Here is a 288,358-nt window from a genome sequence, read left to right on the forward strand (position 1 = left end):
AACAGGTGGTAGTTCCGGTGCTGGTGGGGGTGCTTCAAGAGGTGGTGTCAGGCTCCAGGCAGGCTCCTGCAGCCTCGGACGGCTGCCCACTGGGGATGCTGAAGCAGACAGTTGTTGTGGCAGAGGCGGTGCAGGTGGCGGTGCAGATGGTGGTACATGTGGCTGTGCTTGAGGCGGTGTCTGTGGAGGGAATGCTGCCGGTGCTGGCCGCGGTGCAGGTGCTGGTAGTGGTGGAGGGAAACACCAGGTCATCTCCTGCAGCCTCAGATGGCTACCCACTGGGGATGATGCTGCTGACAGTTGTTGTGGCAGCGGCGGTGCTTGTGGCGGTGCCTGCAGCGGTGCTTGCCGCGGTACAGGTTGCAGGGCTGTCAGTACTGATGGTGGGCACCAGTCCCTCACCTGGATCCTCTGAGGCCTGAAGATCCTTGCCTTGGGTTTTCTTCCCCTTCCCCACAGATGCTGCTGGAACCTTGGCACTGGCAGCCTGAGTTTTGGAGGAGGCCTTGGTGGGTGGGTCATGCTTCTTGGCCGTGCTGCATGCTGGCCCCATCTTCACCTTGGCAGGTGGCGGAATGGGTTGGTCGTTTGCAGGTGTCGGTGGCACACTGCCTGCCCTGACGGGTGCCCCCTTTGATCCTCTGGGACTTGCAGGTACCACAACATCCGCCGACTTGATGGCTGAGGTGCTGTCCTGGGATCTGGACACCCTGGCCCAAGGGGAAGGACGGAGGGGGAAGGGTAGGGAACAGGTCAATGCTTGCCAGGAAACATTTTTTAGACACACTGGAACTGGAAGATGGAGAAGGTTTGGGAGTGGAGGAAGAGGGAGTGGTTGTAGAAGGTGTACGTCTGCTGAGTTTGGGTAAAGGTGCATGGGTTGGATGCTGTTGTGAGGTGGATGGCTGTTGGGTGGGTGGGTGCTTGCGTTTGTGTACTTTGGGAGGAGGGGTCACAGACAAACTGGGAGAGGACACAGGGGACGTGTGCATGGTTGTGGGGGTATTGACTGCTCCTGAGGGCTGTGTTGTGATGGGCATGCTGGTGATGGAGGTAGTGGTTGAAGATGTAGTGCATGCAGGTGTGAGTGTAGATGCTACTGGGAGGGAGGTGGATGAAAGGAGGAGGGGGACACGGTGGAGGCAGTGGATGTTGGTGTCTTTGCATGGGCATGGTGCTTGTGTGAGTGCCTGTGAGATGAAGTGTGGTGCTTATGTTTGACTGAGCCACTTTTGTGTGGTGATTTGGGTACATGCTGCTCAGAAGGTCTGCTTGGGATAGGCTGAGGTAGAGGGGATTGGGTCTGGGTATTGGAAGTTGGAGGGGGGAGGCTAGACACAGGGACAATGGCTGCCATCAGTGCTGAGGCCAAAGCCTGAAATGCTCTCTGTTGGGCCACCACGCCAGAGTGAATGCCCTCCAGGTGTGCATTTGTTTGTGGCAAATGCCTCTCGACACCCTGTCTGGCATTCAGTATGGTTGACTGCCCAACGGAGAAGAATCTCAGGCGGTCAATGGCCTCCTCACTGAGGGCAGCAGGGCTGACTGGGGCAGATCCTGAGGTGCCTCGGGCGAAGGAGATGCCCACCCTCCTTGGTGAGCGGGCACGGGAAACACACTGAGAGGCTGCTGGGAGGGCGGTGCTGGTAGGGGGTGGCGGCTGTACCTGTTGTTGGGGTGGGCACAGGGAGCTTCCATCAGAGGAGGAGTCATTGTCAGTGGTCTCCCCTCCTGTCCCCGTCGTGGAGCTCCCCTCGCCCTCCATCCCACTGGTGCCTTCACCCTTGGTGGATTCGGCCTCCAGGCCCATGTGGGATGCAGCTCCCTCCGTCGCCGGTGCCTCTGCTCCTCCGCCTGATGATGCTAATGCACACAAGGACAGGGTGACAAAACAAAAAGGGGGGAAGAGACAGAGGAAGAGACAGAGGATACACTTGGTCAATGCCAGCAACACCACTCTTGTTGGCGTACACAACACACAGGGAGTCGCCCTATGCCCTAGGCCATTCCCATCCATTTACTGAGACAGTCACCAGCCCATGGGGTACAATGACTAATGCCAGCATCTACACACCTGAAACCCACAAGACCCTGCACAGTAGTATGTGGCCACTTACACCATTGGGGTAGGAGTGAGCCTCAGCCTGCCCAACAAGGGACCTACCCTGCCATGACCGCCCTGGCCTAGGGGCACCCACAGCCCACATCAACCACCCAGCTACCACCTAAAGCACGCAAACTCAGCTTTCAGAATCTGTACTCACCCCGTGTGGCTGCTGTGATGCCCTCAAGCGCCCATCCAACTCCGGATAGGCCACCGCCAGGATGTGGAATATCGGGGGGGTCATGGTGCGATGGGCACCCCTTCCACGTTGGGAGGCCAGCCCCAGCTGGGCCTCTGCCATTTTCTTTGTCCAGCGGCACAGGTCCTCCCATCTCTTGCAGCAGTGGGTGCTCCGCCTGTGTTAGACCCCCAGGGTACACACCTCCTTGGTGATGGCACGCCAAATACCCCTTTTCTAGTGGCCGCTGACCTGGAGGGAATAGACAGTATAAAAGGAAATTACTCACCCTTCCGGACTGGCATACCCATTGCCCACCAGTTCTCACCCATGCCCTGACGCACATACACTGACCACCTCTCATGCAGCACTCAGGCCAGGACGCCTCAACACCCCACAACATGTGGATTACATCCACACAACTCCAAACAAGCATTGCCCACACATCATGCTCACAGTGTACCCACCTGTTTGTCTAGAGGACCGTAGAGTAATGTGTACTGGGGTAGGACCCCATCCACCAGTTTCTCCAACTCCTCCGCAGTGAAGGCAGGGGCCCTTTCCCCAGACACATGAGCCATTGTCGCTTCCAGACACAGGTCACAGCAGCACTTGCAGTGTAGGTCCTCTCCTGTTGAAGGTCAGGTAGCAAGTGAGTGAATAGGTGGAAAATGGTGGTGACGTCCGCGGCAGTGCGTACCGTCACTGTCGGCGTACATCGCCATTGGCTCCTGGAACCCAAAGGGCCCAATGATAACCAATGCAAAGTTCTGCGGCGCACAACGCCAGTGCAAATACCTAATTTCCACTTGTCCCTTCTCACAGGTCAGGCAGCCTCCATTTCAGGGGGGCACAGGGCATGGCACCTAACTGCATGACAGCAGACATTTGCACGGCAACTGATTGTCGGATTCACATTTTGTTTCTGTAAAGTAATCAAATCAACATTAGTGCAATATCTGTGGAAATATGACCCTCTGCTCACCGTTCTCTTCCATAGGCTTCAACCGCTGAGGCAGCATATGAGATGGTGGCATCCTCTGGTGTACAGACCCCAGGTGGACCGGTCGACAATGGAGGACAGACACATTATCATGACATACAGACTTGATCGTACCACAATCCAAGAACTGTGTGCCCAATTGGAGCCAGACCTGATGTCAGCTATCCGCCAGCCCACAGGTATACCCCCTCTAGTGCAGGTCCTGTCAGTGCTCCATTTCCTGGCAAGTGGTTTCTTTCAGACAACAGTGGCCATGGCATCAGGGATGTCTCAGCCAATGTTCTCCAACGTGCTGACCATAGTGTAGCCCTACTGAAATGAACAGGTTTACAGGAATAGAAAAAGGTATTACTCGATGAATGTGCAGATGGTGTGTTTGGCGGACCAGTACATCTCCCATGTGAATGCCAAATATCCCGGCTCTGTGCATGATGCTTTATCTTGAGGAATAGCAGCATCCCATATGTGATGGGCCAACTCCAGAGGCACCGGGTGTGGCTAATAGGTGAGCAAAAGGTCCCCACCGAGTATCAGTTGGTATCTGGGTATGGGGTTGTCCCTAAGGGTTAGTGTGTATCTAACAGTTGTCACCCTATATTTGTAGGTGACTTTGGTTACCCCAACCTCTCATGGCTACTGAACCCAGTGAGGAAGGCCAGGACAAGGGCAGAGGAACGTTAGAATGTGGCACATGGGCCTACAAGGAGGATAATTGAGAGAACCTTTGGCCTCCTGAAGGCCAGGTTCCGGTGCCTCCATCTGACAGGTGGCTCCCTGTACTACTCACTCAAGAAGGTGTGCCAGATCATTGTTGCATGTTGCACAACCTGGCCTTGAGACGCCAGGTGCCTTTTCTGCAGGAGGATATGTCTTGTGGCAGTGGTGGAGCCTGTGGACAGTGATGAAGAGGAGGCAGAGGAAGAAGATGTTGACAACACAACAAATATAATAGAGCAGTACATCCAGTGACACACAGGTTAGACTGGAACTTCACTTAACATGTCAGTGATCTGTTGGACATTGTACATGGCAGCCTCTTATCCTATGTCTATGGTCACTGACTGTTACCTTTGGATTCTCTATTTTCAGATCTGTGTGCCCTATTCTGGCTCCTGCTATATATACTGGTGCCCACCAAAGGTTATCCTGTAGTATATTTCACTGTACATATACTTTGCAATGCTTTGGAAATGTTTTGCAAAAACATTTGAGATTCATTACACTGACTCCAGTATGATATTTGATTCAAGGGTGTTTATTTATGTGCCAATAAGTATAGGGGTATGTGCAAGGGGCTGGGGTGGTGGTGGAGGGATATTCAGGGTAGAGTCCAGTCTCTGGGCATCACAGGTGCATTGTCCAAGAGGGCATTGGAAGTGGAGCAATGTCAGTTCAAGGTGGACAGGGTAACAGGGTGGGAAAGAAGGGTGACTATCAGGAGAGTCCTATTTCCTGGTGGGGGTCTTGGCAATGTTCTCTGCCTTCTGCCTGGATCACAGGGACCGTTTGCCTGGTGGTTCTCCTTCTGCAGGGTGTAGGGTGGTAGTGGCCTGTAGTTCCTGTGGCGGTGCCTCCTGTCCACTAGCGTTGGCGGAGGTGGAAGGCTGTTCCTCGGTTTGGCTAGTGTCAGGGGCCCTTTGTTGTGCCACTGCCTCCCTCATGGTCTTGCCCATGTCAGCCAGCACCCCTGAAATGGCGACCAGGATGGTGTAGATTTTTTGGTAGGTCCTACCTGATCCCCTGGTACTGTCCCTCCTGCAGACGCTGGGTCTCCTGCAACTTGCCCATTACCTGGCCCATGGTCTCCTGGGAATGGTGGTATGCTCCCAGGATGTTGGAGAGTGCCTCGTGGACAGTGGGTTCCCTGTGCCTGTCCTGCTCCTGTCACACAGCTTCCCTGTTGTCCTGTGCCTCTGTCCCCTGAACCGTGTACCCACTGCCACTGACCCCAGGTCCCTGATCGTTCTGGGTTTGTGGGGTTACCTGGGTCCCTGTAGTGGTGGACACACTGCTGATTGACATGTCCTGGGGACAGTGGCATGGGCCCGCTGGGTGGGTGCTGTACTGGTGTTTCCTGACGGGGGTGGCTCTGTGGTGGGTTGGGACTGTTGCAGGGTAACCGACTGTCCATAGGCCCCTGATGGGCCAGGTTGGTCATTGTGATCCAGACGTGCAGAGCTGCTGTCGTCACTGTGGGCCTCTTTGGGGGGGACTGGATGTAGCTGGCACCTCCTCTCCGGGGACGTTGAGTAGGGATCCTGTTGGGATGCAAATGCATTGTTAATGTATCTGCATGTGCCATCTTGTACATGGGTGTGTTTCCCTGTATGATTGTGCTTTCCCTGTTAGCTTGCTTTTGTGTGGGCAGTGAATTTGTGGGCTGTCTGATTCTCCCTACTGGGCATGCTTTGGTGATGGGTGTCCATGCAGGTCTGTGGGTGGTGTCCATGCATTGTTGTTCCATGTAGGGCTTGGTATTGGGATGGGTGGGTTGTGATTGTGGGGTATATGTGAGGTGATGGAGTGATGGGAGTGAGGGTAAGGGTGGGGGTATGTAATGACATGCAGGTAGGGTGGGGGATGTAGTATTAAAAGTTTTACTCAACAGAGTCCAGTCCTCCTGCTACTCCTGCGAGGCCCTCAGGATGCATTATTGCCAAAACTTGCTCCTCCAATGTTGTTAGTTGTGGGGGAAGAGGTGGGGGTCCACTGCTAGTCCTCTGTACAGCAATCTGGTGTCTTGCAACGACGGAACGCACCTTCCCCCGTAGGTCGTTCCACCTCTTTCTGATGTCATCCCTAGTTCTGGGGTGCTGTCCCACTGCGTTGACCCTGTCCACGATTCTCCCCCATAGCTCCATCTTCCTTGCAATGGACGTATGCTGCACCTGTGATCCGAATAGCTGTGGCTCTACCCGGATGATTTCCTCCACCATGACTCTTAGCTCCTCCTCTGAAAACCTGGGGTGTCTTTGGGGTGACATGGATGTGGTGTGAGTGATATGTGCGATGATGTGTGAGGATGTGTGGGGTGATGTGTAGGGTGATGTGTTGTGGTGTATGCTGTGATGTACGTGAATGGTGTACGGGTGAGGGTGTTCTGTGCCTTTGATTGAGTGGGTGCTCTTGCTTGTCTCTCTGTGCTTGGTCTCTTTTTTTTTGCTGTAAGGGGTTGTGGATAATGTGGGTGTGTGTTTTATAGTGGTGTGGGTGTGTGGGTGTGGTGTGTGTATGTGTGTCAGGAGTGTGTAGTTTGAATTGTGATGTGGTTTTGTAGTTGTGTGTGTATTTTGAGCGCAGCAATGTGTACCGCCAATGGTTTACCGCAGTTGAAAGACCACCGCAGTGATTTGTGGGTCGTGATACTGTGGGCGTATTCCTGTTGGCATAACAGTGTGGGTTTTGGTACCGCCAGTTTATCACTGACCTTTAGTGTGGCGGACTTGTGTGGGTGTCTGTATAGTGGCGGATTTCTCAGTATGGGTCATAATACCCGTAGCGGAATACCGGCGTGGTCACGGTATGATGGCGGCCGTCAGCACGGCGGTAGGCGGCATTTACCACCAGGGTTGTAATGAAGGCCTTTATATCACTTTTACAGTGATATCTCAACATGTACCTATTGCATTTTAATTGTTTTGACCTGCATCTTATTAGATAAGTATTATGTATTTAATTATATATTTTTCTAAACACTGTGTGGTGTATTTTTGTGGTGCTATATGGTGGTATTGTGTGATTTGTTGCACAAATACTTTACACATTGCCTTCTAAGTTAAGCCTGACTTCTCAGTGCCAAGCTACCCGAGGGTGGACACAAGATAATTTAGACTGAGTGTGACTTACCGTGACTAGAGTGAGGGTCCTTGCTTGGACAGGGGGTAACCTGACTGCCAACCACAGACCCTATTTCTAACATCCCTCATATGTGATTTTTGAGTGTGAGCGATCCTCACAAGCTGGGACTCTGCAGGAATAGATATTGACCTGGGATAGGCCTCATAATGTTAGTGTACACTCATAGGAAATATCTGTGTGGTTTACTGTCTTGTTTGCAGTGACACTCCATTTTACACTTATAGTGAAGGCTGCCTTAAAATGCAGCTTCGTTTCTCTTTAGCCTACAGAGGCCAGTGACATATCGACTTGGGGCATGACCTGTATACAAAAATCAATTTTGCAAGTTTCAAAAAGTTATCTGTACAGCTTATGGATTGTCCAGTGATGTCATAGTTCTCTGGCTCAGTTCAAGATATGAGTCCAGTGCTTTTGTCACCCTGCTGTGGTTAGTTACATTTCTCTCCAGCAGCAGGAACAAAGGCTTCCCCACACAAAGAGAGCAAATAACAGTGCTTCACTCAGCTCCTGAGGAGGAAAGGGTGGGGTAGAATGCTTTGCATAAATTAACCAGCTGCCACACTGTAACAGGGATGGGCCTGCCCAAGTCCAATAAGCAAAGGATGGAGCCCAGACCACTGGAGGCAACACAGGAGGAAACTTCCTTTGAAGATATGATGGGAACAGCTATGGCAGTGATGTCAGTGAGGGACGGAGCTGAGGACCCAAGGCAGATGTGACAAATGATTCCTGGCTGATGCAATTTGGAGATGTACCAGCAGGCTGTGCAGGAAGGTAGGGACAGGAGCAGGGAGGTGATGTGGCACCACAGGATAGGCCTAAGGTGCCCCACTTCTGGAACCATCTTTCCCCAATTAAAAGGTCTTTCACTAGGGGGAGAACTCTCTCTTGGTTGTGATTTTCTACTGAACACTGGGACTGGAGACAGCAGTCACAGACATTTGGAAGGAAGAGCCCCCTGATGGCCATCTGCACTAAAGACTCCCCAGAAGCAGGAACAAAGGCTTCCCCACACAAAGAGAGCAATTAACAGTGCTTCACTCAGCTCCTGAGGAGGAAAGGGTGGGGCAGAATGCTTTGCATAAATTAACCAGCTGCCACACTGTACCAGGGATGGGCCTGCCCAAGCCCACTAAGCAAAGGATGGAGCCCAGACCACTGGAGGCAACACAGGAGGAAACTTCCTTTGAAGATTTGATGGGAACAGCTATGGCAGTGATGTCAGTGAGGGACGGAGCTGAGGACCCAAGGCAGATGTTACAAATGATTCCTGGCTGATGCAATTTGGAGATGTACCAGCAGGCTGTGCAGGAAGGTAGGGACAGGAGCAGGGAGGTGATGTGGCACCACAGGATAGGCCTAAGGTGCCCCACTTCTGGAACCATCTTCCCCCAATTAAAAGGTCTTTCACTAGGGGGAGAACTCTCTCTTGGTTGTGATTTTCTACTGAACACTGGGACTGGAGACAGCAGTCACGGGCATTTGGAAGGAAGAGCCCCCTGATGGCCATCTGCACTAAAGACTCTGACTTCAGTTGACCCCGGGGCCATTGGGGCTCTCCTCAGGACAAGGGAAGATGATCCCCTTACTCCCCTGAGGGCTAGTAGGGGGAAAGACTGGGATTCTGCACCAAGGAGGAGAGAGGCCCAGAGGAAACCAAGGGCAAAGGCTGGTGGAGGGCGCTTGTGGAACCAGCTCTCTGCAAAGCTCACCACCTTAGGGGCAGGAAGCCTAAGGAGAGTGCTCTAGGTGGCTAGGGCTCACCACTAGGAGCAAAACTAGATCACGTAAAATGGCCCAAATGGACCTGAGATATCAGCAGGCAAAGAATTTGACCTTTTATCCCCCCACCCCAGCGAGGCCTGGATCATGTGGAGCTCTGCTGCCTGAGCCTTTCCACCCCCCTGGGATGGGCCAGGACCTGGGGTCGCTGCAAGGAGACTCCCTGATTGTTATGTCTGGAGGGATCATGCTTGGAGCCCCCTCCCCAGTGCACAGTGGGCCTGGGGACCCCATCACTCAGGCAGGCTTATTCATTGATGGGCTCAGGATGCCCACCTCTGGGCCCCCCGTCGGGAGGTGAATGTTAGGGAAGCACTGTCCTACGTCTACAATTCTAGGCCCCAGGAGAAGGAAGTGTAGGGGGAGCGCTGCTGTGCTCCTTCCAGTAGTTGATGGCCTGTCCTGCTCCTTGTACATATGTCCAGGGGGAAGCTGCCATGACCACTAGCACCTTGCCACAGGAGCGGACAGGGCAGAGGAAACCTGCCCATTCTTGCAGCAGCATGATGGAGTCCTGCAAGCATGGGAAGCCAGCCGGGGTAGCCATGGGTGGGCTCCCTGGGCTGCCACCCACCATTGGCAGTGCAGGGGTCGTCTGGGTGGGACCAGCCACCTCCAAAGAAAAAAAGATAGAAACAAAAGGCCATGCAGCGTAATGTTCCACGGCAGAAATAAACAAAAAAAGAGGAAGTGGCTGTCGCTGGCTCACCGTTAGTGACACTCATTGATTATTCACTGCTCCCAGAGGAGTGTCCAATAATGCCCTGCAGGGCTGTAACTGACTAACACCTTTCTACTGCTTGTGGTGGTCCCTGGACAGTGGGGTCCTCACAGAATATCTAAAAAAGAGCATGGGGAAGCTACAGAGGCAACACAGCTCCCCCCTTGGGCCCAAGGAACTGTTTGTAAAGGTTTTGAACCTAAGACTGACAAATCTAAGAACACATGACCACCCCAAATGGTAAATCAAGCACCTCTTAGGCTGAAACGTGTGCTCTTCAGCCAGGAGTGTAGCACTCTCTAGGGGCAAAATCTATGGCTGAAACTACTGTGGCCTAAAGTTATCTTAAAAGAGTAGGGGCCCGACTCACAAAGGTATACTTAGATGTTTGATCTAAGATTAGACCAAACGTATAACTTTACGACTTTGGGAATTCACAAAGGGCATTAACAAGTGGTATCTTTAGATCCGCACTCGGGTTATTGGAAGAATAATGTTCACAGTGATTACTGATCAAAATGTATAGCTTTATTGTCATTTTTTTATAATTTATTGGAAGAATAATGTTGAAACTGATTACTGGTCAAAAGATCTATGTTTTATCAAAATTAATAAGTGCATTTACACATGATTATTTTTCTTTATTTTTTTTCCCCTATAATTATGATACTTTGACATGTGGTTTGTTGGTCTGGACCCTGTTATGTGGTCAAGGTGGTTACGCAATGCCTTCACATAGTATTTCAAGGTGGTTACGCAATGTCGTCACATAGGTGGTCATTCTGACCCTGGCGGTCTTTGACCGCCAGGGCGGAGGACCGCGGGAGCACCGCCGACAGGCCGGCGGTGCTCCAATGGGGATTCCGACCGCGGCGGTAAAGCCGCGGTCGGACCGGCACCACTGGCGGGGTCCCGCCAGTGTACCGCGGCCCCATTGAATCCTCCGCGGCGGCGCAGCTTGCTGCACCGCTGCGGGGATTCCGACCCCCCCTACCGCCATCCAGATCCCGGCGGTCGGACCGCCGAGATCCGGATGGCGGTAGGGGGGGGCGCGGGGCCCCTGGGGGCCCCTGCAGTGCCCATGCCACTGGCATGGGCATTGCAGGGGCCCCCGTAAGAGGGCCCCTACATGTATTTCACTGTCTGCTGCGCAGACAGTGAAATACGCGACGGGTGCAACTGCACCCGTCGCACAGCTTCCACTCCGCCGGCTCGATTCCGAGCCGGCTTCATCGTGGAAGCCTCTTTCCCGCTGGGCTGGCTGGCGGTCTGAAGGCGACCGCCCGCCAGCCCAGCGGGAAAGTCAGAATTACCGCCGCGGTCTTTCGACCGCGGAACGGTAACCTGACGGCGGGACTTTGGCGGGCGGCCTCCGCCGCCCGCCAAGGTCAGAATGAGGGCCATAGTATTTTCATCAGCCTTCTGTACCTTTGTGAATTACTGTGTAGTACTGAGTAATGTGTCTGTAGTAAATGTACTTTTCATTTTTCAAAAGAAAAAGTACAGACTGGACACTCATTTGTGTTATTACTGTGTGCCAGCAAATGATGATCACTAGCCCACACCACCTCCCTTGAGTATGCCGTGGACTTCTTTGCTCCCTACCCTGAGAGTCAAGTGCTACAATGGGGTATTTCATCCCCAGTGGAGGTCAAAGGCAGACCCATTACTTGTGAAAGCCATACAACTAATGCCTGTTTCCTTAAACATCTAATTCTGATATTATAAACCACCCACCCCTTAACCCTAAAACTCCTTTACTATCCTTACAAAGAAACCACTCATGAGTCCTTAAACTCCTTTCAACCCCTTTTCACAACATGTTCCGCAGCCCTACAAACTGTTTGCTACCCCTTTGCACTACACATTCATGAAACCGAAAAACTCAGTTTGGCCCAAATCAACTACTCATCCCAGAATCCCACAAACTCCTTACTACTCTTGTACACTATCTACCCTTGAATCCAAAAAACTCTTACAACCCCTATGCACTACCCATTGCTTAATCCTAGAAAACTGTTCCCATTTGTAAAAACCACTTACTCCTTGATGGAAATTGGGTCTCTAATTGTCAGAGGTATACACCCTTGTCCACGTAAGGAGCTCAATCCTAGTCACAACACAACTCAAATTATCCTGTGCTCACCCTCTCGTAGCTTGGCACAGAGGAGGCAGGCTTAACTTAGAAGGCAACGTGTAAAGTATTTGTGCAATAACTCATAGAGTAACACAGTGAAAACATCACAAAAATAAACCACACAGGTTTAGAAAAATAGATAATATTTATCTGAAGAAAATAAGGTAAAAACGATGAAGATCTAATGTACACAAGCTAAGTTATGAGTTTTTAAAGATTAAGGCGGTCATTACAACATTGGCGGTAAAAGCCACTTACCGCCATGCAGAAGACCGCCAACACACCGCCGCGGCCGCGGAAATCCGCCACAGCTACTATCACCCACAGCACGGAATCCGCCAAAATTCAGACACCCACACAAGTCCGCCACTCCAAAAGTCAGTGATAAACTGGTGAAAACAAAACCTCCACCATCACGCCAACAGAAATACGCCCACACTATCACGACAAACAAATCCACGCAGCGGTCTTTCAACTGCGGTATTCCACTAGCAGTACACACCGCCACGCTCAATATACAAACACATATATAAAACACAGCTACATTGGACAATTCGAAACACACACACCTGATACACATACACACACCACTCCCACACACCCAATACAATATAAAACACACACCCACATCACCCACAAACCCTTACGACAACATAACCGAGAGACGGCCAGAGAGAGACACTACAGTCCACAACCAAGCATCCACAGGCACAAAATACCATCACCAACAGAACTTCCACGCACCTCACACAACACACCACTACATATCAGCACACCTATCACCACACACACCACCCCATGGCACGGCAAAGACACCCCAGGTTCTCTGAGGAGGAGATCAGGGTCATGGTGGAGGAAATCGTCCGGGTAGAGCCACAGCTATTCGGAGCACAGGTGCAGAACACCTCCATAGCTAGGAAGATGGAGCTATGGCGAAGAATAGTGGACAGGGTCAACGCAGTGGGACAGCACCCAAGAAATAGGGATGATATCAGGAAGAGGTGGAACGACCTATGGGGGAAGGTGCGTTCCGTGGTCTCAAGACACCATCTTGCGGTTCAGCGGACTGGCGGTGGACCCCCACATCCTTCCCCACAACTAACAACATGGGAGGAGCAGGTCTTGGCGATTCTGCATCTTGAGGGCCTCGCAGGAGTAGATGGAGGAATGGACTCTGGTAAGTCAAAGCTTTACTATTACATCCCCCACCCTACCTGCATGCCATCACATACCCCCACCCTCACCCTCAACCCCATCACTCCAACTCCTTACAAATGTCCCAATATCACAAACCACACATCCCAACACCAAGCCCTGCATGCAACAACAAAGCATGGACACCCATCACCAAAGCATGGCCACTGCACATACCCATACACCCCCTAAACCAGCATCACACAAGGTCCCACACAGGAATGCAATCACTGGGGTACACAGTCACCCACCCATTGCAAACCATGCCTCACACAGATGTAATAAACATCCTTTTATACCCCTGCAGGACCCCTACCCAACGTCACCGGACAGGAGGGTCCACACATGTCCACACCACCAACAGAAGAGGCCCACAGTCATGACAGCACCTCTGTCCAACTGGATCTAGATGACCAGCCTGGCCCATCGGGGACCTCGGGACATTCGGTTCCCCTCACACATTCACAGGCCACTACAGAGCTTCCCCCCTCTGGAAACACCAGCACAGCACCCACCCAGCGGGCCCATACCTCTGTCTCCAGGACAAGTCAAGCAGCAGTGTGTCCACCACTACAGGGAACCCAGGCTAACCCACCACCCCAACAACAACAGGGACCTGGGGGCAGTGGTAGTGGGCACACAGTCCAGGGGACGGAGGCCCAGGAACACAGGGGAACTGGGAGGGCTGCTGTGCGACAGGGGGAGGACAGGCCAAGGGAACCCCCTCTCCACGAGGCCCTCTCCTCCATCATGGGAGCCTACCACCACTCCCAGGAGATGATGGCAACGGTACTGGCCAAGGTTCAGGAGACCCAGCGCCTGCAGGAGGAACAGTATTTGGGCTTCAGGGAGGAACTCTGAACTATCAATTCCACCCTGGGCACCATCGTAGGGGTGCTGAAGGAATTACTCAACACCAGGAGGGACACTGTGGCACAACAAGGGGCCCCTGACACTAGCATGGACGATGAACTGCCCACCACCTCTGCCGGCGCTAGTGGACAGGACGCCCGCCACAGGACCACCACACCAGCACCCCACCCCCTGCAGAGGGAGAACCACCACGCAAACGGTCCCTGAAATCCAGGACAAAGACAGAGAATGATGCCAAGACCCCGCCAAAAAACGAGACCAACCTGAATGTCATCTTTCTGTCCCACTTTGTCACCCTGTCCATCCTCAAACTGCCCCAGCTCCACTTCCTATGTCCATTTGGGCAATGCACCTGTGAGACTAATAGACTGGACTCTGCCATGGACATTCCTCCACCATCACCCCTCACCATTTTACAACCCCCTCCAATATTGATCACTTAAATAAACACCCTTGAAGCATAAAACAATCTGGAGTCAGTCTGTGATTTAGAAATTGTGTATTAGCAATTACAGTGACAAAATGCTCTTTCAATTGTAATGGCAACATACCTATGTCACACAGCTCTAGTCCATGAGGAAACAAAGCAGATGTCACACAGTGGGGCCCACATCTGTGAAAACGTAAGGGAAAGTGAAAACTCAGTGACCATACACTGGGTGAAAACGACAGACAGTAGAGAGGTAGTAGTGTTAAAGTACATGTAATAGGCAGGTCTGTACTCTTACCTGTGTCTCACTGGAAATATTGCCCAATAACCGAGTTCCTGTTGTCCATGTCCTCTTCTTCTGCTTCCTCGTCTTCACTGTCCACAGGCTCCACAGCTGCAACAACACCGCCATCTGGACCATCCACCTGCAGAAAAGGCACCTGTCATCGCAAAGCCAAGTTGTGAAGCATACAGCAGGCCACGGTGATCTGGCACACCTTCTTTGGTGAGTAGAATAGGGATCCACCTGTCATATGGAGGCACCGGAACCTGGCCTTCAGGAGGCCGAAGGTCCATTCTATAATCTGCTGAGTTCGCCCATGGGCCTCATTGTAGCGTTCCTCTGCCCTTGTCCTGGGATTCCTCATTGGGGTCAGGAGCCATGACAGGTTGGGGTAACCAGAGTCACCTGCAAATGGCGAGGGACAACTGTTAGACACACACTAACCTGTAGGGATATACCCAGACCCAGACAACCATTCCCACTGTCTTGCTTCCAGGTGCTCACCTAATAGCCACACCCGGTGCCTGTGGAGTTGCCCCATCACATAAGGGATGCTGCTATTCCGCAGAATGTAAGTGTCATCCACTGAGCGAAGGAACTTGGCATTCACATGGGAGATGTACTGGTCTGCCAAACACACCATCTGCACATTCATGGAATGATAACTCTTCCGGTTTCTGTACACCTGTTCACTCCTGCGTGGGGGGACCAAGGCCACATGTGTCCCATCAATGGCACCTATGATGTTGGGGATATGTCCCAGGGCATAGAAATCACCTTTCACTGTAGGCAAATCCTCCACCTGAGGGAAAACGATGTAGCTCTGCATGTGTTTCAGCAGGGCAGATATACTCTGGACAACACGTTGGAAAACATAGGCTGGGACATCCCTGATGCTATGGCCACTGTTGTTTGAAATGACCCACTTGCAAGGAAATGGAGTACTGACAGCACCTGCACTTGAGGGGGGATTCCTGTGGGATGGTGGATAGCTGACATCAGGTCTGGCTCCAGCTGGGTACACAGTTCATGGATTGTGGCACAGTCAAGCCTGTAGGTGATGATCACATGTCTTTCCTCTATTGTCGACAGGTCCACCAGCGGTCTGTACACCGGAGGATGCCGCCATCTCCTCACATGTCCCAGCGGACGGTGCCTATGAAGGACAACAGCGAGCACAGAGTCAACCAACTTAGAGGTACGTACCCACAGCTTACACAGAACATGATTCATAATCCGAAAAGTGGCCTGTATGTGTGTTGAGGCTAGGCCTGGGTATGTGTGACTCAGTTAAAAATTAAGCCATGTGGGCCCCTGAAATGGCGGCTGCCTGACCTCTAAATTGGGAGAATGGGATGTGAGGTAACTGCGCTGGCGTTGTACACCGTTGCGGTAGGCGCAGACCGCGGCGCAATGCTGCATTGGTTAACATTGGACCCTATGGGTCCCAGGTGCCAATGACGATGTACGCAGGCGGTGACGGTACGCACCGCCGCGGACGTGACCGCCATTTTCTATCTGTTCAATCACTCGATACCTGATCTTCGACAGGAGAGGACCTACACTGCAAGTGCTGCTGTGACCTCGTTCTGGAAGCGACAATGGCTCGAGTGTCTGGGGAAAGGGCCCCTGCCTTCCAGTACACACTACTCTACGGTCCTCCAGACAAGCAGGTAAGTACATTGGGAGCATGCTGTATGGGCTATGCCTGTGTGGAGTGGGGTGGATGAAAGATGGGGGGGGGCGATTGAGGCGTGCATGAAACGACGATGAATGCATGTGCCACATGGCAAGGGTAGGAATGGGGGCCAATGACTGTGACGGTGCAGTTCATAATAAAATTTCTCTTCCCCCTGTACAATTCATGTAGGTCAGCGCCCACCAGAAAAAAGATATTTGGCGTGCCATCGGCAAGGATGTCCGGACCCTGGGGGTCTACCACAGACGGAGCACCCACTGCCGGAAAAGATGGGAGGACATTCGCCGCTGGAGCAAGAAGACGGCGGAGGCTCAGCTGGGGATGGCCTCCCAATGTGGGAGGGGTGCCCATCGCACCATGACCCCCCTGATGTTCAGGATCCTGGCGGTGGCGTACCCGGAGTTGGATGGGTGCTTGAGGGCATCACAGCAGCCACAAGGGGGTGAGTTCACTCTCATCCTGCTGATTGTGTGCGCAGTGGAGGTGTCTGGGTGGGGGAGGTGGGCTGTGGGTTTCCCTAGGCCAGGGCGAGTTTAGTAGGCAAGGTCCCTCCGTAAGGCAGGCCATGTGGCACCCCACCCCACCTCTGTAGCGTGCCAAGTACACCTAGTCATGCCCCTGTGTCATCCATGTGGGCAGATGTCGTCCATAGCCTTGTAGGCCATGTCCCAGGGATTGAACAGTGGAGCCCAAGAGCACGGCGTAGTGCAGGGGGCTTCTGTGTCTGTTGTGTCCGCCAACGGTAGCGGTAATGCATACACTCAACATGTCTTTCTTCTGCCCCCCCCTTTTTGTGGTCTCCCTGTTCTCGTGTGCATTAGCATCATCAGGTGGAGGAGCTGCGGCACCAGAGCAGGAGGGAGCTGCATCCCAAATGGCCCTGGAGGGCGACACTACGGACTCGGAGTTCACCAGTGGGACGGAGGGCGAGGGGAGCTCCACTGCAGGGACAGGAGCTGACACCAGTGACACAGACTCGTCCTCTGATGGGAGCTCCCTTGTGGTGGCGGCAACATCTGTGCCCCCCGCATCTACAGGTACAGCCGCCACCCCCCCTACCAGCACCGCCCTCCCAGCAGCCCCTCAGCCTTTGCCCCTTGCCCGCTCGCCCAGGAGGGTGGGCATCACCTTCGCCCCAGGCACCTCAGGCCCTGCCCCAGTCACCCCTGCTGCCCTCAGTGAGGAGGCCATTGACCTCCTCAGGTCCCTCACTGTTGGGCAGTCTACCATTTTGAATGCCATCCAGGGTGTAGAAAGGCAGTTGCAACAAACAAATGCATTCCTGGAGGGCATTCATTCTGGTCAGGATGCCCTTCAGCGAGCTTTTCAGACTCTGGCCTCAGCACTGATGGCATCCATTGTCCCCGTCTCTAGCCTCCCCCTCCAACTTCCTCCACCCAGACCCAATCCCCTGTACCCGAGCCTATCCCAAGCACACCTTCAGACCAGCATGCACACACGTCAACACACAAGGGAAGCTCAGGCAAACATAAGCACCACACATCCCACAGGCACTCATGCAAGCATCACACACATGCAGACACACCAACATCCACTGCCTCCACTGTGCCCCCCTCCTCCTCGTCTCCCTTCTCCCTCCCAGTCTCATCTACACTCACACCTGCATGCACCACATCTACAGCCACTACTGCCATCACCAGCACACACACCACCACACCCCGCTCACATGCAGTCACGACCCCCACTACCATTCACACGTCCCCTGTGTCCTTTCCCAGTGTGTCTGTGACGCCACCTCCCAAGATACACAAACGCAGGCACACACCCACCCAACAGCCATCCACCTCACGACAGCCTCCAGCACGTTCACCTTCACCCAAAGTCACCAAACGAACACCTCCTACAACCACAACCTCTTCCTCCACTCCCAAACCCCCTCCAGCTACCCGTCCCAGTGTCTCCCAAAAACCTTTCCTGCCGAACCTTGACTACTTTCCCACACCTCCCCCACCCCATCCGTCTCCCAGGTCCCGACTCTCCAGGTCCCAACCTAGCACCTCAGCCATAACATCTCCGGGACCAGTGGTGCCTGTAGTCACCGGAATCTGGAGTGCACCGGCCACCAGGGCAGCCAGTCTGGCACGGAGCCACAGCACAGACAGTCCCCCACCTGTCAAGCATCAAAAGTTGGCCAGTGCCCGGCGGGAGATGGGGAAGACTCCAGCCACCAAAGCCGCTCCCAGGGGTCCCGGTGGGAGTGTGGAGTCAGCTGCGACACCTTCCAAAGTGGGGAAGGGCCACAAGAAACCCGGCAAGTCTGGGAAGAGCAGCACAGCGGAGAAGACCGCCATCATCCCCGCTGCCCAGGAGGCCACTGCCATCATCCCCGCTGCCCAGGAGGCCACTGCCATCATCCCCGCTGCCCAAGAGGCCACCGCCAGCACCTGCCCCGCTGCCCAAGAGGTCACCGCCAGCACCTGCCCTGCTGCCCAAGAGGCCACCGCCAGCACCTGCCCTGCTGCCCAAGAGGCCACCGCCAGCACAAGCCCCGCTGGGCTAGAGAGGACCGCCAGCACAAGCCCCGCTGGGCTAGAGAGGACCGCCAGCACAAGCCCCGCTGGGCTAGAGAGGACCGCCAGCACAAGCCCCGCTGAGCTAAAGAGGACTGCCAGCAGCTGAGTCTTTGCAGAGGAACCCACCTCCACAAGCACCGCTGAACAGGGCACCGCCGCCTCAAGCACCGCTTAACAGGGCACCACCACCTCAAGCACCTCTGAACAGGGCACCGCTGCCTCAAGCACCGCTGAACAGGGCACCGCCGCCTCAAGCACCGCTGGCCCATGAGCGCCAAGGGTACTGACGCTACTGAGTCCGTCACAAGCAGGATGAAGCACTCTGGGCACCATGCCCCCTCCAGAACCAGTGGAGACTATCATCCACTACCTCTGTCCTTAACAGGATGAAGCACTCTGGGCACCATGCCCCCTCCAGAACCAGTGGAGACTATCATCCACTGCCTCTGTCCTTAGCAGGACGAAGCACTCTGGGCACAATGCCCCCTCCAGAACCAGTGGAGACTGTTATCCACTTGAGAGACTGTGGCTTTGCACTCCCCAGGATGGAACAGTGGGCTACCCACCCACTGTGGAGACTTGAGAGACTGTGGCTTTACACTCCCCAGGATGGAACAGTGGGCAACCCACCCACTGTAGAGACTTGAGAGACTGTGGCTTTGCACTCCCCAGGATGGAACAGTGGGCAACCCACCCACTGTAGAGACTTGAGAAACTGTGGCTTTGCACTCCCCAGGATGGTACAGTGGGCATGTGGCCCTCTCGTGGATTTGGCGTCATGCACTCAACCGGCTGAGGGCCCCCCCCCCTTTCCCTCCCCCTGAGGTGCCTGTTTTCTTGCTCTCTGATGCCCCTGCAGTGTTCTCTCCGTCATGGTCAGGGATCTTGTGTGGGCCTCGCCCATACCGTGTGGGCCCAGTGTTCCACGGACTTCATTGGAGCACTACCTGGACTACTAAGCTTGGTGTATATTTTGTTGAAATGGTATATAAATATTTTTGCGTACTTGCTTTTAATATATTACAATGGTCACACTCATTTTCTTTTGTCTTTGCATTCTTCCGGGGGGGTGCAACTGTAATGTATCATGCTGTATTGGTGTGTGTGTTGTCGTGAGTGAGGGTGGGGGTGGGGGTGTTGCGTGTTGCGTGTGTGTGTCCCTGTTTTTTCCCTCCCCCCTCCCCTGTGTCGTAGGTGCAGTACTCACCGTTGTCTTCGCCGCCGGCGTTCGTGCTCCTGGTAGAGGAGCAAGAAGATAAGGGCTGGCAGGATCTGCAGCTCTGGTTCCATCGCGTCTGGATTCCTCGTGGGGTGTGTAGAGGTAAGCGTTTTCCTTTCGAAGTCCTGTTTCCGCCGTGTTTTTGTCCACGGTGAATCCACCCCGGAAAAGGTGGCAGATTGGTAGGTTGTGATACTGTGGGCGGTACTTTGTCTTCCGCCTGTCTGTTTGTTTGTACCGCTGTGGCGGTCGGAGTGTTAAAGTGGCTGTCTTTGTTGGCGGTTTCCGCCACGGTCGTAATTCCATATTTTTTACCGCCGGCCTGTTGCCGGTCTACTGCCGCTTTAACACTGTCCGCCAGGGTTGTAATGACCACCTAAATCCCAATAAAGAAACACAATAGCTCCAACTGGGGCTATCACGCAGTCGTTGACGGAGTCGTTCCCAATAGTCCGACGCCACAGACACCATTCACGGAGTCGCACAGACACCCAGACACAGTAGCTTTGAAAATAAAGAAACAAAGACGTTGCACGGAGTAGTGGAGGTGTTGCGGCACACAGTAACGGGTGTGGCGTCAGTCACTTATGGCGTCCGGGGAGGTGAGGAGTTAGTTCCACACTGCAAGGCAGGGGGATGCAAGGAGTTGGTTCTGTATGGTTGCAGGGGGAGTTGGTGTGGCGTCACTTCCTTGTGACCCAGTGGAGAGAAATGGCCACTTTCTAGATCAGAATCTACCACTTAAAAGTATATGAGGGCAGTTTGAATGCTAGTCTATGAGAGGAGCAGGCTTCACAGTAGTGGAAAACAAATATTGTGAGTTTTTCACTACTAGAAGATGTAAAACACATGAGTACGTCCTGCATTTTACTTACATAGCACCTGCCCCATGGGTTATCTAGGGCCTACCTTAGGGGTGACTTATCTGTAGAAAAAGGGAAGTTTAAGGCTCAGCAAGTAGTTTCAAATGCCAAGTCGAAGTGGTTTGCAATGGCGGACCTGAGACATGGTTAAGGGGCTACTTATGTAGGTGGTACAATCAGTGCTGCAAGCCCACTAGTAGTGTTTAATTTACAGGCCATGGGCGCATGTAATACACTTTACTAGGGACTTACAGGTAAATTAAGTATGCCAGTTGGGAAGGAACCGATTTTACCATGTTTAGCGGAGAGAACACAGGCACTTTAACACTGGTCAGCAGTGGTAAAGTGCACAGAATCGTAAAACCAGCAAAAACAGGGTCAGAAAAATGGAGGAAGGCAGGAAAAAAGTTGGGGGATGGCCACCCTAAGGCTGTCAGGTCTAACATCCCTGAACTCTAAAAACTCCAAACCACCCCTAAAAATTATTCATCCCAGAACTCCAAAATTGCCTTATCACCATGAAAAGGAACCTTTACATTAAAAAATATGTTTAACGTGTTCATACCATGTACCTGCATTTCAAATCAATAGGAAAAATAATATTAATTATAAATATAATTGTGTTAATTAATATTAAGAGAGTTGATGGATAACTCTGTCCCTGTGTCTTGCGCGAATGTGTCCTATGAACTGTCGGCCACTGCTGTGGCTTATGTGTTTTGTGGTCTTTCATTCGAGATGAAACAGTCAATAATAAGGTCATCAAATAGTTGCAATTATATTTTTCATTAAGAGAAGTGTGTTAGTGTGGAGAAGAATTATGATAGCATTTCCTTTTGCGGCTGGATAATGTAGCGACTGGGTGCATCTACTGTGTTTTTTGCAATGTAAACAGCTGCTTTGTAGAGTTTATTATCTTCGGATTCTCCAGTCTGTGTTGTCATTTTTATGTTAGAGCTCTGTTCATAGTTCTCTGTTTTTTCGTGATAGAAACTAACCTACTGAGTTGTAGATGTGCCTGTTCTTTTAGTGGTAGGTTTTAATGGTGGGAATAGGTCGATTTCTCTAGTTTACAAGTGTGAGGCAAGTGCAGAATGTGGCCAGGTCAAATGTTATTGAATGCGTTGCCATTCAACAATCAGGTGAGGATGGGGCTAATGCTAAATTTCAAAGAATGGTTTGTCATTGTGTGATGGTAGCTTGCATGTTAATGAGAAGATTTAGAAGTGGCAATAGACAGCAAAATTGGCACTCCATGCCAAGGCTACGAAAGGAGCCTTGGATTCTGAAGACTTTATGCAGCAATGGCATAAAGGGTGTGAGTGCTTTTCTGCCAAGTTGGCCAGCGTTCCTGTCAAATGTGTGTGAGTTGCCATTTCGATAGGCTGGTTGGGTCATGTGCTGAAACGGACAACACTGGGGAGGTTGTAGTGCTGATGTTTTTAATGGCATTGCTTCACATTCAGTCCTGTGGGCGTAGTGATAGGGAACACGGGTAGTTTGGTGATAGGTAAAAGTATTTAGTGGGTAGTGTGGCATAATAGGTTCTCAGCCTGGAGCAGGGAATATAGGGTGAATGTTGGTGCATATATGATGTTTACTGTGCCTTCCCCTTTAGTTTGGTCTGTTCTTTACCAATAGTTTATAGTCCAAAAGTATTTTTTGCAGCATTGGGTGTTGTCAGTGAGTCGGGGTTCGGTCACACAAAGCATTATTAGTGCGCTTGTACTTTATGGAACTACGAATATGAAGCTAGACGATCTGATTTTGGACATTAATAATTATCACTTATTTTGTATGAGCAACAAAAAAACATTAATAGGTGTGATTTTGGTTTCCAATACAGTTAAGTCTCACCTTTCATGAGTTAGAGCACACAATAGGTCGTAATAGAAGTCCTGTGTAATTTACAGAAACTAAAGATAACAAAATATCAATGCTGTCTCCAATTTACACATGCCAAATTTCCCCTATTCCCTGATGTTTGATGCAAAACTTCCCCAAAACAGGTGTAGGAAGGTACCCTCTTTCCTGGTATGGTTACCCCCTTTTTCTGCCTGATGTCAGTGTGTTTGACTGTGTTCACTGCTATCCTGCTAACCAGGACCCCAGTGATTAAGCTCTCTCTCCCAAAACTCTGTATTTCATCCCACAATTGGCACACTGGTGCCCCTTCATAAGTCCCTAGCTACCCAGGGCATTGGGGTTCCAGGGGATCCCTATGGGCTGCAGCATATTTTTTTGTCAGCCATAGGGAGCCCAAGCAAAGGGTTCTGCAGCACTGTAATTGCAGCCTGTGTGAAAAGGTGCAAGCACCCTTTCACTTCCACTTTTCACTGCACCAGGTCACTTATAAGTCAGCCCTATGGCAGGCCTTCAATCCCAGAGGGCAGGGTGCAAAGTACCTGTGTGTGAGGGCACCAATGCACTAGCAGAGATGCCCCTACGAACTCCAGGCCCATTTTCCAAGTCTTTGTGAGTGCGGGGACACCATTTTACACGTGTCCGGGGCGTAGGTCAATACCTATGTCCAGCTACATAATGGTAACTCTGAACATAGGCATGTTTGGTATCAAGCATGTTGGAATCATATCCCAATGCTATTGAAAGCATTAGTTTTATGATCCCATGCACTCTGGGGGCTCCTTTGAGGACCACCAGTATTGCCATTACAGCCTTCTGAGGGTTTCCAGGCAGCCCAAGTTGCTGCCACCTCCCAGACAGGTTTCTACCCTCCTGTTGCATGAAAACCTCAAGCCTAGGAAGGCAGAACAAAGGATTTCCTTTGGGAGAGGGGTGTTACACCCTCTCCCTTTGGAAATAGTGTAGGAGGCTGGCCTGGTTTATAGTGGGTACCTGATGGTACTTACACCTTGTGCCAGATCAAGTTATCCCTTATTAGCAGATTAGAAGTGTTATAGCAGCGTCGGCTGATAGAGGTAGCTATAGCAGAGCAGCTTAGCTTGAACTAGGAGACATGCAAAGCTCCTACTACATTACTTATATTATATAGCACCATATCATAAGAATCACAATACTCAGAGTTACTAAAAATAAAGATACTTTATTTTAGTGACAATGTGCCAAAAATATCTCAGAGGATATACTCCCTTAGGAGGTAAGTAAAATACACAAAATATACACACAAACCAAAATCAGGTAAGTAAACAGTTAGAAAAGTAGTGCAAACACTGTAGAATACAGTAGGATGCAATAGGCCCAGGGGCAACACAAACCATATACTAAGAAAGTGGAATGCGAACCACTTAGGGACCCCAGGCCTAGTGTAATGTGTAGAGGGTCACTGGGAGTGTAAGAAAACATTAAGGGTGTCCAAGATACCCCACCCCAAGACCCTGAAAAGTAGGAGCAAATTTACCCTACTTCCCCGGAAACACACTAAAGTTGTGATAGGAGATTCTGCACAGACCACAACAGACTGCAAAGCACTGAAGATGGATTCCTGGACCTGAGGACCTGCAAAGGAAAGGGACCATGTCCAAGAGTCACGAAAGTGTTCGGGGGGGAGGAGCCCACTAAACCCCGGATGAGAGTGCAAAACGGCTGCCTCTGGGTGGAAGAAGCTGAAGATTCTGCAACAACGGAAAATGCCAGGAACTTCTCCTTTGCACAGAAGATGTCCCACGGTGTGCTGGAGGATGCAGAGTTGGTACCACACAGAAAGACCGCAAAGAAGCCTTGCTAACTGCAAAGGATGCAGTTGAAGAAAATGGGTGCTGCCCGGGCCCAGGAAGGACCAGGAGGTTGCCCCTTGGAGGAGGAGGAGACAGAGGGGGTGCTCAGTAACACAGAAAGCCCACACAGAAGCAGGCAGCACCCGCAGAAGCACTTGAACAGGGGTTCAAGAAAACTGAGCATGGCGGTCATCTCAACACTACAAAGGAGAGTCCCACGAAGCCGGTGGTCAACTCAGCGAGTTGAGCAATGCAGGACGGGGTGCTGGGGACCTGGGCTATGCTGTGCAGGAAGGATTCCTTGCAAAAGTCCACAGAAGCCCTAGCAGCTGCAGTTCACGCAGTGCACAGGATTACTGTCTGGCGTGGGGAGGCAAGGAATTACCTCCACCAAATTTGGACAGCTGTACCACTGGACTGTCGGGGTCACTTGGATCCAGCTCCTGTGTTACACTTGGATCCAGCAACTGTGTTCCAGGGACCACTCTCGTCAAGATGAGAGGGGACCCAGAGGACCGGTGATGCAGAAGTTTGGTGCCTGCGTTAGCAGGGGGAAGATTCCGTTGACCCACGGGAGATTTCTTCTTGGCTTCCAGTGCAGGGTGAAGGCAGACAGCCCTCAGAGCATGCACCACCAGGAATCAGTTGAGAAAGCCAGCAGGATTAGGCGCTACAATGTTGCTGGTAGTCGTCTTGCTACTTTGTTGTGATTTTGCAGGCATCCTGGAGCAGTCAGCGGTCGATCCTTGGCAGAAGTCGAAGAGGGAGCTGCAGAGGAACTCTGGTGAGCTCTTGCATTCGTTATCTGGTGAGAAAACCACAGGAGAGACAGAGGAGGATGTCAGTGGTCTGGGACACACTGGAGGAGCTCTGGGCACCACCCCTGGGTTGGTGATGGATAGGGGAGTGGTCACTCCCCTTTCCTTTGTCCATTTTTGCACCAGAGCAGGGGCTGTGGGATCCCTGAACTGGTGTAGACTGGTTTATGCAAGGAGGACACCATCTGTGCCCTTCAAAGCTTTCCCAGAGGCCAGGAGAGGCTACTCCTCTCAGGCCCTTAACATCTATTTCCAAAGGGAGAGGGTGTAACATCCTCTCTCAGAGGAAATCCTTTGTTCTGCCTTCCTGGGACTGGGCTGCCCAGACCCCAGGAGGGCAGAAGCACGTCTGTGGGTGGGCAGCAGCAGTAGCTGCAGTGAAAACCCCAGAGAGCTAGTTTGGCAGTACCTGGGGTCCATGCTGGAGCCCTGGGGATACATGTAATTGGCACCCCAACACCAAATTTGGCATGAGGGGACAATTCCATCATCTTAGACTTGTTACAGGTCCATATTCGGAGTTACCATTGTGAAGCTACATATAGGTATTGACCTATACGTAGTGCACATGTGTAATGGTGTTCCAGCACTCACAACGTCTGGGGAAATTGCCCTGAGCTATGTTGGGGTACATTGGCTAGTGCCCTCACAGTTAGTAACTTTGCATCTAACCTTCACTAAGTGAGGGTTAGACATACAGGTGACTTATAAGTTACTTAAGTGCAGTGTAAAATGGCTGTGAAATAACGGGGACGTTATTTCACTCAGGCTGCAGTGGCAGTCCTGTGTAAGAGTTGTCTGAGCTCACTATGGGTGGCAAAAGAAATGCTGCAGCCCATAGGGATCTCCTGGAACCCCAATACCCTGGGTACCTAGGAACCATATACTAGGGAATTATAAGGGTGTTCCAGTGTGCCGATTAGAATTGGTAAAAATGGTCACTAGCCTGCAGTTACAATTTTAAAGACAGAGAGAGCATGAGCACTGAGGTTCTGGTCAGCAGAGCCTCAGTGACACAGTTAGGCACCACACAGGGAACACATTTAGGCCACAAACTATGAGCACTGGGGTCCTGGCTAGCAGGATCCCAGTGAGACAGGCAAAAACAAACTGACACACAAGTACAAATGGGGTAACATGCCAGGCAAGATGGTACTTTCCTACAAATAGGTGTTACAGGCTTGGGAGGGTTAGCCTCCCCAAGCCACTGTAATGCTTTGAAGGGCACATTTGGTGCCCTCCTTGCATAAACCAGTCTACATTGGTTCTGGTCCCTGCTCTGGTGTGAAACTGGACAAAGGAAAGGGGAGTGACCACTCCCCTGTCCATCGCCACCCCAGGGGTGATGCTCAGAGCTCCTCTAGAGGGTCCCTTGGTTTTGCCATCTCAGATTCAAGGTTGGCAGGGAACTCTGGGAGCATCTGAGTGGCCAGTGCCAGCAGGTGCGGCCAGAGGCCCCTCCTGATAGGTGGTCAACCAGCTAGGTGATGAATCCCCCTTTCAGGGCTATTTAGTGTCTCTCTCTTGGGTGGTTCCTCAGATCGGTTTGCAAGACTCCCGCAGGATTGCTCTACAACCTCCACTTTGACTTCTGACCGAAGAAACTGCATCTGGACGCTCAGGACCTGACAAGCTGCAACAAAGAAACAAGATGACTCCTCCAACATTGTATTAATGGCTCCTTCCAGCAACTACAACATTTCCCTGGTCGTGCATCTTCTGAGGACTGCCCATCTTCAGCCCACACCAGAAGGAAGAAGGAATCTCTCTTGGAGTGAATGAGTCACTCCCTGCTTCTGCAGGCTCCAACTTTAATGACGACTAGCTGCGTCAATCCCCTCTCCTGCTGAGCTGCGTGGATCCTGTGTCACGGTTGGTCGACTAATGTGGTCCTGACAGTCCTCTCTTCCAGCTGTCCAGCTTGGGTGGAGGTAAGCCCTTGCCTGCCCACGCAGGACAGTACCCCAGTGCACTACGTCCTTTGCAGCTCTCAAGGCCTGTTGGCATCTTTTCCAAGGGATCTTCAGGCATCTTGAGGCTCCTGCCCCCAGCACTGTATACTGTGATGTACAGCTCCCTGAGTGGTTCTCCGGATGCGTGGGAGCCCTCTTTGTAGTGCTGCATGGGCCCCTTCGTCAACTTGAATGTCCCCATCCTGTGGGACTCCTGTGGGTGCTGCCTGTGTATTTGAGGACTATCTGTGTTGCTGAGGGCCCCCTCTGGCTCCCCCTCCTGGGTAGAGTCCACCTGGTCCTTCTTGGTTCCAGGTAGATCCAATTTCCGATAACCGTGAGTTTTGCGTGTGCCAAGGCTTGTTGCCAGAATCCAAATCGCAAACCTGACTGCAATCCTCCTTCCAGAGTGGCACCTCGCCTGCATCCTCCAGGAACTCGACTTCGTCTTCTTGGTTGCATTACTGGCTCACCTTCCTCAACTTCGACTCATTTCTTGCACCTTCAGTCTGGTGGGTAGGGGCTCCTGCCCTTCATGGACTCTGCTGTGCTTGTTGGACTTAGTCCCCTTCTTCCACAGGTCCTCTTATCCAGGAATGCACTGTTGTTGTCTTGCAGTCTCTTCTGGGCGTTGCATTCTTCTTCTTTTTTTCCAAGTGGGTGTTCTGGGGAATTTACAGTGATTTACTCCTGCTTTCCTGGTCACTAGGGTTGGTTGTGGTACTTACCTTTGAGCTTTCCTAGTACTCCCAGCTCCCCTCTACACACTCTACTTACCTAGGTGGGGGACCGACTCTCGCATACCACTTTTTTAGTATATGGTTTGTGCTCCCCCTAGGGCTATTTCTCTCTATTGCGATTTTCACTAATTCCACTGTTTTTACCTGTTTTTATGCCTATTTCTGCATACTAGTGTGTATAGTTTGTGTGTTACTTACCTCCCAAGGGAGTATAGCCGCTATGGTACTTTTGGTATTTGTGTCACCAAAACGTTGGTGTTGTGTTACCATAATAAAGCAACTTTATTTTTGTAACACTGAGTGTTATTTTCATGTGTATAAGTAATGTGTGACTACAGTGGTATTGCATGAGCTTTGCATGTCTCCTAGATAAGCTGTGGCTGCTCATCCACAGCTACCTCTGGAGGGCCTGGCTTCTAGACACTGACTACACTACACTAATAAGGGATGCCTGGACCTGGTATAAGGTGTAAGTACCATAGGTACCCAACAAACACCAGGCCAGCATCCTACAACAGGACTCTAAATGAAACCTTATCTTTTTCTCAGTCAAGCACTTCCAAGACATACCAACCCCACCATTGCGGAGAAGGTGACTCTCATTCCGTTTAGACCAATTTCTACACACAACCAGTTTCTACAGAAATATTTTCTTTACCTTTGACATTTGTTAAGACTTTTGCTAGCCGTATAACAGATTTAGCATGTCCTAAAATCAGCTAAAAAAAAAATACAAAGCAAACCATGATGCATCTCTGTAAAATGATCACTGTCATGCATTCTTTTTGATACAGGCTGTAATCCATGTTGCACTCTTTAACCGAGGCCTTGAATGTCTGATAGGGATGGTTGAGCCTCTGAGAATGTCACAGTCAACCTATAGTTCTCTTATTTGCACATCTGGATTGGTGTTTGCTTTCTTTTTCAAGTGGCATGTTTTATGATCTGACTGCTTATTGGTATGATACACAAACACACAAGATGAGTGTTGAACACAGGGCAATCTTAACACAAGCACATGCGATGCCTGTAACATGTACACATACTTCATTATTCCAATCCTGCTTTCATGCATGTGCATTAATAGCTTTAAATCTCATTACTCACTACTTTACTCATTACTATAAATCTCATTACTTTGTAAAACATTCTCTTCATTAGAAAAAGCTGATTACACAAAAATAATTAAATTTTGTAACAATTCATATCAGAGTGGATACACATAAAAACAGTCAAATAAATAGTTCTCCCTAGTAAAATCATTAATTAAATCTACTGTCTCCCTCACGCTAGGCCTATAGAGAATCTGCTCCCACCCCTTCTAGCACCTTCCCCCTAGCCTTCTCCCTAACCCTCGGCTGACCCTTCCCAGAGCTCCACTAGAGGTGCTAAAACCTGTCCTTTTCCCTTCTGCTCTCTTCCTTACTCTCTACATTCTGCTTAACCTTGCTTTACTGGCCTAGCCTCTCCGATTTCTTTGGTATAAGGTGTACTACTTAATTCTGGCATGAAACCATGCATCCCAGTAACTAACTCTCTACATGTATGCCTCCAATTGCACAAAGCTGGGCCCTAAAGGGGACTGCCAGTGGGTAGTGATTAGTGGCCACGCTTTCAAGATTGTATGAATGTGCCGCTCCACCAGGCCAAAGAGAGGCACTCTCGGTGAGGAAGAAACAGTCTCTTGAATGGTCCAGCTTAATTCATGAAATACACTTTCCTAGGAAAGTTGTAGAGTGTTACAGGATCAAAACATGTGCAACCAATCTTCCACAGAGTCTGATTTTTGGCACTTCCCCTATACTGAAGGAAACATTTTATTTGGAATGCGTGGAGTTAGATAGAGCATCCATAAACTAAAGAAGGCCATGCACTAGAAATTGGCACCACATTTTTGGAACTAACCCTGAACACTACATGGGGGCCAATTGTAAACAATGGTGTTCCCCCTTATAATACCTGCTCTGAGCAAACATTAAAAGTGCCAAAAAGAATCATGCAAAGAAATCTATTAGATTTCCGTGTGCCCTTTTTCATCCCGCCCCCCCCACCACCTGAACGGGAGAACACTCCCCTTGCATACATGATGCATGGCACATGCATAATGTAGCACAAAGTGTTACAAATGCATGCAGTGCACTACTTTGTAAATTTGGTGCTGGGAAAAGGACACCTTAGTGCCACTTAGCATAAAAAAAGGACGCTAAGACAGCGAGCTTGGGCAAGTGGCTCAATGGAAAGGCAAATGATAAATGTGAAAGAGGGTACCTCTGTCTAGTCCCCTGCTCCAACACTATTTCCCCTGCTTGCATGCTGTTGATAAATCTCATAAATTGGATGGGTACCCTAAATCTATTCATGATATGAAATAAACATTTCCGACTCACAAGATAAAATGCCTTCTCTGCGATAATGTCCGCCAGAATGGAGTCTGTAAAAACCATGTTGATAAAATCTGCCCTAAACTGAGTGTGTTTTTGAACAGGATATGACCTTTAATAAATCCTGTTTAATCTGGAGAGATCAGAGCAGGGGCAACCATGCCAATTCAATTGGCAGGAGTCTTTGTATAGAGCTCATGGTCAATGTTTAAAACAGTAATTGGTCAATATGAACTTGGGTCAGTTACGGGTTTCACTTTTTGGGAAAATTGATCAAGATCAATCTAAAAAAGAGTCAGGTACCCTTCCACCTCTCAGGAAACAATTAAACAGAGTAGTCAAAGGTCCTAAAAACACAGTAAAAAAAGCTTCATAGAACTCCCAGCCCAAGTCATCTTTTCTGGGGGTCATGTTCTACTGCTTCCTCAACGTCTCTCTCTGTAGTCAGGTTGATTTAATATTTGGAGGCTTCCTCTTTCACATAGGGTAGATGAAAGCTGACCAAAAAATCCTCTATTTCCTTCTCTGTGCCCCCCCTCGACTTGTCCGACCTTGTCCCGCCAGTACAGGGTAGAAAAATATTGATAAAAAATATGTGAGATACCCTCCAGCCTCTGTGACTGAGAGCTCTGTGAGTTACCCCGAGCCTGAGTCTCCAACCTGCAGGATGAAAATGACAGTTTTTCTGATCTATATAATACCATCCTAAAAACTGGCCTACACATTCTCCTTTTTGATACAGCCGACACTGAAAAGTTTGCTTGTTTGTTTGTTAGCTCTGTTTGGATATATTGATCCTGTGTATTCCAACCTCTATAGGAAGAATAACCCAGTGCCTCACATGATCCTTGATTACCTTGTTATATTTTATTTATAGATCTCGACATACCAAAAGAGCAACTCTCCTCTCTGTCGTACTAGCTGAGAAAAAGAATACATCCTATGCACTTGGATGTCTGATTTTCTCTTCTTCCCTTCCTGACACCCAGTGGGTCTCCTTGATCAAACCAATACAGGGCTTACATTGTTTCAGCCATGCTGATGTGGAAGACCTCTTAACCCTGTTATTCAGGCCATTAGCATTGAAGCTAGCCAGTGCTAAGTTCGATATTCACTAAGACTAAAATCGCTCTGCAGGGCCTATTGCCAAGTTGTGCCAATATCTACCATTTCAAGCGACAAAACAGCCAGCTCCAACCACCATCCTGGAACCACCGCCACCATAGCAATAAGAAACGCCATTCCCACACCTCATCCTCAAAACCCTCATGTGTCCTTCTCTCTCTCTGATACTATATGTAGGAGTCTGGCCTAATTTGTAGTGGGTACCTTGGGTACTTACACCTTTTACAAGGTCCAATTATCCCTTATTAGTGAAGGGAGGAGGAGAAAATCAGACATCCGAGTGCACAGGATGTATTATTAGTGAAATGTAGTCAGTGTCTAGAAGACAGGCTGTCTAGAGGTAGCTGTAGCAGAGCAACTTAGGCCAAACTAGGAGACATGCAAAGCTCTTACAACACCACAGAGTACTCACACACATGAAAGACAATACTCAGTGTTACCAAAAATAAAGGTACTTTATTTTAGTGACACAAGGCCAGAAATACTTTGGGGACTATACTCCCTTAGGAGGTAAGTATATTACACAATATATACACTAGTAACCAAAAATAGGTAAGTAAACAGAAAATAGTGCAAATAGTGAAAATCACCATAGGTTGCCATGGGCCTAGGGGGAACAAAAATCATATACTAAAATAGTGGAATGCGGAATTTGGTTTCTCACCTAGGCAACTGTAGTGTGTAGAGAGGTGCTGGGAGTGTAAGAAAACACCAAAGGTAAGTAAAATACTCCACCCCAGATCCCAGGAAAGCAGGGGTAAGACTCAGCAAGTTTCCTAAAACACACTGGAAGTTGTAGTCGAAGACAGTGCAAGAACCAGAAGAGACTGCAAGACACCAATGATGGATTCCTGGACCTGAACACCTGTGGAAGAAGGGGACCGAGTCCAAGAAGCACTGAAGAGTCCAGGGAGAACATGAGCCCCTGCTAACCCGGATGAAGGTGAAAAAGGAGAACCACCGGTGAGAAGACAAAGTCAGAATTGCACCAAAGAAGATAGATGTGGGGTCCTGGTTGGTGTTGAAGATGTCCCAGGCTGGATGAATGAATGCAGTCTGGCTTGTGTCACTGGATTCTGCCAACAAGCCTTGGTAAATGCAAAACTTGTGTTTTGCAAAAAATGGTGCTGCCCTGGCTCAGAAAGGTCCAGGTCGACTCTACCCACAAGGGGGAGACAGAAGGGGCTCAAGCAATTCAGAGAGCCCTTAGAAGACCAGGCAGCACAGGAGCCCCACAGCACAGAGACAAAGGAGTTGCAAATGGTGGTCATCGCAGCACTACAGAAAGGGATCCTAAGCCGCCGGAGAACAACTCAGGGAGCTGAGTGTCGCAGGATAGAGTGCTGGAGAATTGGGCTAAGCTGTGCACAAAGGAATTCTTGGAAAAGCATACAGAAGCCCTAAGAGCTTTAAAAAATGCAGTGCACAGGGTACTTTGTGGCACAGGGAGGCAAACTCTTACCCCCACCAAATTTGGACAGCTGGACCTTTGAACAGTCAGGGTCACTTTAGTCTACCACCTGTGTTGCAGGGTGCCCACACTTGTCATCAGGAGAGCGGACCCACAGTACCATTCTTTGCTGCAGAGAGGTGCCTGCTGAAGCAGGGAACTGACCCAATCACTCCACAGGAGATTCCTTCGGTTCTTCTGGTGCAAGATGAAGACAGGCAGTTCTCGGAGCATGCACAACCTGGAAACTGTTGCAGTTGCTGGCAGGAGCTGAAGGCACAAGTTTTCAGAAATCGTCTTTGCTTCTTTGTTGCAGTTTGTAGAGTCCCTGGAGCAGCTCTGTGGTTGATACGATGGTAGAAGGTGAAGCAAAGGATGCAGAGGAGTCCTGCTGAAGTCTTGCAATCAGAATCTAAGGAAACACCCACAGGAGAGACCCTAAATAGCCCCCAGCGGGGATTGGCTACCTAACCAGGTGTGGACTTATAAGGAGGGATCTCTGATGTCACCTGCTGGCACTGGGCACTCAGATGCTCCCAGATTTTGCAGACCATCCTGAAAACAAGATGGCAGAACCTAGGGACACTCTGGTGGAGCTCTGGGCACCACCCTTGAGGTGGTGATGGACAGGGGAGTGGCCACTCCCTTTTGCTTTGTCCAGTTTCATACCAGAGCAGGGACTCGGGGTTCCTGAACCAGTGTAGACTGGATTTTGTAAGGGGGGCACCATCTGTGCCCTTCAAAGCATTTCCAGAGGCTCTGGGAAGATACCCCTCCCATGCCTGTAACACCTATTTCCAAAGGAAATGCATTGTTCTGCCTTCCTGGGATTGAGATACTCAAGCCCCAGGAGGGCAGAAGCCTTTCTGTGAGGTGGCAGCAGCTTGGGCTGTATTGAAAACCTCAGAAGGCTGTTATGGCAGTACTGGGGGGTCCATAGTGGAGCCCCGAGGGTGCATGGAATTGGTCCTCCAATACTAGAATCAGTATGGGGCTACAATTCGCAGTTGTTAGACACTTTACATGGCCATATTCGGAGTTACCATTGTGAAGCTACATATATGTATTGACCTATATGTAGTGCACTCTTATAATGGCGTCACTGCACTTACGAAGTCCTGGAAAATTAGCCTGGATGATGTGGGGGCACCTTTGCCAGAGCAGGAGTGCCCTCACACACATGCACCCTACCTTCAGGGTCTGAGGGTTAGACATATAGGTGACTTATAAGTGACCTGGTGCAGTCAAAATGGCTGTGAAATAGTGCTTACACTATTTCACTCAGGCTGCAATGGCAGTCCTGAAGAAGTGTTTGTATGAGCTCCTTATGGGTGGCAACAGAAATGCTGCAGCCCATAAGGATCTCCTGGAACCCAAATGCCCTGGGTACCTAGGTACCATATACTTGGGACTTATAAGTGGGGGCCATTATACCAATTTGAAGTGGAATATTGGGTTGCCAGTATGTAAGTACAAATTTGGAATCAGAGAGAGCATAAGCACTGGAGTAATGATTAGCAGGACTCCAGTGACACAGTCAAGCATACTGACAAAACAGTAAAACAAACTGACATGTAGGCCACAAACTATGAGCACTGGGGTCCTGACTAGCAGGCTCCAAGTGACACAGTAAAAAAACACTGACAAACAGGCAAAAATGGGTGTAACCATGCTAGACAGAGGCTACTTTCTCACACCATAGAATCACTGTTTCCTTTGTTTCTGCTTCTACCCCCTCAATCCCCCCACCACTATGTTGAGCCCACCTAGTTGCTAGGCAGATTCCCCTCCAGACCTAACCATATGTATGAGTTGTTGTGCAGCCTTATCCAACCATAAGAAGCAACCCCTCCTACACTTCTCCCCATTTGCCGACCTGCACCCATGTGAGAGAGAATAAGGGTAAAAAAAGGTAACAGATTTGCGGTAGTGTCTAATTGGCCAAAACCCTGCGACATGGTTGTCATGTCTTCAGTCTCCTCCTTATGGACAGATATATGTTTCTCGGACGTTCCCGGGTAGAGGTATTCTTAAACACATTAGCCCCACATCTCTAAGGGCCCTTCCTTTTAGGCAGAGAAGTCCTATACATGGAAACAAAAATGTGAGCTTTGTTTGAGTCCAGAAAGTCTTTGAAGTTCCTTTCCAGTTGATACTTAAAGTCACAGCACAGATACATGAGGGGATGCCTAAGGTCTTAAATACTGGCAGAAAAGTCCTAAACTCTTTCTGTCTCCTGGATTTCTTCCAGCTTAAATCTGGAAAAATGTAAAAAATGAAGCCTCTTTCTGAGGAGATATGGCATCTAACTCTAGAAATAGTCAGAACGGACTCCTTTAACTCATAACCTTGGAAGTAGGCATTGATTGTCCGCAGCCTTATGTCTGCCTTAGGGGTACCTGCAGGGACCCTGTGGCCCTTGCAATTGAAAGATCTGGGGTGGGCAACTCCGCAATTTCCCTGCCTAATGATTCCCTTGGTAATGAACCAGCCGTTTTTCCATGCCTAGATGCAATGACTCTGTGACTGCTATTACTATTTGTATGTTGGACCGGCTAGACTGATTCTCCAGATCTTCACACTTTCTCAACAAGGATCTACATTTTGGGTTCATTTTAGGAGTTTTAGACTTCGTATGTTCCTGCAGCGTGATCAAGTGATTTTCCATCTCTTGCTGCTTAATCAAGAAAGATGACATTTTTTCATCTAGGGCTTCCATCTTTCACAGATGACCTGCTTGTTCACTTGGGTCTTCTTTACTCCCCTGATCTCCAACAAGATACACTGAAGCATCTGTTGAGAAGACCGGCTTGAAGATAGTGAGACTATAGAACTTTTTGAGTCAAAAGAGTCCTCCCCCGGATTGAGTCAATGGGGCTTTCTTATTCATTTCAAGCCTACCTCCCGCTGGGACAACAGCCACCTCTGGTCACTTTGGGCCAGAGCCTCAGCTGTCCTTGGCTATCTCCGCCAGAATGGCAAATCTCATAGATCCTGGAGTTTGTGACTGAATAAGGCCACCCCCTGACAAATCTTTAAGGTACATTGTGTTTACTCAAACTCTCTCTCCCAGCTCAATTGTGACCCTATGCAATTCTAATGGGAGGGTATTATTTCAACCATTACATCACTTTCCTTGGTCTGGGAGTTGGAAGGAATATGTTTATTGACTTTTGACAAATCTGAGCGAGGAGTCCTGCCTGATCTCAGCTCCTGTGATTTCTTGCTGTGGGCTCCCCTTTCTCATGGTCCCCTTACTTGTGGGTAGTGTTCTCTCATGCACCAAGCCTATATCATGCCCTAAAATCTCCAGGATGCCTCCTTATTGCAGCCCTGCCAGAAAGTCCTGATCCACACAGATAGTCTCATTTGTTGCAGTTTCCTCCATGGCTGAGAGGGTCTGACGATGGAGTTGAGTCCTCTTATCCCACTTCACTATAGTCCCTGAGGGAGGAGAACTCATATCCCCAGTCTTAAAGTCAATGGCTCCATCTGACCTCTCCCTTGTCCAATTGCGCCTTGGTATGTTATTGATTCAGCTCCCACGTCCCCCTTTAAGCCTTTAAGTCTGAGATGACCAGCAGGTTCTCATCTGTTTTTAGCCACCATCTTTATGTGTCCCACCATGCCTTTACTTACTGCCTTGTAAATTATAAACATAGGAGGGTGAAGGGATCTGTTGGGCTGGGGGAACGGCAATGGTAATGTCCCCCGCTCTATGTATCAGGACCTCTCTATGAGGTCGACAAGTTGCAGCTGAATACATGGAAGACAAATGGGGGGGTCAGTCCCCAAATTGGGGCTCCACATGCCTCTGAAGTACTTCCTGAGAGGGTGACAGAAGACTATCATTCACAGGGGCTGAGAAAGAGTAGAATAGCTGAGGGGCTGGTGATCAGCAGATCTGTATCTTCAAAAAAGTCTCACAGGCTATTATAAAAAGTCTCAAAACTGCCATTGCTGGTGTTGCACCCATATCTCAGCTCTCCCTTTTAAAAAATGTTGTCTTCTGGTATAGTTCCCATTGGTTGGCTACTGAAGATGCAGGGGGCCAAGGAATAGAGAGCATCCAAACTGAGTGGCTATGTCTGCGGGACTACAGCACAGCCCTGCGTCAATCAGGCAAACACCCCATTCACTACTGTTTCACCTTCGGCCCCAGGCATGCATTGACAAGAATCAGCGGTGCTCTCCACTTCCCTGGTTAGGCTCTGTTTCCATGTGTACCCCACCATGCTGCTCCAGGAGGAAAAAAATGTGGGGAAAGCTCTCCCTTACATTGGGCGTCTGGGTACTGAGAAGAGGTGCTGCTATCTCAGGTGAGTGAGGTGGATGTGGGGAAGCACCTGAAAATCTGAACCAGCTGCTCCACAACACAGCTCCATGTGCCATGATAAATCTCATTACTGGGAAGACGAAGTGGCATATTTACAAGCCCTTTGCACCTTATTGTGCCACACTAGTGTAATTTTGTTTATGCTAATGTGGCATTAAGGAGGCCATTTCCCACTAACATATTTATAAACTGGCACAATGCATGAATTGCACTACTTTGTAACCCCTTGCACCACATTATGCCTGATGCGCACACTTTCTTGTAAATATGCCGCTGAGTTCTCTCTCAGCATCCATTACACATGTTACAATGCACTGCTTACTCATTGTTTTGTTTGTATGGAACGTTTTACCTATTTCCCTAAGGCTTTACTTGAGCTGGTGGTTGCAGATGGGGCCCAGAGGCACTAATTTCTGGGGACTGTCGCTTAGTTTTCCTCACAAGACCTTGACCCAAATAGAGAAAGAGAGAAAAACCAAAAGGGGAAGAAAGGGCAAAAAAAAGGAAAACAAAGTGATGAAGGGAGAAACGAGGAATGAAAAGTACCTGCAAGAGCAAAATAAAGAGGCAGAGAGTGACTGGTGGGGAATTACAGAAGAATGGGGAGGAATAAAAACTGTGCAGCCTCTGTAAATGACATCCCAACCTTCAATTGTACCACCTGCGACCTTATAAGGAAAAATTGGACCCAGAGTTCAAATTCTTTTAAATGTTATGCATTATATATTCCACCATCTTTGCATTATTTTCTGAGCTCTCGATACCAGTTCTCAGGTAGTCTTTGCTACCTCATTTGTGTGCATTGGACCGGCCCATACTTTCTCTTTCCGTTTTTAGACTTATAGAACTATTTTACAGGATTTTGTGTAACAGTTTTTGTTTAGGAGACAATTTCACATTAGAATTAATCATCAGTAGTATGTAATAACTGACATTCTATCCTAATGCTCAGTCCTTTCAAAAATGATTCGAAGAACTAGATGCATCTCTTTCTCCAATATACGTCATCATAAAATTCAAGGTGGGTGAATGTTACAAATCCTGCCTCAATTAAGGAGAACACTCTCTTGAGATATTTTATAATTTAAGTTTAAAATGTACAACACTTCCCATTTTGTTACCAGTTAATTTTGTTTTCTCATACATCTTATACCAATCTGCAAATAGTTCAGCATCATCAACCTCGTAGTAAGTACTGTCCTCTTTAACCATGTACACATGCCAAGTGTTTCTAAGTTTCGGCTTTATCTCATCTAGGGCCAGATGTATAAAAAAAACCTTTTGCGATTCGGTAATAGCGATTTTTAAGAAATCGCTATTTCTGAGTCGCAAAATGGTATGTATCATATTTGCGATTCGTTAACAGCGATTTCTTAAAAATTGCAAATGCTATTACCGAATAACAAATTGCGATACCGGCCCCATTCGCACCTATGGACCTGTAGGCCCATATTTGCACATTTTTTTCAGTTCCCAAATTGCAAATTTTTTTCAGTTCCCAAATTGCAAATTCCTAACTGGAATTCGCATTTTTGGGAAATGCAAACCCCAGGGTGCTGGCGGCCTAAGGCCCCCTCTGCTGCACCCCAATTTTTTTTTTAAAGACATGTAAGGCACACACGTGCCAAAGGGGCATGTGTGCGTTACATGTCAATTTGAAAAATGCATTTTTCAACTTGGTGGTAATAGCAATTCCTTAATGCCCAATTCGCATTAATTGCTTGTTACATGTGGTTTAGAAATCGCAAATAAGGATTCCTTATTTGCGATTTCTTATTTAGAGAATCGCAACTTGCTTTGCGAATGCCTTTCATACACACTGAAAGGCATTTTTGCATTCGCAAACGGACATTCGCACCGTTTGCGAATGCAAAAATGGTTGATACATCTGGCCCCTAGTCCCTAGCTTTCTCTACATATCCCAACTATAACAGTGGTTTAAGTACATTTAAAAAAGCATGGGACTGTGATTATAAGGGGCAGATTTATGAAAAGTGGCGCTGCACTTAGTGCAGCGCCACTTTTCCTGCGGCCCTTAGTACCCCCCACACGCCACCATGGTAGCGCCGTATTTAAAATACGGCACACTATGGTGGTAGTTAGGGTGACTAGCACCATAATTGTTTACGCTGGTCAGGCGCTTTGCAGGATTAGCATAAAAAATTATGACGCTAATCCTGCAAAGCTCCCAGCGGCCCATTGTAATCAATGGGATCCTCTTTTTAACGCCTGCACTTAGCAGGCGTCAAAAAAATGCCGATAAAAATGGCGCAAAGGAATCTCATAGATTTCTTTGTGTCATTTTTACAGCTCCCCCCCCCCCAGCGACAGCTCAAAGCCAGCATAAATTTGGCCCTAACTTTAATAGGGAGGACTTATGGAGTGTGAGGCTGGGGTCGAAGCCATGGCTTAATACAACAAAATGTTCTGTAACTATTTTGTTGGTCGTTCACTTTGCTATAATTGCATATAAAATAACAATTACACCTTAAATGAAAAATAAATGCAAGTTGAACTAATCAGTGGGAAATTAATTATTTGATGGAAGGAAACCTCCAGTGGTTAATGCAATTGCTGCAGATGCATGTGTGCGACCACAGAGCCACAGAATAGAATCCTTGTTTGTGCATTGGGGAATCGTAATGTGTGTATGTTTAGTATTAGAAGGTCCCTACCTGTGACAGAAAGCACTGTGACTATGTCATAAGTCATTATTTTAAACTTTCTTTATACACAGAATATGGTAGGCTTTTGCACAATGAAAGGTTTAGGTTTAAGATAAAAAAAATACTTTCACAAATTAGATTTAAGTAACCTGCAAGCAGAATGAACATGTTAAAAACATTTTCCAGAAGTGTCCATTACAAGCAGGTACTCTAAAAAAGAACACAACTTTGTCATCATGAAGTTTCGAGTGAGTCCATCAGTTAAAGCTTCCAAGCAGCCTTTACATTTGCAAATCAACCAATTACACACATTTACATTTCTTTCACGGGTCAAGAGAACCCCTCCCTTTCTCTTTCAGGTGAAGCAACTCATATTTCGGAGTTAACCATTCCGGGACAGTTGACTCTTAGCAAAAAAGTAGGACAAATGTTTCTGATAACTAAAAAAGCAGCACATCATTTCCCAATGAACCTGTCCACTTCGACCTCTAAACAATATTTTTTCATTTACGCTTGCAGGCAATTAATAGCCTATCAGTGATGAATCTATTATTCTTTCTTCTTACTCAAATACCAACTATGTCATTCTGAAATTTTTTAACATTTAAAGCCACCCTGCCATCAAGGAGATGAAATACAGTTAAGAAGATTTTTTAATGAAAACATGAATAATGTTGAATATAATTAAGTGCATAAGCATTCAATGTATCTAAGTATTCTTTCTTCTAGCATCTCTTTGTGTTAAGCTGGTTAGTAGATTATCTTCATGTGAAGGATTTAAAATGTCTTTGTAGAATATCCTGAGTGTATCAAACTTTTCTCTAGTTTTCCAAATTTACATCACTACTTATTGTAATTTAAATATTGACTTCTATAAATAAAAAGTGATGTAAAATTTCTTAGCCGCCATCTATAAGAGAGTGTCAAGGATTGGGTGTAGCAGTCTGTGTGACACATATGGACCACTGCCTACTCTGAAAAACACCGAAACAAAAAGGTTTCGGTATTTTTTTCTATTTGCAGCTTGTTTTCCTTTAATGAAAACGGGCTGCAAAGAGAAAAAAAAAATGCTTTATTTAAAAGCAGTCACGGACATGGTGGTCTGCTGTCTCCAGCAGGCCACCATCCCGTGAGTGCCTAGACTAGCTATGGGGTAGCAAACTGCGACCCACCTCATAAATATTTATGAGGTGGGTCTATGCGACCCCATAGCGAGTCGCAGAAGGTGTCTGAGACATCTTTCTGCATACCAATTTGCGAGTTGCAAATTGCGAGTCGGAAGGACTCGCAATTTGCAACTCGCAAATTGGTTTCTACCTACATCTGGCCCTAAATGTACGGAAGGTCTTGCAGAACTGAGGTTTTCAATCTTTGTAAGATCAGCATTGGAGAAGAGATGAAATTGGCAGGACTACAGCGGGGTAAGAGCTAGCAATGCTCAGGTGCATCTTGAGCTGGTAGTACTGAAGCAGAGCTGGCAGAACTAGAGCAGACTTAGGCCCTGATTTATACTTTTTGCCGCAGACCTGCGTTAGCGCAGGTTTGCGGCAAAAAGTATGGCGCCAGCTAATGCCATTCCTAGATGTCGGCCGGGCGTCATATTTAAGGAATGATGCTAGCCAACGCGAAGGGTGGGCTCGCATCAAAATATTTGATGCTAGCCGGGTGGGGGTGACAGTATGAGAGATGGGGGTTTCGCACTATATATGACGCTAGGCTGGTTAGAGTAAAAACAAAAAACTCTAACAAGATTAGCGTCATTTTATGGCCTAAACCTACCATGCACATGACTCCTACCTTAGAAAAGGCAGAAGTCATGCCCACCACTCCAATGGCTAGCACAGGGGCATGGCCATTACACCGTGTGCCATGAATGGGGGCCCATTTCAGGGCCCCCTACAGCACTTAAAAAAATTAAATAAAATACTTACCTGTATTTACCTGGGATGGGGTCCCCCGTCCTCCGCTGTCCCTCTGGTGTGGGTGGGGATGTCCCTGGGGCTTGGGCAGGGCACCTGTTGGCTTATTCCATGGTGTTCCACCATGGAAATAGGCCCACAGGTCCCCTAAGCAAGCTTTGCACCATTTTTTGACCCCTCCTCCCTCCCATGCACCATTTTTGCACAGGAGTATAAATATGGCATTAAGGCCAGCGAGTATTTTTTTGCAAGGGAACACCTACCTTGCATCTCATTAAGGCAAGGTTGGCTTCCACTTCCAAGACAGGTCTGGCGCCAAAGTACAAATATGGAGTTTGTTTTGCACTGAATTAGAGTAAAAAACAAAATGACGCTAATTCAGTGCAAACAGAGTATAAATAAGCCCCTTAGTGCTAGCAGAACACACATGGTCTCTGAACATTGAGTATCACTAAAGGGAAGTTACATTTTAAATTTCCACCTTGGAGTCTTGCCGAATGTTGGTCTGGAGGGTTTACTTTAGGTCGTGCTGGACCTGGGCAAAGTCAAAGTATGGGCCGACCGCGATGGAGCACAGTCTGGCTACAGGACCCACGCAGCCTTTCGGAATAATTACCTTTCCTGGTCACAACAGCAAGATGTGCAGTGAGATACGTCAACCGGATACTCGTAGGGATGTCTCTGTGTCGATCTGTCCCATGCAAAGACAAGCACTGGAGGCGAGATGCATTGGTTCTGAAGCGAAATGCACTGGGTTTCTCCAAGCAGTTGAGGGATGCGTTGATCTCTGCAGATAGCTGCGGTGGAAAAGCGTGGTTCCAATGCATAAGGTTTTTAAGGCAAAACATTGTTTCCAAGAGTAATGCGCCAATTCTACTCTCACCACCGGGTCGATGCACCAGTTCATTAACACGCAGACGTGAAATGCGTCAGTTTGAGTGATGCAGGTATCTGGACCACTTCCAGTGAACCAGAGCATGAGCCGGGGAAGAGACTTTAATATCCCTGAGTCTAAAGCAACAGGAGGCAAGCCGATCACTTAGTTCTGGGGATGAAGAAATACAGGAAGAGTCCTTCTCACTCCCAGGAAAGGAGGGCAGCAGGCAGAAGGGCAGACCCAGCAAAGCAGGAGTTCAGCAAAATCCAGCAAAGTTCCAGCAGAATGGCAGTCCTTTCAGCAGCAAAGTGGTCCTTCTTCCTGGCAGACTATCCTCAGGTCCAGAAGTGTACTGATTTGGTAGGGTCACAAGTCCAGTTCTTGTAGCCAGCGGTGCCTATGAAGTAGGGGTGACTTCAAAGAATAGCTTTCTGTAGGAAGGTGGCTTTCTTCTAGCATGGTTACCCCCATTTTTGGCATGTTTGTCAGTGTTTGTCAGTGTGTTTTTACTGTCTCACTGGGATCCTGCTAGCCAGGGCCCAGTGCTCATAGTGAAGATCCTATGTGGCCTATATGTCTGTGTTTTACTGTGTTGTCAGTATGATTCACTGTGTCACTGGAGTTCTGCTAACCAGAACTCCAGTACTTATGCTCTCTCTGTTTACCGAATTTGTCACTAGTGACTCCATATTCCAATTCAGATTGACACACTGGACCCCCCCTTATAAGTCCCTAGTATATGGCACCTAGGTACACAGGGCATTGTGGTTCCAGGAGATCCTTATGGGCTGCAGCATTTCTTTTGCCACCCATAAGGAGCTCATGCAAACACTCCTTCAGGACTGCCACTGCAGCCTGAGTGAAATAGTACACACACTATTTCACAGCCATTTACACTGCACCAGGTAACTTATAAGTCACCTATATGTCTAACCTTCAGTTACTGACGGCTAGGTGCAAAGTTACTGTGTGTGAGGGCACCCTTGCACTAGCAAAGGTGCCCCCACGTCATCCAGGACCAATTTCCCGGACTTCGTGAGTGCAGGGACACCATTATAAGCGTCCACTACATATAAGTCAATACATATATGTAGTTTCACAATAGTAACTCAGAATATGGCCATGTGAGGTGTCTAAGATTGTGAAATTGAACCCCCAATCCAAATCTGGTATTTGGGGGCCAATTCAATGCACCCTGGGGGCTCCACCACAGGTACTGGCAAACCAGCTCTCTGAGGTTTCCACTGCAGCCCCAGCTGCTGCCACCTCACAGACAGGTTTCTGCCCCCCTGGGGATTGAGCTGCTCAATCCCAGGAAGACACTCACTGATTGGAAATAGGTGTTGCAGGCATGGGAGGGGTATCCTCCCAGAGCCTCTGGAAATGCTTTGCAGGGCACAAACCGTGCCATCCTTGCAGAATCCAGTCTAAACAGGTTCAGGAACCCCCAGTCTCAGCTCCGGCATGAAACTGGACAAAGGGGAGGGGAATGACCAGTCACCTGTCCATCACCACCCTAGCGGTAGTGCCCAGAGCTCCTCCGGTGTTTCCCTGGGATTAGCCATCTTGGATTCCAAGGTGTGGGGACCCTCAGGGAGCATATGAGAGCATCCAGTATAGACTGGATTATGCAAGGAGGGCACCGTTTGTGCCCTTGAAAACATTTCCAGTGACTCTGGGAGGATACCCCTCCCATACCTGTAACATCTATTTCCAATCTTTGGAACACAAGTGGTGGAGCAAAGTGATCCTGACTGTCCAAAGGTCCAGCTATCCAAATTTGGTGGAGGAAAGAGCTTTCCTCCCCTTGTCAGACAGTACCCCTGTGCACTGTGTCATCTGCAGCTCCTCTGTGCACTACTTCCAAAAGTTATTTGTGCATGGTGTAGCTCAGGTCCCCAGTACTCTATCCTGTCACGCACAGCTCCCTGAGTTGTTCTCCAGCAGCGTGGGATCCCTTTGAGTGCTGCGATGACCGCACTTCGCAACTCCTTTGTCCCTGCGTCCTTGGAATCCTGTGGGTGCTGCCTGGTCTTCTGAGGGCTCTTTGAAGTGCTGAGAGCCCCCTCTGTCTCCCCAGTCTGAGTTGAGACCCAGCTCCTGCCAGGGCTGGGCCCCTTTGACGCAAAACGCATTCTTGCATGAACTAAGGCTTGTTGGCAGACTCCTGCGACAAAAACAGCCTGAATCCAACGACTCAATGTTGGACATCTCTTGCACCAAGCAGGAACCCACAACTGTCTTCTTTGGTGCATTTCTGTACTTTTCTTCTCACCAGAGAATCCACTTTTGCACCTTCATCCAGGTTGGCAGGGGCTCCTGTTCTTCCTGGACTCTTCATCGACTTCTGGACTTGGTCTCTTCTGGTCTCTTCAGGTCCAGGAATCCATTGTTGGTTTCTTGCAGTCTTGCTTGATCTTTGCAAAATCCCTTACCATGACTTTTAGTGTGTTCTGAGGAAACTTGCTGTAGTTTACTCCTGTTTCCCTGGGCTCTGGGGTGGGGTATTTTACTTACCTTTGGTGTTTTCCCACACTTTGAGCACCCCTCTACATGCTACACTTGCCTGGGGGGAACCGACATTCAAATTCCACTATTTTAGTATATGGTTTGTGTTGCCCCTAGGCCCATTGCAATCTATTGTGTTTTTCACTGATTGCACTATTCTATGACTGTTTACTCACCTGATTTTGGTTACTAGTATATATAATATGTATCTCCAGTAGGAGTATTGCCTCTAAGACATTTGTTGCCTTGTGTCACTAAAATAAAGTGCTTTTATTTTTGGTATCACTGAGTATCAGTGTGTATAAGTACTGTGTGACTATAGTGGCATTAAAAGAGCTTTGCATGTCTCCTAGTTCAGCCTTGGCTATTCTGCTACAGCTACCCCTAGACAGCCTAAGCTACTAGGCACTGCCTACATTTCACTAAGGTGTATCACTGGACCTGGTATAAGGTATAAGTACCTCTGGTACCCATTACAAACCAGGCCAGCTTTGCACACTTTGAAGTGTAGTCAGGTCCTCCCTTCCCTTCTATAGCTCTAGAAACCCTGCAAGGGGTCAGGCAGCTATCTGTATGGGGACAGACACAGCCCGATTCAGGTGACATTGTCAGCTCCTCCCTCCCATCTAGCTCAGGAAGTCCCATCGGCTTGGTAATGGGCCATCAGTATGTAAATGGCAAACATCAGCTTCCTTTATGTGTGACTGTCCGGTGGGAATGCACAAAGCCCAGCTGTCACCTACCCCAGACTCATATTGGAGGCAGGCAACAGGCATGCAGGGCTTAAGAGTAGAAAAATGCCAACTTTCAAGAAGTAAAAAGAACATATGATGGACGTACTACTGAACAAAGCAAACATTCACCCACAGTCACAGTGATACATTGTCCTTTAAAGTGGTGTTTTCAGTTATTTCCTGAAATGGAGCAAACAAAGGGTATGTTGTCTTTTTTTGTTGTTTCACAGTTCTTAGTCTGACGTCTGATGGTGTCCTGACTGCAGGTGTGAAGAGAACCACCAGAAATGGTGGGCTTGGCAGCAATATAAGTGGGAGTGCTGGTTGCAATGGCTTTTTAAAATACACAGCTGGTTTTGAAGATAGTTACCCTGAAAGAGTCAAACATTACAGTGGGATGTTTGCATCCCAGTGGGGGACAAATGTGGACCCATTATTTAAGCAGGCCACACAACCAATGACCCATTTTCGTACACTGGCAATGCTTTAAGAAATGACAGGCAGTCATTTCTTAATCTGGTGGAACGTAACTCCATCAGGGTGACGGAGTAATGTAATTGGCGGAGAAACAGACAGTCTGCCAGATTATAAATCTTGAACTAGATCAGTTTGCACTAAATGTATTTTAATAATACTAGTTTTTAAACAATTTTCTTTGCTTAATGCTGGCCAGACTGTTTGTTGTGGTATCAAATTCAGATTCAGAAGAAACATAGATATTTCAGTCAGAATAAAGACTGATTGCTTGAGAGGATACAACATCCTCTTCATCAACAGCTTTCACTCATTTTCATTTTTGTGTGCAAAACCATGTGTTGTCAACTTTTGTCTTGTTGAGATTGGACTACTAGGCACAGTGATTTTGATAGGAAATGGAATGATCTCAAACCTTATTTTTTAACTGCAGCAGTATACGGATTATTATTAAATATTCAAATTTCAGCTGAACATAAATGGGTTGGCAAATGGAACCCAGTGTTGTCAGTACTAGTAAAACAACAGTTAGTTATTTGTTAAGTCAATGCTGATGGTACATGCACCACTCATATCACTAATTTTAGAGTCAAGTCTTATATGTATGTGCTTCATTTGTATGTTATGTCAACTGAAATACAAAGGTTGGAACTCTCAGGATAGAGGCCATTAATTATGCCCATGCTACTAATCTGTGATAGCAGATAGGGTAAGCATGTTTGCTATATGTCCTATACTACTTTACTTTTAGTGACATATATTCAGTAGCCTTACCAACAGTGGATGAGGACCTGCCTATGTTATGCTTAGACTGAATAAGGATGACCACCGCAATTATTTTTTCAGTACAGTCTTTAAGAAACTCCATCACTTCAGGGCGAAAAGATGTTGATTCTCCAGTTTCCATTGCTTACCCTAAATGAATGGGGGAGATTTTGACCTCCAACGCCATGTGTCAGCAGTACTTTAACTAAATATGAGCCAAATGTTATGTCTGGCTAGGACAACAATAATTGTTGTCTTTTCCACCGGCCATTCATTAAATTATGATTTGATATTTCCTCATAGCTATCTTAGTGTTTGTAAACTATATATGTCATCCAGTATGTTAAATATTTTGTTATTAGTTGAGGACATTTGGTACCAATGTCAGCAGAGAATTAAAATAGCTCCTCAAGCGTACAGGACAGGCAGCCACTTCATTCAGTAGTTCTTTAGTTTAAGCAGTTCTGATCTCAACTGCTGATATGGATAAATATTCCTCCTTATAATGGTTCAAAACACAATAGCAATTATTGCTATATCTGTGAAGCTCTCTCACCCTGCTATATGAGCAGACAATTAAAGGAGAACCCTTACTCAGTATGCTTTGCTTTCATGGTATTTCTTTGCTCAACATTATCACCATTGCCTCTGTCAAAAGAGGATGCACTTGTTCAACAGGCCAAAGCATCAAGAATAATAGAAGGCATACTTAGAAAAATGGTCATTAGATTAGCAGAAATCTGAGTAAGTCCCACTTTATTCAATTTGTACGTGTCCACTGGCTGACATCATCCTCCCTTTTAGGAAATCCGTAATATCCTATGCAGATAATGCCCAGTTGGTCCTTGCCCTTTCCCATAGTCATGATTCCATCTCCCTGACTCTTGGCCCCTGTGAGAGAACAGGGCTGATTGCAGAGGCCCCCTAACTTTTTGCCCCCATTATCCACTTTTTACCGGTGTTTTCCTGACTCTGATGGTGCCCTGGGTACTGCTAACTACCCCCAGGGCCTGTCCTCTGTGTAAAATCAGTATGCAAATTAGGCTAATTATAATTGGCTAAGTCAACCTACCTATAAGTCCCTAGTATATGGTAGGGCATGGAGGTTTAAAGACCCCAGCATAGGTAGTGCCCCCATAGGTGCACTGCTAAGGTGCCCAGTATCATTGTAAAGGCAGGCCTGCCTTGCTGGATGCTTTTAAATTAAAGTTACATGCAAATTCGACTTTGGAATTAAAAGTAGTTCCAAAGTCTTAAACTACCATATTTTTACATATAAGTCACCCCTAAGGTGTGCCCTATGTGCCCCTAGGGATGGATGCCATCTAACTATGAGCAGGGACCTTATAAAAATAGTTTTATAAGCCCTGGTGAGGTAAAACAGCCAAATTCATTTTTTCCCTCATTGTAGTGAATGGCCTCCATAGGCGAGAATGGGGATACTTTATTTTCATTTTAAAAGTCCCCTTAAGTAACAGATGCCAGAAGTGTGGTGTCAAATTAATTGTTATAATAAATCCCACAACTTCCAGTTGTGGGATTTAATATAACTTGTTCAGGTAAAGAGTTTGAAACTATACCTGAAAAGTTGCCAACTTCAGCCCTGCAGTGTTTTTGCTGCTGTGCTCTGATTGGTCAGCCTCTGGCAGCCTGGCCAGGCTGCCTTGATGAGGTGTGAAGTGGCCTGGCTCCACACAAAGAGATGTGCCTGAGAGAGGAGATCTCCCCTCAGCAGATGGTGAAGCAGAAAGGGGGAGGGCTGCCAAACTGGTCTTCAAAGGCAGAGAAGGACATTTGGAGCAACCCAGCAACACCCTCACATCCTGCAAACACAGACAATTAGGTGCTCCCTTGATTAGATTAGGAGAGGGCAGGAGAGGGGTTTGTTTAGGATTTGTAGCCACACCAGTGGGTGGGCTCAGCCAGATGTAACCTCTGAAAATCAATTTCAGCCATGATGGATTTTTGAGGAATGTTGCTCCCTGGGATTGATTTTTGCCACACTTCCCAGGAAGTGGTCATCACAGGGGGAAGGACCCTGCACCTGATTGGAGAACCAGGACCCCCCTGTTTTTTACCCAGGAGCAGGGATAAAACTGGAAGACCTGCACCCACACCTCAGATCCCGATAAGATTAAAACAAGGAAGAACTACAGGAGAAGAAGGACTGCCCTGCTGGACCCCTGACCTGCATCTGGACACTGCACTCTGGAGGACTGCTCCAGCGGCACTCTTGGGCTTTACCACTAAAAGGACTTTACCTGCCTTCTACTGCTTCAAGAAGGGACTCCCTGTTTGCTTCAGGTACAAAGGAGCTGCCCAGAGTCCCCTTCATCAAGTCCTGCAAGCAGAGCCCAGCTGACCAGTGTCCAGTGGCCATTTGAGGATTCTGACCATGTGCATTCTGGGAATTGTAGTCCCAACTCCCAAGGAGCAACTCAGAGCTTCTGGAACCTTGGATCAAGTTGTGGACACTTCAAGGACACAAAAAGGACCTCTGGAAGAAGATCCAGAAGTTTGGAGATGTTTGGAGCAACTCCATAAGTTGAAGAGGTGCATTGTGGGAGTTGTAGTATCAGCCCCCCAGAGGCATACCAGAGCCTCCAAACCCTTGGCTGGTGCTGTGGACTTTCCTGAATCAAGCACTTCTGAAAGTAAGTGTGACAGTGTTACCTCATGGTTGGCCTGAACTCTGGACTTTGTTCCTTTCCATTGTGACCTTTTTTTACCTTTTGAGCGTTAGTTGCTTCTATGCGCTAGAAAGCATGAATTTTTTAAAAATTCATATCTCGGGTTCCCCTTATCTGATTTTATTTGTTTCCATGTCATTTTAAAGATAAAAATATAACCTATTTTTTATCAATTGATTTCGGATTTTTAAACTGTTTCCTGTGTTTTATTTAATTACTGTTTTGTGATATTTGAATGCTTTACGCTTTGTCTCCTAAGTTAAGCCTTGTCGCTTGTTGCCAAACTACCAAGGGTTGAGCTAGGTTTATTTTACTGAGACCTAACTGGACCTAAGTGGACGTTACTGGCCTATTGCTAAGTGTAGGTACTTACCTGCCCTTACCAATAACCCATTTTCCAACAGGCCCTGTTTAGAGGAGGTTGCCAACTGGATGATCAATTCGTTCCTGAACCTAATGGGATAAAACTGAGCCCATGATTCTCTGCAGTTCCACTAATGCACACATGAAACCTTGGATGGACAAGCTGCCTGGGTACCCCACCTACTCTCAAGACAGCGATTAAAAGGTCTTAGGGGGGTCTGGCTGGATAAATCCTTGACTAAGGATACGCAGGGGCATATTTATACTGTTTGCACCAAATTAGTGTCATTTGTTTTTACTCTAATTCGATGCAAAACTAACACCATATTTTTACTTTGGTGCTAGACCCCTCTAGCACCAAATTTATTGAGTTAAAGTCATTTTTTTAAAGTGGAGACCTACCTTGCCTTAATGAGATGCAAGGTAGGCGTTCCTGTGCAAAAAATGACTCTATGGCCTTAACGCCATATTTAGGGGCATATGTATACTCTGCGGCATATTTATACTCTGTTTGCACCGAATTAGCGCCATTTTGTTTACTCTAATTCGGTGCAAATCTAACTCCATATTTATACTTTGGTGCTAGATTCAAAAAAGAGGGATAGGGAGTGGTTATGGTCCAGTGTATATCCTCCCAACAAGGCTATGAAAAATATATAATACACTGTTCCAATTAGAAAGAAGGAAACACATGTGGGAGTCCTAAAATTTAGAAGCAAATAACCTCACACATCCAAGAGGATGTCATGCTTCATCATCGGTACAGCTCCTCGTCAGAACGGCACTGCAATGTCTGACGGGCACCACCCCAAATGGGGGGGCTCTTTGCCAGAGATCTTTTACAATGATGGAGCCATGACCCCAGGAATGAGTAGGGAAAAAAAGGAGATCAAAACAGAAAATGATTAAAATTGGCTCTCAAAACCTCCAACGGGTGAATGATTTATTAGAACAGATGGAAGGTAGGAACCAAGATTAAAAAAGATGTAGTCAACAGAGTGAAACAGAGATAATGATAAATCACTCTATAGAAAAATGAATGGGAGGGAGGTCGGACAGTTTTCAAACCAACCCTTTTCATGGATCAAGATGTTTCGCATCCTAGTGGCCCGTACGGGTCCATTGATGCTTCGTCAGGACCTAGTTGACTATATATCTCCTAATCATAGAGGACAAATGTGCCTTCTTAATCGAAGTACAGGGGTTACTGATAACCAAAGAGTAGTGAGAAAAATATCCAATCACTTACATCAGTCGGGAACATATGATTCCTAACTATGGCCCTGTAAATGAAATTGCAAATGTTAATCATCTAACAGAGCGAATCAAAATATTAAAAAAGGGTGCAGAAAAAGTGAACTCGTGTAACACAGTGTAAGTGTTGACAAGTGGGAGAGTGCGTAGACTTATATACAGACATTGCTTACCGACCCCATTAGGGGAGTGCGCTCCATAGGACCACGTAGACCAATGGTCAAGCGCAGTTTAAGTCTAAGTAAAGAAGCACAACAGCATCAACGTGAAACATAACAACAAATATTTGTCATGATCAAGTTAAATATCATCAATCAGAATTCAGCCGAGCAATAAAGGTGTAAACCAATTTGTTCAAATGTTCAATGTATGTCAATAATATGTATTCTGCATGGTATCCAAATAATGTTACATTTACATAGATCACAGAGAATAGTAATGATGACATGCCTGGATTTTTATGGTAGTATAAACTGTGGACTGCTGGTCAAATTATGACCTCAGACCTCAATGGAAATGTACTGGCACCCAGAAGTCAGGTAGGGTATCATTAAATACGGCTGCAATGAAAAAATCAGCACCGTTACTTTAAAGAGGAAACATTATCGTGTAGCGTAAAGCAAAGGCTGCATCATTAAATATGGCTGCATTGAAAAAATCGACACCATTACTAGCAAGAGGAAACAGTATCGAGTCGCGTAAAGCAAAAAACGGGCCAAATCCCATATTAGCGGACGAGTGGCCGTCATAAGCATAGACGCTGAGGCACTTACTTGGAATGCTGCCGAGACCGTCAAGGAACCTACCTGGGTCCGTGAATCCTGTGTTATGAACGGACGCCAAGGAGTGGTAAAAATATATCATCCGACCCGGATGTTAGGAAGAGGTGTTTCCGGTGAGCGTGTGTTCACGTAGTTACACGTGACTCACACGTCACTCAAGGATCGTAGAAACCAACGTAGGTTTTTTTTTGGGTAAGGAACCCAAGGAGGGGCATGGAAATAGAGGAGGGGTGAAAGCACTGAATCCTCTATAATAAATACATAGAGTCGAAATGTGGCTCAAAGCGATACTTATTATCATCTCAAAGTGCCAGGGCTGATTGACCAGAGCCTGCGAATTATGGAGGGAAAAGCAGATATTACATACAGGCTCAGCTAAGCAGTAGGAATCAGACACCAGAACAAGTAAAGGAAACACTAATTTTGTGAGTGGCATATGTATGGAGGGGACGCAGAAATGATTGTGTCTGCTGCTGACAAGAGTAAAGTTAACTGGTTAGGCTAGTCCAAGGGATATCATCATTTAGTCCCTTGATGTGGGTGCGTAGCTTAAACACCCATCGTTGTTCTAACTCAAAAAGGGAGTTGGTAGTCTTATGTGAGTTAGTTTGGAGAACCACCCACCACATGTCATCTGGGCTATGTCCAATCTCTAGGAAGTGTAAGGACAATTTAGTTGTGGCACGACCACATCTAATGTTGCTACGGTGTTCATTAATCCTGAGTTTCACTGCTCTTGTGGTAATTCCTATGTACTGTAGACCACATGGGCACGTAATCATGTATACACAATTCCTAGTATTGCAATTGGTGTGTTTAACCAATTGCCAGGTCCCAATGAGTTCAAAGTTAATGGTTTTTAACTGTTTGGTGAGAGCGCAAACATTACAATGGCCACAAGGGAAATGACCAGTCACAGGAGGAATGCCCGAAAGAGATTGTTGTCGAGGTAGTTCAAAGGCAGGTTGAGGTCTGGTGTGAACTAATAAGTCCCTGATACTGGTGGTGCGTTTAAAGGCGAATAGAGGTTTAGAGATCTGTTTTCCTCCACTACATAAAATAGCCCATCTCTTATTCACAATTTTTTTGATGGAGTTAGAGAGAGGGGTGAAAGTGGACACACAGGTAAGTTTGGTGTCTGTAGTGTGTGGGGTATTAGATAACAAGATGTCTCTACTGCAGGATTTGGCCCGCTTGTATGCTGCCTTTACCACAGGGTATGGATAGTGGCGTTTGTCAAGTTTATTGGATAGGTCATTAGCTTGGGAATTGAACATATGCATAGTGCTGCAATTACGTCGGAGGCGGAGGAACTGGCCATAGGGTAAATTGTCTCTTAGTGCCTTTGGGTGATGCCTCTCATACAGTAAAAGACTGTTACGGTCAGTGTTTTTTTGGTAAGTGTGTGTATGCAGTTTCCCATTCTCTATACAGATCATTAGATCCAAAAAGGGGATCTGAGTCTCGGAAACAGAGGATGTAAATTTCAAAAATGGGTTCAGAGTGTTGATCCACGTGATAAACAATTGCACATCTGCCGGGGTGCCATGCCATACGATAAAAATGTTGTCGATATATCTCCGCCACAGTTTGATGTTGGTTGGAAAGGATTTGTGTTTGACAGTATGAACCGTGATTCAAAGTCGAACATGTAGAGACAGGCTAGACTGGGGGCAAATGTACTACCCATTGATGTCCCGCGAGTCTGGTGAAATAGAAGATCCTCGAATTGGAAGAAATTTTCTTTCAGATCAAGGGCAGCACAGTGCATGATGAAGTGCACTGGAGTGGTGAGTGGTTGATCCACCGCCAGGAGGGCAGTCTCTACTACTTGTAAAGTGGCATCTTGGGGGATGTTAGTGTACAGAGCTTCAACATCCAAAGTGATTAGAGCGTGTACCTGAACAGTTGAATTGATACTCTCTATCAAGTTGAGAACGTCCTTGGTATCTTTCAGATAGGTGGTGGACGACTGGACAATGGGTTGTAAAAACTGGTCACAGAAGATAGATAGAGGTTCTAGGATGGAACCTATGCCAGAGACTATTGGGCGGCCTGGTGGAGGTACCTTGCCCCTGTGAATTTTGGGGAGGCAATAAAAGTAGGGGGTGCGTGGGTTCTGGGTGTCCAGGAATTCTGCCTCTTTTCGCGAGATCCACAAATTCCCTACAGCCTCCTCTATCATCCCACGTATTTCTGTTTGAAGTCTCTCAGTGGGATCAATATTAATCTGAGTGTAGTAGGTGGAGTCCCCCAGTAGATGGAGGCATTCTTGCCTATAATCAATTGAGTTCAATATCACTGTGGCTCCACCTTTGTCTGCAGGTTTAATGACAATGCTTGTGTCGGACGACAGTGTCTTCAAGGCGTTCCTTTTAACGGTAGAGATATTAGAAAAGCTCTGTTTAGGTTGTAAAGATGCTAGATCACTTAGAACTGCTTTTTCAAAACCAGTAACTCACATGGCATTGAGGAGGCAGGGGGCATTAATTTGGAAGGTTTTTTAAGGCCTGTATCAATAGGTTGATCAGTGTTAGGTCTGTCGTGAAAGAAAAATTGTAATCTGATTTTTCTGAAGAAGTGAGACAACTCACAGTGGAGATGAAAAGAGTCTTCTCTAGGTGTAAGTACATAGCCTAATCCTTTGTTCAGGACTGTTAGCTCAGTAGGTGAGAGTGGTCTTGATGAGAGATTGACCACTAAATCCGATTCAGTGGATTCTTCCCCTGGCTGCGGGTTATCATCTGTGGTTCGTCCTGGGCCCAGTGAACCCGTCTGCCTCTTCCTCTCCTTCTGCCTCTTCCCCTGCCCTGACCGCAGCCTAAAAAAGGCACGTATGGGAACATGGGGCGTGGTTGATAAAAGGGGAAGGGTTGTTGCCATGCTAGAGATTGTCCAGGAGGGTATTGGGGGTAATGGTAGAATGGGTGTGTACCCTCTTCATCTGTATTCCACCCATCCGATGAGGAGCTAGTACTGCATTTCCGTGGTTTTTTCGATGATGCAGAAGATTCATCAGAAGAAATGGAACGTGTATCAGTGGTGAAATAATCCGTGATATAAGGATAGACTTTTTCACGGCTGAACCTGGAAATGTCTTTTTGCAGCTTCGTAATTTTCTGTTGGGTCAAGAACTCCTTGGTTTCATTAAGTTCGGCATTGATTTCTGCTAGACGACTTTTGAAGGCAGTTATTGAAATGGTGGTCTTAAGTGCACCTTCCATAAGAGAGATCTGAATCAGAATGGACTCGGCTAGGCATTTCGACGTGCATTTCCATGCTATCTGGGCCCAGTCTTTTCTGAAGGCTAAATCTTGAAGGAAGATCCTGGGCATATTAGAAACAAAGAGACTGTTGGGGCTATATTTGCTCTCAGATATTCGGTCATAATAGTTCCGTGTAGGACAGTTTTTACAAGATCACGTTTGAGTGTAGACAACTTGTCCCACTCTTCTTTTGAAGGACCAGAGGGTCCAGCACTGTCATTTCCCAAAATGGAAGGAGTCTGTCAAATGGCAGATACAAAATCGTCATCAAAACTCAGCCCCTAGAAAGTATCCATCTTGGGGTGTTTTTGGGACTAGAAGCAAGGAAGAAATCCCACAGCTGGACTGCTGTACTTGTAGATTCAAAAAAGAGGGATAGGGAGGGGTTATGGTCCAGTGTATATCCTCCCAACAAGGCTATGAAAAATATATAATACACTGTTCCAATTAGAAAGAAGGGAACACATGTGGGAGTCCTAAAATTTAGGAGCAAATAACCTCACACATCCAAGAGGATGTCATGCTTCATCATCGGTACAGCTCCTCGTCAGACCGGCACTGCAATGTCTGACGGGCACCACCCCAAATGGGGGGGCTCTTTGCCGGAGATCTTTTACAATGATGGTGCCATGACCCCAGGAATGAGTAGGGAAAAAAAGGAGATCAAAACAGAAAATGATTAAAATTGGCTCTCAAAACCTCCAACGGGTAAATTATTTATTAGACCAGATGGAAGGTAGGGACCAAGATTAAAAAAGATGTAGTCAAGAGCGTGAAACAGAGATAATGATCAATCACTCTATAGAAAAATGAATGGGAGGGAGGTCGGACAGTTTTCAAACCAACCCTTTTCATGGGTCAACATGTTTCGCATCCTAGTGGCCCGTACGGGTCCATTGATGCTTCGTCAGGACCTAGTTGACTATATATCTCCTAATCGTAGAGGACAAGTGTGCCTTCTTAATCGAAGTACAGGGGTTACTGATAATCAAAGAGTAGTGAGAAAAATATCCAATCACTTACATCAGTCGGGAACATATGATTCCTAACTATGGCCCTGTAAATGAAATTGCAAATGTTAATCATCTAACAGAGCGAATCAAAATATTAAAAAAGGGTGCAGAAAACGTTTCTCGTGGGCAAACGACGGGGAGTGGGATCAGGGAAGCCTTAAGCTTTTTCCTTGTCTTCCCACTAGCCTGGCAGGTGGGGCAGGCTGTGCAGAAATGATCTGAGGCAACCCTCATTGTAGGCCAATGGAAGGGGATGACAAGCATGTCAAAGGTCTTGTCTTGTCCCAGATGTCCTGCCATCCCAGGACAGACCCAGTCAGAAGGCCCGGTAGCACTGGGGGACCACCGGCACACATGCTGTCGCAGGACCTGGAACCTTAGGCTCACTGTAAAGGAGATCATTCTCCCAGTAAATATGGTGAGTGCCAAAGGCTTCACCGGCTGCTTGGACTTTGGCCTGTTGCGTCAGACCCTCAAGGGAGGGGCTTCTTTCTGAACCTTGCAGACCTCTGCCCTGGTTGGTCCACCCTCTACTTGCCAGCCAGCAAGTTCAGGTAGGATGCCCAAGGCAGCTATGTCCTCCCCAGTTGGCTCAGGGGACTCCTCCTCCTCAGGGGCCCCGTCCACCACCGTGGGAACTTTTGAATCGGGTTTCCTGCGCATGTTGCCGTTCCTCTTTGCAGCTGTCTAGGCCATTGTTCCAGGCTCCAGATGCCCTTGACTCCCTTCCCGGGCAGCCATGGACCTTGTGGTCATGCAGACCCACTCAGGCAAACCTAACATCTCCAGCTGCGATATGAGCTCTACCTTCTTCCAGGCAGTATGCTCAAGGTCACTGCCTAACAGACAATCTACAGGCATGGCAGGACTCACAGCTACTTTCGGAGTACCAGAGACCCCCACCCACTCAAAGGGAACCAGAGCCACCGGTAGGTGACTCTTACGACTGTCAGCGACTATTACATGGTGGAATGTATTAGGGAGTATCTGCTCTGCTGCCACCAGCTGACTCTTGACAGTAGTCATGCTGGCTCCTGTGTCATGCAGAGCCTCCACCCTGTGCCCATCAATGGTGACCCACTGCCTATACTTTGAAGTATTTGCAGGCATGTGAGCTTTAAGCACCATCTCTCTATCTCCCAGGCACACTAGGGAAACCTCTGTCTGCCCCCCAAAGCTAACTGGGACTGTCTCCCCCTGAGCGCTACACTAGCCAACCCAGGTGTCTGTCCAGTGGTGGACTGTGCTCTCTTGGAACACTGGGAGTCGCCCTTGGAATGTACATGCGGGTAGCACTCTAATCATTTGAGGATAAACTTCCCTAACTTTCTGTCAAAGAACCCTGTTTTTTCTCACATCTAGAAGAGGAATGGTTACCACCCCCACCTTGGGAATTGTTTTGGGGACCTTTAGAGAACTCCTTATCTTTATATTTTTCTCCCTCCCTCTTTCTTATGTTGGGAACCCTGACCACCTTTGTGGGTGTCCCCCCCAGATGCCTTCTTGCACACTCTGGTGCTAACCCAGAGGTCCGCCTCCTCAGCCAGCTTTCTGGGATCAGTCAGCTTACTATCTACTAAGTGCTGGCACAGCTCTGTAAAAGAAATACTGAGCATATGCTCTCTCAGAATCAAGTCATTTAACACTTTGTAATCATCTACTTTGCTACCCCGCACCCATCCATCCAGTGCCTTATTGGAGAAATCATAACAATCTACCAGAGTCTGTGTGGAAAGTTTGGTGCTGTCTCTAAACCTCTGACGGTATTTTTCAGGGGTCATCCCAAACTTAACCAGTAAAGTGACTTTCATGTGAGTGTAGACATTCCTATCCTGTGGAGCAAATGTAAGAAGTGTGTCCATCCCCACTGCTGGTACATAAAACCACAAGGCCACGCCCCAGTGCTCCTTAAAGGTCCCATGGGCCCTTAGTGCAACTTCATAGGCAGCCAGCCACTTGCCATTGTCATCTCCCGCAACAAAACTTGGCACCACATTCTTGGGTCTACAAACTTTTTTCCCACCAACAGGTCCTGCATGCATGCTGCCACCATCACTGTCTCACCTTGATCTCCAGGTCCTTGAGACTCAGTTCATGAGCCAACAAAAGTTTTTTTCGCAGCCAAGGCTCTCTCAGCTGCAGCTTTAGCTCTCGCAGCTTCAATCTGTTTGGCTGCTCTTTCAGCTTCAGCTTGCTTGGCTTCTCTCTCTGCCCTGCTTTCCTCCTGTTCGGCTTCAATTTTTATATTTGCCATTTGGAATTGAAACACTCCTCTCTCCTCTCCTCTGCGGTCAGGCCTTGATCAGAGTCAGTGGTCCCTGGTTTGGCAGGGGGCACAATTGCAGTAGTAACTTCATCCACTGACGGCAAAAAATCCTCTGAGGGGCCATCCTCTGGACACTCCTCCTCAGCATCCTCCTCTAAATAGGCTTCTGCCTTGGCCCTCAGCACCATTTGAAATATCTACTTTCTGGAGGCTCCCTGGGTGGGTACTCCCATATCCCTGCAGAACCCTTTCAGCTGTTTGACAGTATATGTCTCCAACAGGGCCAGGTCAAAATCTCCTGCTTGAGACCCAGCCTGAGACATGTTGAGCGAAGATTTTAGTCAAAATTGGCAGGAAAAAAATTGAATTTGCAAAAAGAGATAAAAATCAAGTTGACCTTCAACTGTGGGTAGGTAGTGAAATATTTAGCTACTGTATGTCACTGCACAAATACAAGTCCTATACTCACTGCTGATCACCATTGTAAGAAATGGGGCCTTTGGTTGGCAGTCAGTTTATCCCGTGTCCAAGCAAGGACCCTCACTCTAATCAGGGTAAGTCACACACAATCCAAATTATCCCATGCCCACCCTCTGGTAGCTTGGCACTGAGCAGTCAGGCTTAACTTAGAAGGCAATGTGTAAAGTATTTGTGCAATAAATCATACAATAACACAATATAGCACCACAAAAATACACAACACGGTGTTTAAAGAAATAGTTATTATTTATCTGGATAAATTTAGGTCAAAACGATCAAAGATGCAATAAGTAAATGTTGAGATATCACTGAAAAGTGATATAAAGTGTCTTGAGTCTTTTAAAAGCAAACAAAGTCTCTTTCAAGCACAAAGGCCCTCATTACAACCCTGGCGGTCGGTGGAGAAATGGCGGTAATACCGCCAACAGGCTGGCGGACAAAAAAATGGTGACCGCCATGCTAAACAGCCACTTCTCCACTCCGACCACCAGGTTGGTAACGACTGCTGGGCTGGAGACTTCGGTCTCCAGAGCAGCAGCTGCAACAACACCGCCGGAGGTATCACGACCCCGCGTACCGCCATGGATTTAGTGGGGTTCTGTACTGCCACGAAATCCATGGTGGTAGGCACTATCAGTGCCAGGGAATTCCTTCCCTGGCACTGATAGGGTTCTCCGCCACCCCCTCCCCCTCCCCATAGCCCTCCCCCCACACGCCCGAACCCCCTACCACTCCCCAAAGGTGGCAGGACCCCCCTCCCCACCCCCACAACATTGGAACACCCCCCCCTACACGCATACAGACACCACATTACACATACCCGCACACATACCAACAAACATACCAACAGACACAGATGCAGTCATACATGCACATATACATACAGACATACACGCACACATACTCACAGACATACAAATAGACAGACACGCACACATTTTCAAACACACAACACCCCTGTATGCACACACGCACTCACACACACCCTCTACACACTCACACTCACACCCCCATGCAAGCACACAACACACAACACCCCCTCCCATAACGGACGATCACCTTACCTGGTCCGGTGATCCTCCGGGAGGGAACAGGATCCATGGGGGCTGCTCCGCCGCCAGCACCCCGTCACAGAACACCTCCACACCGAATCATGGGACGTGATTCGGTGGGCGGTGTTCTGATGACGTGGCAGTGGAGCAGCCTCCACTTCCCCGCCGACTGCCAGTATGCCTGCTGGCGGCTCTCCATCCGAAAAAGGACAGAGGGCTGCCAGCAGTCATAATACGCTGTGCGGAAAACTGCCTGCACTGGCGGTCTTCAACACGTCGGAACCTCGGCGGTCCTCCAAAAAGACCGCTGAGGTTAAAATGAGGGCCAAAGTGCCTGGTTTGCGTGAAAAATCTCTGCAAAGAACCACAGAGGAGGAGAAGCATGGAAACAAACAAAGGGGGTGTGCGTCGATTTCTCGTGCTGCACACGGCGATGCATCATTTAGTTTTCATGCAGGGATGGCTATGTGTCAATTTCCGGTGCTTGGTTGTGGATCATCTTCGGGTTACAGGGTTCTCAGACTCCCCGTGGACGGTGCAAGGATTTCCTGCGCTGGCAGGATGAAGTCACAGGAGCTGAGTCAATCCATTGGGCGTAGCGTCAAATTTTCTACCGCACGGCAGGCGCTGTATCGATTCCTCTCTGGAAGTCGGGCTGCGTTCTTCCAGGTCGGCTGTGCGTCGATCCAATGGGCTGTGTGTCAAAGTTCCGGTCGCTATGCCTGGTGCTGCGTCGATCTTCTCGTTGCGAAGTCGGGCTGTGTCATTTCTGGCAGGCTGTGAGTAGAATTTTGCCGCACAAGGAGTCCTTCTTGAACGGATAAAGGCGGTCATTCTGACCGCGGCGGTCGCCGCCCGCCAAGCGGTTCCTGCCGAAAGACCGCGGTGGCCATTCCGGCTTTCCCGCGGGGCCGGCGGGCGACCGCCAGAAGACCGCCGGCCGGCCCAGCGGGACAGCCCCTTCAACAATGAAGCCGGCTCGGAATGGAGCCGGCGGAGTTGAAGGGGTGTGACGGGTGCAGTGGCACCCGTCGCGATTTTCACTGTCTGCTAAGCAGACAGTGAAAATCTTTGTGGGGCCCTGTTAGGGGGCCCCTGCACTGCCCATGCCAGTGGCATGGGCAGTGCAGGGGCCCCCAGGGGCCCCACGGCACCCGTTCCCGCCATCCTGGTTCTGGCGGTGGACACCGCCAGAAACAGGCTGGCGGGAAGGGGGTCGGAATCCCCATGGCGGTGCTGCAAGCAGCGCCGCCATGGCGGGTTCCCTGGGCCAGCGGGAAACCGGCGGGAAACCGCCGGCTCCCCTTTTCCGACCGCGGCTTTACCGCCGCGGTCAGAATCACCCAGGAAGCACCTCCAGCCTGTTGGCGGTGCTTCCGCCGCACTCCGCCATGGCGGTCATGGACCGCCAAGGTCAGAATGACCCCCAAAGTCTTTTTGGTTCTGAGACTTCAGGGAACAGGCGGCAAGCTCTATACAAGCCCTTGGAGAGCACTTCTTCACCTCAGCCAGAGAGCAGCAAAGCAGCAGGGCAACAGCAAGGGCGCATTCCTTCACAAAAAGCAGTCAGGTGAGTGCTTTGGGCAGCCAGGCAGTTCTTCTTGGCAGAATGCAGGTTCTGGTTACAAGTTTCTTCTCTAGGAAGTGTCTGAGTTGGTAGGGGCAGAGGCCCTGTTTATATAACCAAATGTGCCTTTGAAGTGGGGGAGACTTCAAAGAGTGGCTTAGAAGTGCACCAGGTCCCCTTTCAGTTCAATCCTGTCTGCCAGGGTCCCAGTAGGGGGGGAGAGTGGCAGTCCTTTGTGTGAGGGTAGGCCCTCCACCCTCCCAGCCCAGGAAGTCCCATTCAAAATGCAGATGTATGCAAGTGAGGCTGAGTATCCTGTGTTTGGGGTGTGTCTGAGTGAATGCACAAGGAGCTGTCAACTAAACCCAGCCAGACGTGGATTGTAAGGCACAGAAAGATTTAAGTGCAGAGAAATGCTCACTTTCTAAAAGTGGCATTTCTAAATTAGTAATATTTAATCCAACTTCACCAGTCAGCAGGATTTTATATCACCATTCTGGCCATACTAAATATGAATTTCCTACTCCTTCCAGATCAGCAGCTACCACTCAAACAATGTATGAGGGCAGACCCAATGTTAGCCTATGAAGGGAGAAGACCCACAGCAGTGTAAAAATGAATTTTGGAGTTTTACAGTGCAAGGACATGTAAACTACACAGGTACATGTCCTGCCTTTTGCCTACAAAGCACCCTGCCCTATGGGTTACCTAGGGCATACGCTAGGGGTGTCTTATATGTAGAAAAAGGGGAGTTTTATTCTTGGCAAGTACTTTTGAATCCCAAGTCGAATTGGCAGTGAAACTGCACACATAGGCCTTGCAATGGCAGGCCTGAGACACGGTTATGGGGCTATTGAAAGGGTGGCACAATCAGTGCTGCAGGCCCACTAGTAGCATTTAATCTACAGGCCCTGGGCACATATAGTGCACTGTACTAGGGACTTATAAGTAAATTAAATAGTCCAGTTGGGTATGAACCAATATTACCATATTTAAAGGGAGAGAGCATATGCACTTTAGCTCTGGTCAGCAATGGTGAAGTGCGCAGAATCTGAAAACCAGAAAAAACAGTATCTAAAAAGTGGAGGAAGGCAGGCAAAAAGTTAGGGGTGACCACCCTAAGGTTGCCAGTTCTAACACCTCGGTTGGACGAAGACTTCAGAAATGCACCCTAGGAAGATGTCAGCGGGTTCCTGCATGATGCAAAGGATGTCCTGTGTCATGAAGTTGGATGCAGGTGAGTTTTGGCGCTGAATTCCTTAATCAAGCCTTGGATCCGGCAAAGTTGTGTTTTGCAAAAACTAGGTGTATCTGGACCCAGGAGGGACCTGGGGGCTTCAACTATGTCTGAGGAGGAAGAGGGGGCTCTTAGCACTTCAGAGAGCCCTCAGAGCACCAGATAGCACCCACAAGTGTCCCAGGACACAGGGACAAAGGAGGTGCAAAATGCAGTTGGTGCAGCACTGCAAAGGAATGTCCCACGCTGCCGGAGAGCAACTCAGCGAGTTGAGCATCACAGGATAGAGTGCTGGGGACCTGGGCCAGTCTATTCATGAAGGAATTATGCAAATAGTGCACAGAAGCCTCAGGAGGTGAAGAAGACACGGTCAACAGGGTTACTGTCATTCTGGGGGAAGGCAAGGTCTTACCTTTCCAAATTGCGACAGCAGGACCTCAGGACAGTCTGTGTTGATGGGGTCCACCTCTGTGTTCCAAGGAGCATGCTCATTGCCAGGAGAGGAGTCCAAGAGAACCGGTCGTCGATTTAGAAGGTGCCTGCGTGAGCAGGGGAAGGACTCCGTCACCCCACAGGAGATTTCTTCGGTCCTTCTGGTGCAGGGTGAAGACAGGGAGTCCTCAGAGCATGCACACCATGTAAACTGTTGCAGTTGCTGGCTGGAGCTGAATATGCAGAAGAAAAGTATCGCTTGTTGTAGGAAAGTACCATCTTGCCTGGCATGTTACCCCCATTTTTCACTGTATATATGTTGTTTTAGTTGTATGTGTCACTGGGACCCTGTTCACCAGGGCCCCAGTGTTTATAAGTGTGCCTGAATGTGTTACCTGTGTAGTGACTAAGGCCCGTATTTATACTCCGTTTGCGCCGAATTTGCGTCGTTTTTTTCGACGCAAATTCGGCGCAAAACTAACGCCATATTTATACTTTGGCGTTAGACGAGTCTAGCGCCAAAGTATGAAGAAAGAGCGTCATTTTTTTGCGTGAACGCCTTCCTTGCGTTAATGAGATGCAAGGAAGGCATTCCCGTCTAAAAACAGACGCACATAGCGGTGCGTGGTATTTATGCTCCAGGGCAAAAATCACTCCCGCGCGGCAGGCGGCGCAAAAAAATGGCGCAAAGCATGAATAGCGTGAAATGTTAACGCCTGGGTCAGGGCAGGCGTTAAAATGGGGCAAACACACCTGTACTTAATCAGAACACACAGAACAAACAACAGAGCAGCAGAGCAGCAACAGGGAGACATGGAGGTGCTTTTTCTTCAACGTGCACGTAGACGCAGAGCCCTGCAGCAACAACAGCAGCCACAACAACAACAGCAGGGACCCCAAAGACAGCGCAGAAGGCAGGAGAGGATATTCTGCCCAAGAACAACCCTGCATGGCCTCAGGGAACGAGACATCATCCAGAGGTACCGGTTGAACTGGCAGGCCATTCAGCAGCTGCTGACAAATATTGAACAGCAATTGGCCCCCACTTTAGTGACTCCACGCACTATCCCAACAGAAACAAAGCTGCTTGCCGTACTTCACCTGCTGGCAAGTGGCTCCTTTCAGACAACTGGTGCCCTGGTTGGTGGAATCTCACAACCATCTTTCTCCGCATTCCTGCCTAAAGTACTGGATGCCATCATTGGACTGACACCCCGCCACATCTGCTTCCCTAACACACTGCAGAAGCAGCAGGAAACAAAACAGGGGTTCTACGCCATCAGTGGCTTTCCGCACGTCCTTGGTGCAATCGACTGCACACACGTACGCCTTGTGCCACCTGCTGCGAGTGAACACCTCTACCGCAACAGGAAGCACACACATTCCATCAACGTGCAGGCCATAGTCGATCACCAAGGACTGATCAGCAACATCGTGGCTAAATATCCTGGGAGTGTACATGATGCATTCATCTTCCGTCACTGCACCATCAACCAACACTTCCAGGATGGACGGTATGGCAATGGACTACTTGTTGGTAAGGACAAAAATCTACTTATATACTCACTGCACAGAAACCCTCTAGGATAAACAACACATACACCACAATAGCAACACCTAGACAGGAACACACTGAGGTACTCACATCACTAGCCATGTGTCACAAGTCACCATTGAACCTCTCACACATTTGAATTTACTCCACAGCTTAGTGTGAAGACATTCATGACTGTGGTTGCCTAAATGTCACCTTGCAAATTGGAAGTCTCACAATAACCTGTACACTAATACAATGCATAACTTTTAAGGGATGGGATGGCCTGGCTATGTTCATATGGACGTTTCTAATACCCTTTCATGTTTCAACTCTGCATGGAACTATCATCACACCCCCAGTGAGGACACACGGACACCTGTGTCACAAGTCACAATGCAAGGGAGGGCACACTGTACTTGAGAAACCAATACATCCTGCTGACAAACAGTTAGACAACAAACACTTGCTCAGCCAAGGAAAAAAAACAATGCCAAAGTTTCCACCAACAACCATAGGTTGTCACATTAGTACACAAAATAGTCACAGACAACACAACACAACTACTGCCATCAAAGATACGTACAACAGTGCCTCCTACATCTAATTGATACCATTCTGTGTTTCTCTTTCAGCTGATCAGGGGTATGGCATCCAGCCTTGGATAATGACACCATATGGGAACCCAAATACTGCTGCTGAGCGGGCATACAATGACGCCCACAAGAGGACACGCAGCATTGTGGAGAGGACCTTTGGGATCCTAAAGTCAAGGTTCCGCTGCCTTGACATCACTGGCGGAAGCCTACTATACTCCCCAGAGATGGTATGCAAAATTATACTCACTTGTGCCATTTTACACAATATTTGTGTACAAAGGAACATTCCCCTCCTTGAACCGGACCCAGACATGCCTGAGGATGATGATGAGGAGGATGCTGGCCTGCAACAGGAGGGGGAACAACCTAACACCGCAGCAGGAGTGCGTAGGCGCCAACAGCTTGTGAACAATTTTTTTACTTAAGTCATTATAATCACTTGTATTCCACACTTGTAAATAAACACAGATCACAAACACCACATCATGCTTTGGCCTATTCATTTCTGACCACCTTTAGTTTGAAATAGCTGAAGATGAATGTCGTCTCATTGATCAAGAATGCCATTAAAAATCATCACACCAAAAATAAACATCACAACTGTATGCACAGAGGGTAGGATGTGACATGTTACATTACCATACACAGAGCCCAACAAGAGTACAAATGTGACAATTAGACATGCCGGATCCAAACAACTGAAACAGTCTCTCATCCAGCCCAAAATTGGAGATCATTTGAAAGTCACATCACACGGGTTCAGAGACAGGGTGGGACCATCCATGTGTACGTGAACATGTCATCAATGGCTTCTCTCAAGTGTATGATGTGAGCAATACACAATTGCAACAACATCAGCTGCCACTAACTCAGGAGGAGACCTTGAAGTTACAGTGACATCATACACACAGACAGGTCATACTGGATCCACATTCCCACACACATGTACACATATGTCATACAACCAACCTAATATTTGAAAGTAGACCATCACAGTTGTGTCCCAGTTTGAACCTAGCAGGAAGATTGTAACATGACACTAAACCAGTTTATGCAGAAAGGGACACAGACAAGCAAAACAATCTTCGCATTATCACATCGTGAACGCTGAGAGTCTTGCAAACTTAGGGGGTCATTCGGACCCTGGCGGTAATTACCGCCCTGGCGGAGGTCGGCGGTAGCACCGCCAACAGGCTGGCGGTGCACCGATGGGCATTCTGACCGCGGCGGTTCAGCCGCGGCCAGAAACGGACTTCCCGCTGCCCTTGAGAATCCGCCATGGCGGCGGAGCGCGCTCCGCCGCCATGGGGATTCTGACACCCCCTACCGCCATCCTGTTCCTGGCGGGTCTTCCGCCAGGAACAGGATGGCGGTAGGGGGTGCCGCGGGGCCCCTGCAGTGCCCATGCCAATGGCATGGGCACTGCAGGGGCCCCCGTAAGAGGGACCCACAAAGAATTTTAGTGTCTGCTTTGCAGAAACAGAAATTCGCCACGGGTGCAACTGCACCCGTCGCACCTTCCCACTCCGCCGGCTCCATTCTGAGCCGGCGTCCTCGTGGGAAGGGTGTTTCCCGCTGGGCTGGCGGGCGGACTTTTGGCGGTTGCCCGCCAGCCCAGTGGGAAAGCCAGAATGACCGCCGCGGTCTTTCGGCGGGAACCGCTTGGCGGGCGGCGACCGCCGCCCGCCGCGGTCAGAATGACCCCCTTAGTCATATGAAAATGGTATGCAACTTAGCTCCAAATCATCAATACTGCAAACGTCAAATGGGCTAATGAGATGAATGAATGGTCAACAGTCATTCATACCATATGGCCTTACATTCGCCCGCTGCTGCAGGTTTGCCAGGATATGATAAAAATACTCCATGGATACAGTAGCTATTCTGGATGGTCAAATCCTAGGGTGCTGGGGGACTAACTCCACCTCTACCACCCCCAAAACATACAGGAATCATGTACTTGTGAACTAAACACATGCATAAGGCACATATGTGGCCTCAATGTCACAAGTCCTACACAAATATGAAACACAAAATCATAATGGTACATGGTCAGCCCCCTAAAAACTGAAAGTGACTCTCCCACTCCCTGTTAGGACTACAGATAAAAGCATCCCCATCATAAAGGTGGGGACATTTTGGAGACGGAATACATAATGGTATCAAAAACCTCATTTCAAAATAGCCATCAGCAATTACACCAAATATGTTGTCAAATATGGTCAATACATTAGTTAACGTATCCCAAACATCACAGTGTGAAGGCCGTCTATACATAAAAGTACGGACATTTGTCAGATACAAACACAAATGTGTCTCACATCGCACCGTTTTACCATGACAAATCACCTTTCCAAAGCTAAACACATGAAGACATTTGGATCAATTTGCTCCATATTCTACGCATACAGCATGGCCGTCATAATTTGTTCATGTACATGAGTGCACACAATGCAGAGTCAGATACAAATGTATCCAAAAGTGTCTTGATATTTCACCTTCAAATTATTATTTACATCCACAATATTTTTGACTCTGCATCATGTGCACTACTGTACGTGTAATAAAAACCACGCACATGATGTATGCGTGGTCAAAATGACGCTATATGCACAATATATTGCTCATTTCATGTACAGTATTAATTATTAATATTAATAGCATTTTTTTTGACTCCGCATCATGTGCACCACTGTACGTGTAATAAAAACCACGCACATGATGTATGCGTGGTCAAAATGACGCTATATGCACAATATATTGCTCATTCCATGTACAGTATTAATTATTAATATTAATAGCATTTTTTTTGACTCCGCATCATGTGCACCACTGTACGTGTAATAAAAACCACGCACATGATGTATGCGTGGTCAAAATGACGCTATATGCACAATATATTGCTCATTTCATGTACAGTATTAATTATTAATATTCATACCATTTTTTTTTACTCTGCATCATGTGCACCACTGTACGTGTAATAAAAACCACGCACATGATGTATGCGTGGTCAAAATGACGCTACATGGACAATATGTTGGTCATCTCATGTACATTATCAATTATTAATATTCATATCATATTTTTTGACTCCGCATCATGTGCACCACTGTACGTGTAATAAAAACCACGCACATGATGTATGCGTGGTCAAAATGACGCTACATGGACAATATGTTGGTCATCTCATGTACATTATCAATTATTAATATTCATATCATATTTTTTGACTCCGCATCATGTGCACCACTGTACGTGTAATAAAAACCACGCACATGATGTATGCGTGGTCAAAATGACGCTACATGGACAATATGTTGGTCATCTCATGTACATTATCAATTATTAATATTCATATCATATTTTTTGACTCCGCATCATGTGCACCACTGTACGTGTAAAAAAAACGACGCCCATGATGTATGCGTGGTGTAATTGACGCTACATGCACAATATGTTGGTCATCTCATGTACAATTTGAAATTTTAATATTCATAGCATATTTTTACACTCCGCATCATGTGCACTGTAATGCGTCAAAAAAATATGACGCACATCTGTGTATGCGTGAAAATATGACGCATTAGGCGAAAATAAAAACGGCGGCCATTTTATGCAGGAAGTGATGTAATAGGATATCCTGTTTACCAAATCTGTACTGGGAGTTGACTTTCACTTTCACTTTGCAGTCTCAGAGTTATCTAGACTGTGTGGTTGTGTGAAAGGTGTTGTCCTGTGTTTTACTGCTTTAGTGTCCTGTGTGCCTTGTATTTTGTCTTTGTGTCAATCTTTTATTGTTGTCAAACATTGTCTCAGTCTGTTTAGTGTTGTTTTGTCTATACCTGTGATAGTTTGTATTGTCTGTGGGAGTCTGTTGTGGGTAGCATAGTTTGGGGTGTTAGTTGGGCTATTTTTCTCCTTCTTCTTTTTCTTTCACACCTCTACCTTTCCCCATTTCCCACTTTTTCTTTCATTTTTCTTTGGTACTTTTTTACACCTCGCATCATGTCAGGTAGGCCTCGCCTGTCCAGGATGGGTGAGGACGAATTGGGGGGCTTCATATGGCTCGTAAGCCATTTCCTCCCACTGATGCTGGAGGCTGGGGGCCATGTGATACAGGGGTATCACACGGAGGCGAGGAAAATACGTTGGGAGAAGGTGCGCCATCACCTGGTCCGGGTCTACAGGAGTATGAGGAATGTCCATCAACTCAAGCACCGCTGGGCAGATCTGATCAGCAGGGAACAGGACCTGCTGGACCACCTGGGACTCCGGATTGGTGGCTATGTTGGTGAGTAATAATCAATTACATGGGAATAATAGGAATGTGTGCGTGAACATGTGATGATTGGTAGCCAATCTGCAAAATAAGTAGCTGACTGCGTGTTATACTAGGGAAACCTAGGCCCATGGGCATACACATAAATCCCCATTTTTGCTACACATGTACACCCAATAACAGCAGTAAAATGCAACATCTATTTGTATTTTGCTAAGTAGCCCCCTCTCTGCGTCACAAAATGATGCAAATGCTGCGCTACAAAGGTATACATATGTGTCCAAATGTGTATTTGTTGCCGGGTGTGTATGAAGACCTATGCTACCAGGCCGATGCCTTATCTTTGCAACACATACCAGATGGCTGTAGCTGCATGGAATGTAGTGTTGCATTTGTGTCTGAAAAGCAACACGTGAACTGCTCTATTTGTACTCTACTGGTCATAATGGCCAGTGAGTACGTCATGTAGAAACAACATACCTACATATGTAGACGCCATAGCTAGACCGAAAATTGCAAACACATGATGATGCAACACCTGTGTGTTGCCTTCACGTCACATGAAGTTAGTCATGTTGTCCACACATATGTCACATGTGTGTCTGGTTGCTGTGTGTTGAACCTGTCCCCATAGCCTGTTTGATTGTGAGTGGTCATGCAGTCCTCATGGAACCAGTTGTGAAATGTTTCTCTCTGGGATGCACATGCTGAGATGTATGGATCACATGATTGTTCGGGCCTACTAATGGAGGAGTAACTTGGACGACACATGACTGTCCTGGCCACTGCATGAGTGTAGTAGGGTGTGTCACTGGAGCAGGAGACTCATCCAATGATAATCTAAAATACAAAGTCAGCCAGGCAGGATGAGCATGTGTGAAAGTGTATCATTACCATGTAATATTCACACACTGTCATTGTAACAGAAATTATTTGTCTGTTCACCCAGTCTGAGTATAATCTTCCTTTCATGCTTTACAGGTGGACCAGCCCCGTACACCGTTGGTGAGGTAGCCCATTTTGACGACCCCGATACCTACAGTGAGTGTTGCCTAAGTGCTATTTACATTGTTTGGAAATGAAGCATGATGGATTACTGTGTGTTCAGGACAATTCATGATATGATGTGCTGGCCGTTCATTGGCTTTGTTGTTTTGGTGTGATATCAAATTGGAATAATGTTTTGGTAAAGCAATCCCTAGTCATCTCTCAGATTGAGGGGCAGTAGGTCATTCAATTAGTGCGACTATTGGGAATAGCATGACTCATTTTGAACACACTGGTCAATGTTAGACTTGGTCAGGAACTTGCCATTAACTGAGTCAGCATATCAGACTGACAGTCTCCCAGGTAGCTTAGGCACATGGCTTCGATGACAAGTGCTTCTTCCTAGTTGAGGATGGACTGTGTACACTGTAGGTCGGATCTTCCGGGGGCATGTACTTCCACAAGGTGACCTCGAAGTGTGTGTGACTTGAGTGCAATGGCCTAGGTGTTCTGTTGAATCATGTGAATGGGTGTTCTACCTCCTCTGTGTGTGTTGTAAAACATGCCTCACTAATAGTATGTTATGTTTGGCTAAGTCATATCATTTTGACATGTGTGGACCTGGGATATGACAAGGTTGGGCTGACTCCAACGTGTTGCTAGCCCTTCATAGGTGTTGTGTGTGAAGGCACATGCTTGTTGCACTTTCTGTACACTCCTGGTTGTGCATTGATCATGGGATTGTTGTTTGTTCTTCCCACACCACCCACAAAGACTGGGATGTTACTGTGAAACAGGGTACCTAGGACTGTAGCAACCAATATGTTACACATACTTAACACCTTTTGTGACTTGAGTTTGTACCTAGGTCCAGATGTAGCAAAATGTCTCCACATTGCAAATAGCATAATTTGATGTTAGTGAGTTGCAAACGTCTGTTTCCTAATCCGAAATGTTTTTGGTGGTCATGTACATATTCGCAAAATGCTTTTCTAAAGTAAAAAAATAAAGGAGTTTACCAGCCCTACTTGCAAATCACAGTGTTAGGCAATCCCATTTGCTAACGAGTACGTGGTTGCAAAGTGAGTAGCTGTTATCATCCACTTGAAGTGGCTGCTAACCAACTTGCTGACTGGAAGGGGTCCTCATTGTGAACCTTCACCTTTGTGAGTGGACCAAAATACTCCTGCACAAAACAGCCAGTGGTCTAGGGGAGCAATAATTATTGTGTAAATTACGAACAATCAATTGTTGTGAATTTAAACAAATCGCAGCTCATTTTCCTTTCAGATAAAGGGCCTACACTTGGTGAAAAATAACTTGCTTCATTTAAAAGCAGTCACGTCTATGGAGTTCTGCTGTTCCCAGCAGGCCTCCATCCCCGTGAGTGCCCATAGTTGCTAAGGTGGTGCAAGTTGGAACCCACATCATTGATGTTCATGAGGTGGGATTTAGGGACCCCATAGTGACTCGCAGACGGTGTCAGAGACACCGTTCAGCTTTGCAATTTGCTAGTTGATTTCCCATCAATTCCTACATCTGGCCCATAGTGTCGACATATGATTCATGGCCAGGGGTTCAATCTTAGCACACAACTATTTCGAAATGCCATTGAGTGAGGAGTGTGATTCTTATCACATAGAATGACATATGTAGTGAAGTCAGTATGCGGACGAGCTGGTGCCATAATGTATAATGGCTTAGGTATGAATTGTAGGAGTAGTTTAGGGTGATGTCATCCATCATGTAGAGACATGGATATGCTATATGTGATATGCCCTTCAGTATGCATGATTCACATGTACTTCCTCTGAGCCTTCCCGTGAAATATGTTGTAACAATTGCTGCAACCAATACATTGCTAGTAATGGTCAAATTACCCATTGTGGTATTCAACCCACTGTAAATTCTATGCTCAATATTTGCCTTTTCCCTTCACAGCTGCAAACCTGAGTGCCGCAGCTCGCAACCAGTTTGAGCGCCGTGCAATGAGGTACAGGCACATCCTGCAGGTGCAGTGTGGGTATCGGAGGATGGCCCGCAGATACAATTCGGAACGGGCCTCCGGGGCGTGGTATGCCACACCACAGGCTCCACCAACGGTGCCACCTACAACCACCAGGTCTGCCCAAGGGGACCCAGCGACGGACCAGCCATCTTCCTCAAGACCTGGACCCAGCCGTGTGTTGGGAGCAGGGCTGTCCCGTGGCCACTCCACTCCAGCGACAATCTCCACCTCCACCGGCACGCAGACCAGCAGTGACCCTCCAATTGACCCTGCAGCCTTCCAGGCATTGTCTAGGAAACTGGACAGGTTAATTCAAAAGGTTGACAACCTGACGGAGGACATGGCGGAGGTTAAAAAGAAGGTGCGCTCCATCCGGCGCACACTTCAGAGGGCAAATCCTTAGTTATTTTGCCCTCCTGAACTTTTACCCCTCCCCTCTCCCCTCTTTCCTCTTTTCATACTGTTAGTTGGGTTTGGGGGGTTAGTTGTAGGATAAGTATAGGTAATTAGCTTAGTTAGTGTTAGGTAAGAGGGTGGGGGGTCCTTATACTTTCTATCTAATATTTTTGTGTGGGTGGGGGGCAATGTTGGGATTCCTGTTTGATAAAAAAAAAAAAAAAAAAAAATATAAAAATAAAAAAATAAAAAAAAATATATGTTTGTTTAGGATAGTATAGTATGTGTGTAGGTTAGTAAGTGTTGTCCTGCATGTGTCTTGTCTCATAATGGTGGGTGGGGGGTTGATGTTTAGATCGTTTCGTTACATGTGTAGAGTAAGTTTAGCTTAGGTTAGTTAGGGACAGTTGTGGGTTAGTAGTAGTCAGGTTAGATTAGTGTAGGTTTATCTTTCCCTTAGTTGCCTCTTTTCTTACTTATTGGAAATAAAAAATTTGTTAACCCTTTACCAGATGCGTTAGGTGCTACCTTTTCATGGCCTTGACATCAGTGTAGCAGAAAGTTTTAGTATGACATTTGTGTCCTATGCTCGCTATCCCCAGGCTATTGAGGTTTAACATGCCAGCTACCCGTGTGCTAACTTGGTAAGTATCCACCGTGTGGGAGAGCCACCATTGGTAGTGTGCATAGATCATCAAGATTTGGGGTTGGTATGTATCCTACTTCACAAAGAGTGCTTCCAGAGTTGATTTTGTAGGTAAATAGATAGGTCGGACAGCATTGTGAAGTTCAGGGAGAGCTTTGTAGATGAGTATTTGTTCACACTCTTGTCTTGTTGCTGTCATTGCTGACCTACATCATGTGTGTACTGCTTGAGCATGACTTTCCTTCATGGTAGTATACGCTGTAAGGGTGATTGATGCAGTGTAATTTGGTTATCATTCCTTTCATTTTACAGCATAATGTATTGTGTTAGTATCGCAAGGTGCCTACATTTCTCATCCACCATTAGTTGTCTAGAATAGCTATGGATGGGGCCTCATTCTGTCCAACACAGCATGATTGTGTGTGCTTAGTCCCTACATCAGTTATTTTCCTCAGTCTAGTAAAGCTATGATGCAATCCTGGCCACTGCACAGATGTTTCAGTATACATGAAATCAGGACAGTAGTCTAGAGAATCAACATGGTTGCCACACAGCCACTTTGGAGTTATGTACTGCACAGTTGAAGTGTGAAATGACACAGAGACACAATTGGTGTGCAAGTGATATTTATTTTTAGGTGGAGTAGTGCAAAAAGTCCATTAACAATGTTAGGTGAGTCCGTTCTGGTGCATTCTTAAATGGTGATCCTATTTACAGGGTGTGGATGATGCTCCTGACATGCTGGGGTGATGTCACAGACGGTGCAGAGGAACAGGAATTGCCAAATGGTAGGAGAGAAACATTTACAGCCAATGTGGACAAGTTAAACAGTAGATTGCCGAACAGTCATTGAGGGTAGTTGGAGTGAGGCTGGCATGTGTCAAAACGTAGGACCTTGGTCAGAGTGGGGCATGGTGCAGGGACTAGGGCTTCCGGGTACTCTTGCGTGTGAATGTTATCTGTTCCATGTCTTCTTCTTCTGATGTGTGTGTTGCCTGGTGTGTCCTTGTTGTTGTTGGTTTTGAAGGGGCAACACACACCTCAGTGTCAGAAGACATGGAGGCAGACATCCCGGGGGCTGATCCCTGTCCAGTTATGAAGGGCAGTACTGCAGCAAGGAGAGCGTGCTGGTTTTTCAGAATGGCAGCCACATCCCGATGGTAGGCAGCCATGTCTGCCCTGAGGGGTTCGATGTTGCATTCGTGCACACGCTGACTGGCTTGCTGTTGGAGTTGTTTGGTCAACTGGATGACAGCTGTGCAGATTGCCTTCTGTGTTACTAAAAGTTCCTCCAACAGCGATGTTCTGGCTTGCATTGCAGCTGCCTGATCAGCAGTTGACAGCATGCACGAACGCACCCCCTCAAGGCTGGCTGCCATAGTTTGCATCCCCACCCGCACCTCCTTGGCCAGCTCCCGCTGGACCCCAACGACTGTTCTTTCGAAGCTGGTGCCAGTGTCGTCAGAGTCCTCAGCTGTGTTGGAGCTGGCAGGTCTTACAATTGGGGTGGCGGGTGGTTCTACTGTGGTGGCTGCTTCATCTTGACTCCTCCTTGTTACTGAAGGGGGGGTTTGGAGGCTTTCGAGGACCATGTCAATGGTCTCTTGTGTGAGGTTGATGTTCTCGTCATCCATGTCATCAGGGAACTCATGGACAGGCATATCGGCAGGAGATCCGTGTTCCTCTGCAAAGAAACAGGGTACAATTAGTGTGTCTGTGTTGAGATCATTTAGCACTAAGATACAAGCCTTTGGATGCTTTTACTTTGTACTCTGATTTTGTCTTGGTATCTGCTGTCTGTCATAGGGCATTGTTGTAGGCCTATGGCCCACCTGTGTGTCACATATATGATATGGAGCTATCAGACATGCCTGCCAGGTCATCTCTAGGTGTTGATTTGTAATTATTTTGGAATATGCATTTTTTTGTCCTACTCCTCCCTCGGTGTTTCACTATTGTTATGGAGGGACATTTGTTTGGGTGGGCTCTCATTATCCTACATGTGATTCTTGGCTTTCTACGCAGCAGGATAGCTAATGGTGTGGGGGACTAAGTTTGACCCACTTGTAAATAACTCTGTCACCCAGATATTGTATTTAGCTCAGACAGACTAGCAGTGCCTCTGGTCTCCCACAACAGAGGAATGTTTAGAAGTCCAAGCCCATGACATCTTTGGGACTTCTCAGGGAAGTGGTGGTCACTCAGGTCCTACACATTTCTATCTTTTCCGGTATGTTCCCATACACAAATGACACAGACAGTATTTGTTGGATATGAAGTTTCATTGTACAACTGACTTGTAGGAATTTAGGTGTGAGCCCCAATAACCAAAACAATACACACAGTTAGAACTGAAATAGTCCGCAGGAGAGTAATACATTGGTACACAGCTATCATGGTGCCTAACAGTTTCTACTCTCCCTCTGCTTGTTCTATATATAGCACTGCATGTTAAGTTTGGAGCTTGGCTGTCTGAATCACAGGGGAGACATCATCCCTCATATCAGAGGAATGGGCTGGGATCTGGTTGTGCATCAGCAGCAAGGCAGGCAGCATCTAGATGTGATTTTCTGTTTGTAAACTCCCCCATGCGTGTCTTGGGACGAGGAAGTGAATTTAAAAGACATATGTCATTGTGATGACAAAGTTTCCCTACGCAGGAATGGCAAACCTTAACCCCTACCACATCTATCATCAACGAACCAGACGGTATCCTTGACTGGGCCACAGAGTGAATATGTTCTGGCAAACTTCAGTGCAGAAGTAGGCAAAACAGGGTGATTTGACTAATTGCCAACACCTTAGGACTGACTATTTGCTACATTAACTGATAGGAAGGGCAATGAGATTCATTTAGTGCAAAGTGCTCTGAGGCACTTAGATGTGAGCAAATGAGTATAAGTACATTCAGGGTAAGATGCACAAAGGCCTCCAGCCTGAGGCTATTGCGCAAAGTATACGTTTCACTTGCCACGCTACACTTTGACTGACTGTGGGTGTTGTGACTGCCCTGCCAGCACACTTGCCTCACAGGCCCTGCACCATACACTTTTTATTCACATTGCATGATCTGTACATGTTAGGTGGCATGACCTATGTATGTCAATGTTAGGATGTGGTATGGATGTAAACATTGTTGATGTTTGTATCTGATGGGGTCTCATGTGTGTCTTACTGGATTGGCCTGTTTATCGTATGAATGTCCTATTTTTTGGTTAGACTGTGCAGATGTGTTTCATTGACCAGTTGCCTGTGTCCCCTCGTCAATGTTGTTGTCTGAGCAGTATGACATTTGTGATGTAGCATTGTTAAGCAGGCACGTGAGGGACCCTGACGTATGCAGCATGTGTGTGTCGTTAGTGCTGTGTGGCTCCTATTGCTGTTTACTTAGGCTTATGTATGTGTCAGTTATGGACATTCGGCATTTAAGTGTACTGGTAGCTTTGTCTTATTTCTAGGAGTAGTTGCAGATGTCATCCTCACCCCCTAATTTAGGAATGTATGTTCCAGGGTGGGGTTCCTGCCATTTGGTACTATAGCTGCCCAGAGATGAGAGGTGTTATTGTCAACTGTGGTGGCAGTTAAGTTGCAGTTGTTGTATTTGCTACTGCATTACAGGTAGGGACCTAGTTGATGGGGAATAGTTTGTGCAAAACAAGTGCCTGGATGTGGATTCAGGGTAGTGTCCTTCCCACCTGTCACTGGTTTCCCTTGGCTCTCTTGTTGTAATTACAGGATGTCCCCATGGGACTGTAGTGGTGGCAGTATTTTGTCGTGCCCCGGCTATGGTCAGTACTGGGCATTCCCCCCTGCCATGCCCCTTTCCCCATGCCACTTCATATATGTGCTAAGTTACATGCATTGTGTAGTAGGTATCCCCCCCCTGCTTACAGTCCCCATTATTGCATTGTAATTCCCCATGCGACTTACCCTGCATGTGCGTTGTGTCGTGGTAGTCTGCGCTGTCCAGTCCTTGTATCCCTGTGACGATCTCCTCTGGGATGACGGCTGCGACCATCTCCTCCATGTGGTCCAGAGCCTCCTGTTGTGCTGGACTCCCCCCTCCAGTCTGCATTGCTGCCTTCCTGTTCCTGGCCATTTTCTCTTTGGTCCTACGTTTACAGTCATGCCAGCGTTTCTTACACTCGGTGACTGTCCGGCGTTCTTCAGCCACACTGTTTATCTTGTCCACAATTTCTTTCCAGATGGCCTCTCTCCTACTGAGTGGCAATTTTGAGGATATGAAAAGTTGGTGCTGGTGTTCCGTCACCTCTTTCACCAGGATTTCCTGCTCCTCTGCACTGAAGCGACACTTTCTTTTTTTCTTTAACATGTCCTGGTTCCTGTGTGCTTCCTCCTGGCTGGGTCCTGGTCTGCTCTCATCCTCCTGGGGTCTGTTGGGGCATCTGGGATCCATTTTGGGTCTCCTCTCCTGTAAGTGCAGTTTTCGCGCAAAAATGTCACGCAACAGCGTGAAAAAAAACGGCGTATTCACGATAGCGCTGTCGTAAATCGACCCACAGTGATTTGCGTCACTTTTACGTGGGTTTGCCTTACGACAGACCGACGCTGTTTGCGTCACGAAATAATGACTCCCACCTGTTGGTTGCGCCGCCGTACGTCAAAGTATAAATTTGACGCCCGAATGGCGCATCCAAATGGCGTTAGACGGCGCAAATTTTTTTGACGCAAAACTGCGATGGCGCAGTTTTGCGTCAAAAAGTATAAATATGGGCCTAACTGTCTCACTGAGGCTCTGCTAATCAGAACCTCAGTGGTTATGCTCTCTCATTTCTTTTAAATTGTCACTGACAGGCTAGTGACCAATTTTACCAATTTACATTGGCTTACTGGAACACCCTTATAATTCCCTAGTATATGGTACTGAGGTACCCAGGGTATTGGGGTTCCAGGAGATCCCTATGGGCTGCAACATTTCTTTTGCCACCCATAGGGAGCTCTGACAAATCTTACACAGGCCTGCCACTGCAGCCTGAGTGAAATAACGTCCACGTTATTTCACAGCCATTTTTCACTGCACTTAAGTAACTTATAAGTCACCTATATGTCTAACCTTTACCTGGTAAAGGTTGGGTGCTAAGTTACTTAGTGTGAGGGCACCCTGGCACTAGCCAAGGTGCCCCCACATTGTTCAGGGCCAATTCCCCGGACTTTGTGAGTGCGGGGACACCATTACACGCGTGCACTACATATAGGTCACTACCTATATGTAGCTTCACAATGGTAACTCCGAATATGGCCATGTAATATGTCTATGATCATGGAATTGTCCCCTCTATACCATCCTGGCATAGTTGGCACAATCCCATGATCCCAGTGGTCTGTAGCACAGACCCTGGTACTGCCAAACTGCTTTTCCCGGGGTTTCACTGCAGCTGCTGCTGCTGCCAACCCCTCAGACAGGCAGCTGCCCTCCTGGGGTCCAGCCAGGCCTGGCCCAGGATGGCAGAACAAAGGACTTCCTCTGAGAGAGGGTGTGACACCCTCTCCCTTTGGAAAATGGTGTGAAGGCAGGGGAGGAGTAGCCTCCCCCAGCCTCTGGAAATGCTTTCTTGGGCACAGATGTGCCCAATTCTGCATAAGCCAGTCTACACCGGTTCAGGGGACCTCTTAGCCCTGCTCTGGCGCGAAACTGGACAAAGGAAAGGGGAGTGACCACTCCCCTGACCTGCACCTCCCCTGGGAGGTGTCCAGAGCTCCTCCAGTGTGCTCCAGACCTCTGCCATCTTGGAAACAGAGGTGCTGCTGGCACACTGGACTGCTCTGAGTGGCCAGTGCCACCAGGTGACATCTGAGACTCCATGTGATAGGCTACTTCAGGTGTTGCTAGCCTATCCTCTCTCCTAGGTAGCCAAACCCTCTTTTCTGGCTATTTAGGGTCTCTGTCTCTTGGGATTCCTTAGATAACGAATGCAAGAGCTCATCCGAGTTCCTCTGCATCTCTCTCTTCACCTTCTGCCAAGGAATCGACTGCTGACCACGCTGGAAGCCTGCAAAACTGCAACATAGTAGCTAAGACGACTACTGCAACTCTGTAACGCTGATCCTGCCGCCTTCTCGACTGTTTTCCTGGTGGTGCATGCTGTGGGGGTAGTCCACCTCCTCTCTGCACTAGAAGCTCCGAAGAAATCTCCCGTGGGTCGACGGAATCGTCCCCCTGCAACCGCAGGCACCAAAAAGCTGCATTACCGGTCCCTTGGGTCTCCTCTCAGCACGACGAGCGAGGTCCCTCAAATCCAGCAACTCTGTCCAAGTGACTCCCACAGTCCAGTGACTCTTCAGTCCAAGTTTGGTGGAGGTAAGTCCTTGCCTCACCTCGCTAGACTGCATTGCTGGGAACCGCGACTTTTGCAGCTACTCCGGCCCCTGTGCACTTCCGGCGGAAATCCTTCATGCACAGCCAAGCCTGGGTCCACGGCACTCTAACCTGCATTGCACGACTTTCTAAGTTGGTCTCCGGCGACGTGGGACTCCTTTGTGTAACTTCGGGTGAGCACCGTTTCACGCATCCTTGTAGTGCCTGTTTCTGGCACTTCTCTGGGTGCTACCGGCTGCTAAGAGGGCTTTTTGTCTTGCTCGACGTCCCCTCTACCTCCTGGTCCAATTTGCGACCTCCTGGTCCTTCCTGGGCCACAGCAGCATCCAAAAACGCTAACTGCACGATTTGCAGCTAGCAAGGCTTGTTGGCGTTCTTTCGGCGGGAAAATACTTCTGCACGACTCTACAAGGCAAGCGGGATCCGTTCTCCAAAGAGGAAGTCTCTAGCCCTTTGCGTTCATACAGAAACCACAGCTTCTTCAGTCCAGTCGAAGCTTCTTTGCACCCGCAGCTGGCATTTCCTGGGCATCTGCCCATCTCCGACTTGCTTGTGACTTTTGGACTTGGTCCCCTTGTTCCACAGGTACCCCAGATTGGAAATCCAGCGTTGTTGCATTGTTGGTTTGTGTCTTTCCTGCCTTATTCCCCTATCACGACTTCTTTGTCCTTTGGGGAACTTTAGTGCACTTTGCACTCACTTTTCAGGGTCTTGGGGTGGGCTATTTTTCTAACCCTCACTATTTTCTAATGGTCCCAGCGACCCTCTACAAGGTCACATAGGTTTGGGGTCCATTCGTGGTTCGCATTCCACTTTTGGAGTATATGGTTTGTGTTGCCCCTATCCCTATGTGTCCCCATTGCATCCTATTGTAACTATACATTGTTTGCACTGTTTTCTAAGACTATACTGCATATTTTTGCTATTGTGTATATATATCTTGTGTATATTTCCTATCCTCTCACTGAGGGTACACTCTGAGATACTTTGGCATATTGTCATAAAAATAAAGTACCTTTATTTTTAGTATAACTGTGTATTGTGTTTTCTTATGATATTGTGCATATGACACTAAGTGGTACTGTAGTAGCTTCACACGTCTCCTAGTTCAGCCTAAGCTGCTCTGCTAAGCTGCCATTATCTATCAGCCTAAGCTGCTAGACACCCTATACACTAATAAGGGATAACTGGGCCTGGTGCAAGGTGCAAGTACCCCTAGGTACTCACTACAAGCCAGTCCAGCCTCCTACACTTGTGGATACTTTGTTGCTGTTACAGTGGTTCCTGGAGCAGGCTGCGGTTGATCCGCGGTCAGAGGATGAAGTAGTAGTTGCAGAGGATTCCTGCTGGAAACTTGCAAGTACAATCTGAAGAGAACCCACAGGAGAGACCCTAAATAGCCCTGAGAGGGAGATTGGCTACCTTTACAGGTAAGGACCTATCAGGAGGGTTCTCCGACCTCACCTGCTGGCACTGGCCACTCAAAGCCCTCCAGAGTGCTCCCACACCCTGCAAAGCAAGATGGCTGAAGTCTAGGACACACTGGAGGAGCTCTGGTCACCACCCCTAGGTTGGTGATGGACAGGGGAGTGGTCACTCCCCTTTCCTTTGTCCATTTTCGTGCCAGAGCAGGGGACAAGGGGTCCCTGAACCGTTGTAGACTGGCTTATGCAAGGAGGGCACCATCTGTGCCCTTCAAAGCATTTCCAGAATCTGGGGGAGGCTACCCCTCCCCAGCTTGTAACACCTATTTCCAAAGGGAGAGGGTGTAACACCATGCTCCCAAAAGAAATGCTTTGTTCTGCCTTCCTGGGACTGAGCTGCTCAGACCCCAGGAGGGCAGAGCCATGTCTGTGAGGTGGCAACAGCTGTAGCTGCATGGCAAGCCTCAGAGAGCTGGTTTGGCAGTACTGGGGATCCATGGTGTAGCCCCCAGGATGCATGGAATTGGCTCCCCAATAACAGATGCGGAATGGGGGGACATTTCCGGGATCTTAGACACCTTACCTAGCCATATTCGGAGTTACCATTGTGAAGCTACATATAGGTATTGATCTATATGTAGTGCACGTGTGTAATGGTGTCCCCGCACTCACAAAGTCCTGGGAATTGGCCCTGAACTATGGGGGGGCACCTTTGCTAGTGTAAGAGTGCCCTCACACCTAGTAACTTTGCACCTAACCTTTAGCACGTGAAGGTTAGACATATAGGTGACTCATACGTTACTGAAGTGCAGTGAAAATGGCTGTAAAATAATGTGTGCACTATTTCACGCAGGCTGCACTGGCAGTCTGTGAAAGGGTTTGTCGGAGCTCCTTATGGGTGGCAAAAGAAATTCTGCAGTCCATAAGGATCTCCTGGAACCCCAATGCCCTGGGTACCTAGGTACCATATACTAGGGACTTATAAGGGGGTCCAGTGTGCCAATTGAAATTAGTAAATTAAGTAACAAGCCTATAGTGACAAATTTAACAGCAGAGAGAGCATAAGCACTGAGGTTCTGATTAGCAGAGCCTCAGTGACACAGTTAAGCACTATACAGACACACACATTAGGCCATAAACTATGAGCACTGGGTTCCTTACCAGCAGGATCCCAGTGAGATGGGCAAAAAACATAATGACATACAGGAAAAATTGGGGTAACATGCCAAGAAAGATGGTCCTTTCATACACAGATTCATGAGAAATCAATCTGCACGGTGATGGAAAACCACGCCTGGTGTTGTTTGTGTCATTTCTTCAGCTGCGATGCAGGTGGTGCGTCAATTTCAGCTGTGAGGTGGGTGCCGCATCATTTCTACAGCCGCGTTGCAGGTGGTGCATTGAATTTGTCCCCACACGGCTTCCTATGTGTAGATGCCAGTCCTTGTTCTACCAGCTTCATCTTTCACGGGCCCAGGGACTGGATAGGAAACCACTTGACAGGGCAGGAGTCTCAGCAGCAAGTCCAGCTGCTGGCAGAGGAAGTCTTTGATGGCCCTGAGACTTCAAAACAGGAGGCAAGCTCAGTCCAAGCCCTTGGAGATTCGTCACAAGAATATACCACAAAGTCCAGGCATTGTCCTCTTTCAGGCAGAAGCAGCAACTGCAGGTCATCCCAGCAAAGCACAGTCACAGGCAAAGGGGCAGTTCTCTTCCTCTAGCTCTTCAGCTCTTCTCCTTGGCAGAGGTTTCTCTTGGTTCCAGAAGTAATAAAAAAATCTGGGGCTTGGGGTCCACTACTTATACCCCTTACTGTCATTGAAGTAGGCAAACTTCATAGGAAAGTCTCTGTTGTTCACAAAATCTTGCCTTGCCCAGGGCTGGCTCCAGACTCACACCAGGGGGTCGGAGACTGCATTGTGTGAGGACAGGCGCAGCCCATTCAGGTGTAAGTGACCACTTCTCCTTCTACTCTAGCCCAAATGTCCCATCATTGATATGCAGGCTACAACCCAGCTCCCTTTGTGTCACTGCCTAGTGGAGATTCACAAACAGCCTGTTGGACTTTTTTTTTGTTTTTTTGTTTTTGCCTCCTGGCTCCTATTTTTTCTGACCTGTTTTTGTTGGCTTTAGAACTTTGAGTACTTTCCACTGCTGACCAGTGCTAAAGTGCATATGCTCTCTGTGTAAATTGTACTGTTCATTAGATTTCCATGATTGGCATATTTGATTTACTAGTACGTCCCGAGTACAGTGCACTAGAGGTGCCCAGGGCCTGTAGATCAAATGCTACTAGTGTGCCTGCAGCACTGGTTGTGCCACCCACATTAGTAGCCCTGTAATCATGTCTCAGACCTGCCACTGCAGTGTCTTTGTGTGCAGTTTTAACCTACTGATTCAACTGGGCAAGTGTACCCACTTTCCAGGCCTAAACCTTACTTTTTCTTATATGTAAGACACCTCTAAGGTAGGCCCTAGGTAGCCCCATGGGCAGGGTGCAGTGTATGTTTAAGATAGGACTTATACTAATGTGTTTTAAAAGTCCTAACAGTGAAATACTGCTAAATTCAGTTTTCACTGTTGCATGGCCTATCCCTCTCATGGGTTAACATGGGGGCTGCCTTTAAATATGATTAAAGCATAGATTCCCTTTGGAAGCGGATAGGCATGTGGAGTTTGGGGTCTTTGAGCTCACAATTTAAAAATACATATTTTAATAAAGTTTGATTTTAAGATTGTTTGTTTGAAAATGCCACTTTTAGAAAGTGAGCATTTTCTTGATTAAACCATTCTGTGGCTCTGCCTATTTGTGGATTCCCTGTCTGGGTCAGTTTGACAGTTGGGCTGTTTGCACCTCTCTCTAGACAGTGACACAAAAGGAGCTGGGGTGTAGCCTGCATATCCTGATGAGCCATCTGTGCTAGGAGGGAGCGGAGGAATGGTCACTCACACCTGAAAGGGCTGTGCCAGCCCTCAAACAATGCAGTCTCCAAACCCCTGGTGTGTGTCTGGGGCCTGGCCTGGGCAAGGCAGGATTTCACAAACAAGAGAGACTTTCTTATGAAGTAAGCCTACTTCAAACACCAAAATGGGCATAAGAAGGGCACCCAAAACCACAGACTTTAGGTCACTTCTGGAGATCAAAAGGAACCTCTGCCTGGAGAAGAGCTGAAGAGATGAGAAGTGCTGCCCTGCCTGTGACTGTGCTTTGTGGAGCTATCCTGCAGTTGCTGCTCCTGCCTGGTGAAAAGGGACAAAGACTGGACTTTGTTGTGCTTTCCTGCTTGTGAATAAATCTCCAAGGTCTTCGTCCTGAGCTTGCCTCCTGTTGTTGCAGTCTCAGGGCCATCAAAGACTTCCCCTGCCAGCACCTGGACTCTCTGCTGAGACTCCTGCCCTGCCAAGTCGTGCCCTATCCAGCTCCTTGGTCCTTGACATGTGAAGCTGGCAGACCAAGATTTAAAATCCACGCACAGACCTCCGTGTGGGGAAATGAATGAGACGCGGCTGAAGAAACGACGCCCCGCCGGTTCCGTGGCTGAAATTGAAGCACTGCCTGCAGCCTGGCTGGAAGATCGATGCATGCGGCTGGAGAAATGACGCACTGCATCGCTAACGGGGGCTGGTAACATGGCAACCCACACAGCGTGCTTTTGCTAACGTCGTGCAGCAGGAATTTCAATGCAAACCTTGCTGGGTGCAGAAAAATGACACAGTGTCTGCCCTGACCCGAGTGCTGCCCAGATCGATGCATCGCTCTCCGGCGGAGAGGAAAAAAGGCACAGGCTGACCCGACTGGAGAAGGAGAAATGACGCACGGTCTTGCTTGCAGGTGACAAATCAATGCACGCTTACCTTTTTCGATGCACACTCACCCGTTCATGTTATTTTGATGCTACCCAGGTACTTTTCAATGCCAACAGTGTTTTACCTGTTTACAAAAGGATTTAAGACTCTTTTGCTTTTAAAATGAATAACTTGACTTGTGTAAGTTGTATCTTTGTCATTTGGGTCTTGTTTTGTATAGATAAATATTTTCTATTTCTCTAAACCTGTGTTGTGTCATTTTGCAGTGTTTTCATTAAGTTACTGTGTGTGTTGGTGCAAATACTTTACACCTAGATCTCCGAAGTTAAGCCTGCCTGCTTGTGCCAAGCTACCAAGGGGGTGAGCGGGGTTAACTGAGGGTGATTCTCCTTTACCATGACTAGAGTGAGGGTCCTTGCTAGGACAGGGGGGTAACCTGACTGCCAACCAAAGACCCCATTTCTACTATTGGCAGCAGCGATGAGATTGGACTTGTGCTTGTACTTGACATATAGGGCCTCATTCTGACTTTGGCGGGCGGCGGAGGCCGCCCGCCAAAGTACTGCCGTCAGAATACCGCTGCGCGGTCAAAAGACCCAGTTGCACCCGTCGCGATTTTCAGTGTCTGCTATGCAGACACTAAAAATCTTGGTGGGGCCCTGTTAGGGGGCCCCTGCAGTGCCCATGCCATTGGCATGGGCACTGCAGGGGCCCCACGACACCCGTTACCGCCAACCAGGTTCTGGCGGTATGGCGGTAAGGGGGTCGGAATCCCCATGGCGGCGCTGCCTGCAGCGCCGCCATGGAGGATTCCTCAGGCCAGGGCAAAACCGGCGGGAAACCGCCGGTTTCCCTTTTCTGACCGCGGCTTTACCGCCGCGGTCAGAATAGGCCTGGATGCACCGCCAGCCTGTTGGCGGTGCATCCGCGGTCCCCGGCCCTGGCGGTACATGACCGTCAGGGTCGTAATGACCCCCATAGTGATTAAGTATACACCATTGTTTTCAATGCAAACCACTACATGACCACATACGTCTTGTCTTGTGATTATTGTTTTTTTTCTCATGGGACTCCTTTTGTTCTACAGCCATGTTTTGGTGATCCCTTGATTGACTTTTCTTTGAACTTCATTGGGAACTTATCTCTGCCTTTGGAACTTTGCACTTGTTTGGCATCATGTCTCAATCTGAAGAAACTGAAAAGGTACTCAATTGCTCAGTTGAAACAATTCTGTAAAGATCTTGCCTGTCCCGCTAAGTGCTCCACCAGGAAGGGGGAGCTGCAAAAGGCACTGAGGGCCTGGGTGACGGTCAAAGAGGCTGGGGGGCACACAGAGGAGGAGCATGTGGATGGGGAAGTGCAGAGGATACACAGTGGTATAGTGGAGGTACCTGTTACACCTGGGTGGAGGGTCCCCAGGAGGGGTAGCAGGGTGTCATCCAAGGGTCTACCTCCTGAAGAGTTACAGGACAGACAGGCAGAGAGGGCTCACCAGTTGGAGTTAGAGAAGTGGAGGAGGAAAATGGAAGAGAGGAGGAGGGACTTAGAGATAACAAAAAGATGATTCTGGCTTATGAGCTAAAACTGAAAGAGCTGGAAGTCATGAGGGCTGAGTCCAGCTGGTGTGGTGGCAGCAACAATTCTATATCCAGTGCTCTTGAAGAAGTGCACATACCCAAAGACATGGTGCCCTACTTGAAGGAGGGGGTTAACACACACCAGGAGGTTCTGTGGTATGAGGCAGCTCCAGTGATACACAGGGTTACTGAGGTTGATTGGGGAACTGACACGGGGAGTCATATTCCTAGTGATGGGAGGGACACTCTACTGACACTCTACTGACTCTAGGTGAGAGTGACAGGGAGAGGGGTTCCCCCAGGTAGTAGTCCTGGTTATGGAGTGTGGAGACATCCCAGAAGAGTGTGGGTTGAGTGTCAGGGGCAGTCATATACTGTCTCACCAGTCTCAGGAGGGTGATGTGGGGTACTTTTTCAAGGATGATTTCCTGGGTGGTTGGGTGAAGAGTAGTTTGGTTAATTCATATGAGAGTTTGAGTGATGTAATTGTTGGAGAGCATATGTCTAGTCCTTATTTTCCAGAGCTACACCAACACCAGATGGAGTGTGAGTTCTCTGACCCCAGGGAACTTACACTGGAGGCAGACCTGTGGGTGAGTACCAGAGAGTCTGAAGAGGCATTTGGGGATGCTCCTACATAGGTATTTCCCAACCAGGTAAGGTAGGGAAGGATTGCAGTGTCCCAAGTAGGTCCCAGTGTAGAGGGGTGAGGTATCACATGTCCAGTCTCAGAAGAGAGGGAATAGGGATGGGCTGAGGTCCAAGGTGCCCTAGATCCAGTCCCAGGGCCTGGAGGGTTCCATGAGGGAACACCAGAAGGGGATCTTAGCCTGTACCGTAGGGCCATCTGCTGAGGGAGACCCCACAGTGGCAGGAGATCTTGGGGGCGGAGGGGCTGTAGCCAGTGTCCCACCAGTTCTGGTGTCTGGCAATACCATTCCTGGTGAGGGGGTGCAGAAGTCCAGACACAAGGTTGAGAGGGGGTTGAGGACCCCAGTGGGGAACCCGGAGGGTCAGGGGTCAGCTCTGAGAGCAGAGCCTCCCAGGAATGACCTTGGTGAGACCATTTCTGGGTTGGGGGAATCCAGACTTTGCCAGATGGGCAGAAGTCAGGAGACCTGCACCAGCCAGACTCTTGTGTGGCCCTTGGGGATGGTGTGTCCCTTGTGGGGGGTAAGTGTGCCCCCCAGGAGGAACTAGTGTGCCAGGCAATGGTTCAACCGCAGGGTGGTGACTCTGGGTTGGATGGTCGGGTTCAGGGGGTAAACTCTGGCCTGATGGTGAGGAGCTGTGCTCCCAAGGAAGTCCTGGTGTGCCAGGCAGTGGTTCAACCGCAGGGTGGTGACTCTGGGTTGGATGACCAGGTTTAGGGGTTAGACTCTGACCTGATCGGGTGGTAGGTGGTAGGTGTGCCCCCCAGGAAGTCCTGGGTTGCCAGGCAGTGGTCCAGTCTGAGGGTACAGACCCTGTACTGGAGGTTCAGGTGCAGGGGGTAAACCCTGACCTGAAGGGGGGCCGTTAGCCCAATCTCCCCATGGTGTGATTTCTAGGGGTACTCTCCCTTATGTGGGATGCAGAACCCTGGATGTAGGGCAGGGGAGGGAGGGACTCACCCCTGACCTCAGTTCAATCTAAGGGTACAAACCCTGGATTGGAAGGCCAGGTTCAGGGTCTCCACCCTGACCTGGAGGGAGGGGCTACTACTAACAGTGCCCCTACCATGTTGTCTTCTGGGTGGGCCACTCCTTGTTGGGGGGTGCAGGACCCAAGTAGGGAGGGTAGGGGGATGGAAGCCTCACCCCTGGACCTGATCCAACTTGAAGGTATAGACCCCAGGTTGGAAGACCAGTTGTACGTTAACATCCCTGCACTGGTGGGAGAATTTTGCAGGACTGCTTCTACAAGCACCCCAACAATTTTGGACTTTGGGGATGCCACTCCTGGATGGAGGGTACTGAGCCCTAGAGGGGAGGACCAGGGTCAGGCTGTAATCCCTGACCTGGTAGAAGGGACAGTGGTCAAAGAGTGCCAGGCACCTGGGGCTGCCATTCCCCACTCTCCCCAGTCTCAGTAGTTGTAGAGTCTTGAGAGGCCTGGGGCCTGGCTCTCATCCCTGACAGCTGTCAGTGACCACTGTGGCTTGCTGTCCTGATGGACAGAGTTACCCCTGTTTTTCCTTCCTGACTCCTACTTTTTCTGATCTGTTTTTGTTAGCTTTAGAACTCTGAGCACGTTACCACTGCTAACCAGTGATGAAGTGCAAATGCTCCTGTGTAAATTGTATTGTTGATTGGATTTCCATGATTGGCATATTTGATTTACTGGTAAGTCCCTAGTACAGTGCACTAGAGGTGCCCAGGGCCTGTAGATCAAATGCTACTAGTGTGCCTGCAGCACTGGTTGTACCACCCATATTAGTAGCCCTGTAATCATGTCTCAGACTGTGTCAAATCTGTGTGTGTGTGTGTGTGTAGTTTTAACCTGCCAATTCGACTTGGGAAGTGTACCCACTTGCCAGGCCTAAACCTTCCCTTTTCTTACATGTAAGACACCTCTAAGGTAGGCCCTAGGTAGCCCCATGGGCAGGCTGCAGTGTATGTTTAAGGTAGGACATTTACTAATGTGTTTTATATGTCCTAACACTGAAATGCTGCTAAATTCGGTTTTCACTGTTGCAAGGCCTATCCCTCTCACTTCTGAGATTAGAGGTTGGGAACCAGAACAAGTACATTCCCATGGAAACCGTTTTGATTGCCAAATTTGGACTGACCCCTGAGAAGTATCGCCCAAGATTCAGGGACAGTAACAAGCTCCCAACTAATCCTGGGTAGACTTAATTGATTACCCAATTTCTAAATAGTGTCACAAGTAATGTAAACTTCTATGATGAAGCATACATTTCTGTACCAAGTGATGAGATCCACAACACATACATCATAGGAAAACGTTGTAACTAACATGCACTATGCATGAGTGTCTTATGGCCATCCAAAATGTTTGCAATCCTCTGTGGAGCATCAACTACTGCAGCATCCACTGCAAATCATTCATATCAAGTGGACAACACATACATACACCACAGGCATAGAGCTTTCTAACTTCATTATCATGTGGGCTGGTTTATATCACATTTTGTTATGATGGTCCAGGCCTCATATCTTTTAAGTCAGTTCAATACCGCAAGATACATAGTTACGGTGCGATGTTTGAAAGTTAAAGTAGTAGTAATAACCATAAGTGGCATGTGATGGTGCATGTATTTTGCAGGCCTGTGCAGGTGCTCAATCCGGTGACAAGTGACAACAAATAAATACTTGTGACATGTTGCAAGTAAGGGTTGACAACAACTAGGTTAACTCCCACATATGAATGTGTCACATGGCTTTCTGGTTAGGTTGTACCATGTCAATTCATATCAACATGTAACGCTCTACTAACGTCTGCTCATGGTGAAAACTCTGAAGATGTGTATGTACACCTAATAACACCAAGTAGAAGTCATGTCATGCATACCTTGTGCTGAATAAAGGTAACCACACATAGGCCTGCATCATGTCAATCCACATGTAGAAACCTAAGCCAGAGCAGTGCTTGAGCTAGAGTGGCTTGGATTATCAGACATCACCAAGCCTTCTTTTGCCCTTGTTGCACTTTGCAACACAAGGGAAAAGTGAACCCTGCAGAAGAGCTCCACCCTCTGACATCAGTGCAAATGGTAGGGGCAGATTAAACATTGTTTGATGCAGCACAACACATCAAGTCATCTTATTGCGCTTTGCTGAGTGAAAGAGAAAGGCCATGAAAAGCCCACACATACATTTATATGGTGATGCATATCTGTCCTATAGCAGTACTGCTGTGTATTAGGCTGCCTAGTGAAAAGACAGGCACACGTGTGTCATGGTGCAGGTGTGTGTCTGTAAAGTATTCAGGGACTATTTGTTAGCACAGGAAGGGGCTTGTTCCTGCAAGCAACCATTATGCAGAACCATCTTCCTCTTTCTATGTGTGCTCCAGAAAGCAGCACACAACGGAATAAAAGCAAACTACTAGATATAAACACATTTGTCCGTATTATGGCTCACTTAGGGAGGCATAGCACTGTGACGTTTTCCCAGGTCTATTACTAATGGCAAGTCTGGCAATGGACCCAAACCCATGGTAGTATGAGTGGGAACAACCAGGCTTGACCCATGGAAAGCTTCCCTGCCCCAGAGTTATGGTAGTCTGCATTTGCACTGCCGTGGGTTACACTGTAGTCATTAAGCCATGCAGGACTATGCAAGGTGGGCATGCCTGGATTGCTGTATATTACTAAGTTGTTGATATGCATGGTGCAACTGTGACCCAAAAGACTTAATCATATGTGACCTCTCAGTGCTTTGTTGGTGACAGGATGGCACAGCAATTTTCCAGTCATACCCATGTAACATAACATTTTATGTTGATAAATATACACATATGAGCTACATTGTGTACATTGTGTATATTTGCTAAAATATGCTTACTGTGGTGCCACCACCAGCATGACGAAATAAACAACATGTTGCTTGGGTGCAATAATCATGGAAATCATTTATGTGTCCTACCACATAGCTAAGCCTACCAAGATAAAGTACAATACCTGACCATAAGATTCACTTACAAAATAAATGTAGAAATCTAACACCTACACATGAAGCTAGGGGAACATGCCTTGATGGTTATGTGTTGCTCACTGGAGTAAGAATTCCCTCTCAAAATCTTACATGTGTTGAGGGCAGCCACAGTAGCACCATGGTGACAGAAAAACATCCAATTTCCACATCACCAAATGGTTTGTGTCCACCTGAAAGACATGATATGTGCGGACATAAATATACAATCTGCACGGTAGCTAGAGGCATCTCCAAAAACAATATGTGACATAAGTAACATCCACAAGTAAGGTCATTGAGTTTTTGCACAATTTTTCCTGTGTCATTTGCACGTATAGATGAGCATTTTAAACTATGTCAGGCAGGACAAAGCTGCTAGAGTACTAGGTATTGACGGTTGTTTGAATATTCTGGAAATGTCTGCAACACATACACAAGTTTCAATAGCCTATACCTCATTTGACTATGAATGGAAGTCAAGTACCAAATACAGTAGACCGTTGACTGCCAGGTGATTGTATGTAGTACAGATTGCTATGTTGCCTATCTGTTCCATAAAGAGTAAGTAAAAATCATATTTCCTTGTAGGGCTTGTTGCATCACGAAACCCCTATTTGTAAGAGTTGTTACTTGCACAGAAAGGGGCCTTGTACTCTATGAACAATGATTTACTGATTCCCTGATGCTGCTAAATACTGGTCAATCACACTGACAGGCCAATTACATAGAAATAGAAAGCCCCTGATTGTGTGCCAGATAGCATTGTACACCACTCCCAGCAAAATGTCTGTCATTGGCGAGAGACTCCCTTGCAGGAGGTGAAATGACTGAGTGTTCCTGAACATAGGCAGATGTTTGTGGGGTCCACAGGACCCCCTCTGAACAATCCAAACATCAGCCTGTAGAACGCACACATATGTTGGTGGAGTTATGAGTATTAGTGCATTCAGTACACATCCTAAAGGCATGTTTGACACTGCACATAGTTCCTATATACATTTCTGGGGCCTAGTCTACATGATTCACTCATTCCCCAAGGACCTAGTGCATGTGGAATACACGGACAACACTTATGATATGGGGATGATGCACACATATGTACACAAACTTGGACCCATATACCTAATTTTCTTCCTCAGGGCAATGCAGCAAGCCACCTACCCTGCTTGCCCACTAATGGTCAATCTGAGAATGTGTCAAAATCCATGTGTGGATGGGTAGGAACTCCCATGGTCCACTTAACAACTTCCTGCCACAGAGTAATATACACCAGCAATGTACACAAGCATGAATTACCCAAGATTTATCAAGCCATGCAGGGCAATGTAACGTTGGCCTTGTGTGGCTCAATGAATTACAAAATGTCTTACATCTACCTTGGGTGCCCTTGCATGGTGCTAATCCAACCCTAAACCATCAGATACATGTACTGTGTATCTAGATGATGGATTGTGCAAACGTTAGCACCGCCTCCTGTAATGGGATTCCTACACAGTTTATTTACACAATGTCACACATATTCTTAATACCCCCAGGGCACAAGGTTCATAACACCCCCTGGAGTAAATCACTGGCTCACTGCATTAACATCTGTTAATTCTACACTGTCATGTTTGAGAATGTTGTAACATTAATGTAGAAATTATGTCTGACATATGTAATCATGTGATGTTGAGAATGCGCTCATGCATACTTACAGGTCCACCAATTTCCAGTCGAAGGAGGTCCAGAAAGTCTTCCTCCCTCACTACTACATCCCCCTCCTCTGTGCTGCAGGCGATTTATGCTCCTCTCCACATAGCTCAATATGCCAAGCCTTGGTGTGCATGCTCCTACCTCTGATATCTTTCTTCTCGCTGACTCTGCCTCCAGCCCCAAGCATTTGAGGGAGGAAGTGGACAATGAGACAGATTAAGGCCACTACCTCCCTCTCCTCGAAGTTGCTCCATCTCCCCTTTCCAGACATGATCCCCACCAACAAAATCCTAACAACCCAAAAACACACCTACCCCTAACATCCCAGAACTTACCTACTAAGAACAAACCCCAAATATCCTACAAACAGACAAATACAATTAGAACAACATTACACACCTATAGACAATCAAATGAGACACAACCAACACTATTTGACAAACATGGGACACAATTGATTCTCTAAACACTCCACAACACTCTCCATCAATTCCAAACACCTCCATACAGAACAAACAACCAACAAACAGTACAGAAAATGCAACTACATTTCAGATACTTTGTGGTATGGTGCATCATTTCCTGGGGTTATCCACCAAATTTGTGTTGTGTTGCATTATGTATTACAGAGGCAAGGACCACGCAAAGCATTTTTGACACCATTCACCTTGATATTTCCCCACGCAAGAGAGGTGCAAGGCATTTTTAACACTACACACCTAAGTATTTTTTCATGCTGGTGCCTGGCAAATCAATTGCAACCCTATGCACCTTGGAATGTTTCCATGCAGGGGCATGGCAAATCAATTGATACACTGTGCACCTTGGTATTTGTCAATGCAAGTGCATTGGTATGTATTATTTTGGATGCTCTGCATACTATATTTGAAAACACATGACACACCTTGCTTTACAATGTATCTGCATTTATTTTAGGTACCTTATAGTGGTAATTAACACATTGCACCAACAAAGGGATGATTGGTATGAACGGCTAATATGGCTGTGTAATGGTGTTTTGGTGAGCAAATGTAAGGAAGTAATACAATCACAACATTTATATGTTTATCTGATTGTACTCACTTGATCTGTGTAGGCTAATGCAGCACACTTGCAGATTATTAAATCCACAGACCCCATCAGTGATTATTCAACTGATCACCTTATTAGTATGGAAGTAACATGTGTCCACACACCCAGATGTCTGAAGCCCGTTCAAAGAGCCATGAAGCAAGCAGTGGTTACTCTGCCCAACCAAGGTGGATGAGGCCTTGTCTTCCTGACATACCAGAGCACACCCCACAATGGTCTCTGCTAGAATGGGTCAAACACCCCCTTCGGCACCTGAATCTCAAATGGGCAATGTAGCACAAACAGTAAAGCTTCCCTACACTGATTACTGCAGTTCGGGACATAATGGCTCCTTGCTGTACCACTACCTAATCATCTCTGGAGGGTACTGTGGCACGTGTGGTGTGTGTATGTCTCCTACAGAATCCCCCTAGAGAGTAATAGAGTTTGAACCCAACATCTGTGCCATCTTGTCATCAAGTGCGAGCTATGTGTGGCACACATTGAGGATAATGGTGCTGTGACAAGGTTGTTTACAACAGGCATGCTATGTACATATGCAGCTGGCCTGTGACCTATGATGGCAGACATCCATAAATATGTGGTTTGCAATTACTAATCCTTTTACACACAATTACATGCCAGCACACGTTGCCCTTGGAACCACATGCAAGCCAATCTCTTTGCACAACCCCACAACATACATGATGGGAATGTGAGTAGCACTCTACCAAATTGACAATGCAGGGATGCGTCATCTTGTTTATGAGAGGGCACATCACTGTGTTGTCACCTACACCGGCGCTAATCTTGCTTCCAGTACTTGATCCAGCCACCCTTACCCCATGGTACTTAGCTGGCTGCGTTGAGGGAGGGATAGTCATTGTGCATGGAAGGACACTTCCTACACAAACAAAAACTTCAAAGGGACTTTGCACTTTCGATGTGTGCTGCCAAATGCAGCACCCATTGAAAGAGCAAAGTATGGAAGGCACAACAACTTATATGTTAGCTCGTTGTGGCCTGCTAAAGGATTTGCTACAGCCTCTAGGGTAAGGAAATTTGTAGATCTGGGACACTGTCTAATTGCTAATGGTGTTGCTATGGCAGAGCCACTGCAACACCCATTGCACGCTTCTTCCACGCAAAGTACTGCATGTCAATGGGCTGTATTGACAAGTTAATGTGAAGCTACAAAATGTGCCCTAAGCCTATCATGTATACATGGTGCAGAGCATAGAGTCCCTGGAGCCTCTCAAATATAGAAGCTCTGGTGGTGCTTGGACCTCTTACACATGCCCCATGACGTCACCATCCATCTTCCTATGATTTCTGATCATTGGTCCACAAAACTACATCACTCATTGATTTCCACTCTTCTGACTGACTCACACCAAACCCTGGAGTAGATAACAGGAGCTAGAATACATCACATACTGGATGCATTCAAACTCGCTACCTCTCTAATGGTGTAAGGGGCAGGTTCACCTGTAAGACATGAATGTAAAACAATGTTTGGTGTGAATCCTACGTAATGCAAATGGGCAACATAGTTCAGTGTATTAGGTGGACTCTGATACACAATGCACTGGTCAAATGGAACTGCCAGTAGTCTGGACCGAGTGCATGGGGAGGCTCCCTAAACATGGCCTTGCATAAGAGGCCAAAGAGACAACAATATTGCTGCACCTATTGCATCAGTAATGTCCTTGTGGTCCTTAGTGCACTCCTTACTCACAAACATGTGTGTGTGTAGTCATTATTGAGTCACAGCATGATGGCAGTGTGGACCAAGATCATGTATACATGTGAAGGCCACTCAGCAGGAGATGCTACAGATCACAGAAACTTCTGCTGATTACATAGGGGCCATTCTCAAACATTTCTAAACGCAAATTTCACACCTTCACTCAGCAGAGTGTTTGGAATTCATATTTTGGAACATTTGTGTTGACACTGAGGTCTAGGTTTTGCCCTCCATAACTAATTTTTACACACATATTCCTGCCTGTTTCATGGCACAGGCATCATTCTTAGCTGTAGAATTAGAAAGTCAAACTGTGCTTGCATCACTACACTTCGGCCCATGTATATGGAAGTGGCGCAGCACCTAATGGTGGGCCTGGTGAAGTGCGGGCCCTAGCGCACTTCTGATACCACCATGTGTGCGCCATCTCCAATAGACTGTGCACCATAGTGGTAGTTAGGGGAAGTAGGGTCAAAATTATTTGGCAGTAATCTAGCGCATTGCAGGATTAGAATCATTATTTTTTTCCAGAGTCCTGCTAAGCACCCAGGGGCCCATTGATCATGGTGGGAGCTTAATTTTAACACCTGGAAAGAGCAGGCGCTTGGTAATCCACCACAAATGGGGTGCGGCAGTCTAATTGACTTTTTTTTGCTAATATGGAGGACCCCTTTGCGCTAGATTGGCCCCCTTGCATACATTGAAGCTGGCATAGCCATGATGTGTGTCAAGCATAGACAAAGTGGTGAAATGTATGCATTGCACCACTTTGTAAAGACTACATGTGGGTAAATGGCAGGTTAGCTCCCCCTTACTGTCAATCATATGACACTATGGTAGTGCCAAGGTTGCGCTAGGGGCACTTACATATGCACCTTCATGATGGTTATGCAGGGTTCATCATACATGTGTCCTGCAATTGCTAAATTGAATGACATTTGATCTGCAGGCCTCAAGTGGGGCAGAGACTCCTCATACAGGTTGCATAAGACATGTTCACAACCATTACAAACAGCACTCGGACTTATCTGCAACTGTCAGTCAAATGCTAAATGCAGCCGATTGTATGGCAATGGGAGACTTACCAACAGTTCTGCCAATTTCTAATCCCAAATGATCCAGCATATCCTGCTCCCTTGCCACCAGATCTGCCCACCGATGCTTGAGCTGGTGCTTATTGCGTTCGGTCTTGAAGATCCTCGCAAGATGGTAAACGACCTTGCCCCAGCGCAGCCGCCTTGCCTCGGTGTGATAGCCCAGGATCACCCGGCCACCCAGTTGTAGCATGATGGTCAGGTAATGGCCCACCAACCAGATGAACCCCCCAGTTCATCAGGCAACATTCTCCCCATCCTACCCTTCCCAGACATTACAAAAGGGTACAGGATGTCACCCAAAATAAATAATAAAGGAAACTTAAACCCCAAACTCCCCAAACTACCCTAACAACTAAACTACCCCAGACAGACACCCCACAGTACAATGACAAAAACAGTACATTATTAATACAAATAACAAGTAAATAGACAAGTTATTCAACAAAAACACTGGACTCATCACAAGGGACACAACAAGACCTCCAAACACACCACAAATCCACCAGCACCTCCAAAACACAACCACACACAGTCACAGCAGAACAGACTGTGAAGTGAAAGTGAAAGTTAAACTACACTTACTGTACCATGCTTGAAGACAGGATATCCTTGTACATCACTTCCTGGGTGTGTGCATCACATTTTAGGGTCATGTGTGGTTTTTCGATGCATGAGAGTCATGCATCAATTTTTCTTCATGGTGCGCTGAGAGTAGTAGTAACGTTGAGTTCCCGCTCAGGGCCCAGGCGTCATTTTCGCAACATTGCAGTGTTGTGTTGATGCATTAGCGTCTTTATTTTACGCATATCGGAATAGCCTCATTTTTTTCACTGTAGCCCTGGAATGCACCCTGATTCATTTCACATGTTACATGGGCTGTTATACTATGTTTTATATGTTTTTTGGCTACATGTGCAAGTCTATGCATTAATGTCATTGCGTTGTCATAGGTATGTGCAACCAATACGTGTATTCATGTCTCAGCTATAGGCACTCACTCATACTTTGTGCATATGTGCATGTGTCCTACACTGTGTCCACATTTATGTTTGCACATGCACGCTATGTGTTCACATATGTGTATGACTAGTGAGTATCGGTGAAGTATATAGTTGTGTCTGTGGGCAATACATGTCTCCATACCTAGAAACATATTTTCTTTAGGCCTTGTGTCATACACATGGTAAGACATGTGTCAACAATTATATTTTGTACTCAGAGTATGCAGTGGAATGGGACTGCATTGTCATCACGTATCCCCTGTCAAGTCGAGCGTGCATGTGTTACTCACTGGTTACTTCTCGTACTTAACTAGTTAGAGGACAACTACACATGTGCCATGGATTTCCTATGCATCTTAGTTGCTGCACATGATTTGGACAAGTGTGTTGCTGAATAATTCTATGTGCCGTGTGTCAGTGTGGGCTTGTGTTGTGTAATTTGTATCATACATCATGACCTTGCTGTGTCAAGGGGATGCGCAAGCTCAAATTGACATCTTCCTGCATAGAGAGAAGTTGTCTTTTTAACTATTGCCTGTGTAGTCACATCACTGGCACATTTGTTCTGTATGCCAGTACACAATTGATGGATACATTTATATTCTCACATGTTTTGTGACACCTATGCCATCATGTTGCTGCTAGGCTAGTCTTTGTACTGAATCCATTCACATTACCATGGCTGGCCCATTATAGTGGTACATGTGTACAGAGATCTTTGGTACAGGCCAAGCTACTCTCACACAGAGCTGTGACAGTGTTCAGTTCTGACATTACTTAACCTCCATTTCCTGACAGCCCCTACCTTATGTGGGCCCCCCTTGCATGTAACCTGTTAAGGATGGTGTTGTGTTGGTGAATGGCCCATGAAATTGCACATTGCCCACATGAACTAACAATATATGTTGTGGTGCATGGATCTTGGCCTTCAAAAGTCACAGAAGAGATGTGGGCGTCACTGATATGTGACATGGAGTCTGTAGAACCCCCTATATCACCAAAGATGTGTGTACCATACTTGTTGTTTTTGTGTTTCTGACACACTCCCAGAGGTTAGATTCACATTCCAAAGGTATATGTATTAGTCAATGAGTAGAGCAAGGATTATGTTTTTGAATAAAATGTATTTGAGGTATTTACAAAGTACTTTTTTGGTTGACTATGTATAAAAATTGTCAACAATTGTCTGTCTCCTGTGGACTCCTGCTGATGTTTTTGGTTGGTCCCCCTCAAAGTCCTCAGCCCCATCCTCCTCCTCCTCCTCATTGTGGATATCTACTTGTCCATCCCAGGGGATATTGTTTCTGACACACATGTTGTGCAGGATAGCACATACCAGTATGATCTTGCATACCAGCAGGGGAGCATACAGGAGGCTTCTTACTGTCATTTCCAGGCACCTGAACCTGTATTTGAGAAGGCCAATGCCATTCTCCACCACATAGTGTGTTTTCTGGTGTGCTTCATTGTAGGCACGCTGTTCATTGGTAGTTGGTTTTGGAAATAGGGTCATGACCCACGGCTGTATGCCGTAACCTTGGTTAGCTGCAAAGATAAGAGGGAGAAATTTAATGAAGAGTTGAGAGGGACCTGGAATATTGCATGGCAGTAGTTTGTTGCAGTTTGAGTGGTGACTCAGAGGTGTTTGTGGTCTTGTGTATGTTCTAGGTCTTGTGATATGGTTCAATTTGACTGTGTTGATGTACATGTCCTTCTTTGCTACTGACTCAAGGACCTGTATATGACCATCTGGATTCTAATACGTATGGTCATTATGTATGTAACATGTTTTGTGTAGTCCATTTTAGTAGCAGGGTCCTCATATTAGATGGAGGCTACCACCTCCTTGCAGCACAATGTTGCTTGATGTGTGGCCAGTATAGATGCCCTACAAAGCCAACCTATTCTGTTGATGTAGGCATGTGGCATTACACATGCAGTGCACCACTTAATGGGCCTTAGTGGCAGATGATGGTTGTGTCAACCATCTTGACCCTCATTACAAATATGGTGGTCTCAATAGTGCCACACTCACAGTGGCAGTTGGACCCCTGCGATTGTGGCAGTAAGACCCCCACATTATGACTGTGGTGGACCCACCATGGTTGAACCACCAACATTGCCAGTTTGCCACCAGCCAACTGCCTGGCAGTCCCAGAGCTCTTAATCTGCCAGGGCAATGCTGCAAGCATCACAGCCCTTCGGATATGTGCTCCCAAATCTGCTAGCCTTTGTATGGCGGTTCCACCGCCATTCTAGGGCTGGTGCAATGGGGGTATCAGGTGCCCCCTGGAGGCCCCTGCATTGGCCATGTATTTGACATGGGCAGTGCCGAGGCCCACATGGACAGACCTGTAGCGCTTTCCAATGCACAAATTACATGCAGTAATAACCGCTACCGGTACTGCTGCACCTGCACCAACAACACATTGCAGCTGGATCACTTACGAACCAGCTGTAATGTTTTGGCCCTCTTCCCAGCTGGGCCGGCACATGGAAAATAATGTTTCCGTCCACAGGCCCAGCAGTGAACTCCTAATTGGGCCAGCAGGGTTTAGACCACAATGACGGTCTAACTGTGGTGGAAGTTTACCAAGCGGCCCCTGCCGGACAACAAACTCATAATGAGTGTCCAGGTGTCCAAGGGTGTGTATCAAATATTAACATGTTGATGACATTTGGTACCGGTGTATGTCTTAGCATCTTAGTAATTGGATTTTCAGCCAGATTTATGACACATGCACAGTGCAGACTTTGGGAGGAGGCCCAGCTATATTTCTGGTAGGTCACTTAGTACAGTGCATGTATGGCCATTCATGTCCTCCATATTACTACAGGGGTCTACTATGGCATCCATGTACATTACAGTTTAGCAGTGGATCTGCACCATGGTGTACTATTGTTAGTCTCCAGTACAGGCATGATCGTGTCATAGGGCGCTAAGATGGGCATGTGAGGTGTCAGTTGAGTAGTTGTGGCACCATTTCTCATTATTCTGACCCATTGTCTATAATGGCAAGTACATTTGTCTTCCTATGTGTGCAATACAATGCATTTGACAGATGTATGTGCAGCCTACAGGTATGTCAGGCATGTGTAGATGGGATGTAGTTGTAGTTGAAACCACTTGGGTACCATTTGATGTGGCTGGTACCTGAGTCTTTCACACCATGAGTGAGGTGAGGATGTGCCTAGGTGTGACTTTCGTTACATGCTCATGCCATAGGTCATTGATATGGCAGAGATATTGCTGGTTTGGTCTAAATATACTTAGTAGTCGACAAGTGGACACTTGTAGTGGTTTGTGGTCTTATTCTGTATGCAAAGACAACATAGCTCTTCCTGTCCTTCATGTGGTGTGCCCGTTAGTTTGTGGCTGTGTTAGGTACATGTGGGTGTCTTTGTGATGTCCAGTTATTGTGGTGTACTGCGGCATATTGCATATGTGTTGTTGCCAGTACATCTGTGGTCCCATGCCCATGCCTCTTTATTGTGGTGTATATATTGTTTGTCTTACAGGGTTGGTGTGTTGTGTGTGTATTGATTGGTTGGTTGACTTACCAACAAGTAGGCCATTTACAAATTGTCAATCCTGGAACCGCTTGTTAAAGGTGGAGTGCCGGAATACGTAAGCATCATGGACGCTGCCGGGGTAATTGGCTGAGATGTTGGTGAAGAGCCCACAGTACTTGTGGTTCCTGTATAGATGTCCCATAGCATCACGTGGCACCAGTCGTACATGGGTGCAGTCCATTGCCCCCAGCACATGTGGAAAACCAGCAGTCAGATAGAATTCTTGCTTGGTCTCCTGCTGCAGTTGCGAGGTGTTTGGAAAGCCGATGTGGTGGGGTGTGAGGCGGCTGATGGCATCTAGGACCTTAGGCAGGTAAACAGATATTGATGGCTAGGACACACCAGCCACTAGTGCCCCTGTTGTCTGAAAGGACCCAGAAGCCAGCATATGCAGAACAGTGAGGAACTTTGTGATGTGTGGTATGTTGTAGGGGGTTTGCAGCCTTGCTGTAATGTCTAGTGCAATCTGGTTCAGCAGGCATAGAAAGGACTCCTGGTTGAGACGGTGGGTCCTGATAATGTCTTGCTCCCTGAGGGCAAGGAGAGTTGTCCTCTGCAAAAATATCCTCTCCTGCCTTCTGTGTTGCCTTTTTGGGTGCCGTGGTGGTAGGTGGGGTTGCTGCTGTGGAAATGGAGGGAGCATCTGTTGTTGCAGACGTCTGCGGCACGTGCCTAGCTGGAGCAGTACGACTTCCATGTTGTCCTAGAGGTAGCAAATGTTCCTTCTGTGAATTTTCCTTATATAGTGGTGTATGTGTCTCCTTTTAATGCCTTGCCATACCCAGGCGTAAAAATGTGGGTCTGTTCACCCATGTATCATTTTTGCACAGGGGATAAAGATAGTCATTTTTTAGACAGATATACCTACCTTGCATCTCATTAACACAAGGTGGTTTCACGCATCCAAAAAATGACGTTACCTCCAATATTTTGATGCTAGATGGGTCTAGCATCAAAGTATAAATATGGAGTGTAGTATGTGCTGAATTTGCGTTAAAAAAATGAGGCAAATTCAGAGTATAAATATGCCCCTCTGTACGGTTGTAGTTGGCTCAACCACCTATATGGAGTACAGAGAGACCTAATAATCTGCCCAGAAGGTCCTTGGGAGGGAGCACCCCATATGAGGTTCTGTTCGGCATACCTATGTATGTCCCATATCTTGATGGCCTTGGCACAGTGGCAGCAGACACACCTCTTGACATATATGAACGTGTCAATTTCTTGCAGGAATTACAACAGTTCTGTTATGAAAACTCATCTGCATGTGCCGCCACCTTGAAAATGAGCTGTTCACAAACAACACCCACTAGCTGGATTCCAAAGTTGGGCATCTAGTACATGAATAGTTTGTTGTAAAAAGGAATTTGGCCCTGCATATTGAGTACCAGTTCCAGTCCTGGAAATACACAGTACCAGAATTGTCATTCAACCACGGCTGCCTGGTTCCAAAGAACACCGCTTTTTTATCAATTGACAATGTCAAGTTACACCATGTGGCCAGTCCTACACAGTAGACCATAGGAACTCCTGGGAAGTTTCCACATCCCTCTCACTGCCAGTCAGGATGTTCCTCTTGGAATTTCTCATTAGTACCTGTCTGTACATCATCAACAAGTGATGTCCAAAGTTCTGCTTTATTTTTCTCTAGCTGTACACAACCATGTGGAATAATTTACTATGAACCACCTAGGGATATATCTACCAGTTCTCCTTCTCCAACACCGGCACCAGTGTTTGCAAGTGCTGCTTTTGGATATTTTGCCAAATCAATGATTCATTTTCAAATTCTTCAGCATCTTCAACTGCACCTGTATGAAGAGCACGTAAGCTATCCAATTGGCTTATAACAAACTATCTTATTAATCCATGAAGTTATCTATGGGTCCTGTTAACTGTACTTGCATTCCTTCTTTGGATTAGGTATATCAATGTTTTCTTTCTCCTGATACATGGGCCCTATGTTCCTGAATTCTTTGCTGTTGAACTGGTGGATAAGGTTTAAACCTACCTTACCTATCCTCACGTAATGTCTGATGATACTTGTCCCTAGTGAACATTTCATCTATTTCAATTGCTGATGGGATTGTTTGGGATAAAGTTCTGCTTGATATATTTGGGCAGATGGAAAAGATTTGAATTCCATACATATTTACAGTTTCAAAGAATGATATAATGAGATCTGGGGTAGTTTCTGATGATTGGGATATGAAGACAGTTAATTTTATGCTTTCTGAGCTTGAACACTGTACTGTGTTTTGAAAGTGAAGATGTTTACCAAACAACAGCAAATTATGGGGACTGATATGTTACTATCATTTCGGACATCACCTTATACATAAAGCCAGCATCCCGAGAACTGTTTACAATTACACACAATGGGACCATTGTCCAACTCAGCCAATGGGGAGTTCTAAAACATATGTAGAGAAGTTTGTATATTTTACTGTACATGATATTAAAAATGCTGAGTTTTAATATTTTAAACTGCCTCCTATGAAATTTTAACTTTTTCTGTTAACAGGCACCAAATTATTTTATTCTAATTCTTTTGTTTCCCAATTGGCTATTGAAGACAATTAATTTTGGCTGAAGTCAATAGACTTAAAGATTATGTGGGGAACTAGAAATTAGCAAATACAGAGATAGAAAGCTTTGTTCAGAGCATGTCTTATTCTGTTGCAAAAACATTTTTTAAATGAAACTGTACATCAAATAAATTGTTTAGGCTTAGCAAAAATTAAGAAACCCTAATGCACCCAGTATTCCATCATCAGCAAAATTTGACAGATGGCAAAAGAACTTAAATGTCACTGAAGAACAGCTCAACAGTTGGGTCCTGTTAAATGAAACATTTAACTCATCACTTTCACATCCAAACAGATGGTTATTGTGGTCAGTGGACACAAATGTCTGTCATTCGCATTTTGTAAAATCCACAGGGGGTTTTAGAATGAGTAGACCTGACCCTTGTTTCATCTCACAACAACACATACATACAAGGTGGGCAAACTATGTCAACAATGGTTGAAATCTTCCACACTAGCAGCCTTTAAAGAACAACTTAGTCCCCTGTCTGAAAGCAGAGACTTACAAGATGTCTTGTTAGGTCCTAGAAAACCCTGCACAAAGTGCTTCCTATATGCAATATGTAACATAATTTGGGAAACTTTCACAAAAAGAAGCTGCCACCCAGTTAAAGCAAATAGTTCAAGAAAACCTCCAGCTAGCTCTAGTCATTGTGAATAATGCTATGAACACTTTATCTAACCACATGTACAACCTGAACAATATTGTTACCTCTGCAATTGACATAATACAAAATCATATTTCATTTTTACACCATTGACAGAGTCAACTTAGGTCTATTATGCTGTAAGATTGGACATTACAAGTTCTGAAAAGTGTTTGCGTGCCCTGGCAACATGTCAGCTCCAAGGACCTGTTTTCTATGTTTAACTTGACGTGAAAGCAGCAAATAATACCTAGGAAAGAAGCAACTTATTTTTATGTTAAACATCAAAAAGTTAGAAAAGCTGCCTTTCACTGTGGTGGAAATACTATTTGCAGTTTGGTTAATGCACGGGGTTATTAATCTGCCCACTTCAACACTTCAATTCACCTCATGCTTGAAGCACATTCCTGTAGGCAGATTTAAAAAGCAAGGAGACAGTAACATACATGAGGTGTGGAAGCTACCCTTTAAGAACAAAGTTTTAATGGCATGAAAGAGTTCTTTCTTAGCGGAAGCAAATGTGAGATGTCTGTAAGCGATACAATGATTTGTCAACAGTTGTCCTTGCACTAAGCAAGTAATGCTTCAGATGCAAATTTAGCTTGTTATCTGAAGGGTGTTCCTGTTCCTTTGATTCATCCAACGTTCCAGGTGCTCTCAAATGGGAGTTATTTAATGCTGACTAGAGAAAGCTGTTGTGGAACGCAAGCCAGAATTGCCTATGTAGCTTACGTCTCCCAAATTGGAACTTGTGGAAATGTGCTTTTCCCTCCCACGCATGAGATAAAAGTAGCAGAAATATGGCCTGATAAGCTAAGGTGACTGCTTTGTTTCAAAAACATGTGGCACTTACATCTGAGCGCGAGGTCTATAATCTCTAAATGGCGAGGTCATCCGTCTATCTATAGGGCCTTTTAAACATCAACTTTCCAAAACATTTTGGTGAACTAATATGTCATATTTTTAACGCATCCAACACTGCTGGGATTGTACATTTCTTTAAGGCTGTAGGTTCTGGTTTTGTTAGCACCTTCCAATCTGTATTTATCACAATACCTTCAGCCATACACTCAATATTTTCAACTTTCTTTGGGGGTTCCTTATAACTTTGGCATTAATTGGTGATATCTTGCTGTTGCTATTTTTTCTTCACAATGGCTGCCCTATCTCAGCTAGGAGAAATGATGGCACTTTCACAAGCCCAAGTGCGTCATGAACACATGATGCAGTATTTCGGAGCACCACTCCTGGAAGAACTGGAGTCCAACTGGTCTTTGTCAATCAGAACGATTCTAAATTGAGTGTAGCCCGTCTTTCGATGTTTGCGGTGCCCATTCGAACATGCACTGGATGTGTGTTGTGCTCTGCAGCGCATACCTTCTTTGGACACATATTTGTTGATGTTCTCTATGAGGGCTCATTACTAGACATGCACATTGAGACTGAGGTTGCTGTGAGAAGCTTCCTATCAGCCACCCTTTGTTAATGAAGTAGCTCCTGGTGCTACAGCACCTGGCAATCCATGGGATGCTGCCACCTCGGCCGGAGTTTTGGCTAAGGCAACGGAACATGAGTGCTCTCTCGCTTTCCTTGTCAACAACCTGATTAATTTGTCACCTGCCAAAGTGGAACCTTTCCAAGATGTTATTACAATTGATGACATTTGCAATTTTTTAAGGGATCATGATTATTGAAGACATTAGGCCCTAATTTTTATGGAATGTTTTCATCAAACTTCTAAATTTACCAATTGAATTTGGCTTGATTTTGCTCTGTTCTGTTTGTCAACATGGACATTTTTAATTCCTTTTATGTACATTTTTAGCTCACTTTTAATAAGAGTTGTAGGCATATTAATTTTAGCAGTAGGTTATATTTTAATACACCTTGGCACTCTCAAACCAACAATGGTGGGGGTATGATCTGTTCTAACACGACTTCCCTGAGTAGTCTGCATGTAAAGGGATAGGCTGCCTCAAGTCACTTTTACCTCTGGTACTGGTGAGGTGCTGCTAGCTAGTCAGAAAGATTAGGCCGACAACTGTCACATAGTGTGAGATCAGACTCAGTCCCCCATGCTCAGTGGTGAAATCAAGAAGACTTGTTACTACAACAGGAGTCCTACGACAGTGTAGGTAGCCTCTCTGTGAACATCCCTCCCACCTTTGCACTCATCTTCTTACAAAAAGCTGTACCTAATTTAATAACACAACACATCAAAAGCAATAACACAATAAGCTGTAAACAGTCATGACACCCAGGATGGTAGCCTATTGAAAAAATCCTTAAACCATTCACTTGGAGCACCTCCTTCCACCTCCATTTTCTTTTGTAAGTTGTGCAAAGTTTGTACAGCCACCGACAATGTTTTATTGTCTGCATTGTTTGCAAGGAAATAAGTACAACAAGCAGTTCCTTTCTTGGCACACACTCCTCCTTCTATGGCTGACATAAGCTCAAGTACGTAACGGTGCAGCATGATCAACATTCTCATGGCATGCAACTCTTCCTTTAAGGTATTGAATCTGTCTTTTGCGGTATTGACCGTCTTTATTAGTTCCCATCTAGTTATATGCAAAAAGCGAGCAGTCACCTTTGCCTTAACAAAAGGTAAGACACTTCTAAAAAACAGCTAGGTGTTTTCCATGCAGGAGGAAGTTCAGTCAAAGGTTGATGTAAGATGGTACTTGGTTGTGTAGTGGTTTGTAGGTATGCAAGAGGATCTCGAACTGACATCTCTTCTGGATGGGGAGTAAGTAAAGGTTTCTGAGGTGGGGGTGATGTGGGTCCATTTGGGGAGGTTCAGAATGAGACTGCCTGCAGTGTTCTGTATTGGCTGGAGTCTTTTGAGGAGTTGGTTGGAGAATCCACTGTTGCAGTAGCCTAGGTGGCTGTAGACAATGGCCTGCGTGACTGTCTTTCTGATATTCATGGGGAGCCATCTGAATAACCTACGGAGCATGCCAAGTGTGTGGAAGCATGAGGAGGCAACTGCGTTGATTTGTTGTTTCATTGTCAGTTGGCAATTGAGGATGATGTTGAGGTTGCGCTTGTGGTCTGCAGGTGTGGGCGTAGGTCAGAGTTCTGCTGGCTACCAGCTGTGCTCCCATATGGAGGTGTTCTTTCCAAAGAACAATACTTCTGTTTAGTTGTAGTTAAGATTGAGTCAGCTGTCTCTCATCCATTTGGTTCCATCTGTCAAGGCGCTGCAGAAGTTGGTTTTGGCCTTGGTTGGGTCCTCAGTGAGTGAAAGGATGAGTTGAGTGTTGTCGGCATAGGAGATTATGTTGAGGCCATGGGATCTGACAATGTCTGTGAGGGGAGTCATGTAAACATTGAACAGGTTGGGATGGAGAAGGATCCCGGGGTATGCCGCAGATGATGTCCTTGGGGACCGAGAGGAAGAGAGGCAGTTAGGTGCTCTGTGTGCATCCTGAGAGAAAAGAGGTGATCCATTTGTGGGTGTAATGCTGTATGCCAGCGAAGTGGAGTATGTCAATGAGGATGGGTGTGGTGAGAGATGGTGTCAAAGGCATTAGAGAGCTCAAGGAGGATCAAGGCTATGGTTTCCTTGCAGTTGAGAAGAGCTCTGATGTCATCTATAGCACCAATCAGCACTTTCTCAGTGCTGTGGCTGGCACAGAATCCAGTTTGTGATGAGTCAAGCAGTTGGTTGAGTTCAGATATTCGTGAGCTGTTGGTTGATGGCTTTCTTAAGTTCTTTGGCCGGGACAGGGAGCAGGGAGATCAGTCCGTATGTTTTGTGGTCATTGGGGTCCGCAGAGGGCTTTTTCAGAAGAGGTCTGATCTCCATTCATCTGGGGAGACTGCTATTGTGGTTATCTAGTTTTAGAACTAGACGGAGAGGGAGTCATAGAGTTCTTGGGAGGGGTGCATGGAGTTCTTTGTGGCTGGCAAATTCCTTGACAATCATGAATAGTTCCTTCGTGTAGTTGGACACGTTGTTGATGCAGTCTTTGGTGGCTGCTTTCTTGACTTCCTTGATGCCCTGGTGGTAGTTGCAGAGGGCCTGCTTTGTAGGCATCTCAGTTGGAGGGGTCCTTGGAGGCTCGCCATCGCTTCTCGAGTAGGCCGCACCTGTGCTTGGTGGGTCGGAGCTCTGTTGTGTACCAGCTGGCTACTTCTTAGGTTCTTTTGGTTTTGGCTGGTTCTGGTGGGATGACTTTGTCTGCGCAGTTGGTGATCCAGGTGGGGATGATTTGAGTGGCCTGGTTGAGATCTGCTGAGGTTTTGTGTGGTGAAGTGCTGATTGTTTCCATTGCATCTTGGTCATTTTGCCCCAACTGCGGTGGGTGGCCCTGTAGAGCTTGGGAGATGCAAGGTAAAGTGGACAATGGCATGGTCGGTCCAGGTGAGCTCTGTGGTCTGGGTAAATTTAGATCTGTCACTGGAGGTGAAGATGGCGTTAAGTGTGTGTCCGGCTATGTGCATGGGTATGGAGACTAACTGGGTGAGGCCAATGTTGCTGAGGTTCTCTAGGCAGGAGGCAGTGTCAGTATCATTGTGGAAATTGAGATCACCGAGCAGGAGGTTGTGCTGGAAGTCTACGGCCAGGGGAAAGATGGGGTTGAAAATGGTGTCACAGAAGGCTGGTCGAGGTCCTGGTGGTTTTTAGGCGAGGGTACCTCTTATCGTGGTCTTGGCATCTACATGATGTTAGAATTTGAGGTGCTCCATGAGGAGTGTGTGTTAGTTAGTAGGAATGGTGCATCACATGGTTTCCTTGAAGATGATGGGGATGCCTCCACCGTGTCTGTTTGTGTGGTCTCTGTGTATCATCTTGTAGCCAATGGGTGTGGCATGGCAATGTTGAGCTTCGTGGTGAGATTGAGCCATGTTTCAGTGATGAAGGCAATGTCAGGGAAGAGGGTGGTGATGGTGTCCCAAATTTCTGTGGAGTGTCCGCAGAGAGGACAGGAGTTGAGCAGGATACATTTGAGAAGTGCTGGGAGGTACGTAGGCTTGTGCCAGTAGGGTCTGGGGTGGGCCGGTGATCATGCATGGCATTTGAAGCAGCAGTGGTGACAGGTGAAGGGTCTATTGGTTGATCGCTGGGAGGCCATGAAACAATTGTTACAGCATCTATGGTCATTGGACAGGAAGTCGTTGGTGGTGTAGGAGTGGATGACAAGAGGGCCGGGGTCCTGGAGCTGGGTATGGTCCAGGTGCGGACAGGCACAGAATGGCACAGCAGTCTCCATAAGTAGTCCTTGGGGAGAGAGGGACTGTGTGGGATGCAGATAGTGAAGTGAATATGATGGTACTGACAGGGGTGTGCGCCAAGCTGTGTCTTTAGCTGTACAATCTGTTAATGCATTCCCTGTGACAAAAAGTCCTGTCCATTTGTGTGTGCTGCACACTTCATAAGTGCCACTGTTTGTGGTAGGACAAGTATCTCTATTAAGGCCTTTAAGAGATTCCTACTCATGGCAGGGAATAGAGGAAGCCCCTTCTCCATCTAATGAAGCTTGAATATAATGTGGTCTTTACATTATCTGAATCTGAATAGATCATGATAACTTTTCCTATTCCTTGCTTAAGGGCCGCTATCAGGGCTATCTCTTCTGCAGCTCCTACAGAATAATGTGCTGGCAATGTTAGTTGCTCAATTATGTGAAATGTCTGAGGAATCTTGATACTGTGCTCTAACCACAGCTGAACCTGTGTTCTGGTTGATAGTGGAGGATCTGTCAACAAAATATACAATACTGCCGGGAATTGGATCATTTGTTGCGCGGTTGGATTCATTAAGGACATGCAATGCACAGTTGTGTCCATCATTTTCAGGGTCCAATGTAGTGTGAGTAAAAATTGTTGCGGGTGTCCATATTACATTTTACAACTTTCAAGGATGGGAGTGACAGTATTACCTCATTCCATTATACTCTCTGTGTAGTTTGGGTAGTCTCAGCCTTTTGAATGATGGCAAATACTGCATGTACCACATAGAGCGTAAAAGATACCCCCATAACGGGGGTGCTTTTCTGTACTTCAGAGTCTGCAGGGGCAAGGGTTTTTCATGGGGTAATGTCCTTTCATGACTGAGTCCAACAGAACACTGAAGTACACAATTGGTTTGTGTCCTAAATGATATTTGTGTATGAGGACAGCTGTCATCACGAGTCCATTGCAGTGGCAGGAGAGGTAAAACTTTTTGGTGTAGTCAGGGTCTCCAAAACTTGGGTGTTTGTTATCTCAGTTTTCAATCTTTGGAAATTTCCCCTCATTTCTGGTGTCCATGTTATTTTATTGCATCTGTTTTTTGCCTACTTAATAGAAGTTAGCAGGGGTGGTATTAAAGTGCTGTAGTCAAAGACCCACTGCTTTGCATAGTTGTAGAGGCCAAATAACTTCTATTCTCTTCACAGTCTCTGGTACAGTCATTTGGTGTATAGATGCTGCCCTCTCATCGACCAGAAGCTGAAAGTAATTGCCCGAGATAGTGGACCTCCTCCTGAAAGTACTGAACTTTGTCTTTCTCCACTTTATATGCTCTCTGTGTGAAGGTGACTAGAAGGGACACTGTAACTTTCCTACACTGTTGTTCTAAGAAGATGTAGACTGGTATATTATCAACATATTGCAACAGATTACTGTCACACTGAAAGTTTGACAAATCATTCTTCACCGCCCTGTTGAAAATATGTGGGGATTCACAATACCCTTAGGGCAAACAAGAATACAAAAACGGAGTCCCACAATAGGAGAACTCTATCAAATAACAACTGTCTGTATGAAGAGAGATGTTGAAAAAGCTGTTCTTAAGATCAATAACAGAGAAACATTTGTCATGCTCAGGGATGTTTGTCAAAATAATGGAAGGGGGACAGTTAGGAATTCTGATAAAACTACATCATTCAGGGGGTGCAGGTCTTGAGTACCCTTAGAGTTCCTAACTAGATTAATGGGGGTATTACAAGGGGACACTCCAGGGTATATTATGTCTTTCTCTAGTAATGCCTGAACAGTGGGGGTGAAGCCCACATCTACTTCTTTGGAGAGGGGCTAGTGCCTCACCCTAGGTATGATAGCACTTTCCTTTAATGGTATGTTGAATGGGGAGGTGGTATGGATAAGAGCCTTGGTCGACAGAGTATCTGGTACTTGGAAAAGATCTGCATCTTAGACAGAATCAAAGACTCTACCTTGTGGGAGCATCCTTACTTCAAAGACTGTCCTTAGGGGTATGTTATCCCAAAAGATAAAAAAACTTTTCATAGGATCATCGTTGAACAGCTGATCATTCAATATTTCCTTGACCCATTTACCTGGCTCAATAAATATAACACATGTCCATAGGGTGTGGTTATGATCACAGACTGTCAGAGTGCCGAAGGTTGGTGTTATTTCTAAGGCTTCTATTTGTAATATCAATTCACTGTCATGTATCCTGGAATCCTGCCACTGCCATTAGAAAAGCAGCTGCTTGGTAACTGGGCCTCCATTCCCAAAAACTTTGGCATTTCTGCTACAATTGTGTATATCACTGTGGTAAATGCCTCTTTATGAGTGGGTCGGATTTGGTCTCCAGTAGAAGAATCTACTGTTACAGCCATGATCATAGAAGGAGGGACTCCAGAGGAAGAACAAATCATAGTCCGGTCAGGCTCAAAATGGATAGTCATGTTTAGTTTGGCCATAAGATCTCTCCCCAATAAACTGGCTTGCGTGGCTGGAAAAAATAGTAAGAAGCCATCAACATATGTCTCTCCTAGATCCATCTATACCTGCTTAGGGAATAGAACCCTTATTGCCAGCCCAGAGAATCTTTGTGTGTCCATTGATCTGTTAGAAATTGGGAGATCTCCCTCTCTAATACAAGATCGGGTTGCTCTGGCATCTATGAAGAATGCATACATCTTATTATTGATAGCTACCGTCACAGTGGATTCCTCTTCTGGCCTGTGTGTCACTGACACTACTGGACACATGGGACTACTCTGCAAGAATCTTCATTGCGTATACCCTCCCACTTAATTTGCTTGGAAGGGGTTTCCTCCTCTCACAATCACACCTCCTTGTCCACCTTGGGGTGGAGTTGTCATTAGGGGTGCTTGGTAGCTCTGCTGTGGTGCAATTTGTTGCATTGAGGCATTACTGAGTGATGTGTCTTTTGATGTAGTGGCTGAGGTATATATATTATTTGTGGGGGTGCTTGCGGTTGCATTACTGCATTCCCTGGCTGGCTATAAACGCCTGCTATTCCACTAGGCTCATCCTGTATCTTAGTCCTGCATTCTGTAATAAAATGGCCATATCTGTGACAATGGAGACATGTCTGATCCATCCTCTGGGAGCCTATCCTGTCCCTTCCTTTACCTTCTCACCCCCTATGCTACTTCCTCATGCCCTTGCATTATTTTGCATTTGTGGGTATTGTTGTTGAGCTGTCTCTTGTACTGGCCAAACAGACATCACAGTCATATGAGTGGTGGCTGCTATTAATGCCCCTTTTGTTGCTCCCTTCTTTGCCAGTTTTTGCTACATTACTTGGCTGCTGTTGTCTCTGTTACCTTTGACTTGTTCCTCTATCTCTCTTGTTTCTCTTCACAAAAGCGTATTATGTGTGCTTGCATCTCCGTTAAAGGTTTGGCCTCCATTTCCATTATATTGTTGAGATTATCCTGCACAGGAGAAGGTAATCACTTTTTTACCACATTATAGAACAATACAGCATTTACTCTTGTTACTTCCTAACCCTGGCCTAGTTCTTGAATCCACTTGTCTTTCATCCTGCTCAGGAATTGGCCGAGGTCATCACTGGGCTGCATTTATTGAGCCATGAGTGACCTAATATCTGGCCTATCGGGATACATTTTACTCACCTGGTCCCAAACTACTGTCTGAATCAAGTTAAATGGGAACCCATCAAACATGGTTTCAGTAAGTGTGACATTTCTCAATCAGCCTTATAGAAGACAGTGTCTATTTCATCTCCTATAAGGGAGCTAAGTAGTTTCTTTATTTTCCCTATTGTCTGGGTGGCGTTCTACAGTTTGTTTTTCAAAGGTCCTAATCCATTTCCCTGCTCCCTCTGTAAGTGGTAGTAACACCTTTTGAGGTTTTCCTTCTCCATTTTTGGCCAGGAAATATGGTGAGGTGCCACAGGTTCATTAGGTATCAGGGGCATCTGCTGTATGGAGGTAAAGGGATGTTTGAGACTATGCTGTCTGGCATACTCTTGCCACATGTGCAGACTCTTCCACATATAGGGATAGTCTCAATCTGGATCCTCCTCACTGTGAAGTATACAATCCTTGGTGTTGCCATGTCACATGGACAAAAAACTTTTCTTTTGTCCATGGGCTCATCTGTGGGGCAAAACCTTCAGTCCAGCCTGCTAAATTGTCTGTATAGGGTACAACGATATACCAACTGTTTCTCCCTTTGGTAACTATCACATTGGGGGTGAGATTAGTGCTGCATGAATCCAATTGAACACCCATTTGTTGCACCAGTCTATCATGCAGTGTCAATTCCCCAGTAATCTCATAAAATCCCATTCTGGGATACAGCTGACCATTTGTTCCCTGGAACCATAACAGCTCGAGCTCTGTCACCCAGTGGTCTTGTGGTATTAGTGAAAGTGACCTGATCACCTTCTGTAGTGTTTTTTGTAATCATATTAGTGTGGCTGGGCGACCCCAGTGATCCATCCATGTGGTCAAGGTTGATGAGGGGCCTTTCTTGGGTACTATTGCTGTAAGTGGGGCATCTAGCCTCTGATGATTGAAGTATTTGACTAATGCTATCTGCATGCCTATGTATTGATTCTATTCTATCTGCCATCCTCCTGAAACTTCTCTGAATTTGTCCTGATGAATTATTGTGATGTCCTTCTCTCTCTGCATCCCTCACATCTCTTCTGTCTTCACTTCGTGACAACCATTCCTGAATACTCTCTGGTGGACCTTAAATGTTTCCCTTCTTCTTCTGCCAAGGTCGCAAATTATCACCAGCATTTTCAGGGTCCTCATCTTTTGCTCCAGGTGCTTCTATGTTGTCTATCCTAAAGTCATAAAACGACATGACCCTCTGGACATATTTTTGTTTACATGTGCATGCATATATTTATCACCAATATGTTGTTTTTCCCTTAGATATAAATACTTTTCTAACTATTTCTAAATCTGTTACAATCCTTTGCCCTAAACAACACAATAATTCTGTAGTTTTGGGCCACTTTCTTCTGTACTCAGGAAGGGCTCACTTCATTCTATGGACCTCATAGGCCAAATAATGACTTCCAGGTTGATTCAAGTGTTCTGTTCTAACTCAGGGGTGAAGTTTAACAACAGCCTTTTGGCCGTCCCTTGTATCAAAATGTCCGAACATACATTGAATCACCTATACTGTCTTGACCACTTCCAAAGTTGCATTTGGATTAACTGTCTATACATTTCGCTTAACTAATATTGTGCAATATTACATACACAATCTTGCATGCAATTACACATGACATTTTATCCATGTTTACCAGTGCTAAAAAGGGCTATAATATACAACATGGCCTCACCTTTAAGATGGTAACTCCGGGTCCTAACCGTCCCCATGAAAAGGCAAAACTTTAGGTAACACAGTGTCTGCTTGCCTTATCATAAATGCACAATAGTTTATGCAGCGGGGGTAGACTGTATTCTGGTGGCAACATTTGGTTGAGAACAAACAGGACTCTTGGCTGGCTCAGATGATGTTGAGCTGATGCTGAGACTGGAACCTGGTTTCCCAAGCTCTGAAGTCAGCAGCTCAGGCCTTGACACCACACCCTCTCCCTTAACTGAAACTTGCTGAGTTTATGTTCTGCTTTCTGGAGAACTCTCACCCGCTTTGTGTCCTTTTGTAACCTGAGTCTGTATTGCTCTTTCTCTATGTTTAGTTCCACAACACACTCTACTGATTTCTGTGGTGGTGAGATTTCCTTGCATTTTATACTTTCCTTAAATCCAGACATACTACAAGGGGTTATGCAGCCCTTTGTGAGGGCTCAGGGCACTGCACAATCAAGTATAAATGTCGGGTCCTCCTTCCCATCCTGCCCAGGGTGGTCCATCAACATGTAGATGTAGAGTCACACCTAAGCTCCCATTGTGTGTGGCTGTCTGGAGGGAGCCCTGATGCCACCCACCCAGAAGTGTATTCAGAGACGGGCAGAAGGCACTAGATGATTTAAAGTAAGAACATGACAAATTTCTAAAAGTTGTATTTTCAGAATTACAATTTAAAATCCGACTTCACCATAAGTTGTAATTTTAAATTGTGATTGTAGAGACACCAAGCTTAGAGGTTCTATCTCTTCCCAATTGGAAATTACACTTATAAAATGTAATAAGGCAATCCCAATGTTAATTTATGGGAGAGATAGGTCTGGCAGAAAACAACCTGGACATGTAAAACGATCAAGTCCACCCCTAAGGTAGGCCCTGGACAGCCCCAAGGGCAGGGTGCAGTGTATTTAAAAAGTTGGACATATACTCTTTAGTTTTACATGTCCAGGTGGCAAAGAACACTTAAATGTGCCTTTCACTACTGCCAGACCTATCTCTCCAATAGGTTAACATTGGGATTGCCTTATTACATTTTACTTAGTAAAGTTCACTACATGTGCCCAGGACCTGTAAATTGAATGCTACAGGTGAGCCTGCAGCAATGATTGTGCCACCCACTTCAGTAGCCCTTTAAACAGGACTCAGGACTCAGGCCTTCCATTGCAGAGTCTGTGTGTGCAGTTTTAAACTGCCATGTCAACATGGCAAGTTAACCCACTTGTGAGGCACCAACCTTCCTTTTCCTTGTATTAAAAAAGGCCTGGCAAGTGGGAGAAACCATGCCAAGGATTCCAGGTCTAATAGCTAGCTAAAGAGAAATTAGCTTTGGTCAATAAATTGTGTAGAAACTGACTTTGAGTTCTAAAGGACTCTTCCTCTGCAGGTATTCCCACATGAATGATGAGCAAATAGTGTTCATGTTCCATAGCATGAGATGTAGTACTTTACATGCTGTGTTCTAAGTAAAAAAACTATTGACTGAGGACTCATGTTTGACTATGGATGCAAATAGACAAAGGTCCATGTATCACATTACCTTGTTGTCATGCTAAGACTCAGAATATGAGAACCATCAAACTGTGCTTGGTGTATTCATATCATGATTGTTAAGTTTTTTTATATGGTTAGACCTCTCTCAACATGAAATGAATCTCCTATGCAAATGTTACATAGTAAAATGCATGCATGTTGTTGCCATGCATGTGCGGCTGTCATCTAGTACAGGATCTGTAATGTGAGCATAAGGTGAAAGTCCCTAGGATGGTGGCTCTAGGTCAGCTTAATAGCAACTTCTTGAGAATGGAGCTATTCACACACATGTGAGGTTCTTACTTTCTGTGGCCATGGCATGCAGTTTGGGGTGTGAGTGTACATTTGTTTAGTTAGCAATATATACCTGTTTTGATTTACTTAGAAATGGACAGCAGTGTATTTCTGGTCATTTTGTAAGCTTTTGCAACAATCTATGAGGCCAGCCATACGTGTTCAGGATGCTTCAGTGCAGACCTAGTGGGATTTGGGTGTAATTTTTATCTCCAAAACCACAACTCTGGCTTGTTTGTGTATGGACAGAATCCTCCAGCCTCCTCTGAAGAAGATGCATGCATTGCATCTCCAGTTCATTTACTTCCTACAGATCACCTTAAGACAAAATGGATGAAAAACATAAAAACCCATATCATTGACAGGAGGAAGGAACACCGCTGGCAGTATTGGGTCACTCACACTTCGCTTCTCGTCCTCATTCCAGTTCTTCCCCTTAAAATGAGTCCTTACCTCGAGAAAGGCAATCTAGTTTATGCTAGAATACTTTCTTTCTGGTGGTAACAGACTGTTTGCCTTTTACCATACTTTGCTTATCTGTCTCAGGTGAAGAGAGGTTCATTAGGTTCTTTTGATTTCCAGCAATCAACTAAGGTTGTTTATTTTGTCTTACCGCTTATCTCTTAATTTTCTGTCCCTAAAGGGTGGAATATATATCCAGGCCACCCGGAAGTCATGCTTTAGCCATCATAGGGTATTTTATTTCATGCTTCACCAGTGGGGGGAGTTTTAGTTTAGCCATTACACAGTCCCATCATCTCCTATCACCACATTTTACCCAAGGATTATGGGGCAAGTTGGATGTTACTGCCCTTCAATCATCACGAATAGGGGCACCACCACCTTCTACACTTTCTTTGACTAATACTGGTGATCTGCATTACTTTTGTTTAAAATATTATGTTCTGCTTCACCCCAGAATTGAAATTCCTGAAGTTAAAGATCCTGTGGTAATGCATTGATAGCAGAGGTATCTGTGTTCCCAGATGTTGGTGTCTATGCTAGATCCAGATATTGGTAATGATGGCTGTTGAGGAAAGAAAATGCTCTAACAAGGAGACGATTACACAGAGCAGGATAATATCTGCGAGGAGCTGTCTCTCTCCCTTCAGTTCTATCCACCAGAACTGCAGAACATTGTTGAAAGAGCTGTTGCAAATGCAATGCAGCACCATGCTTTTACTCTTTCAGTGCCTGGGCATACTTCTCAGGAAAGTGATGAAGCACTTGACGAGGATGGGAAGAGAAGCAGATATGTACTGGGCCCAGACTTTGCTACCCTTTTGGAGCACCTCCATAAGAACTTGTGTTTTCAACTTCCTGCTATGATTGAGGGCCGAGAAGACTTTTGTGCCTGGTTTTAGTCTCACAATTCTACTTCCCTGAAGTTACATGTTGCTATTCTCAGCAATATTTAAGAAACAGTGGGATATTGACAAATCTTCTTTTCCACTATCTAAAAGGTACCATCTACCGGCATTTGAACCTGAGGTTTCCTGTCAAATGTTGAATTCTCTGCTGGCAAACTGCACTTTACAGTGCCCCTGGCTTTTGAGTATTCTTCAACAGTGGAGACTACTGATAATAAAGTAGCCCTGCCTCACATGAAGGATGTTTCTGTATCACACGCTATATACTGAGGCATATGCCACATACACTATTCAGCCCCTTCTTAGGTATTTTCCCTAGTGGGGGAACAGGTTTGATCAGGCATCACATTTGATTAACTATTGGCCCCTGACTTAGAGGGTCACTCTTTGGGAAATTTCAATGGAAATTGGATTCTGCCCCATAATCCTGCTTCTTCATCTTCCTATTCTCGCACTATGCTGTGGACCTTAGTTGGAGACTTTAACTAAAATGACTGTAGCAGATCATAAGATAAGGTGGCCTTCCCACATGGGTCTTCCTAGAGATTGGGCATTTTTTGTTCTTAGGTGTTGTGGTCAGCTGCTTTCTCAGGATCGATAGCCTTTCCCTGAAAAGGATAGCTGGGGACCTTGTATTCTCAAAGAAAAAGCCCCGTCTCTAAAGTTAATGTGTGTCTGGGACCAGGGGGAATGGGCATACTAACAGTTGCTTCTATTTTGCTTAGACAAATGCTTTCGGTTCTGATCCCCAATGAACAATAATGACTTAAACAAATTAATTTAATAAATTTATTTCCTTGATTTTGACATAATTTCATCCATAAATATCAAAGATTATGTATCATAACATTTCTCTGAATATTGTTTCTCTATAAACTTATTTACAGAACGAATTATACAACATATAATAAACAAACAAAAATAATGAAAGTGCAGAACAAAATCAACATCAAAACCCTTCACTGTTCACTCACCCCTACTCACATACAAACAGCATACCCTCTCATACTCACCATTCATATTCCATCCCAGCCATACTACACATACAAAACATAATACAACGGGAAAGACAGTGTTGATTTTCAGCCGTTTTACTGTTGTGAGCAGGAATCCCTCCAAACATCGGACAAGGCACGAATAGGTGTGAAAGGAATTAACACACTACAATGTAACAACTTCTAAGTGGTGACAGAAGGGGGTCTATCCTGAGAAACCAGCTGTTCCATTTAGGATTCCTCTGGAAGGATGATGGGTTCACTTCGTGAATGACTGTCTCAGACTAAAGGTACAGCATGAAGTTCAAGAGATGTCCTCTTCAAAAATGTTTGAGGGCACGTACCATGCCTCATTCTCCATTAGCACAATCTTTAATGGATTGCAAATCCATTTGGTAGTTTGTGGTGGATGGTGAAAAATATGGAATGCATTCCATCCTGTTTTTTTGGGGGAAATCGCAAAAGAGGAATATCACCCATTATGTACCTCATTCACTTAATTCCAGTCATCATTAGTTGCTGAGGTTTGCTGTAGGGGAGTCTCACCACCAATTCTAAGGGCTTCCCTTCGAGCTGGATTTAGCCTATATAAAAACCTTGTATCTTTACGTAGGTTTCAGGATATTAAGGCTGTTAAAGTAGTTCCTTATCTTACAGGACTGGTTGATTGCAGCTTCCTTTTCCAAGGCTCAGGAAGATGCCAGATTCTTAGGCAGCTCTTCAGGGGTGCTTCTTAGCCAACACTGCCAAATCCCATCTGCTCACATTTCTCTGGATCTGGTGGCTCCGGTGGTGTTTACAGCATAGCCTTTTTAACGTTTCTGTCGGTGGTGTATCTGCCGGGGATAGAGAATGAGTTTGCTGAATTTGAGAGTTGTTAATTCCTCTCCAATGATCACTTGTATCTGGTAATTCTTGAAAGGTTAATTTATCTCTTCAATAAATTTGTCTTCGTGGAACTTTACCATCTTATGTCAAACATTGGAATACATTTACATGTCAGTGTTCTTCTCAAGGTTTGCATGCTCTGCACTTCGGAATCCTTGCCTTTGAGGTTTTATGTCCTGCTCCACCTGTTCATTCAAAGGTCTCTTCCACACTCAATATTTCTCAGAAGTTGATGCTGCCTGTGTTCTGTCACAATTCTCTTTATTTTCTTTGTTTCACTGTTATAATGCCCACAGGGCTGCTTCTGTTTACTTGGAATGTCTCAGGGCTTGCTCTTTCCTTAGAATGTATGTTCAGATATCAGATGTATCGTTTGTGAAGTTTGGTCCTTCTGGGGAAGGGGTGAAACCATCAGGTGGTACTATGAGTCACTGGGTGTGTTTTCTTATCTCCAATGCGTATGCCTCTTTTTGGATCCCCTTCCTGGTCCAATTCTGGGTTGTGTGACTCGGGGTTAGAGGGGTTTGCGGCTTCCTAACAACATTTTGGTGTATTAGAATGTTTGACATTTGTTGCCCCGCCAAATGGGCTGAACCTGACAATGTTGTCAACCACTAAAATGCATCGTACAACACTTCTGTTTTTGGCTCAGGTGATCAAGAATAGGTGAATGCGGAAAGTGCTCAGTAAAGCTGACAGTGTTGCAGATCATCTGGCTCTCTTGTGATTTCTTCCTGAGATTCCGAATGCTAGGTGTATGCACAAGGGTAAGGACGGAGGCAAGGAAGGCAGACATTACAGTAGACTTTAACACACTGTTGGAATTCCATATTGTTGTGGTGATGCATAACTGCAATATTACCCTTGCAAATTTAGGCAGGACCACTAGTTACTTGCCCATCTCCCATTAGTCAACAGTGATAACTGTTACATGATAATGGCCAATAAATGTATTGCATAATTGGTCCCAATGTTAGTATTTTAGCTAGGAACAAATAAGTAAACCTTAGTTAATAGGGATGATTATGAGTTGGGGATAGCAGGTGGCTGAAATTAATGCTTGCAGCGAGAATCTCTGCACCTAAATCTGGTTATTCCAAGTTATATGGCTTGTATTGGGGAACAGAATGCCAACCCAATTTTTCCAAGTCAAAAAAAGCAAGCAAGGTCTATTTCATGAAAAACTGTGATTGCTCAGTTCACAGCTGAACTCCTGTTTTTCTCTGTTTACGTTTCATACATGAAATGCACTAACATGACAGCACAAGTGAGAAACAATGAGCAGAAATTGCTTCTGTATTTTCATATTTTTTTCTGACAAAAGTTCATGCATTAATTTGGAGTCATTACAAGTTGTATGTGTGAAGGATTGACTTCTAAAATTCAGAAACCAGGGGGCATATTTATACTCCGTTTGCGTCGGAATTGCGTCGTTTTTTTTTACGCAATTCCTACGCAAAACTAACTCCATATTTATACTTTGGCTTTAGACGCGTCTAGTGCCAAAGTCCATGGAGTTAGCGTCATTTTTTAGCGTGGACACCTACTTTGCGTTAATTATATGCAAGGTAGGCGTTCCCGTCTAAAAAATTGACTCCGCGGCATGTGCGCCGTATTTACACTCCCGGGCAAAATTCACGCCCGGGAGTGGGCGGGTCCAAAAAAATGACGTACGGCCGCTTTTGCGCCGTTTTTTAGCGCCTGTAAAAGGCAGGCGTTAAGGGACCTGTGGGCTCGGAAGGAGCCCAGAGGTGCCCTCCCATGCCCCCAGGGACACCCCCTGTCACCCTTGCCCACCCCAGGAGGACACCCAAGGCTGGAGGGACCCATCCCAGGGACATTAAGGTAAGTTCAGGTAAGTGTTTTAAAAAAAAAAAAATTGTGGCATAGGGGGGCCTGATTTGTGCCCCCCTACATGCCACTATGCCCAATGACCATGCCCAGGGGACAGAAGTCACCTGGGCATGGCCATTGGGCAAGGGGGCATGACTCCTGTCTTTGCTAAGACAGGAGTCATTTCTATGGGGGTTGGGAGTCGAAAAAAATGGCGCAAATCGGGTTGAGGCGAAAAATTTGCCTCAGCCTGACTTGCCCCATTTTTTCACTCCCAAGCTCCATATCCCCCTACACCGGCGCTGCCTGGTGTACGTCGTTTTTTTCAACGCACACCAGGCAGCGCCGGCGGCTAACGCCGGCTAACGTCATTGTTTAAATACGGCGCCCGCATGGCGCTTCAGAATGGCGTTAGCGCAGTTTTGCGTCAAAAAGTATAAATATGGGCCCAGGTGCCTGGCTCTGCGCCGAGCCAGTGCAGCTCTTCGAGTAAAATACCTCTATTTTAGGTTGAATAACGGACTCTCTTTTGCTCCCCTTTGCTACCTACTTAGAACAGGGCCTGGTGAGTCATTGCCAGGCATAGAGAGCGATGGATGCTCTGCACATAAGGCTGCGGGTGTCTGGTGGGGCACTAACTGTGCTGATGCCTGCAGCCTTGCCCCATCCAGCAGTGATTTTCCTGGGTATGGACCCTCTCCCAGTAAGACCAGGCCAGGTGTTCCCGCTCCCGTCAATTGCAGGCACAGCGGGGCAGTTGCGATCAAGTGTAGCCGTATCCACCCAGGAATACCGGTCCTCCCAACTTCCAATTGAACCCTTGCAATTTGTCTATCTTTATGCCACTGAAGTACCTTTTTAGACTGCCTATTATAATATACAGAATGAAAGTACATTTTCTCTTCTTTAGGCAATGATAAAGGATAGATTAGATGAATAAATTACTGAGCTAATGAGGGTCCCTCATTTGCAAGTGGTAGATTGAATTCATGTGCTCATCATGCACTGCACTTAACTGGAAGGAATCAAGACTAATGATGTCCTTAATATGTGACTTTTGGTAATAGTATATTGATTAAGAATAATGTCAAAAACCTTCACAGGTGAATTAAATTAGCTAAGAAAAACACCTCAATGGTCTATTTAAGCAGCAAAGCTGAAATGTAAATTTAGGCGACTTCTGCTGAGATTGCTGTTTGCAATACATTTAGGTAGTCACTACAATTATTTGAGTGATTGTTCAGGGCATAATAACATTCTATGAACTTAGCATAAAAGAAAGGAAAAATTACAGTTACTTTATAGGGAAATAAGACAAAATTAAACAAGGTTGTAATTAAAGTATTGATTTTTTGGTGCACGAATAAAACACAAATACATTTTAATTAGTGATTAATATACTCTGAGATAACATGGACCAGAATAATCAGAACACTCTAACATGGAATGTGAACTGAGAAAAAACAATTGAACCACTACGAGAGGCTAATTGAGGAGATTTGCATTTTGTGCTTTGTAACATTTGAAGCCTTCTTTTTTAGTTTCCACCTTCTTCTGTCTGTATTTGTTTTATTTTTTTACACAATGTGCAATTTGCTGGAGTAGTATAAAAGAGTAACTTCTCGTTTATAGCAAAACAAGATTTTTTCATAAAGAATAGGTGGAACATTTGCTGTGTTTCATCTCTCATAATTCTGGGGATGGCATCTGTTGCAAAGGGAAAGATCCAGGACAATGCGTCTGGAACCACGCCTGCGTTGTTCACACAAGTTGAATGACACTTGCCTGAACAACGCAGGCATTTTTCTCTGCCCTAACCACACATGTGCTGAACAACGAACATGCGTGATTAAGGCAGAGAAAAAGGAGCTACATCGGGAGAGGACGCTGTCAGGTAAGTGGGGCTGGGGCAGGGTTGGGGGTAGTTTTTAGGGGTGGGGGGTGTAGGGGATGGGGCGGTTAGGTTTTTTTTTAAGGGGTGGTGGGTGGGTACTATGGTTTTTAGGGTGGGGTGGAGGGTTGGGGTTATTTTGTTTTTAGGGGTGGGGGTGGGGGATTGGCTTAATTTTGTATTTAGGGGTGGAGGGGTTGTTTTTTTAGGGGCAGAGGTTGGGGGAATTTTGTATTTAGGGCAGGTGGGGGGTCGGGCTTTTAGGGGCGGGTGGGGTATCAGTGTAATTTTGTATTTGAGGGGGTTGGGGTAATTATGCTTTTAGGGCAGGTGGGACGTGGGATTTTAGGGGTGGGGTTGGCATAATTGTGTATTTAGGGCTGATCGGGTGACCGTTTTTTTAGGTGCAAGGGAGGGGGTAATTTTGTATTTTTTGAGGGTTAGGGGTGGGGATTTAAGGGCCAGGGTGGGATGTTGGGGCAATTTTGTATTCAGGGCAGGTGGAAGGTCTGGTTTTTAGGGGTGGGGCGTTGGGGTAATTCTGTATTCACGGCCGGTAGGGATCGGGTTTTTAGGGATTGGGTAATTTTGTATTTAGGGCCGGGGTGGGTTTTAGGGGTGGGGGTCGGGATAATTTTGTATTTAGGGCGGGTGGGGGGTTGGGTTTTTAGGGGTGGGGTGGAGGTGTTGGGGTAATTTTGTATTCAGGGCAGGAGGGGGTGGTTAGGTTTTTAGGGGTGGGGGTCGGGGTAATTTTGTTTTTAGGGGTTGGGTAGTTTTATTTTTGGGGAGTGGGGGTCGGTTTAAGGGCTCAGGGTGGTTGGGGGTATCGGGGTAGTTTTTAAGGGTGGGGGGTTGGGGTACCTCTGTTTTTATGGTGGAGGGGTGGCATGCGACAACCACGCATGCCGTTTCCACACATGCCTTTGCAATGAAAAATAGTTGTAAAGGCATGCGTGGAAACTATTCCGACCGCGTTGTTCAGGCATGCGTGGTTGCCGCATGCATGCTTCCATCATTCAACTGTTGCAACAGAATGTAAAGTTATTAATTTTCTCCTTTAGTATAGTTATGTAGCTTATTCTGTACCTTATTTTTGCCCGTAGGACTCTGAGTCCTGTGAAACTAATAATCAGGTCCACAGTGTGTGCTCTCATCCTAAAATGCTACTAGGAAAATTGATTTCACCTCATTAATCCTGTAAGGTCATTGTAGGTGATGCACAAAATGCACCTATGACATGAAAGTTAAATGCCATAGGTAGTCTGAATAATGCATTTACATCAACCAAATGTATGGCAAACATAAGTTTTTGCTGGCAGCATCACTGTACTCTGGCAGCAGTATGGTTTCCATGCCCTGCAGTGACAGGTCACTTTGCCATGTCGGAAAAGCCTTTTTTAAAATATAAACATACATTCTCGTACAGTGTGCTTTGTGAGCTCACAGGGCATGATATTAAAATATAAAATAGGGCACTCCACATATTGGGGTTATTGTGCTCTCAGTCCACTAAAGCTATTTCACTAGGTTGACTTTGCTAAACGTCTCCTTGAATTGGCCTAGATGGCTTAGCTAGAATTAAGCACTTTATTGCCCATCTCTGCCTGGAATAATACTAGAAAAATGCACCAAAGGTTATTCTCTAATAATTTTCAAAATCTGTTTTTATGGTGAAATCAGACTTTTGATACAAAGCAAGGAAAAGCAAATTTGAAAGAATGTACCTGAGCCAAAAGGAACCTCAAACCAGATTTGCCACTCATACTCGCCATAGCTGGGATACACACCCTTACCTGGGTGAGTTAACATCTCTGGTTAGGAGGCCAAAGCCTGCCCCTGGAAAAGGAAATGGATGATAACTGTTGACCACTTAGCACTGATGAACATAAACAGGTAGCAGAGCAATCAGCAGCTTCATCACAACCTCCTTTGGCTATAGATGCCAAAGAGACTATCTCCTATAGATTGCCGAGATCCTGCATGCTCTAGTCACAGTAAGGGAGTGTGAGAAATTGGGTTATTATTTGTGTAGGAGAAGAGTACTGCACAAGTAATAGGCCCACAATGATCAATTCAATCTGAACTAAGCATCCCATTGTAGCACCTGAGTCTCTCAGAGTAACAACGCAGGGCAGTTAAACACCTCTCAGGGGAGGGGGTGTGGACTAATAGTCTACGTAATAATAACACTCAATGTATTATTGTTCAGTGTCTGTTCTTTTGAAAAGGAGAAGTATGTGTATTACACACACACACTATAAAATACTGTGCATTAAATTAAAAATAGAAAGTATGGCGCTCTGGGTCAGGCTTGAAGAGGGAGGTGGGGCTGGGGCATGCACGCCGGTGGAAACCTCCCACAGCACTGTTTCCCAAGCACTGGAAACACCAGCTTACTGATCCTCAGGTACTCCCCAAGAGAGGTGGGAAGATCCACCTCCCTCTCCAACATATGGGCAGCATGAAGCATTCCTCCGAGCAGGAAGGGCGGGAACCGAGCACTGTGGTCCCACCTCTCCTTATACACTCGGCAATAGGGGGATATTCATCCTCAGGTGAATAAAGGCTCATGCTCTTAGAATAGAGTGAGGAACAATAAAACAGTGCACACCACATGCTGCTTTAACTTAGAGCCAGCAAGAGAGGTGAAGCGATTTCCACACTCTGAACGGCATGCTTGCAAAGCACTGAACAAAGTGCTCACCATGTGTTAATAAAATAATGAAAGAAGATGGCTTAGTTTGCCTGAACTCAAAGTCCCTTGGCCATTTTTGGCCAGACCAGTCCCAGGAGAACACCTGGGGGCACCCAGGGTCTGACAGACCAGCATGTAAGGGAAAACAATGGCAGTTCCTTCTGTCAGTCCAAAAGTGCCTTGTGACCCACAGTCAAGGTGTAGCTGGTAACAGGTCTACAAGCAGAAAATAAATCTGGTGAGTCCTTTATTTCACATAGCTAGAAGTAGGTAGCAGGGCAACAACAGAAGAGCAGTTCAGATGAGATCTGACAAAGGTTCAGTCCCAGTTCCAAAAGTGCCCTAAAATCATGGGGTCAGAGTCCTTGTACTTATACTCAAAAATGTCCTTTAACAAATGGGTGACTTCAAAGGAACCCTTTCAAGTGTAACACAAACCCTTTCAACCCAGCCCTGACTTCAGATATCAGCAGAGGGTAAGTCAGCCCACTGTGCAATGGCAGGACACATCCTATTGACATGTGAGGTCTGAACAACCTTCCCGCTCTCTTGCCCAGGATAACTATCAGTATGCAGATTGATGTTGATGCCTCTTCTGTCCCATACAGCCCCCCCTGTGGTGATGCTGTATGGAAAGTATGCACAAAGTGTAACTGTCACTCTGCTCTAGAAGTGGATTGGAATCAGGCTGCAATACATTAGAGTTATAAGCACAGAGAAATGTCTACTTTCTAAAAGTGGCATTTCCAACATAGTAATGTAAATCCAACTATACCAGTAAGTAGAATTTCGCACTACCATCCCAAACATGCCAAGCATGCCCACGCTTCTCCTTCCAGATCAGAAATTACAACTTAAGAATATATAAGGGACTTCCCAATACTAACCTACGAGAGGAGCAGCCCTCACATTAGTGGAAAATGAAATAGGCTGTTTTTCACTACTAGGACACGTAAAACATATAAGTACATGTCCTACCTTTTATACGCTAAGCACCCTATCTAGGGCCTACCTTCAGAATGATAGGTGTAGGAAAAGGGAAGTTTAGGCCTTGGCAAGTAGTTTGAAATACCAAGTCAATGTGGTTGGAAACTGCACATGCAGGCACTGCATCAGCAGGCCTGAGACAGGTTTGAAAGGCTACTTTTGTAGGTGGTGCAATCTGCGCTGCAGGCCTTTAATTTCCAGGCTCTGGAAATGTGGTATCTCACTTTACAAGGGACTTGCAGGTACCTTAAATATGGTATAGGTGTAAGCTAATCATACCAAACTTATGGGGAGAGAGTGCATGCGCCTTAGCACCGATTAGCAATGGTAATGTGACCAGAGTCCTAAAGCCAACTAAAAGAGTGTCAGGAAAATCAGATGAGGGAGGCAAAAAGGTTGGAGATAACCCTGCAGAAAGGCCCAATTCCATAAAGCCCCTTCATCAGTATAAATAAGACAGGCCTATTGGCTTTGTCAAGTGGTCACCACCCTAAAAAACCCTTGTTAATATCACCACTAACACCAATGGCAATATAGTCATTGACAGTAAAGCTTTCACAAACATGTATCAGAATCTTTAATGTACACACTCAGACCACATAATGTATCCATAGCTGCCCACTAAGGGTTCTCTCAGTCCGAAGCTAAAGAGCATAGAACTCCAGCTCCAAGACAATTTAAAACCGTATTACCATCTCCTGGGGTTATGTCCCCATGGCCCTTGAAAACATAGGATGACTTTGATGAGTTTATTGCCTTGTGGTTGCTGTTCTTTTAGTGGCCTGCAAAGCACTCCATTAGCCCTGTTGGTGGTACTCCTGCCATGTTTAGGGGCACTGCAAGAAAAAAATATTTGCAAACAAATCCCACAAAGCAGTGAATAATTATTTAGTGGCTTCTTCAGAAACAGGAAGCTGCAATCATTTTACTTTCTGATTTTTTATTTTGGATGCCCCGGACCCACCAAGGGCACCAGCCTTGGGTAACAAGAGAGCAGCATGGGGGAGTGGTCTCGTCCCACACTGCCAGCACAGCTCCAGATGTCTGGGCTTCCTCATTTTTTCAGTAGATCTGGGGTGATCAAGTCCAGGTGCAGTGTGACAGCTAATTATCAAATGCAGATTTTTCTCACCACCCTTCCTTCCCAGGAACTGGGTCAATCAGTGAGAATATATTTTTTTGTGTGAAGAGTACTTTGCTCGTGCTTGAGAGCAGAGCATTTTTTCTGCAACCCTAATGAGAAAATGCCCCCTTTGCATACATTATTCCTGGTGCAGGCATAACGTAGCAGAAAGGGTTACAAAGTGGCTCCATGCATGCACTGCGCCACATTGCAAAGTTGACACAGAGATTTCGGCGTCGTTGAGCCATATTAGTGCAAAAAGAATTACGCTAATGTAGCCCAAGGAGGCGCTGTGGGGCTCTTAAATCTGCCCCTAAATATCAGCTGAGCTGGGGAAACGTGACAATTCGTGACATCTTATAAGATGTATGTGTATGTTATTGGAACCTGCAAAACCAAACTTGACATGCATGTTTTACCCCAATTTGAAACATTTCTGGACTGCTTGTGCATCGGTGGAGTGACACTGCATTTTAAGGCACACTTCACCTATATGTATAATAATACTGTGAAAGAACTGCAGATTTTCCCTTAAACCCTACTTGCCGATCCATACCAACCAACATATATCTTTTGTAGGACTCCCAATATTCTACTTTTACTGATTTCTGTAGATAAACACAAACAGAACCAATGTGTTTGTTGTATGTATGTATTTTGTTAAAGCAGAAGAGTACAGAAAATTGGGCTTCTTCTGAATAACTTCCTATACAGTCATTCATAAATTCCAGGTCAACGAATGAGGAGACTGAAAGCCTGGCTTATTATAAAAACGTGGTGAGATTTCCTTAAAAAATCCATATTTCTGCATGTATTTATAGCATAATGCTAATATTCTATTTTGTCTATATTATTTTTTCAGTTTTTGCTGCTTAATGTGCTAAAACTAAACAGTCAACAAAGAATGACTACACATTTGTTTAAATAAATGTGGAAATATACAAGCCACAATTTCATGTATTCACAAAAAATGAGGATAATAACCTATAAGATTGCATAAAAATAAATATGGATAAATTCGGACAGGAATGTTAATGAAATCGGGAGCCCTAACTATAAGTCCAAACCCAGTTCAGCACCTACCCTTTTGCATCAATCATTCTGTGTGCATTAGCAGGCTGCACACAAAAGTAGTCTCACACACCAGTCTGCACATGTGCCCACATGTTTTCGAGCCAGCCAAGTGACTCTTACATCTTAGAAGGCGGACTCTGGTGGGATAGAGTTTCAATCCAGTTACCATAAATTAACCATGTCTGAGACTCAGAAAGTGAGACTCAGCCACAGTAAAGTTTGAAAATTTTTAATTGTGCTGGAGCAATCGAGTAATTTTGGTAATTCTGCCTTACTCTTTTGACTTGAAATTATCAAAAATTACAAGATTACACTGATTTGCCTTATTATGAGCAATTTGTCACAAAAGGTCTACCACAGAAGCCTAGGAACAACAAACTTATTGCTGCTGTTGTTTGTGTTCTGTTGCATTTAGCACTATTTGGGCAAAATACATCCTCTGGTTCTTTTTGGATGTGAGGGTACATTTTAAGCTAAGTACAAATGCTTGGTTACACTTCTCAAGAAATTCTGTGTAATGTTGCACATATTTTGCTGTAATTTTCCATAATTACACTGCAGCAAGTCAGAGCGTTAAGCCCACCTGTACCAATAAAACGAAAACAGATGATTGAAAGGGAAAAATACTAATGTTCTAAATAGGCAGAACCCCAGCGAAAGAACCAGTTATGATCCTGTCAGGAGGTGGAGGAGAACACAACTCAAAAGGTGAGTGTCTCAGAGCTAAAGACAGATGGATTATGCCATCTTGAAATAGGGGCTCCTGGGAAACTTTACAATAGGCACAGACAAAGTACTGTAAAATGAGGAGGGGAAATGTAGAAAAATAGTTAGGATTGAGTGGTAGAGTTGCTCAAGTTACAGCAACTTCATAAGATAAAAGGTGGCATCTCAACCACCACCTAGTCAGAACATTGCCAGACCTGGGAAGAGTCATTTGAAGATGAAAGCTGTACTTGTGCTTGAAGAAGACTCTTGACTCCTTCTGGAAGAGGCCTCACACAAGGACTCAAGAACTTCTGAATCCTACTAGCATCCAGGATTTGGAACTGCTCTCTTAAAATTTGTTGGTACTGCTTGAAAGAGACACTTTTCTGGGGATTGTCTACTGTTTTTGGAATAGTTACCAGTGGTTGAGCAGAAATTGTATTAGAACCACGTTTTGATCAAGCTGAGTTGACAAATTGCGTTAGTAGGGGTACCCCCTCTCTCAAATGATTAACTCTGTTCCTGACATGATAGTTTCAGTCGATAATTGAAAATTAGAGGGGAATAATCAAATAAGTACTCAATTGAGTAAGAAATACATTTGGGATCTACTAGTAAATGTTGCAAATTGATAATGGTGACCAGCTGGCATGGATAGGCTTCTTTTTGGCTTGGTCACAATGCAACTAGATTAAAATAAGTATCAGCTACCATGTATATTGAAATAGATGTGACAATCTGGACCATAAGCTGGAAAATGGTGGTCTTTAAGTGACAACACGGTATGTCATTAGTGGACCCAATGGTGGACCCAAGAATGTAATGCAGAAATATTATTTACTGAAAACAAATAAATGTTAGTAGTAAATAGATAAATGTATATCAAAGCAAACCTTACCATAATGACACAATGAAAATAAGATTTGAGCGCTGCTCCACACTTAGGGGGTCATTATGAACATGGCAGTAAACACCGTTCCCCGCCGTGACGACAATGAACAGAAACCCGCCATATAAAGAGGCAAAAATCAGAATCCGTCAAAAATTTACCAGCCACCAGTCACCGCCAGGACCTTGTTGGCAAAAATGCATCACATCCCACCCCCGCCACCGCCGAGCACATAAATTCCCCGCCCTCCAAATAATGATGCACACACCACCGCAGCGGTCAGTGGAAGTCGAACAACGATTGGCGGTACAGATTGCCACGGCCAGCAATGGAACCCAACAGTAAGAATTGCACATATTGACAAGTTTGAAATCCACACACCTGAGAGACATCCACAACACTATAAAACACTCACAGACACCCCCCACAATCTTTTGCATTGTCAATAGGACAACTGAGATTGAGAACTCCAGAAGCAGACACTGAACGCCACAACAGACGATTCACACACCCAACCACACAACAGCACCTGCACCTAGATCCACACAACACACCACTCACAACACACACCATGGCGCCCCCAAGCACTCACGCTTCACAGAAAGGGAGCTAAGGACCCTGGTGGACGAGATACTGAAGGTCGAGCCACAATTATTCTGGGCACAGGTCTAGCACACACCCATCGCCAGGAAGATGGAGTTGTGGCAGACCATTGTCAACAAGGTCAATGTAGTGGGACACCATCCACGCACGAGGGCCGACATCCGCAAGAGATGGAACGACCTGCGCGGGAAGGTGAGGTCCATGGTATCCAAGTACAACATTGCAGTCCAGAAGACTGGGGCAGGACCTTCACCAACACCACCCGACTGCACTGACTGGGAGGAAAAGGTACTGGCCGTCCTGCACCCTGAAGGCCTCACTGGACGCACTGGAGGAATGGACTCGGGTAAGTCGTCTACAATTACCACATATCCATCACACCTGTAACGTATGCACCACCCCACCCCTACAACATCCACCAGGATCACTACCCCACCCAGGCCACATTCACAACATCCAGTCACCCTGCATGCTCACAATTCCACCAACAAGCCCACATACCTCCCTCTGTGCACAGCCACCTACCCCCGCAAGTAATCACAAAGGCACTACACCACCCACAATGCAATGGCAACCTCACAAAGGCAACCTGCATGGCCTAAAAGTGGAAAACCTGCACAAAACAGCCCAGCCCTGTGTACCACATCCGATTATGGAATTGTAACAGACATGTCCATTCCCCCAACAGGCACCCCCACCCATGCCACTGTGATGGACAGGACAAGGAGTGGCAGTGCCCCACATGGAGACAGAGGCGCCACCTAGGACACTGGAGAGGGAACCCCAGACAGTGAGTAATACCCTGGCCCCTCATACAGTCCTGGACTGTCACCAACCAACCGCCCCACCCAGGACACCACTGACACCCCTAACACACCCCCCAACATCAGGCCAGGGCAACCGGACCCACACCAGTGTATCCAGGCCACAGACTGGTGGAACACAAGGACAGAGGCCACAGTCACCACCTACCAACACGAAGGAAGACGATGGCCCCAATACAAGTGGTACTGCCAGACCTATGCAGGGGACACAGGCACAGGGGGCTAGGCCCAGTGGGAGGGCATCAGTGGCCCAGGGGGGAGGCCACAGGATGGATGCTGCAGCCCATGACGTGATCTCTGAGGTCCTGGGAGCATACCACCATACCAGGGACAGATTGGCCCAGATTGTGGCCACCTTGAGCACATCAATGGCTGCAGATAGCCCAACACCAAGAGACCATAGAGCAGTGGAAACTGCACAATACCACCACGGACAGACCAGCAAGCCCCTACTACAGGCCAAAATACAGCCCAGCCAACAACAGCAGCAGCAGCAACTGATTTTCTGCCACCATCTGAGAACACAGAAGAGACCTGCATCTCAACCCGAAGAGGCCAAACCCAGGCACCCATACGGTCAGTCAGGCCCAGATATGGCACTGGAACACGTGCCAAGACCAAGGCCCCCTCTACGAAATGACTCTGACAAGAACTGTTCTCCAAGTATGCCACTGAACCACCGTCCACACCGTGCAATAACAACCCCAAAAACTATAAATAACAAATGGACATATTACCACTGCCAACAATCGCTGAGACCATGTAGCCAATATGGACATCCACCAGTAGCCCACTCCCATCACCTTAAAGAGCACCATGGCATCCCAAATAAAACACCTGTTCACCAATGTAAATGTCCCCTGTCATTATGTTGAATCAAATGGAAGTGTGCATGCAATTGTCATTGAAATCATTTATTCATTTCTTAAATGCAGGAATGGCACCCCTCGCATAACATGGGGTTGTGCCAACAGAAATGTCAAACAAGTTGTCCATAATGTCACATGTCACGTGCAAACCTGGTCACAGTGACAATGTCTATAGACCCAACACCCCCATTGAGGATAAGGCATACTGACAGTATGCTGCACAGACAGCAAAAGCATCAAATAGTCTCACTCAGTTACTGGAAGTACAGTTGGATCAGTTGGGTCCTGGAGTGTACATCTTCCCCCTCCTCATCATCACGATCACTCTCATACCTTCTCTGAGGAATCTGGTTTGGATATACAGCCCCCTCCTCCTCCAAGGAGGGTATAGATTTCCTCACAGCCACGTTGTGCAGCATGCAGCAGGCCACCACTTTTCTACACACCTTTTCAGGCTCATAGGCCATGGATCCCCCAGAGATATGAAGGCAATGGAATTTAGCCTTCAGGAGACCTATTGTGTGCTCTATCGCCCTCCTAGTACGTCCATGGGCCTCATTGTAATTCCTCTCTGCATCTGTCCTCGGATTCCTCACTGGTGTCAGGAGCCAACGCATTTTGGGCTAGCCAGAATCACCTGCAAAAGGGGGCAAAACAGGCTGTCACTGACAACCCTCAGTTGCAGACAGCTGTCTGCTAAGTGCTGAAAAGTGTCAGGCACACTTACCTATAATCCACCCTCTGTCCCCTTGTAGTTGTTCAATCATGTGTGGCACACTGCTGTTACTAAGCACAAAGGAATCATGGACTGATCCAGGGAATATGGCAATCACATATGAGATGTATCGGTCTGCAGTACACACCGATTGAATGTTTGTGGAGTGAAAGTTCTTCCTGTTTCTGTACACCTGTTCACTTACTCTTGGGGGGATGAGCGCTATGTGGGTTCCATCGATGGCACCTATCACATGGGAAATGTTGGCAAAAGCATAGAAGTCTGACTTGATGACAGGGAGGTCAGCACTTTGGGGAAACCTCACGCAGGACTGCAGATGTCGTACAAATGCATTCAGGAATCTAGACAGTATAATGCTAAACATTGGCTGTGAAAAACCTGCACCTATGCCCACTCTCTCTTGAAATGAGCCCCTGGCCAGGAAATGGAGTGCAGAGAGCACTTGCACTTCAGTAGGGATGGCATGCTGATTCCGGTTAGCCGGGCATAGTGCTGGATCCATTAATACACAAAGTTCATTAATAGTAGCATGGTTGAGTCTGTAATTGATAATGATGTGACGCTCCACCATGGTCCCCAAATCAGCAAGTGGTCTGTACACTGATAGGGCTCTCCCTCACCACATGGGTCTGTGCCTAGGAGGAGTTGAGAACACATGTGAGGAACACACATACTTCTGCTCAACTTGTTAAATATTCAGCACTGCTGGCATACTAGTCGATGACACATGCATAGTAGGATGTTAAACGGGAGTGACAGGTCCTCAATGATATATCAGGACTGACTGTTGTGGTGAGTAAATGTATACTTGTTCATGCCTATGGGGGTTGGGGACAATAGGGCCTGCATGGGGCAAATGAGAAATTAATAACTGCGTAGTGATGGTCAAAATGTCTGCCCCCTGTAATGTAGTATTGTTGTAGTGGAAGTGACCTCACACCGCTAGCGGTTGGCGTAATAACGTAAGGCGGTGTTCACTGCGTGCGACCATTCATTGGTTAACATGGTTGTCAATGGGGAATATTAGCGTATCATGATCGCCGCCGGCGGTGATGGTACACACCTCCCTGGAGCGTACGCCATCTCTTCACTCCAACTTCACTTGACTCCCGGATTACGTGCATTCAGGTACTCCACTGAGTGTTCTGCTGTGTCCTGACTCTGGTCCTGAAAATGGCACGGGTGGCAGGGAAAAGGGCCCCGGAACTTCACCACCGAGGAACTGGACAAGCTCGTGAATGGGGTCCTACCCCTGTACGCCAAGCTCTATGGTAGACCAGAGGTACAGGTGAGTAGGTGGATTGGGGGCATGGATGTGTGCAATGGTGGTAGATGGCTGTAAACATGTGTGCACGTTTGACACTGTACAGTTGTGGGATTCATGACATGCTGCATGTGTGAGGTCCTGTTCTGCTGTTGTGAGTGTCCGCCCCATAGGGGACGTATAGCCAGCTATATCTAATGGGCATTGTCTGACCTCTGCGTTACTTTTTCAGTGTGTCCCATATAGGTCAGCGCCCATCAGAAGAGGGGACTCTGGCATGCCATTGCCAGTGAGTTGCAGACCCTGGGGGTCTACAACTGGCGGATCACCCAATGCAGGAAGCAGTGGGAGGACCTGTGGCACTGGGTGTGGAAAACCTGCAAGGCGTTGCTGGGGAAGTCCTCCCAACTAGGAAGAAGTGCCCCTCGGGCCCTGACCCCCTTAATGCGCTGCATTCTGGCGGGGCCTATTCGGACCTGGTTGGGCGCTTGAAGGCTGTACAGCAGACACAAGGGGGTGAGTACAGAAACCATTGTATGCCTCCTTGATGGATGTGTGAGTGTGCTGGAGTATGTATGCTGTCTATTGGCAGGGACTCTAACTGATTTCATTTTACATAATGGCCCCCATGGGAAGTAAGGTTGTGAGGGACAGGTCTGCAGTACTTCAGGTCCCTCTGTGCTGTAGGAAATGGCTGTAGAGCAGGGTAGTGGCCACTAGTCAGGGGCATAGCCATGTGAATATCGGTAGGTGCTGCATGGTGGAATATTTGCAGGGTGGGTGTATGTGTGAACCAGTTATGTACCTCCATTAAGCTATTTACAAGTGTCTCTCGTGTTTTGTCTCCCCATCCCTGTTCTCTTCTGTTGTCCGTGCATCTGGTGAGGGAGCTGTGGCACCAACGAGTGGGAATGCAGCGGCCCACGGTTCAACAGAGGCAGATTTGAGTGACACCAAGGGGACCAGTGGGTTGGAGTGCGAGGGGAGTACAACGGGGCGGCAACTACCACTGGAGGTAGTGAATCTGATACCTCCTCTGATGGGAGCTCCCTGGCGGTGGTGAACCCTAGTGGGCCCACCCATTCTGTGTCATCTTCTGCCACCCCCATACTATCACCTCCCTCCCATTTTCTCCCCACCAAGTTGCCTGTGCCCGCTCCTTTGCCCCAGGCATCTCATCCCCTGACCAAGTCAGCCCTGCTGCCCTCATAGAGGAGCCTATTGACCTCCTGAGAACCATCTATGTAGGGCAGACAACAATTGTCAATGCCATCCAGGGGCTAGCATCAGAGGTGCAGCAGACCAGTGCCTACCTGGATGGCATTCAGGGTGCCATATCTGGCCTTCAGAGATCTTTTCAGGCTCTGGCCTCCTCTTTGATGGCAGCCAGTGTCCCTGGTCATTACTTCCCCACTCCAACCACCTCTACCCCTTCCAGCACCCCACTTCCTTCACCCGTCCCAAGCACACATTCTGACAGCCATGCACACACCTCAGCACACTGAACAACACAAGCACCACACTTCCCACCACAGGCATACACACAGCTAACATACAAAGGCACACACACCAACATCCACTTCCCCCAGTGTGTCCACCTCTTCTGCCTCTCTGTCTGTCACCACTACATGCACACTCACAGGCACTGCACCCGCATTCAATGTTGCTGACCCCAGTCTGGCAGTCACCACAAAATCAGACATCCATTCATGCATCCCAGACACCACACCTGCACTCACCACAACGACTTTGGTTGACACATGCAGCATACTCACCAAACTTGCAGACAGACAGGCAACATACATTTACACTGGCAGCCTGTCTTGTCCCACTGTGTCCACCCCCCCAAGACACTCAAACGTTCCAAAACACCCACCCGACACACATCCACCACACCTCAGCATACTGTACAGTCATCTGCACCCACGTCACGCACACCTACACCTGTCACGACCACTCCCTCTACCTCCACTCCCACGCCTTCCTCCAGGTCCACCCCGATTGCCCTTAAAAAACTCTTACTATCCTGTGTTGACCTATTCGAACTCACTGGCGCACCCTGTCTTGTCTCTAAACGTGCCCACCACCTTGCCCTGTCCACTCCTCCCACATCATAGCCCACCCCTGTCTGCCCTTCCCATTCCAGTGCTACCTCCCCTGTGAGCAAGAGACCCCGTGCTGGCTCAGGTACATCTACCGCACCACAGTCCAAGGCCACTCCACCAGCTTAAAACACCAGACCCAAGGCCCCTACACCTCCCAAACGTAAAGCCAACCCCCCCCAGTCTGAAAATGTTTGTGTCAATAGTAATAGATCCAATCTTCTTCTTCTCTTAGGAATATCCCAAAACACCACAGTCCACTGCCAACAGCTTGGATCAAATCTTCTTGTTGTTTATTTAAAGGTGAATCACACAAAGATAGCCAAGAGTTAACAGCCAACACGTGTTTCGTCGTGCGAAAATTATCGCAAATGACTTTGTCAGGGCTGTAAGTACAATTATTATATTGATATATTTAAAAAGAAATCAGATCCATCATTTGGCAAATTAAATATAATTTTATAGAAACCATCACCCATATTAAAAGGTGATATGACAGAATACCCACTGGGTGGAATCAGGCTTTAGTACTGTGAAAATGCTACATTTGTCAAAATGACTATCACAGGAAAAGCGCCTGCATTGTGTTTATATCATGCTTATAACTAACATAGTAGTGAATGCTAATTAGAAGAAAGGGGAAGAATCCAGAGAGCGTACGATCACCACACATTCGTGACTATTAATGAAAAACTAAAAAAGTAAAAAAGAAAAAGGATTTTTGATAAAAACAAACATGAGAAAAAAGCCAATTTGGAAGCTGAGATTAAGGGATTTAGGGCCAGATGTAGCAAGGCATTAGCGCCTCGCAAACGGTGAAAAACACCGTTTGCGAGGCGCTAATGCCCGCACGCGATGCAGAAACACATTTTGCGAGTCGGAAATAGGAAAGGGTGTTCCCTTCCTATTTGCGGCTCGCACCGCAATGTAAGTTACCATCCACTTGAAGTGGATGGTAACTCATTCGCAAACGGGAAGGGGTCCCCTTGGGACCCCTTCCCCTTTGTGAATGATCACAAAATTATTTTGGACCACTGCCTACTCTGAAAAAAAACGAAACAAAAGGTTTCGGTAATTTTTTCTAATTGCAGCTCGTTTTCCTTTAAGGAAAACGGGCTGCAGATAGAAAAAAAAAAACTGCTTTATTGAAAAGCAGTCACAGACATGGTGGTCTGCTGTCTCCAGCAGGCCACCATCCCGTGAGTGCCTAGACTCGCTATGGGGTCGCAAACTGCGACCCACCTCATGAATATTAATGAGGTGGGTCTTTGCGACCCCATAGCGAGTCGCAGAAGGTGTCTGAGACACCTTTCTGCATAGCAAATTGCGAGTTGCAAATTGGGAGTCGGAAGGACTCGCAATTTGCAACTCGCAATTTGCTTTCTACCTACATCTGGCCCTTAATTTGGAAAAGAAACCACTAAGAATTATGCAATCCTCAATGAGATCATTGATAGACACCAAAAGGAGATTACTCAGAGGAAGGCACGTAAGCTTAAACGTGATGAGATGGTTTGCAAGAATGGTAGAATCTTCACCTTTTCTCGGAAATGTGATCACTTTATTAGGAGGACTGATAGTTCACAAATACAGACTTCAGGTTCCCAATCCTCATTGAATATTCCATCAATTAGTAGTAGTGAATCAGACTTCAGTGATAATGTTGCACAACATCAGGAGATAGATAGACATGGGACTCCATCTTTTTTTAAGGGAAGTCCAAAGAATCAGATAGGGTCAATGGGAGATGAATCGGAGGAAAGAAGACCTCGTAAAATAAGGAGGGGTAAGAGAGGAAGGGGAAGCAGGAGAAAGAAAAGGGATGAGAACAAGGTCTTGGACCAAGGGGAAATAATAAATAATACTGAAGGGACTATTTCCATTAAGAATTTGTCAAATAAAATGCTATCAGTGAATGAGCTAGCTCTACTTAACCACTTCGCTGCCAGGCCTTTTCCCCCTCCTGTGCCAGGCCTTTTTTTGCCTATTTGGGGCAGTTTGCGCTTAGGCCTGCATAACTTTTTGTCCACATAAGCTAACCAAGCCAAATTTGCATCCTTTTTTTCCAACATCCTAGGGATTCTGGAGGTACCCAGACTTTGTGGGTTCCCCTGAAAGAGGCCAAGAAATTGGCCAAAATACAGGGAAAATTTTGTTTTTTTCAAAAAATTTGGAAAAAATGGCTGCAGAAGAAGGCTTGTGGTTTTTCCCCTGAAAATGGCATCAACAAAGGGTTTGCGGTGCTAAACTCATCAGCTTCCCAGCTTTCAGGAACAGGCAGACTTGAATCAGAAAACCCAATTTTTCAACACAATTTTGGCATTTTTCTGGGACATACCCCATTTTTGCAATTTTTTGTGCTTTCAGCCTCCTTCCAGTCAGTGACAGACATGGGCATGAAACCAATGCTGGATCCCAGAAACCTAAACATTTCTGAAACCTAGACAAAATTCTGAATTCAGCAAGGGGTCATTTGTGTAGATCCTACAAGGGTTTCCTACAGAAAATAACAACTGAAAAAGAAAAATATTGAAATTTAGGTGAAAAAAACATAAATGTTTCTCTACGTTTTACTCTGTAACTTTTTCCTGCAATGTCAGATTATCGAAAGCAATATACCGTTACGTCTGCTGGACTCCTCTGGTTGCGGGATATATAGGGCTTGTAGGTTCATCAAGAACCCGAGGAACCCAGAGCCAATAAATGAGCTGCACCCTGACGTGCGTTTTCATTCTATAACGGGTATACAGCCATTCATTTGCTGAAATATAAAGAGTAAAAAATTGCTATCAAGAAAACCTTTGTATTTCCAAAAAGGGCACAAGATAAGGTGTTGAGGAGCAGTGGTTATTTGCACATCTCTGAATTCCGGGGTGACCATACTAGCATGTGAATTACAGGGCTTTTCTCAAATAGATGTCTTTTATACACACTCTCCTATATTTGGAAGGAAAAAATGTAGAGAAAGACAAGGGGCAATAACACTTGTTTTGCTAATCTATGTTCCCCCAAGTCTCCCGATAAAAATGATACCTCACTTGTGTGGGTAGGCCTAGCGCCCGCGACAGGAAACGCCCCAAAGCGCAACGTGGACACATTCAAATTTTTGGAAGACAACAGAGGTGTTTTTTGCGAAGTGCCTACCTGTAGATTTTGGCCTCTAGCTCAGCAGGCACCTAGGGAAACCTACCAAACCTGTGCATTTCTGAAAACTAGAGACCTAGGGGAATCCAAGGAGGGGTGACTTGCGGGGCTCGGACCAGGTTCTGTTACCCAGAATCCTTTGCAAACCTCAAAATTTGGCTAAAAAAAACACATGTTCCTCACATTTCTGTGGCAGAAAGATCTGGAATCTGAGAGGAGCCACAAATTTCCTTTCACCCAGCGTTCCCCCAAGTCTCCCGATAAAAATGATACCTCACTTGTGTGGGTAGGCCTAGCGCCCGCAACAGGAAACGCCCCAAAGCGCAACGTGGACACATCCAAATTTTTGGAAGACAACAGAGGTGATTTTTGCGAAGTGCCTACCTGTAGATTTTGGCCTCTAGCTCAGCCGGCACCTAGGGAAACCTACCAAACCTGTGCATTTCTAAAAAACTAGAGACCTAGGGGAATCCAAGGAGGGGTGACTTGCGGGGCTCGGACCAGGTTCTGTTACCCAGAATCCTTTGCAAACCTCAAAATTTGGCTAAAAAAACACATGTTCCTCACATTTCTGTGTCTGAAAGTTCTGGAATCTGAGAGGAGCCACAAATTTCCTTCCACCCAGCGTTGCCACAAGTCTCCCGATAAAAATGATACCTCACTTGTGTGGGTAGGCCTAGTGCCGGCGACAGGAAACACCCCAAAGCGCAACGTGGACACATCCTAAATTTTGGAAAAAAACAGAGGTGTTTTTTGCGACGTGCCTACCTGTAGATTTTGGCCTCTAGCTCAGCCGGCACCTAGGGAAACCTACCAAACCTGTGCATTTCTGAAAACTAGAGACCTAGGGGAATCCAAGGAGGGGTGACTTGCGGGGCTCGGACCAGGTTCTGTTACCCAGAATCCTTTGCAAACCTCAAAATTTGGCTAAAAAAACACATGTTCCTCACATTTCTGTGGCAGAAAGTTCTGGAATCTGAGAGGAGCTACAAATTTCCTTCCACCCAGCGTTCCCCCAAGTCTCCCGATAAAAATGATACCTCACTTGCGTGGGTAGGCCTAGCGCCGGCAACAGGAAACACCCCAAAGCGCAACGTGGACACATCCTAAATTTTGGAAAAAAACAGAGGTGTTTTTTGCGAAGTGCCTACCTGTAGATTTTGGCCTCTAGCTCAGCCGGCACCTAGGGAAACCTACCAAACCTGTGCATTTCTGAAAACTAGAGACCTAGGGGAATCCAAGGAGGGGTGACTTGCGGGGCTCGGACCAGGTTCTGTTACCCAGAATCCTTTGCAAACCTCAAAATTTGGCTAAAAAAACACATGTTCCTCACATTTCTGTGGCAGAAAGTTCTGGAATCTGAGAGGAGCTACAAATTTCCTTCCACCCAGCGTTCCCCCAAGTCTCCCGATAAAAATGATACCTCACTTGCGTGGGTAGGCCTAGCGCCGGCGACAGGAAACACCCCAAAGCGCAACGTGGACACATCCTAAATTTTGGAAAAAAACAGAGGTGTTTTTTGCGAAGTGCCTACCTGTAGATTTTGGCCTCTAGCTCAGCCGGCACCTAGGGAAACCTACCAAACCTGTGCATTTCTGAAAACTAGAGACCTAGGGGAATCCAAGGAGGGGTGACTTGCGGGGCTCGGACCAGGTTCTGTTACCCAGAATCCTTTGCAAACCTCAAAATTTGGCTAAAAAAACACATGTTCCTCACATTTCTGTGGCAGAAAGTTCTGGAATCTGAGAGGAGCTACAAATTTCCTTCCACCCAGCGTTCCCCCAAGTCTCCCGATAAAAATGATACCTCACTTGCGTGGGTAGGCCTAGCGCCGGCGACAGGAAACACCCCAAAGCGCAACGTGGACACATCCTAAATTTTGGAAAAAAACAGAGGTGTTTTTTGCGAAGTGCCTACCTGTAGATTTTGGCCTCTAGCTCAGCCGGCACCTAGGGAAACCTACCAAACCTGTGCATTTCTGAAAACTAGAGACCTAGGGGAATCCAAGGAGGGGTGACTTGCGGGGCTCGGACCAGGTTCTGTTTCCCAGAATCCTTTGCAAACCTCAAAATTTGGCTAAAAAAACACATGTTCCTCACATTTCTGTGTCAGAAAGTTCTGGAATCTGAGAGGAGCTACAAATTTCCTTCCACCCAGCGTTCCCCCAAGTCTCCCGATAAAAATGATACCTCACTTGTGTGGGTAGGCCTAGTGCCGGCGACAGGAAACACCCCAAAGCGCAACGTGAACACATCCTAAATTTTGGAAAAAAACAGAGGTGTTTTTTGCGAAGTGCCTACCTGTAGAGTTTGGCCTCTAGCTCAGCCGGCACCTAGGGAAACCTACCAAACCTGTGCATTGCTGATAACTAGAGACCTAGGGGAATCCAAGGAGGGGTGACTTGCGGGGCTCGGACCAGGTTCTGTTACCCAGAATCCTTTGCAAACCTCAAAATTTGGCTAATAAAACACATGTTCCTCACATTTCGGTGACAGAAAGTTCTGGAATCTAAGAGGAGCCACAAATTTCCTTCCACCCAGCGTTCCCCCAAGTCTCCCGATAAAAATGATACCTCACTTGTGTGGGTAGGCCTAGCGCCCGCGACAGGAAATGGCCCAAAACACAACCTGGACACATTACATTTTTTCATAGAAAACAGGGCCTACCTGTGGATTTTGGCCTCTAGCTCAGCCGGCACCTGGGGAAACCTGGCAAACCAGCGCATTTTTGAAAACTAGAAACCCAGGGGAATCCAAGATGGGGTGAATTGTGGGGCTCTGACCAGGTTCTGTTACCCAGAATCCTTTGCAAACCTCAAATTTTGGCTAAAAAAACATGTTTTCCTCACATTTCAGTGACAGAAAGTTCTGGAATCTGAGAGGAGCCACAAATTTCCTTCCACCTAGCGTTCCCCCAAGTCTCCCGATAAAAATGATACCTCACTGGTGTGGGTAGGCCTAGCGCCCGCGACAGGAAATGGCCCAAAACACAACGTGGACACATCACATTTTTTCATAGAAAACAGTGCCTACCTGTGGATTTTGGCCTCTAGCTCAGCCGGGCCCAGGGGGGGCAGAAATGGCCTAAAATAAATTTGTCCCCCAACCCCCCTGCCCCCCCCGGGAGCGACCCTTGCCTACGGGGTCGCCCCCCCTTGTGTGACATTGGTGCCAAAAATAAAATCCCCGGTGCCTAGTGGTTTCTGCCCCCCTTGGGGGCAGATTGACCTACAATCGGCCAATCTGCCCCCAAGGGGGGCAGAAATGGTCTAAATACAATTTGCCCCCCAGGGGAGAGACCCTTGCCTAATGGGTCGCTCCCCATCTCTACAAAAACAAACAAACAAACAAAAAAAAAACACAAAAAAAACAATTTGCCCTGGCGCCTAGAGGTTTCTGCCCCCCCCGGGGGCAGATCGGCCTAATACCAATAGGCCGATCTGCCCCCAGGGGGGGCAGAAATGGCCTAAAATAAATTTGTCCCCCCAACCCCCCCGGGGAGCGACCCTTGCCTGCAAGGTCGCTCCCCTTGCGTGACGGCGCAAAAAAAAGATCCCTGGTGCCTAGTGGTTTCTGCTCGCCTTGGGGGCAGATTGACCTACAATCGGCCAATCTGCCTCCAAGGGGGGCAGAAATGGTCTAAATACAATTTGCCCCCCAGGGGAGCGACCCTTGCCTAATGCGTCGCTCCCCATCTCTAAAAAAACAAACAAACAAAAACAAAACCCACACAAAAAAAAAATTGCCCTGGCGCCTAAAGGTTTCTGCCCCCCCCGGGGGCAGATCGGCCTAATACCAATAGGCCGATCTGCCCCCAGGGGGGCAGAAATGGCCTAAAATAAATTTGCCCCCCCACCCCTCCCGGGGAGCGACCCTTGCCTGCAAGGTCGCTCCCCTTGCGTGACGGCGCAAAAAAAAGATCCCTGGTGCCTAGTGGTTTCTGCCCCCATTGGGGGCAGATTGACCTACAATCGGCCAATCTGCCCCCAAAGGGGGCAGAAATGGTCTAAATACAATTTGCCCCCCAGGGGAGCGACCCTTGCCTAATGCGTCGCTCCCCATCTCTAAAAAAACAAACAAAAAAAAAAAAAACACAAAAAAACTATTTGCCCAGGCGCCTAGAGGTTTCTGCCCCCCCTGTGGGCAGATCGGCCTAATACCAATAGGCCGATCTGCCCCCAGGGGGGGCAGAAATGGCCTAAAATAAATTTGCCCCCCCAACCCCCCCCCGGGGAGTGACCCTTGCCTGCAAGGTCGCTCCCCTTGCGTGACGGCGCAAAAAAAAGATCCCTGGTGCCAAGTGGTTTCTGCCCCCCTTGGGGGCAGATTGACCTACAATCGGCCAATCTGCCCCCAAGGGGGGCAGAAATGGTCTAAATACAATTTGCCCCCCAGGGGAGCGACCCTTGCCTAATGCGTCGCTCCCCATCTCTAAAAAAACAAACAAACAAAAAAAAAAAACACAAAAAAACTATTTGCCCAGGCGCCTAGAGGTTTCTGCCCCCCCTGTGGGCAGATCGGCCTAATACTAATAGGCCGATCTGCCCCCAGGGGGGGCAGAAATGGCCTAAAATAAATTTGCCCCCCTCATCCCCCCCCCGGGGAGCGACCCTTGCCTACAAGGTCGCTCCCCTTGCGTGACGGCGCAAAAAAAAGATCCCTGGTGCCTAGTGGTTTCTGCCCCCCTTGGGGGCAGATTGACCTAAAATCGGCCGATCTGCCCCCAAAGCGGGCAGAAATGGCCTCAATACAATTTGCCCCTCCAGGGGAGCGACCCTTGCCTAAGGGGACGCTCCCCATCTGTAAAACACAACAACAACAAAAATCCCTGGTGCCTAGTGGTTTCTGCCCCCCGTGGGGTCAGATCGGCCTAATAAAAATAGGCTGATCTGCCCCCATGGGGGGCAGAAATGGCCTAAAATAAATTTGCCCCCCATGGGAACGACCCTTGCCTAAGGGGTCGCTCCCCTTACGTGAAAAACAAACAAACAAAAAAAACTCCCTGGTGTCTAGTGGTTTCTGCCCCCCTTGGGGGCAGATTGGCCTCATAAAAATAAGCCAATCTGCCCCCAAAGGGGGCAGAAATGGCCTAAATATAATTTCCCCCCTATGGGAGCGACCCTTGCCTAAGGGGTCGCATCCCACACCTAAAACACAAAAGAAAACAAATAAAAAAAAAAAGTATCCCTGGTGTCTAGAGGTTTCTGCCCCCCCTGGGGGCAGAAAAGGCCTTAAAAAAAAATGACCCCCTGGGAGCGACCCTTGCCCAAGGGGTCGCTCCCTTCTGTCAATTACATCTAAAAAAAAAAAAATCCCTGGTGTCTAGTGGGGTTTCAAAAGCCGGATTGCAAGCAATCCGGCTTTTGAAACCCTCGGAGAGACTTCAAAGGGAAGGAAATACATTTCCTTCCCTTTGAAGCCCCTCCGGGCCTCCCCCACGTGATCGAAACAGAAATGCTGAGCATTTCTCTTTCGATCGCGCTGGAAGCTCTGCTTCCAGCGCGATAGGGGAGGTTGTGTGATTGTCAGCGCGCGCTCGCGCGCTGACGTCACAGGGGGGGTGGGGGGGGGTCGGGGGTTGAAGGGGAAGGGATTCCCCTGTCAGCCCTGACCTAGGGGGGTGGGGGGGCGGCCCTCGGGAGGAGCGCTAGCGCTTCTCCCGAGGGCAGCATTCAGGACGTAATGGTTACGTCCATGGCGCCACATGGGCGCTGCCATGGACGTAACCATTACGTCCGTGGCGGGGAAGGGGTTAACAAGGGCCTGGGTTTTTGCCCTAGTGATTTTAGTGATTTCTACAAGGCTAAGATTGATTTTTTTAAGTTTATTAGGCGTTTGACAATTAAGAAACGTTTTAGCACTCACTCTGAAGATAGGGTGGGTAATGCTCTACATGATTTTACTAGAGATTTCAGTTCAGTAACAATACAGGATATTCATGATACGGTTACATTGCTGTCCATTACTGATTATGAACAGGATTCAATCACTGTTCCAAAGATACTTGCTGATCTAAACATTTCGTCTGACACTTTGACTAGTGGTTTAAAAACAAAATCCAGATGGACTCCCAACTTATCTAGTGGGAACAGTATAGACATGTTTTACAAATTGGTTTGGAAGGACTTAGACAGATTAGAACGAACAAATAAGACATGTTATAGATGCCACCACAGAAATCTTAAATATGAAGCATACTCAGCCTTAAAATCGTTAAAGCGACTCAATGATATTACTATCAAGTAGGCGGATAAGGGTGGTAATATAGTGGTTATGAATACTTGTGATTACGAACAAGAGATCTACTCTCAATTGGCAGACCAAGGCCCTCATTACAATCCTGGCGGTCGGTGTTAAAGCGGCGGTAAATCCGCCAACAGGCCGGTGGTCAAAAAAATGGTATCACGCCATGGCGGAAACTGCCAACATAGACATCCACTTTAACACTCCGGCCGCCACGGCGGTACAAACAAACATGCTGTGGTAACCGCCAACAGACAGTCAGAAGACAATGTACCGCCCACAGTATTACAACAGGCCAACCCGCCATATACTCCATATACTACCAGCCTTTGTCTTCCTACTCCTCTACCAGGAGCACGAACCCCGGCGGTGAAGACCACAGTAAGTACTGCACCTACGACACAGGGGAGGGAAAAGAGAGTGACAAACACACGCAACACGCAACACCCCCACCCGCACCCTCACCCACAACAACATATACACAAATACATGTAGATATATTACAGTTACACCCCTGAACCCCCCCAGAAGAATGCAAAGACAAAAGGAAATTATTGTAACCATTGTAATCAATTAAATTCCAGTACTCAAAAATATATATACATTATATACAAAAATATACAACAAGATTTCAAGTCCATGTACTGCACATACATAGTCCGTGGACCACTGGGCCCAAAATGCATGGGCGAGGCCCACTCAAGATACCCGATCCAAACGGAGAGAACACTGCTGGGGCATCAGATAGAAATACAACAGGCACCTCAGGGGGAAGCGAAGGGGGGGGCACCTCAGCCAGATGAGTGCACGACGCCAGCTCCACGAGGGGGCTCCATGCCCATTGATGTATCCTGGGGAGTGCAAAGCCACAGTCTCTCAAGTCTTTCCAGTGGGTGGTTTGCCCACTGCTTTATCCTGGGGAGTGCAAAGCCACAGTCTCTCAAGTGGGTGGGTTGCCCACTGCTTTATCCTGAGGAGTGCAAAGCCACAGTCTCTCAAGTCTTTCCAGTGGATGGTTTGCCCACTGCTTTATCCTGGAGAGTGCAAAGCCACAGTCTCTCAAGTCTTTTCAGTGGGTGGGTTGCCCACTGCTTTATTCTGGGGAGTGCAAAGCCACAGTCTCTCAAGTCTTTTCAGTGGGTGGGTTGCCCACTGCTTTATCCTGGGGAGTGCAAAGCCACAGTCAAGTGGATAACAGTCTTCACTGGTTCTGGAGGGGGTTTTGTGCCCAGAGTGCTTCATCCTGCCAAGGACAGAGGTAGTGGATGCCTTTCTCCACTTTTTCTGGAAGGGGCTTTGTGCCCAGAGTGCTTCATCCTGCCAAAGTCTGAGGTAGTGGATGTGAATCTCCACTGGTTCTGGAGGGGGCTTTGTGCCCAGAGTGCTTCATCCTGCCAAGGACAGAGGTAGTGGATGCCTTTCTCCACTGGTTCTGGAGGGGGCTTTGTGCCCAGAGTGCTTTATCCTGCCAAGGACAGAGGTAGTGGATGCCTTTCTCCACTGGTTCTGGAGGGGGCTTTGTGCCCATGGTGCTTCATCCTGCCAAGGACTGAGGTAGTGGATGTGATTCTCCACTGGTTCTGGAGGGGGCGTTGTGCCCAGAGCGCTTCATCCTGCCAAGGACTCAGGTAGTGGATGCCTTTATCCACTGGTTCTGGAGGGGGCTTTGTGCCCAGAGTGCTTCATCCTACTGGTGGCGGCCTCAGTAGCGTCGGAGCTTGCGGCGCTCATTGGCCTGCGGTGCTGGTGGGTGGCTCAGTGAGCATGCTGTGGCGGCGGTGTCCTTGGCAGCGGTGCTGGTGCGGTGTCCTTGGCAGCAGTCCTAGTGATGGTGGTGTCCTGTGAAGTGGTGCTGGTGGTGGCAGTTTCCTTGGTAGTGGTGCTGGTGACGGCGGTGCCCTGTGAAGCGGTGCTGGTGGCGGCGGTGTCCTTGGCAGCGGTGCTGGCGGCGTCCTGTGAAGCGGTGCTGGTGGTGGCGGTGTCCCTGGCAGTGGTGCTGGTGGCAGGGGTGTCCTGTGAAGCGGTGCTGGTGGTGGCGGTGTCCTTGGCAGCGGTGATGGTGACAGCGGTGTCCTATGAAGCGGTGCTGGTGGCGGCGGTGTCCTGTGAAGCGGTGCCTGTGGCGGCGGTGTCCTTGGTAGAGGTGCTGGTGGCAGTCATGTCCACCGTGCAGGTTTGCGGCGACTTACCTTTCTTGCTGTGCCCCTTCCCCACCTTGGATGGTGCGCAGCTGTCTTCCCACTCCCAACTGTACTCCTGGGAGAGCCCTTGGTGGCAGGTGTTTTTCCCTTTTCCCTCGGGCAGTGGCCAACTTCTTATGCTTCTGAGGTGGGGGACTGTCCGTGGTCTGGCTCCTTGCACACTGGCTGCCCTGCTGCTTGGCGCACTCCAGAATCCGGTTAATGCTGGCACCACTGTTCCCGCTGATGTGGTGGCTGAGGTACTGGGTTGCGACCTGGAAATTTGGGCCCCAGGGGACTGAAGGGGTGGAGGGGTGAGGGGAAGAGGTCAAGGTTGGACAGGAAAGTTTTTTGGACACACTGGGACGGATAGATGGAGGGGGTATTGGAGTGGAGGAAGAGGTAGTGGATGTAGGAGGTGTACATTTGCTGACTTTGGGTGAAGGTGCATGGGCTGGAGGCTGTCGTGTGGTGGATGGCTATTGGGTGGGTGTGTGACTGCGTTTGTGTACCTTGGGAGGTGGGCTCACAGACACACTGGGAGAGGACACAGGGGATGTGTGAATGGTAGTGGGGGTGGTGAGTGCACACGAGTGGTGTGTGGTGATGGGTGTGCTGGTGATGGACATAGTGGCTGAAGATGTAGTGCATGCAGGTGTGAGTGGAGACGAGACAGAGAGGGAGGAGGGAGACGAGGAGGAGGGGGACACAGTGGAGGCAGTGGATGATGGTAAATGTGCATGGATATGAGGCTTGTGTGAGTGCCTGTGGGATGTGTGGTGCTTATGTTTGCCAGAGCTTCCCTTGTGTGTTGAGGTGTGTGCATGCTCGTCTGAGGGTGTGCTTGGAATAGGCTGAGGTGCAAGGGTTTGGGTCTGGGTGGAGGAAGTTGGAGGGGGGAGACTGGACACAGGGACAATGGCTGCCATCAGTGCTGAGGCCAGAGCCTGAAAAGTTCACTGTTGGGCTACCTGACCAGAATGAATGCCCTCCAGGTATGCATTGGTCTGTTGCAACTGCCTCTCTACACGCTGGATGGCATTCAGAATGGTAGACTGCCCAACAGTGAGGGATCTGAAGAGGTCAATGGCCTCCTCACTGAGGGCAGCAGGGCTGACAGGGGCAGGGGCTGAGGTGCCTGGGGCGAAGGTGATGCCCACCCTCCTGGGTGAGTGACCACGGGGCACACGCTGAGGGGCTTCTGGGAGGGCGGTACTGGTAGGGAACTCCCATCAGAGGAGGAGTCTGTGTCGCTGGTCTCAGCTCCTGTCCCCGCTGTGGAGCTCCCCGCGCCCTCTGTCCCACTAGTGGCTTCAGACTCCGTTGTCTCGCCCTCCAGGGCCATGTGGGATGCAGCTCCATCCTGCTCTGGTGCCACTGCTCCTCCGCCTGATGATGCTGTTGCACACAAGAACAGGGAGACCGCAAAAAGGGGGGGGGGGGAGACAGAAGAAAGACATGTTCAGTGCATGCAATACCGCTACCGTTGGCGGACACTACAGAAACAGAAGCCCCCTGCACTACGCCGTGCACTTTGAGTTCCCTAATTAATCACAGGGACATGGGTTACAAGGCCTATGCCCCATTGCTGCACACATGGAAGCCACAGGAGCCTGAGTAGGTGTAGTTGGCTCTTACCACTAGTGGGGTGGGGTGCCACATGGAACATCAGGGGGGGGTCATGGTGCGACAGGCACCCCTCCAGCGGCGAATGCCCTCCCATCTTTTACGGCAGTGGGTGCTCCGTCTGTGGTGGACCCCCAGGGTCCGGACTTCCTTGGCGATGGCACGGCAAATATCTTTCTTCTGGTGGGCGCTGATCTATAGGAATAGTACAGGGGAAAAGGAGAAGATATAACAGTCGGCACCATCACAGTCATTGGCCCGCCTCCTTACCCTTGCCATGACGCACAACCACTCACCGTCGTTTCATGCACGCCTCATTCTGCCCCCCCCCCCCCCATCTTCCATCCACAACACTCCACACAGGCATTGCCCATACAGCATGCTCACAGTGTACTTACCTGTTTGTCTGGGGGACCGTAGAGTAGCGTGTCCTGGGGGAGGACCCCATCCACTAGTTTCTCCAACTCCTCCGTTCTGAAGGCAGGGGCCCTTTCCCCAGACACATGAGCCATTGTCTCTTCAAGACTGAGGTCACAGCAGCACTTGCAGTGTAGGTCCTCTACTGTCGAAGATCAGGTATCAAGGGAGTGAACAGACAGAAAATGGCGGTCACATCCGCGGCGGTGCGTACCGTCACCGCCTGCATACATTGTCATTGGCTCCTGGGACCCATAGGGTCCAATGTTAACCAATGCAGGATTGAGCTGCGGTCTTCGACTGCCTACCACGACGGTGTACAACGCCAGCATAGTTACCTCATATCCCCTTATCCCACATTACAGGTCAGACAGCTGCCATTTCAGGGGGCCACATGGCATTAATTTTAAATGCATCACACATATCTAGGCCTTGCATACACACTAAGACAGGCACATAGCGGATTAAAAGATTTGTGGAATAAAGTTGTGTTTTCGTACCTCAGTGTTGGCTGACTCTCTGCTCGCTGTTCTCCTCCACAGAGCACGTCTGCTGGGGCAGGTGAGGAGATGGCGGCATCCTCCAGTGTACAGACCGCTGGTGGACCTGGCGAAAATGGAAGAGCGACATGTAATTGTCACCTACAGACTGGACCGTGCCACAATCCATGAGCTGTGTGCCCAGTTGGAGCCAGACCTGACGTCAGCTATCCACCATCCCACAGGAATCCCCCCTCTAGTGCAGGTCCTGTCAGTACTCCATTTCCTGGCAAGTGGGTCTTTTCAGACAACAGTGGCCATAGCATCAGGTATGTCCCAGCCTATGTTCTCCAAGGTGTTGTCCAGAGTGTTGTGTGCCCTGCTGAAACACATGCGCAGCTACATCGTTTTCCCTCAGGTGGAGGATCTGCCTACAGTGAAAGGTGACTTCTATGCCCTGGGACATATCCCCAACATAATAGGTGCCAGTGATGGGACACATCTGGCCTTGGTACCCCCCTGCAGGAGTGAACAGGTATACAGAAACCGGAAGAGTTACCATTCGATGAATGTGAAGATGGTGTGTTTGGCCGACCAGTACATCTCCCATGTGAATGCCAAGTTTCCTGGCTCAGTGCATGAGGCACTGTGTGTGGCATTAGGTGAGGACATGGACCCGATACAGTGTGACTAGGTGTTTGGGATGTCCCTAAGAGTTAATGTGTGTCTAACAGTTGTCCCTCGACATTTGCAGGTGACTCTGGTTACCCCAACCTGTCATGTCTACTGACCCCAGTGAGGAATCCCAGGACAAGGGCAGAGGAACGCTACAATGAGGCCCAGGGGCGAACTAGGAGGGTTATAGAGAGGACCTTCGGCATCCTGAAGGCCAGGTTCCAGTGCCTCCATATGACAGGTGGTTCCCTATTCTACTCACCAAAGAAGGTGTGCCAGATAATCGTGGCCTGCTGTAGGCTTCACAACTTGGCTTTGCGACGACAGGTGCCTTTTCTGCATGAGGGTTGGTCCAACTAGAGGTGTTGTGGCAGCTGTGGAGCCTGTGGACAGTGAAGACGAGGAAGCAGAAGAATAGGATATCGACAACAGAAACACAGTGATTCATCAATACTTCCAGTGAGACACAGGTAAGAAGATATCACTGCCTGCTACATCTGATACCCTTGTTCTACCTCTCATCGGTCTGTCACTTTCACCCAGTGTATTGACCCTGAGTTGTCACTTTCCCTTTTTAATTTCACAGATGTGGGTCCCACTGTGTGGCATCTGCTTTGTTTCCTCATGGACTACAGCTGTGTGACATAGGTATGTTGACAATACAATGGATATAGCATTTTTCCACAGTTATTGCAAATACACATTTTCGAAAACACAGACTGACTCCAGATAGTTTTGTGATTTACGGGTGTTTATTTAAGTGCTAAATAGTGGAGAGGGTTGTAAAATGGTCGGCGGTGATGGTGGAGGAATGTCCATGGCAGAGTCCAGTCTATGAGTCTCACAGGTGCATTTTCCAAAGGGGCATAGGAAGTGGAGCTGGGGCAGTTGATGGATGGACAGGGTGACAAAGTGGGACAAAAGGATGACAATCAGGGTGGTCTCATTTCTTGGCGGGGGTCTTGGCATTGTTCTTTGTCTTTGTCCTGGAACTCAGGGACCATTTGCGGGGTGGTTCTCCATCTGCAGGGGGTGGGGTGCTGGTGTCATTACAATTGAAAGAGCATTTTGTCACTGTAATTGCTAATACACAATTTCTAAATCACAGACTGACTCCAGATTGTTTTATGCTTCAAGGGTGTTTATTTAAGTGATCAATATTGGAGGGGGTTGTAAAATGGTGAGGGGTGATGGTGGAGGAATGTCCATGGCAGAGTCCAGTCTATTAGTCTCACAGGTGCATTGCCCAAATGGACATAGGAAGTGGAGCTGGGGCAGTTTGAGGATGGACAGGGTGACAAAGTGGGACAGAAAGATGACATTCAGGTTGGTCTCGTTTTTTGGCGGGGTCTTGGCATCATTCTCTGTCTTTGTCCTGGATTTCAGGGACCGTTTGCGGGGTGGTTCTCCCTCTGCAGGGGGTGGGGTGCTGGTGTGGTGGTCCTGTGGCGGGCCTCCTGTCCTCTAGCGCCGGCGGAGGTGGTGGGCAGTTCATTGTCCAGGCTAGTGTCAGGGGCCCCTTGTTGTGCCACAGTGTCCCTCCTGGTGTTGACGAGTTCCTTCAGCACCCCTGCAATGGTGCCCAGGGTGCTATTGATGGATTTGAGTTCGTCCCTGAACCCCAAATACTGTTCCTCTGCAGCCGCTGGGTCTCCTGAAATTTGGCCAGTACCTTTGCCATCGTCTCCTGGGAATGGTGGTAGGCTCCCATGATGTTGGAGAGGGCCTCGTGGAGAGTGGGTTTCCTGGGCCTGTCCTCCCCCTGTTGCACAGCAGCCCTCCCATTTCCCCTGTGTTCCTGGGCCTCTGTCCCCTGAACCGTGTAGCCACTGCCACTGCCCCCAGGTCCCTGCTGTTGTTGGGGTGGTGGGTTAGCCTGGGTTCCCTGTAGTGGTGGACACACTGCTACTTGATGTGTCCTGGGGACAGAGGTATGGGCCCACTGGGTGGGTGCTGTGCTGGTGTTTCCAGAGGGGGGAGGCTCTGTTGTGGCTTGTGCCAGTGTGAGGGGAACCGACTGTCCCAAGGTCCCAGATGGGCCGGGCTGGTCATCTAGATCCAGTTGGACAGATCTGCTGTCATCACTGTAGGCCTCTTCTGTGGCTGGAGTGGACATGTCTGGACCCTCCTGTCCGGTTACGTTGGGTAAGGGTCCTGCAGGGGTGTAAAGGCATGATTATTGCATCTGTGTGTGCCATGGTGTGCAATGGGTGGGTGACCCTGTTCCCCAGTGCTTGCATTCTTGTGTAAGACCTTGTGTGATAATTGGTGATGGGTGTCCATGCTTTGTTGTTGCATGCAGTGCTTGGTGTTGGGATGTGTGGTTTGTGATAGTGGGACATCTGTGAGGAGTGGGTTTTATGGGGGTGAGGGCGAGGGTGGGGGTATGTGATAGCATGCAGGTAGGGTGGGGGATGAAGTTGTTAACAATTTGACGTACCAGAGTCCATTCCTCCAGCTACTCCTGCGAGGCCCTCAGGATGCAGTATAGCCAAGACCTGCTCCTCCCATGTTGTTAGTTCTGGGGGAGGAGGTGGGGGTCCGCCGCCAGTCCTCTGAACTGCAATCTAGTGTATTGAGACCACGGAACGTACCTTCCTCCGTAGGTCATTCCACCTCTTCCTGATGTCATCCCGTGTTCTTGGGTGTTGTCCCACTGCATTGACCCTGTCCACGATTCTGCTCCATAGCTCCATCTTCCTAGCTATGGTGGTGTGCTGCACCTGTGATCCGAATAGCTGTGGCTCTACCCGGATGATTTCCTCCACCATGACCCTGAGCTCCTCCTCACAAAACCTGGGGTGTCTTTGCAGTGCCATGGGGTGGTATGGGTGATGTGTGGGGTGGTGTGTGTTGTGATGTGTGGGGTGATGTTTAGGGGTGTGTGCTGTTTTGTGCGTAGATGTTGTGTGAGTGATGGTGTTGTGTGCCTGTGGATGCTAGTTTGTAGATGGTGGTGTCTCTCTCTGGCCTTCTGTCGCAATTGTGGTTGTAAGGGTTTGTGGGCGATGTGGGTGTGTGTTTTATATTGTATTGGGTGTGTGGGAGTGGTGTGTGTATGTGTATCAGGTATGTATTTGGAATTGTCCAATGTGGTAGTGTTTTGTAAATGTGTGTGTATTTTGAGCGCGGCGGTGTGTACCACCAATGGCATACTGCGGTTGAAAGACCGCCCCGTGGATTCATGGGTCGTGATAGTGTGGGCGTATTCCTGTTGGCGTGACGGTGTCAGTTTTGTTATCGCCTGTTTATCACTGACCTTTGGTGTGGCGGACTTCTGTGGGTGTCTGGATTTTTGCGGATTCCGGGCTGTGGGCCGTAATAGCTGTGGGGGAATTCCGCGGCTTCGGCGCTGTGTTGGCGGTCTTCTGCACGGCGGTAAGCGACATTTGCTGCCAATGGTGTAATGATCCCCCAAGTGTGTTATGAAAAGATCATATCGGATCCGATACCTACATTGACAAACAATATTAACAGTTTTTTAAGACATTGTTTTGATAAGCGCTTATTGGATGAGGATGAATACCTGTATCTTCAGGTCTTAAACATTTCTTGATTAACAGATCAGCCAGTCTCTATGAACATACCGTTATGCTGTTAAAAATGACTGAGTTAATACTGTCAAATAATTTTTTCCTTTTGAAAATGGATTGGTACCGACAAAAACAGGGGGTTGCTATGGGATCCAGATTTACCCCAGTATATGTAAACCTGTTTATGGGGTATTTTGAACAAAAAATAATATGGGGAATGGCGGGGAAACCCTGGAACTCCAATATTATATATTGGTGAAGATACATTGATGATTGCTTAATGATTTGGACGGGTGACATACTGGAATTGAACGGCTTCTGTGAATATTTGAATTCTAACAGTCTAAATATTCATTTCACATGGCAATATAGTACTTCCAATATTTAATTTTTAGATGTAGAACTGTTTGTAAATAATGGAAGAATTGAAAGACGGTTATATAGGAAAAGTATAGCATGTCATTCTATTCTACATGCCACTAGTGCACATCCACGACATCAGATAGTATCTATTCCATATGGGGAAATGATGCGGGCTAGACATAATTGTAGCAATGATGTGGAATTTCTGAAATGTATTGATGATATGGAGAAACGGTTTAGACAACATGGCTATCAACAACACATCTTGAAACAAGCCTGTAACACGATTCTGCAAATACCCAGAAAGGATACCTTAAGTGATAAGCCCAAAAAGAGTAATGCTGACATTCGTTGCATAGTGAATTATACACAGACCTCTGCCCTGCTACGCAGGTGAATGAAAAAACACTGGCATGGACTTCTAGCAGATGTAAATTTGAAGGGTTGCATCACTGAAACTCCCTCATTCACGTATCATAGAGGTAGAAACTTAAAAATCATCTTATGTCCGAGTTACCCCCATAGCAATCCCCCCAAAAATTGGCTTACTAGCCGTACAAAAGGTTTTTATAAGTGTGGAAACTGTGGTATGTGCAGATCGGCAAGATCTGGCATTTCTACTTACACTAATAGTCAAAACAATTGTATTTCAACATCTGATGCGTTCTGAATAGATAAAAACGAATAACCCAGACCTATGCATTGTAACTGCATGGTAGCTAAGACTCGATGCTGAGACTGACGTTTTAAAGATACAGACTAAGGAAACAAAATAAAAAGTGGACAAACCATCCCAATAACGAACGCCATGTTGAAAGTGTTCTTAATCGGTAATGCTTTAATAAGTGTCAACGAACTAACAATTGACAATCAACTCTGGGGCCCAAAACATGATACTAATCGTATTAGTAAGAGTATAGCATGTAGAAAAATGGCAGAATTAACAAGTCTAAGCAGAAAAAGTATTAGTGTTTGGGGTTCGTTGCTACCAGTCAATGCACTGCTAAAAAGAACACTTCCAATATGGCACCCGCACACTGGGATTGTTAGTCCTCTTTTTATTTTATTTTTCTAGCTTGTATCTTTAAAATTCGATTTTCAGCATCGGCTTGGGTTTACCAGCTTTCACGTACAAGTGTTGTAGGAGTAATAAGACAACTCCCTCTCCGGACAGAGTTTTTTGCTACCAAACTTTAAGGTGGGTGATGTGTTGTATGTAGTTCTTTATACATTTAGAGGTCTTTTGATAATATTATCAATGCTGGCAAAACTATTAAATTCCAATACCTCTTTAGATATTCAGCATTGATATTTATGCCGCGACTGGAATAAAGATCTCTCGATTTTTTTGAAGCATTAGATTTTGGAACTCACTTCTAAAGGTATGCGTCTAATACCACATGTTTGGCCCAAAACAATTATAAATCTTTTCTGGGATTTATAGTGATAATCAGGCTCCACATCATTGCTTTGTCCTCATGTTTCTTTTTATCAAAAATCCTTTTTCCTTTTTTAGTTTTTTAGTTTTTCAGTAATATTCACAAATGGTATGCTCTCTGGATTCTTCCCCTTTCTTCTAATTAACATTCACTACTATGTTAGTTATATCACTTGCATGATATAATTACAATGCAGGCGCTTTTCCTGTGATACAGTCATTTTGACAACTGTAGCATTTTCTCAATACTAAATTCCACCCAGTGGGTATTCTGTCATATCACTTTTTAATATGGGTGATGGTTTCTATAAAATTACATTTAATTTGCCAAATGATGGATTTGATTTATTTTTAAATATATCAATATAATAATTGTACTTACAACCCTGACGAAGTTATTTGCAATAATTTTCACACAACGAAACACGTGTTAGCTGTTAACTCTTGGCTATCTTTGTGTGATTCACCTTTAAATAAACAACAAGAAGATTCAATCCAAGTTGTTGGCAGTGGACTGTGGTGTTTTAGGATATTCCTAAGATAAGAAGAAGATTGGATCTACTACTATCGACACAAACATTTGCTTATTGATTTACATGAGTGCCTCGGACATTTTGAACATTGTCATGTCTCTCTTCTAGAGAAGTGTGGGGGAATTGGGAGGATCCCTCTCCCGGGAGCACCGTGCCATTAGTAACTTCTGTTTTCAGTTTATGGTTGTATGATGGATATGCCTTGAGCGCCAGCCCTATTTAAATAATTCTCCCTCTATCAACTAATCTACCCCACTCCAAGTCGTAAGTCCCCACACCCACCACTCCCTGCCCCTGTTCCTTGTGGTGCCTGGATGCCCCATCGTTGCCCCTTTTAGGTGGAGTACCATTTGCACTTGTGGGAGTCAAGTTTGGGCCATTTGGGCCCATCAAACTCTGAACTATTGGCTGGCCATTGGCCTTCTCTTGGACTTCAGTTGGCCTTGGAGATTAATAAAAGTTTGTGTGGCCAGAGTTGGTTTTGGCAAACTCTGGATCCGTGGTTCATCGTTTCTTTGTGGTGGGGTGTTGTGCACAAGTGTGTACTTTGGGCAGGTTGTCTTGGCCTTGTGTTGGGTAAGTACCTCTTCCTCTGAGGTGCATGGCTTGTACGGTTGTGAGGTGTTGTGGGTGCTTTGCGGGGTGGATGGAGTGGGTGAGTATGTAACTGTGCCCTTTCTTCCTTTGTTTAGTAGGATGCAGTACTTACCGTTGTCGTCTTCGTTGGCAGTCTTGGTCGTGTAGGTATATGGCAAGGAGCAGGACTGCCATGATTTGCTACTCTCTATCCATGTCTGCTTCAGCGTGTTGTGTGAGCCTCCAGTGAGTGTTTCCTTATATTTGTTTTTTTTTGCCTGGCTTTGCGTGGTGGTGGTTCCCTGATGGCGGTCTAGTGTTACATTATTTGATGGGCGTGTAGGGCCTTTCTGTCGGCCTATGGGCGGCCTCTGCCGTCGTTGTCAGCACTCCTCTGCTGGCGGTGAGTGGTTTTCAGGCTGCCCGTTTTTCAGGTGGTTCATAATTTGGCATCCCAGACTGCCTGACTGTTGGTGGTAGCTACCACCACCGCCAGCGGAGCGGTCTTTCTTGCCAGGTTCATAATGAGGACCTAAAACTAAAAGTGGACATACTCAAAGAGAAAAGAGCACTGACAGCAGAAAAATATGTCTATTTAGCGAGTTTCACATAAAGCAATGCTAGAGTTCAGAGTGCTCAAGAGTACGTAAGAGATAAACTGATATGGGTGTTATATATATATATGTTAAAACATTCCTTAAATTGCATTCACATATGCTGTTTCCAAGGAAGAAAGGAAGGGAAACTAGATTGTTGAGGTTTTCCACACTTTCTTCAGTATTAAAAGTATTTTATAGCTAACAGACATGAATAGGGACATTTCCGTTTGTAAATGGAGGTTTATGGCCATAACTGGAATTGTGAATCAGGCTTCGTGTATCTCAAGTTGTAGACTAATCCTGCATACGTGCACTACTGCACACATTATTGCAGACATATGTTTCTTTGCCTATGTTGTCCTCAATCACCACGAGTATCAAGTATAAGACTCACAACAAAGCACACCATAGATTTCTCCAGTTCCTCCTTAAGAATCAAATGAAAGGTCTCTTCACTTGCTATGATGAAGACACCCGTAATTAATCGCTAAATGGTATAAACGCAGAGATGTAGATGTGGAGATGTCATTTAAGTGACATTTAGTATAAGCACTAGTCTCTGAGAATTCCAGCGGCATTTAGCCAGAACTGCCGATGTTCATTATACTCCGTGAACATATTTACACAGCAAAAAAAGATAAACGGTGTGTAGTTAGGTTAGTTTCAATATGGCATATATATCCACTAGGTAATATAATATCCTTACAGACTAACAGCACATTCTTTGGAAGGCTATATTGCCCAAGTCGGTATTAATGTGTATGCTGTGTAATTCACAAACAAAACAAGAGGGCAGCTTCTTTAATGTCTTCTAGAACCCAGTCCCTCACCTATCCTTGCGCAACATGTACATATACCAATACTTGCATAACAGATGTCAGTGTGGGATAGTGTAAGTGATGTGCCTCTCAGTCATAGATGTGCACACGTGTTTGATTTTCATGCCGTGGATCATCGGCCTTGTCATGTGTCAGTGATGCTACCGATTAGTGTTGATAGTGTGTCAGATGAGCATGATAATAGTTGTTTGGAAGCTTGAAGCATACCGAATTTTGTTGCCATGGCACTTCCCACGAGTTTTCCATGTAGCCTTCACTACTCTGTTTGCAACTTTATTAGTTGCATTTTTAACACAAAAGAACCACTGGTCCAATCATTTATTGACAATGCGGATGCAAATATGTCACTGTGTAAATTCTGCACACTGGCAATAATTAGGCGCATGACACTGAGCCAACTAACACCTCAGTGTCCTATGTTTAATTATATGCCCGATATGTGGAGATCCAATGCTGCTTTTTTGGTTTCTACCTACTGATTTTAACTCCATCCTTTAGACTGCGGTTCCTGCACATCATGTATCATTGTGCTATTGTTAAGTAGTTTGGAGGTCACTTTTCAGCTGAGGCAGTGGAGCTTCTGGTTTTATTTCTCTGGGTGACATTAATAACAGCCTTAGAGGTTTTCATGTGTATGTTTTCACCAACAAAGGATGCATATGAACAACAGGATAATACAAGTCCAGGTAATGTGTATGTATCATGTGTGTTGAATGACACCAACGTGTTTCCAATGCAGAATATTTTCTCACACACACTGAAGCTTTTCATGTCAACGTGTGCTATCACCTATTTGATAATTAATCCAGTATGACCCCCCAAAAGAAAATTAAAAGGGACATCTAATTACTTATACTCGATAGCTGAGCTATTGAAATATTAATTATTAAATCTCATACCCTTCGTATTTTTTTATCCTTATTTTTTACCCTTAATTTTTGTCTGACAGGGAGGGTTTTCTACCATCACTAGCAAAATTTGGACATGTAAGGAAGGTCCACCACTTAGATTAACATGAAAGTTCCATATTTAAAGCCCTGAGGAATGCTCAAGACCTTTTTAGGCTACATACAGATGGGCAGAAACATGTTGGCAGGCAATTTTTAGGGATGTAATTGGACATATTACCCTTCCGGGACCCCACCCTAATATCTTTCTGGTGTTATTATACAGGGAGTGCAGAATTATTAGGCAAATGAGTATTTTGACCACATCATCCTCTTTATGCATGTTGTCTTACTCCAAGCTGTATAGGCTCGAAAGCCTACTACCAATTAAGCATATTAGGTGATGTGCATCTCTGTAATGAGAAGGGGTGTGGTCTAATGACATCAACACCCTATATCAGGTGTGCATAATTATTAGGCAACTTCCTTTCCTTTGGCAAAATGGGTCAAAAGAAGGACTTGACAGGCTCAGAAAAGTCAAAAATAGTGAGATATCTTGCAGAGGGATGCAGCACTCTTAAAATTGCAAAGCTTCTGAAGCGTGATCATCGAACAATCAAGCGTTTCATTCAAAATAGTCAACAGGGTCGCAAGAAGCGTGTGGAAAAACCAAGGCGCAAAATAACTGCCCATGAACTGAGAAAAATCAAGCGTGCAGCTGCCACGATGCCACTTGCCACCAGTTTGGCCATATTTCAGAGCTGCAACATCACTGGAGTGCCCAAAAGCACAAGGTGTGCAATACTCAGAGACATGGCCAAGGTAAGAAAGGCTGAAAGACGACCACCACTGAACAAGACACACAAGCCGAAACATCAAGACTGGGCCAAGAAATATCTCAAGACTGATTTTTCTAAGGTTTTATGGACTGATGAAATGAGAGTGAGTCTTGATGGGCCAGATGGATGGGCCCGTGGCTGGATTGGTAAAGGGCAGAGAGCTCCAGTCCGACTCAGACGCCAGCAAGGTGGAGGTGGAGTACTGGTTTGGGCTGGTATCATCAAAGATGAGCTTGTGGGGCCTTTTCGGGTTGAGGATGGAGTCAAGCTCAACTCCCAGTCCTACTGCCAGTTCCTGGAAGACACCTTCTTCAAGCAGTGGTACAGGAAGAAGTCTGCATCCTTCAAGAAAAACATGATTTTCATGCAGGACAATGCTCCATCACACGCGTCCAAGTACTCCACAGCGTGGCTAGCAAGAAAGGGTATAAAAGAAGGAAATCTAATGACATGGCCTCCTTGTTCACCTGATCTGAACCCCATTGCGAACCTGTGGTCCATCATCAAATGTGAGATTTACAAGGAGGGAAAACAGTACACCTCTCTGAACAGTGTCTGGGAGGCTGTGGTTGCTGCTGCACGCAATGTTGAGCGTGAACAGATCAAAACACTGACAGAATCCATGGATGGCAGGCTTTTGAGTGTCCTTGCAAAGAAAGGTGGCTATATTGGTCACTGATTTTTTTGTTTTTGTTTTTGAATGTCAGAAATGTATATTTGTGAATGTTGAGATGTTATATTGGTTTCACTGGTAATAATAAATAATTGAAATGGGTATATATTTTTTTTTGTTGAGTTGCCTAATAATTATGCACAGTAATAGTCACCTGAACACACAGATATCCCCCTAACATAGCTAAAACTAAAAACAAACTAAAAACTACTTCCAAAAATATTCAGCTTTGATATTAATGAGTTTTTTGGGTTCATTGAGAACATGGTTGTTGTTCAATAATAAAATTAATCCTCAAAAATACAACTTGCCTAATAATTCTGCACTCCCTGTATTGAGGATGCCACCATAATAAAAAGGGCACTTTTTGTGGTTTAGCCTGAGATATTCTTAAACTGAATCTGGACCAGAGTTACCTGTCCAATTAGATAATATCTAAGAACTCCCTTAAGAGAGCCCTCCGTGAGGATGAGTCTGCCCTGGTTATATTATCTTAACCGGGTGGGATGAGGTGGCCGATGATGAAGCATGTCACGTTATGTGTGTGAGCCCACCTTGTTCAAATCTTTGGGATGTCTGGGGACTCCTGAACAGAAAGGTTATCAGTACAGGTCCTTAAGAAAAGAGATCTAGGGTAACGGTTTTGGAGTAATAATGTAATCGACAGTACATATATCATGTGCCTTTACATTACTAATGTAAAGGAACACATCTATATTGTATTAATGAAGGTATATTCACTGTAGAGATTTAGAAGTGCATATGTAAATGTGTTCCGATGTGTGATTTTTAATATACTAAATTGCAGCACTCATGCACATTTATATTCATGTATTTTGGCTATGGTATTATGATATAAGTGCATATAATGTTGTTTCATTTGTAATTTAAGTATTCATTTATAATCACAAGATGCACATATAATCTTGTTTTCCAAATGTGCATTCATTGCCATTTTAAGTAATCATAACCAAAGGCCTGAAATTTGTAATTCTTATTTGTTGACCTTCAACGTTCTTTCTTTGTAGGCACGTTCTTAGTTAATGAAAGGCATGTTGGTTGTGAAAGATAGTGGGGTATGGGAGGATACTTTGGCAAGGACAAAAGGAGCGCTAATAAACTGAGAAAACTCCTGTTTTTGTACCCAGCACAGAGAGACATTAAAGGCTGTCCTGACATTTAAATTGTGGGATGTTGTCAGATTCAACTGTGTAAAGGAAATGTAAACCAGTAGATTTGATAATGTAGACTGCTCGAAGGTTCTGTGGGTTTAATTGGTACACACCTAGTTAGATAACAGCAGATTCTCTTTAACTTTTGATAATGCCTGATTCCCTTGAGACTTCTCTATTGTTATTCCTTTGTGTGGCTTCATACTATACATCACCTCTCTATCAGAAGCTCTATGAGGTTTCTGTTATGCTGACACTTTCCCATGTTCCCATAAATTCTAATATTTTCAGAGAATCAACTAGGATTTCCTTCAGTTTAGTTTAGTTAGGGTACCTAATTTAACTTAGTTCCATCAATGACTGAGCAAGAGGATCACAACCTGTGTACTGATAAACAATTCCTATTTATCATCTTTTGTATTGCCTCAACTCACATTCTTGTGCTTATATGATTTAACTTAATGCAACGCTTTGCTTCACTTTTGGATATTCTGAACAGCATGTTCTTGAGATTTATCAGTTTGGCTCTTAATTTGTAATAAGCCATAGAACTTTATCCTCCACCTTCTGGATTTAATGCATGATCAAACATAGTGCACTGTTACTTGATTAGAAGTGCTAATTTTAACTCCTGTTTACCCATAGGGACTCCTAACAAAGGTCAGAGCGTCATCAGTACAATTAGTGCAAAAGGAGATCCATCCCCTCTCCTTCATCCCTGGTTTCTGTACGCATTAGCAAAATTGCATGTTCACCTCTATTTTAAGAACCGTAGTGCTCCCCACAAGACATTCATGTGGGTCATACATTGAACATATCTAGATACTATCTACAAATACATGATTTGCACATTTTTCACATTTTTCTACCTATAAGGATCGTGAAGTTCAACATAATGCTACACCACTTCGAGGTAAATCACATATATTGGTATGTGCTACCAAATGAGCACATGCCTGACTAGCTTCCCAATCAATGTGTCTGCACCACTGGAGCCATTCTGCACCACGATACCCACTTCCTGGACTGTAAAATGTCCTCTATTTCCTCTTATGTTTGTTTCTGTCACTTTCTTTCTGTGAACTCTGACGAGTCCCCGGATGTGCCTTAGTAATATCCTAGTTTACGGCCTGATTCAGAAAGGTAAGCTTACACTTTTGTGTAAATTTACTATTTGTGGCCATTCACAAACCTCAAGTTAATAGTAAGTTTAGTCAGGTCGAGAATTCTGCACAAAAAAAGATAAGCCTGTCCTGTCCTTCTATGTCAATGAAAAGAAAGAGAATAGTTTTTAATTTGATATAACATTTAGATTTCCTAAATCCATTGCTAACCAATGGTATGTATTTTAAAATGTCACAATATGTATCTGTATAACATTTTGTTCAGATCAAAAAGCTTGTATTTGTTGCAGGAACTCTCTTACCTCTTTTTGCTCGTTTTCCTGCTGTCTACTCTCCACTTTTGTTCCATTTGGAGATGGTTTTACCAGGGTACTTTCAGCATTTTACACTTGCTCATATTCATTTGCATTTGACACTGTTTTCCGTTAGAGGCTTAAACTGTAACTTACTTGGCACAAATAGCACTATAAGTTTGTTTGAACTTAATATCAAAATTGCAGGACATGTGCGCAATGAATGTCTCTTTCTAAGATTACACAATCTCATGTCCTCATGCAGTGCACTTCTTACTTATTCTAAAATGCCCACTTAATTGTTTGACTTGTTTTTAAACTTGATTACTTAATATTTCTCCTGACAATCTTTGTGCTAGAGCACACAATTGATTTTCTGCTTTAAAATCTTTGCGGTGGCTACATTCTCAATGTGACATTAACTATATTCAATGAGTAAATCTAATAAAAAAGAGACAATTGAGAGCCTCTTGCTAATTAATTTTAGCATATTATTTACTTCACTTTGTCTTCCACTGTTCCTGTGAATCAACCTTTCTGAAAAGAGGAACGTGTCAACAGAGGCACACAATGGGGCAGATTTAAGAAATGCATTCAATGCAGTGCCACTTTTCTTGCGCCCTTTGGCGTCCCCGCTAACACCACCATGTATGCGCTGTAATTAACATATGGTGCACCATGGCTGTAGTTAGGGAAAATGTTGACACTAGTTTGGCACTTTGCAAGGTTAGCACCAAAAATGTTGATGCTAATCCTGCAAAGCACATTGAGGCCCACTGAAAACAACGGCATGCCTCCTTTTAATGTCTGCTCTGTGCTGGCATTACAAATGACGCTAGAAATAGCACAAAGAAATCCTTTAGATTGCATTGTCCAATTTTTGCATTCCCCCCATGGGGAAATGCTCCGCCTTGCATACAATATGCCGGTGCAAGCAAAATGTGGCACAAGGGATTACAAAGTGGCACAGTGTATGCACTGGCCAATTTTGTAAATATGGCGTGGCATTTTTGCCATAATATCGCCACATTAGTGTCAAAAAGATGACACTAATGCAGCGATATATGGTCCTAGGCCCTCTTGAATCAGAGCCTACATGTTGGGTTCAAGAGATTCATTCTTGGGAAAATTGAAGTCTGGATTGAGTATTTGTTAGGTATAGCTTTGCATTGATGGGTCCGTTTTAAACTGCTTATTATCTGGACCTTTATTGAAAACTACTGAGCTGTTAAATCAGCTCTTAAAATTGAATCTGAATTGAAATTGATTTTGATTTTACTGTGATTTTAAAATATTTTACCTTCACTATAGCTAAACTTGCTCATTTTGCACACAGACTGCAATGAGATTAGAGCTTGGTTGATGGGGGGGGGGGGCATGAGCACACCAGGCAATGCCATCTTGGTAACACTACAGAATGAAGGTCAGGGCATGGTTGCTCTGCTGGCGTGCCAAATGTGCACCAAGGGCAAACCTCACTGCGCCCAAACGGGACCAGGGAGCAAGCCCCGTACTCGCCCAACACCAAATAAGTTAAATAGCTCATCCCTACAACTGAAGGCTCTTATGGGAAACACAAAGGAAGAGCAACTCCTTCCTACTGACCTTTACAACATGAAATTGCAATGTAGTAGTTGCTCTATCCCCCTTTCAGATCCCCTCACCAAAACCCGCTACTAGATTAATGATTAATTGACACATACGTGATCAACTCCCTGCTCACAAACTCGATCTCTTCTCCTTCTTGGAGGAAAAAAAACCTAATGCAGTCTTCCTGATGGAAACTTGGCTCCATGCAGAATTAGGACCAGGTATCAATCAAGCCCTGTCTCTGGGCTACCACATATGCCGAAGAGATAGACCAGACAGAAAGGGGAGAGGGTTGCCATTGTTTTCAAAGATGCTTTTAAAAGCTTGGATGAAACTATTCCCATCCCAGAATGTGAAAGCATGGCATTCCCCATCACCTTAGCCCTTTACCTATACCTCCTCCAGCACACTCCTTTACAGGCCCCTTTGTCCATGGAGCCATTTTTCTCAGGCCCTTCTAAATTTAATCGGAGGTGGGCAATAAGCAAACCAATTTTCACTGCACCGGGTGAGTTCCGTATACATCTGAAAGACCCAACAGGCACCAAGCCCCTGGGATTCTGAACAATTTATCAGCCATACAAATGTCCCAAAAAGTCCTCAGTCCAGCACATGAGAAAGGCCACCTGCTTAACACCATTTTCTTCAACGATCCCCAGCTAAATGCCCTGAACCCTTTCCTTGTTACTTGGTCAGACCATTACTTGAGTCCCTTCCACATGAACACTCAAAGCACCAGCACACTTCCTATATCTATCACTCGAAGAGACCGTACCTGATCAAAAATTAACAGCCAAAAATGGAAGCATACTCTGAGGCCATCCAGATCTGATCTAGGGACGGACCCACAGAGCGTGAATGACAAGGTCATCCACTGGATTAGTCACTGACTTGACCAGGTCATCCTTATAAAAACTCTCAAGGCCTTCCAAGGATAAATCTGCTTCCTGGCACGCCACCATCTCCTGACCTTAAATAAAGAATGTAAAAAAGCTGAAAGACAATGGAGGAGAGATTACGGAGAACCCAGTAAACAAGAATATTGAGAAACTATGAGGAGGTACCACTATGAAACCAAAAAGGCACAAGCCTTTTATTACGACACTAGGATTAGCTGTGCTGCCAACACCCCATGAGAAATGTTCCAGATTATGAAAACTCTATTAGAAACTGTTAGAAATGGGGTCTTTGGTTGGCAGTTCGGTTACCCCCTGTCCAAGCAAGGACCCTCACTCTAGTCAGGGTAAAGGAGAATCACCCTCAGCTAACCCCGCACACCCCGTTGATAGCTTGGCACGAGCCAGCAGGCTTAACTTCAGAGTGCTAGGTGTAAAGTATTTGTACCAACACACACAGTCACCTAATGAAAACACTACAAAATGAAACAGCACAGGTTTAGAAAATAGAAAATATTTTCTAAACAAAACAAGACCAAAACGACAAAAATTCAACATACACAAGTCAAGTTGTTAATTAAAAAGCAAAAAGAGTCTTAAATCCTTGAGAAAACAGGTAAAACACTGTTAGCATTCAAAAGTACCTGGGTAGTGTCAAAATACCACACACAGGTGAGTGTGCATCGAAAAAGGTAAGTGGTGCGTCAATTTCTTACCCGCAAGCGGAACCGTGCATCGTTTCTCTTTCTCCGGCTGGGTCAGTGTGCGTCATTTTTCCTCCCTGCAGGGGAGCAATGCGTCGATTTGGGCAGCACTTGGGTCCAGGCAGGCGTTGCGTTGTTTTTCTGCACCCAGCAAGGTTTGCATAAAAAAATCCTGCTGCACAGTGTGGGATGCAACGCTAACAGCCTCCATCAGCGAGTGTTGTGCATCATTCTTCCAGCTATGTGCATCGGTTTTCCAGCTACGATGCCGGTGGAGTGTTGATTCCTGCCGTGAAGCCAGCGGCACGTCGTTTTTCAGCCACGTCTCGGAAGGGACGTCTATATTTTCCCTGCACGGAGGTCTGTGCATGGATTTTCAGTCTTGGTCTGCCAGCTTCACCTCCCAAGGCCCCAGGAACTGGATAGGGCACCACTTGGCAGGAGTCTCAGCAGAGAGTCCAGGTGCTGGCAGAAGTCTTTGATGGCCCTGAGACTTCAACAACAGGAGGCAAGCTCAGGACAAGCCCTTGGAGATTTCTTCACGAGCAGGAAGGCACACAAAGTCCAGTCTTTATCCCCTGGCACAGGCAGAAGCAGCAACTGCAGGATAGCTCCACGAAGCACAGTCTCAGGCAGGGCAGCACTTCTCCCCAGCTCTTCAGTTCTTCTCCAGGCAGAGGTTCCTCTTGATGTCCAGAAGTGATCTAAATTCTGTGGTTTTGGGTGCCCTTCTTATACCCATTTTGCCCTTTGAAGTAGGCTTACTTCAAAGGAAAGTCTCTCTTGTCTGTGAAATCCTGGGTGAGTCTTTGGTCAACTGTGGAGTTGACACCCTTTTGGGATACCATACAGGAACTAATTTCTTATGACAAACAAGTCCGTGCCCCATGGCTTAGGCATGTTAAAAACCTGTGTGAAATAGTTAAAATGAGTGAAAGATGGACGTTTCTAATAGAATTAGATAAAGGTGTCACTCAGAAATTGAAACCAGTCTATGGGGAATCTATTTTGATGTGGATCGGGAAAGATCAGATTGAGGGGAGAATAACTGAGCAGTTCTGGAATCACAAATGTCTCCCCAGCTTTGAATCCTACTAGGATAGGATTTACCCACTCCAGGCAAAATGTTTGCATGGAAAATTAAAAATTGGTGTATTGCCATTAAAATAATTTACATCAAAATTGGTTAAACAAGCCGACAATTAACCGATTGCCCACACTGCCCACTGCATAGAGAGGCGGATGAACACTTTAGCTTTTTCTGTCAAAGGTACACATTGCTTTGTACGAAATGGCTCATTGCATTACGTAAGCTTTTTAGTGAGCTACTGGGAAGTGCTAAGGATCTTGAAAAGCTACAAAAGAAAACAGATTCCATTTGCCGTTTCTGATATGGGCTTGGAAAATCAGATTGAAAGGGATGCCTCCCCAAAGATTCTAAACACACCTAATAAGCCATATGAAGTTACATGAACTAAAGTTCTACATGTTTCAATGGTCCCACTAAGCAATATTATAGCACATCAGGCAATTCAGTCCAGCATATGTTTAGTGTTAATGACCAGTATTCAGTTTAATCATATCAATCACCCTATCAATTATGGCCTGAACCTCCCTGGTTCAGGCCTTAACCATTGGCCGACACCAGGCCAGGGTGGGAGTTTATAAATCATCCGGTGCCTTGCACCAGAGGATTTTTTTTGTTGAAAATCCCCTGGGGAGACACAGAAGAGTTTTCCTGTTATCCCTCGGCCACTCACCAGCCCATCTGTGATGCCAGTGCACCCATCCCCATCGAAGCAGGAAGCAGCAGGTAAGTCCACTCTCTACTTCAGTCTGGAAAACAGGCCCAAAAGGGCCTTCCCAGCTTTCAGGGACTCTCCCCTTTCAAATGCGGCCTTCCTGAAAAGGTTTCTGGGACATTCATTGCAGCCTCGCTGCGATTAACCGACAGGAAACACCACTAGATGCCAGGGATTACATTCTGGGGATATTGACCCTTGTGGAAATGGGCTGGCCCCCATGGTGGGCATTATTTTAAAAAAAAATGATTTGGCAGTTTTCCCCTGGGAAGGGTGCGATCGCCCCTCAAGGGGTGAAAAGTTAAAAAAATATATATTAAAAGCGCACAGCGCGGGAGGCGGCAGGAGGCAGTTTCCTTCGGGCAGGAGCCCTTTAAAACGTTGGCAGCGCGCCCGCCTCGCGGGACGCGCGCGGGTGGCGCCCGGGCCAAGCACGGGCGAAGGGCGGGCCCGTCCTGCGCCCGTCATCGTCCGAAGGAGGCTGGGCTGGGCCACCCCTCTTTCGTTTACAGTAAGGAGTGACTGCTCAAATCAATTTTTAATTTCTGGTACATAATTTGGAGTTTCTCTTTGCTTTTAGTGGACTTTTAAAAGCCTATTGAGTACTATCTTGTTTGTTGCCACGCTGCTGTATTGTTTTCAGCACTGTTAATATGGGCAGGAAAAAAGGAACCCTATCTGGGCCACAGGGGGGGGGGGGGGCAGTAGCAGACAGGTTTATGGCGCCACCACATTAGACTCCTTTCTGGCAAGAGCCGTTGGGGTTGTTACAAAAAAATTGATTTGGCAGAGAGGAGGCTATCCATGGAATTGGAAGATTGGCACCAGGCCCCAACAGAAAATGGCCCTTGTGAGGCCGCGGATGTGGAGGTAGATTATCTGGGGTTGGGGCAAGGTACTGGTATGGCTGAGGCTGAGCCTCTTCAGGCTGAGCCAATAGAGTCAACAGAGGATCCTGGGGGCCATGGCCCCTCTAGAAGAAGTAAAAGACTTCTATTGTCTTCTCCCCCGGCCTGTCCTGTGGAAAATTGTAGCCCTCCCCCGAGGAAAAAAAAAGCCCTAAAAAAACTGATACCAAAGACTAAAACACCTCTCCTGGAGCTCCCTAAGGGTGCGAGCAGGGATTTGTCACCCTGTCAGCACTTGGGGCACAATACAACTAATATACTGACTAAATTTCGGGAGATTATTCAGGAGCTTTTGTCTCCCGTGGTGGCGAAACTATCTGCCATAGAAAAAACAGTATCCCTGATTTGTGGGCAAGGAGGTCAAGGAAGCCAGGGTGTAGGTAGAAGTGTGGCTTCGTCGAGGCATCCCTGCGCCAGTAAGGAGTTGTCCTTCCCAGAGGTAGCCGCAGGACCCTTGGGGCCCATGGAAAAATCATCTTACCTTTTGGTGAATCCTGTAAATACTGAGGGTCAGGGTGCCTGTGTTGAAACTGCTCCGACGGTACCAACTTCTTCATTGAGAACAGAGAGGTCAGTCAATATGGTTAGCTGCAGCAGGCAGCCTGATACGGATTCTGTGGCAGCTGGAGGGGGTGGCGAACTGTTGTCTGGAAATGACAATCTGAACCAGCCAACGGCCAGGCCGTCCCCGGCCTGTTTGGATCTCCCCCCTGCGTGTGCCCCTTATGTGGTAGTGCTGACGAATGTGCCTGCTCTTGTTTGTGGGGCAACTGAGTCTACAAACCAACTCATAAATAAGGTTGGACATTGGCTGAGCAAAAATTGTGATTTTTCATGTAAGGACTTCAAGGATATCCTGTTTGCCAGAAGAATTGGGTGGGTCGGTCCTAAAAATAAGATGGGGAAGGGCGACTGTATTATTATAAATGTCAGATACCCCGCCCTGACAAAAATACTTCTCTCTAGCCATCGCTCTCCTGTCTTTAGTGCCGGTTCTATGGGTATGGTTCCCTTGGGCTATTTTTATGATCACATGCGAGTGTGTACTGGGGGCTCTTCTGGATCTGGTAGGAATATCCCCCTGGGTCAATTCAGCCTGCAGGCATATAGTAGAAGAAAAAATAGCAACCTATCCCTGGAAGGGGTGGATTGACAACGCGCCAAGGCACTGGCTATACAAGAAGAGGTGCCCCCACAGTGTAATCTTATCTCGTCGAATATTGCGGGCTATGACGCTAATTTATCTGATCAAGCATGGGTTGGGTGTGTGGCTAACTATGATGTTATCATGCTTCAGGAAACTTGGTCGGCGGGACTGGCTGTGTGGGATGGGTATGACAGATATGCAATTCCAGCTGTGCAGTCTCTTGGTGGTCGCTCTAAAGGTGGCCTGGTCACGCTAATTCGCCTCTCTAAGATAGTGGGTGCTTTCCAAATTAACTGTAACCATCAAGGAATATTGCTGGTATGGGTACTCTTCTCCAATCATTTTAATGTATTAATGGTCAACTTTTATAATGCTGTGCTGGGTATGGGGTGCCAAATTGGGGCCCTGTTCTCCATTCTTAAGATTATGAAATATAGAATGGAGAAGGTGGGATTGGAATTTCGTGCCATCATCTCCAGGGACTTTAATGCCAAGTTGGGCAGGTCCAGTACTGTGGTTAATCCCTTCATCCGTGACTGTGAGGTCTTTTCAGCGCAGGGTCCGCAGGACTCGAGAGGCAGAGATCTACTAAAGGAACTCGGGGAGATGGGCCTCTTGAATTTCTATGATATTGAAGCAGTAGGCACTCACCAACTTCCAACCTATGTCGGAAGAGGGTCTGGATCCACCATCAACTATATTTTTGTGTCCCCTCCTATGAGAGACTTGGTGATTGGGGGTAAAGTGTTAGGCGAGTGTTTTAGCGATCATAACCCCCTTATATTGTCCTTTAAACTCCCTGGGGCCCTACGCTCACTAGGATGAGGCAGGCCTGTAACGGTGGTGACAAAGGACCAGGGTAGGCGGCTTGGGTGGAAGCAAGTAGAGCCCCAAAAAGTTGTGGGAAGGGTTGTGGGGGATAACCTACATCTATTTATGGAAATACTCCTGACAGAAGCACCAAATCCCATGACTGTTATAGATGCGATAACAGTAGTATATGCAGCTGTCAGAGACTGTCTCTTTTTAGTAGGCAACCACCCTAATAAACGTAAATGTGGCTGGTACGACAAAGCCTGCTATGATGCAAGGGCAAATTTAAAGATGGCTACCAAGACTCACCCTAGAGATTGGGTTCTCGTAAAAGAAGCCAGATTAAGGTATAAAAGGACCCTGAGGGATAGCAAGCTAAAATTTAAAGATAAAGCCTGGGAAGAGTTAGAGCGTGCTACAGCTCAGAAAGACCCCGGCCTGTTTTGGAAGGTGGTGAATAGAGGTTCCTTTGAAACAGAAACCTCTGAGGGCCTTGGATGTAATATTGCCCCGGAGGCCTGGGTAACACATTTCTGTAGTATATTTGAGGGGACCCCCCTAAGAAATATGCGGGAGAATGTGTATGATGTGGCGCCTAACCTAGCAATCAGATTCTCACTACAGGAGGTTTTTGATGCAATACAGAGTTGTGCTCATAATAAAGCACCGGGCCCGGACTCAATCCCGATGGACCTGTATAAAGCTAACCCTCAGTTATGGGCACCCATTCTCCTAAATGTTCTCAATGCAGCCTTTACTGTGGGCATTCCTGCCTCTTGGAGATTGGCATGCATAGTCCCAGTGTTTAAAAAGGGTGATCGAAATGATCCTAAGTCTTATCGCCCTATTTCACTCCTGGATTCCTCAGTGATGATTCTGGGACGGATTATCTTAGGCCGTCTGGAGGCCTGGATGACAGGAAATTATATCTTAAGTCGGGAACAGTATGGCTTCAGGGAAGGCTTCGGCACGCAAGAACAGTGTCTTAATTTACTGATGATGATCGGTAACTACACGCAGGCCAGGAAAGGGACCCTTTATCTTGCTTTTATGGACCTTAGCTTTGCTTTTGATAAAGTGAACCGGTCTTTATTATGGGAGAGGCTAATCCAGTCAGGGTTGGACCCTAATATTGTAGAGCTTCTCCGATATCTCCATTCAGGGACAGTTGCAAACGTGAGGGTGGGCCCAAATGGGGAATGCTCGGAGGCTTTCAAGCTTTCAAGGGGTGTGCGTCAGGGGTGTGTCTTGGCCCCTACCTTGTTCCTGCTATACACAAATGGACTGTCAGATTTTCTGATCGAACACTGCAGGGATGCCCCGAAGGTGAAGGGTATTGATATCCCTGTGCTGACGTATGCGGATGACCCGGTCCTTATGGCCCGCACGATGAATGGTCTCCGTGAATTAGTTAGAGCTTATGTCGTCTTTATGTCAGCTTTGGGACTGGAGGTCAATTTTAAGAAGTCGCACTTTATGATTTGTGGTAAACCTATGAGTAGGGTGGGGGAGCTAAGGGTGGAGGATCAAATTATTAGCAGAGTCCATGAGTTCCCATACTTAGGGGTCATTTTTGATGAGAAAGGATCTTGGAAACCCTGTATTGCTAGAAGGATTGTGCTTTTTCATGCAACAGTTGGTGCAACCTTTGACTTTGCGGCTAGGGTAGGTAGTAAACCTATCAAACCCCTGCTTGAAATCTATAGGCGGAAATGCCTACCTGTCCTTCTGTATGGTTCAGCACTTTGGGGGTTTAGGGATACCCGAGCCCTTATGGTGGAAGAAAATCGTTTCTGTAGAAGGCTTCTGGGTGTTGGACAAAATATTCCTGGATTTTGCCTTCACCTGGAACTGGACCTTGAGTATGTACAGGACACTACCCAGATGGCTCCCCTTTTGTTATGGATTTCAGTTTGGAGTAACGAACATGCCTCTCTTAATAGGGATATCCTAAGGGATTGTTTGGCCTGCGACAATGTAAAGCATATTCCCTGGCTGTCGCACATAAGGAAGATGGCACATGACCTGGGGCGGCCTGAATTGTTTGATTATCCAGAGGACCTGACTAGCTATGATAAGAAATGGGTTAAGGATAACTTTCAGAGAATCCAGGAGACCAAGAGGGAGGGGGAGGCTCTAAGGAAAAAATCGATCAGGGAATTTACTATGCTAAAGATGTGGGTGGGTCCTGAGCGATATCTCTCAGAAATCAAGGATGTGAGGGAAAGGTCTCTCATAACTCGATTCCGCTTGGGGATCATTAGAAGTAATTTGTGCTTCCCCCTAGGTCAGTATGGGGAGAAATGTATTAGACCTTGCCCCTGTGATGGGGTGTCCCATCAGACCTTGATCCATTTTACACTGTTCTGTGTCTTTTATGCACCATTTAGAACCCGATTTCTACTACTGCTCCTTAGGCCCAAGGGTTTTGTGCAATACCGTCCTGCTTTCATGTGGCTGCAAATGGCCTCAGATGTACTGGTATGGAAGGGCCTGGGATCATTCCTGAAGGGAGCTACTACTTGGCGCAAAAATGTTGAATTTTTAGAATGATTTTACTTATTTTTTTTCCAGTTTTTATGAATGAGGTTTTGATCTTCTTATGTTTTTTATTTTTATATATATATATAATTATATGTACTTGTTTTTATGATGGGTGTTTTTATTATATATGGTTTTTATGGGTATTTTTACAATGTTTTGGTGATTAGGTGTTGTAATGGATGAATTTTTTCATACCGAATAAAGCTTCTTCTTCTATATTAAAAGAAGAAATTGACAGGGGGTCGCTCGTGAGCAGGGCTGACCCGTTGTGGGGGCAACTATTTTTTTTAAAGATATTGTGGGTTCTCTGGTGGCCACAAATACCCCCCAGGTAAACCTCACATCATATATATATATATATATATATATATATATATATATATATATATATATATATATATATATATAAAGAGAGAGAGAGAGAGAGAGAGAGAGAGAGACTATAGAGGGAGAAAAATCTCTCTCTCTCTTTCTCATATAAATGTATTTATTTTACATGTGTATATTTATATATATATATATATATATATATATATATATATATATATATATATATTTATTTATATATATATAAATTGATGGATAGATAGAGATCACTTTTGTCAATGTCTTGTCTTCCTCGGGGCTGCAAACAATCCCCAGGGTAACCACACACACGTACAAAAGTGATCTGGAGAGAGAGACACTCTCTACCTACACACACATATATATATATTTATATATATATATATATATATATATATATATGTTGCGTTTCCCATGTTAATTTCCATAGGATCTGTGAACACATCGACAGCCAGAACCGCTGGACAGAATTACACTAAATTGTACAGTATTTGCAAACAAAGACAAGCTTGTGCAGGGAAATTCACAGCTCTGATTGACTGCCAACGCTTCAGACCAGTAAGTGGTGGCAGTCATCTTGGGCCTTGGTTTGAGCTGAATCCCAGAAAAAAAGAAAAGGGACCAGGGTAGAGACACCCTGACCCTTAGCACTGGTGAAAAAGCATTTGCTGAAATATTGTAATTCTTGGCAAAAAAAAATAATTAAAAAAAACAAGCGCAGGCTCCTGTAATTGTTTTTTTACAGGCCATTGGGTGGGCCAGGTACCAGGGGCAATACATATTTTGTGTGGGACCATCACCTCACTGTAGCATTCAATCTCATATATACGGGGGGCGCCCCCCTACCGTAGGGACCACCACCTCACCAGAGCTTATATTTTGACATATGCGGGGGCACAGGCCCTCGCACCTCTGTGACTACCACCTCCCCAGGGCTTTTATTTAAGTATATGCAGGGGGCACGAAGCTCCCCTGCTCCCTGGGGACCACCACCCCCCGGACACATAGAAGCAATAGAAAAAGGGTCTGTTTCAGACCCCCCAGTAGCCATGGGGACCATCACCTCCCAGGGCTATCTTTACATTGGAGGGGAGCCACAGATGGCCCTGGGGACCACCACCCTCCAGAGTCGGCTCCTGCTATGTCCTGAGGTGCCAACGATTGGGACATTAGTGTTTGCTGTCAAGGCAGCTCTCTGCTTGGTGAAGCACTGGCACTTGGAGGGATTCCCTCATGCTGTCTAATAGCCCATAAAGGTTTTTTTTGTAAAAATAATAATAATAATAATAATAATAATAAATGAATAAATCAGTAGGTACCATGAGAGAGCCCCAGAGGGCCTCCTTGTTGTCCCAGGTAGACCATAAAGGGCTAAAAAAAAAAAAAAAATCCAATAGCTCAGTGTGAAGATCACAGGAGTCCGAGTCCAGATGGACTCGTTTCCAATTTTTTTTTAAATAAAAAACAAATCATTATATTTTTTTTAAATTACAAATACATTTTTTAATTTAAATGGTAGACAAATATTTCCTTCTAAGTATATCAGACGTCAAAGCCTAAACAAATCTCTATCTCTCTCCCTCTCACTTTCTTTCTCTCTTTCTGTCTCTCTTACAATCAATTCTCCCACTCACACATACGCACAAACTCACAGACCCACTCAGACACTCATGCTCTCACTCACAGACCCACTCAGACCTTCATACACTCGCTCACAGCCCCAGTCAGAGCCCCATGCACCCACTCAGACACACTCAGACAGTTGTGCACCCACTCACACACTGACTCAGACGGTCACACACCCACTCACACACTCACAGACCCACTGACACTCTGATGCATCCACTCACAGACCCGTGTATAATGTAACACACTTACTAAAATACTGATGTATGCACTTTCACACCCAGACAGACGCTCTGACAGCCACACTTACCACCCTAGATACAGCCTCTCACACCTATTCTCTCACCCAGAGAGGCCGCAGCCAACTTCTGCCATTCATGTGCAAAGGGCCATGTACAGCATCAGGTTGAGTTGTTAAGGGGGATTGGCTGCAGGGACTGGCTGCAGGCCCGCCTTTGGGGGTAAGCCCTACTGTGCACGGGAGAAGGCCATGCACGGTGCAAGGTTGGGTGCTTATAGAGACTTGGCTCCTGTGGCCATCTACTGCCACGCACGGCAAAAGGCTGTGCATGGTGGTGGTTGGATTCACATATAGCAATTAAAATTACGTTAAAAACCATAGATATTCACTGAAAACAACTAATGTTACAGGGACATTATAGTTAGATTCTAAATTTACTCATACAAAACCAAAGAAATTAATCAGTTATAGTTAGAGTTCTTTCAAGTAACTAAAACTCACGCTCTAAGGTAACTATAACTTGTGACTTTGTCATGCACAGCTAATTACTCCACATAATATTTCATTGATGACATATTTTATGCCAGTGGTTCCCAACCTGTGGTCCGGGGACCCCTGGGGTACGCAAAACCTCCTCTGATTGCTGAGAAAATAAAACAATATTAACAGATTAGGAGGGTCATTACAACATTGGCGGTAAAAGCCGCTTACCGCCGTGCAGAAGACCGGCAACACACCGCCGCGGCTGCGGAAATCCGCCACAGCTATTACGACCCACATCTCGAAATCCGACAAAATTCAGAAACCCACACAAGTCCGCCACACCAAAGGTCAGTGATAAACTGGGGAAAACAAAACCTCCACCGTCACGCCAACAGAAATACGCCCATGCTATCACGACCCACGAATCCACGCGGCGGTCTTTCAACCGCGGTATTCCATTGGCGGTACACACCGCTGCGCTCAAAATACACACACACATACAAAACACCGCCACATTGGACAATTCGAAATACACACACCTGATACATATACACACACCACTCACACACACCCAATACAATATAAAACACACACCCACATCACCCACAAACTCCCATGACCAAAACATTTCCAAAAGAAGGCCAGAGACAGACACCACCATCCACAAACTAGCAGCCACAGGCACTCAACACCATCACCCACACAACTTCCACGCACCTCACACAACACACCACTACATATCACCACACTTATCACCACACACACCACCCCACACATCACCTACACCACCCCATGGCATGGCATGGCAAAGACACCCCAGGTTCTCGGAGGAGGAGCTCAGGGTCATGGTGGAGGAAATCGGGTCATGGTAGAGCCACAGCTATTTGGATCCCAGGTGCAGCACACCTCAATTGCAAGGAAGATGGAGCTATGGCAAAGAATAGTCGACAGGGCAACGCAGTAGGACAGCACCCAAGAAATAGGGACGACATCAGGAAGAGGTGGAACGACCTACTGGGGAAGGTGCGTTCCGTGGTCTCAAGACACCACATCACGGTTCAGCGGACTGGCGGCGGACCCCCACCTCCTCCCCCACAACTAACAACATAGGAGGAGCAGGTGTTGCCGATTCTGCATCCGGAGGGCCTCGCAGGAGTCGGTGGAGGAATGGACTCTGGTAAGTCAAACTTTTAACTATTATATCCCCCACCCTACCTGCATGCTATCACAGACCCCCACCCTCGCCCCCTCCCCTATCACTCCAACTCCTCACAAATGTATTAATAACACAAACCACACATCCCAACACCAAGCCCTGCATGCAGCAACAAAGCATGGACACCCATCACTAAAGCATGCCCACTGCACATACCCATAATACCCCCCTCAACCATCATCACACAAGCCCCCACACAGGAATGCTAGCACTGGGGTACACGGTCACCCACCCATTGCACACCATGACACACACAGATGCAATAATAATGTTTTTACACCCCTGCAGGATGCCTACCCAACGTCACCAGACAGGAGGGTCCAGACATCTCCACCCCACCTACAGAAGAGGCCCACAGTGATGACAGCAGCTCTGTCCAACTGGATCTAGATGACAAGCCCGGACCATCGTGGGCCTCGGGACAGTCGGTTCCCCTCACACAGGCACAGCCCAACACAGACCTTCCACCCTCTGGTAACACCAGCACAGCACCCACCCAGCGGGCCCATACCTCCATCCCCAGGACACGTCAATCAGCTGTGTGTCCACCACTACAGGGAACCCAGGATAACCTACCACCCCAAAAACAACAGGGACCTGGGGGCAGAGGGCACACAGTCCAGGGGACGGAGGTACAGGAACACAGGGGAACTGGGAGGGCTGCTGTGCGACAGGGGGCGGACAGGCCAAGGGAACCCACTCTCCATGAGGCTCTCTCCTCCATCATGGGAGCATACCACCACTCCCAGGAGACGATGGCAACAGTCCTGGCCAAGTTTCAGGAGACCCTGCGCATGCAGGAGGAACAGTATTTGGGGTTCAGGGAGGAACTCAGAACCATCAGCTCTGCCCTGGGCACCATCATCGGGGTGCTGAAGGAAATACTTAACACCAGGAGGGACACTGTGGCACTCCAAGGGGCCCCTGACGCTAGCATGGACAATGAACTGCCCACCACCTCCACCGGCGCTAGTGCACAGGAGGCACCACCACAGGACTACTACACCAGCACCCCACCCCCTGCAGACGGAGAACCACCCCGCAAGCGGTCCCTGAGATCCAGGAACAAGACAGAGCACGATTCCAAGACCCCCGCCAAGAAATGAGACCACCCTGATTGTCAACCCACTGACCCACTTTGTAACCCTGCCCATATTGGAACTGCCCCATCTCCACTTCCTATGCCCATATGGGCAATGCACCTGTGAGACTAATAGACTGGACTCTGCCATGGACATTCCTCCACCATCACCCCTCACCATTTTACAACCCCCCTCCAATATTGAGCACTTCAATAAACACCCTTGAAGCACAAAACAATCTGGAGTCAGTCTGTGATATTGAAAATGTGTATTAGCAATGACAGTGACAAAATGTTGTTTCAAATGTAATGTCAACATACCTATGTCACACATCTCAAGTCCATGAACAATCTAAGCAGATGACACATGTTGGAAACCACTCCTGTGAAACCGTAAGGTAAAAGTGTACAACTCAGTGACCATATACTGGTTGAAATCGACAGACAGGATAGAGGTAGAAGTGTGAAAGTACTTGCAGTAGGCAGGAATGTTTTCTCACCTGTGTGTCAATGGAAATATTGTTGGATAACTGAGTCCCTGTTGTCAATGTCTTCTTCCTCTGCTTCCTCCTCATCACTGTCCACAGGCTCCACAGCTGCCACAACACCGCCATCTGGACCATCCTCCTGCAGAAAAGGCACCTGTCGTCGCAAAGCCAAGTTGTGAAGCATACAGCATGCCACGATGATCTGGCACACCTTCTTTGGTGAGTAGAATAGGGAACCACCTGTCATATGGAGGCACATGAACCTGGCCTTCAGGAGGCCGAAGGTGCGTTCGATCACCCTCCTAGTCCGCCCATGGGCCTCATTGTAGCGTTCCTGTGCCCTGGGATTCCTCACTGGGGTCAGTAGACATGACAGGTTGGGGTAACCAGAGTCCCCTAATAGCCACACCCGGTGCCTCTGGAGTTGACCCATCACATAAGGGATGCTGCTATTCCGCAGGATGTAGGCGTCATGCACAGAGCCAGGGAACATAGCATTTACCTGGGAGATGTACTGGTCTGCCAAACACACCATCTGTACATTCATGGAATGATAACTCTTCAGGTTCCTCTACACCTGTTCACTCCTGTGGGGGGGGACCAGAGCTACATGGGTCCCATCAATGGCACCTATGATGTTGGGGATATGTCCAAGGGCATAGAAGTAACCTTTAACTGTAGGCAAGTCCTCCACCTGAGGGAAGACGGTGTACCTCCGCATGTGTTTCAGAAGGGCAGACAACACTCTGGACAACACGTTGGGAAACATAGGTTGGGACATCCCTGATGCCATGGCCACTGTTGTTTGAAATGACCCACTTGCCAGGAAACGGAGCACTGATAGCACCTGCACTTGAGGGGGGATTCCTGTGGGATGGCGGATTGCTGACATCAGGTCAGGCTCCAGCTGGGCACACAGTTCCTGGATTGTGGCATGGTCAAACCTGTAGGTGATGATCAAACTTCTTTCCTCCATTGTTGACAGGTCCACCAGCGGTCGGTACACCGGAGGATTCCACCATCTCCTCACATGACCCAGCGGACGGTGCCTAGGAAGGACAACTGCAACCACAGAGTCAAACAACTCAGAGGTATGTACCCACAGTCTACACAGAACGCCATTCATACACAAAATCTGGCCTGTATTTGTGTTGTGAGACTAGGCCTAGGTATGTGTGACGCAGTTGGTAATTAGGCCATGTGGGCCCCTGAAATGGTGGCTGCCTGACCTTTAAACAGGGACAATGGGATGTGAGGTAACTGTGCTGGTGTTGTACACTGTCGCGGTAGGCGGTCGAAGAACGCGGCGCAATGCTGCATTGGTTAACATTGGACCCTAGGGGTCCCAGGAGCCAATGACAATATATATGCCGGCAGTGATGTTACGCACCGCCACGGACGTGACTGCCATTTTCTAGCTGTTTAATCACTCGATACCTGATCTTCGACAGGAGAGGACCTACACTGCAAGTGCTGCTGTGACCTCGGTCTGGAAGAGACAATGGCTCATGCGTCTGGGGAAAGGGCCCCTGCCTTCACTGCAGAGGAGTTGGAGAAGCTCGTCGACGGGGTCCTCCCCCAGTACACCCTACTCTACCGTCCTCCAGACCAACAGGTAAGTACACAGGGACCACGTTGTATGGACTTTTCTCTTGTGGCCATTTTGACACCATAAAGTAGTGCAGATGGTTTATATGCCTGCTGCAAATAACTGATCTGTATTTTATGTGAATAGCTGAGTGGATTAATAAAGCCAGCTGTTACGTGCACTATAAAACAAATTCAATGTATGTGCAAGGGGGGCAATAGAGAGATGAAGGGCAATTTTGTTGAGTGGTATTGAGGGAATCCAAGGAGGAGGTCATGGGGGGAGTGGCAAAAAAGCTTGTCACACTGGGCACCACCAACGCTAAAGGCTGTGATGATGGGTATGTGGCAAAGTGAAGTAATAGTTTGTTGTTTTTGTTTTCTTCAGTGTCTTCAGAGAACCTTCTGGTAGAGGGAGGGAAGAAGCGAAAGTAAGGTGACTGACATTTACTGTTGCACATATCACACACACCCACTAGAAATTTTGTGACCATATCTGCTTTCTACATAGGCTAGTATTTTAGAGGGACAGTTTAGCTAGTAGCAGAGATGATGTTTCGTTGGATGACTGCTGCTGAAGCCGTAACTCGGGTTGTGGAGGACTGCTGTGAGGCAGGATCAGAGATTGAGGCAGTAGATAATGAGACAGCATTTGAGGGACAGGACGACCAAGCAGAATCTCTGAGTCAGCGGAGTCCCATCTGACGACTTCTATTCCAGTGATTCTGAGTGAGACAACGAGTACAGTTGTGCTGTCCCTTTACAAACACATTCTGTGCAGCGAGACAACAGCAAGTTAGCCCAACCCAGAGAGCGGGTGCATGCGCCAGCAAGCACAGACAGAGTGCTCTCTTCTCATCCCTCCAATTTAGTCCAGCCCAAATTCTACCTTTTACTGTTGAGGCTCGATGTGAAGTCAATACGACCAACTTTTTCCCACGCAACTACGTCTGTCTCTTTTTTTATTTTGACTTCCTTCAGCAAATTGTGCCGCAAACAACTTTGTGTGCCAAACAGTGTTTGAGGGAGCATGGAGGCACTCTAGGGTCTTGTTCTAGGGCACTCTAGTGGACTCCCACTTCGTTGGCAGAGTTGAAGATATTTTTAGGCCTTAAGCTGAAAATGGGGTTAGTGTAGAAACCAACCTTACAGTCCTACTGAGCTACTCAAACGGTTTGGGTAACCCCAATCTTCGTACCGTACATGAGCAGAGATTCTTTTTTGCTATTATAGGGCAACCTGCATTTCAATGGCAATTCTGCTGCATTGCCCTTGGACCATCCAGACCATGGCAGGTTGTTCCAAATTTGGCCTATCGTAGAAAATTTGTCTGCCAGGTTTCCAAAAATCTATACTCCTGGAAAGAATATAGCAGTCAATGAGTCCTTGATCCTGAACAAAGGGCGGCTGCTGTTCAGGCAGTATATTGTGAGCCAAGGACCTCACAATGGCATCAAGCTGTATATGTTGTGTGAGAGCTTTATTGGTTATTTGTACAGCTTGAGAGTGTAGACTGGGAAGGACTCGATGCTAAACCCTGTAGGTTGCCCTCCCACGGTAGGGGTCACAGGGAAGATTGAATGGGAGCTTGTCCAGTGACTCCTTCACAAAGGTTATAACCTTTATGTGGACAATATCTATATAGCAGTAGAGCTGCTCAGTGAGCTCTACAAATCTGGCACTGGGCCCTGCAGTACAGTTTGTTGTAGCCACAAAGGATTCCCGCAGGAGCTTGCTTGCATGAAGCTCCGGAGTATTGCATTCGCTTTCCAACTAACTGCTCACAGTCAAGTTCTCTGATAAGCGTGATGTATATGTGCTCACTACAATTCATGATGAGAGCACTTCCCGCATCACGGTTTGGGGTCAGGTGGCCGAAGTCCACAAGCCCGCCTGTATACTTGATTACAATAGGTACATGGCAGAGTGAACAAGAACGACCAGGTCCTTTAACCATACAATGCATGTTGTAAAACTCACACTTAAACTGTTTACTCATCTGATCCAAAGAGCAACAAAACATGTTGTTTATTGTCAGACAAACACAGGAAGTCACAAGTCACTGCTTGGCTTCCAGTTGTCTGTGATTTAAAGCCTCACTGCTGCTACAGAAGCAGCAGCCCATACTTCATATGTTCTGGAGGATGTGACAAGCTGCAAGACCAACACTTTTCTGATCTCATTCCTAAAACACCTAAAAAGGATCATCCATGTTGTTGCCTGAAAGTGTGCTTGAAGCATGGAAAGCGGCAGAAGAGTCATTATTACTGTCCCCAGTGCCCATCTCAGTGAGGCCTCTGTTTCCCTACTTGCTTTAGGTTGTATCATAATAAAGCCAAGTTCTGGGAAATTGACTGAGGTGATGCTGCTGTTGGGTAAAACTTTCAGTGGCTGTGCATGGATACCAAACGTCCATGGGCCACTGCTATGTTGGACAATCAGCCACAGACTTATAGTTCATCTACTTCAGGAAATCATGGACTTCCTTATGACCTGGTCGACACTTTTATCCATCGTCAGAACGTAGCAGGTGTTCTGTTCGATTAACATTCATTACAGTCCCCACAATGCACATACTAGTGGACAGAACACATGACACATTGTCCCAGACTACCCTGTGTGGCAAAATGTTAAAGGTGTGATTGAATTTTGAAGTGCTTATTAGGGAACTTATGTATGCTACACAGGGACCACCCTGATTGCCAATAAGAACCAAAGTGTAATGAGTCAAACAAATGTCCTGTGGTTCATGCTCACTAACATTTCTACTTGATTGAAAGTGTGCAAACTCAATTTGTAGCTTCACTTTCAAATCAAAAGTAGAAGAATTGGTGAATGAGTCCCACAGTATATTTTGTTTGGCTTTTTACAATAGAGACCTTTGGCAGTATTCACCATCAAGTCTGCCTTAGTTTCAAAAGTAGATATGCTCGCTCAGTTCTCGGAATAGGCCTCACGTGGCATACATGGACTTCCCCATTTGCATCCACAAACTTGAATGACTTCAATTTAGTACAGTAAGTGTGACGAGAGTGCATGAAAGACGTGTTTTCTTCACCTTGAAGTAGCTAGGAAAGGAAAGCATTAGTACAGGTTCACTTGGCAATAATACACTATTAGTCAGGACTCCTATGAGGACGGAGACATGAACAGGTAAGAAACGCTGACAGTAGGCGTGCTTTCCCAGGGATATTGCACAGGTAGAAGGCAGATACTTAAGGCAGTACAGATGGGCATCATCTACACCTATGGATTCAAACCCATTGGTTCCACGCTGGCACTGAAGAACAATTACACGTGTGAGTCAGTGTTTGACCTGCTTGCCATGTTCATCCTCCGTCAGAACTTAGTAGATGTTCATTTTGCTGTATGACAATTGCATTACAGTAAGAGCACTGTACATAATGGTGGTTAGGACATATGCTACATTCTCACTGATAACCCTGTGTGTCAAACACTACTCTTCCTCATAGTTCATGACATTCTCTTTAGGGAATTTCACAAAAATTCCCCAACATGTCTGCCTTAGTTTCAAAGGTAGATGTGCTCACTCAGCTCGAGGCATAGGCCTCACAAGGCTTACTCGGAACCCCCAACTTGCATCCACAAACTGGAAGGAGTTGGATTTAGCACAGTGAGTGCCCTAGAGGCGCATGAAAAACACGTCTTCCTGAGCCTGATGTGGCTGTCATGGGAGCCATTAGTAAAAGGTCCTTACGCATGCCTTCGGTAATGTTCAGGAAGAAGGAGGCGGTTACTTGACAGAAGGTAAAATGTAGTCAAACTTATTCCATTCTGTGAGGTGTGAATGTGACGGTCCCTTGTCTGGCAGCAGTAAGTTGATGTGAGTCCAGTGATTGGTTGGATTGGGCCCATGGTCGGTGTTATGAAAGTGTTGTTTGTAGTTCATGAATGGCGTGTGAATGGACTATTAAATGGTTGGTGCGTGAAGTGGCTTGATGGCTCATCTTCAGAAAGCTTGGTTTCAATATTCAGATACTTTAATAAATATTCATGCTATGAAACCATCATTTCTGGAGGTGCTAAAACCAACCAGTGTGAGTGGTGGATTAACTTTAACATAGCAGTACCAGGGAAGTCAAAGGGTGCAGGACTTTCATGGTTCTCGCCAGTTTTCCTTCAACCAGAATCCCCTGCAAATCCCATACTTTGCTTAAAAAACACATTTACATTGCATTTCCATGAGGAAAGGTCCTGGAATTTGTAGGCAGCCACAAATTTCCTATCAGTTAGCATTCTCCTAAGTCTCCAGAGAAAAACGTTGCCTCTCTTGCGAGGGTGGACAAATGGCCGCAACAGGGAAGGGCCCAAAACATATTGAGGAGACATCAAAATTAACTATCACAAAACAGCCTGGTTTTGTAAGATGGTCACATGCGTCTTTGGTCCTGGGCTCAGTGCCCATATAGAGAAACCTACCAAACCCACACATTTCTAAAAACTAGACACCAGGGTCAGTCCATGGAGGTGTGGCATGTATAAATTCCACAAAGTTTTTTCACCTGTAATTTCCTGAAAATGTGAACATGTTGATTTAAATACAATTGTCCTTGCTTTTCTGTCACATGACCTATAGGAATATACAGGGATCCACAAAATTGTTACCACCCAGTGTTTCCTCACTTGTCCTGATAAAAACACTGCCCTACTTGTGTGCCTCTATCTAGTGCACACATCAGCAATGGATCACTCCAGGGTCAACAGTAGCCCTCATGCAAGGGCTAACATTGATGCTTGTCTGATCAATTCCTGCCACAGACAGCAGGCCGAGGCACACCAGTGGGGTAGCGTTTTATGGCAAAAAAGTTGGGAAACGTTACGTGGTAAGATGTTTGTAGATCCATGCATATTCCTGTAGTTTACTTCACAAAATGCAAGGAAAAATAGTGTTTTTATTCAACATTTCACCTTTGTAGGGTATTCTGGGTAAAAAAACTTTGGGAAAACCACACAAGCCACATCTCCGTGGACTCCCCAGGGTGTTTAGTTTTTAGAAATGTCTGGGTTCATAGGTTTTCCTAAATGGTTCTCGATCCCAGAACTAATTAGTACACTCACCTCAATTTTAATTATCGCCACAATACTTTTTGGGCCCCTCCCTGTTGCAGGCACTCGGCCTATCCACACAATTAAGATAGCCACATTTTGAGGTTTGCAAAGGATTCTGGTTGACATAAACCCGTGAGAGCCCCAAAATTCACCCCATCCTGGATTCTCCTAAGTGTCTCATTTTGAAAAATATGTGATTTTTATAGGTTTCCCTAAGTGCTGAGCTAGAGCCTAAAATCCACAGCTAGGCACTTTGCAAAAAATGTGTCAGTTTTCAGTGCAAAAATGTGATGTGTTCACATTGCGTTTTGGGGTGCTTCTTGTCACAGGCACTGGGCCTACCCACACAAGTGAGGCACCATTTTAATTGGGAGAGCTGGGGGAATGCTAGAAGGAAGTAAGTTTGTGGCTCCCCTTTGCAGCACCGAAATGTGAGGCAAATGTGTTTTTTAAACAGAATTTGAAGTTTTCAAAGTATTCTGGGTGGCAGAACCTAGTGAGAGCACCACACATCATCCCACCCTAGGTTCCCATGGGTGTCTAATTTTAAAAAAAATATAGAGGGCTTGCTACGTTTCCCAAGGTGCTGGCTGAGCTAGAAGGCAAAATCTACAGCTAGGCACTTTGTGAAAAATGCATTCGTTTTCAGTGGAAAAATGTGATGTGTCCACATTGCATTTTGGGGCATTTCTTGCTGAAGGCACTAGGCCTACCCACTCAAGTGAGGTGCCATTTTAATTGGGAGACTTGGGGGAATGCTAGATGGAAGGAAGATTGTGACTCCCCTCAGATTCCATAACTTTGTAGCATCAACATTTGAAGAAAATGTGTTTTTTTCCACAAAATTTAAAGTTTGCAAAGAATTCTGACTAGCAGAACCTGGTCAAAGCCCCACAGGTCACCCCCATCCTGGATTTCCCAAGGGGTCTGGTGTTCAAAGATATACAGGTTTGCTAGGATTCCCTAAGTGCTGACTGAGCTATAGGGCAAAATCTATTGCTAGGCACTTTGCAAAAAATGCATCAGTTTTCAATGGAAAAATGTGATATGTCCATGTTGCATTTAGGGGCATTTCTTGTCACGGGCACTAGGCCTACCCACACAAGTGAGGCACCTTCTTAATTGGGAGACCTGGGAGAATGCTAGCCGGAAGGAAGTTTGTGGCTCCACTTTGCAGCACCAAAATGTGAGGAAAATGTGTTTTTATGAACAGAATTTGGAGTTTTCAAAGGATTCTGGGTGGCAGAACCTAGTGAGAGCACCACACATCACCCCATCCTAGGTTCGCCTAGGTGTCTAATTCTTAAAAAAATACGGAGAGTTTGCTACGTTTCCCAAGGTGTCGGCTGAGCTAGAAGGCAAAATCTACAGCTAGGCACTTTGCGAAAAATGCATTTGTTTTCAGTGGAAAAATGTGATGTGTCCACATTGCATTTTGGGGCGTTTCTTGCTGAGGGCACTAGGCCTACCCACTCAAGTGAGGTACCATTTGAATTGGGAGACTTGGGGGGATGGTAGATGGATGGAGGTTTGTGGCTCTCATCAGATTCCATAACTTTTCAGCACCAAAATGTGAAGAAAATGTGTTTTTTGAGACAAACCTTGAAGTTTACAAAGAACTCTGGGTGGCAGAACCTGGTGAGAACCCCACAAGTCACCCTATTCTGGATTCCCCTAGGTGTCTAGTTTAAAAAAATGTACAGGTTGCTAGGTTTCCCTAGGGGCTGGCTGAGCTAGAGCCCAAAATCCACAGACAGGCACTTTGCCAGGAACAAGTCAGTTTGTAGTGGAAAAATGTAATGTGCCCACGTTGTGTTTTGGGGCGTTTCCTGTTGCGGGCACTAGGTCTACCCACACAAGTAAGGTATCATTTTTATCGGGAGACCTGGAGGAGCACAGAATAGAAGAACAGTTGTTATTGCCAATTGTCTTTCTCTATATTTGTGCATTCCAAATGTACGACAGTGTGTAAAAAAGAAGTAATTTTTAGAAATGCCCTGTAGTTCACATGCTAGTATGAACACCCATGAATTCAGAGATGTACAAATAACCACTGCTTCTAAACACCATAAGTTGTGCTCATTTCGTAAATACATAGGTTTTCTTGATACCAATTCTTCTCTCTTTATATTTTACCAAATTAATTGTTGTATACCCGGTATACAATGAAAACCCAATGTAAGGTGCAGCTCATTTATTGGCTCTGGGTACCTTGGATTCTTGATCAACCTACAAGTCCTATATATTCCCACAACCATGAAGGTCTAGCAGACATAATAGTATATTGCTTTAAAAATCTGCCAAACTTGGAAAAAGTTGCAGAAGGAAATGCAGACAGTTATGGCTGTTTTTCTCAACTCACTTTCACATTTTTTTTATTTCAACTGTTACTTTCTACAGGGAAACTTTGAAGGATCTACACAAATGATCTCTTTCTGAATTCAGAATTTTGTCTGCTTTTCAGAAACGTTTAGCTGTCCGTGATCCACCATTAGTTTCACACCTATTGCTGTCACTAACTGGAAAGAGCCTGAAAGCACAAAATATAGTCAAAATGGGGTATGTCCCGAAAAATGCCAAAACTGTGTTGAAAATGTTCGTTTTCTGATTCAAGTCTGCCTGTTCTTGAAAGCTGGGAAGATGGTGATTTTAGCACCACAAACGTTTTGTCAATCCCATTTGCAGGGAAAACACCAGATGCTTTCTTCTGCAGCACTTATTCCCATTTTTCCCAAAAAGCCCACATTTTAGCTGTATTTTGGCTAATTACTCGGACTCCTGGGAAACCCACAACCTCTGGTTACCTTTAGAATCCCCAGCATGTTGGACAAAAATGACACAAATTTAGCATGGATAGCTTATGTGGACCAAAAGGTATGAGGGCCCAAGTGCAAGCTACCCCAAATAGCCAAAAAAAGAGCTCAGCTGGGGGAGGAGGGGTTGGGTGGGTGGGGTTAGAAGCCCAAAAGCTAAGGGGTTAATTGTTGGTGCTAGTCGGGGATGACATTGTATTATGTATGAGGCTGATATTTGGTATTGGTATAATTTTATGATTGCACATTGTACTTTACTGCAAATCTTCAAGAAGTGCTTTGTAATGTACTGCATGTGTAGGCCAATTTTAATACCTTGATTATTGATTTTATCTCATGATGGTATATTTTATCTTTATGTGTTTTAAATTGTTTGGATGTAATACGTTTATGGCTCTTCAGCCTGAATAAAGTGACACTTGAATTTGAACAGTGCAGTGAGTCAAACCCAGGAAACCAGCCTGGATTCAGTTACCTTAATGGCGCCTCCTCACCTGAAGAAGCAGGAAAGAAAGAATGTCAGAAAGGGTAGAAACAAGACCCAGCCCATGGTCTCCTGGCAGTTAACCTGTAATTCAACTGGTTTCTCTAGGGAGGGGGAGGGTCCTATTGAAATAACCGGCATGCCGATGGGCAGTTCACAGTCGGCAGGCACTGCTCCTGTGAATGATAAAACGCCAGAATGCAAAGAGTGTTGCAGCCTGTCAACAAAACTCAATGAAACTATGAGGCACATTCCAGTTAATGAAGAAACAAGTCAGGCCATGTCCTTCATCATAAACAGATGATCTTATGTGTAGGCGTGGTACATCACCAAGAAGGCTAACAGGGTCTGAACTCCAAAGCCAATTACTTGGGAGAGAGAAGCTGATTTGTACCCTGAAAAATATTCACATTAAGGCACAGTCTGCTAAAGAAATCCACACTCTTTCCTCTAAGCAAGGGAAAGGAACCACTAAATTATTAGGAGCGAATGAAGGTCTGAGTCAGAACCTAACAGAACAATCAGGAACTTCAGCTTCTATGGCTCCCAGAATTCCAGTATAGAGCCCCCATGGATATTTTAAATCATGCAGATGTCAGCAAATTGATGAAGGCTTTTTCCGGGCCTAGAGCATGTAGACATTTTTTCCATCAAATTCCTACCAGTGAGAAGAAGGCACGTTTCAGAACCGATTCTCATCACATTTATCGCAAATCGCCTCCCAACAAAAACTCTAGGGAGCAAAAAGTTATTAAGAGGTTTGGACATAGAGCCTGTAGCCTTTCAGGAAGACTGGTTCCCCAGCTATCCATACAGCAAGAACATTCAAAGGGGAAGGATGAATATTGAGAATAGCACTGGGTCGCCATTCTCTCTCCTCCCCTTCGTCTTCTTCCACTCTGCAAACTGGAGCTCCGGCCTGCTGAACAACGAAGGTCCTTAATGAGGCAAGGTGAATCAGAGTGCTGGAGTTTGCTTGCTTCTGCATACACTGTGTCTACCTACAAGGATTGAAGAGTGTTGCAGCCTAGGGCCATCACCAAGGAATGGAGCAGTTTAACCATATGCTCCAGCAAACTGCAAGGACTGCAATAAGAAACCGAGGATGCCCTCCATATTGTAGTACCTGAATGCATTTGATATCATCGCGGTTCTGGAGACATGGGCCCTAGTTAACATCCCGCTTGTAGGGTTTGTGGAATACAGTGGGTTTGCACAAAAACATAGTCCATTTGGAAGAGCAAAAGATGATTGAGCCGTTTATGTAAACTCCAATCTACCCACAAAGATTATAGTGTTAGACATACATGAACCTTGGTTACTTGCTTTGTGTCTTATTCTGTCCCTGCAACTTGCCGAACCTCTGATCCTTGTGAATGTTTATATTTACCCCAAAGGGAAATCTGCAACACTGGCTCCGCTTATCACCCACATGCTGCAACTGAAAAATGCCTGTTTGACAGCCAATCTGCAAATTACTAGAGACTTCAATTTAAATTTATCCATCACCCAGATTAGGATCATGTAGACAAAACTGGGGCCCTCCCAGACCAATGCCATCCATGCTTCAGGGTTTAAGACAAGAGTGGGAAAAACCTGCTCTGAGCGTTTTAGCTGGCTGGCCTCATAGTCTGATAGTCTTGAATGGTCGCTTTCAAGGTGACATTCTACCATTATCAACTAGGTCATCAGATAAAACTGTTTCATATCTGTAATACACCATGGTAAACTGTTCCCTATATGGCCGGTCATGGATTTTAAAATCATTCATCACCTAGAGAGCGATCTCAATCCCCAAACTATTTAGATTGGAGTCAATAAGAGCCTGTGAGAATTCTGCAAAAAATGCTCATACTGCAGACCTAAAACACTTGAAGTGGAATTTAGGTACCATCAGTGCTTGAAATGGAAACATGGAAGTGCAGGTATTCTGTACCAGAGTATCTGCTTATTTCAGAGAAGTGCCGGTACTCTCCAATTAAAAGTATTACGCTTTCCTGGAGAAGTGCAGGTACTCTCCCTCTAAAAATAAAAAAAGTGCTGGTACTCCTTACCGGACAGTACTGGCCCATTTAAAGCACTGAGTACCGTCAACAATCTGTCAGGTGCCGCTGCAGAGATCTGAAAATCCATCACAACTAAGGAGCTCAACTCAGTATTAGTTTGGGAATGTTTCTGTGACCACCTGATGGCTCAATACCCACTCAAAAGCTGCACAAGTGGGAAAGTATAGTTCATCAAAAGAGCTTCATTGTGCCGAAACCTATCTGACTGATAATATATGAAAGTGGAAGAGCCCTCAGATAACTACGGCGTTGTCCCCAAAACTTAAAACTGTTAAAATCATTACGCAGGGAAAGAAAACACCTCAAAAGGGAGGCGTTTGCCTTCAAAAGAAATAGACATGCGCTAAGCTTCTACATGCCTGAAAGCAAAATGTCTTGAGGAAGTTTTGGAAACTAGCTAACAAAATCATCAAAGGCACAAACGCGGCAAACAATGCTAACATCATTGAGGATGCTTGGATAAAGTATTTTAAGTTGGACTTCATAGACTGCACAACAGGTCTAAACTCTCCACTGCCACCCCCAGAATACTTTCATGTGATTAGCACTGCCTTTGACCCATTGGAATACTCTGCCTCAGCAACAACTAAGGCTATTGAGAACTCACATCCTGAGTGTGCGCCTAGACTGAATGGTATCACCAAGCATTCACTAAACACAATACACTTGTATGGGCAAGCTTTCTGGCAGTGATGTTTAACATCATATTATCTTGTGGGATCATTCCAAATAGTCGGAGAGGCTCAATTTTCCATCCAATCTTTAAAAGAGGATCGGCTTTGTTCCTAGTAATTAACATCTAAAAGCGCTTTTGGACATGGATCTCAAATATTTTTCATCACTGCTGCTTCAAGACCTATTGCCGTGGGTGCTTGAAACAGACAGGCTCCCCCTACACCAGACAGGGTTTACAAAGAATCAAGGGATGCTTTCAAACTTGGTGGCTGTAGGACTAATTAGGAAAAGAGTGAATGATACCTGCATGCCCCTGAATATGTGTTTTGTCGACTTTAAAGCAGGGTTTGAATGTGTACAAGCTGTGGAAAAAGCTTCAGCTATGGAGGATCCCATACAACCCATTGAGGGCAATCAGGTGGCTCTGAGCAAATACCTGGGTTAAGATCAGGGTCGGAGACAGAACTTACCTTCAAGGGAAGTGAGGACTGCAACTGGTCTAAAACAGGGGTGTGTCCTCACCCCTCTCTCATTCAATCTTTACATCTCAGACCTTTCTCCAGCTCTTGACAAGCTGGAATCTCATGCTCTGAGCCTCTGTGGTCTTCCCCTATCAAATATCCTTCATGCAGATGGACTACTTCTCCTCAGCAATACTTGAGTGGGGCTAAAGAGATTAACTGCTTAGAGATGTATTTAGATGATAATCGGTTGGAGATCAACCTTAAGGAAACCAAGGTCATTCCGCTAAATTGGCGCATTTCCAAGCAGAGCAAATGGCTCCACAATGGATCCACAATAGAAAAAACAACCAGGTAAGTATATCTAAGGGTCAAGCTAGACTCGAGGGCTACATTTGCACTGCAAAAGGAAGTTATCAAAGGAAAAGCACTGGCTCTAAATTTCGCTACCTCGACCGTAGCAAAATCACTCAGAGGTCACAGTCTCAAACCCTTAGTTACAGTAATCAAGTCAAAAGTGATGCCAAACCTTTCATCTGGATGCAAAATAATGTTGGGTTCTGACACCAGCCCACTGGACAAGCTTGCAACGGGGACATTTAAGCAAATTTTCCAACTACTGAGATCTGCATCACCCGCGCAAGTCAAACTTTCCAGGCCAGGGGCTTTTGTAAAATGCTGTCACAAACTGAGGAATGCTGTTAAGGAATCATTAGGTTATTACATATGGTCTGTAATCAACCTCCAAAGGCAGCTGTGAAAGTTACTTAACGGAAAGCATTGTGAGCTCTGGCAGACAGACACAAGTGTTCAAGAGAATGGTGAACAAAAGTGTCAGGCTGCAAAACCGGTGGGAAGATAAGATAACATTAGCTAAGTGAACGTATGGATGGCTTGTGCTAAACTCATATAGCAAGCAAAAGGACCAACTTTCCTTGAGGTTGCTTACTCCAAAGAAGTTAAGAAGAAGCTAATCTCAAAGAGACTGGAAGTGTGTTAGAAATGGGGTTTTTGGTTGGCAGTCAGGTTACCCTCTGTCCAAGCAAAAGCCCTCACTCTAGTCAGGGTAAGTCACACACAATCCAAAATCAGCCTGTGCTCACCCTCCGGTAGCTTGGCATGAGCAGTCAGGCTTAACTTAGAAGGCAATGTGTAAAGCATTTGTGCAATAAATCATACAACACCATAGCATAACACCACAAAAATACACCACACAGTGTTTAGAAAAATATATAATATTTATCTGGGTATCTTCAGGTCAAAACGATCAAGTTGCAATATGAATTTGTAAAGATATCACTGAAAAGTGATATAAAGGCCCTCATTCTGACCTTGGCGGGCGGCGGAGGCCGCCCGCCAAAGTCCCGCCGTCAGGTTACCGTTCCGCGGTCGAAAGACCGCGGCGGTAATTCTGACTTTCCCGCTGGGCTGGCGGGCGGTCGCCTTCAGACCGCCCGCCAGCCCAGCGGGAAAGAGGCTTCCACGATGAAGCCGGCTCGGAATCGAGCCGGCGGAGTGGAAGCTGTGCGACGGGTGCAGTTGCACCCGTCGCGTATTTCACTGTCTGCGCAGCAGACAGTGAAATACATGTAGGGGCCCTCTTACGGGGGCCCCTGCAATGCCCATGCCAGTGGCATGGGCACTGCAGGGGCCCCCAGGGGCCCCGCGACCCCCCCCTACCGCCATCCGGATCTCGGCGGTCCGACCGCCGGGATCTGGATGGCGGTAGGGGGGGTCGGAATCCCCGCGGCGGTGCAGCAAGCTGCGCCGCCGCGGAGGATTCAATGGGGCCGCGGTACACTGGCGGGACCCCGCCAGTGGTGCCGGTCCGACCGCGGCTTTACCGCCGCGGTCGGAATCCCCATTGGAGCACCGCCGGCCTGTCGGCGGTGCTCTCGCGGTCCTCCGCCCTGGCGGTCAAAGACCGCCAGGGTCAGAATGACCACCAAAGTGTCTTAAGTCTTTAGAAAGTAAACAGAGTCTCTTTCAAACACAAAGTACCTGGTTTCTGGTGGAAAATCTCCTCAGAGGGCCACAAAGGAAGAGATGCGTGGAAAAAGGGTGTGTGTGTCGATTTCTCCCCAGCACACATGGACTTGCGTCGTTATTTTCCACGCTGGGAAGTCGAGCGTCGTTTTCCGGCGCGCGGACAGTCTCTTTCTGTGGGTCACGGGGATTACCAGATGTCCCGGGTCTGTGCGTGGATTTTCCTGCTTGTTTTCCGGCTGCGCGTCGTTCTGTGGGGCTGTGCGTCGAAGTTTCGATCTCACGGCAGGCGTCGCGTCGATTTCTCCGGCGGAGTCAGGCGGCTTTGTCCTTGCGAGGCCGTGCGTCAAAGTTTTGATCTCACGGCAGGCGTCGCATCGATTTCTCCTGGAAGGTCGGGCGGCGTTGTCCTTGCGAGGCCGTGCGTCAAAGTTTCGATCTCATGGCAGGCGTCGCGTCGATTTCTCCTGCGGAGTCGGGCGGCGTTGTCCTTGCGAGGCCGTGCGTCAAAGTTTTGATCTCACGGCAGGCGTCGCGTTGATTTCTCCCGGGAAGTCGGGCGGCGTTGTCCTTGCAAGGCCGTGCATCAAAGTTTCAGTCGTCCCGAAGACGTCGCATTGATCAGCGTCGGTGTGCAGTGTTTTTCTTGCCGCGGAACAAGCTGTGCGTCGAAAAGTTTGGCGCACGGAGCGTCCAAGAGGAAGAGAGAAGTCTTTTTGGTCCTGAGACTTCAGGGAACAGGAGGCAAGCTCTATCCAAGCCCTTGGAGAGCACTTTTACAGCCAGACAAGAGTTCAGCAAGGCAGCAGGCCAACAGCAAGGCAGCAGTCCTTTGTAGAAAAGCAGACAGGTGAGTCCTTTGAGCAGCCAGGCAGTTCAGCAAGGCAGCAGGCCAACAGCAAGGCAGCAGTCCTTTGTAGAAAAGCAGACAGGTGAGTCCTTTGAGCAGCCAGGCAGTTCTTCTTGGCAGGATGTAGTTTCTGGTTCAGGTTTCTTCTCCAGCAAGTGTCTGATGAGGTAGGGCAGAGGCCCTGTTTTATACTAAGTTGTGCCTTTGAAGTGGGGGTGACTTCAAAGAGTCTCTAAGAAATGCACCAAGCCCCCTTTCAGTTCAATCCTGTCTGCCAGAGTCCCAGTAGGGGGTGTGGCAGTCCTTTGTGTGAGGGCAGGCCCTCCACCCTCCCAGCCCAGGAAGACCCATTCAAAATGCAGATGTATGCAAGTGAGGCTGAGTACCCTGTGTTTGGGGTGTGTCTGAGTGAATGCACAAGGAGCTGTCAACTAAACCTAGCCAGACGTGGATTGAAGGGCACAACAAGATTTTAGTGCAAAGAAATGCTCACTTTCTAAAAGTGGCATTTCTAGAATAGTAATATTAAATCAGACTTCACCAGTCAGCAGGATTTTGTATTACCATTCTGGTCATACTAAATATGACCTTCCTGCTCCTTTCAGATCAGCAGCTGCCACTTCAACAGTGTATGAGGGCAGCCCCAATGTTAGCCTATGAAAGGAGCAGGCCTCACAGTAGTGTAAAAACGAATTTAGGAGTTTTACACTACCAGGACATATAACTACACAGGTACATGTCCTGCCTTTTACCTGTACAGCACCCTGCTCTAGGGGTTACCTAGGGCACACATTAGGGATGACTTATATGTAGTAAAAGGGGAGTTCTAGGCTTGGCAAGTACTTTTAAATGCCAAGTCGAAGTGGCAGTGAAACTGCACACACAGGCCTTGCAATGGCAGGCCTGAGACAGGGTTAAGGGGCTACTGAGGTGGGTGGCACAACCAGTGCTGCAGGCCCACTAGTAGCATTTAATCTACCTGCCCTAGGCACATGTAGTGCACTCTACCAGGGACTTACAAGTACATTAAATAGTCAATCATGGATAAACCAATCAGTAGTACAATTTACACAGAGAGCATATGCACTTTAGCACTGGTTAGCAGTGGTTAAGTGCCCAGAGGTCAAAAGCCAACAACAACAGGTCAGAAAAAATAGGAGGAAGGAGGCAAAAAGTTTGGGGATGTCCCTGTCAAAAAGCCAGGTCCAACAAAGTGCTTCCCACCTTAGACTTTAAGCCTAAATGTCAGAAAGAAAGGCAATGGGAGGACTTTATGTGTTGCTTCTGCCATCAAGCAAAGGAAACACTGCTGCACATCCTTTGCATTTGCCCCACTTAAGTGGGCAGAGGAGGGCCCTTGTGTGGAGTGAATTTAAGCCATTAGGAATCAAGACCCGCAGATTAACAGTAAAAGAGTCCTCAAACCCACAGAATGTTATGCTCAACATCTCACTGGTGCAGTTTATCATCATTTTCAAGGCACTCATGAAGGCCAAACACAGTAAATAGGGCCTTAGGCCTCCAAATGAGCCAAGAGAGGTCGATCATCGGTGGGAATGTATGGATGGCACCCCACGTGGGGGCTGCTAGGGGTACAGTAAGAATAACAATGCTCCACTCCCCTATCCCGCCTTGTCTTGGCAAAAGGTGGGCTGTAAGGGGTGCTGTAAGAACAACAATGCCCTAATTCTGTATCACACTTTGTTTAGGTCTTGGTTTCTTACAGGCTATGTAGCATGCACCTCACCACTTTATGTGTAGTGGCCTTAATTTTGCCGTTAATCAGGCAGTCCTCTTTTAAGCAACATCTCAATTTACGTTGGGAAAGGATGCAATGGCACCTTGTTAGTAAATGCAGTTCTCTTTCCCTAAAACATGGAAACAATTGGCTCATACCCATTGGCATATTAAAGTGCAATAGAAGTTACCAGGGCCTGTAAATTATATGCTACTAGTGTGCCTGCAGCACTGATTGTGTCACCCACATACGTAGCCTTTAACCCATGTTTCAGGTCTTCCATTGCCAGGCATGTATTTGCAGTTTCACTGCCACTTCAACTTGGCATTTAAAAGTACTTGCCAAATTTAAAATTCCCTTTTTCTTACACATAAGTCACCCCTAATGTAGGCCCTAGGTAACCCATAGGCAAGGGTGCTCCATGAGTAAAATGTAGCACATGCACTTAAACGTTTTACATGTCCTGGTAGTGAAAAACTCCCCATGTCATTTTTGCCTACTAAGAAGTCTGCTCCTCTCATTGGCCATCATTAGAGATTCCCTTCCATGCTTTTAAGTGGTAACGTCTAATCTGAGAGGAATAGACTTGGCATATTTGGTTGGGTTGGAAAGGTAGTACGAATTCCTGCTTACTGGTGAAGTTGGATTTTACATTACTATTTCAGAAATACACTTTTAAAAAGTAGGCATTTCTCTGCACTTACTGCCATCTGTGCCTTACAGCCTTTCGCCAATCCACATCTGATCTGTGCTGGTTGACAGCACCCCTTGTGCATTCCACCCAGACAGCGCTCAGCTGCATCTGCATTCATCTGCATGAAGATGGGTTTCTATGGGCAAAAAGGGTGGCAGGGCTCTCTCTTACACTTCAAAGGCCAGTGGCCTGCCTTCACACAAAGGACTGATAACCCCCAAAGGGCTCCTGGCAGACAGGGCTGGGTGAAAAAGGGGAACATGTGCACTTCAAAACCACTCTTTGAAGTTTCCTATGCTCCAAAGGCACTTTTGGGTATATGTACTGGGTCTGTGACTCCACCAAATGAGACACTTCTGGACCTCCAACTGAACTCTGCCAGAGGGATTGCCTGGCTGCCCAAAGGACTTATCTGGTCTGTTTTGCTGAAGAGACTGCTTTACTGCTTGTTGCCCTGCTGCTGGCTGGCCCCTGACCCTGCTGTAAGGACTTCGCCCTCCTCCACAAGTGCTCTCCAAGGACTTGGATTCAGCTTGCCTCCTGTTCTGAAGTCTCAGGACCAACAAAGTCCTCAACAAAGACAAGAAAATCCTGGTGTTTCAAAAAATCAATGCAATGCCTGCAGAAATTGGCGCAGCTCCTGCCTCGCGGCTGGAAAGTTGCTGCGTCGCCTACCAGATCAATGCAGTACCTGTTCCTTTCTATCAAAGCATTCCAGATTTTCAACGGATCATCCCTCAGAGTTAAAATATCCCTGCATCGAAGTGAAGAACCAAAGCTGTGCTCCTTGAAATCAACTCATCGCCTTGCAACATGAAATGAGTCCTTGCTGCTCCAGAAAATCAGACACACTGCTGACCTTTTCAGCGCATCTCTTCCTCTGCGGCCACTCTGCATCATTATTTTTGATGCATCTCAAGTACTGTGTGTTAAAAGGATACAGCCACTGATTCCTAAGGACTGAGACTCATTTAAATGCTTATAAAGTGATATTTTGACTTGTGCATATTTGATTTTTGTCATTTTGGTCTTATTTCATTCAGGTGAACGTTATCTATTTACCGGACCTGGTGTGGAGTACTTTTTGTGGTGTTTTCACTGTGTTACTGTATAAGTTATTACAAAAGTAATTTCCACATTGCCTTCTTAGTTAAGCCAGCCTGCTCTGTGCCAAGTTACCAGATGGTGAGCACAGGAAAATTTAGATTGTGGTCCCTACCCAGACAAGGGTGTGTACCTCTGCCAACTAGAGACTCGATTTCTAACACACCTGGCTCTCTAGGTAGCTATCTCCCATCCCTTAGCAATTAGGCCCTGGACAATCCATGTTTTTGCCCTCCAGCTGGTGCCAATGAGGCCTGCCCCTTTTAGCAATGCATACGTCTAGGTGGCGAAATGCAGCAGTAGCATCCAGCCCTCTAGGCTCCCAACTATCCTCTTTCCCCACTACGATTAGGCCCTGGTTGCATGTGGCTATGCAATTTACTGCTCTATCTACTTTGACCCTACCTGACGTTTATCAGACTGGCCCCTCTTAATAATATCTTAGTCTAGGCTTCATAGTTTTCAAGTAAGCTAACTCTACAGATAATATTTCAGATTTCCATTTTAGTTTTTCAAGTGATATGATGAAAATGAACATCTTTCTTGATTTAGGATAGTATTGACAAATCTTCATTCTTTTGTATTTGCTCTTCAATATTCTCCACTAAAAAAGCTTGAATGATAGCTTACCCCAAGGACAGATGCTGAAACTGATAATAAATTACATATAAATTGACATCCATATCAGTTATACAGTGACCACAAAGGCTGAAATAAGTTACAGCGATATCTATTGAGAGTTGTATTTTAAACATGTAAAAGAGCACATCACAATGTGTTTTTTTGCATTCCTAATGATCATTTCTGATCTATCAAACAAGGTGATCCAAGCACAATCTGTCTTGTTTGTGTAAAGACCTTTAGGACAGAAAGTTCAATGTATAAGAACAAAATTTAGCAATAGTGGAAAGTGCGAAATACAATATTGAATTCCATTAAAAAAAATCTTATCTCTTCCGTCAAGGAAGAATCAATCTAAAAAAGTATTTAATAAAGCATGCATAACAGGGCAGCCACAAACTATCTCTTTGACAGGTACGGCAAGACTTCCTCTCAATCCATTGCACTAGAAGTGTGCAAAGTGTCCACGATGGTCATCAGTTATTGAACAAAGGACATTATCTGTGATTGCGTTATGGTAACCTTACAATCATGTTCAAACTGCATTTCCAAACATGGGTAATATCTCATTATGCATACCTGCAAATCATGCTACAATTTATGTCTAAGTAGATAGGTAGGGTGCCGATTGAACAAGCACCCATAAGTCATTTTGTAGGAAACAATTGCAATCCCCATTAATTAAACATTGTTTGGAATTACACTACCTAGTTGAAGTTTTGAATTGGCTGGTATAGAATGAGCTAACAAAAGAGGAAAGAACATGACAACTCTCTTATGTTAGCAATGTTGGATATTTAGACTCCAAATACAAAGGTACTAATGGAAAGGTAGGGTAATTTTAACACTCCGGTTTCAGTGAATAGAATTTCTGTCACTACGAGTGACATTAACACATTTGTTGGCTGTAGAGTCGTTATTAACATGCTGTGTCATGGAAATGTAGAATATATTGTGCAAGTTCTCTGAGCATTTCCAAAGATTGGCCAAATCAATGACATTCTGTTGGAACCAGAGTCCACAGAATTACATTCTGCACTGCTTAATCTTTCAGTGCTTTCAATTTAATGCTGGTTGTGAAATGTGAAGCAGGCTATAACATGTGAACTGACAAGTTGTCCAAAGCACTGCTATATCAGTGTAACTCCATGGATGCTCTCACACTTCTTCAACTGGGTAGGGATTCCTAACCCTTTAAACTAGTGTTCTTTCAGAATATGTTTTTATTCAGTTGAATCAGATATGTGAATTAGGTTAGTGTCTTGGTTAGATGAAAGCAAATATGACCCAGTGAGACTGAAATGGATGGATGAGTTACTATTTAAATATCAAGTTTAAACATGTTCAACTTCATTGAAACAGTGACACGGATGAGAATTTCTGGTCTGCCTCACACTACATCTCTGGAGTACCTTTGAAGTAATGCAGCACTTTCAATAACACAAAGAGGGGCCTATTCACAAACTGTATTTTGTAGTATGCTTACTAGTACTTCAATAGTAGTACTAATATATTGCAAAGTGCTATTCACTGACCTACATGTGGAGATCTATGGCTCGTTGCTCATATTTTTTATATGGAGAGATCTCTGCCCTTACTGTGGTGATCTCAGCATATGGAAGTTCAGGGTTGGAGGAATGGATGGGAGAGGCTGAAAAAGGTAAAATATTTATGACTAAATGAGAAGAGTTTCATGAGAAGTAATGAGGGTTTGAGGACAGGTAATGAGGTATATAGTGATGGACAAGCTCTCATCAACTAAAGTGTAGGCTGATAGCTTTTCACAAACTGCACTTATGTGCCTACCACAGCCAAACAATACCCAAAACATTTGTAAATGTAATCCAGCTGAGAGCTGGAGTAAGTCCAGACCCACTCATGACCAGAGACAGATACTGTAGAATCTTCCCAGCGAAAATAATAGATGTAAAAGCTTAAATAGAACTGCATTGAAAAAAATGTCAAAATTGGTTAATTTATCTAATCTATTTAAAATATATAGAAATTGAGTTAAATGATAAAAATTGAAATTTGAATTATAAATGAATATTATTTTCTCTTTGAAACAGTTTAATCCTTTTTTAGTTTAATAATAAATGTTACTTAAAAAAATAATCAATTAAGGCTAATTCTATACATAACATGCATAACCAGGCCCTTGTCAGCAGCAGACTGGACTACGGCAATGCTCTCTACGCGGGAACTACAGCCAAGCTCCAGAAAAAACTGCAACGTATACAGAACGCCTCCGCACGCCTCATCCTCGACAACCCACGCCGCAACTACATCTCAACCCACCTGAGAGATCTACACTGGCTTCCCGTCAACAAGAGGATCACCTTCAAACTCCTCACTCGCACTCACAAAGCACTCCACAACGCCAGCCCTGCCTACCTCAACGAGCGACTCACCTTCTACACTCCTAACTGCCAACTCCGCTCTGCCAACCTCGCCCTCACCACCGTTCCTCGAATCCACCGAACTACAGCCAGCTGCAGATCTTTCTCCCACCTCGCCGCCAAGACCTGGAGCTCCCTCCCCATCCACCTAAGACAGACCCAGGACCTGCTGACCTTCAGAAAACACCTCAAGACCTGGCTGTTCGAGCAGTAGCACTTCCCCCGCCCCCACTCCCTCAGCACATTGAGACCCTAGCAGGTGAGTAGCACGCTCTACAAATGACTGATTGATTGATTGAACGTTTAGTAACTTTAAACGCAGAATAAATATAAAAAATACTTTAGATATTTTTTTAAAGAAATTGTTTAAAAATAGTTTGCATTGAATGTAATGTACTTTATTTAAATAAGTAATCCACAATAAAGTTAATAGTGTGGTAGCATTTTTTAGTTTGCCCTACCCTAAAAATAAAGATATAGATAAAATCTACATTATCATTTAACATAAAAAGTGAACTTGTTTCAGTTTTTATTATTTTTTTATAAATGCCTCTATATTTTTCAATAGGACAGTTCTGTGGAGAGTGCAGGTCTCCGCTCAGCTGACTTGAGATATGTACCTGCCATGTGAGATTCCCTATGAGATGTGTTTATTTGAATGATAGCTGTTAGACCAGGCAGCTCTTAGTGTGGTTTCCCTTGTCTTTTTGCTTCTTACCTTCTGTTTTTGATCCTGTCCTGAATTTAAGTTTTGCTGGTTTATTACTCTGGGCACTTTGTCACTGCTGACCAGTGCTAAAGTGCAAGCGCTCCCTGTCTCAATTGTATTGATGATTGGTTTATCTATGATTGGCATATTTCACTTACTAGTAAGTCTCTAGTACAGTGCACTGTGTGTGCCCAGGGCCTTTAATCAAACGCTACTAGTGGCACCGCAGTACTGATTCTGCCACCCACTCAGTAGCCCTTTATCCACGGCTGAGGTCTGCCAATGCAGTGTCTGTGAGTGTAGTTTTAACCTGCCATTTCAACCTGGCCAGAGAACTCATTTGCCAGGTGCAGACATTCCCTTTTATTACCTGTAGGTTACCCCTAAGGTAAGCCCAAGGTAGCCCAATGGGTAGGGTACAGAGTGTTTAAAAGGAAGAACACGTAATGGTTTGTTTAAATGTCATATGAAATATTGGTAATTTCAGTTTTTGCTATTGCAAGGCCTATCTCTTCCACAAGATAACATGGGGATTGCCTTGAAATATCTTTCAAGGGTAATTTCCTGTTGGAAGCAGATGGAGATATAGAGTTTGAGGTCTCTGAACTCACAATTAAAAAAATACATCTTTTGGTGAAGTTGTTTTTTTAATTGTAAGTTTGAAAATGTCTCTTTTAGAAAGTGGACATTTTCTTGCTTAGCCATTCTGTTCCTCTGCATGTCTGCTGAATACAAGTCTGGGTCAGGATGACACTTGGGCTGTTTTTGCATTCATTGTAGACAGACACACAAAGGGAGCTGAGGAATGCCCTGCATATCTTGTGTACTGCATAGCCTTCTCATTGAGGTTTGCCTACTTCAAAAACAGAAATGGGTATAAGTACTCTGACATTACCTAGTTAGAACACTTCTGGACTGAGACATTCTGCCAGGAAGAAGAGCTGGATGCTGCGGGAGGGACTGTCACTCTGTCTGTTGGGTTGTTGTGCTGACTTTCTGTTTGCTGCTTCTGTCCTGGGAGTGAATGGGCTGGACTTTGCTCTCTACATCCTGCTTCCAAGGTTCTCCAAGGGCTTGAGTTGAGCTTGCCCAGTGTTAAGAGGTCTCAGGGCAATTAAAGACTTCACCTGCCAGTATCTGGGTTCTCTTGCTGAGAGTCATGTCTTGCCAAGTGGTGCCAAATCCAGTCCCTGGACTCATGGAAATGAGTTCTGGTGGTCTTAAAGAGAAAATCCACGCATCGACTCAGAGCACCGCTGTAAACAGGGGAATCAGTAGAAGGATCTGACAGAGCACCTGCTTCACCGATGTGGTCAAACACATTGCATCTGAATTTCCAACGCATCATCCCTGGGTGCCAATTTGTTCATCGACACAGTGCCACGGTAAGGAACCAAGGCTGCGTGTCTGGAAACCGATGCATCATCTCCTCTGACAGTAAGGAACCGACGCATCACCTACTTGTGACCGTAAGAAACCAACCCATGACCTCCCCATACAGGAAGGAACAAATGCATTGCTTGCTTTTCCAGTGCCTCATCTCTCCTGCACCTCTTCTTGTCTTTGATTTTTGATGCAATAAGGTACTTTGCCCTAAAACAAGCACATCCGTTGATTTCTATGGACTAAACTTGCTTAAACATTTAAAAGTGATATCTTGACTTGTATGTGTTGGATTCTTGTCATTTTTGTCTTGTATTGTTCTGATAAATATTGGTTATTTTTCTAAGCTGGTGTGGACTCCTTTTGTAGTGTTTTCACTTTGTTACTGTATGGGCATGTTCAAATACTTTACACATTGTCCATGAGATAAGCCGGACTGCTTGAGCCAAGCTACCAAGGGGTTAACAGGGGTTATTCTTAGCTGTATGACTCCCTTACCCTGACTAGAGTGAGGGCCCCTACTTGGACAGGGTGCAAACCACTGCTAACTAGATACCCCGTTTTGAACACTGGTGATCAGCTGTGAGGAAAGGACTTGTATTTGTACTTTAGATACAGTGATTGATGTACATTACTTCCATATTGCAGATCATTTTAGGAGCACATACAGTTTTTCCTTGTGGTCTTTTTGTCTTCCTGAAACTTCTCAACTTTTGAGTCTTCATTCACAATCATGCCTCAGGCTGGGGAGCCATCAGCAATTGCTACAGATTTGGTGTTTGAGTATGAGAGGTTGGAAACCAGTACGGTGCCTCAGCTCAAAAAGTTCTGCAAGGAGCGCAAATGTCCTTTTAAAGGCCTTACTACGAAGGAGGAGCTGTAAAACGTGCTAAGGGCCTGGTTGGCAGCCAGGGAGGCTATAAGCCCACAGAGGAAGGGAATTATCATGTGTACATGGAGGAAAGGAGCCTGCAGGGTGATGTGGTAGATCATCAGGATCTGCCTGGGGAGAGCAGCCTCTGTGGCCAACAGCAGTGTTTCATCCGAAGGCCTGTCCACAGAGGAACTGATGGACAGGAGGGAAGCCCAAAAGCACCAGCTGGATTTGGAAAAACTCAAGTTGGAGCAGGAAAGGGAGCCCCAAATTAATTCTTGTTGTTTTCTTCTTGTTTTGTTCAGGTAAATATTGGCTATTTTTCTAAACTGGTGTGGACTCCTTTTGTAGCGTTTTCACTCACTGTGTTACTGTGTGTGTGTACAAATACTTTACACACTGCCTCTGAGATAAGCTGGACTGCTCATGCCAAGCTACCAAGGGGGTTAGCAGGGATTATCTTAACTGTGTGTCTCCCTTGCCCTGACTAGAGTGAGGGTCCCTACTTGGACGGGGTGCAAACCACTGCCAACTAGATACCTCATTTCTAACAACTGCTCAGACCTTTCTGCAAAATAAATGATATCTCAGCTCAGTTATTTATCAGGCAGTTAACATGTGTACTCTGCATGTGTCTGCACCTGCTCATTTCTGCCTAAGGCCACCTTCAAGAACTCACACAAATCCATGACTGCGACTATTACACACATCTCAAAGGTAGCTGCCATGTGACCTTCATTGCTCTGGTTCTTAAAAAAGAAGAGCTCAAGAGGATTGGGGAGTCTTTGCTCTGGCAATCATGTCCTATAATTCATCCCAACCACACGTGGCTGTCAGTCCTCCATTTACATTACATGTACTGATGTTCTTTGGTGCTCAGGAACTCGCTTTATACTTTCTACAGCTCAGGTTCCCTTCTATAGGAATAGACAGCTCCTATTTTTATGCCCTGGGCAGCCTCATACTATGCCTGACACTTCAAGCGTTCGTCATCACTGCAGGGTCAACATTGTATTCTATAATACAAACCCAACTAAATCAAATTAAATGGAAAAAAACATGCAGATACAAATTGACATTACGTTTCAGATCAATCATTAAAAACATAAGATAAGAGATAACAATGACGATCTAAAAAACTCAAATGTTAAAACAACATTATAACCGGATTGCATTTTTTCAGAAAGAAGCCTACTGCTATACTTACCTCAGGGTATTGTAGTTACTGCAAATGTAATTATGATACTTTGCATTCATTCAATTTGGATTCATGTATCACAGGCAACAAGTAGAATTTGGTGGGGGAAATATAGAATTTACAGAAAAAAACGAATTGGAACAAAGTCTGAGGAGACATCTCATCACACGGGCATGTGCATATGTCGCGCAGTATATTGACGATGTGGGAAACAGGAAAATCACCTGATTGAGCCTATCTTGTATCACAATAGCAATATGCGTTCCCATGTGCCTGGGACAATACTCAAATAGGGTGCCACTCCAATGCAGATTGTACAAAACAGTAGTCCCTGACTGATAGCTTCAACCATTCTCTACCCTCTCTCTGAGCCTGTCTCTGAGAGAGAAAATATTCCCTAATCCAGCCTCGATCCTTTTTGCATATATTTGTTGGTTTCTCATAAACTGAAGGGCAACCCAAGGCGGCAGTTGTCTCACTAATATATTTAATCCAGGGTATTCTGTTCCCATAACAACATGAGAGACAATCCAGAACAATGTTCCTATTTAAGATAGCTTCCTTGTTGTGCCAGATTGTACACCACAACATCAGAGGAGCAAGATTGACCTGGTCATCAATGTACTACAAACCCAGTTCTTGGTGGATGGTAAAAGGGGACATTGCTAAAGGGACTCCCAGTACACGGCAGCAAACTCTATTTTCCTCAATTTGGATACAACCCACTTCCCTGAAGACCAATACACCAGACGCATAGCACAATATAGGCAAACACTCTCTCTTATAAATATCAAGTAAGAGGTGTATAGGTTTGTTTCCTATGAGGGAGGTAAGAGACAAAATTGAACCGTCTGCATGCCAAAAACGCTTTTTGCTGTCGTTGATGCACAGACTAATATTGCATCCACTATAATTCATTATGCCAAGATATTCGAACCGAGCCACTCTCTCAATGGACCTCTCCCAATACTAACACATCGAATTTCAAAATTTACAAACCCAACCAATGCAGAGCATACATACAAGCACATCACCTATTTTCTCATTTAATGCTTGCAAGAGTTATGCCTTTTGTTCAGAAATGCACCCGAAATCACACCTTTAATCTCTCAAACTAATCGAACGTAAGTTGTTTTCTCATTGAAATCCTACATGCTCTATTTTTCGACCTGCACTATATAGATGGCAAAAATACTGCCCTGTCAAACCTTATGTAAATTTAAGAACAGCAAGCTGAAGCAATAGGCATTAGAGGGTTTTGTATACGTTATTCGGTGGATAAAACACCACTGCACCATTTTAATATAGTTTGAAATTATTCAAAATGCAAAGTCAAATTATGAACAGTTTTAATTACCAGCCAATAAGAAATTTATCATTCTGTATTTCGCTTTTTTCGTCAGTCAAAATATCCATCAACATGAACAATGGATTTGCGGTCAATGTGGCCTGAAATTCACGGGTTAACCCAGCATCAATTGAAGCTCAGCCTTGTCAGGTCATTTCACGATAACTGAACCTGACAGCTCGACTTCAAAAGCTTTTCCTTTTTTGAGAATGATAGTCCACAGTTGTAGATGATCTGAAAGAAAGAAGATGTCTCTTTGTAATCCCAGAGGGCCAGGCGGCAGCATTTGTGTCTGTCACATGTCCATATAGATTAAATCTCCTGTTCTGTTTAAGAGCTGCTGTCAGTATGATAACCTAGAGTGCTGACATATATGAAATGTGCAATCTCTTTGCCTCTGAGTGGCATGACCAGAGGGCCTTGTTCTCTTCCAGTCTGACAGACGCCATTGAGTCAGCCAACATGATGTTGATTATCCCAGGACTCAGGGAGTCATGTGCTTTGTATTAAGTAACACAACAATGACAGCTCTTGGGCATAATATTTCCTGAGAACACTTATCGGAGGTATCATAAGAAATGTATCCCGCCTGTCATTCTCCATATATCTGGTTTGATTGATACATCTTAGTTTATTCATGACGGTGGGCGTGAGGAGTCTGAAGGGCACTGCAGCAGGCACTGAAAGGGCGATTAGGATTGCACCTCTAATGTGTGTCACATTGGCCGTGGACTGTGCCATTTTTAAATAGCAGTCAATTATAATATGGCTGAAAAATATCTGTAAATAAATTGTTCAGTGAATTGTGTTTCTTTATGTGCGTCAAGTGAGGAGATGGCAGCAGATACCATTCAAAACGTAAATAAAAGGCATATCAACATGTGTATGCTGAATACGCATTTGCTCTGGAATAGCCTTCCTCTCCTTTCAACAAATTTTATATTGAGAACTGTATGACTTATTTGTAAGCATTGTAGCCGCACTTCTTAGTATTTTTTAAAAACTGCTAAAAACTGTGCATTCTAATCAGTCATCGAGACCCAACAATGCGGTCACACCAACTAGTAAGACCAGCATGGCCAGATTCATGCTGTGTACGATAGTGGTGAAATGTTCCCATCTATTACTGATATACCCTCCGCTCTCCCACTGCTAACAATTTTTAATTGTGATATAATCTCGATCACACCTTTACACTATAGTCTGAATTTAAGGTAACAGCTATTGCCAACGTTCTGACCTCCCACATTCAATTTACCTATGTATATGAAATTCCCATAGCATGAACCCTGTCAAAAGGCAGCGAATCGCCGAACATCTTCACTGACATGCATAGTTAACGAGTAAGATGAGAGGAAGCTGTTTGTGGATGGGTAATACATTGTGATGTAGTGTTCTTAAAGGAGATGAGTCTTCAACTCTTTCCCAATTTGGAGAAATGAGACAGACCTAATGGCTATGGTGAAGTTGTTCCAGATACTTTGTGCACCGATAGAAAAGGCCTGCTTCCCTGCTTTTGTTTCTTTTTTCACATTTCCTAGTCTGAAGTCTGCAGGTGTCTTGGCTGAAGGTGTGTGAGATTCACCAGATGGTGAGCTTGTATGTAAGATAAGCAGTGGTGCGTTTGTGATAAGTTTGTAAATTATGGACCTGTATAGTAGAGAAACATCTACCTATATCCACCATAATTGTTCTATAAAGTAGCAAAAGTTGCACATTGTCATGTTTCAACACACTCAAGTCAAGTAATAAATAGCTAAGGCTGTGGAAGAAGATTTTCGTCGTGTTACAATTGCATTTACCATACGCAGCCTTGAGCAGGAGTTTCTATGGTGGGCAGATTTCCTTTGAACAGGGGTACCAGGCAAACACATATAGGCCCATATTTATACTGTTTTAGCGCTGCATTTGCATCATTTTGTGACGCAAAAGCAGCGCAAACTTACCAAATACAATTGTATTTGTTAAGTTTGCACCGTTTCTGCATCAAAGTGCGGCACTAAAAAAGTATAAATATGGGCCAGAGTTTGTTCTACTTCCTTTTGAAATGAGTACCTCTACACATTGCTTCTTGCGTGCAAAAATAAAGAATGGAGATGTGTAACGGTCCTTATAAGATTTAAAATTCATTCCATTGCTTCCCAGCTTTTCGCTCCTACCTTTTTATGGCAGCGAATGGTACCACCACCCTGTCCAATTGTTTATTAATTGCTGAGTTTTGTTTTCCTACGAAATCCTACATGTTCTCCATAGCACACACTAAGAGGCATATTTATACTCTGTTTGCACCAAATTAGTGTAATTTTTTTAAAACTCTAATTCTATGCAAAACTAACTCCATATTTACACTTCGGGGCTAGACTCATCTAGCGCCAAATTTATGGAGTTAAAGTCATTTTTTGGAAGTGGAGACCTACCTCACCTTAATGAGATGCAAGGTAGGCGTTCCCGTGCAAAAAATGACTCTATGGCCTTAACGCCATATTTAGGGGCATATTTATACTCTGTTTGCACCAAATTAGCATCATTTCTTTTACTCTAATTCGGTGCAAAACTATCTCCATATTTATACTTTGGTACTAGACCCGTCTAGCACCAAGGCACTGATTTATACTTTTTTTGCTCCGCATTAACGTCATTTTTTGACGCAAAAGTGGTGCAAACTTACAAAATATTAGCTCTTATTTATACTTTTTGGTGCAAAACTGCACTAACTCAGTTTTGCACCAAAACGTTTAGCACCGGCTTGCACCATTTCTGTGCACCAGCTGGGAACCATATTTATGGAATGGTGCAAGCCGGTGCAAAGAGTAGGCTAGAGTAAAGAAAAATGGCTTTAGTCGGGTGGGGTTGGCAGGATAAAAGAAGGGGTTTAGCACCAAAAAATGACTTTAGTAAAATAGTAATTTAGGAAATAGGCCCACAGGCCCTCTAACGCCTGCCCTGACCCAGGCTTTAAAAAATTGGGCAAAGCAAGCTTTGCACCATTTTTTTACCCCCTCCTCCTTCCCTTGCACCATTTTTGCACGGGAGTATAAATCTGGCGTTAAGGCCATAGAGTCCTTTTTTGCACGGGAAACGCCTACTGTGCATCTCATGAAGGCAAGGTATGTTTCCACTTCCAAAAAAGGACTTTAACTCCATAAATTAAGCACTAGACGGGTCTAGCATGAAAGTATAAATATGGAGTTAGTTTTGCACCGAATTAGAGTAAAATAAATGACGCAAATTCAGTGCAAACAGAGTATAAATATGCCCCTTAGCATCACAAAATGACGCTAATCTGGTTAGAGTAATTTATTTTGACTCTATCCTGCCTAGCCTACCCTTTGCACCGACTTTTTGGTGCAAAACTGTGTTAGTGCAGTTTTGCACCAAAAGTATAAATAAGGCCCTAAGTGCTGTTCTATTAATGAATATTAGCGGCCACATTCACCAAAAGGTAGGCACATATTTACAGGGACGTTTTTGCTCACAAAAAATGTGACTAAATTTCATTGTATGACACTTTTTCAAGATAGACAAAATTGACCTACATTAATATGGTACACACTAAATCATGATGTACAGATTATCTTGATGTAGTAGATAGGATATTATTGTCAAGCAATACAACACATTCTGTATAGTACGGATATACCATGCACTCATTACCCGCACGCAGGCCAGAAGTGGCAGTTAAGAGCTTCAGTGCATTAGGGAAGGACTGTGTTGGAAATGGCCCTTCTGTAGGGTTATCCCCAGACTTTTTGCCTACCAGTGCTAAAGTGCATATCCCCTCTCCCTTTAAACATGGTAACATTGGATCATACCCAATTGGACTATTTAATTTACCTATAAGTCCCTAGTAAAGTGCACTGTATGTGCCCAGGGCCTGTAAATGAAATGCTACTAGTAGACCTGCAGCACTGGTTGTGCCACCCACTTAAGTAGCCCCTTAACCTTGTCTCAGGCCTGCAATTGCAAGGCCTGTATGTGCAGCTTCACTGTCACCTCGACTTGGCATTTAAAAATACTTGCCAAGCCTAAAACTCCCCTTTTAATAAATATAAGTCACCCCTAATGTGTGCCCTAGGCAACCCCTAGAGCAGGGTGCTGTGTGGGTAAAAGGCAGGACATGTACCTGTGTAGTTTACATGTCCTGGTAGTGTAAAACTCCTAAATTCGTTTTTACACTACTGTGAGGCCTGCTTCCTTCATTGGCTAACATTGGGGCTGCCCTCATACATTGTTTAAGTGGTGGCTGCTGATCTGAAAGGAGTAGGAAGGTCATATTTAGTATGGCCAGAATGTTAATACAAAATCCTGCTGACTGGTGAAGTTGGATTTAATATTACTATTTTAGAAATGCCACAAAGTGAGCATTTCTCTGCACTTAAATCTTTCTGTGCCTTTCAATCCACGTCTGGCTGGGTTTAGTTGACAGCTCCTTGTGCATTCACTCAGACACACCCCAAACACAGGGTACTCAGCCTCACTTGCATACATCTGCATTTTGAATTGGTCTTCCTGGGCTGGGAGGGTGGAGGGCCTGCCCTCACACAAAGGACTGTCACACCCCTACTGGGACCCTGGCAGACAGGATTGAACTGAAAGGGGACCTGGTGCACTTCTAAGCCACTCTTTGAAGTCTCCCACACTTCAAAGGCACATTTGGGTATAAAACAGGGCCTCTGCCCTACCACCTCAGACACTTCTTGGAGAAGAAACCTGAACCAGAACCTGCACCCTGACAAGAAGAACTGCCTGGCTGCCTAAAGGACTCACCTGACTGCTTTCTACAGAGGACTGCTGCCTTGCTGTTGCCCTGTTGCCTTGCTGAACTCTTGCCTTGCTGCAGAAGTGCTCTCCAAGGGCTTGGATAGAGCTTGCCTCCTGTTCCCTGAAGTCTCAGGACCAAAAAGACTTCTCTCTTTCAACTGGACTCCTTGTGCGGCGGAAAATTCAGCGCACAGCTTGTTCCGCAGTGAAAAATTCACCGCACGCGGACCCGGAAAGACGCGCTCGACTTCGCGAGGAAAAGATCGACGCAGCGCCTGCGGTGCGACCAGAACTTCGACGCACGGCTCGCCTGGACAATGCCGCCCGACTTCCAGAGGGGAAATGGATGTGACTTTAAAAAGGCTCCCTTGAGCCACTGGGCTGACGAGCTCTGGAGCAGGCACCGGCATGCCAGTGAAGAGGTATTGAAACCAGATGATTAATGGCAGCATTTCCAGCACCCCGCAAATTTGTTCTCTGCTGAAGAAGGGATTAACCCAGAAACACATATGTCCAGAGATGCACAGCAAAGGCTGCACCTATTTAGAGGTGAAATATTTAAAAGTAACTGAGTTCGTTTTTTGAGGAAACTACATTTATCATGATGCAATGGGGCAGATTATTTGCTGGGATGTTAGGCAGGTGTGCTCCTAACTGTTTGTGACTTTAAAAAGGCTCCCTTGAGCCACTGGGCTGACGAGCTCTGGAGCAGGCACCGGCATGCCAGTGAAGAGGTATTGAAACCAGATGATTAATGGCAGCATTTCCAGCACCCCGCAAATTTGTTCTCTGCTGAAGAAGGGATTAACCCAGAAACACATGTGTCCAGAGATGCACAGCAAAGGCTGCACCTACTTAGAGGTGAAATATTTAAAAGTAACTGAGTTCGTTTTTTGAGGAAACTACATTTATCATGATGCAATGGGGCAGATTATTTGCTGGGATGTTAGGCAGGTGTGCTCCTATCTGTTTGTGACTTTAAAAAGGCTCCCTTGAGCCACTGGGCTGACTAGCTCTGGAGCAGGCACCGGCATGCCAGTGAAGAGGTATTGAAACCGGATGATTAATGGCAGCATTTCCAGCACCCCGCAAATTTGTTCTCTGCTGAAGAAGGGATTAACCCAGAAACACATGTGTCCAGAGATGCACAGCAAAGGCTGCACCTATTTAGAGGTGAAATATTTAAAAGTAACTGAGTTCGTTTTTTGAGGAAACTACATTTATCATGATGCAATGGGGCAGATTATTTGCTGGGATGTTAGGCCGGTGTGCTCCTAACTGTTTGTGACTTTAAAAAGGCTCCCTTGAGCCACTGGGCTGACGAGCTCTGGAGCAGGCACCGGCATGCCAGTGAAGAGGTATTGAAACCGGATGATTAATGGCAGCATTTCCAGCACCCCGCAAATTTGTTCTCTGCTGAAGAAGGGATTAACCCAGAAACACATGTGTCCAGAGATGCACAGCAAAGGCTGCACCTATTTAGAGGTGAAATATTTAAAAGTAACTGAGTTCCTTTTTTGAGGAAACTACATTTATCATGATGCAATGGGGCAGATTATTTGCTGGGATGTTAGGCAGGTGTGCTCCTAACTGTTTGCGAAATGGATGCAGCACCTGCCGTGAGGAAGAAAATTACACGCACAGCCCACCGAAACGACGCGCAGCCGCACAACAAGCCCAGGATTCCACACACAGACCCCGCGGCGTCTGAAAACCCCGCGACCCACAGAGGAGACCTGCCCGCGCGCCAGAAATCAATGCAACGTCTTCCCCCACGTGAAAAATAACGACTCAAGTCCGTGTGTGAAGGGGCAAAACCGACGTACACACCATTTTTCCACGCACCTCCTCCTCTGCGGCCCGTTGCAGAGATTTTTCACTCCAAACCAGGTATTTTGTGCTTGAAAGAGACTTTGTTGCTTTTTACAGACTTAAGACACTTTGGGGGTCATTCTGACCTCGGCGGTAAAAGGCCCTTACCGCCGGTCAGAAGTCCGCCATTCTACCGCCGCGGCAAACCGCCACGGTCATTCTGACCACCAACTGTGAAACCGGCAAAAATCCGACATCCAAGGAAGGCCGCCACATCAGCGGGCCGCGGAAAACTGGAGATGACCAAACCTCCACCGTCACGCCAACACAAACACGCCCATGCCATTCTGACCCACGAATCCACGCGGCGGTCTTTCAACCGCGGTATTCCATTGGCGGTACACACCGGCGCGGTCAAAATACACACACAGCTCCAAAACACTGCCACATTGGACATTTTGAAATACGCACACCTGAGACACATACAAACAACACACCCACACATCCAATCAACTATAAAACACACACCCACATCACCCACAAACCCCCACTAGTTGGAAATCGGAGCGAAGGCGAGAGCGAGAGAGATAGAGATAGAGAGAGCGAGCACAGCAATAGAAAACCCCAACACACACAGGAACCCAACTTCATCACCCACACCACATCTACGCACACATCACCACATATCACCACGCACATCACCACAAACACCACCCCACACCTCATCCACACCACCCCATGGCACCCCAAAGACACCCAAGGTTTTCGGACCAAGAACTCCGGGTCATGGTGGAGGAAATCATGAGGGTTGAGCCCCAGCTCTTCGGCACACAGGTGCAGCACACCACCATAGCAAGGAAGGCTGAGCTATGGCAAAGGATCGTAGACAGGGTCAACGCTGTGGGACAGCATCCCAGAAATCGGGAAGATATCAGAAAGCGATGGAACGACCTGCGGGGGAAGGTGCGCTCGATGATCTCCAGGCACAACATCGCTGTGCAGAAGACTGGCGGCGGACCCCCACCCACTCCACCCCAATTCACAGCATGGGAGCAAGAGGTGGTAAACATCCTGCATCCTGATGGCCTCGCTGGAGTAGGCGGAGGAATGGACTCTGGTAAGTCGAATCTCAACTACTTCACCCCCCCCAACCACCAGCATGCCAACCCCCCCCTCACCCCCAATCTCACCCCCAAGCACATAACCTCCCTGCCAATGTCTCACCAGCACAACCCACCCTAAACAACACCAACCCCTGAATGCCAACACAAACCATAGACAGCCACCACCAAAGCATGACCATTGCACATACCCATACACCCCCCCCCCCAAACCCTCACAACACCTCCCACAAGGGAATGCCAGCACTGGGGGCCAAGGGCACTCCAAATGCACGCCATGGCACACACAGAAACAATAACCATACTCCTTTACCCCTGCAGGGCCCGAACGCCAACACACCGCCACGGAGGGTCCAGATTTGTCCATCCCACCCCCAGAACAGGCCCCCAGCGAGGACAGCAGCTCTGTCGACCTAGAACCTGACGACCAGCCCGGACCATCGGGGACCTCTGGACAGTCGGTTCCCCACACACAGACACAGGCCACAGCAGACCCAAACCCCTCTGGGAACACCAGCACAGCTCCCACCCAGCGGGCCCATGCCTCTGTCTCGCGGACGCGTCAATCAGCGGTGTGTCCGCCACTACAGGGCACCCATGCTGACCCAACACCCCAACAACAACAGGGACCTGGGGGCAGTGGTAGTGGGCACACCGTCCAGGGGACAGAGGCCCGGGGAAACAGGGCAACTGGGAGGGCTGCTGTGCGACAGGGGGGGGAGGACAGGCCCAGGGAACAGACTCTCCAAGAGGCCCTCACCACCATCATGGGAGCATATCATCACTCCCAGGAGACGATGGCGACGGTACTGGCCAGGTTCACCGAGATCCAGGCACAGCAGGAGGAACGGTACATGGGGTTCAGCAATGAACTCCGGGACATCGCTACCGCTATGGGGACCATAGTCCAGGCCCTCAACCGGATAGAAACCACATTGCGGGACCATGTGGCACCGCAAAGGGCCCCTGTCACTAGCCAGGAACAGCCTACCACCTCCGCCGGCGCTAGTGGTCAGGAGGCCCCCACAGAACAACAGGCCACCAGAACACCACCTCCTGCTGAAGAACAACCACCCCGCAAGAGGAACCTGAGATCTCAAAGGAAGACAGAGTAGGATGCCAAGACCCCCGCCAGCCTAATATCCCCCCGGATGTCATTCCACTGTCCCACAGTGTCACCCTGTCCAACCTTGAACTGCCCCTGCTCCATCCTTCCACAGCCGTATGAACAATGCACCTGTGCGACCGAGAACTGGACTCTGCCATGGACATAACTCCACCCCCACCCATCACCGTTTTAATATCATGTACCAATATATAGCACTAAAAATAAATCACTCATTGCACAGAAATCATTCTGGAGTCAGCCTGTATTATTTACAAATGTATAACACATTACTTATCAATAATGTTCTGTTATTTATGTGTGGACAACATACCGATGTCAATAAGCATTAGTCCATGGGCTAACCAAGCAGAAGTCACGCAGTGGGTCATACAGCACTGAAAAGGGAAGGGAAAAGTAAACTTCAGTTTAAAAGAACTGGGGGGAAATACACAAAGTAAAGATGCAGGGGGCATTCAGTAAATGTTAAATGGCTTGGGTGATTCCTACCTGTGTGCTACGGAAAATACTGTTGGATAACTCTGTCCCTGTTGTCTGGGTCGTCCTCTTCGTCTTCCTCCTCTTCACTCTCCGCAGGCTCCACAGCTGCTTCAACACCACCATCTGGACCATCCTCCTGCAGGAAGGGCACCTGACGTCGCAATGCCAGATTGTGAAGCATACAGCAGGCCACGATGATCTGGCACACCTTCTTTGGTGAGTACATCAGGGATCCCCCTGTCATATGCAGGCACCTAAACCTGGCCTTCAGGAGGCCAAAGGTTCTTTCAATGATCCTCCTAGTTCGCCCATGGGCCTCATTGTACCGTTCCTCTGCCCTGGTCCAGGGATTCCTCACTGGGGTCAATAGCCAAGGCAGGTTGGGGTAACCAGAGTTACCAATTAGCCACACACGTTGTCTCTGTAGCTGTTCCATCACATAAGGGATGCTGCTATTTCGCATCACATACGCGTCATGCACTGACCCAGGGAACTTGGCATTCACATGGGAGATGTACTGGTCAGCCAAACAGACCACCTGGACGTTCATCGAATGGTAACTTTTCCTGTTTCTGTACACCTGCTCATCGTCTTTTGGGGGTACTAAAGCCACATGGGTCCCATCAATGGCACCAATTATGTTGGGGATATGTCCAAGGGCATAAAAATCACCCTTCACAGTGGCCAAATCAACCTCCTCAGGGAATACAATGTAGCGCCGCATGTGTTTCGTCAGGGCAGACAACACTCTAGACAAGATTTTTGAAAACATAGGCTGAGACATTCCAGATGACATGGCCACTGTTGTCTGGAATGAGCCACTTGCCAAAAAATGGAGGACTGACAGAACCTGCACTAGAGGGGGAATTCCTGTGGGTTGGCGGATGGGGGACATCAGGTCTGGCTCCAGCTGGGCACACAGTTCATGTATAGTGGCTCGGTCAAGTCGGTATCGTAGTATGATGTGGTGTTCTTCCAATGTCGACAGGTCCACCAGCGGTCGGTACACGCAAGGATTCATCCTTCTCCTCGCAAGTCCCAGCGGACGGTGCCTAGGAAGGACAACATGGCGCACAGAGTCAAGCAAATCACAGGTACGTTCACCACTGCATGCATAGCACACGATTATCTATGTATTGAAAGGCGTGTATGTGTGGCAATGCAAGGCCTAGGCCTGTGTGACGCAGTACAAATAATGCCATGTGGGCCCTTGAAATGGCGGCTGCCTGACCTGTGAAGTGGGACAATGGGATGTGAGGTCAATGCGCTGGCGTGGCACACCGTGGCGGTAGGCGGTCGAAGACCGCTATACGAAGCCGCATTGGCTAACATTGAGGCCTATGGGTTTCAGGAGCCAATGACGAGGTGCGCCGGCGGTCGCGGTACGCACCGCCGCGGTACGCACCGCCGCGGGCGTGACCGCCATTTTCTATCTGCTTAATCACTCGAGACCTGATCATCCACAGGAGAGGACCTATACTGCAAGTGCTGCTGTGACCTCGGTCTGGAAGTGATAATGGCTGCTGCGACTGGGGAAAGGGCCCCTGCCTTCACGTCTGAGGAGTTGGACAAACTTGTGGATGGGGTCCTCCCCCAGTATGCGTTACTCTACGGTCCTCCAGACCAACAGGTAAGTACACTGGGTGCACATTGAATGGGCTATGCCTGTGTGGAGTGGGGTAGATGCTAAGTTGGTGGGGTGGGGGGCGAATGAGGAGTGCAACGCACGACAGATGAGAGCATGTGCCATATGGCAAGGTTGGGGAGGGGGGGCCAATCGCATCTAACATGCAGAAAAATGATGATTTTTCCTTCCCACCCTGTACATGTCAAATAGGTCAGTGCCCATCAGAAAGTGGACATTTGGCGTGCCATCGCCAAGGAAGTCCGGGCCCTGGGGGTCCACGTCAGACGGGGCACCCACTGCCACAAGAGGTGGGAGGACATCCGCCGCGGGACCAGGAAGACCGCCGAGTCACTGCTGGGGATGGCCTCCCAACCTAGGAGGGGTGCCAGTCGTACCCTGACCCCCCTGATGTCCCGGATCCTGGCGGTGGCCTACCCTGATTTGGATGGGCGCTTGAGGACATCACAGCAGACACAAGGGGGTGAGTATCAGCACATTCTGCTATCTCTCTGCGCAGTGGAGGCGTCTGGGTGGGGGAGGAGGGTTGGGGGTGACATTAGGCCAGGGCGCTTTCTGTAGTGTAGTCCTCTCCTTTAGGCATGGCCCTGTGCTCCAGGCCCCCACCTCTGTAGGGTGACAAGTACAGCTATCGATGGTCCAGCATCACACATGTGCGCCTTTGTCGTCTCTAGACCTGTTGTCCTAGTCAGAAGTACTGAGTAGTGTACCCCGAATGCGCGGCTTAGTGCATGAGGCTCCTGTGTCTGTTCTCCCCGCCAACGGTGTTGACATTGCATGCACTCAACCTGGTCTTCGTTTTTCTCCCCCCACCCTTCTTCTTCGTCTTCTTGTGCATCTGTGCATTAGCATCATCAGGCGGAGGAGAATTGGCATCGGAGCACGAGGGAGCTGCAAGTCACAAGGCCCCGGTGGGACCACGAACAGACACCGAGGGCACCAGTGATCCGGAGGGCGAGGGGAGCACCACAACGGGGACCGGTGGTGACACCAGCGACAGCGACACGTCCTCGGATGGGAGCTCCCTAGCGGTGGCGGCAACATCCGGGCCCCCCGCCTCTATAGGTACAGCCACCACCCAGCGCACCAGCCCCACCCTCCCAGCAGCCCCTCAGCCTACGCTCCGTGCCCGCTCGCCCAGGAAGGCGGGCGTCTCCTTCGCCCCAGGCACCTCGGCCCCTGCCCCTGTTACCCCTGCTGCCCTCAGTTAGGAGGTCATTGACCTCCTGCGGACCATCATTGTTGGGCAGACTACCCTTTTGAATGCCATCCAGGGGGTAGAAAGGGAGGTGCATCGGAGCAATGCCTACCTGGAGGGCATTCATTCGGGTCAGGCTGCCCATCAACGATCGTTCAATGCTCTGGCCTCAGCACTGACGGCAGCCATTGTCCCTGTTTCCAGCCTCCGTCTTCTGACTGCCTCCAGCCTGTCTCTGTCTCCTGTTCCTCAGCCTATCCCATCCACACCATCAGACCAGCCTGCACACACCTCAACACCCAAGGGCAGCTCATCCAGACACAAGCACCACAGAACCCACAAGCATTTACGCAAGCAACACCCAGATGCAGACATTCCAACAGTCACTACTACCTCTGTGTCCCCCTCCTCCTCATCTCCCTCCTCCCTCCCTGTGACGTCTACACTCACGCCTGCATGCACACCACCATCAGCCAGTGCTTCCATCACCAGCACACCCTCCAGTCCAGTCCGCACACGTGCAGTCACCACCCCCACTACCATTTACACGTCCCCTGTGTCCTCTCCCACTGTGTCTGTCACCCCCTCTTCCAAGACACACAAACGCAGGCAGACACCCACCCAACAGCCATCCACCTCACGACAACCTCCAGCACAAGCACCTGCACCCAAAGACAGCACACCTGACTCTCCTACAACCACATCCTCTTCCTCCACTTCCATCACCACTTCTCCTACCTTTTACCTTGGTCCTAAGAAAGTTTTCCTTGCTAATCTTGACCTCTTTCCCTCCACTGACCCACCTCCTCCATCTGCAAAGAGTCCCAAGAGCACCTCAGCCACCACCAGCCCAGCTTCGAGTGTCACTGTGGTGCATGGGTTCTGGAGCCCACCCTTTGCCAGCAGTGACACTTCAATCAGCAGCAAGGGGACAGCCAGCCCCCCACCAGGCAAGAAGACCAGGAAGCTAAAGGGCCGCCGTGAGAGGACTGACACGGCTGCCCCCAAGGAGCAAAGTTCGCCCACTTCACCAGCCACAACATCTAGGGGAGGCAAGGGCCCGATAGCCCCATCTAAGGAGCGAAAGGGCAGCAGGGCGGAAAAGTCAGCCAGCAGGAGCGCGGAGCAGGAGGGGCCCACAAGCCCCATCCCGGGTGTTAGGAAGGACACCAAAGGGCCCAGGACTCCGTCACCGAAGGGTCCAGCAACAGCACGGTCGGAGGGCGACTGAGCAGGGAGTCCAGGCCAGGTCTGGCTCCCTTGACCTACTGGACGAGCACCGCTGAACAGGGCCCCGCCGTGGAGAGGAGCACCGCTGAACAGGGCCCCGCCGTGCAGAAGAGCACCGCTGAACAGGGCCCCGGCGTGGAGAGGAGCACCGCTGAACAGGGCCCGCCGTCTCAAGCACCGCTCCGCTGGGCCCCGCCGTCTCAAGCACCGCTCCGCTGGGCCCCGCCGTGTCAAGCACCGCTCCGCTGGGCCCCGCCGTCTCAAGCACCGCTGAACAGGGCCCCGCCGTCTCAAGCACCGCTCCGCTGGGCCCTTCCTGTCAAGCACCGCTCCGCTGGGCCCCTGCGTCTCAAGCACCGCTCCGCTGGGCCCCGCCGTGTCAAGCACCGCTCTGCTGGGCCCCGCCATCTCAAGCACCGCTGAACAGGGCCCCGCCGTCTCAAGCACCGCTCCGCTGGGCCCTTCCTGTCAAGCACCGCTCCGCTGGGCCCCGCCGTGTCAAGCACCGCTCCGCTGGGCCCCGCCGTGTCAAGCACCGCTCCGCTGGGCCCCGCCGTCTCAAGCACCGCTGAACAGGGCCCCGCCGTCTCAAGCACCGCTCCGCTGGGCCCTTCCTGTCAAGCACCGCTCCGCTGGGCCCCACCGTCTCAAGCACCGCTCCGCTGGGCCCCGCCGTCTCAAGCACCGCTCCGCTGGGCCCTTCCTGTCAAGCACCGCTCCGCTGGGCCCCGCCGTGTCAAGCACTGCTCCGCTGGGCCCGCCGTCTCAAGCACCGCTCCGCTGGGCCCCGCCGTCTCAAACACCGCTGAACAGGGCCCCGCCGTCTCAAGAACCGCTGAACAGGGCCCCGCCGTCTCAAGCACCGCTCCGCTGGGCCCTTCCTGTCAAGCACCGCTCCGCTGGGCCCCGCCGTCTCAAGCACCACTGAACAGGGCCCCGCCGTCTCAAGCACCGCTCCGCTGGGCCCTTCCTGTCAAGCACCGCTCCGCTGGGCCCCGCCGTCTCAAGCACCGCTCCGCTGGGCCCCGCCGTCTCAAGCACCGCTCGGCTGGGCCCTTCCTGTCAAGCACCGCTCCGCTGGGCCCCGCCGTGTCAAGCACCACTCCGCTGGGCCCCGCCGTCTCAAGCACCGCTCCGCTGGGCCCTTCCTGTCATGCACCGCTCCGCTGGGCCCCGCCGTCTCAAGCACTGCTCCGCTGGGCCCCGCCGTCTCAAGCACCGCTCCGCTGGGTCCTTCCTGTCAAGCACCGCTCCGCTGGGCCCCGCCGTCTCAAGCACCGCTCCGCTGGGCCCCGCCGTCTCAAGCACCACTGGCACAATGACAGTGCCGGATCTGTCTCGAGCTACTGTTCACGGTTCACTGTGCCCACCATACCTCCTCCTTGACCGGTGGAGTCTGTTATCCACCTGATGGACTGTGGCTTTGCAATCCCCAGGATGGCCGAGTGGGCAAGCCACCCACTGTAGAGACTTGAGAGACTGTGGCTTTGTACTCCCCAGGATGGCCGAGTGGCCAAGCCACCCACTGTAGAGACTTGAGAGACTGTGGCTTTGCACTCCCCAGGATGGCCGGGTGGCCAAGCCACCCACTGTAGAGACTTGAGAGACTGTGGCTTTGCACTCCCCAGGATGGCACAGTGGGCATGGTGGCCCCTTCGTGGATCTGGCATCGTGGAATCATGTGGCTGTGGTGCCCCCCCCCCTTCCCTTCCCCCTGAGGTGCCTGTGGTTTTTTCATCAGATGCCCCTGCAGTGTTCTCTCCAAAGGACTCAGGTCTCCTGTGTGGGCTTTGCCCTTGTTTTGCTACACTTTGGCCCACGGACACTTGGAATCTCGTTAGATGTGCAGGACTTATTGCCTCGGTTTATCGTATGCACTGGATATTGAATTGGTATATTTGAATTGTTATTGCTATTTGACCGTGACTTATCAGTGGTTTTTATTTCCCATAAATTTCGAGTCACAATTTAATTATGTCCTTGTTTTTTTTACGGGGGTTTGGGTGGTTTCACTGTGACTTGTTGCTCTGCATTGGTGTGTACATGGTTTGGGGGGGTGGGTGTATCGCGTATGTGTGTGCACGTAACCTTTCGCCCTCCCCTGTGTCGTAGGTGCAGTACTCACCGTTGTCGTCTGCGCCGGCGTTCGTACTCGTGGTAGATGAGCAGGTAGACGAGAGCAGGTAGGATGTTTAATTCGGGTTCCATGCTGTCCTCCTTCCTCGTGGAGTGCGTAGAGGTGCGCGTTTTCCCGTTCGTAGTCTGTTTCCGCCGTGTTTTTATCGGTGGTGCTCCCGCCCCGGAAAAGGTGGCGGATTGGCCGGTCATGATAGTGTGGGCGGTACATTGTCTGCCGCCTGTCTGTTGGCGGTGACCGCCGCGCTGTTTGTCGGTCCCGCCGTGGCGGTCGGAGTGTTAATGTGGCGGGCTGTGTTGGCGGTTCCCGCCAGGGTCAGAATTCCATTTTTTGGACCGCCGGCCTGTTGGCGGGTTGGCCGCCGCTTTATCACTGACCGCCAGGGTTAGAATCACCCCCTTTATATCACTTTCCAGTGATATCTTTACAATCTCATATTGCATCTTTTATCGTTTTGACCTGCAAATATCCAGATAAATATTATATATTTTTCTAAACACTGTGTGGTGTATTTTTTTGGTGCTATATTGTGTTATTGTACGATTTATTGCACAAATACTTTACACATTGCCTTCTAAGTTAAACCTGACTGCTCAGTGCCAAGCTACCAGAGGGTGGGCACAGAATAACTTGGATTGTGTGTGACTTACCCTGACTAGAATGAGGGTCCTAGAATGAGGGTCCTTGCTTGGACTGGGGGTAACCTGACTGCCAACCAAAGACCCCATTTCTAACAGACTAGATGTGCAGGGGCTATGTTGCCTTCAGATTCCCAGCCGTGTTTTACTGTCAAAAGAGGGGCCACACTTTGAACACTTCAGTATTCATTAGCTCCATAGAGACTGGTGTGGGAAGTACATAGACCTGTTCAGTTCACCAGGAGGAACGTCCCTAAAACAATGTGGTAAAAAGGACACATTCCTGCGGACTGTTTATAAAAGACTTGTCAAGGAAAATGTGAACACCTTAAATACGTATAAATTAATTATTTCTCAGCAGCTCCATGAGCATTGGTGCACAGGGGCCTGCAATGACAGGAAAGGAATATCTGTGTCCTGAAGAACTGCAACCTGCGCTGCTAGAGCAATGTCTAAACTTACCCAGATGAAAGGCGTGGCAGATAAAATTACAGTTTTCTTTGCACCAAAATTGCTTTCCTCATGGCCTGCCATGCAGTTCCTTTTGAATACTGCTACATACGTTGTGGATTGTGTCGACCTACTCTATAGTAAAGAGAACAAGGGCGAACCATTTGGCATTACTGTGCACAGTAGCAGTGCTCAGTTTGTAACAAAATAAAAGTAGGGGCCCGACATTTTTCTTAGGAACTTGTCTTCAGTATTCCAGAATGCTGGGATTATTGAATGCTAGGGCTGCCTAGGTTTGCTTCCATTTCATGTGTATTTCTTCCACCATCCTACACCCTTTTTCTTTATCTCACCCTTGCAAGTTCTTTGTCATTTCTGCTTTCTCCCTTATCGCTTTACTGCTTGATGCTCTTCCACATTTTTCTCCTTTTTCTACCTTTTTTGCTCTTATACTTCACCAACATTTGATGATAAAAAATAAGCCCCAACTCCTAAAAAAAGAGTGCTTCTGCCCACCACCTGCAACCATGTGGACACATTAAGCACTGCTCAGCAGACATCACTATGCTTGTTATTGTGACTAAGCTAATCAGTCTTTTGGCAGTCAGACAACTACCTAGGACATACTGCTGTGTGTGTTTGCAGAACAGGGAGTGGCTTCTGACACTGTTTCTGACCCTGCTGCTTTCGGTTCCGGGTCTTAGCCGAGCAGCCGTTCGCCCTGTGAGCGCACGAGGCGTTGCCGGGTGTTGCTGCTGCTGCCGGGCACCTGGTGTCCTTCCGTCCCCAGATCCCTGAGTCCTCCAACCGAGCCGGAAGGTCAGCGGGCTTCAAGAGGGGCCTGGGTGAGACCGGGTGAAGCCGGGTGAGCTGGTCGGCTGGTCCTGTGGCAGGAATCCATGATGGGCCAAGACGGCCCATTAGCTGTGCGCCGGCTAGCAACTGTGCAAGCTGCAGTGTGGTGGAGGAGCGGAGGAGGAGCGGTGCAGGAGGAGGAGGAGGAGGAGGAGGAGGAGGAGGACTGAGGGGCAATAGAAAGTCCGAAAATGGACCTCAAGCTCGGAGTAGGAGGTGGTGGAGACTGGAGAGACCAGGTCCCAGGACTCGAGTGCAGGTGGGCAGTGGCAGCCAGCCTTTGGCCTCTGTACTAAGGTAAAGGGGAGAGGCAGACATGGGGCTGTCTCACCCTCGCTCCCCTGGTTACTTTGCTGCCTAGTTACTTGGCTGCTCGCCCCACCGGCCTGCCCCACCTGCCTGCCTGCCTACCTGCCTGCCTCACTCTGCCTCTTTTTCACCTCTCACCAACCTCCATTGATTTCTTTGTCATGCAGGAGACTCCCAGGAGACTTATGGAACTCTTTACCTGTTTCACCCTTTTTCGATTTCCATTGACTTGTATCGACTCGCAGGAGACACAAAAGATATTATAGTTATAATGATTGTTGCTTGGCCTGGCTTGGCGGCTGCTGGTGCCGCTGCGACGCACGCCCACGTCACTTTGAGGATTAGAGCTCACCCGGCACAGTACACCGGGACTCGTCTGCACATCTGGGGCCTGGGACTCTGTACCTCCGGGGAGCTTCTCTGCATTTTCAGCAAGCCACACACTCCACCCGCCGGGGGCACCTAGGTGAGCAACTTCTTCTGCATCTTCTCTCTTGGACTCCGGCAGAAGCAGCCCGACCGGGTGCAGCTTGCAGTGGGGCAAGGGGGGACTCAGCCCCTCTGATGGTCATGTAAGAAGGCCTTTGCTTCCAAGATCCAGCCCCCCTCACGGCACCTCCACCCGCACCTATGACACTGCGAGGTGGGTCGTATCGGAGCTCATCCGGCACAGCACATCGGCAGACATAGATGACGCAGCGGAGAGCTGAGCGCACAGTGTGAAGGGCGCAGAGAAGCAGCGGGCGGCGGTGGCTGTCGCTGGTTGTCGCTGGATGCCTATTAAGGCAGACTAGGCGGAGTCAGCTGGTGAAGGAGAAGTCGAAACTGGTAAAGAGGGTGACGGTTGTGCGTGTTTAACCTTGTTTGCTTTGCCCAAGCCGCTAATCAGTAGCATTAGCCTTCTTCCACCCATAGCGGGGGTAGTCTCTACTATGACCATGAAGAAGCTCCGCTCAGGTCGTCTGCTTCCAGGAAGATCTTGCTTAAAAAACAAATCCAACCCCATACGGAACAAGGGTCCTGCTGAAGGGACAGTCGCAGAAGCAACTATTCTCCTTCTGGGGTAAAGAGAACACTTAATTAAAGGAAACAAAAGGTGAAGCCCTCTCCATCGCAACTCCGGACACAGAGCCCTCTGGAAGGCCTCCAAGGGAGCCCTCAGAGGAGCTCTCAAGGGAGTCACATCAGGCAGAAGTAAGCCAGAAAAGAGGAGTTAAGGTCTTGGAACAAGGCCTTTCAGTGTCCCTTGCGGAGACTGCAGAGACTGTTCGGCCTGCCTGGAGCTTGCCGGGGCCACAGCATTGATCCTCCTTTTCATTTGCCTGGCAAGTCAGTTCCTTTGCTCAAGCCAACCTGCCTCCGAAAAACTCTCAGGAAAGTGGTGCCAACTCATCAACAGCATCTGTCGCCATCGGGCACTGTGACCTCACGCTGCCGGAACTGGATCCAGATTTATTTCAGAGATATTGCCCCCAGGCAATTGACCTCATGCTCCCATCTGTGGATCCCAGGTCCAAGGGTTTACTGACACCAACCGGTCTTGAACTGTTTAATAGTACACCCTTGTTACAAGATTCGTTATATATCCATTCTCATTTGTCTGCGACGCCGGCCTTAGAAGTAAGTGGAATCCAGCCTATTCAACCTCCAGAATCTGAGGCCAGGTTCTCAGCCTCTCTGTTTAACTTGGAAAACCTCCTTGCCTCAATCTTAAAGCTCTTGGAGAAATTTGTAGGGGGTTCAGACTGCATTCTTGACTCTGTAACAGCAATTTTAGCGGAGATCAGTGGCAGCCCGTCCTTTAGGGCGGAGGGGCCACGCCCCTCCACCTTTTGCCCCTCATGAAGAGTGTCTGTCAGGCTGAACAAAGGTCAGCCTGACAGACACTCTCCATGTTCAGCTCAGGCAGCCAGGAGCAGACATGCGCGATTTGCACACACTCCTGGCTGCCTGAGCTGAACTTTGCTGGGCTGAGGGGGTCACAGGTCCTATGGGCGTGACCTCCTCAGCTCAGCAAAGGTGCATCGAGGCCCTCCCCTGGGTGACGAGGAAAGCTTCACCAATTGACACTCTCTCTGGGCGCTTCAGGTTTAAGCCCTGAAGTGCCCAGGGTGAGTGTCAATCAGTTGCACTTCGTCACAGAGTGGGGTAGGGTCAGAAGTCTCACTGACCCCATCCCACTCTGTGACAAGGCTGGGACTGCTGCCTTCCCTCATTGGCTGACCGGGAAGGCAGCAGTCCCAACCCTCCTGGGACCTGGAAGCTGAAGGTAAGTGTGTGATGTTTTAAATTGAATGTTTGGTGCACGCGTGCATGTTGGAGTGTCATGAGTGTTGTTAATGGATGTGCGTGCGTGTGTGTGTGAAAGAATGGGTGTGTGCGTTCTTTTAAAAGGAATATTTGGTGCGTGTGTGCATGTTTGAATGGTATGAGTGTTGTTAATGGTTGTGCATGTGTGCTTGCGTGTCTGTGTGTGAAAGAATGAGTGTGTGTGTGTGTGTGTGTGTCCCGCCCGCCCCCCTCCCTCCTAAAGCTGCCAGCTGCCACTGACGGAGATGACTAAAGATAAAAAAGTGGCCGAACCTTTAAATTCTATTCAGCTTAATCTTACTTCTTTGCAATTCCCTAAAGATCAGAGGTCTTCATGGGTGTCCCCTAGGGCACCCCGAAGTGAGCGCTCGTGCGAGGAAGTGGGTACTCAAGCGGGAAGCACCCAATGCATCCGTCCTAGTGACGCAAAACCACTGCAGGATAGCCCAGTGGACTTTATTCAATTTATCTTTGACCCTCCTACGTTGAAGGACAACCACTCTGCACAGTGTAACCGGCCCCCTTTGAAGGTATTTCCCATCTTTGAAAGAGCTGTTAACCAAAAGAGTGGGTCCATAATTTCCCCTCCGGCGTGACCCTCGGGAGAAGAAACTAAGAGGGGAAGTATTGCTAAAAGAGGAAAAAAATCTTAGAGATCGAAGACATTACATTGACGAATCAGCAGGAAAAAAAGAAGTAAAGTACTGTTCCCCGAGGTGATAACGGAGGGGACAGCTCCTCCCCGAGTCCGCACAGAACCACACATGAAGCAGCCATGTTTGCTCTCTCCACGAAGGTCCAATATTTCTAAAAGGGGGCCTGAAACTGAGCACAGAACTGTCCTCTCTACCACTCCAGCCTTGAATCCAACCGCCTCGCCATTCTTGCCTTCCGGACGGGAGGCCGTTCCTAATGACTCTTCCATTTCTTTGTCTAGGGAAAGAGCACCATCAACAGGTTATAACATGGATTCTCAGATTGTAGACTTTTTTTCTATCTTTGACGCTGATTTAATCTTAAATAGGTCCACTTTGTTAAGATATTTCTCGGAATCCAGTTCTTTGAAACACATCACTAGCTATGATATTGACCTTGTCTCCCTACTGATGATTAATGGTGGTTTTAGGGCTAGGATCGTCTTCCGCTCTTTGTGCTCGGCGAAACTGGTCCTTTCCCACACTGATTTTTTGCAGTGTCAGGGGATTGATGTGATCCCACTCTTGTCCAACACCGCTCTCGGCAGGGTAAAGGCCGCGATAAAGGGTCCTAAGAGGCCCCACACCCCTGACCACTCTAAAAGTACTGATTTTACTGTGTACAGATCTAGATTAGATCTTCAGGCTCCTAAAGTCTCACTAACAGGGACGGATAGACAGGTGTTACTGCAAGAGATTCGACCCATACCTAATCACCTAGCCACTTATGCTCGGGCAGATTGGGGTTGGCTTCCGGGTGCCCTTGCTCAATAGCAGGGGCCCAGGGACACACTCCATCCCTCTTCCTTATAGAGGATTAAAAATCATCTCCTGGAATGCAGCCGGGGTAAAAATTAGCAAGGAAATATGATCGTATTTTAGTACACTTACACCGGATCAAATTTGCTTACAGGAGACTTGGGCAGACACAGACCTATTGTGGGACAACTATTTTGTCATTGATTGTAAGGCCTCTTCGTCATGAAGGGGACACGCTAAAGGGGGGTATGCTATTTACTGTCTAACACACTTAAATGGGATTATTCCTTCTATAAGGATCCCAGTACCCTCTTCATAGCCCTAACTATTCAATTGCATAAAACCACGCGAGGCCCCACAACACTGTTACTAATTAATGTTTATGTGCCCCCAGAGGCAGTGTATGATTCTTTGTTACAAAGGGTTTTTGCCTTACTTGAGGACGCCCTAGACACTGAGCTCCCTCCACTGATAGCACTAATGGAAGATCTTAACTGTAAAATTTCCAACTTTGCCTTATGCCAAATGTGTGAAGCAGAGAGAGAAACAGAGCTTAGTATTCCAGCTTGTGTTTTCCCCCCTTCAATTAAAACTAACAAAAGAGGTAAACTTCTCCTCAGCCTTCTTAAAACAAATGACTGCATTATCGCCAATGGCAGGTCCACCCCAGATTCTCCTGCCTCCTTTACACATATATCCCCTGGGGGAATAGCATTCTTGATTACTTAGTACTTGGATATTCCTCTTCTTGTTTATTGGAAGATCTCAGGATTATAAGTACCCCCTATAGTGACCATAACTTGCTTCTTATTACTGTAGAAATGTCCATACTGTCACTAGATTCTTGAAATCTGGTGGGCTTACCCAGAGTTTTGTTAATGAGATAGGGAGGACCCAGTGGAACTTTGAGAGGGTTGCAGGTGTTTCAGCTATATTAACGCCCGTGGTTGTGGACCTGATTAGCTGGGAGGGGTTGGAACTGCAATATTTCTCTAATCTCATGAAGCACTTGGTGACTAACACATTGTCTGGAGGGCAAAAAGTAGCCCGGAAAATGTTCCCCTGTGCACTGCTTGATTTAAATAGAGAAATAAATAACTTGGTTAGGGTCCAGTATTTAGTTTTCTCTGAGGAAAGGAAAGTCAGGGTCTTCCTATTAAAAAGGAGAAAGAAGCGGTTGAAGGCCCGCCTTGCAAAAGAATCTGGGGATAGGCTATGGATTCAGCTCCGGGAAGCCGTTATTAAGGGCCAGGCATGGCGCTTTTGGGCATTAGTGGGTGAAGGTTGTGGGTCGAGAATTCACCCCTCCGCTGCGATCACTGAAGCTCACTGGTCTGAATTTATTGCCTCCCTGTATGCCTCAAACAGGGTCGCTCCATGTCGGCCCCCAGAAAATGGGCCCTGATGAACTTCCCTTATCATTTATAAAACAGGACAGGAGCTCTTGGTGTAAGATCTTACATGTGGTTTTTAGTAGATGTTACTTTTCTAGATGCATCCCTTCCTTGTGGTATCATTGTACCCTTATTCAAAAAGGGCGACTGATCCTGTCCTGGCAATTATCGTCAGATTGCCCTTCTCGATGCGGTGGGCAAAAAGTTTACCAAATGTCTGCTTTCTAGACTAATGTCCTGGGCAGAGGAGAATAACATCATCCCCTTGGAACAATCCGGATTTAGGCGCAAACCTAGTACCTTGGATAATATCACTGTGCTACAAATTATCTCTGAAAAATGTGTGAAAATGAGAGGCGGAGTGGTTTATGCCTCCTTCATACACTTTTCCACTGCTTTTGATAAAGTAGATAGAGACCTACTATGGGCTAAGCTATGAAGCCTGGGGATACCTACATCCCTCCTTGAGTTAGTAATAGCTCTCCACTCTAATACCTGGTGTAGAATCCTTTTGGGGGGCGATAGAGGTCTATCACATAAGATATCCACGTCTAACGGCTTAAAACATGGTTGCCCATTGGCTCCCTTGCTTTTTTCCCTCTACATCTCAGATCTCCCCTCCTCTCTGCCCCAGGGAAAGGGTTTTCCCCTGCTAGTGGGTGGACTCCTAATTTGCGGCCTGCTATATGCTGACGACATTATAATTTTTGATTTAACCGCTAAAGGTTTACAGAATCATTTGCAGCGCCTATCAAAATATTCTGACTCACACTATTTGAAGATCAATGTTTCAAAAAGAAAGGTTCTCTGTCTTCTGGGGAAAAAAGATGACCTTTCCCAACTACCATTGGATATTGCGAAGCAAAACCTAGAAATTGTGAAATCGTATCCCTTCTTAGGGAAGGTAGTGAGCGGGAACCTTAGTGATGTTGCCCATATTGCCTCAAATAAATCAAAGGACAAATGTCAGGCAAGAGGGTTGGGGGCCCTATATACAGCCCCAGGGAGAAGGCATTTCTCATATCTTTTCGCTGCATATCGAGTCAAAATTCCTGCATCCTTGATTGATGGGGTGGAACTCATAGATATTGATATATGGGGGTTTCTGAACCAGTCAAAATGGAAAAATTCTTAGAAAACTAATGTCTGTTAATACGGCAGCCTCTGTGGCGGTTTTAAGGTTGGAAACGGGGCTTAGAAGTTCGTATGTTCAACGATTAGCAGGGGCTATTCGGTTGGCCGCTTCAATTCTAAAGAGCGAGGAATACAACATAAGATCATTATTAAAGAAATAACTTTTCTTAGACAATAGCAAGGTCAAATATGCCTTTTGTAAGAACTTCTCCAATGCCCTGGAAACGTTAGAGCTAGATCGCAGCCAAGTCCTGGAACTTTCTCCATTGCATTTGAGAGTGATTTTGAAGAAAAAAAAGTTATTTTGTGGACATAATCAATACTATAGTAATAACTAAATCACAACTTTACTTCACTTGGAAAATCCAACATAGTGTTAGGTGCTTTTGGACGCTGCTTCGCCAGGGATTGCTCTCTTTGAACACACTACTGGCGAAATGGCACGGAACCACAAAAGAGTGTAACTTCTGACTGGTGGAATCTCAAGACCTAGTCCACATATTATTTGCCTGTCCATCTCTTGCTTTATTTTGGCGTAAATGGCTAAGACCAATCTGTCTTCAGCTCTCTCTGTTGTTGGTGCCTGAGTTCCATCCAAGCTGTGTATGATCCTCCCAATGAAAGATTTTGTTTTAAAATATTCAATTTATTCAAAAATAATTAAACTTATTTTCAGAGCACGCGCTGAAAGGCAAGTCGGGTGGTAAGGTCTATTAATATAATTATTGCTTCAGCTCGCTTGTAATAATATTACTACTGTGGGGCTGAGAATGCAAGACCCCTCACGATATAATGCGAAAAGAAGTCTTGAGTTTGGCCCATGAAACTGTTGTTTTTTGCGCATGTATTTATCAGCAATATTAGGATTAGAGAGGTTCTGTCTTAAGCCAGTCGGTTTTGGAATTTTTTGGTATTCCTCCCCTTTTCAAATTGTGCTCTACTTATACTTTGCTACTCTACATTTTGCAACTATATATAGCGGGGATTGTTTTTAAAGTCTTCATATTTTCGTGTTTTCTGTTATTTTAATTGCACTGAGGTGAGCATCCTAATTTTTTCTTTTCTCTTTCTCTTTTCACCTTTCGTACTCTTTACATGAGTATTGAACATGTAATGTCAAGGTTGAAAAACATTGCGGAGCGTTTTGATACAAATTCTATTGTATAAATTTCCTTTTGTATCCAATTTTGATTTTAGGTGTAAATAGCAATAGAGACTAAGGGCCAGATGTATCAAAGGGTTTTGCCCATTCTGTGTCAATGGCAAAATGCTTTGGTACATACGGCCCTAAATGTATGGTTGTAGTGTGTATTTTTTTATGTGGATCTCAGTTGAGTTCCAAATCATAAATAAAAAAAATAAGAAAAATAAAAAATACCTAGGAGGTAGGAAAACAGAAAGTCATAATTGGTTTATTAACAAAAGAAAATAGCTTTGACAACCAGTACCCCCTCGTACCTCTTGCTTAGATTCCTAACAACGTGAGGACTCCGTGGTTCTCCCAACCCTGCCCCAAGCAAAATGCTCCTCCCCCGTCCATACTTCCTTGTCGTCTCCCATTTGGACATATGCAGTGCGCTTGCTCCAGCACTCTGTACAAGTGCAGTTCTCGCACTAGCAAAGGGGAGACTAGGCATCTGTGGGGCCCCGGGAGCCTCTAGACCATTGATGGACATCTGTTTTGGACGCAGGTTGCCAGGAGTATGTGTAGGAAGCTGGCTCTTTATATAGTGGACCAAAACGAAGTATACTGTGCAAAGAGTCCAAGCAATCCGCACAGGTATCACAGAGCCACAAATGACATTCTAAATGCTTTCTTTTTGGGTAGTTTGAGCAGTTAGGCATTTCAGAGAGTAGTGCTAAGCATGTAAGGCACACACTTATACAGCAAGTGAGACATCTCAGTAAAGAAATACAAAACCAATTTATACAAATAACACACATTTTATATACATTTAGATACCAAGATCATTGGAATTAGGTGAATTTGTTTGAGTTTTTAAAAGTTGACAGTGCATTTTTCAGATGCGGTAATGTTATCCTATGAAGGAAGAACAAGCACTGCATATAGGTATAGTAGAATTACTTACATGATTGTTCTCCAGGACTTGAGGTGAGTATGGGGCAAGGTCCAAGGCCGAACGAGCAAGTCACTTCAGGTGGCACTAGGGCGGCTGGGTGCAATGGTGCAATTCAGCATTGGCTGCCCTGTGTAAGTATATGTAGATTGGTCAGTTCCAAAGTTACTGCAGCGATGGACAGGAAGATCAGTTCAGGGGAACCCACAGAGGGGCTCAACCCTTGAGGTCCTCTAAAAATGGTGACACCATCCCTCCACTCCTCTTCAGGCTGTGGGGCATGGGTGTAGTGGTGTTTTCTGGTACTGGGCCCAGTGCTGTAGTTACTTGCGGTTTCAGGGGGGCCGCAGAAACAGACTGCAGGTGTTGACTGGGGGTCCAGTCTGACTAAGCCAACAAGTGGACTCACATCTCACGAGGCTGCGAGACAAGGGGGCTCACTTGGTCCTCTTCTCCTAGGTCCAGGGTGGGCAGGTGCAGAGGTGTCCTGAAGCACTGGGTCTTTGTCTCCTGGTCAGTCACGGTTGCAGGGGTGTCTACAGAAATAGGTTGCAAACACCATTGTGAAGTTTACAGTAGGTGAACCCAGGGTGGGCGTCATCTTCGGATGGCCTGGGGCCCACTTCAGCTCAGGCTAGGTAACTCGAGTGCATTAGTGCATTAGTGTTGTTAGGTTTTAAGGGGGCTCCTCTGAGGTGTCCTCTGGGTGCATATATCAATAACTCCCCTACTAGAATAAGTGAGGTCTTATGAATATGAGATGTTTGATACCAAACATCCCTATTTTCAGTGAAGCCATCATGTAGCTAGGGAACTCGTATTGACCAGTGTCCAGCATATGAACTTAAAATGGCTTCCCTATTCGCTTACTATGTGTAACAATCAACTGAGACATAGCAGGGACATATCTAGTCTTGCAGATATCTCCACACATGTAATATAATGCACCCTGATTTATGGCTGAAAGGCCTGCTGTAGGGGTGGCTTACAAATATTACATGCAGTGTTTACGGACATGGCACGCAGGCTGTGTGTCACATTGTGTTTTCATTTGTCTTAAGGAGCACCTTGATATGCTGCCTCCAATCGCAGTCTGCATGAGGTTGGTGCTTGGTCCCTTAGAGTGGCACAAGCTGTGTTGCAGCTCTTAGAGACCCCCTCTAGTACCTTGGCACTAGGTAATAGAGGTGCCATTACTAGGGCCTTACAGAGGTGCTAAAGGGACCTAATCATATTGGTATCAAGTGACTAGGTGTTTTGCTTTGGGAAAGGAACACTGGCACTTGGGACTTGGTTAGCAGGAACCAAGTGACCTTCTGTCAAAGATGCATCAAAATACAGACAAAAGGTGTGGGGGGTACTGCATCCAGAACCCAGCTTCCTACTGTATGGCACTCCCACAGGAGGTAGAGGAAACATTCTTCCTGGTCTCATCCACCAGAGGTGTGTACAGCACTGATGATTCAGAGCACTTATAGATTGGCGGGAGTGTGGTGCCTCTCTGGGTCTCTACTATTCTCCTGTGTGTCCATGGGGAGACAATGCAATGCTTCCCCTGAGACAGCTTTCAGCAGTGCAACAGAGAGCTGCGGATCACTTCTCAGCTGTGCCAGCCTACTGGTGATCCAGACCCTCTTATCTGTGGCGAGCTTTCATTTGTATGCTTTGCCTTCTTTTTAGTGTCATGAAGGACGTTGTTTGGTTCATGGTTTCCTTTCTCTCTGCTTTGTACCCTGTGCTTGTGTGCAGTATTCTCTCTCTCCTTCATTTGAGGCTGATGTTGGGGTGATGCTTTTGCAACACTGTGTTCACTCTGCCACTGCTTCCAGGGGTTGCCATCCCGACTGATTCTGGCCTGGACTGATTGCTGTAGGAGCCAGGTTTGGACTGGGACAAAAAGTGTACATAGATAATAAGAGGGAAGTGACCCCCATTTTTAAACCTGATGGCTAAGGGAGTGTCCCATATTTGTAAATCAGGACAGTGGTGAAATGACACACTGCATTGATGTTTTGCAGGGTGTGGGAGGCTGCATGCATTTGTATTTGCTGCAGGCAATGTGTCAAGGATGTCAGCAGTGACAACTGGCCCAAAAGCTCCTAAAATTTGACCCATACACTGTTCCATTAGGCTAGCCCATAAGGACAGACTGACTGGTATTTAGGCCAGTCTGCCCCTGGCACTGGCACAGGCCGTGGACCCCATGTCTCCTGCTCACAAGCTGTTCTCAGAGCTACCTGTGGATGTTGACTTTGCTACAGAGTTTGTTTCTTCTCAGATGTGCCTGGAGCATCTGGGGAGTCACTTTGTTTCTATGCTGTGTCAGATACTTTTTTGCTGCTTTTCAGAGCCATTCTGGGATTGGATCATCCATCCGCTGTTGCAAGTTGCTGGGGGCTTTATCATGCTAAGACTGCAGGTGGCATACACAGCTGTGTTTGGTGCTTCTCCTTTTGGAACTGAGGAGGCATTCTATACAGCTCTCACATTACAGTCTTCAGTTCTCCTCCCCCACCGCTAGACCCCAGTTCTGTCACGCAATTCTCTTCCTAGGACAAATTGACAATACCATCGAATTGAGCCCATTTCTATATTTTGTGAGTATTGTCTGCTCATGACTGCTGCCTATATGTGGAACCCTGCTCCTAAAGACCTTACAGTGATTCCAGATTTTCTCATGGATATTGACACTCTGGAGGCGGTTTTGCGGGGGGCTGTTGATTTGTTCTGCATGCCTTTGCTCTACCCAACTCATTGACCTGGAGGTCATTAGAAAGGTCTATCAATGCAGGTGCATCTGCTTAGATGTCCAGACTACTCTGGCCATCTAACTCTGGGCATTGTTAAAGGTTGGCTCATAGAGTTGCGTTCTTGCCGACTTCTGTATTACAGATGCTGGTTCTGGACTTGGCTGGCACCAAAACTCTCCCAACTTCACATCCCTGCCTCAGGTTTAGGGGTGTGTTCTTACTCCAGTCCTGTTCAGGTTGGCTTTGCGATTGTCCCCATGCCTACGACCGAGAGGGCATGTGGTGCCCTCCATCCTCTTCTTTTAATGTGGCAGGTGTTGGGTGGCTATCCTCTGGTGCTAGCTCTCAGGAAACTCCTTCTCTGCACATCTTATTCCTCTGGGCCCTGTGCGTGGCATGTTGTCACCCAAACTTTGCAGTTTGCATCCTTCCTTGCCTATGCTGTGGGCCTTTTGCAGTTTCTCCTCTGGTCTATAATCCTCTGTTGGTCTACTCAACAACATCTTTTGTATTCCTCGTTGTCGGTGCACAGTCTCTATTGCACCTGAAGGTTGAATCGGGTCTTTGCGAGGACTGAGTATGCTCTGTTCTGTGGGTGGTTAACCTACCGGTCAGCAGGGTGCAGCAGATTTGGCCTCCAGTGCCACCACTCAAGATGGCTTCACCTCCCAGGGTCCAGATTGGATAAGGGTTCTGGGGGCCTTGTTTGCAACTGTAATTTTTTGGGGGGTCCCTGGGCTTGGCTTCATATGGACTTATCCTCCTTCAGTACTCATTTCCTGCCTCACTGGCTTTGTCTCTTCCTCTTGTGCTTTTGAAGGTCTCGCAGCAGGTCTAGGCTTGGTGGTTGGGGCCCTTCAACTTTTCAGGAGTGCTCCTTGTGTCCTCCTATGCTCCTCTGTTGATCATGGGGTGCCTTTCTACCCTTGGTTCTTTTTCCTCTGTTTTTTTCCCCTTCTCTTGGACAGGTTTCTTGTTCATCTCCACTTGCTGGTCTGGAGACTAGAAAGACACATTTCTTATTTCTGGATTCTTCTGTTGCTGTCTCCTCTTCTGGTCAAGCTTCTCAGAGTCCAGGAACTGGGCTTGTTCTGTTCATCCTTGTGCATCCTTGAGGCAGCGGTGGTAAGTGTCAGCAGTTGATACCTCTTGTGGCTTCTATTTCTTTGACTTTGCAATTTTTGCCAGATTTGTTTTCCTTCACGCTTGTCCTTCACCCCTGTAGCAGCTATGGGCAGCTATTGGGGCGTACATGGCTCCTTGGATTTCTTTTTAGTTTCTGCAAGAGCTGGTACAGCACTTGTTCCAAAGGTTTTCGATCTTTGTCCTCGGCTTTCTTTTTTGATCTGCCTGGTCTATTCCTGTTTTTTACAGGCTGTCTGCACCCCCTTTTGTTTTTAGCCTCTTCATTCCATTGATTTTCAGTCACCAGCAATGGCAGTGTTAGTTCTGTTACCTCGACCAGGGGGATACTTTCTTGTGGGACTTTGTTTCAGCAGTTATTTGCTGAGCAGGTGGTTTGCACAATGGACCTGTTTTTTGTTACAAGAATGCACTCTTCTTTTCATTTCCAACTGGTGGTTCTTTTTCTCATTTTCCTTGGTCTCCTGAGGAGAGTTGTCTGCTGTCCCTGGTCATCTAATGATCTGTTCTGGTTTTCTGGTGTGGGTGGTGCCCTTCCAGTGGAATACCTCTTTGGTTGTCGCCTTCAGTCCTGCTAGTTACGGTCGGTATGCTCATTTTATCCCTTGTGGCCCATTTTTTTGTTTCTTGCATAATTTTTATTGCTCTACATTAAAGTTGGCTAGCTGCTTGAGTTAAATCAATCAATCAATATTTTTTTTTATAAAGTGCGCTACTCACCCTTGAGGGTCTGAAGGCGCTTAGTGGGGGGGCAGGAGGGTCACTGTTTGAACAGCCATTATTTGAGGTTTTTTCTGAAGAGCAGGAGGTCTTTGGTTGTGCGGAGGTTGGTGGGGAGGGAGTTCCAGGTTTTGGGGGCGAGGTAGGAGAAGGACCTGCCTCCTGTGGTGGTGGTTGGATGCAGGGGACTGTGGCTAGGGCGAGGTTGGCTGATCGGAGGTTGCGGGTGGGAGTGTGAAAATTCACTCTTTCATTGATGTATGTCGGGCCGGTGTTGTGGAGGGATTTGTGTGCATGGATGAGGATCTTGAATGTGATTCTCTTGTTTATGGGGAGCCAATGAAGGGTTTTGAGGTGTGGTGAGATTTGTTCGTGGCGGGGGAGGCCAAGGACGAGGCGCGCAGCTGTGCTCTGGATTCTCTGGAGTTTGCATGTGACTTTGAGTGAGGTGCCAGCGTAGAGGGTATTACCGTAGTCTAGTCTGCTGCTGATGAGTGCATGGGTGACTGTCTTCCTGGTCTCTGGGGGAATCCATTTGAAGGATTTTTTTAGAGTGTGGAGTGTGAGGAAGCAGGAGGAAGTAAGAGCATTGATTTGCTGTGTCATGGAGAGGGAGGGGTCCAGGATGATGCCGAGGTTGCTTGCGTGGTTTGCGGGGGTGGTTGCATGTCCTAGGGCGGTGGGCCACCAGGAGTGGTCCCATATGGTTTTGTTGGGGCCGAAGATGATGATCTCGGTTTTGTTGGAGTTAAGCTTGAAGTGGTTAGTTGTCATCCAGTTTGTGGTGTCGAGAAGAGCTGCATGTAGGTTGGTTTTGGTGGTGGTGGGGTTGCGGGTGAGGGAGAGGATGAGCTGGGTGTCACGACTCACGTGCTGCTTGCGCCTGGAATCCGCAGATCGAGTGGCGTGGGTCTTGAGTGTTCGGCTTTGGCCCAGAAATGGGCGACTCTTTCTGGTAGCCACGGTGCTGTAGGCAATGGAAATGTCAAGAACAGACCGTGCCCTTCAGAAATAGCGCCAGAGGGAAAAAAAAACTAAAACAGGGGAAAAAACCTCCAAACAGAATGATTCCTGAAAACAAGAACAAAAGAACAGGAATCAAAAGAAACAAAATTCAGGTAACACAGAATTGACGAAATCCAGAACCGAAAGGCAAGGAATCAGGAGTGAAGACACCATCCAAACAGAAAGTGTTGCAGCGCAAAGAAAGGAAGAAAACACATCCCTTAAATACCAAAAAACAGGAAGTGACCAACAGGAAGTAAAAGGACACCATCTTAGATAGGGAAAAGTACATAGAACAGAATAGAGTAGGAACCATAGAGAATAGGGAACAAGGAATGCTGGGAAGAAAAAGGTAACATGGGAAGGGGGAAAAGACATAAAGGAAGGTACAACAAAAAGACCCAAGAAAAGAAGAAAAGAAAAAAGAAGGAACAAGAACAGGTAAGAGGGGTCAGGAGGCACAAGAAATGCGGAGTGGAAAAGCAGAGCGAGGCCCCATGCCAATTCTGGGGCCTCGTAATGTGCAGGAAAGGCTAGGGGCGCGCCGCGTCCTGAAAACGCGCTGTGCGGCCCGAGCCGAATGTTCGGCTCGCGCCGCACCACGCGGCGCAACACTGGGTGTCATCTGCGTAGGAGAGGATAGTGATTCCGTGTAATCGGAGGATGTTGGCTAGGGGGATCATGTAAATGTTGAAGAGTGTGGGGATGAGAGAGGACCATTGGGGGACTCCGCAGATGATCTTGGTGGTGGTGGAGTGGAAAGGTGGGAGGCGGAATCTCTGGGTCCGGTCAGTGAGGTAGGAGGTGAGCCAGTCTAAGGCTTTGTGGCGAATTCCTATGTTGTGGAGGCGTGTGCGGAGTGTGTGGTGGCAGACAGTGTCAAAGGCTCAGGAGAGGTCTAGAAGGATGAGTGCGACGGTCTCGCCTTTGTCGACTTTGGTCCTAATGCCGTCAGTGCATGCGATGAGGGCGGTTTCCGTGCTGTGGTTCTTGCGGAACCCGGATTGTGAGGGGTCAAGAGTGTTGTTTTCTTCGAGGTAGTGGGATAGGCTGGTGTTGACTAGTTTCTCGGCAATCTTGGCGGGGAAGGGGAGGAGGGAGATGGAGCGATAGTTGGAGAAGATCTCTGGGTCGGCTTTGGTTTTTTTTAGGAGAGCGGTGATTTCCGCGTGCTTCCAGAGGTCTGGGTAGGTGGCGTCGTCAAAGGAGGAGTTGATTATGTCGTGGAGTATGGGGGCGATGGTTGGGCTGGCTTTGTTGTAGATGCGATCGGGCAGGGTTTGGAGGGGGATCCGGAGCGGATGGAGTTCATGGTTTTTTCAAGTTTCTTCGTGTGTAGTGGGGGCCCAGGTGGTGAGTGTGGTGGGGGATCATGAGTGCGGGTTGAGTTGGGTGAGTGAGGGGTGTGTGTGGTGGGTGTGTGTGGTTTGAAGCTGTTGTGGATGTCCAGGATTTTGTGGTGGAAGTGGTTGGAGAGGGCGTCACAGAGGGGCTGTGTGTGTGAAGAATCTATGTTGCTGGCTTTGGGTTTGGCTAGTTCATTAATGATGGTGAAGAGTTCTTTGCTGTTTTGAGAGTTGTTGTCAAGGCGTGTCTTGTAGTGGTCTCTTTTGGCGGTGCGTATGATTTGGTGATGGGTGCAAATAGTGGCTTTGAGGGTGGAGAAGTTGGTTGTAGAGGGTTCTTGTCACCACATTTTCTCCGCTTGCCAGCATTTGAGCTTGGAGTCTTGGAGTTCGGGGGTGAACCATGGGGCATTCTTGATGTTACGGGTGGCGATCTGTTTTCTGAGGGGGTCTAGTGTGTCTGCGCAGGTGGTGATCCATTTTGAGAGGTTGTGGGATCCTGTATTGGGGTCGTTGGTGTGGAGGGGGGGTTGGGAGCCAGTTGGGAGTTCAGGTGTTCTGTGGGGATCTTGTCCCACATGTGGTAGGGTGTGGTGTGTTGATGGTGGTGTGTGGGGGGTTTGGCGAAGGAGAAGTGGACGCAGTGGTGGTCAGTCCAGAGGAGTTCGGTGGTGTGGGTGTAGGCTATGTGTTAGCCTGAGGTGAAAAATGTGTAGAGCGTGTGTCCTGCTGAGTGTGTGGGTGCTGTGACTAGTTGTTTGAGTCCGAGGTTGGTGAGGTTGTCTATGAGGGATGTTGGTTAAAAGAAACCCTATATGGATTAAGCAAACCTTTCAAGGGTGATTTTACGTTGGGTAATTGGCGCTCCTCTCAATTTGAACTCACTATTCACTCTCCAAGTGGTGCCTGCTCACTGGGAAATACCTCTATAACCCAGAATAATACTGTAGGAGGCTGGACTGGCTTGTAGTGAGTACCTAGGGGTACTTGCACCTTGCACCAGGCCCAGTTATCCCTTATTAGTGTATAGGGTGTCTAGCAGCTTAGGCTGATAGATAATGGTAGCTTAGCAGAGCAGCTTAGGCTGAACTAGGAGACGTGTGAAGCTACTACAGTACCACTTAGTGTCATATGCACAATATCATAAGAAAACACAATACACAGTTATACTAAAAATAAAGGTACTTTATTTTTATGACAATATGCCAAAGTATCTCAGAGTGTACCCTCAGTGAGAGGATAGGAAATATACACAAGATATATATACACAATACCAGAAATATGCAGTATAGTCTTAGAAAACAGTGCAAACAATGTATAGTTACAATAGGATGCAATGGGGACACATAGGGATAGGGGCAACACAAACCATATACTCCAAAAGTGGAATGTGAACCACAAATGGACCCCAAACTTATGTGACCTTGTAGAGGGTCACTGGGACTATTAGAAAATAGTGAGGGTTAGAAAAATAGCCCACCCCAAGACCCTGAAAAGTGAGTGCAAAGTGCACTAAAGTTCCCCTAAAGACAAAGAAGTCGTGTTAGAGGAATAATGCAGGAAAGACACAAACCAACAATGCAACAGCGCTGGATTTCCAATCTGGGGTACCTGTGGAACAAGGGGACCAAGTCCAAAAGTCACAAGCAAGTCGGAGATGGGCAGATGCCCAGGAAATGCCAGCTGCGGGTGCAAAGAAGCTTCGACTGGACTGAAGAAGCTGCGGTTTCTGCAGGAACGCAAAGGGCTAGAGACTTCCCCTTTGGAGGACGGATCCCTCTTGCCTTGTAGAGTCGTGCAGAAGTGTTTTCCTGCCGAAAGAATGCCAAAAAGCCTTGCTAGCTGCAAATTGTGCGGTTAGCGTTTTTGGAAGCTGCTGCGGCCCAGGAGGGACCAGGAGGTCGCAAATTGGACCAGGAGGTAGAGGGGACGTCGAGCAAGACAATGAGCCCTCTTAGCAGCAGGTAGCACCCGGAGGAGTGCCAGTAACAGGCACAACGAGGATGTGTGAAACAGTGCTCTCCCAAAGTTACACAAAGGAGTCCCACATCGCCGGAGAACAACTTAGGAGGTCGTGCAATGCAGGTTAGAGTGCCGTGGACCCAGGCTGGACTGTGCACAAAGGATTTCCGCCGGAAGTGCACGGAGGCCGGAGTAGCTGCAAAAGTCACGGTTCCCAGCAATGCAGTCTAGCGAGGTGAGGCAAGGACTTACCTCCACCAAACTTGGACTGAAGAGTCACTGGACTGTGGGGGCCACTTGGACAGAGTTGCTGGATTCGAGGGACCTCGCTCGTCGTGCTGAGAGGAGACCCAAGGGACCGGTAATGCAGCTTTTTGGTGCCTGCGGTTGCAGGGGGAAGATTCCGTCAACCCACGGGAGATTTCTTCGGAGCTTCTAGGGCAGAGAGGAGGCAGACTACCCCCACAGCATGCACCACCAGGAAAACAGTCGAGAAGGCGGCAGGATCAGCGTTACAGAGTTGCAGTAGTCGTCTTTGCTACTATGTTGCAGGTTTGCAGGCTTCCAGCGCGGTCAGCAGTCGATTCCTTGGCAGAAGGTGAAGAGAGAGATGCAGAGGAACTCGGATGAGCTCTTGCATTCGTTATCTAAGGAATCCCAAGAGACAGAGACCCTAAATAGCCAGAAAAGAGGGTTTGGCTACCTAGGAGAGAGGATAGGCTAGCAACACCTGAAGGAGCCTATCACAAGGAGTCTCTGACGTCACCTGGTGGCACTGGCCACTCAGAGCAGTCCAGTGTGCCAGCAGCACCTCTGTTTCCAAGATGGCAGAGGTCTGGAGCACACTGGAGGAGCTCTGGACACCTCCCAGGGGAGGTGCAGGTCAGGGGAGTGGTCACTCCCCTTTCCTTTGTCCAGTTTCGCGCCAGAGCAGGGCTAAGGGGTCCCCTGAACCGGTGTAGACTGGCTTATGCAGAATTGGGCACATCTGTGCCCAAGAAAGCATTTCCAGAGGCTGGGGGAGGCTACTCCTCCCCTGCCTTCACACCATTTTCCAAAGGGAGAGGGTGTAACACCCTCTCTCAGAGGAAGTCCTTTGTTCTGCCATCCTGGGCCAGGCCTGGCTGGACCCCAGGAGGGCAGCTGCCTGTCTGAGGGGTTGGCAGCAGCAGCAGCTGCAGTGAAACCCCGGGAAAAGCAGTTTGGCAGTACCAGGGTCTGTGCTACAGACCACTGGGATCATGGGATTGTGCCAACTATGCCAGGATGGTATAGAGGGGGCAATTCCATGATCATAGACATATTACATGGCCATATTCGGAGTTACCATTGTGAAGCTACATATAGGTAGTGACCTATATGTAGTGCACGCGTATAATGGTGTCCCCGCACTCACAAAGTCCGGGGAATTGGCCCTGAACAATGTGGGGGCACCTTGGCTAGTGCCAGGGTGCCCTCACACTAAGTAACTTAGCACCCAACCTTTACCAGGTAAAGGTTAGACATATAGGTGACTTATAAGTTACTTAAGTGCAGTGTAAAATGGCTGTGAAATAACGTGTGCGTTATTTCACTCAGGCTGCAGTGGCAGGCCTGTGTAAGAATTGTCAGAGCTCCCTATGGGTGGCAAAAGAAATGCTGCAGCCCATAGGGATCTCCTGGAACCCCAATACCCTGGGTACCTCAGTACCATATACTAGGGAATTATAAGGGTGTTCCAGTAAGCCAATGTAAATTGGTAAAATTGGTCACTAGCCTGTTAGTGACAATTTGTAAAGAGAGAGCATAACCACTGAGGTTCTGGTTAGCAGAGCCTCAGTGATACAGTTAGGCATCACACAGGGAGCACATACCTTTAGGTCACAAACTTATGAGCACTGGGGTCCTGACTAGCAGGGTCCCAGTGACACATAACAAACATACTGAAAACATAGGGTTTTCACTATGAGCACTGGGCCCTGGCAAGCAGGATACCAGTGAGACAGTGAAAACACCCTGACATACACTCACAAACAGGCCCAAAGTGGGGGTAACAAGGCTAGAAAGAGGCTACTTTCTCACAAATACCTTGTACTGTTATTCCAAATACTAAAATCGCGCGGCACTTCACAATAATCATATCACAAATAATTTTGCAATGTGTCCATAAATCACATATTATTCCATAGGTTCAACATTAATGTTCTTTATTCTTCTTTGAAGTTCTTGTGTCCAAATTGTTCACAACATTGTCCCTTCATACCCTCCCAATCAACACGTGTTTCGTCTGGGGAATGCCCCTTGACTTCATCAGGACTTTCTCATTTTTTAAATAAACCACCTCAAACAGATAGATCTGTATTTAGCTGGTGAACCGTCACTAAAGGTTTCTGTCCCAATGTGTAATCTTTCTCTGTGTATTGCGAGTGCTAAATTTCAGATGCCCCTAGTGTAGAGGGAGCGTATCCTGCTATCGGTAATCCAACACGCAGCATGTACTACGGCAAATTCTATCCTATATGGATTAAGGGATTAAAAAAATGATCAGTGGTGAGTTAAACAGTTCTTGTGTGGTGTTCTCGTCCATGATTTAAAATATTGCAGAGCAAATAAAGGCCCAGATTCTCAAAGGTTTAGTGTCAGTTTAGCATTGCTTTTTAAATGCTAAACCGACACTAAACTTTTTTTGGCATTAATAAAGCAACACAAATAGGTGATTGCGTTGGTTTGTTTGGCAAAGTAATGCAAAGCAGCATGAAACACTGCTTTGCATTAATTTGTGTCAAGGGTGTGTTCCATGGGTGGTAAATGGGCGTTCCTGTGCTACCACCCATGTTTTTTGCGAGAGCACCATATGCACATAGAAATGCAACACTCCTCCCCTTACCCTAGTGCAGGCTCTGTTTTCAGCTGCCGTGTGCCATGCACACACCTTAGTGTCATAGGGCCAGATGTAGCAACCGTATTGCAAGGCGCAAACTGCGAAATTCGCAGTTTTGCGCCATGCAAAACGGGCATCGCGATGCACATTCCCATTTTACGACTCGCAAAATGGGAATGTGACTCGCAAATAGGAAGGGGTGTTCCCTTCCTATTTGCGATTCGCACCGGGATGCAGAATTGCTTTGTGACCGCGATCGCACAGCAATTCGCAGTTAGCACCCATGTCAAGTGGGTGCTAACTCATTCACAAAAGTGAATGTCGCCAAAACTATTTTTTCAGAGCAGGCAGTGGTCCAATGGACCACTGCCTACTCTGAAAAAATGAAACCAAATGGTTTCATTTTTTCATTTGTATTGCAACTCGTTTTCGGTCAGTATAACAAGATTTCAATTTAGCATGGTGCATAAGATGAAAAACCTCAACTAACCTCTAATTAGCATTGGCATGTGGGGCTTCATGCAAAACAAATTTAGTCAACACAAATTTAGAAAACTTCTAGCTTGGGCCCTATCAAAATAAGAAGTTGGTACCTAGGAAGGAAAACTTAATGCATAATACAATTATCCTTTCATATTTACCAAATACAATCAGCATTCAAGAAAAGTCTTCGTCCTTCAGGTATCGGTTCGATCAGCATGGGGCAGATTTCAAAGGGGCAAAGTTAAAGCAAGTTTTCCTTGCTGCAGCAAGGAGAATGGGGCAAAAGTTACTGCATGGGCAGGATGGGGCAGCTTTAAAGTTAAAGTCTCTAGGGTGAGAATTCTTTAAAGTCTCTTTCTCTGCGACAGAGAAAAGGCATTGGAGGGTCGTTCAAGATGGCTTCTTGAATCAGGCTTCAAAATGGCATCAAAGAAAATGGCTGACTTCTCTTTGTCCGATGGGTTTAAATAAGAAACATTCCAAATTCTTCAGGGTCTTCCATTGGAGGGTTCATAGGGTGGCTTCCTTTTGACCAATGAATAGTGTCTCTCTCTTAGCACCCATTTATGCATAAGGTGTCCTTGGGGCCTTGGAACACAAGTTGAAAAAAAGTTTGCCAATTATTTCGGTATCAGTGCTTTTATTGTCCGCACCTGCAGAAACTGACTTTGCTTTAAAGGGATTAAACCAGCCTAGCACGAAACCTTGAGAGAAGTGTATTAGTCATCTCTACTGGAAAAATACAGCCTTAAAGTAAAATAATATGTCTTTGTTAATACAAGTGAAAACCACGCAGTTAAAGTTGAGACCAGGCAACTAGGCCAAAGCCTCTGCTAAATTTAAGCTAAGCATATAACAGTTTCAACAAGAAAATCATAGAATACATTTGCAATTATGATGGATTACTACATTTGTCAATTCTTCATGATTATTTAAGCCCGTTTACAATAATGGCGAACTACCCTGTGGGCACAATTTCCCACGTACATTATTTTTCTTTGCTAAAATCACACTACCTTATACGATTTTGGTTTCATGATATATGAATATTTGTTAGTCCTTCTTTTTCTGTGTGATCAATCCCTCCTCTGATGACTAATTATGTCATCACATCAAATCTTCCCACAAATTTTATTCCATTAAAATTCTGTTTTAGTAATTTGGCACTTCAGTCATTTCCCTCTTCCTTTTTGTTCCCTTTGATTTTTCTCTGTATATTTCCATCATTTTATTTTGCTCTTTCTCTTCTGTTTTCCTTTTGTTTCTTGTTTTCAATATTTTAATAGCTTTCCATATTCCCCAAATACCTAATAAGCAAATTAATGTTATTAATATTCCTTTTACTATTTTCAGTAATAGTCCATTCCAAATGTTGCTGAGCCAATTTACCACAGAAGCAAATCCTTTTCCAACCTTCTCCCATACTCCTGGTTCTTTCAGTTCCTTCAAATCTGTACTTTCGTTAGTTAAATTTGTAAGCATTTTCCTAATTTGCCCACTGTTGTCTGTAATATAAGAACAACAGTGACGTGCACTAAGCATTTTGCAAACGCCGCCGTCCTTTGCTAAAAGAATGTCTAAAGCAAGCCAATTTTGAAGAGTCATAGCTCTTTCTGCAGCAAGTTCAGCATCCATCAGGATTATAGCTCCTGAGAACTTTGTCAACATGTTATCCACAATAGTAGACAACTTTCATATTTTAATTGAATTCAATATGACTCCTACTGAAGGAATCATTGCTCCAAATATATCTCCTACCACACCAGAAGCTGTCTCCCTTTTCTGAACATGATGTGATTCAGGCAGCTTTGGAAAATTCTTTAAGTCGTCTAATTGATAAATCTTTGGAAATACTATTCCCAAATAACATCTCCCACACAATCCCTTTGGAAGACGATAATAGGCGTTAAGTCCACAAATATAATATATCCCTGGAATAACTGGGTTTTGTCCATTCAGCATGAACGTCCACTTAGCTTGAAACAAAAAGGTATGTTTACATTCACTTGTTCCCACAAAGATTGTGTCATAATATGATTTAGGTCTATGTACACAAAGCCTCCCTACGTGTATTGCATCTAAAGCTATTTTCCCTTGTGTCTTTATCGCGGCAAAAGCATCGTTATCTACAGATGTCCTTTTGTGTAATTCCCTTTCTAAGTTCTCCTTCCCCACCTTCCTCCTATCGTCAGTGTGATCTAAAAAACTTTTCTCTATCGGTGAAAGCAAGCATGTAAGGTTTTCTCTGTGAGCGTAAGCTGTGTGAAAAGGTGACAATGGCTCAAAGAAACCCCTAACTAACTTTATATAATAATCTCTTGCTATTTTACTCAGGTACTCAATTATGGGGACATATGCAAATACAACATCATGATTGAAATAAAAGTAGTGAATATACTCCTGGCCATAAAATCTGGTCATTAATAAACTACATGAAATTCCATATGTAAGAGGCATGCTATGATATGTCACTCCTTCTTTTACTGAGGTAGGTATTTGTGTGCACACATAACAATCTTTCGCATTCATTGTCTCAACATACTCATTCAGCAAGCGATAGAAAACGTTAGAGGATAATTCTTTCTTGTCATGTAAGTATTTCTCATCTTGTTCGAGCTTCTGCAAAGGAGTTAATTCAGTAGTAGGTTTAGAAGTAGAAGCATCATTCGCGTCTCCTTCGTTCTTTCCATGCATTCCAAGAACTATTGCTATAATTATTAGTACACATGCAGTTATTAGACCTATACACACATATTTACAACATTTCATTTTGTGTCCTTTTGTAGTGTAGCCTGTCATGATCTATATAGAATCAGAAAGTTGAAGACACTTTATCAAATCAAATTTGCAGATATATATATATATGTATATATATATATATATATATATATATATATAAAGCTGAACGAGTTCAATGTTCACACGGTTATCTTTAGCAGCTTAGTCTCAAAATCGGTTTCAAAGTCAATCAAGTTAGCAATGTCTTATCCGGTTTAAAGTCAATCAGGTTGTCAATGTCTTATTCGGTAATGTTTCATGGACTTTCACTTTTCAGGTACCAAAATGTCGTTCTGCTTCTTCGTTCTCAAGACTGAGAGATAGGAATTCGTCTGACCAATCGTTAGTGGCTATATATGCCAACTCCGGACCAGAATATCTTCTGCTCAGTATTCTTTTCCTTTTCAATTTTGCATCTCCTTTTGATTCTCTCTCGCTGGTGCCTTGTTCCTTGGCTGGGTCTTTCTCTTCACTTGGTGTTGTTATTGAAACAGACACTTCTTTTCTTTTCTCTTTCAACTTTGGCCCTTCACTTTAGTTTAATATTTCTTTAGTCCTTAATTTCACTGGCGATATGCTTTGTCTCCGTTTCGCACTGTTTTCTCCTGATGGACCTGCAGCTGGTTCTGGAAGAGTTTGAACAATTTCACTCTGTCCTGTCTTGTCTTTTCCCCCTAGGAGGTCAATCAGGTTTTCTTTTTCTTTTCCTGTATCGTCTTCTTCTGGGAAAGCCCTCCTCTGATCAGGCTCTCCTGCTCCTTCACCTGTCGCAGGCTCTTTGTCACCTTTGGGGTCTTCGTCACTTCCTGAGGCTTCTCCTCGGTCCTCCTCAAATAGATCAGCTGTTTCTTCCTCAGAAAATATTTCCCCTTTCTCTATTTCTGCTTGTTCGCCTCCATGTTCTCTTTGTCCTGTCTCGGTGCCTGGTACTTTCTTGTCAGTCACTGATGATTTCAGCGCTTCAACTTCCTCTTCTGTGGGGCACGTCACCCTTTTCGTGTGACTGGCGTGAATCCAGTTGGGAACTCCCGCACACTTCACAGCGGTGGTAGTTGTAAGAATCACTTGGAAAGGTCCTTTCCAAAGGGATTCCAGGCAAGATTTCCTCACGTGTTTCTTTATCACGACCCAGTCACCTGCTTTCAGGGCGTGTCCTCGACCTTGGATCGGTGGCAAGGTGGTTGCCTCCACCTGGAGAGAAAAAGAGCAGACCACATCAGCCAGACCTTTGCAGTAGTCCAATCCCATATCATTGGTAATATTTACAAGTGCATTTGCAGGGACTGCTGGGAGTCTCATGGCTCTGCCCATAAGGATCTCATGTGGCGATAGTCCAGTCTGTCTATCAGGTGTGTTTCTCATTGACATTAACACTAAGGGCAATGCATCAGGCCATTTCAAGTTTGTTGATGCACATATTTTCCCCATCCTCGATTTTAATGTGCCATTCATTTGCTCCACTAGTTCTGGTGCTTCAGGGCGGTAGCTACATTGCAATTTTTGTTCGATGTTCAGCGCTGCACACAATAATTTTATTACTTCGTTATTGAAGTGACTTCCCCTATCTGATTCTAAAGAGATCGGGAATCCGAAACGTGGTATTAGTTCTCTCAAGAGTAGTTTTGCAACTGTGAGACTGTCATTTCTGCGTGTAGGGTATGCTTCAATCCAGTGACTAAAAATACACACAATCACCAACACATACTTCAAGCCTGCATGCATAGGCATCTCAATTAAATCCATTTGCATCCTGCTGAATGGACCACCTGCTCTTCCAATGTGGCTCAAATTTACTACTGTTCCCTTCCCTGCGTTCATTTGTTGGCAAATGACGCAACAATGGCAAACTGCTTCAGCAACTTGACGGAATTTGGGATTAAACCAATACATTTTGAATAGTCTAATCATGGCATCCCTTCCAAGGTGGGCTTGTCCATGATACAATCTGGCTAACTGTGTCAAAAGACTGTCTGGCAGAACCAATCTCCCTTCACTTGAAACCCACAAATCATCTGGTTTCTTTATGCATTGTAGTCTGCTCCATGAGAGTTTCTCATCCTTACTGACATTATTTTGTAGGAATTTAAATTCTTCAATCGTATCTACAACTTTTAAAGCAAAGACTTCACTTGGTTCAAGTTCTGACTCATTTATTAAGTTCCATTAGTCTCTGAGCAATATACAGTTCAATGTGCAAAACCTTGCGACTTGATCTGCATATCCATTTCCCAAAGAAACAAAGTCTTGTGATTTTGAGTGTGCACTGCATTTTACCACTGCTACTTCCCCTGGTAACTGGGTGGCGTGTAACAATTCTCTTAATCTTTCACCATTCTTCACTGGTGATCCTGAAGAGGTCATGAAGCCTCTCTGTGACCACAATTGTCCAAAATCATGCACTATTCAAAATCCGTACTGGCTATCAGTGTAAATGGTGACTTTCATTAATGCGGAAAGTTGGCAGGCTCTAGTAAGGGCCACTAGTTCCGCTACTTGTGCAGAGTAAACTCCTTGAAGCCAAGATGCTTCCAGAACACCTGTTATTGTACATACAGCATATCCTGCTTTCAATATTCCTAGTGCATCTCTTAAACATGAACCATCAACAAAGATAACTTGATCGGGTGTCTTTGATATCAGGTCTTGCTTTTGTACAAAATTCAGTCACCTGAAGACAGTCATGCTCGATGTCTTCAGCGTTCTCAATTTCAACATTTTCACTGGGGAACAAGGTTGCTGGATTCAACGTAGTGCACCTTTTCAGCTGCACATTAGGTGAACCCAAAATTATTGTCTCGTACCTTGTAAGCCTAGCACCGGTCATGTGCTGTGTTCGGGAACGTGTCAAAAGTATCTCGACTGAGTGAGGGACCATGACTGTTAAAGGATGTCCCATCACTATTCCTTCACTCTGATTTAGGCTGATACCAACTGCTGCTACGGCACGCAAGCACCCAGGCAGTGCTGCTGCGACCGGATCCAAAGTAGCTGGAAAATATGCTACTGGTCTGTTTACGCCACCATGGGCTTCAGTCAGGACAGACAAGGAACATGCATCACGTTCATGACAAAACAATGTGAAATGCTTTGTGTAATCAGGCATACCTAAAGCTGGAGCTCTGCACATGCATTCCATTAATTCAATAAAAGCATCCATTTCATCTCTTTTCAACACTATTTCATCCAGCGCAGCTTTCTGGGTCAGTTTCAGCAAAGTTTTGGCTAGAGCCGAGAAATTGGGAATCCATTGGCGACAAAAGCTCACCATTCCCAAAAACTTTCTCACATCCCTCCTCGTTTTAGGTGGACTCATTTGAAGTACACTTGTTATTCTTTCTTTCATTATTCTTCTCGACCCTTTCTCTATTTAGTGACCCAAATATTTCACTTTCTTCTGGCAGAATTGTAATTTTGAGGGGGACACTTTGGGCCTCATTATGACCCTGGCGGTAGAGAACCGCCAGGGCCAACGGGGGGGGGAGCACCGCCGACAGGCCGGCGGTGCTCCCTTGGGCATTCTGACCGCGGCGCTTTGGTCGCGGACAGAACGGGAAAACCGGCGGTCTCCCGCCGGTTTTCCACTGCCCGTAAGAATCCTCCAAGGCGGCGCAGCTCGCTGCGCCGCCGAGGGGATTCTGACAATCCCTACCGCCATCCTGTTCCTGGCGGCTCGCCCGCCAGGAACAGGATGGCGGTAGGGATTGTCGTGGGGCCCCTGGGGGCCCCTGCAGTGCCCATGCCAATGGCATGGGCACTGCAGGGGCCCCCGTAAGAGGGCCCCGCTAGTATTTCACTGTCTGCGTAGCAGACAGTGAAATACGCGACGGGTGCAGTAGCACCCGTCGCACCTTCCCACTCCGCCGGCTCGATTACGAGCCGGCATCCTCGTGGGAAGGGAGTTTTTCCCTGGGCTGGCGGGCGGTCTTTTGGAGACCGCCCGCCAGCCCAGGGAAAAACTCATAATACCCTCCGCGGTCTTCTGACCGCGGAGCGGTATTATGGAGGGCGGCATCCTGGCGGGCGGCCTCCGCCGCCCGCCAGGGTCATAATGAGACCCTTTGTGTCCATTCCTTCCCAAATGATTCAACAGAGCAATAGTGTCAACCATACAGTAATTTTCTGTCTTGGATGTGATCAGTAAATCGTCAATATACTGTACCAAGGTTGATTCAAATGGTAATTCCAATGATTCCAAATCTTTCTTTAGAATCTGACTGAAAATTAATGGTGACTCCGAAAACCCTTGAGGAATTCGACACCAACTGTAGACTCTGTCCAAGAATTTGAAACAAAAGAGAAATTGGCTGTCCTCATGAAGAGGCGCAGAAAAGAATGCTTGTGACAAATCAATGACTGAGAACCACTCAGCATCACAGGGAATTTGAAACATTATCACAGCTGGATTTGGTACCACGGGACAGCATTTGACTATTATGTCATTTATTTTTCTCAAATCCTGAACAATTCAAACTTTTCCACTCGGTTTTATTAGTCCCATGATTGGCGAATTGCATGGACTACTTAGTACTTCTTTCAGTACTCCCTGTTTCACAAACTCGTCTATGAGTTGGGCAACTTTCATGAGAGTGTCTTGTGACATGTGGTATTGTGGTGTCTGGGGAAAATTTACATTGGGTTTTACGGTCACTTTCACTGGTTCTACTCCTTTGACCAATCCTACTTCCTTACCTGTCATATCCCACACTACTTTTTCAACTGTTTCCTGTAATTCGGCAGTAATATCTGCTTCAGTGAACATTGGATAAAGAGAAATCAGGGGATACTCTTCATCAACAGTTTCCACTTCGTCCCCTCCTAAACTGTCCTCCTCTTCCTCATCACTGTTTGTCTGAATTTTAATTCCCTCATTTGAGCACATAATCGAGCATCCCAATTTAGACAATAAATCTCTCCCTAATAGGGATATCGGACTTGAGTCACACACCACAAATGTATGTGACCCTTGAAAGTTACCAATTCTGACTTGCACTGAATCTGTGATTGGGTTTGTCAGATACCTATTTGCTACTCCCACTACTTGAACTGTTCTCCCAGAAAGTGGCAAATTTGGTACTTTGAGACTTCTGACTGTAGAGCGTGTAGCTCCTGTGTCAACCAAAAATGAAACGCTGTGACCCATAACTCTTCCTTCCACATATGGTCCCTTTTGATCAACTTCCAAAGATGCTGCAAGCATACAATTTCCCTCTTCATCTGAACTTTCACTCTCCCACACATCGTTTATTCCATTCACACTGTGTAACGGGAATTGGTGTACTGTGTCATTTTGATTCATTCCTAGACCCGTGACCTGTTGAGGAAGCATTACTTGTTGCTGATTTATTGGTGCTAAGGGTATTTGCATTTGCTGATTAGGTACCAAAGGAAACTGCTGTTGCATTGGCTGCAACTGTGCCATCTGTACACAGGGCATTTGCACCTGCAGTGGTTGTACGGGTTGTAAACCCTGCATCTGATTCACTTTATTTTTAAAATTTGGATTTGGACCCCTCATTTTCGGTCCTCTCATATTCTGAAATGGATTGACAAAATTGTTTTGCTGACCTACACCTTCCTGCACCATCATTGGGCACTCCCGTTTCCAATGCCCGACGATTCCGCACGTGTGACATGGCATCACCTTCTTCATTGCCTGTATACCATATGGAATCACAACCGTATTTAAATCAGGACCATTATTCACAAAACGTCCTTGGCCTCTGCCTCTCATCTGTGGCTGAAACATAGCATTTCCCTACTGTTGCTGCTGCGGCAACTGTTGTAGAAAACCTTGCAACCTTTGCAAACCTGTCTGAGCTGCTCTAAGCTGCATCACCATCACCTTTTCCTTCAACTTTTTGTGCTTCGTCTCAATCTCATCACCGCAGTATTTTGCATAATTCAACACCTCATCGATTGACTTTGACTGCCAACAAATCAAATGCATTTTAATCATCTGGCTAATCTCGGGTCTCAACCCTTCCACAAATCTGAACACAAAATGAAGCATGTCCTTTGGCTCAATTGTTTCCGTGCCACTATAATTTTTAAATGCTTTCAACAATCTCTCATAGTATGCATGTATCAACTCCTTAACTTCTTGTGCTGTTCTGTCAATCCTCTGCCAATCCACATTTTTCGACGCAACCTTTGTTTTCAAGTGCTCAATCTCCTTATGGTATAAACTCATTACCGTAGGTGATGGTGCACCTATCTCCCTATCTCTTTCTGGTTCACTTGTTGGCCAACCTACAGCCTTTTTACAATCTTCCCACAAATCTGCTGGAACCACAATTTCGAATAAGGTATTCAGGTCTTCCCAAAGACATTTTGCGAGTTTCACAGATCTATCTGTTTGTTGATACCATTCGATCGGTTTCTCTCTTAATTTAGGGAAATCATCCGTAAAGGATTGAATATCGCACCTGTGCCACGGTACATGTACAAGTTTTCCCCCTGCCGTTTCTCTCATTGTCAACATGGTTATCAGATGATCATACTGTTGTGCTTTCTCATTCCGATCTGAGGTACTTTCTTTCTTTTTGTCCTTTTTCTTAACCCACCTGCTCCCCCATTTGTCTAAACATCTCCAGACCTGCGCGCTTTGCAGTATCTCTTTAAGGTGTGTTTTCATCTCTGCAGATCTCATGTGTTCAAAATCTTTTGTCTCTAAGTCTAACCTGTAACTTCTGCTCAAGTGTTTGGTCTTACCTATATCGATCTTGTTTCTGTCTGCAATTACTTGTAACTTCTTATGTATGCTGCTTACTTCTCCTGTAATTCTAGGGCACATGTATCTCAACTCTTCTTCGGTGTATGATTTTAACCTGTTCAGACCCATCGTTCCCTCTACTAGTTCGTCTGCTTCCATGCCCAATCTTATTTTATTCAAATATTCTTCTCCTTTCCCACTGGGTGTACTCTGTGGGGAGTTCAGGCTGTTCAACCACTGTGTTAACTGCTGCTCGTTCAGTCCCATCAATGTAGCACTTACATCCACTGCTACTGATGGTTTCTGTAACGGTTCTGTTTTTGAAGTTAGCGGTACTATTAATGGTGGACCTAGCCTTACCACAGTTGACGGAGCACAAGCGGGAATTGGGCTGAATTCCAACAAGGACCCAGATCTATTTAGCAGTGTACCTACCGGAGTAATTTCTTGAGTATTTTCTATGCATCTCCTTCCTGTCTCATTTTGTGTCATTACCCCTTGGTCGCATACATTTGGGTTTGCCTGTATATACAATGGCACTGGCGGACCTACAGTGATAGGTAGAGATTTTGCGTCTGGATTCTGTCTCCTCCCCGAATTCTGTGGCATGTTAATTCCCATATTATGGTTCATCATTGCTGGCATGTCTAACTGTTTTTCTGCTATATGAGTGTACCTTGGCACTTCTTGTATCTGCTTTTTAGGCATCAAAATTTGTGTTGATTCAGTCTGAATCAATGTGGGTTTTTGGTAATTCTGTCCCCCCTGCACCATTAAATTAGAAGTAATTTCCAAATTATGCTCATCATAATAGCGCCTTTGAACCTGTGGCTGGTAATCATTGACAGGTTTCAATTTAGGCACGTCGGGATATATTCTCTGAACTTGTGGTATTTGTGGTGTAAAAGGCATATCAGGACTATTTTGCCTCTGCGATATTCTCAAATTCGGTGTTACATTACCCGGTACTGGTTCTGGAGGGGCAGTACTGGTGCTTGGGCCATTTTCGCTTTCCACATACGGTGGCGGGCGGTCATTCAGAAATTGCATAATGAACTCCTCATCGTCTGAGTCATCTGACCTTTTTGAATTTCTGTTGTTTTCTCTATCTCTGGACTGACTCCTGTTTGTTTTATAGGTAGCTTTCCTTCCTTCCGCCTCTGCTTCGTCAGTAATTGCTGGGAACAATTTAATTCCCTGCAATACGTCTGATCTCCAAACCTTTTGCGTACTATCCCATCTAGCATCCGCTAGTGTCTTTTCTACTTTTCTCACTCTTGTTTCAAATTTCTTTTGTTGTTGATTTCTAGCCATTAGTTCCCAAACTGCTAGCGCTTCAAATTGTGCTGGTTTTGGAGGTACTTTCATGTCGTATAGCACAAATCTTAGGTTTTTCCAAAACTCTTAAATTAAACGACCCATGGATAGGGAACGCTACACTTCCATGCTTTTCTGTTAATTTGCACCATTGCTTTAGCCAAAGATATGGTGCAACACCCTTTTCTTCAATCACAATGTAAGCTGGTGTACCCTCAGGCGGTGTTTCTTCTCCTACATTTGCTTTAATATATACATCTCCCCTCAAGGCACCCTTAAATGCTTTGAAAAATGTCATCTTTCCGTCTTTTATTTTCCTTAAAAAATGTAATCGATAAGTGACTTTAATTCCCAGAATACTCTTTGCTTGCCTTTCCCCACCAATTGCGCTTCACGGACTGTGTCCAATCCGTGCGTGACCCTTCTCACCAACCAACCTATCCCAGCGCGGCTCCTAGTGACGTCACACCCACACACTGCGGCTTGTCCTCCTACATTCAGCTTCACTCAAAACTAATTTCTGAAATATATTCCGAGCTCTAACCAAAAAGAAGAAAACAAATCTGTCGGTTTACTACAGGAAGGGTAATACAATCGCTTCAGAAACCTTAGGGATTTTTCACTAGCCTCTGCAGTTATTCCATCTTTCTCGGTTTCCCACTTTCACAAGCAAAATTTGACCCGCAAATTTTACTCTCAACTGATCAATGAACTATTGTAGCACGCCTTAGAATTCGTCAAATCTCAAAGTCGAAAATTTTCTTTCATTCCTCAATATTCATACTGACTCGTTGACCACGCCCGATCAACCTATTAAACCAAACAGATTACAATATGAATCAAGTGTCTCATACACTTTTCAACATACTCCGGAGTCTCTTGACCTCGCAGGGCCCGTCTCAACATCAACAACCACGTGGACAATTTTTCCTGCACGAAGCGCTAAACACATGTGAAGTTCGACGACTTCCCTACTCTCACACTTTGGAGCAACACTCCTCTAAAATCTTTTAATTGGAGTTTGTAACCCCCTAAAATCCTCACAAACTTCACAATTCATCTGCGGCGGAAGCTATGCAAGCGCGAACCCCTAACTTCACTCATACTGTCACTAGGAACACCAAAAACATTCTCACACTTCCATTTCCTCCATTCGCCAGCTCCGAGATTCCGGGAAAGTCATTGGGGATTTAGGGCATCATCATCTCTCCAACTTGTTTTATCAAAGAAAATTCTAACTTGACTCCATCTATTGGTCCCAAAGGGCGAAACCATCAATCTCTGCTACCATCTACTGATAGCGCGTCCAGCCCTTATAAAGTACTTGTACTTGGACACGCTGGAGGTCAGTGAACCTTTTAACCAAGTTGGGCTCTCCTCATCCAAGAATAGTCGGATCACTCAAATCAATAATCAATAACCATTGTAATCAATACCCAATACTTAATCAATAGATCAAGCGACAAATTAGAAATCAATAACAATCAGTATTTTGACGCACCATGACCTTTCAGTCATGAATAACCACACCAGTTTATTAAAAGTTAATGAGTTTATTTCCCTATATTAACAAAGCTAACACAATATATATGAGTCTCAAAATCAAATGATATATGTATGCGAACATTACTAGCTGTCCATAACGGCGGAAGAAATGCAATCTATGCAAAATCTAGATTATAATGCACTCGGTTATAGCAATGCAAGTCACTAATATAAGTAACTGAATTTGACTCATTTCATACATCGGTCAGTATAACAAGATTTCAATTTAGCATGGTGCATCAGATGAAAAACCTCAACTAACCTCTAATTAGCATTGGCATGTGGGGCTTCATGCAAAACAAATTTAGTCAACACAAATTTAGAAAACTTCTAGCTTGGGCCCTATCAAAATAAGCAGTTGGTACCTAGGAAGGAAAACATAATGCATAATACAATTATACTTTCATATTTACCAAATACAATCAGCATTCAAGAAAAGTCTTCGTCCTTCAGGTATCGGTTCGATCAGCATGGGGCAGATTTCAAAGGGGCAAAGTTAAAGCAGCAAGGAGAATGGGGCAAAAGTTACTGCATGGGCAGGATGGGGCAGATTTAAAGTTAAAGTCTCTAGGGTGAGAATTCTTTAAAGTTTCTTTCTCTGCGACAGAGAAAAGGCATCAGAGGGTCGTTCAAGATGGCTTCTTGAATCAGGCTTCAAAATGGCATCAAAGAAAATGGCTGACTTCTCTTTGTCCGATGGGTTTAAATAAGAAACATTCCAAATTCTTCAGGGTCTTCCATTGGAGGGTTCATAGGGTGGCTTCCTTTTGACCAATGAATAGTGTCTCTCTCTTAGCACCCATTTATGCAAAAGGTGTCCTTGGGGCCTTGGAACACAAGTTGAAACAAAGTTTGCCAATTATTTCGGTATCAGTGCTTTTATTGTCCGCACCTGCAGACACTGACTTTGCTTAAAAGGGATGAAACCAGCCTAGCACGAAACCTTGAGATAAGTGTATTAGTCATCTCTACTGGAAAAATACAGCCTTAAAGTAACATAATATGTCTTTGTTAATACAAGTGAAAACCACGCAGTTAAATTTGAGACCAGGCAACTAGGCCAAAGCATCTGCTAAATTTAAGCTAAGCATATAATAGTTTCAACAAGAAAATCATAGAATACATTTGCAATTATGACGGATTACTACATTTATCAATTCTTCATGATTATTTAAGCCCATTTACAATAATGGTGAACTACCCCGTGGGCACAATTTCCCACGTACATTATTTTTCTTTGCTAAAATCACACTACCTTATACGATTTTGGTTACATGATATATGAATATTTGTTAGTCCTTCTTTTTCTGCGTCATCACTACCTACAGACCAACGACTCTGACTAGGTTGCACTAACCTCGCTCTGGGAAGCCATAAAATTGGTTGTCAGGGAGAAATTTATCACTATATCTGCCTCAGAAAATCATTTCCGTAAGGAGAAGCAAAAAGAGATTGAACTGAAAGTCTTAGAACTTGAAACGATTCACAAACTTACTGGGGCCCCACAAGTCTGGAGAGAGCTTGAGCAAACATGCTTTCTCATTCAGCGGTAAGACTTAGATATAGCAGAAAATGCCCTCATTCGCCTAAAGCATAAGTTTTACCAAGATGGGAGCCGATCTGCTAGAATGTTACCCACCACCTGCGGGCGAAGATACAATCTGGATCCATCTGAACAATCCGCCCCCCTCCTACTACAGAAGTACATTCAGACTCACAGTTCGCTGACACTTTCCAAAACCTTTATACATCCCTGCAGGCAGAGCAGTCGGAATTCCTGCTGACCCTTCTGACTATCTTCTATCCTTCTCTCCAACTCCGCTTCTCTGTTATAAGCTTTCATATCAGTCATCCCTAAACCCACAAAGGATCCAACACTCTGTTGGCCCTATAGGCCCATATCCCTCCTCAATGTTGATGCCAAATTATTTACTAGCACACTGGAACACTGCCTCAACCCATGTATGCCGGGATTGATCTCACCAGACCAGGCTGTCTTTATACCGCTGTGTCAATGCAGAGGCAACACTAGGAGTATTTACCACATTATGGACAAAGTGTTAAGGATGCAAAAAGAAACCCTACTCTTTTCAATTGACATGGAAAAGGAATTCAATGGAGTTCATTGGCCATATTTACACTAGACTCTAGAAATCTTTGGCTTTGGCACCTTGTTTCATGGCTGGATTAGAAGCATATACAACTCTCCTAGGGCCACAGTGCACATCAATGGGCTTTCCTCCTTGCCCTTTCCCATCGGCAGGGGCATGGAGCAGGGCTGCCCCCTGTTCCCTATCCTCTTCACCCTATATATGGAGCCTCTTGCCCAACACATACGAGCTCACCCAGATATTACTGGCATCATGTTTGGAGGTAAACAGCACCTAATCAGCCTACATGCCGATGGTGTGATATTGGCTATCTCATACCCTTTGACTACCCTCCCTGCTCTAGTCACAGAGGTTCAAATCTTTGGAACCTTTTCTGGTTTCAAGGTTAATATGCAACAATCACTCATCTTGAATCTCTCTGTCACCCCCCAGACCGAATCTTCCTTGCGTGCTCAATTCCCATTTGAATGGGCCTCCACACATACAACCTACCTCAGGATCCAACTTGCAAATTTGATTTCTTAAACCATCTCCCTCACTTATAGCAACCTGGCTAAACAAGTCAAGGCAGATATTGACACCTCAGAGCGCCTGGGCCTCTCATGGTTTGTCCAGATTGCGGCCATCAAGATGACTACTCTGCTGTGCATTCTCTATCTTTTTCAAGCACTACAACTGACCTCACCTAAAAAGCAAGCACTTCACTCCACGCAGTCCGATATCAATAGGTTTATCTGGGAGGGGAAGAGCCCTCACCAACACAGACAACTTCTCTACTGCTTCACGTGTGAGGACAATCTTGCTGGGCCTTCCCTCCTGAAGTACAGCCAAGCCTCAGGATTACGTTTCCTAGTGGAATGGAGCAGACTGCTCACAGAGAAGCATTGGTGTTTTATGGACCAGGCAGTGGTTGGATCCCATATCGGGAAGGAACACTGGCTCCCTAGGAGACACGGGGCTTGGGGAATCTACCCCAGGCAACAAACTCTATTTTCCACATATGGGATGCAGTGGCGATCAAATCAGGACTAACGGCCTTCCCTTCCCACAATGACACCAATCCTTTCCAACCCAGAGTTCAGTCTGGGGCTCGAACCTGACCGGTTTCGGTACTGGCATGAGGGAGGCTGTAAACGGATCAGGTGCCTGTTCGACCAACAAGAGGGAATTCCCTTTGACCAGCTCAAAGCTGACTGCAGGTTAGAGGAAGCGGACCGGGTTCAACACATTCAGGTTTGCCACTGAGCACTACAGCCCTCCATGTGGAGAGGACCTTGAAGACCTTTGAAAAATGATTAATCCTAAAGGACAGTGATAGGCGTCTTATCACTGAATTGTGCACCATTCTTCATAGGGAAAAGAACAGCACCTGTTCACCGGAACAGAGGCTGTGGTAGCAGGGGATTGGCAGTTCTCTTTCTGATGTAGAATGGGGAGACATTTACCAAAGAGCAGGACATATGACACAAAACATCTCATGCACAGAGACAGCATATAAGATAGTGTCCTACTGGTAGCTAACCCCGGTCAAACTCCGCATATGGCACTCTGAGCGGACTAAAGAGTGTTGGAGGGCCTGTGGAGGGACGGCACGCTACTCCACCTGTTATGGCATTGCACCAAGCTCTCATGCTTCTTTACACAGGTGCTAGATGACACTGACACCGTATTTGAGACTTCTATCCCTAGGTTCCCAGCCTACACAATTCTTGGACTTCTAACCCTCTGAGTATTCCTCTATACTCACGTCGAGGTAAACAAACAGAATTGGCAATAGGTGCAGCACACCAAGCAATTCTCACTCTCTAGGGCACCGACAGGATCCCTCAACTTTCAACATGGTTACATAAAGTATGGTTTATCCTAGGCATGGATAGGATGTCGCTTACAATGGACCAGAGACTACAGGATTACTCCACAAACTGGGCCCCCTTCTTATGTGTCTTATCTAAGAAATTCAACAAATTGACCTGCCTTCCTACCTGAGAGCATTGTGACAACTGCACTCCCTGACTCCTTGATGACACCCCCCCCATTCACCCCCTCTTACCTGCCACATTCAACACCATTTGATCTTTGACTAGAATGGCCCACATTGTTCGCCTTTTACCTACACTTCCAGAAGGAATGGGGGGAGAGGGGATTGTTTTTTCAGGGTTTGTTAACCTTTATATTTGTCCCTAACTCAGTGTTGTGGAGGATCCAGAGCTACAGAAGTATACTGTGTAGACCTTCCTTTCTCATTCTATTACGCTATCCGGCCCCTTTGAGTTGTAAGCATTTAGCTGTGTATTATTCATTTTGCTTGCTGACTTTAATAAAACAGAACTAATCCATAAAAACTCTGGTGTTCCATTGTTAGCTCAAGCATATACATATGACACCAAGTATACGTTAGTATATATCTTTGTGGGCTTAAATCCATCCCCCTGCTTCTCATTTGCTTGTTTCAGTGTCCTTTAAAAATCCTTAGTTGCTAGTGGTCAATGCTTCCTCTTTGTCCCTCCCACAGAGCACCGGCCAACTACTTTGGGGGTGATTCTGACTTCGGCTGGCGGCGGAGGCCACCCGCCGAAGTTCCCCCGTCAAAATACCGCTCCGCGGTCTAAAGACCGCTGACGGTATTTTGAGGTTTGCCCTGGGCTGGCGGGCGGCCGCCAAAAGGCCGCCCGCCAGCCCAGGGCAAACCTACCTTCCCACGAGGACGCCGGCTCGGAATGGAGCCGGCGTAGTGGGAAGGTGCGACGGGTGCAGTGGCACCCGTCGCGTATTTCAGTGTCTGCACAGCAGACACTGAAATACTTTGCGGGGCCCTCTTACGGGGGCCCCTGCAGTGCCCATGCCATTGGCATGGGCACTGCAGGGGCCCCCAGGGGCCCCGCGGCACCCCCTACCGCCATCCTGTTCCTGGCGGGAGACCCGCCAGGAACAGGATGGCGGTAGGGGGTGTCAGAATCCATGGAGGATTCCCCCGAGCAGCGGAAAGTCGGCGGGAGACCGCCGACTTTCCGCTTCTGACCGCGGCTGAACCGCCGCGGTCAGAATGCTCGTGGGAGCACCGCCAGCCTGTTGGCGGTGCTCCCGTGGTCGGTGGCCCTGGCGGCCACCGGCCGCCAGGGTCAGAATGACCCCCGATATCTTTGTGCTTTTTCTGCTCATTGGGTAATTTGATGGACTACTTTCTTCTTTGATTCCTGCTTGCGCTACTGTTTGCAGTGAGTTCACTTAATCTCCCAGTGCCGCCCACAGACTGAGGAATGTAGCATCTGGATCACTGATCCAGGCTTCCCCCATAAACAGGCTTATAAAGATTGTTCTTTTTCCTCATATTTGCCTGAGGGCGCCTAGCGTGTGCTAATAATCCAGACTTGTTCAGGCGGGGCTCTTTATTTTCTTACCACATGCTTCTCCTGTGACCTCACACTGCAGTAGGAGAGGGCTGTGTGAAGAGCGAGGAGGGCTGCTAGAGACAGAGAGGACATTAACATTGTGCCTGTGTTTACATGTTTCCGGTTTGTGGGTAGACAGAGTTTTGCAGTTTTTGGAGATGACTTTGTATATTTTTTGTGTCGCTTGATTTTGGGAACTTGCAACCATAATAGCTTGCATTGACGTCACAAGCATCATTCCCAAACTCTTTTATTTCCTTTGACAAAAACTAATCACCAACCCTCATACTGTACAATTTACTTTCCAGACATCGAAGTTAGAAACTGTCCCAGCCCCTGACTTAGGGGGTCATTAAGAGTTTGGTGGATGGAAAAGGCCATCCGCCAAACTCCAGCAGTAAGGTTACCGCCAGTGTAGCCCCCTTCCAGCGGGCCCCATTAAGAGTTTCCTGTATGTTGTGGGATATAGGGTGCAGCACTGTTGCGCTTTTCACTGTCTGCAAAGCAGACAGTGCATGGGCAGTGCAGGGGCCCCCATGTGGGCCCCTGCACCCTGTCTCTGCCAGCCTTTACATGGCGGCGCAACTGCCATGTAAACACCAGGAGAGAGGGGGTCTTAATCCCCAGGGCAGCGCTGCTTTCAACGCTGCCCTGGCAGATCGGGACCACTAGCATCGTCAGTCCGTTGTGCGACCTGCTGTTCATAATTGTGGGTGTCGGACTGCCACATTGGCGGTGGTCCTACCGCCACCACATTCGCCAGGGTAATAATGAGGGGCTTAGCCTGTAATTTCTAATACATACACGGGCGCTTCAACTTTTCCATTGAGCCTTTCATTATCCCAGCATTATACACATCCAGCTCAGGAAGAGGAAGGGGCAGGGGCGTCTCTTACCGCCTCTAAAAACAAAAGAGAGGGCAGCAGAAAAAACTGTTTAGTGGAAGGTAATAGTCACAGTTGCTGCTCCATTGGAAAAACCAAATGAACATGGAGAGCTGAATGTAGTGAGTGTTTGACGGACAGGTGGGTGATGGATCAAATGAACAGGCTGGCATATATTTGGAGATCAGGGACATTGAAAAAGGCTTAAATACAATATTGTATTTTGCAATTACATTTTTTTAGTATTGGTATATTAATGGCACGCTTCAACGTGCCACTGAGGATGCATGAATGAACAGACCGATGCTCATATGGGATTAGGGGTCAGAATATCTAAATGAGTATTATTTTTTTCCTTTGTCCTCTCGAGGTGCCCTTGGAAATTCACAGACACTGAGATAGCACTTTCCAGAAATTAGAACATTTGAGCAAACAGACAAGCGCTTTCAGTGATTATAGAAGATTAAACCGGAATCCTACCTGTGTTTATGGCCTCCAACCCCGCTGTGGCACGAAGCGGCAGACTGCCACAAAACTGCAGCCATCCTACATCTCTGGTGAGGGAGGCACAGCAAGGAAGTAAAAAACGTGCGGTTTAAGGAGCTGGATTTTGTATTATGAAAAGGTTTTTTTACACAATGTTCCCTAATCAAGAAGCAGTTCTCGGTTGTGCTAAACGTGCCGTTCTGTCGCACAGGCCTTACAACCTATTTAACTAATATCCTGTGGATAATGCATAGGCATGGAAAAGGGTGGGGGCTTTCTTTTGATTGTATTCTGTCAAGTAAGTAAATATAAAGGCTCTGCAGCCTTTTCAAAATAAAGAAACAATCAGTTTCAGAATCAAGGCTACAACTACATGACGTAGCTTCTTCCAAAGACTGCCCACATACAGCATAATATCCATGTATATATGATTATATTAACTTTGAGGGAATAATGTTATGGACTTTTGCATTCGATTGCATTGCATATTTTCACGTTCTTAAAAGAGTAATGTATTGTGTCCATTAATTAAGTCGTAGTTTTTGCATTTATGTGCATATGTCGGGAACAAATTAGAAGGGTGAGCTACATTTTTTCTAAACTTGATTACATTTCTGACTGTAACTCAAAAAACTAAGTTGTTCAGAAAGGAAACACATAAATTAACAGCAGGAATTTGCATTTTGTATTGGTTTTCTTCACGTCATTCCACACCATGCCACAGAATCACAAACCAATAAAATAAACTCCACATAACTCCACTCTGCTCCCTACCATGAAATTCCATTCCACATAATACCACTCAGCTGCATTACTCCACTCCATTCCAAACCATATAATTACTCTCCATTCAACACAATTCAACTCCAGATAATTCCATTACGTATAGTTACACCCCAATCCACATAAATACACTTTGTGCCACTAATTTACACTACACTTATATCCACTCCAAAGCACATACTTCCCATCCACAAAATAACTTAAACTTTGCAACATGCCACATAACTCCACACCATACAATACTACACCACATCATGCCACATATTTCCACTCCAAACCATGTCACATAATACTACTCCAAACAATGCCACATAATTCCACAGACCACCCCACAATTTCACACCACACACCTCAGTGCCACACAATTCTACACCGCACAACATAATTGCACTCCACGTAATGCTATTCAGTGTAACATAATTCAACTTCACATAATTACACTGTACTCAATACTAAATAGATACACCCACATAGTCAACTCTATGCCACATAGCAACAATCAACATAAATACACTCCACACATGCCGCATAATTCCAATCAGCATATTTTTACTCAGTGCCACACAGTTCCATGCCACACAATTCAACTCCACACATTTCCATAGACATAATTCCGAACCACATACTTCAACTGTACACCACCTAACTCAACTCCACTACATGCCACTCCACAACACAAAATACCATTAAACATAATTACACTCCATTACCCACAATCCCACTCCCCATAATTCCAATAGACTTAATACCATTTAGTTACTATCTGCATAATTCCACAGCATATCATGCCACATAATTTCCCTACACAACTTCGCTCCATACCACACAATTCCATGCCACACAATTCCACAACATCAATTCCAAATTCAACCCACAGAATTCCTCTTCACACCTCATATATCCACTTCACAGCACATGGCTAAATGACATTGTTATTCACAACACCAATAACTCTTGGATTGCCTAGACCTAGTGGCTTTCTGGAGCAGAAAAAGAAAGTCTTGTAAAAGTGAGATCTATTTGGCTATGCCTGTGCTTGTTTTTACTGATGTTGTTATCTGTCTGACGGGAGCAAGTATGCTGTAGCCTCAGAGATCCTTAGCTTTTGCAGTGGTGCATAGCGAACAGTGTGCTAGGGTTTGTGACAGGCACTCTGAGATTCTTTAAAGTTACAGGCAAGGTTAGGCAGGTTAATTATTTTCAGGTTTAGTGATACGTTTCCTACTGTTCCATCTGTTTTCCGAGGTTCAGGGTCTATGGTTAACCCATCTACGAGGTGCCAGTTGGAGGGTGGTGCACTCTGATGCTCCAGTTGTCTTTTTAATCTCATTCCAGACAGCTGTGCTAGCATAGAGGGCCTTGCAGCAACAATTCTCCAGAAGGAAAATTGAGAAGATGCACATAGAGAGAGTGACATTTGGTAACCTCCCCTTCAGCTATTGGCTTTTTTGTGTTTTTGATGGTATGCCATTGCTTGTGTGGGCTGTCCATTGACGTTATGGTATGTTGTGGATGGATACATTTTTCAATTGTACTCTAATAAGGAATTGGCTATGTGAAATCAAGTAGATCTTTTGTCAGCATGTGATTGTGACATAAAATGAAGCTTACAAATGAGAAATGTCTGTATTTACTTCGATAGGTAAGGTTTAGCAAAAACTTTGTCCTGGGAGGGGTCCCGTCATACATACATATGTACATACATACTGTACCTAGCCTCTATGGCTAATCTATCAAATTAATTTACCTACTTACCATACCTATCCATCATGACTACCAAATCTCCCTACATACCTAACATACCCTACAGACCCACCAAATCTACGTGCCATGCTTACAATCTCTGTCAAGGCTTGTACCCTCCTGCAGGAGTGAAATGGACACTAGGTAATTTCCCTACCTCCTTATGAGGCAAATAGACATCTAAGAAGTCATGTCTAGCCCAACGGGATGAAGGGATGAACTTTGATCAGGACTCAACCAAACTTGAACAGGCGATTTGTGTGCCTCTTTCGTTTCTAGAAAACATAAGAAATACCTTTTAGACCTAGTAGTTACCATACATTGTTATATATCTGCTATTCCCACAAGTGATTTACCTCATGTCCCTTCTCCCTTTCTTTAAGGTGCAGGTTCCTGGAGATGGAACATAGTATATGCAACATATATATTTAAGAGAAAACTCATAAGAATTGTTATCACAAATACGTAGAACACATGTGAAAATGTAGATAATTCATGCTACATATACATAATTTGTATAGCACACAAGCAACTTGGTTCGCTGTTATATTAAGGTTCTTAAACGTTCAAAGAATCATCAATTTTTCTACTGTAATTATAAATACAAACATGTTATTCTGTACACTAACCTTACTATATATATCGGGTAAGTCTATTCAAGGTTTAGCAACTACATAACAAAATTCTTTGCAGAACAGTGCACAAACATGATTTTTAATCAATGTTTCTGCTAGCGCCCCTGGTCCTTAGTAAGTAAACATGCAAGGGGACGTGTATAGGTTGATTAACCTTTTGGATCGCATGGAGTAACCTGGCTATCTGTAACCAATGACCATCAATTATCAATACACAATCAGTAATAAATAAGCAAAACGTTAATCATCAGTGAATAGCATCGACATCCCATGAATAACCACAACTCAATTATAAGTTTTATCAATGTTATTTCCCTATTTGTCACAATTCTATCATAAGGTTAATTCAAACTTTATTCAATTCATTCAAGATCAATTCACTAGTGACCAACAACAACATAACCTAATCAGTACTTGAGAAAACATATGTTCTAATGCCTCAACATAAGACAATAAAGAAGAATGTGATAACATGACTAGCAGGATGCAGCAAATAAGTCCATCAATCATCTGTCACCGTCAGCGTCACCTAAAAGAACCTTACCTAACCCAGATTAACATTAGCATGTGGGGCTTAACAATTTAGAACATGAATTTGGAAAACATCTAAATAGAAGAAAAACTATAAAACAGCGCAGTTGGTACCTAGAAAGAAAAGGCAAAAAAAGTCAAACAGTCACATTGTCATAGCTACCTATCCACTGTATGGATCAACAACAAAGTCAGTCTTCGTCTTCAGGTCATCAATCTATCAGCAATGCATCAGGCTCTCAAGAGCATGAGCCCAAAGACAGAATCTCAAAGCTCTTAGAACGTCCATGCCTAACCTCGAACATCTATTCTCTCCAACAGTTCTTCCTCTAGATCTGAAGTTTTCTCCCTTTGTCACAACATTATCTTAACGTTACCCAGCCTATCCCCCAAAACCTAATTGGTCAATTAGTCACCATATGTGACACTGGCCACTGTCTTTTGTTTTATAAATCTATGAGTTCTAATATTTTTTCGCTCTCAGGTTGTCGATTGGTTCACTGTACGCTGTCCTCATCATCCGGCTCATCAGGTATCGAAAATGTTGCATATTCGTCTCCAGTCAGTGTCTCTATTGTTCGAGTCATGGGAAAGTACATCTTGTCTGCTTTTCACCGGTTTTTATACAAATTTGATTCCCCCATCTCCTGTCCATCGGTTCTCTGCAGAATATTCTAGCTAAGCAGATTTTATTAACATAAGTGGTCAGGGTCAGTTCAACGCATCTGCTTTTCTACATTGCAGGATTATTCAGCTTCTGCATGAGGCCTGGCAAAACTAGGCCACAACTTTGGCTAAGTTAACTCTACAATATAATGCAAAACACACATTATACATCTCAATATGACATATTACTACATCATTATTATGCATTTTCAACAGTTCATGCATTTTTATAATTTTAGTATAATTCATGTGAGTTGGCAGCCACTCTTCGTGGGCACATTTTCAAACGTGCACATTAATTTCTCTATGGTTAATTATTTCTATAATTTTCTGTTTATCAAAAGGCATAACACTCATTAAGATTTCTAATTAACACATCTGCTTCAACAGTTCCTCCTCTGATGACTAAATATGTCATCACACCACCTTTCCCGTCATCATTTTTATAATTCAATCTCCTCAGTGTTTTGTCTCCTTCTCAAATCTTCTCTATAAATTCTTTCCCTGTTTTGTTCTTCCCTCCTCTGATTATTTTTAGACCTTTTCAATGTAATCTTTTGACACAATTTACATGAACCCCATAATCCTAATATGCAAGCAATCACAATTAATATTCCCTGTATGATTTTTAATAATACCTCATTCCAACTGTTACTAAGCCAATTTCCCACTTAAGTAAATCCTTTTCCAATCTTTTCCCAAACACCTGGTTCCTTCAATTCTTTAAAATCCGTACTTGAGTTAGTCAGGTTAGTAAGTAAGGGCCATATGTACAAACACTTTTTCCCATAGACACAGAATGGGTAAAAACCTTTGCTACATCTCCTTACTATTGTTAGAAATGTAATAACAACAATGCCTAGAGTTAATCATTTTACAGACTCCGCCGTCCTTTGCTAGAAGGATGTCTAAAGCAAGGCGATTCCGAAGCGTCATAGCTCTATCCGCTAATTCTGTATCTATCAGGAGTATTGCCCCTGTAAAAAATTTCAGCATGTTATCCACAATAGTAGACAACTTTTGTATCTTGATCAAATTTAGGATGACTCCCAGTGAAGGAATCACCGCACCAAATATATCTCCCACAATAGCAGAAGAGGTTTCCCTCCTCTGTCACTTGTGATGTAATTCAGTCAATTTCAGGAACTTCTTTAAGTCATCTATCTGATAAATCTTTGGGAAAACTATCCCCAAATAACATGTCCCATACAATCCTCTTGGAAGATGGTGATAAGCATTAAGTCCACAAATATAATAGATCCCAGGAATAGCAGGGTCCTGACCATTCAACATAAAGGTCCACTTACTTTGAAACAAAAACACATGCTTACATTCACTCGTTCCCACAAATAAAATGTCAGTGCGTGATTTCGGCCTAGATATACAAAGCTTCCCTATGTGTAATGCAGCTAATGCTAATTTTCCTTGCATTTTAATTGCAGTGTAAGCATAATCATTCTTGTAACTCCTTTTCTCTAAACCTTTTTCTAATTTTTCTTTTAATGCTTTTCTTCTGTCATCAGTATGCTTTATAAAGCTCTTTTCTAAAGGTGTAAGCAAGTATGTAAGATTATTTCTATGTGCATATGCGGTCCCAAACGTTAGTGTAGGTGTAAAGAATCCTCTAAATATTATTATATCTTGATCGTTAGCGACTCTACTCAGATATCTAGTGATAGGGACAAATCAAAACACTATGGGGGTCATTTTCCGCTGCCCTGCTGAATCCTCCATGGCGGCGCAGCTTGCTGCGCCGCCATGGGGATTCAGACACCCCATACCGCCATCCTGTTCCTGGCGGTTCGCCCGCCAGGAACAGGATGGCGGTATGGGGTGTCGTGGGGCCCCTGGGGGGCCCTGCAGTGCCCATGCCAATGGCATGGGCACTGCGGGGGCCCCCGTAAGAGGGCCCCACAAAGAATTTCAGTGTCTGCTCAGCAGACACTGAAATTCGCGACGGGTGCAACTGCACCCGTCGCACCTTCCCACTCCGCCGGCTCCATTCGGAGCCGGCTTCCTCGTGGGAAGGGGGTTTCCCGCTGGGCTGGCGGGCGGCCTTCTGGCGGTCGCCCGCCAGCCCAGCGGGAAACACAGAATAACCGCAGCGGTCTTCTGACCGCGGTGTGGTATTCTGGAGGGGGGAACTCTGGCGGGCGGCCTCCGCCGCCCGCCAGAGTTAGAATGACCCCCTATATCATAAGTAGAACCTTGTTAGTAGCAAACTGCAGCTTATTCCATATGTTAATGGCAAGCTGTGGTACATAACTCCTTCCTCTACTGATGAAGGAATTTGCGTACACACAAAACAATCCCTTTCATCCATTGTTTCAACATACTCACTCAACAAACAATAGAAAATGTTAGAAGATAGCTCTCCTTGAGCATTAGTATAATCATGCAAATACTTCTCATCTAATTTAAACCTCTCTAAAGCTGTTAGTGTAGTATTCTCAGAAACAGAAGCATGATTGGCTCCTTTCGTATCAAGAACAGACATTCCCACAATCACTACTATAAACAAAATCCCACACATAATCGACAATCCAATGCTTATATATTTACAGCGTCTAGCATTCCTAACCTCATTATTTAACTCCGCCATGATTTGTAAAGAATCAGAAAGTAGATGTAACTCTTACATAAAGTGCAGTAAAATCAAAAATAAGGGAAAAAATATTCTCTCACAGTTTCAGTTTCACATCCAGGAACCCTTCTCTTTGTCAAAATCGATTAGCAGCTTCTCACATCCAGTTTTCAATGCTCAAATCAGTTTATCAATGTCTCTCCCAGTTTATTTTTAACAGTCTCTTTAAGGTATTTCAGATTGGTTCAACAATTTAGCTTCTTGTTTCCCGTCAGGTTAAATCAAAGTACTGACTTGGAACCTCTCTATCAAAACAAAAGGACATAAACTCGGGTTGCCATTCATTTGTAGTTGCATATGCCCATTCAGGACTTGCATAATGCTGACTTGCTATTATCTTTCTTTTCAACTTTTGATCACCACTTATTTCTCCTTCACTCCATTCTTTTGCTCGTAGTACTGACCTCTTCCTCTATTGTTTCATTTATGACCAATTCCTTTCTTTTCCCTACTTGCAGTTCAGGCCAACTGTCTCCTTTTCTAAATCCTTCTGTTAATATTCTTCTTGAGATTGGACTTTTCTCCTTTTCTTTCTCTATGGTGTTTTCTCTTGATGGACCTGCAAGGGGCTCAGGAGGAGTCGGATCACTTTGAATCTGATCCGTTTCAACTGTTTCCCCCTCTTGGTCTGGCACTTGCTCTGTTTGCTTTTCAACACTGTCTGCTTCTGGGAGAACCCCTTCTGTGCTAGGCTCTCCTGCTGTATCCGTTGACATTGATTCTTCCGCACACTCCTGTAATTCTTCATCTTCATCTCTTACAGGGGTAATAGAACCACCTTCCACAAGCTCCTGTTCAATTTCAGGGTCTCTTGGTTCTTTTTCTGGTTCAGGTGCAGTAACTTGTTTCGCTGTTGTTGGTACTCTCAACAACACTTCTTCATGATCCTGTGGACATGCCACCTTCTTCGTGTGACTCTCATGTATCCATTTCAGGAGTCATACACACTTTCACAGCTGTCGTAGTCGTTAGGACCACCTACAACGACAACGACCCAGTCTCCGACTCTCAGGTTGTGACCTGGATCGTGGATGGGTGGCAGGGTGGTGGCCTGCACTTGCTGAGAGAAAGAGCAAACCACATCAGCCAGACCCTTGCAGTAGTCCAACACCATATCATCTGTAATATTTACAAGTGCGTTGGCTGGAACTGCTGGTAATCTCATTGCTTTACCCATGAGAATCTCGTGGGGTGACACCCCTGTCTTCCTGTCAGGTGTATTTCTCATCAACACCAAAGGCAATGCATCTGCCCATTTCAGATTCGTAGCTTGCCATATCTTTGCAATTCTTGATTTCAAGGTACCATTCATCTGTTCCACTAGTCCTGATGCTTCAGGGCGGTAACTACAATGCAACTTCTGCTCAAAGTTTAGTGTTCCCCTATTTGATTCTAACGAGATCGGAAACCTGAAATGAGGTATCAACTCCCTACGCAATAACTTTGCTACTGTGAGACTGTCATTCCTTCTTGTGTGGTATGCTTCAATCCAGTGACTAAAGATACACACAATCACCAACATGTACTTCAAACCTCCACACGCAGGCATCACAATGAAATCCAATTGAATTCTGCTGAATGGTCCTCCTGCTCTTCCAATGTGGCTCAAATTCACCACTGTCCCTTTTCGCACGTTTAGCTGCTGAAAAATTACACAGTGATGTCATACTGCCTCTGCTGCCTGTCTAAGCTTAGGATTGAAGTGTCTCCTGACCTGTTTTGGCCAGGTAAAACGCTCCCCCTGCGCACAGCACCACCAAGCCGTGCCCGTGTCTCCCATTTCTGCCCTCACTGCTCCAAGGGATCGAGGCCTTCCTGGACCCGATCCGCCCTGGTGCCTGGTGAGCGCTAGTGCGCTTTTCAGCTTCTTTATCTCTCTGCCCATCTTTTCTTGCATTCCTCATTCTGGTTGTTTTCTGCGTTTCACTTTTCTGCCTTTTTCACTTTTTTTTATTCTTTGAACTGTTTCTGCTTTTTGAACTTTTACTGCTTTTCTCTTTTTCTGCCCCCCCTTTTGCTCCTTTTCCCGCTCCTTCTCCTCTCCCCCCTCCCCGCGCCCCCATTCGCCCGCGCCTCCCACCTCCCAGCTGCTCCTCCCCCTCCCTTCTTAATGGCGGTCGATGCGCGCTAAGGTAAGTGTCTCCTTACCTGTTTTGGCCAGGTAAAACGCTCCCGGGAGCACAGCACCACCAAGCCGTGCCCGTGTCTCCCCTCCCCGTCCTTGCTGTTCCAAGGGATCTAGGCCCTCCTGGACCCGATCTGCCTTGGTGCCTAGTGAGCTCTAGTGCGCTTTTCAGCTTCTTTATATCTCTGCCCATCTTTTCTTGCATTCCTCGTTCTGGTTGTTTTCTGCATTTCACTTTTATGCCTTTTTCACTTTTTTTGCTTCTTTGAACTGTTTCTGCTTTTTGAACTTTTGCTGCTTTTCTCTTTTTCTGCCCCCCGTTTTGCCCCTTTTCCCGCTCTCTCTCCGCTCCCCCGCCCCCGCGCCTCATTCGCCCGCACCTCCCAGCTGCTCCCCCCTCCCTTCTTAATGGCGGTCGCTGCGTGTTAAGGTGAGTGTCTCCTGACCTGTTTTGGCCAGGTAAAACACTCCCCGCGCGCACAGCACCACCAAGCCATGCCCGTGTCTCTCCCTCCCTGCCCTCGCTGCTCCAAGGGATCAAAGCCCTCCTGGACCTGATCCGCCCTGGTGCCTGGTGAGCGCTAGTGCGTTTTTCAGTTCCTTCATCTCTCTGCCCATCTTTTCTTGCATTCCTCATTCTGGTTGTTTTCTGCATTTCACTTTAGTGCCTTTTTCACTTTTTTTGCTTCTTTGAACTGTTTCTGCTTTATGAACGTTTACTGCTTTTCTCTTTTTCTGCCCCCCCGCTTTGCTCCTTTTCCCGCTCTCTCTCCACTCTCCCCGCCCCCGCAGCCTCATTCGCCCGCGCCTCCCACCTCAGCGCTGCTCCTCCCCCCCTCCCTTCTTAATGGCGGTCGCTGCGCGCTAAGGTGAGTGTCTCCTGACCTGTTTTGGCCAGGTAAAACACTCCCCGTGCGCACAGCACCACCAAGCCGTGCCTGTGTCTCCTCCTCCCCGCCCTCACTGCTCCAAGGGATTGAGGCCCTCCTGGATCCGATCCGCCCTGGTGCCTGGTGAGCGCTAGTGCGCTTTTCAGCTTCTTTATCTCTCTGCCCATCTTTTCTTGAATTCCTCGTTCTGGTTGTTTTCTGCATTTCACTTTTCTGCCTTTTCACTTTTTTTGCTTCTTTGAACTGTTTCTGCTTTTTGAACTTTTACTGCTTTTCTCTTTTTCTGCCCCCGTTTTGCTCCTTTTCCCGCTCTCTCTCCGCTCCCCCGCCCCCGCGCCCCCATTCGCCCACACCTACCAGCTGCTCCCCCCTCCCTTCTTAATGGCGGTCGCTGCATGTTAAGGTGAGTGTCTCTTGACCTGTTTTGGCCAGGTAAAACACCCCTCGCACACACAGCACCACCAAGCCATGCCCGTGTCTCTCCCTCCCTGCCCTCACTGCTCCAAGGGATCAAGGCCCTCCTGGACCCGATCCACCCTGGTGCCTGGGGAGGGCTAGTGCGCTTTTCAGCTTCTTCATCTCTCTGCCCATCTTTTCTTGTTTTCCTCATTCTGGTTGTTTTTTGCATTTCACTTTACTGCCTTTTTCACTTTTTTTGCTTCTTTGAACTGTTTCTGCTTTTTGAACTCTTACTGCTTTTCTCTTTTTCTGCCCCCCCGTTTTGCTCCTTTTCCCGCTCTCTCTCCGCTCCCCCCAACCCCCGCATCCCCATTCGCCCACGCCTCCTGCCTCCCAGCTGCTCCTCCCTCTCCCCTCCCTTCTTAATGGCGGTCGCTGCACAACTGCGCAGTGCGCACGTGCGCGCAGTGGGCACGCCGCTGGCACGCCAGAGGCAAGCCCGTCTGCGCCCGTCCACGTCTGGACCGCGCCCAGCACCAGAACCCCTGGACTCCACATCACCACACCTCCAGCCTCTGCTACGACGCCAGCACCCTCCTCGCACTCAACACCGGTCGAGACACCACCTGCTTCCAGGCCATTCCGAAACGCACACACGGACCCTTCTCCTGCCGCAACTGCAGCTTCACCTGCGTCAGAGCCCATAAACCTTCCAGGACCAAGACCAACCACCTCCGCTGCATACTCCTCAACACTCGCTCCGCACATAAGCACGTCATCGAGCTCTGGTACCTGCTCGACTCCACCGCCCCGACGTTGCCTTCCTGACCGAAACCTGGTGGAACGACTCTTCAGCGCCTGACATCGCCATAGCCATCCCGGACGGGTACAAGATCTCCCACAGAGACCGCATCAACAGAATCGGAGGAGGCGTAGCCATCGTCCACAAGGCCACCCTCGAAGTCCACACCCACCTGGACGACTCCTTCAACTCTGCCGAACTCCTTCACTTTCAAATCCACACCAACCCCAACACCATCCTCAGAGGAACGCTCACCTACAGACCTCCTGGGCCCAGGGCACTGTTCAGCAACGCCATCGCCGACCTTGCCAGCACCCACGCACTCGCCTCCACGGACTACATCCTCCTGGGGGACCTGAACTTCCACCTCGAAAACAATAGCGGCATCAACTCCACCACCCTGATCGACAACCTTGCCAACCTCGGCCTCAGACAGCTTGTCAAGGCACCCACGTCGCCGGTTACACTCTAGACCCCATCTTCTCCACAAGGGACCACGTCACCTTCAATCGCACCACCGAACTCTACTGGACCGATCACCACTGCATCCACTCCACCTTCAAGAAACAAACCAAACACCACCACACCGAGCAACCACCCCGTCAACGCTGGAGCAAAGTCACCGAAGATCAGTTGACCAATGCCCTATCCAAGAAACCGCCCACCGGCCCCACCGACCCTGACATCGCCGCCCACAACCTCAGGCTATGGATCGACAACTGCGCCAACCACCTCGCACCACTCAAAAAACCCTCCAACAACCAAACCAAAAAAAAGCCACCTGGTTCACCAACGACCTCCAAGCCTCCAAAAGCAAATGCCTAAAACTCAAGAAGAAATGGCTCCACGAACGCACACCCGACAGCCACACAGCACTCAAGGACACCACACGCAGTCATCACCAACTCCTCAGGCTAGCAAAGAGATCCTCCTTCAAAACTCACCTGGAAAACAACGCTCACAACTGCAAAGAACTCTTCAACATCGTGAAGGAGCTTTCCAACCACAGCGTCACACGTCAACAACACCCCCCCTCCCAAGAACTGTGAGACGCCCTAGCCACTGCTTTCCACCGAAAGATCGCTGACATCCACAACAGCTTCAACACCCCTACTACCTCAAACACACCAGTCTCCCCCTCCACGAACCCCACCCGCAGCAAGCATCAACGATGACAAAACTTGCAAGACCATGAATTCCATCCACTCCGGATCACCATCAGACCCGTGCCCACACCACATATACAATAAAGCAGACACAGCCATCGCACCACACCAACAGAAGGTCATCAACATCTCCTTCGAAACAGCAAGATTCCCGGAGAGCTGGAAACATGCCGAAATCAATGCTCTACTAAAAAAAACAAAGGCGGACCCCATAAACCTTCAGAATTTCCAGCCTATCTCCCTGCTCCCATTCCCAGCGAAGGTCATCGAGAAAATTGTCAACACACAACTTACCCGATACCTCGAAGACAACAATATTCTCGACCCCTCCCAGTCCGGATTCAGACAGAACCACAGCACCGAGACCGCTCTCCTCGCTGCCACAGACGACTTCAGAAGCCAACTCAACAATGGAGAAACATCAGCCCTTATCTTCCTAGACCTGTCATCCGCCTTCGACACAGTCTGCCACCACACTCTGAAAACCTGCTTCCACGAAGCAGGGATCCAAGAGAAAGCCATCGACTTGACCACATCCTTCCTCTCCGTCAGAACCCAGAGATTCTGCCTCCCCCTTTCCAATCCGAAGCCACCAAAATCATCTGCGGCGTACCCCACGGCTCATCCCTCAGCCCGACGCTGTTCAACATCTACATGGCCCCCCCTCGCACAAGTGGCCCGCCAACACAACCTCAACATCATCTCCTACGCTGACGACACCCAACTCATCCTCTCCCTCATCAAGGACCCACACACCACCAAAACCAACCTCCACGAGGGCATGAAGGCCGTCGCCGACTGGATGAGAGGCAGCCGGTTGAAACTGAACTCGGACAAAACAGAGGTCCTCATCCTTGGGCCCACCCCCTCCGCCTGGGACGACTCGTAGTGGCCTGCCTCGCTGGGTACCCCTCCAACACCAAATGACCACGCACACAACCTTGGCTTCACCCTCGACTCATCCCTCTCCATGTCAAAGCAGGTCAACGCCATCTCCTACTCCTGCTACAACACCCTCCGCATGCTTCGCAAAATCTACAAATGGATCCCAACCGAAACAAGAAAAACAGTAACTCAGGCCCTCGTCAGCAGCAGGCTCGACTATGGCAACGTACTCTACAATGGCATCCCGTCCAAACACCTACAACGTCTCCAACGCATCCAAAACGCCTCCCCCGACTCATCCTCAACATTCCCCGCCGCAGCCACATCACCCCCCACCTGAGAGACCTGCACTGGCTCCCCGTCGACAAGAGGATCACCTTCAAACTCCGCACCCACGCACACAAAGCACTCCACAACACCGGACCAGCCTACTTTAACAACAGACTCAGCTTCTACACCCCCACCCGACAATTCCGCTCTTCCAAGCTCGCCCTCACCTCCATCCCCCGCATCTGACGCAAATCCTCCGGTGTCAGATCTTTTTCCTACCGTGCCGCCAAGACCTGGAATACCCTCCCGTCTGACCTAAGACAGATCCAGGACCTGCTCACCTGCAGAAGACACCTCATGACCTGGCTCTTCAAGCAGTAGCAGCAGCTCCCCCCTTTTTTTCCCCAGCTCCTTGTGATCCTCACGGGTATATAATGCGCTTTATAAATGTATAGATAGATTGATTGATGGAACCAGTCGATCTTGAACAAACGAACCATGGCATCCCTCCCAGTGTGTGCCTGGCCATGGTAGTAGTGGGCCATTTGTGACAAAAAACTATTGGGCAGGACCATCTGACCCTCCTCAGAAACCCAGTCTCATCAGGACGTTGGACACATTTTAATTTGGACCAGAGACGTTTCTCTTCTTTGTCAACATTATTTTGCAATGTATTTAACTCTTCCAATGTATCAATCACTTTCATTGTAAAACTTGTACATGTTTTGTCTTCTTCTTCCATCAGTTTTCATTTATCTTTGAATGATATACAGTTCAATGTGCAAAACCTTGCGACTTGATCCACATATCCATTTCCTAGTGAGATGTAATCTTGTGTCTTTTAATGGGCACTGCATTTCACCACAGCAATTTCTCCAGGTAACTGTATTGCATACAGCAACTCCATTATTCTGTTGCCATTTCTTACTGGTGACCAAGTAGAGGTCAGGAAACCTCTTTGCGAACACAATTGGCCAAAATCATGGAAAATTCCATATCCATATTGGCTATCTGTGTAGATGGTAACTCTCAATCTTGCAGATACATGGCACGCTCTAGGAAGAGCTACCAATTCAGCTACTTGTGCAGAATATGCACCTCGAAGCCTAGAAGCTTCTAAAGTACCTGTAATCGTGCACCCAGCATATCCTGCTTTTAGTGTTCCTATACCATCTCTGAGACATGAACCATCAACAAAGACCATTTGGTCATTTTCTTCCAATCGTGTATCCAATCGTGTATCTCTGATATCCGGTCTGGGTTTCGTGCACAATTCAGTCACCTGAAGGCAATCATGCTCAATGTCTTCCTCCTTTACAATTTCAACAGTATCACTTGGAAACAATGTTGCAGGGTTCCGCACTGTACATCTTTTCAGTGTTACATTTGGAGCACCTTGAATACTCGTCTCGTAGCTTGTCAGTCTGGCACCGTCAAATACTGCTTTTTCGTCATTGTCAGTAAGATCTCAACAGAGTGAGGTACCATTACCGTCAAAGGGTATCCCATCACCACTCCCTCACACTGTGACAGGCTTTGACCAACTGCTGCAACTGCACACAAACAACCTGGTAAAACTGCTGTGACTGAGTCCCAGATAGCTGAAATATAGGCTACTGAGGGATAAGCACCTCCATGGACCTGTGTCAAGACAGACAAAGAACAAGCATCATGTTCATGACAAAACAATATGAATGGCTTTGTGTAATCAGGCATTCCCAATGCTGAAGCCCTGCACAAACTCTCTCTCAACTCAGTGAATGCCTTCATCTGATCTAATGTAATGGGGTCTGCAACCTCCTTATGTGTCAGCTGCTGCAATGGCTTGGCAATCTCAGCAAAATTTGAAATCCACTGACAACAATAACCTACCATTCCCAGAAACATTCTGATATCTCTCTGTGAAGTCAGGGGAAGTCTCTGCAGTATCATTGTAATCCTCTCTCTGGAAATTCTCCTTGACCCTTTCTCAATTTGGTGTCCCAGATATTTCACTGACTTCTGACAGTACTGCAACTGCAAAGGTGACACGTTATGTCTGAACTTACCCAAATGATTCAACAGTGCAATCGAGTCATATTTACACTCGTCCGTTGTTTCGGATACAATCAGTAAGTCATCAATGTACTGCACCAGAGTCGATTGATACAGTAGTTCCAATGACTCCAGATTATTTTTCAAAATCTGATTGAATGGAGACGGAAACGCCGTGTACCCTTGAGGATGCCTGCACCAGCTGTAGACTCTGTCTAGGAATTTGAAACTAAAAAGAAACTGACTATCCTCATAGAGAGGCACAGAAAAGAAAGCTTGTGACAAATCAACCACTATGAACCACTCTGCATCGCATGGAATCTAAAACAATATCACTGCTGGGTTCGACACTACAGGACGACACTTGACCACCAGGTCATTCACTTTTCACAAATCTTGCACAATGCGTACTTACCCACCAGGCTTTTTCAGGGCCATTATCAGTGAATTACATGGACTGCTCAACACTTCCTTCAAAACTCCTTGTTTCAGAAAATCTCCAAATATCTGCACCACTTTCATCAGAACATCCTGTGCCATGTTATACTGTGGAAGCTGCAGAAACACTGCATTTGGCTTCAAAGTGATCTTAATCGGCTCCACTCCCTTTATCAAGCCCACTTCTTTACCCGTCAGGTCCCACACATTTTTCTGTACTGTTCCCTACAAGTCTGCATGCAATTCTTTCACAATAAACATTGGGAAAAACTCAATCAATGGGTACTTCTCATTAATGGCTTCGGTCTAAGTTTCAGGAGTTTGTTCTTCGTCATCATCACTATTCGTCTGAACCTCTCTTCCATTAGTTGAACAACTAATGGAACATCTGGCCTTGCACAACAAGTTCCTTCCCAGTAGAGATACTGGACTTGGATCACAGACTACAAACTTATGCAGTCCCTGGAAGTTGACAATCTCAACTTGTACTGGATATCTGATCAGATTTATCAACTGTCTATACGCTACCCCTACGACCTGCACTGGTCTGCCTGAAAGAAGTAAGTTTGGCACTTCTGCACTTCTCACTGTAGAGCATGTAGCTCCTGTGTCAACTAAGAATGGGACCCTGTGACCCATCACCTTTCCTTTCATGAATGGTCCTCTCTGATCTACCTCTAGTGATTCTGAAAGCATGCATGGCACCTCATCCGAACTCTTACACATTCTATTGTCATTTATTTAATTCTTGCTATGTAATGGGAATTGGTGCACTGTGTCACTGCTTCTGTCTTGCCTCTGACCTGTGACCTGCTGAGTAAGCATCATCGGGAAAGATCCTTTTTTACAGCTTTTTTTTTCGAAAGTCGTGGTTAACGAAAGCGCAACAACGCTTTTTTTAACCACGACTCCGTTTTTTTGTGCCTTAACTACGTATGTTCTGAACAACGAACATGCGTGGTTAAGGTACAAAGAAGGGACTTGGCGAAGGTAAGTGGTGGGTTTAGGTTTTGGGGAGTGGGTGGGGGGTCAGGGGGTTTTAGGTTTTAGGGTGGGGTTGGGGGGTGGGGTGTTTTTGGTTTTGGGGAGTGGGTGGGGGGTCAGGGGGTTTTAGGTTTTAGGGTGGGGTTGGGGGGGTGGGGCGTTTTTGGTTTTGGGGAGTGGGTGGGGGTCAAGGGGTTTTAGGTTTTAGGGTGGGGTTGGGGGGGTGGGGCGTTTTTGGTTTTGGGGAGTGGGTGGGGGGTCAGGGGGTTTTAGGTTTTAGGGTGGGGTTGGTGGGTGGGGCGTTTTTGGTTTTGGGGAGTGGGTGGGGGTCAGGGGGTTTTAGGTTTTAGGATGGGGTTGGGGCGTTTTTGGTTTTGGGGAGTGGGAGGGGGGCCAGGGGGTTTTAGGTTTTGGGGTGGGGTTGGGGGGGTGGCGTGAGGGATGTAAGGTGAATGGTGCCTATTGCTAATGATTTTATCAGGAGTGCCTTTACAACGAAATATCGTTGTTAAGGCATTCGTGGTAAAATCATTAGTAGTAGCAACGAGGTCGGTGTTCCGACCTCGTTGTTAAGGCAGTAGTTGTTTTTGAAGTCGTGGTTTCGTCATACAATCAGCATCATCTGTTGCTGTTCCATCAGGGTTTGAGGTATCTGCATTTGCTGTCTAGGTACCATAGGAACCTGCTGCTGCATTGGTTGCAACTGTGTCATTTGTGCATGTGGCATTTGCATCTGCTGCATGGGTTCAAAATTCTGCACTTGATTCATGTTATTCTGAAAATTCAGATTAAGTCCTCTCCTTCTAGGGACTTTTACAGTTTGAAATGTATTGACATTACCACTTTGCTGAACAACACCATCCTGCACTATCAATGGACACTCCTGCTTCCAATGTCCCACGTTTCCACTAAGATGACACAACAACATCTTTTTGATCCCTTGCACATCATTCTGGACCACTATAGTACTCAAATCCGGACCACGATTCATTTTGGCTGCACGACCCCACTTTTCACCTAAGGTTGGAACACAACAGTTCCCTGCTGCTGAGGTATCTGTTGCACTAAAGCTCCCTGCACTCCTGTTTGAGCTGCCTTAATCTGCATCACCATTGCCTTCTCCTTCATCTTTTTCTGCTTCAACTCAATCTTATCACTACAGTAGTTTGCATACTGCAACATCTAATCAATCGGCCTCGCTTGCCAGCAAATCAAATGACTTTTAATCATCTGACCTATTTCAGGTCTCAATCCTTCCACAAACATGAACACAAAGTGCAACATGTCTTTCGGCTCAATCACTTCCTCACCACTGTACTCCTTAAATGCCTTCAACAATATCTCATAATAAGTATGTATTGACTCTTTTACTTCCTGCACTGTCCTATCAATTCTCTGCCAATCAATATTTTCGGCGAGATTCTCATCTTCAGGAACTCAAACACCTTATAATAACGTTTCATCACTTCAGGTGATGGTGCACCTGTAACTCTGTTCCTTTGTGGTTTACTCGTCAGCCATCCCACTGCTCTTTTGCACTCAACACACCAGCTGGCACTGCTATCTCCAACAGAGTATTCAAGTCTTCCCACAGACATTTCGAAAGCTTCACAAATCTATCTGTCTGTTGGTACCACTCAACTGGTTTCTCTCTCAATTTTTGGCAATCATTTGTGAATGACAAAATATCACTCCTGTGCCAGGGACCATGAACGAGTTGCCCTCCTGGAATTTCTCTCATTGGTAATATTTTTTGTGGATCTTTTTCCTTCTGAACACTTTTAGATCCTTCTTATGAATTTTGTTTCTGTTTATCCTTCTTCTTTGCCCATCTGCCTTCCCACTTCTCTATTGCTCTCCAAATCTGAGCACTCAGCAATAATTCTTTGAGATGCACTTTCATCCCAGCTGATCTCATGTGTTCAAAATCTTTTGCCTCAAAATCTAGTCTGTAGCTTTGTTTCAAATGCTTTGTTTTCTCAATTTCTATGTCATGTTTATTTTTCAGATCTACAATTTCTGATGTGTCTTACCCACTTCTCTCGTAACTATTTTACACAAGTATCTCAGCTCTTCTTCGGTATAGGATTCTAACCTATTCACTCCCATTGATCCCCCGACCAGTTCAGTTATTTCTGTAGGTATCCTTACACAATCGATTTGTTCTTCACCCTTGGATGTATTTCGAGGGGAATTCAGACTATCTAACCACTCATTTAACTGCTGTGCTGTTAATCCCTGTAATGAAACATTACTTGCACTTGGCAATGGTACCTGTTGTACCACTGCACCTGGAGGCTGCGGTGTCAAAAGCTTCAAGCTCTGACTTACACTCGGGGCATTTACAGCATCTGGAAGAGCAACAAGAGGACTAAGATCCATTAATGGTCTAGATCCATCAAAGGTCTGACCCATAGATGATATTACTTGTAAATGATCTCTCACCCCCCCTTCTCATGAGGCTTTGCAACATTTCACCCTGTCCTCCTGCAATCAGGATTATTCTGCGCAAACAATGGTACAGCTGGACCAACAGTAATCAGCAGCGATATTGCATGTGGTGCCGCTCTGACACCTGCATTTTGTGGAAGGGCTACTCCCATACTCTGATTCATCACTGGTGTCACATCTTACTGTGTCCCTGTCATTAGTGTGAACTTCAGCAAACCCTGTGGCTCTGCCTAAGGCAACAACATTGGAGTTGGTTCAACTTGGACTAGCATTGGCCTCGGAACCACTTGCTCCGTAGACACCACTAATTTTAAAGTTGTTTTGAGAACTGGTATCTCGGGATACATTCTTTGTACCGGTGGTGGGTGCACCTGCACTTGGACTAACGAAGTAGTCACTGCATATCGAGTACTCTGCACTACCCCTTGTACCTGTCCATTATCTGTTAGTACTGGTCCCACTGTCCCCGACACTTGAGCTGGGGCAGTTGGGGCAGAACTAGTACTAGGACCCCCTTCATGTATCGCATATGGTGGAGGTCGGTTCATCAACACCTGCATAATATGATCCTCAGTATCTGAATCCTCTTCCACATAAGTCTTTTTCTTCTCCTTACTCCCGACAAACTCTTATCACTCTTGCTAGTCACCTCTTTCTCTTCTGACTCATCTTCCTCTGTAATAGCAGGAAACAACTTAACACCTTGCAATGTCGACATTCTCTACTTTTTCTGTTCCCAATCTCATCTTGCCTCTGCTAAGGACTTCTCTACGTTCCTTATTGTCCTCTGGAATTTAATTTCTTGCTGTTGTCTTGCTATGAGCTCCCAAACTGCTAATGCCTCAAACTGTGCTGGCCTCAGAAGTGGCTTCTTCTCATACAACGTCATTCGCAATTGATCCAAAATTCCTAAATTGGACATTCCATGCTTTGGAAATGCTAAAGCTCCCTGTTTCTCTGTCACTTTGCACTACTGCGTTAACCAAAAACATGGTGCGACACCTCCCTCCTCCATTACAATAAATGGCGGAGAACTTTCCGGTGGGGTTGTCTCCCCCACTGTCGCCTTAATGTAGCTATCTCCCTTCATGACACTC

This window comes from Pleurodeles waltl, chromosome 3_1, assembly GCF_031143425.1.
Source record: "Pleurodeles waltl isolate 20211129_DDA chromosome 3_1, aPleWal1.hap1.20221129, whole genome shotgun sequence".
Lineage (NCBI taxonomy): Eukaryota > Metazoa > Chordata > Amphibia > Caudata > Salamandridae > Pleurodeles > Pleurodeles waltl.